At 35.4% G+C, this 288,358-nt stretch overlaps 2 protein-coding genes across 2 annotated transcripts; one reads left to right on the forward strand and one right to left on the reverse strand.

Moving 5' to 3' along the window:
* Nucleotides 1–190,953: 190,953 nt before the first annotated feature.
* LOC131179459 (uncharacterized) lies at nucleotides 190,954–191,421 on the reverse strand. The gene is made up of 2 exons (XM_058146309.1): nucleotides 191,299–191,421; nucleotides 190,954–191,256 (listed from the first exon to the last, which is right to left on the reverse strand). The coding sequence occupies exons 1-2, from the start codon at nucleotides 191,419–191,421 to the stop codon at nucleotides 190,954–190,956; spliced, it is 426 nt and encodes a 141-aa protein (XP_058002292.1).
* Nucleotides 191,422–283,507: 92,086 nt separating this feature from the next.
* LOC131179460 (uncharacterized) lies at nucleotides 283,508–284,797 on the forward strand. The gene is made up of 3 exons (XM_058146310.1): nucleotides 283,508–283,552; nucleotides 284,099–284,320; nucleotides 284,501–284,797. The coding sequence occupies exons 1-3, from the start codon at nucleotides 283,508–283,510 to the stop codon at nucleotides 284,795–284,797; spliced, it is 564 nt and encodes a 187-aa protein (XP_058002293.1).
* The last annotated feature ends 3,561 nt before the right edge of the window (nucleotides 284,798–288,358 follow it).

The raw sequence follows: 288,358 nt of genomic DNA on the forward strand, positions 1-288,358 counted from the left end.
GTCCTAGAAAGAGTGGATCCACTAGCATACAGATTTGCTTACCTCTAAAATTGAAATGAATTTGAATCTAACTTATGACAGAAGCTCATAAGAAACATGGCACACGAGGTAAGCAATCGGTGAGTAAATAGTATTGGTTAAAGTGCTAAGGAACCATCATTCAGGCCAGGAAGCTACTTAGGAGCGTGAATAGGACATGAAGAGACAGCACCCACAATTGTTTAGAGACTGATACCAGGTAAAATTTTGAGGACGAAATCATTTTAAGGGGGGGAGAATTATAACACCCCTATTTGCATAGCCTGGTATATTTCACTATTCCGATGACCCGTGTCGGTCTGGACAACTGAGGGGATTAGAACCATACTTAAGACAACTAGATAAGCCCTGAACACAAATAATTAGTAATTACCAATTAGTTAAGTATAAATAAGAAAAATAGAACATAAGAAGTTAAATGAGCCGAGAGTCACAGCGATGGGTGACCTTCTCGAGAAGGACTGCAAAGTCGATTTAAACTCAAATTTCGAACCGTAAAATGTGACGCCTCGGTCCTTAGGACTATTACGAACACAGTGGAAAAGAGAAAATCATGAAAAAGAATTGTTAAGTTGGTCAAATAATTAGGTCAGGGATCCGAAAGAAATATTGAATTATTTGCAAACTGGGTTGAACCGGCGAGGGGAAATTTGGTCAATTAACCCCGAGAGCTGACTCCTAACCTAATTGTCAAATAAAATTAGAGAAAAGAAAATTTTGAAATCGGAAATTAAATTAAAGAACTAATGGAAAAATAAATAGAAAAAAAAAAAGAAAACGAAAAAGGTGAAAAGAGATGACATCATGTATGACATCATGCATGATGGCATAAATATTATAATTAATAAATTTAATTAATTTGATTTTTTGGTCTTCCATAAGACTAAAGACATAAAGAAAAGAAAAGAAAAAAAAAGCCATCTTTATCTTGCCGCCCCACTTTCTCCCATTCTCACCATTGAAATAACTCCCATGGAAGCTTGATCCCACTCACTTAACCTTATTTTGACCCCAAATTAAACCATAAAAACTTGTTAACTTCACTTGGGGAAACATTTGAAGAAGAAAAGAAAAGGAAAAAGGGAGTGAAATTGAAGAATTGGAATTCAAGTGAAGGTTAGTAATAAACTCTAATTTATTTCTTTAAATTTCATGCAAATATGCTTTAATAAACTTAGAAATTGAAACAAATCAAAGGAAAAACATGGTTGAGGGACCAAATATGAATTTTGGCCAGCCTTAGTTAAGGTTTGAAATGGGTGAATTTGATGCATTTGAATGGTTGCTTAAGTGGAATTAAGTATGTAAACTATGGATAGATGTTTAGAATGCATTAGGTTTGAATTTTATGAGTTAGGGTTTTTGGCACCTAGGGTTTGGGAGGCAAAAATGTGAGAATTGGACAAATGGTGTGTTTGAACTTGTTTGAGATGAAAAATGGTCATTTGTGATGAATTGAGATGTGTTGGAAGTGTTAGAAGTGAGTTTAAATTCGGATTGAAAATGGCCATGCTGCAAGCAGCAGGACCAAGGTCCCTTTGAGGGACCAAAACTGAAAATTTACAAGTCCAATTGGTATGAGACCAGTTGGGAATGAAAATAGACACAAAATGGAACATTTTTATTTAGGAATTATGCCCAAAAAGTGACTAAAACCTAGTGAACAAATTGACCAAATCCGGAATTAGGCAATCTGACCTGTACAAAAATGACCAAATAAACAGTGTTTGTTCATTTGGCCATAACATAAGCTAGGTAGGTCTAAATGACCTGAAAGTTTACCAGTGGACAGCTGAGATATAGATCTAAAACTTTCATGAAGAACACAAACCCAAATTATGCCCTTAACCAAGTCATTTGGCCACCCAAATTTGGTGACCTAAAACTGCCAAAACTAGTTTGGTGCCTAGAAATCTGGGTTAAGTCCAATCCGGCAGTCATGATTCAAATGGCTATAACTTGAGCTACAAAAATCCAAATGGAGTGATTCAAAAAGGAGAATAAAGTTAAGGAAATAGGAAACATTTTCTATGCAGAAGGTTTTGCCAAATTCTAACAGAAAAATGACCAATGGAACAGTGCAACATAGGACACCAAAACTGAAAATTTGCAATTTTGCCTAAAAGACTTAAAATTTGAGAAAAAAACCAAAACCAACAAATTAGGTAACCAAAATGTGGTATGTGGGTGAAATTAGAATTCCCATACCTATTATGTATTAGAAAGTCAACAAATTAACTTGAATAGTAACCCCGAAATACAAATTTTAAAGAACGTCAAGTTTAGCATATTAAAACTAGGTATAAGTAGATTTGAATTTATTTTTGGAGTATGATAAATGGTGATACTGAAACACTGTGAAACTGTGTGTTTCAGTGGAAAAGAATACTGGGAAAGAACCCGAGACATCGAGTCAAGGCCAAGAGGCGACTCGTATAAGGTTTGCACACAACTAATTATTTTGTTACTTTTCACTTCTAAATTGATTTGAACAAGTTTATTTTATGATTTATAATTTTGTTGTGTTGAGAATTTTAATTTGTTGAATGAAATTGTATAAACTAAATGTAAATTTTCTTATGCATTTAAGGATTTATTGCATGGTTTTGAGGATTGTAAATTTTAAGTTTGATGTGTTGCCAACCTTGAGCATGAATTTATGATGATTAAATATGTTAATGATTTGTAAACACGTTGTAAATAGAAATTGTTTTGAATATGATTTGAAACCATAGTTGACATGGCAAAATATATTGTGAATTCTCATTAGTTTGTCTAGTGAGATATCTCCTCCACTAGATGGGGCGAGTTCCTTCCTCTCTGGCTTGCCAGTTGGGGAAGAGTTTGAATGAGTACTCATATATACTAGCTAGTCTTTGTTCCTCCCTTTTAGTCTCAGTTATTGAGAGAGTGTCAAATGTCGTGGTGTACAACACGGCATCTATTTGAATTTTGGGTCATGGGTTCAACTGTGTGAATTGTTGGCAACGCCCTTTAAATTATGCATAGTTTGATAAATTGTGATTGAAATAAATAATTTATCAGTGATTCAAAATATTTTTGTATTATTTCGGGATTTAAAAGAAATGTAGATAAATAGTTACTATTTGATCAAAATGTTATTCAAATGAATAATTTGCATGAATGAAAATATTGATTTCTGAATGTTATGAATTTTGAAGAATTTAGAAATTTTAAATTTTTATTTGTTATGAATTGTCAAGTATAACTTGTATTAAGTTTTAAATTACTAGTTTGTACACCACTGAGTTCACCACTCAGCGATAGCTTTGTATGCTATCGCAGGTGAAAGAAAATATAAAGCAGCTGAGCAAGATTACTAAAAGGCATAGTGAGACTATCTTCGAGTATATCATAGGTATACCCTTGTACTTTAGATTTTGATGTAATTTTGTAATTGTATGTATGAAATTTACTTTGAGCAGTTATACCAACTCTTTTGTAATATATTTTTGGATTGTAATGAAATACAAATTATTATAAGGTTATCTTGAGATTTTATGTATTTATAAAGTTTTGCACTACTAAATTTTTAATGATTCCATGAATGTAAATATTTATATTGTTATCTTAATGAGATATTTCAATGTTTGATTTAATTTAAACTGCATATTGAGTTACTTGTGTTGAATTGTGAAATGAGATTGAATAATGGAGTTATGATTGAGAAAAATATTGGGAGTGTCTTTATTTTCAGGTTTTGAAGAACTGTTATCTTAAAATACAGACGGCACTCTGCCGAAATTTTTGTAAAAACTTACGGAGATTTTAAATATCTAAAAATTTGATTTATGTTTGGACTTTAAATAAAGGTTTTTAATATCTCTTGGAGTATATTTAATGGGTTACTGGTTGGCGAAGTATGGTAATTCATTAAGTGTACTACAGGAGCATGTTACATCTTAAGAGGAGTAGGGTGTGACATTCACACAGTTAAGGCTATGACACAAAATTTTATGATTAATGCCGCGTTGTACACCACGACAAAGCAATCTACAACCTCACTAACCGTAATTAACAAGGGAGGTGGCTAGCAAGCAATATGAGTACTCATTCGAACTCAACCTCAACTGGCAAGCCAGAGAGGGAGGAACGCAATAACAATTTCACCTCATATAATGGGGGACACAAATCAAATTGCCATGCCATGTAACACCCTCACTGTAGCAATTTCGTACATTCTATTGTTTAGGTGACCGGTGTCGGTCCAGACAGCTAGAACATCTAGAAAAATATTTAGACTAAAGAGAGAAGCCATAATTAACTCAAATATTAACAAGAAAAATGTAGAAAAAATTTTAGAAATAAAATACATCCAAGTTAAATGAGTCGGTGCCCTAATGATGGATAACCTAGAGGGAAGTTGCGGTCTTCGTAGCTAAAGCTCTAAACCCGAGAGAAAATTCATGAAATAATTTTTGAAACTTCAGGGAAGAGTCATTGAGGTTTCAATGGCATTAGAATGCCAAGAAAATACTTAGAAAATTTTTGAAATAGGTACAGACGATTTTGGCTTGATAAGCCAAATGGAGGAGGGTATTTTGGTCATTTCATCTTCAGGAATGATTTTTGACCGACTTGTCCAATTAAGTAAATAATTATTATGATATAAAATGTGAACAAACATTGTTAAAAATTGAATTGAAATTAAGTGGGAAAGAAAAGAAAGAAAAAGAGTTTTAAACCTAATTATGATGTCATAAAGAATTGTTAACCAATCAAAACTCAACAAATACATTTAAATTCATTAAAAAGAGATAAAGAAGTCAAATTAACTAGAAAGAAATCTGCTTCCTTACCCATTTTCTTCCTTGGCCAAACCTCACACCAAAGAGACTCCACAATTGTTATCCTAACCAAACTTCCTTTCCCACTTAATTACACCATAAAATCCCTTGCTCCTTTCATTAAAAACACTCCTTGCATCTTGGGCAAACTTGGGGCAGCAAAAAGAAGAGGAAGGAAAGAGGTTTAACAAGCTTGGAAATTGACTCGAGCAAGGTTAGTGCCAAATTCTTCCATTCTTCTTCTAAATTCTTGTTTAGGTACTTGATTTAAGCTAGAAATTACAAGAAAATGAACTAAAATCTTCATGTATGTGTAATCCTAAATTTGGCCAGCCTTGGTCTATGGTTAGGCTAATGTGTTTGATAGGCTTAAACATGTTTTAGATGATGGAGATTGCACATGAATGAGTTAGAATGGAAGAATTAAATCAATAGCATGTGACATGTGTAATTGATAATTTGTGGTTAGGGTTTTGAACTCAAAAATTGAGGTTTTATGTAATTAATGAGGGATTGATGTTTTGATGGTCAATTAGTGACCATTTGGCTATGTATGATGAGGAATTAAAGTGAATTGTAGCTTTGGATTTGAGGTTGGGTGCACTGCCTTGAGTGACCTGTAGGTCTAGATGTGAGTCTAGCAAGTTTGGGCAGCTATAACTTGAGTTGTGTAGGTTCAATTGGTACAAGGCCAATTGGACATATAATTAGACACATGATAGCACAACTTTGATGAAGGAAACCTGTCCAGAAAACAAACTTAGGATGCCCTAAAAAATTGACCAAATATGGGTAGCACCAATACTACCTGGGCAAAATGACCAAATAAACAGTGTTCATTCATTTGGTCATAACTCAGTGTAGAAAGGTCCAATTGACCTGAAATTTATATCAATGGAAAGCTGAGGCAATTTAGAATAACTTTCATGTAGAACACAAACTCAAATTCTGGACTTAACTAAATGAAATTGCTAGCCAAAATTGAACTACCAAATATGGCAAAACCAAAATTGCCCAGAAATTCTGGGTAAAGGTAATTCAACCAGTTATGGTAAAATAGCCATAACTTGAGTTAGAAAACTCCAAATAGGGTGATTCAAAAAGTGAAATGTAGCTAGACATAATAAGAAATAACTTTGATGAAGAACATTTGGCCAAACTCTCATTGTAGAATGGCCTAATAGAATAGTGAACTCTAGTACGCAAAACTGAAAATTTTGATTTATTCTCCATTGGTTTGAAGCAATGCTTGGCAACTAATGCCAACACTTTTGGGAACCAAAATGTGGTAAATCTATGTGATTAGAACTTATGTAACTATTATACATTAGATAGTCAATAATTTGACCTAAATAGTAAAATAAATAGTAATCTTACCTGTAAAACATAAAAAAATTCAATCAATAACTTTGTAATGTGCCCTAGTATAACTAGTAAGATTGGTTTGGATAGGTTGGCATGCCAATAGGGTTTAGTTAGCAGTACTGTACATGGCATTATGCCATTCTGTGATTTTATGGCTTTAACCCATTCTACTATCAGTGTGATACTTGGCCTTGTGCCCAATGTTTATTACAGGTTATTAGCAGTTCTGTTGCACACCGAGAGACACATTGTGACCGATGGTGTGACGGCCTGAAGTACTTGGTACCCAGTGCCAATTTACCCGTTTATCCAGTTCAGTCATCCAGTATAGGTTACTTGGGCAACCAAAATGGAAATTGATAAATTTAAGTAAATAACTAATATAAACAACACCATATGAATAATATTACAAATAAATTGTCTATACGAGAAATCAGCATATACACTACATATTTATTTTCTTTTTAGTTCTTTTTATTTTATTATTGGCACCATTAAGCTTTATTACTTAGCGCGTTGCTTTTTGCCACTCATAGGTTCTAGAGAGACTGATAGAGAGCCCAGCAGACCACAGACTGGGTGAGACTTATATACAGATCTACATAGTATTCGTGTCACCTCACAGACTACAGTGCATTGGTAGGACACTAGGTCCCATTTTGGTATTTTGTACTGTTTGTATTTTGTAATTAAACTTTTATTTTCTCATGTATAGTTGAAACTCATGTAATATATTTTGGTATTAATGCAAATATTTGTAATTTGTGTTTATAAATGAAAATTTAGTATTTATTTATGATATGTACATGATTGTCATGTGAAATGAATGAATCATAAAAAGAAGAATTTTTTAGAAATATTGAGATTTTGTTGATATAATGGAGTTTGAGAATGATTGAAAATGTATTGGAAGTGTTTTTCACAAGTTCCAAAGAACTGTTTTATTCATTTTTAGCCGGTACTCTGCCAGATTTTCTATAAAATTTTCGGAACCTCAAATGAATTTATAATTTCAATAAATGACTTAAATGAGTTAAATTTCACAAATTGCACTTCATAACCATGAAGAAATAAATTAAGGAAGGATAAAAATAATTGAGATAAAATATGGTGTTCCGGTACACTGTGTGGCATATCTTGCTCGGCTATACTGTAGACGAGTAAAGGGTGTCACATTTAGTGGTATCAGAGCACAGTTTAAGCGTTTCTGGGTCTAAATCGAGTCCATACCATGCATTGCATTTGTAAGAGTCAAGGTGACACTAATGTAGATCTGTTTGATTTTCTTATTTTGATTAGGATATGGACCCCACGTCTCAGAGTGCAATTGAGGAGGAAGTGGAGAGTCATGCTCCACCTGCAGCAGCTGAGACTGGGGGCAGGGGAGAACTTGCTCCACCAACACCAGCAGAGCCCGCACAGCCTCCACAGGCCATGCTTCAGCAAATGGCTGAATTTTTCAGACAAATATGGCAGAGGTAATGCCACCATCACCACCTCCACAGCAAAAATCTCATTTGGAGAAATTCAGGAAATTTGGAGCAGTGGATTTTCTTGGCAAGAGAGAAGATGATTCTACTATAGCTGAGAACTGGTTGGACAGAATAAGAAGAGTTTTAAAGCAACTCCACTACACTCCAGAGCAAAACCTATAAGCTGTTGTATCTCTACTGCAAGACGATGCATATCAATGGTGGGATACAGTGTCCAGTGAGGTACAACCAGAACAAATAACCTGGGAGTTCTTCCTCACTGAATTCAGAAAGAAGTATGTGGGAAGTGTGTACCTGGAAGACAGGAGGAGAGAATTTATTAACCTGAGGCAGAGACAGCTGATAGTAGCTGAGTATGAAAGAGAATTTATCAGATTGAGCCGCTATGGAAGGGAGATAGTCCCTAATGAGGCTGAAAAGTGTAGAAGATTTGAAGAGGGGCTGAAAGACAACATCAAGATAATGATCACTACCTTGGGAATCATGGACTTCACCAAGTTAGTGAAAGCTGCAGTAAAAGTTGAGAAAGTCAGAATAAGTGAGCAGATCAGGAGAGAGAGACAGCAGAAGGGGGGCCCAGGTCAGTTTAGCTCATCTCTTGCACCTGGAAAGAAGTTCAGAGGTCCACCTACTCAGAGTTCAGGTCAGCCTCAAGGTCGGGGTCAATCCCAGGGGCCCAGGCCACAGTTCACACCTAGGAGAGGTCAGTCCACACCATCAATGGGCAGCTCTCTAGGGACGGTGTTCAGGGGACCAACCCCAGCATCTTCTGCTTGTCCACACTGCCTGAAGTGGCATAAGGGGGAGTGTTGGAGAGTGACGGGTGCCTGCTTAAGGTGTGGGTCTACAGAGCATCAGTTAAGGAACTATCCATGTAGAAATGCTACAGCTGCTCCAGCACAAGCAGATAGGCCTGCCCCTGCACCTCAAAGGGGTAAAAGGCCAAGTAAATCTGAGGCAGCTGGTCCATCACAAAGACCTGCATCTGAGCCAGCCAAGAGGCCAGAGGCTAGAGCACCTGCCAGAGCTTATGCCATGAGAGCTCAGGAGGAGTAAGGTGCCTCAGATGTTATCAGGGTTACGTTCTCCCTCTACAACACATCTGTGCATGCATTGGTGGATCTAGGATCCACTCATTCATACATCTACATTAACTTACCTGTAGAAAGGGGGATACTAGTAGGGGAGAGTGACCAAGACATTCTAGTCACTAATCCATTGGGCCACAGGGTGGTGAACAAGGTGTACAAAGGTTGCCCGTTAAGGATTCAGGGGTATGAATTCTTGGCAGACCTAATTGAATTGCCTTTGCATGAGTTTGACGTGATTTTGGGAATGGACTGGTTGTCACGTCATCAGGCAATGGTTGATTGTAAATTGAAGAGGATTTCCTTGAAAACTCCTAAGGGTAATGAGATTACAGTCGTGGGGAAAATGACAGATTTCTTGTCCAATGTCATCTCAGCCACAGTTGCAAGAAAACTGATGAGAAAAGGCTATGAAGCCTACCTAGCACATGCGGTGGATACTAGGCAGGCTAAGCCAGATCTGTGTAACATACCCACAATAAGAGACTTCCCAAATGTGTTCCCTGAAGATTTGCCTAGTTTACCACCAGAAAGGAAAGTCGAATTTACTATTGAAGTACTGCCAAGTACAGCACCAATCTCTATTGCTCCTTATAGGATGGCACCTACTGAGTTAAAGGAGCTAAAAATCTAGTTGCAGGAGTTACTGGATAAGCGGTTCATACACCCCAGTGTGTCACCATGGGAAGCTCTAGTACTGTTTGTAAAGAAGAAGGATGGGACTTTGAGGTTATGCATCGATTATCGGCAGTTGAATAAAGTGACTGTGAAGAACAAGTATCCGTTGCCTAGAATTGATGATCTGTTTGATCAGTTGAAGGCAATAGGAGTATTTTCTAAAATTAATCTCAGATTAGGGTATCATCAGTTGAGGGTGAAGGATGCAAATGTGCCAAAGACTACATTCAGGACCCGGTATGGGCATTATGAGTTCATGGTGATGCCTTTTGGCCTAACAAATGCACCAGCAGTATTCATGAACCGTATGAACCATATCTTCCATGTATACCTAGATCGGTTTGTAGTGGTCTTTATTGATGATATTTTGGTGTATTCCAAGACCAGGAAAGAACATGATGAGCATTTGAGGATTGTTCTACAAAACCTGAGAGAAAAGAAACTGTATGCCAAGTTGTCCAAGTGTGACTTCTGGTTGAATGAGATTGCATTCCTTGGACACATAGTGTCAGCTGATGGGATTAGAGTGGATTCCAAGAAAATAGAAACAGTGATGGAATGGAAGCCTCCTAGAAATACAATTGAGATCAGAAGTTTCTTGGGGGTAGCTGGGTATTACAGAAGACTTGTGAAGGGATTTTCTTTAATAGCTACCCCAATGACCAAGTTGTTGCACAAAAATGTCAGATTTGACAAGAATGACAAGTGTCAGGCCAGTTTTGAAAAGTTGAAGGCTATGTTGACAGAGGCACCAGTGTTAACACAGCCAGTGTTGGGAAAGGATTTTGTAGAATACAGTGATGCCTCACATAATGGGTTAGTTTGTGTATTGATGCAAGAGGGGAAGGTGGTCACCTATGCTTCTAGGTAGCTAAGGCCACATGAACAGAACTACCCTACCCATGATTCAGAACTTGCAGCAATTATCTTCGCATTGAAGATATGGAGGCACTATTTGTATGGTGAAAAGTGCTACATTTATACAGACCACAAAAGTCTAAAATATTTGCCAACCCAAAAGGAGCTCAACCTTAGACAGAGGCAATGGATTGAGTTCCTGAAGAACTATGATTGTGTGATTAACTACCATCCTGGGAAGGCAAATATGTTACAGATACTTTGAGCAGAAAATACATTTCAGCTTTGAGATCATTGAATGCCCATCTATCCTTGGCTCGAGATGGAGCTATTTTGGCTGAGTTGCAAGTGAGGCCAAACCTGCTACAACAGATTTTAGATGGGAGGAAGGTAGATGAGAAGTTAATGGCTACTATGAGCAAAATCTCAGAAGGGAAGGCAACTGACTATGAGGTGAAAGCAGATGGATGTCTGTACTACAAAGGAAAAGTGTGTGTACCAGATAATGGGGAATTGAAAGCCAGTATTCTAAAAGAGACACACACCAGTGTTTATGCTATGCACCCAGGAAGTACAAAAATGTATCATGACCTGAAGCTTCAATGTTGGTGGCTTGGTATGAAGAAGGACATAACTGACTATGTGACTAAATGCCTGGCATGTCAGCAAGACAAGGCAGAACATCAAGTTCCATTGAGTTTGCTACAGCCTATAAGCATACCTGAATGGAAATGGAATTGGATCACCATGGATTTTGTCAGTGTTCTACCTCCCACCCAGAAGAAACATGATGCAGTAAGGGTGATAGTGGATAGGTTGACCAAATCAGCACATTTTTTGCTAGTTGGGACTGACTACTCACTGGAAAAGCTAGTAGAATTGTATATCAGTGAGATAGTTAAACTACATGGAATCCACTTTCCATCATATCTGATTGAGACCCAAGGTTTACATCGAGATTTCAGAAGAAGTTGCATGAATCCTTGGGTACACAACACCACTTTAGCACAGCTTTCCATCCTCTGACGGATGGGCAATCAGAAAGAGTAATCTAGGTCCTTGAGGATATGCTGAGGAGTTGTGTCATTGAGTTTGAGAGAAGTTGGGATAGATACCTCCCACTGGCAGAATTTGCATACAGTAATAGCTACCAAGCTAGCATCAAAATGGCCCCGTATGAAGCATTGTATGGGAGGAAATGTAGAACCCCAGTGTGTTTGATTGAATTGGGCAAAAACAAACTGGTAGGGCCAGACCTAGTAAAACAGACTGAGGAGAAAGTAAAGTTAATCAAAGCTAATCTGAAGGTTGCCTCAGACAGACAGAAATCATATGCCAACTTGAAGAGAAAAGAGATAGAATATAAAGTTGGAGATAAGGTGTTTCTCAAAGTCTCACCATGGAAAAAGGTATTGAGGTTTGGAAGAAAGGGTAAGTTGAGCCCTAGGTTCATTGGCCCATATGAAATTATGGAACGCGTGGGACCAGTGGCCTATAGGCTAGCTTTACCACCAGAGCTGGACAAGATCCACAATGTGTTTCATGTATCCATGCTGAGAAGATACCGCTCAGATCCTTCACATGTCATTTCCATGGAAGAAATTTAAGTACAATCGAACTTGGCATATGAAGAAGAATCCATACAGATCCTGGCTCGGGAAGTAAAGGAGTTGAGGAACAAGCAGATTCCACTGGTGAAAGTGCTTTAGAGGCACCACAACACCGAGGAGGCAACTTGGGAAAGTGAAGAGATGATGAGGCAACAGTTCCCTCAACTTTTTGCATCAGGTAAATTTCGAGGACGAAATTTAAAGTAGAGGTGAAGAGTTGTAACACCCTCACTATAACAATTTCGTACATTCTACTATTTAGGTGACCGGTGTCGGTCTAGATAGCTAGAACGTTTGGAAAAATATTTAGACTAAAGTGAGGAGCCATAATTAACTGAAATATTAACAAGAAAAATGTAGGAAAAATTTTAAAAATAAAATGCAACTAAGTTAAATGAGCCGGTGCCCTAGTGTAACACCCTCCCTGTAGCAACTCCGTACATTCTACTGTTCCGGTGACTAGTGTCTGTCCGGACAGCTAGAACATTCGGAAAAATATTTAAACTAAAGTGAGGGACCATAATTAACTCAAATATTAATAAGAAAAATTTAGTAAAAATTTTAGAAATAAAATACAACTAAGTCAAATGAGTCGGTGCCCAAGCGATGGGTAACCCAGAGGGAAGTTGCGGTCCTCGCAACTAGGAGCCCTAGACCCGAGAGAAAATTCATAAAATAATTTTTGGGACTCCAGAGAAGGGTCATTGAGGTTCCTATGGCATTAGAATGCCAAGAAAATATTTAGAAAAATTTTTCAATCGGTACAGACAATTTTGACCCGTTAAGCCAAACGGAGGGCATTTTGGTCAATTCGCCTTCAAAGGCGATTTTTGGCCGACTTTTCCAGTTAAGTAAATAATTATTATGATCTAAAATATGAATAAATATTGGTAAAAACTGAATTGAAAATGAGTAGAGAAGAGAAGAAGAAAAAAAGGAAGAAAATACCAATTATGACATCATATGATGTCATTAAACACTTACCCACCAATCACATTTAATCAACACTTAAATTAACTAATAAAATATGGATAAGAATACAGCAAAACCTCATAAAAATTCAGCAGCCATCACCTTCACAAAACTCACCCGTAGCTCTCAAATTCCATAGCCAAACCTCCATTAATTCTCAACCAAAGCTCCATTTCCCTCTTCATTTCACCATAAACCCTCCTACTCCTTTCACTAAAACTCATCCTTACACCTTGAATAACCCTTAGGCAGCAAAAAGAAAGAGAAAAGGTGAAGAATTAGAGCTCTTGAAAAGCTCTCAAGTGAGGTTAGTGCCATACTTTTCTCTCTTACTCTTTTAATTCTTGTTAGAACATCCATTTAAGTTAAGGAATTGTAAAATTTGAAGCAAATTATACATGTTAGAATTTCTTCAAATTTTCGATAGCCATGAACTTTCTTGAGTTTGATGGCTTTGAATGGAATTAAAATCTAGGGATGTCCCTTGATGTGTATAAGTGAATTAAAAACCTTAGTTGTATGTATAATGTAAGATTGGAGTAATTAGGAATTAGGGTTTTGAGAGAAATTTGGACTTTACTTATGTAATGGTGAATGAACATTCTAATAGTCAATTAGTGACCATTTTAGGTAAGTTGGCCATAATTTGGAGTGAACTATAGCATTACAAACTAATTTGATGTGGCTGCCTAGTGAGAGCAGTAGGTGTGGCTGTTAGTCCAGCCTGTTTGGACAGCCATAACTTTGGCTGTGTAGGTTCAATTGGTGTTTGGCCAATTGGACATGAAACTAGACACATAATGGCACAATTTTGGTGAAGAAACCATGCCCAAAAGACAAAAGCAAGTGGACCAAAAACTGGCCCCAATCCGGATGTCCTGCAACCAGATTCTGCAGAATGACCAAATGAATGGCCATAACTCATTGTAGAATGGCCCAATTGACCTGAAATTTTTACAGCAATAAGTTAAGATATATAAAAACAACTTTCATGAAGAAACCTACCCCAAATTATGACCAGAACCTATCCAACAAGGCAGTTGCGATCCTTTGTTCAACTGCTTTGTAGATATGGTCAGTTCTGCAATTTTTCAATCCGGCCAGCTGTGGTTTTTGGACCATAACTGGAGCTACAAAACTCCAAATGAAGTGATTCAAAAAATGAAATTCAACTAGACAAAATAAGGAACAACATTCATGTTTATCACTTTCTCAAATTCTCATTGCAACAGTAACTAATGGAACAGTAAATTTAGGGTACAAAAACTGAAAATTCTGCTCCCTTGGTTTTAAGCTTAGGAATGGTATTGGTGATTAATTCCAACAAGTTTTGAATGCAAAATGTGGTACATTGGGAGTGTTAAAAGCAATGTACCTATTTTTTATGCAAAAGTCAACATTTTTGTTGACTAGTGAAGTGAATAGTGACTCCAAAACTTGAAATTCAAAAATTGAAGAATTCAAAAGTATCAATTGCCCTAGTATACCTAACAAGATTGGTTTGGATAGTTTGGCATGCTAATAGGGTTCAGTTAGCAGTACTGCATATGGCATTATGCCATTCTGTGATTTCATGGCTTTTAGCCATTCTGACATTGTGTTGATATTTGGCCTTGTGCCTATTGTTATCTGACTTATTAAGCGTTACATTTGCACACCGGGAGATGCATATATGACCGATGGTGTGACGGCCTGAGGTATTAGATACCCAGTGCCAGTTTACCCGTTTATCTAGTCCAGTCGTCCAGTATAGGTTACTTGGGCAACCAAAAAAATGAAAGTGGATAAATTTAACAAAATAATGAATATAACAAGTACAAAACAAGTAAGACATCGATACATTCAATGCATATTTATTTTCTGTTATTTCTTTTTATTATATTATTGGCACCACTAAGAATTATTGCTTAGCGCGTTGCTTTTGCCACGCGTAGGTTCTGGAGATCCTGACCGAGAGCCCGGTAGACCACAGACTGGGTGAGACCTCCTGCAGCTCTGCATAGTGTCCGTGTCACCTCACCATCTTCAGTGCATTGGTAGGACACTAGGTTTCATTTTGGTATTTTGTAACTAACTTTTATTTTCTTTTGTGTAAATGAAACTAATATGATGTATTTTGATGTTCATGTAAATAATGAAAATAGTGATTACGAATGGAAAATTTTGAGTATTTACTTATTGCTTATATATGAGTATCATGAGAAATGAATGATTGAGAAATGTTGTTGAAAAATATTGAGATTTTGATGATATTGGAGTTTTAGAATGATTGAATATGATTATTGGAAGTGTTTTTCACAGGTTCCGAAGAACTGTTTTCTCCATTTTTAGCCGGTACTCTACCGGATTTTCTATAAAATTTTCAGAACCTCAAATAAATTATAATTTCAATAAATGACTTAAATGAATTATATTTCACAAGTTATATTCAAAACTATGATAAAAATTAATTAAGATAAAATAGAGTATTCCGGTACACCGTGTGACATAACTTACTCGGATATACTGTAGACGGGTAAGGGGTGTCACATTTAGTGGTATCAGAGCACGGTTTAGGCGTTTCTGGGCCTAGATTGAGTCCATACCATGCATTGCATTTGTAAGAGTCGAGGTGACACTAATGCAGATCTGTTTGTCTTTCTTATTTTGAATAGGATATGGACCCTACATCACAGAGAGCAGTTGAGGAGGAAGTGGAGAGTCATTCTCCACCTGCAGCAGCTGAGATTAGAGGTATGGGAGAACCTGCCCCGCCAACTCAAGCAGAGCCTGCTCAGCCTCCACAGGCCATGTTCTAGCAAATGGCCGAATTCTTCAGACAAATGGCCGGGGTAATGACAGCACCACCACCACCTCCACAACCAAAATCACATCTAGAAAAATTGAGAAAGTTTGGAGCAGTGGACTTTTTTGGCAAGAGAGAAGATGATTCTGTTGCAGCCGAGAATTGGTTGAACAGAACAGGCAGAGTTTTAAAATAACTCCACTGCACCCCAGAGCAAAATTTAGAGGCTGCTGTATCTCTGTTGCAAGATGATGCATATGAATGGTGGGACACGGTATCCAGTGAAGTGCAGCCAAAAGTTATAACTTGGGACTTCTTCCTCTCCGAATTCAAGAAGAAATATGTGGATAGTGTATACCTGGAAGAGAGAAGAAGAGAGTTCATTAATCTGAGGCAGAGACAGCTGTCAGTGGCCGAGTATGAGAAGGAATTCGTCAGATTGAGCCGCTACGGAAGGGAGATAGTCCCTAATGAGGCTGAAAGGTGTAAGAGATTTGAAGAGGGATTAAATGACAACATAAAGATCATGATCACTGCCTTGGGAATCACAGACTTCACCAAGTTAGTGGAAGCTGCAATAAAAGTTGAAAAAGTAAGAATAAGTGAGAAGACCAGAAGAGAGAGACAACTGAAGAGGGGCCCAGGTCAGACTAGTTCATCTCCTACATTTGGGAAGAAGTTCAAAGGTCCACCTGCATAGAGTTCAGGTCAGCCACAAGGTCAGGGTCAGTCTCAGGGGCCCAGGCCACTGTTTACCGCTAGGAGAGGTCAGTCCACACCATCAGTGGGCAGCTCTCCAGGGATGGGGTTCAGGGGACCAGCCCCAGCATCTTCTGCATGTCCACATTGTTTGAAATGGCATAAGGGAGAGTGTTGGAGAGTGACTGGTGCCTGCTTAAGGTGTGGGTCAACAGAGCATCAGTTGAAGAACTGTCCACGCAGAACTACTATAGCTGCTCCAACACAAGCAGACAAACCTGCTCCTGCACCACAAAGGGGTAGGAAATCTGGCAAATCTGACGCAGTGGGACCATCACAGAGGCCTGCATCTGAGCCAGCAGAGAGGCCTGATAACAGACCACCTACAAGAGCTTATGCCATTAGAGCTCAGGAGGAGCAAGATGCCCCGGACGTCATCAGGGGTACGTTCTCCCTCTACACTACATCTGTGCATGCATTGGTGGATCCAGGATCCACTCATTCATATATCTGCATCAACCTACCTGTAGAAAGGGGGATACTAGTAGGGGAGAGTGACCAAGACATTCTGGTCACTAATCCATTGGGCCACAGTGTAGTGGTGAACAAAGTATACAAGGGTTGCCCGTTAAGGATTCAGGGGTATGAATTTTTGGCAGACCTGATTGAGTTGCCCTTCCATGAGTTTGACGTGATTTTGGGAATGGACTGGTTGTCACGTCATCAGGCAATAGTTGATTACAAATTGAAGAGAATTTCTCTGAAAACTTCTGAGGGTAATGAGATCACTGTTGTGGGTGAAAGGACAGATTTCCTGTCCAATGTTATCTCAGCCACAGTTGTAAGAAGAATGATGAAAAAAGGCTGTGAAGCCTACCTAGCACATGTGGTGGATTCTAGGCAGGCTAAGCCAAACTTGAGTGATATACCCACAGTAAGAGACTTCCCAGAGGTATTTCCTGAAGAATTGCCCGGTTTGCCACCAGAAAGGGAAGTTGAATTTGCTATTGAGACATCGCCAGTACTGACCCATTTCCATTGCTCCTTATAGGATGGCACCCGAATTAAGGGAGTTGAAAACTTCGGTTGCAAGAGTTACTCAATAAGGGGTTTATACACGATGTGTCACCATGGGGAGCTCCAGTGCTGTTTGTAAAGAAAAAGGATGGGACTTTGAGGCTATGCATCGATTACTGGCAGTTGAATAAAGTGACTGTGAAGAACAAATATCCGTTGCCTAGAATTGATGATCTGTTTGATCAGTTGAAGGGAGCAGGAGTATTTTCTAAGATTGATCTCAGATCAGGGTATCATCAGTTGAGGGTGAAGGATGTAGATGTGCCAAAGACTGCATTCAGGACCCGGTATGGGCATTATGAGTTTCTGGTGATGCCCTTTGGCCTAACAAATGCACCAGCGGCATTTATGGACCTTATGAACCGTATCTTCCATCCATACCTAGATCGGTTCGTAGTGGTCTTTATTGATGATATTTTGGTGTATTCCAAGACCAGGGAAGAACATGATGAGCATTTGAGGATTGTTCTGCAAACCCTGAGAGAAAAGAAGCTGTATGCTAAGTTGTCCAAGTGTGCCTTCTGGTTGAATGAGATTGCATTCCTTGGACACATAGTGTCAGCTGATGGGATTAGGGTGGATCCCAAGAAAATAGAAGCAGTGATGGAATGGAAGCCTCCCAGAAATACAACTGAGGTCAGAAGCTTCTTGGGGCTAGCTGGGTATTACAGGAGATTTGTGAAGGGATTTTCCTTAATAGCTGCTCCAATGACCAAGTTGTTACACAAGAATGTCATATTTGACTGGAATGACAAGTGTCAGATCAGTTTTGAGAAGTTGAAGGCTATATTGACAGAGGCACCAGTGTTAACACAGCCAGTGTCAAGAAAGAACTTTGTGGTCTACAGTGATGTCTCATAATGGGTTAGGGTGTGTATTAATGCAAGAGGGGAAAGTGGTCGCTTATGCTTCCAGGCAACTAAGGCCACATGAACAAAATTGCCCTACCCATGATCTAGAGCTTGCAGCAATTATCTTCGCATCGAAGATATGGAGGCATTACTTGTATGGTGAAAAGTGCTACATTTACACAGACCACAAGAGTCTAAAATATTTGCTAACTCAGAAGGAGCTCAACCTTAGACAGAGGCGATGGATTGAGTTCCTGAAGGACTATGATTGTGTAATTGACTACCATCCTGGGAAGGCAAATGTAGTTGCTGATGCTTTGAGCAGAAAATCCATGATAGCTTTGAGATCATTAAATGCCCGTCTATCTTTGGTTCGAGATGGAGCTATTTTGGCTGAGTTGCAAGTGAGGCCAAACCTATTACAGCAGATTTTAGATGGGCAGAGGGTAGATGAGAAGCTAATGGCTATTATGAGCAAAATCCCAGGGGGAAAAGCAACTGACTATGAGGTGAAAGCAGATGGGTGTCTGTATTACAAAGGAAGACTGTGTACGGATGATGGGGAATTGAAGGCCAGTATTCTAAAAGAGGCACACACCAGTGTATATGCTATGCACCCAGGAAGTACAAAGATGTATCATGATCTGAAGCTTCAGTATTGGTGGCCTGGTTTGAAGAAGGACATAGCTGACTATGTGACTAAATGCTTGACATGTCAACAAGTCAAGGCAGAACATCAAGTTCCATCGGGTTTGCTACAGCCTATACGCATACCTGAATGGAAATGGGATCGGGTCACCATGGATTTTGTAAGTGGTCTACCTCTCACCCAGAAGAAACATGATGCAGTATGGGTGATAGTGGATAGATTGACGAAGTCAGCACACTTTCTGCCAGTTAGGACTGACTACTCACTAGAGAAGTTAGCAGAATTGTATATCAGTGAGATAGTTAGACTGCATGAAATTCCACTTTCCATCATATCTGATCGAGACCCAAGGTTTACATCGAGATTTTGGAAGAAGTTGTACGAGTCCTTGGGTACACAACTCCACTTCAGCACAGCTTTCCATCCTCAGACGGATGGGCAATCAGAAAGAGTAATCCAGGTAAATAATTGAAACCAATTGAATTAATACAAATATTGAACTAAAATGATAATAATAACATGAAATATATGTCAGGTCCTTGAGGATATGCTGAGGAGTTGTGTCATTGAATTTGAGGGAAGTTGGGATAAATACCTCCCACTGGCAGAATTTGCATACAACAATAGCTACCAAGCTAGCATCCAAATGGCCCCATATGAAGCACTATATGGGAGAAAATGTAGAACTCCAGTGTGCTGGACTGAATTGGACGAAGACAAACTGGTAGGCCCAGACTTGGTGAAACAGACTAAAGGGAAAGTGAAACTAATCAAAGCTAATCTGAAGGTTGCCTCAGATAGACAGAAATCTTATGCCGACCTAAAGAGAAAAGAAATAGAATATGCGATTGGCGACAAAGTGTTCCTCAAGGTGTCACCATGGAAAAAAGTACTGAGGTTTGGAAGAAAAGGTAAATTAAGCCCTAGGTTCATTGGCCCATATGAAGTCATTGAACGTGTGGGTCCAGTGGCCTATAGGCTAGCTTTACCACCAAAGCTGGACAAGATCCACAATGTGTTCCACATGTCTATGCTAAGAAGATACCGCTCAGATCCTTCACATGTCATCTCCATGGAAGAAATTGAAGTACAACCGGATTTGACATATGAGGAAGAACCCATACGGATTCTGGCTCGGGAAGTGAAAGAATTGAGGAATAAGCAGATTCCACTGGTGAAAGTGCTTTGGAGGTACCACAACATCGAGGAGGCAACTTGGGAAAGTGAAGAGACAATGAGGCAATAGTTCCCTCAACTGTTTGCATCAGGTGAAATTTCGAGGACGAAATTTAAATTAGAGGGGAAGAGTTGTAACACCCTCCCTGTAGCAACTCCGTACATTCTACTGTTCCGGTGACCAGTGTCGGTCCGAACAGCTAGAACGTTCGGAAAAATATTTAAACTAAAGTGAGGGACCATAATTAACTCAAATATTAATAAGAAAAATTTAGTAAAAATTTTAGCAATAAAATACAACTAAGTCAAATGAGCCGGTGCCCAAGCGATGGGTAACCTAGAGGGAAGTTGCGGTCCTCGCAACTAGGAGCCCTATACACGAGAGAAAATTCATAAAATAAATTTTGAGACTCCAGAGAAGGGTCATTGAGGTTCCTATGGCATTAGAACGCCAAGAAAATATTTAGAAAATTTTTTCAATCGGTACAGACAATTTTGACCCGTTAAGCCAAACGGAGGGCATTTTGGTCATTTCGCCTTTAGAGGTGATTTTTGGCCGACTTGTCTAGTTAAGTAAATAATTATTATGATCTAAAATATGAATAAATATTGGTAAAAATTGAATTGAAAATGAGTAGAGAAGAGAAGAAAAAAAAAAGGAAGAAAATACCAATTATGACATCATATGATGTCATTAAACACTTACCCACCAATCACATTTAATCAACACTTAAATTAACTAATAAAATATGGATAAGAATACAGCAAAACCTCATAAAAATCCAGCAGCCATCACCTTCACAAAACTCACCCGTAGCTCTCAAATTCCATAGCCAAACCTCTATTGACTCTCAACCAAAGCTCCATTTCCCTCTTCATTTCACCATAAACCCTCCTACTCCTTTCTCTAAAACTCATCCTTACACCTTGAATAACCCTTAGGCAGCAAAAAGAAAGAGAAAAGGTGAAGAATTAGAGCTCTTAAAAAGCTCTCAAGTGAGGTTAGTGCCATATTTTTCTCTCTTACTCTTTTAATTCTTGTTAGAACATCAATTTAAGTTAAGGAATTGTAAAATTTGAAGCAAATTATACATGTTAGAAATTCTTCAAATTTTTGACAGCCATGAACTTTCTTGAGTTTGATGGCTTTGAATGGAATTAAAATCTAGGGATGTCCCTTGATGTGTATAAGTGAATTAAAAACCTTAGTTGTATGTATAATGTAAGATTGGAGTAATTAGGAATTAGGGTTTTGAGAGAAATTTGGACTTTGCTTATGTAATGGTGAATGAACATTCTAATAGTCAATTAGTGACCATTTTAGGTAAGTTGGCCATAATTTGGAGTGAACTATAGCATTACAAACTGATTTGATGTGGCTGCCTAGTGAGAGCAGTAGGTGTGGCTGTGAGTCCAGCATGTTTAGATAGCCATAACTTTGGCTGTGTAGGTTCAATTGGTGTTTGGCAAATTGGACATGAAACTAGACACATAATGGCACAATTTTGGTGAAGAAACCATGCCCAAAAGACCAAAGCAAGTGGACCAAAAACTGGCCCCAATCCGGATGTCCTGCAACCAGATTCTGCAGAATGACCAAGTAAATAGTAATTGTTCATTTGGCCATAACTCATTGTAGAATGGCCCAATTGACCTGAAATGTTTATAGCAACAAGTTAATATATAGACAAACAACTTTCATGAAGAAACCTACCCCAAATTATGACCAGAACCTATCCAACAAGGCAGTTGCAATCACTGTTCACTGCACTGTAGATATGGTCAGTTCTGCAATTTTTCAATCCTGCCAGCTCTGGTTTTTGGACCATAACTGGAGCTATAAAACTACAAATGAAGTGATTCAAAAAAAGAAATTCAACTAGACAAAATAAGGAACAACTTTCATGTTTATCACTTTCTCAAATTCTCATTGCAACAGTAACTAATGGAACAGTAAATTTAGGGTACAAAAACTGAAAATTCTGCTCCCTTGGTTTTAAGCTTAGGAATGGTATTGGTGATTAATTCCAACAAGTTTTGAATGCAAAATGTGGTACATTGGGAGTGTTAAAACCAATGTACCTATTTTCTATGCAAAAGTCAACATTTTTGTTGACTAGTGAAGTGAATAGTGACACCAAAACTTGAAATTAAAAAATTAAAGAATTCAAAAGTATCAAATGCCCTAGTATACCTAACAAGATTGGTTTGGATAGTTTGGCATGCCAATAGGGTTCAGTTAGCAGTACTGCATATGGCATTATGCCATTCTGTGATTTTATGGCTTTTAGCCATTCTGACATTGTGTTGATATTTGGCCTTGTGCCTATTGTTATTATAGCTTATTAGCTGTTACATTTGCTGCAGGAGATGCATATGTGACCGATGGTGTGACGGCCCGAGGTACTAGATACCCAGTGCCAGTTTACCCGTTTATCTAGTCCAGTCGTCCAGTATAGGTTACTTGGGCAACCAAAAGAATGAAAGTGGATAAATTTAACAAAATAATGAATATAACAAGTACAAAACAAGTAAGACATCGATACATTCAATGCATATTTATTTTCTGTTATTTCTTTTTATTATATTATTGGCACCACTAAGCATTATTGCTTAGCGCGTTGCTTTTGCCACGCGTAGGTTCTGGAGATCCTGACCGAGAGCCCGGTATACCACAGACTGGGTGAGACCTCCTGCAGGTCTGCATAGTGTTCGTGTCACCTCACCATCTTCAGTGCATTGGTAGGACACTAGGTTTCATTTTGGTATTTTGTAACTAACTTTTATTTTCTTTTGTGTAAATGAAACTAATATAATGTATTTTGATGTTCATGTAAATAATGAAAATCGTGATTACGAATGGAAAAATTTGAGTATTTACTTATTGCTTATATATGAGTACCATGAGAAATGAATGATTGAGAAATGTTGTTGAAAAGTATTGAGATTTTGATGATATTGGAGTTTGAGAATGATTGAATATGATTATTGGAAGTGTTTTTCACAGCTCAAGAAGCTCATTTCTGCATTTTTAGCCAGACTCACGGATTTTCTATAAAATTTTCGGAACCTCAAATAAATTATAATTTTAATAAATGACTTAAATGAATTATTTTTCACAAGTTATATTCAAAACTATGATAAAAATTAATTAAGATAAAATAGAGTGTTCCGGTACACCGTGTGACATAACTTACTCGGATATACTGTAGACGGGTAAGGGGTGTCACACCTAATGATGGGTAACCTAGAGGGAAGTTGCGATCTTCGCAACTAAAAGCCCTAAACCCAAGAGAAAATTCATGAAATAATTTTTAGGACTCCAGGGAAGAGTCATTGAGGTTTCAATGGCATTAGAATGCCAAGAAAATACTTAGAAAATTTTTGAAATCAGTACAGACGATTTTGGCTCAATAAGCTAAACGGAGGGCATTTTGGTCATTTCGTCTTCATGGATGATTTTTGACTGACTTGTCCAATTAAGTAAATAATTATTATGACATAAAATGTGAATAAATATTATTAAAAATTGAATTGAAATTAAGTAGGAAAGAAAAGAAAGAAAAAGAGTTTTAAACCTAATTATGATGTCATAAAGAATTATTAACCAATCGAAACTCAACAAATACATTTAAATTCATTAAAAACAGATAAAGAAGTCAAATGAACTAAAAAGAAATCTGCTTCCTTACCCATCTTCTTCCTTGGCCGAACCACACACCAAAAAGACTCCACCATTATTATCCCAACCAAGCTTCCTTTCCCACTTAATTACACCATAAAATCCCTTGCTCCTTTTATTAAAAATACTCCTTGCATCTTGGGCAAACTTGGGGCAGCAAAAAGAAGAGGAAGGAAAGAGGTTTAACAAGCTTGGGAATTGACTCAAGCAAGGTTAGTGCCAAATTCTTTCATTCTTCTTCTAAATTCTTGTTTAGGTACTTGATTTAAGCTAAAATTACAAGAAAATGAACTAAAATCTTCATGTATGTGTAATCCTAAATTCGGCCAGCCTTAATATGTGGTTGGGATGATGTGTTTGATAGGCTTAAACATATTATAGATGATGGAGATTGCACATAAATGAGTTAGAATGGAAGAATTAAATCAATAGCATGTAACATGTACAATTGAGAATTTGTGGTTAGGGTTTTGAACTTAAAAATTGAGGGTTTATGTAATTAATGAGGGATTGATGTTTTAATGGTCAATTAGTGACCAGTTGGCTGTGTATGATGAGGAATTAAAGTGAATTGTAGCTTTGGATTTCAGGTTGGGTGTGCTGCCTTGAGTGACCTGTAGGTCTGAATGTGAATCCAGCAAGTTTGGGCTGCCGTAACTTGAGTTGTGTAGGTTCAATTGGTGCAAGGCCAATTGGAAATGAAATTAAACACATAATGGCACAACTTTGATGAAAGAAACCTATCCAAAAAACAAACTTAGGATGCCCTAAAAAATTGACCAAATCTGGGTAGCACCAATAGCGCTTGGGCAAAATGACCAAATGAACAGTGTTCATTCATTTGGTCATAACTCAGTGTAGAAAGGTCCAATTGGCCTAAAATTTATATTAATGGAAAGCTGAGGCAATTAAGAGTAACTTTCTTGTAGAACACAAACTCAAATTCTAGACTTAACTAAATGAAATTGCTAGCCAAAGTCGAACTACCAAATCTGGCAAAACCAAAATTGCCCAAAAATTCTGGGTAAAGGTAATTCGACCAGTTATGGTAAAATAGCCATAACTTGAGCTAGAAAACTCTAAATGGGGTGATTCAAAAAGTGAAATGTAATTAGACACAATAAGGAACAACTTTGATGCAGAACATTTGGCCAAATTCTCACTGTAGAATGGCCTAATGGAATAGTGAACTCTAGCACGCAAAACTGAAAATTTTGATTTATTCTCCATTGGTTAGAAGCAATGCTTGGCAACTAATGCCAACACTTTTGGGAACCAAAATGTGGTAAATCTATATGATTAGAACTCATGTAACTATTATGCATTGGATAGTCAATAATTTGACCTAAATGTTAAAATGAATAGTAACCTTACCTGTAAAACATAAAAAAATCCAATCAATAACTTTGTAATGTGCCCTAGTACACTTAGTAAGATTGGTTTGGATAGGTTGGCATGCCAATAGAGTTCAGTTAGTAGTACTGCACGTGGCATTATGCCATTCTGTGATTTTATGGCTTTAACCCATTTTGATATTAGTGTGATACTTGGCCTTATGCCCAATGTTTATTATAGCTTATTAGCTATTATGTTGCACATCGGGAGACACATTATGACCGATAGTGTGACAGCCCAAGGCATTTAATACCCAGTCCAGTTCACTCGTTTATCCAGTCCAGTCATCCAGTATAGGTTACTTGGGCGAACAAAATGGAAATGGATAAATTTAAGTAAATAACTAATATAAACAACGCCATATGAATAATATTACAAATAAATTGTCTATATGAGAAATCAGCATATACACTGCATATTTATTTTCTTTTTAGTTCTTTTTATTTTATTATTGGCACCACTAAGCTTTATTGCTTAGCGCGCTGCTTTTTGCCATGCGTAGTTTCTGGAGAGACTGACAGAGAGCCCAGCAGACCACAGACTGGGTGAGACTTGTATATAGATCTACATAGTGTCCGTGTCACCTCATAGACTACAGTGCATTGGTAGGACACTGGATCCCATATTGGTATTTTGTACTATTTGTGTTTTGTAATTAAACTTTTATTTTTTCATGTATAGTTGAAACTCATGTAATATATTTTGATAATAATGCAAATATTTATAATTTGTGTTTATAAATGAAAATTTAGTATTTATTTATGATTTGTACATGATTATCATGTGAAATGAATGAATGATAAAAAGAAGAATTTTTGAGAAATATTGAGATTATGTTGATATAATAGAGTTTAAGAATGATTGAAAATGTATTGGAAATATTTTTCACAGGTTCCAAAGAACTGTTTTATTCATTTTTAGCCGGTACTCTGCCAGATTTTCTATAAAATTTTCGAAATCTCAAATGAATTTATAATTTTAATAAATGACTTAAATGAGTTAAATTTCACAAATTGCACTTCATAAGCATGAAGAAATAAATTAAGGAAGGATAAAAATAATTGAGATAAAATATGGTGTTCCGGTACACTGTGTGGCATATCTTGCTCGGCTATACTATAGACGGGTAAGAGGTGTCACATGCCAACTATGATTTCAAAACAAATTCAAATATTTCCATTCAAAGAATTACATTGCAAATCAAATAAATCACAATTCATTCATAAAATTCTTCTTATAGGGTTGGTAACACACAAATTTCTCAAACACTTCAAATATACATTCAAAACTGACTCACCCACTTGTTACAATGAAATTCATAGCCAACATCCACCTTTCCATCATCATAAATTCATTTCACAAAATTAAAGTTCTCAAATGCAAGAAAAATCACAACTCATTCATGATAATTTCATTCAAATCAATTACAAAGTTAAAAACAAAGAAAAAGCCTAGTTGTGCACAAACCTCAATGGATTTCCTTTTTCTTGATTTACTTCTCCTTGCCTTTCAAGGCCTCCTTTTCTACTAAAAACACACAATTAAAATATCTCAATACTCATCCAAATTATCTCCAATAGCTAACAAAATAAATGCCTAATGCATCCTTAAGTAAATTTTAAAACTTCAATGTATTCTGAGTTCAGGACAGTTCTGGATCGTGATTTTGCAACCCCATTTCAACCTAGTTTCAATCATAATTTGAGATGGCAATCTTATTGAAAGTTATTCCTCTATGTCTTTTTTATTTTTCTTTTTGAATCACTCAATTTAGAGTTATGGATCTCAAGTTATGGCCAAATTACTAAATACTATTCTGGGTGCCATATCCTGAAATTCTAGGTTTTTCATATTTGTATCTTCACTTTGCATTCTATATCCAGCCATTTTAAGTTCATAATTTGGCCCTGGTCCCTAAAATAATGTTTTATGCCTTTATCTTAGGTTTCTAAATCATTTTGAATCACTTTAATTGGAGTTTTTTAGAGGAAGTTATAGCCTAATAACCATTCGAAGGTCACAGGGCAATTTGGCTAAGGTGCAGGAATTTCAGATTTTGGATTCCTGAATTATCTCAATAATTCCCCTACTTTGCTCTAAGAACTGGGTTCTGGTCAAAACATGAAGTTTTTAGTTCCATGTCCTTTTTAGAATTTTGGTTTTAGAATTACTACATTTGCAATTTTGTAGCCCAAGTTATGGTAATTTCACCAAAACTGGTTGGATGCCTAGTCCTTCGCATTTTCCAAGTTTAGTCTAGCACTAAGGCAGATTTGCTGGACTAAATTTGTCTAGCAATTTGATTAGGTTAGGGTCATAATTTGGCTCTATGGTCTTCATAAGAATTGTTCTCCTATGTCTCAGGTTTCCATTGGTTCAAGAATCACCTGAATGGGAGTTTTCTAGAGTGAGCTTTGCCTAATTTACTAAGTATTATTCATATGGTCATTTTCTCCAAGTCCAAAATTGGTAACCCGGATTCAAGTCTTAACTTTCATCTTCAATTAGTTTCACACCTATTGGAGTTAAGTAGCTCAACTTATGAGCATTTAAATGCAATGGACACAAGCTGTCCATATTCCAGCACATTAGCACCCTTTCATCCATTCAACACCAAATCACATTAATTGCACCTCAAATGACCTAAATTTGGTATCAAGAACCCTAATTGCACTTCATACAACAAAAACCCTAATTTCTCCAAAACCTTAATCTTCCATATCCCAATTCATGCAATTTCAACACACCAATCATGTATATTACATCATTTAAGCTAGAATTCATAATTAATTTAATCAAAACACATCAAAACCCTAAAGTCTCCAAGCTGGCTGAATTCCATCCTTCCCCATACATGCATGCTTTTTCATGCTTTCTCATGTAATTCTCCCCATATTCAAACTTAATTTATTGTATATGTAATTAATCAAACATGAAAAGAAAGCTTACCTCAATTGATGATTTTCCCAACTTCAAATTTCTTCCAATTTTCTTGTTCTTCTTACTTCTAATCATTCAATCAAAGGTTAATTTGATGTTTTCTACTAATTTTGTGTGGAATTTAGGGAGGAAAATCAAGGTTTTAAAAGCTTGGATTAGTGAAAATGGTGGAAGGGAGAGAGCAAAGGGAGCCAGCCATACTAAAAGGGAAGATGAAGTGATTTTTACTTTATTTTTAATTTCTTTTGTCTCTTATATAATTATCCCAAATTAATTTATTTAAATTATAATTATAATTATGTCATGATGATGTGGTTATGATGTCATAATTGAAAAGTTCTAATTTCCTATTTTCCTTTCCATACACTTCCTCAATTTTTTTTTTAATTTCCTTTCAATATTTTAATCTCACTCATTTTAATTGACATTTAGGTCAATCGTCAACTCTGTTAGTAGTATCCCTAGACCATATCATTTAGTATGTATCTTATACATATTTTATTAATAAAAGGCATTTTCACTTTTCCATTTACATAGTATATTTATGTGTAATAGAAAAGCTCCATTGATATTTTGTTAGAAATATTATTCTTAAGTTATTAAGAATATGAGTGACAGTATTTCTAGCACAAGGTATCATAAATTGGTTCACAATCGAGGATACTTCGCAATAAGGACATGACTTATCCAGAAATATTGTAATCATGTTTGTTCCCAAGTTATTTATATGAGATGTAAATAAGATGGAATGGTGAGTCTCATGCCATTTAACAAACATGATAGGCACTTATACATGATAAGTAGGTCAAACCAGTGACATTTATGACAAGCACATGGAGTTTACTCTTGTCAATGTATTGTCATAAATCATATCAATGCATATAATCTTTACACCTGGATAGCATAGTTATCTTGTATATAGGTGGTTTGAGTTTGATACTGCTTTCATACTTGGACTGTGTATGGGTATATGGGCATGTGTTGGCTCCTACTAGTTATATATGGAGGTAGGTGTTGATCAAGATGGAATCTGTTCCTCTAAGTAAATAGGGATAAAATCCTATGTTCATTTAATTATTCTTGATGTTTCAAGTTCCTGACCAGGACAGATAGATTTAATCAGAAAAGAGTTTCTTATGAGAAAAACTTTTAATCAAAAACTAGAATTAAAAGAGAACATAATATTCATAGCAAATGGGGTTTGACATAAACCATGACTCCAGCTTGATTTGGGATTTTGTAACAGAGAGATTCTAGTACATGGTAACATATGATTATAAGTTCATTTAAGGTAAACCTTATTACTGATTGGGTGGCCATGGCATGCTATGTTAGGTATTAACTATGGTCTATGAGGTGCATAAAATGATTTAGAGAAATCATTTATGGTAAGAAAGAGTTCTGATGATATTAAAAGTTGATATCATGTCTCATTGCCAATTAGTGATGAGCCTAGTAAGTCACACAAATACACAAGTAATCACCAAATTAAATATGATTTAATTAATTAATTAAAGAGTTTAATTGATTAATTAAATAGGTTTGGTTTGTTTAGATTGCAAAGTCCCTAGCATGGCTTGAAACCAAATTTAGGTTATTGGATGTATAGTATAAGTTAAATTTATATTTAAAGTGAATGAAAAATTAATTAATAGAGATTAATTAATTAATTTATATTTGATATAAATTGATTAAAAGAAGAGAAATAATTATTTTGGGTTGAGAACTCAAAATTAAGACACAGGGGTATTTTGGTCATTTCATAGGATGACATGTGGCACCATGAGATAGTGACACATGACACTACACATACGTTTGCCAAATGTCTTTTAATCATGCAAGATGATTAAAATTAAGATTAAATATAGGTTTGACACTTGGCATAATATGATTGGGTCAATTAAACCTATAACCAATCAGAAGGTGACATGCGGCAAGGGTTTTAAGTGGTGACCTAGCTATATAAGTGTAAGGATGTAAGAAAAAATTACACAATCTACTCATTCTCAAAAATGTGCCACCACCCTTGGCTCCTCTCCCTTCTCTTCTTCTTCATCTCTCATCATTTCAAAGAGATTAGCAAGCAATCTCTTGAATTAAAAATACTAGAAATTGTTTCTTATGTCCTGTTTAAATCTGTAATCTTTCAAAAGGCAAAACTTGATTTTCTAATTCATAGAAAAAGCTTTAGAAGCTGTTCAAGGGCTGCCATAGGTGATCTTGGTATGGACAAGCTAGAAGGACAACATCTGCTGTCCTAAAGACGCATCCCAAAGGTGACAAACACACTGCGGTGCATCAAGTGGTTAGTGCACTTATTCTTGATCTAATCTAGGGTTCTTAAAATTAATGTAATTAATTCTAAAATCTTAAATGGCAAATGTAGATCCAAAAACATATTAATTTTTGAATTCAATGATATAAACTTGTGTTTTTCATGCTTCCACTCCTTCAATTGGTATCAGAGCCACTATATTTGCTATTTAGATTGTTGATTATATGATTTAATTGTGTGGTATGATCATGAGATGATAGATCCATTGCTGGTTGCAAAGAAAGATGGCAGCTTGGTGATGAACACCATTGTGTGTGCAAGGTTTGTTCATCCCTCATGATGCGCATGGTTTCAGGCAATATTTGTGCAATTGTTGTATGATCTAATGCTCATAATTATGTCAATTTTATGTCTAATTAAATTATTTAATTAGAGTTTTAATCACATAATTAAATTTTGATTCAAATCTGAATTTTAAAATTTGTTTAAATGTGATTCAAATATGAATTTTTAAAGTTGTTTGAATGTGATTCAAATCTGAATTTTAAAAGTTGTTTGAATGCGATTGAAATCTGAATTTTTAAAATTGTTTGAATGTGATTCAAATCTGAATTTTTGAATTTGTTTGAATGTGATTCAAATCTGAATTTTTAAATTTGTTTGAATCATGTTCAAATCTGGATTTTTAAGTTGAATATGAGATATTCAATTTAATTTAAGTGTGTATATTTTATTTAGTTGTTAAATAGTGATATGCATGATGGATGATCATGGACTATAAAAGACCAATGTGATTAGATTTATTTCTTTTATGTTTCTTTGGGTTGTAATTTAAATTAATTTATTTTAATTTATTTTTGGGCATGTATTATTAAGGTTGTAATAAATTTTGGATTGTAATTTCATTTATTTAGTTCTTGTAAATTCGCCTTGGTATGCCAAGGATTACTATGTAATTGGATTGCAAGAAAATCAAGGAGGTCAAGAGTATTGGTGGGACCAGTGGGAGAAATTCAAGATCAAGTGTTGATTATGTACTCCTTCAGCAACTCTTGTAATATGAATGAATGAAATGCACCTAAGAATGCTCTGATTCAATTCTTGGTGGCTCAAAATTGAATCCCTTAGAAAGTCCAAGATCATACCATATTTACTGTTTATCCATGAATTCATGAGATGTATGGCAATGTATGCAAGTATATGATATATGCATGCTAAATGGATAATGTGCAAATTGAGACCTTGCTAGTAATTAGGATGACCATAAAATCTTCCAAACAAATAATTAAGTTAGAAATGTTATAATTAAAGTAATTATAATATGAGACCTCTATTGGGGCAATTATTTTAAGAAATTTTAAATAGTTGCATATGATGCAATTAATTTAAGATATATTCTTAAGAATAATTATTAAGCATGAGATGTTGTGAATATGTAAATGTTTTGATGGCCAATATTGGATGTACCTGAGGACATTAAAATTATTTGCATAATTACTGGCTCAATGGGATTAACTTAACTAATGCAAGATAAGTCAATAATAGATGTACTTGAGATTTTGAGCATTAGGGGCTAGGTAAAGGATTGAACTTCATATGAGATGTGATGGACAAGGAGTTGCTCACTTATAGTTTATTGTAATTCCAATAATGGATGTACATGAGGATGATCAATAGAATTATAAGAATTCAATCATCCACTAGAAATCCATCCAACTAGGGTTTTCGTTTTCTACTTTGGAAGTGTAGGATTCACTAAGTTAGTGGGAGGACCAATTTGATTAAAAGACCATAATCATTTTGGTTAATTACATGATACATTTACTAATTAATCTGGTTATTTTCTACAGTTAATTTTCTGATAATAATGAGCACAGAACAACCACCACCATCCAATATCCTTGCAAAATACTTTATCACAATAGGTTGACAGGACCTAATCTATCTGATTGGCTAAGAAATTTAAAACTTGTCCTAAACCTTGAACATATTGGATATGTTCTAGACTCACAGGTTCCTGGTCCCTTACCTCCAGAGGCCACACAAGAGAAACATGAAACTTTGGACAAGTGGAAGGAGCATGATATGAGAGCCAAGAGTTACATGCTTGCTTCTATGAGTAATGAGTTACAGAAGCAGCATCAGAACATGCAGAGTGCGAGTGAGATCCTCCTTCACCTACAAGAGTTGTATGGTGAGCACAGCAGGAATGCTAGGTATGAGATATCTAGGCAGCTATTCCGCATGAGGATATCTGAGGAACAAAATGTTAGGGATCATGTCCATAAGATGATTCGGCTAATTGAGCAGCTGGAACATCTTGACTTTAACATGGATTTTCTAACTGTAAACGGATTTGATACTTCAATCCCTTCCTGAGTCATTTGGGAATTTTGTGACAAATTTCTATATGACTAAACAGGAATGCACCTCAGCTTTTACTCAACATGCTGGTTATTTCCCAAAAGAATATGCCGAGCAATAAAGGAAAAGAAGTAGCTTTTACTGCATCTTTTTCTGCTAGAAAATCCAATAAGAAGAAGGGCAATAAGAAAAAGAAACCTCAGATTCCTAGTCCTTCCAAGTAGATAGCTAAATAGATAGGGAAGACCAAAGCTGTTAAAAGGCAAAAGGAAAGTGTTTCCACTGCCATAACGATGGGCACAGGAATAGGAATTGCCTAGAGTATAGCCAATAATAGAAGCTTGCAGTAATGAAATGTTAGATTCCGGATTGGTAATGGCTCAACTGTTGAAGCCTTAGCCATAGGATCTAAATCTTTATACATGTGTGGACATGTTTTGTATTTAAATAACTTTATGCATGTACCTAATGCCTTCTAAGAACGTCATTTCTATATCTAGTTTGACTAGAGATGGCTATGAACTTTAGTTCATAAATGATGTTTGCAATATTTATTTTGAAAATAAATATGTTGGTTTGGGTTATATGCATGATGGACTTTATTATCTAGATAATAATATTAAATACAAATCTAATGCAAGCAATCTAAAAGAATGCAATGCCATGATGAAAATCAACTCAAGTTCAAAATATATTTAGCACTTAAGGTTAGGTCATGTTGCAGAAGATAGGATTGCAAAGCTGGGGAAAATGAGGATTTTATCCTCATTGGGTTTTGGACCTACTCCAACTTGTAAATCCTACCTTCAGGTCAAAATGACTAAATCGCCCTTTGTTGGACAAGGACTAAGAACTGAAAATATTTTGGAGCTAATACATAGTGATTTATGTGGTCCATTTAAAGAAATGGCTAAAGGCGATTTTCATTATTTTATTACCTTTAATGATGATAAATCAAAGTTTGGGTATTTGTATTTGATGAAATACAAACATTAATCCTTTGAAAAGTTCAAAGAATTTAAATCTGAAGTAGAAAATCAAATAGGAAAAAGTATTAAAGCTCTTCGATCAGATCGTGGAGGTGAATACTTGAGTACTGAATTTGATGAATACTTGAGAGAGTATGGCATTGTTTCCCAGCTAACTCCTTTAGGAACACCACAGCTGAATGGTATATCTGAAAAAAGAAATCGTACCTTATTGGATATGGTACGTAGTATGATGAGCTATACTGATATGCCAATCTCTTTTTGGGGATTTGCATTAGAATCAACTTTGTATATTCTGAATAGGATTCCATTAAAATCAGTATCTTCCACACCTTATGAGATATGGCATGGAAGAAAACCAAGTCTTAAGCATGTTAAGATTTGGGGCTGTCCAGCTTATATCAAAAAGCTGAACACTGATAAATTGGAAGCAAAATCAGAAAAAGGTCGATTTGTTAGATATCCGAAAGATGGTTTTGGATATTATTTTTTTTGCCTATATCACAAAAGGTTGTGATAAATAGAGATGCCACATTTCTTGAACAACAGTTTGTTCAAGAAAGAGGCAAAGGAAGGCAAATAGAGTTGGAATTAGAGAATTCTGACCAATCAATAGATCAGATGGATATAGATCTATCTAGTCAACCTACACCTATTGATGAAACATCTATAACTGTTCCTCGTAGAATAACCAGGGTATCACCCACCAGTGAGATATGATTTCCTTCATGAAGAAGAACAAAAGTTGTCTACTCATGAAGAAGTTGATCATGGAGATGATCCACTTACCTATGAAGAAGCTATATCAAATATAGACTCTTCAAAATGGATTGATGCTTGAAATCCGAAATTAATTCCATGTATAAGAATTAAGTTTGGGATCTTATTGACCCACCTGAAGGTATTGTACCTATAGGGAACAAATGGGTTTTTCAAGAAGAAAATTGGTTCTGATAGAAAGGTAGAGACCTATAAGGCAAGGTTAGTAGTGAAAGGGTTTTGCTAAAGGCAAGGAATCGACTATGAGGAGAATTTCTCACCTGTTGCCATGCTTAAATCAATTACGATTCTATTAGCGATAGCTGCATACTATGAATCCCAAGAAGGTTCCAAAGTGCGCAAGCTAAAGTAATCTATTTATGGGTTAAAACAATCTTCGAGGAGTTGGAACATTCGTTTTGATGAAGCCATTAAGTCATTTGGTTTTATCAAAAATAAGGATGAGCCATGTGTATATAAGAAGGTTAGTGGCAGTGCTATCACTTTCCTTGTCTTATATGTGGATGATATTTTGTTAATGGGTAATGATGCAGGTATGTTGACAACTGTAAAGGTATGGTTGTCAAATACATTCTCCATGAAAGACTTAGGGAAGACAACCTATATTATTGGGATTCGCATCTATAGAGATAGAGCAAAAAGAATAAATATTTTATCTCAGAGTCTATACTTGGAAAAGGTGTTAAAGAGGTTTAACATGTTTGATTCCATGAGAGGATTGTTACCAGTGAGACATGGTATCCACCTTTCTAAAGAGGTATCTCCAAAGATACTTGAAGAAAGAGATAAAATGGCCAGGATTCCATATGCTTTGGCTATTGGAAGTTTGATGTATGCAATTTTGTGTACTAGGCCGGATATCGCATATGCTGTTAGTTTGACTAGCAGGTATTAATCCAATCCAGGTTTGAAACAATGGATAGCTATCAAGAATATCCTTAAATACTTGAGAAGAACTAAGGATTTATTCTTGATATATGAAGGTGGAGACTTGCGATTGGATGGTTATACTGATTTAGATTTCCAATCAGATATCGATGATAGAAAGTCTATCTCTAGGTTTGTGTTCATTTGTAATGGAGGTACAGTGAGTTGGAAGAGTTCCAAACAGAGCACCATTGTAAATTCCACTACAGAGGCCGAGTATATTGCAACATTAGATGCTGCAAAAGAAGCTGTTTGGGTATAAGGAACCCCGGTCTCACTGTCACACCCTACCCCTCTGTAAGGCATAACATGATCCCGTAGTATACCTAATGAATTACCAACTCCGTCTACTGATAACCCATTAAATACACTACAAGGGATTTTAAAAACTTTTCTTACTTCTTTTACAGTGGTGAGCACTATTTACAGGTGTTAAAAACTTTTGTGAACTGAAGTGAAACAGCTAACTCATTTGGATTATTTGGAGTTTCTGTAAAAATTTTGGCAGAGTGCCATCTGTATTTTAGATAAAATAGTTCTTCAGAAAACCTGTAAAAAAGCACTTCAATAGATTTCCAAATCTCAACTCCAACATTTTTCTCAACACAACACATTTCTCAACTCAAATCCACAGTGATTTTTCAAAGACTGAGATAAAAGAAATATAATACAATTTTTACAAGCCAAAATAACTCATAATTATTTACAACTTCAATGTACAATTTTTATTTACAACTGCTCAAAACCAAAAACAATATGTACATACAGTGAACATACATTACATTACAAAATACAAAATATTGGTATACTCATTATACCCGGTAGTCTCTCGCTGGAGGTACTAACAGCCTAGTCTGCTATCTGCATGCAATACGTCTACTGCATGACAATAAAAAGCTATCGCTGAGAAAATGTCTCAGTGGTGCACAACATTAACCAAATACAATTTAAATCACAATTCATAAATCATATAAATAGTGGATACTTAAAACCATAGTTAATTTCAAGACAATAATTGTCAAACCAGAATTTAAACTCCATTTCTCAATGTCACAATAAATTTCAATAAGTCAGATCATGATTGAATTCAAAAGACAGTATATGTCAATAAGAGTTTAAATTCATTTCACAATCTCACAATACATATCAATAAATCACACACAGCTTTAATCATGTTCCCAAGTTCAATTCATCCCAAAAGCCGATGGCTAATGAGGTATTCAATTCATCCCAAAAGTCAATGACTAATGAGGAATAACATAGCTAGCTAGCAAAAATATGAGTACTCATTCTATTTGTCCTCAACAGGCACACACCTCAACACTTCAGCCAGAGAGGGAATTCAATTCATCCCACTAGACAAGCTAGCGAGGAATACAATCAATGTACATGATAGCTGTGGTTTCAAACCAATTACAGTTCTTTTCAATCAATAAGTATCCATCAAATATCTTTCAAACCATTTTTCACAATTTCACAACTTAAAACAATAATATGCAAATAGTTATAATTTATTTCAATTGAAAATAATTCAAAAGAAATAGTTATTGTGGACAAACACAATTTAAAATAATAACATACAATTAATCATAGGAAATATTATTCAGAGCAAAATCAGTTGAAAATTAGTTGTGCACAAACCTCTGATAACTGTCTCTCGGTCAGGACTCAGTGTTTCCTTCCCTTTTCCTGAGTCTTTGGTAACTGAGAAACACAATTTGAAGTGTTTCAGTACTAAATTAAACTGTCTCTAACAATAATGTTCGATAAGTAATTCACTGAAGACTATTATTTGCTCAATCACCTAATATATCGACCCTCGATGCGTTTTAGGTAAATTAGGTTTTAGTGTCATTAATATGTCACATTCGATAGGGTTTTAGGGTTGGTACGTTTTACCAAACTCATTTCCTTGTTTAGTGCATTTTAATGCAACTTGCTGGATTCCGGGATACTAGTTTGACCTAGCCGGACGACCTATTTCCCTCGGTTTTCTGGTTTCGGTCAAAACTACAAACTTGTAGATCTATGTCTTATGGAACGCGGGGCAAAATTTTAGGTCAATCCGAGTTATGTAGACCAAGTTATGGTCATTATACTATGGCTGGTCAAATGGCATCAAATTAGGTCAATTTTAGGTCAATTTGGTCAACTTTGGTTCGGCCAGTTTTTGGACCCGAAATTGTGCAAGCTTTTTGACTTGCTTCTGGTCATTTCTGGGCTTTGGTATCCTCATAAGACTTGTAGGTATGGGTCTTAACTATTCATGGTTAAAATTTCAGGTCAATTGGACCTGTTTTGAGTGAGTTATGGCCTAAACACTAACTGCTGCCCAATTGGTCAATTTTCAGGTCTCAATTGCACCTAATCCGAATTGGTCATTTTCTTATGTCACCTTGCAAGCAGAATTTTTGTATGCTTTCTCAATGAAAGTTGGCACATTTTGTGCCTTTTTTCACCTCCAATTGGTCTCATACCAATTGAGGTTACACAATTAAAGTTATTGACTAAAATGCATACTGCCCTTAACTACCTTACTTAAACATACATCAATTACACACTTACATTACTATATGTCTACTTCCCTTACCAATTCTGTTTTGGTTCATTATCAAAACCATATTCCACTTTACATTAACATCACTTTGGGCAGATTACAAACATCCTTACCACACCAATTAAAACTCACATTTACAAAGTCTAAGTACAATCACATATACACCTAAACCTTACTAGTTCTTACATACACTTTACACAATCAATCTATATACATATCCATCAACCTTAATGTCAATATTTCTGCCAACACCTTCATGAACACATACATTTATCCAAGAATCCCAAGGCTGCCGAAAATGTTCTTCAACACCAAAGTGTCCTACAATTCATCAATTTCCATTCAAGTGCAAAAATCACCATATACATATGGAATAATTTACTAGGATATTAAATCACCATAACCAACATCATTTCTCATCAAATATATGTACAAATATTTCATCAAATACATAACTCCATGGCTGTCCAAAATGAACATCTCAATAACTCTTCAAACTTAAAAATTTTCTTCACAAATCCAACACCCATAACATGTACACAAAGTTTAACAAAGCTATCTTCAAAAATACAAACTTACCTTATGGTTGGAACTTGCTAAACCTTGATTAAACTTCTTGATTTTGGTATCAAGCTCTTCCTTATGATGTGTAGACGAACTTTAATAAAGAAATCTAAGTGATTGGAGTTGAAATGGAGGAGTGGAGGAAGCTTTACACAAAACGGCAATGGAGGATTTTCCCATCCTTCATTTCGGCATGGTGAAGAAAATTTGGAGAAGATGATGTGCAGATGGTGTAGTGGACTTACACCTGCCCCATTTAGTGTTTGATTAATCCCAAGTGGTCCACTCACCAAATTTAAATCATATTATATGTTAATTGTTCATTTATCCCACATTAACCCATAATTTTAGCTATTTACTTAAGGTACCACCAAATTAATTTTTCATTATATTTTCTAAGAGTAATATTATTTATTTTCAATGGACATTTAGGTCAAAAGACAATTTGGGGTGTCAAATGACCATAATGCCCCTGTTCGGGTTGCATTCTCGATTTTTTGGTAACACCGGGTTTTGTCTGTTTTTCGATTTCTCACTTTTCTTTGTACTAATTATTTAATTTTTCTTTGATCTTCCTAATGATATTTATTCTTCAATAAGGGTCTATTTAAGTCCTAAAAATGTTTTCCAGGGTTTCCATGATCGAGAGCTAGTCAACGGTCCACGCCGTGACTTCCCGGTGCGGTCACCCATCGCTAGGGTTCCCGGCTCGCTTAACTTGGTTACATTTCTTTGCTATTATTTTTCCTTTGTTTTTCTTGTATTTTCTTTTCTTGTATTTCATCATTTTATGTCTCCTCACTCATATTGAAGTGTAGTTCTAGGCATCCTAGCTGTCCGGACAACACTGGTCACCGGAGCAGCAGAACGCACTACCGAACTTAGGGGTGTTACAATTCTCCCCCCCTTAAATAAATTTCGTCTCGAAATTTTACCTGGCATTAGTCTCTGAACAGCTGTGGGTGCTGTCTCCTCATATCCTGTTCACGTTCCCAAGTATCTTCCTGGCCTGAATGATGGTTCCACAACACTTTAACCAGGTGTATCTGTTTATTCCTCAGCTGCTTCACCTCATAAGCCAGAATTTTTATGGGTTCTTCCTCATATGAGAGGTCTGGATTTACCTCAATCTCTTCAACTGATAGTATATGAGATGGGTCAGATCTGTACCTCCTTAACATGGACACATGGAAGACACTGTGTATCCTTGCTAGCTCTGGAGGTAATGCCAACCGATATGCCAGAGGACCCACTCTTTCCAGAACTTCATATGGTCCGATGAAACGAGGACTTAGTTTCCCCTTTCTGCCAAATCTCATAATCCTCTTCCAAGGAGAAACTTTGAGGAATACCTTATCACCCACTGCATACTCAATATCTCTTCTTTTCAGATCAACATAGGACTTCGACTGATGCGATGCGACTTTGAGTCTATCTCTAATCAATCTAATCTTTTCCTCTGTCTGCTGAACAATTTCTGGCCCAATCATCTTCCTTTCACCTACCTCATCCCAACATAGGGGAGTTCTGCACTTCCTGCCATACAATGCTTCATATGGAGGCATCCCAATGCTTGATTGGTAGCTGTTGTTATAAGCAAACTCAATCAAAGGCAAGTGTGTATCCCAACTACCTTCAAATTCAATCACACAAGCCCATAGCATATCCTCCAATATCTGAATAACCCTCTCGGTGGCCATGCATGCGTGGGTGGAATCTTTGTCTTTGAAGTTCAATCTAGTTCCTAGGGCTCTTTGAAGACTACCCAGAATCTAGAAGTGAACCTAGGATCTCTGTCGACACAATTGATCTTGGCACTCCATGCAATTTTACAATCCATATATGTACAATCGGCCAATCTTTCCGTGCTATAGTCCATCCGAGCGGCAAAAAGTGAGCGGACTTGGTCAATCATCAACTATAACCCATCTTGCATCATGACTACTCGTGTCCTTGGAAGTCCTGTAACAAAATCCATAGTTATTCGTTCCCATTTCCACTCTGATCGACAAAGGATGTAACAAACCAGTGGAACTTGATGTTCGCCTTTACTTGCGACAAGTTAGGCATTTGGAAGCAAATTCAGCTATATCTCTTTTCATGCCCATCCACGGTAATGCTCTTTGACCCTCTGTACATTTTAGTTCCACCAGGTGCATAGCAAATGGAGACTCATGTGCTTCCTTCATAATGATTTGTCTCAATTCCACATCACTAGGAGCGAACATTACGCTTACGATGTAGCAATAAACCATCATCTCTCACAAAGAATTCAGGTTTCTTACCCTGTTGAACTTCTTTCAGTAACTTCTGATACTTTTCATCACTCTAAGCAGCCATTCTGATCTGATCAATCAACACTGGCTGTATATGCCATGCAACTACTGTCTGTCCCTCATCATCAATCTCTAAACTGGCATGCTGTGCTTTCAATTCATATACCATGGACATGGGAGAAACTCTGAGACTTGCCATAGTCTTGCGACTTAAGGCGTCAGCCACTACATTTGCTTTCCCTGGCTGATAGTCTATTAAGCAATCATAATCTTTGATGAGTTCTAACCATCTCCTCTGCCTCAAATTTAATTCCTTATGGGTGCCTAAGTACTTCAAGCTCTTGTGATCTGTGTAAATGTAGCATTTCTCTCCATACAAATAGTGTCTCGGATCTTGAGCAAAAAAATAGCTGCTAACTCCGGATCATGTGTTGGGTAATTCCTCTCATGCGGTTTACTAGCGTGATGCATAAGCAATGACATTCGATCTTGCATCGATTACAGCCTAACCCATTGTGAGAAGCATCACTATAAGCGTGTATTCTTTACGGAGTAGGTAAAGTGAGGAGGAGCTTAGTCAAACACCTCTTCAACTCATCAAAACTCTGTGACATTTATCATCACTGAAATTTTACATCTTTCCAAGCGGTTTGGTCGGTGGAGAAGATAACATAGAAAACCCCTTCACAAACCGACGGTAATATCCGGCTAAACCTAAAGCTGCGAATTTACGTGATGTTCTGGCGGCTTCCAATTAAGGATAGCTTCTACCTTGCTGGAATCTACCTTGATCCCTTCAGCTGACACAACATGTCCCAAAAAGGAGATTTCTTTCAGCCAAAATTCACACTTCGACAATTTGGCGTATAGTTGTTTCTCCCTTAAGGTTTGCAGTACAATCCGCAGATGTCTGTCATGCTCCTCTTCATTCCTTGAATATATCAAAATGTCATCAATAAACACCACCACAAATTGATCAAGATGTGGTCTGAAGATAGTGTTCATCAGATCCATAAAAGCAGCTGGAGCATTTGTTAACCCGAATGGCATTACTAGAAACTCATAGTGGCCATACCGAGTTCTGAAAGCAATTTTTGGAATACTCTGCTCTTGCACCTTCAACTAATAATAACCAGATCGCAAATCAATTTTGGAGAATACAGCTGCACCCTTCAACTGATCAAACAGATCATCAATGCGAGGCAATGGATATCTGTTCTTTATTGTCACCTTATTCAACTGTCGGTAGTCAATGCATAAGCGGAGAGTACCATCCTTCTTCTTAACAAACAACACTGGTGCTCCCCAAGGTGACACACTAGGGTGGATGAAGCCCTTTTCAAGTAATTCTTACAATTGTATCTTCAACTCCTTCAACTCTGCTGGTGCCATTCGGTATGGCGTTATGGAGATTGGATCCACATCAGGCATAACATTAATTTCAAACTGCACTTCTCTTTCCGGAGGTAACCCTGGCAATTCATCAGGAAACACATCTGGAAAGTCATATACTGTAGGGATGTCCTTCAATGCTGGACTCCCCACTTGGGTGTCTACCACATGTGCCAAGTAGGCTTCACACCCCTTTCTGATCATTTTTCTGGCTAGTGCAGCCGAAATGATGTTTGATGGCAATAACTGCCTCTCCCCATGTATTACCACATCATTATACTGAGGAAGGCCAAAAGTGACTGTCTTCAGCCAACAGTCAATCATGGCATGATGCCTAGCTAACCAATCCATGCCCAAGATGATATCATAATCTCTGAAGGGCATTTCAATGAAATCAGACAGAAAAGTGTGTCCTTGGATCACCAAAGGACAATCTCTATACATTCTATTAACCCTGACTTCCTGTCCTAGTGGACTTGTTACTAGCACCTCAAAGTCCATTTTTGTACATGGAACAGCAATGCAATCAATGATGCTAGCACTCACATAAGAATGGGTAGAGCCCGGATCAAATAACACAAACACATTTTGGTTAAAAGTTGAGAAGGTACCAGCCACAACATCAGATGTCTCGGCCTCTTCCCTCTGTCTCATTGCATACATTCTGACCGGAGCACTGTCTTGCTCTGAATGTTTCACTGTGCCTTGGCTGCCTGCTGGGTTACCTCTACCCCTGCCTTTACCTCTGCTGGGTGGTTGTGAACTTCTAGTGATAGGGCTTTGAACTGACCCTTCTGCAGTAGTAGGAGGTGGTCCAACTCTGCGACTACTGGTGCAGTCCTTGGCAAAGTGTCCTGTGCCTCCACAGTTATAACAGGCTCCAATAGCCTTATAGCATATCCCACCATGATTTTTTCCACAAGTTTCACATTGGCGGGGAGGGTAGGAACTTACGGTACTCTGTGACCGGATAGGGAGGTCTCTCACGAATATCTTCCCTACCCGATTTCTTGCCACCTCTGCCATGTCCCCCATAGTTCTTCCTCTTCCCAGTATGACCACTGGAACTCTGTTCTACTGACTTTCCCTCTTTATCTGTCTTCTCTGATTTCTTTTTCTCAGGAGCAGTCTCAATCTCAATTCTTTCCAACTCTAGGGCTTGAGAAATAAGTTCAGAGAAGTTAGTGTGTTTGAAGCCGACTACTTGTACTCACGTCTTTGGGCTTCAAACCTCTTGCATCTCTCCTGCTGGTAGAGAGTAGACTCACCGCATAATGGCTAAGGCGGAAAATTCCCTTTCATACTCACCACTAATGCCCTGTTTGGACTTAGGAACTCTTGCGACACGGTCTACATAAGCATCGAGGACATATTTACATGCAATTCCCTGAGAAAGTCATTCCATGTTAACACTGCAGGTTCTACCAGACTGTGGGGAATGGTTTTTCACCAATCATAAGCATCCCCCTGTAACAAAGACACTGAGTATTCAAATCTAAGCTCCTATGTGCAATGCAGTTTCTTGAATACCCTATCCATCCTCTCTAACCACTGTTCAGCTTCTAGAGGATCTCTTGTCCCTTTGAACTCAGAGCCCCATATTTCATCAATTTATCATCTTGCTGGTAGGAGGCGTGGTTGTACCATCGTGTATCAGTATTGGGACTTGAGTAGGTACATTACCGACCATTTGTTGGAACATTGCGACCATCTGCGAGCAACCGAGCGAAAGCTGCGATGCTGCGGTAGTCTTCTTTGAACCACTAACATTTTGTAGGGCTGAGGCATCCCCTTGCACCTCAGCCTCAATAGATTGATCGACTGAACGATCACCCTCTTCCATAGTCAATGTGAGGATTTTAGATCTCCTGAACCAATAACACAAGGAGATTTCCTCCCGTTAGTGCATATTTATAATGTAATGTACTGTATGTATCAAACAATGATATTGAGCAGTTGTACTATGAAGAAAGAATAATCAAATAACAGGTGAAAACAGAATTTAAAAACTAGCTCTGATACCACTAAAACATGTCACACCCTACCCCTCTGTAAGGCATAACATGATCCCGTAGTATACCTAATGAATTACCAACTCTGTCTACTGATAACCCATTAAATACACTACAAGGGATTTTAAAAACTTTTCTTACTTCTTTTACAGTGGTGAGCACTATTTACAGGTGTTAAAAACTTTTGTGAACTGAAGTGAAATAGCTAACTCATTTGGATTATTTGGAGTTTCTGTAAAAATTTTGGCAGAGTGTCATCTGTATTTTGTATAAAACAGTTCTTCAGAAAACCTGTAAAAAAGCACTTCAATAGATTTCCAAATCTCAACTCCAACATTTTTCTCAACACAACACATTTCTCAACTCAAATCCATAGTGATTTTTCAAAGACTAAGATAAAAGAAATATAATACAATTTTTACAAGCCAAAATAACTCATAATTATTTACAACTTCAATGTACAATTTTTATTTACAACTGCTCAAAACCAAAAACAATATGTACATACAGTGAACATACATTACATTACAAAATACAAAATATTGGTATACTCATTATACCCGGTAGTCTCTCGCTGGAGGTACTAGCAGCCTAGTCTGCTGCCCTGTCTGTCTGTCTGTCTACCTGCGACAGCAATAAAAAGCTATCGCTGAGACAATGTCTCAGTGGTGCACAACATTAACCAAATACAATTTAAATCACAATTCATAAATCATATAAATAGTGGATACTTAAAACCATAGTTAATTTCAAGACAATAATTGTCAAACCAGAATTTAAACTCTATTTCTCAATGTCACAATAAATTTCAATAAGTCAGATCATGATTGAATTCAAAAGACAGTATATGTCAATAGGAGTTTAAATTCATTTCACAATCTCAAAATACATATCAATAAATCACACACAGCTTTAATCATGTTCCCAAGTTCAATTCATCCCAAAAGCCGATGGCTAATGAGGTATTCAATTCATCCCAAAAGTCAATGACTAATGAGGAATAACATAGCTAGCTAGCAAAAATATGAGTACTCATTCTATTCATCCTCAACAGGCACACACCTCAACACTTTAGCCAGAGAGGGAATTCAATTCATCCCACTAGACAAGCTAGCGAGGAATACAATCAATGTACATGATAGCTGTGGTTTCAAACCAATTACAGTGCTTTTCAATCAATAAGTATCCATCAAATATATTTCAAACCATTTTTCACAATTTCACAACTTAAAATAATAATATGCAAATAGTTATAATTTATTTCAATTGAAAATAATTCAAAAGAAATAGTTATTGTGCACAAACACAATTTAAAACAATAACATACAATTAATCATAGGAAATATTATTCAGAGCAAAATCAGTTGAAAACTAGTTGTGCACAAACCTCTGATAACTGTTTCTCGGTCTGGACGCAGTGTTTCCTTCCCTTTTCCTGAGTCTTTGGTAATTGAGAAACACAATTTAAAGTGTTTCAGTACTAAATTAAACTGTCTCTAACAATAATGTTCGATAAGTAATTCACTGAAGACTATTATTTGCTCAATCACCTAATATACCGACCCTCGATGCGTTTTAGGTAAATTAGGTTTTAGTGTCATTAATGTGTCACATTCGATAGGGTTTTAGGGTTGGTACGTTTTACCAAACTCATTTCCTTGTTTAGTGCATTTTAATGCAACTTGTTGGATTCCGGGATACTAGTTTGACCTAGCCGGACGACCTATTTCCCTCGATTTTCTGGTTTCGGTCAAAACTACAAACTTGTAGATCTATGTCTTATGGACCGCGGGGCAAAATTTTAGGTCAATCCGAGTTATGTAGACCAAGTTATGGTCATTATACTATTGCTGGTCAAATGGCATCAAATTAGGTCAATTTTAGGTCAATTTGGTCAACTTTGGTTCGGCCAGTTTTTGGACCCGAACTTGTGCAAGCTTTTTGACTTACTTCTAGTCATTTCTGGGCTTTGGTGTCTTCATAATACTTGTAGGTATGGGTCTTAACTATTCATGGTTAAAATTTCAGGTCAATTGGACCTGTTTTGAGTGAGTTATGGCCTAAACACTAACTGCTGCCCAATTGGTCAATTTTCAGGTCTCAATTGCACCTAATCCGAATTGGTCATTTTCTTATGTCACCTTGCAAGCAGAATTTTGGTATGCTTTCTCAATGAAAGTTGGCACATTTTGTGCCTAGTTTCACCTCCAATTAGTCTCATACCAATTGAGGTTACACATTTAAAGTTATTGACTAAAATGCATACTGCCCTTAACTATCTTACTTAAACATACATCAATTACACACTTACATTACTATATGTCCACTTCCCTTACCAATTCTGTTTTGGTTCATTACCAAAACCATATTCCACTTTACATTAACATCACTTTGGGCAGATTACAAACATCCTTACCACACCAATTAAAACTCACATTTACAAAGTCTAAGTACAATCACATATACACCTAAACCTTACTAGTTCTTACATACACTTTACACAATCAATCTATATACATATCCATCAACCTTAATGTCAATATTTCTGCCAACACCTTCATGAACACATACATTTATCCAAGAATCCCAAGGCTGCCGAAAATGTTCTTCAACACCAAAGTGTCCTACAATTCATCAATTTCCATTCAAGTGCAAAAATCACCATATACATATGGAATAATTTACTAGGATATTAAATCACCATAACCAACATCATTTCTCATCAAATATATGTACAAATATTTCATCAAATACATAACTCCATGGCTGTCCAAAATGAACATCTCAATAACTCTTCAAACTTAAAAATTTTCTTCACAAATCCAACACCCATAACATGTACACAAAGTTTAACAAAGCTATCTTCAAAAATACAAACTTACCTTATGGTTGGAACTTGCTAAACCTTGATTAAACTTCTTGATTTTGGTATCAAGCTCTTCCTTATGATGTGTAGACGAACTTTAATAAAGAAATCTAAGTGATTGGAGTTGAAATGGAGGAGTGGAGGAAGCTTTACACAAAACGGCAATGGAGGATTTTCCCATCCTTCATTTCGGCATGGTGAAGAAAATTTGGAGAAGATGATGTGCAGATGGTGTAGTGGACTTACACCTGCCCCATTTAGTGTTTGATTAATCCCAAGTGGTCCACTCACCAAATTTAAATCATATTATATGTTAATTGTTCATTTATCCCACATTAACCCATAATTTTAGCTATTTACTTTAGGTACCACCAAATTAATTTTTCATTATATTTTCTAAGTGTAATATTACTTATTTTCAATGGACATTTAGGTCAAAAGACAATTCAGGGTGTCAAATGACCATAATGCCCCTGTTCGGGTTCCATTCCCGATTTTTCGGTAACACTGGGTTTTGTCTGTTTTTCGATTTCTCACTTTTCTTTGTACTAATTATTTAATTTTTCTTTGATCTTCCTAATGATATTTATTCTTCAATAAGGGTCTATTTAAGTCCTAAAAATGTTTTCCAGGGTTTCCCATGATCCGAGCTAGTCAACGGTCCACGCCGTGACTTCCAGTCTGATCACCCATCGCTAGGGTTCCCGGCTCGCTTAACTTGGTTACATTTCTTTGCTATTATTTTTCCTTTGTTTTTCTTGTATTTTCTTTTCTTGTATTTCATCATTTTATGTCTCCTCACTCATATTGAAGTGTAGTTCTAGGCATCCTAGCTGTTCGGACAACACTGGTCACTGGAGCAGCAGAACGCACTACCGAACTTAGGGGTGTTACACTCACCAGAAATCCAAACACATAGAAAGGCGCTACCACATTATCAGAGATATAGTTGGGCAAGGCGATGTAGCCATGCAGAAAATAGCATCAGCTGAAAATCCAGCTGATCTATTCACTAAGCCTTTGTCACAAGCATAGTTAGACTGACATCTTGAGAAGATGGGTCTAAGATATTGTAATGAATGGCTCTAGTGCTAGTGGGAGATTGTTAGTAGTATGCCTTAGAGCATATCATTTAGTATGTATCTTGTACATATTTTATTAATAAAAGGCATTTTCACTTTTTCATTTACATAATATATTTATGTGTAATAGAAAAGGTCAATTGATATTTTGTTAGAGATATTATTCTTAAGTTGTTAAGAATATAAGTGACAGTATTTCTAGCACAAGGTATCATAAATTGGTTCACAATCGAGGATACTTCACAATAAGGACATGACTTATCCAGAAAGATTGTAATCATGTTTGTTCTCAAGTTATTTATATGAGATGTAAATAAGATGGAATGGTGAGTCTCATGCCATATAACAAACATGATAGGCACTTATACATGATAAGTAGGTCGAACTAGTGACATTTATGACAAGCACATGGAGTTTACTCTTGTTAATGTATTGTCATAAATCATATCAGTGCATATAATCTTTAGACCTGAGACAACATAGTTATCTTGTATATAGGTGGTTTGAGTTTGATACTGCTTTCATACTTGTACTGTGTATGGGTATATGGGCATGTGTTGGCTCCTACTAGTTATATATGGAGGTAGATGTTGAGCAAGATGGAATCCGTTCCTCCAAGCAAATAGGGATAAAATCCTATATTCATTTAATTGTTCTTGATGTTTCAAGTTCCTGGATAAGACAGATAGATTTGATAAAAAAAGAGTTTCTGATGAGAAAATCTTTTAATCAAGAACTGGAATTAAAAGAGAACATAATATTCATAGCAAATGGGGTTTGACATAAACCATGACCCCAGCTTGAGTTGGGACTTTGTAACAGAGAGATTCTAGTGTATGGTAACATATGATTATAGGTTCATTTAAGGTATACCTTATTACTGATTGGGTGGCCATGGCATGCTATGCTAGGTGTTAACCATGGTCTATGAGGTGCATAAAATGATTTAGAGAAATTATTTATGGTAAGAAAGAGTTCTGATGATATTAAGAGTTGATATTATGTCTTATTGTCAATTAGTGATGAGCCTAGTAAGTCACATACATACACAAGTAATCACCAAATTAAATATGATTTAATTAATTAGTTAAAGAGTTTAATTAATTGATTAAATAGGTTTGGTTTGCAATTAGATTGCAAAGTCCCTAGCATAGCTTCAAACCAAATCTAAGTTATTGGATGTATAGTATAAGTTAAATTTATATTTGAAGTATTTAAAGATGAATTTAATTAATGAGAAATTAATTAATAGAGGTTAATTAATTAATTAATTTATATTTGATATAAATTGATTAGAAGAAGAGAAATAATTATTTTCGGTTGAGAACTCAAAATTAAGACATAGGGGTATTTTGGTCATTTCACAGGGTGACATGTGACACCATGAGATGGTGACACATGGCACTACACATAAGTTTGCCAAATGTCTTTTAATCATGTAAGATGATTAAAATTAAGATTAAATATAGGTTTGACACTTGACACAATGTGATTGGGTTAATTAAACCTATAACCAATCAGAAGGTGACATGTGGCAAGGGTTTTAAGTGGTAACCTAGCTATAATTGTAAGGATGTAAGAACAAATTACACAATCTGCTCATTCTCAGAAAGGTGCTACCACCCTTGGCTCCTCTCCCTTCTCTTCTTCCTCATCTCTCATCATTTCAAAGAGATTAGCAAACAATCTCTTGAATTAAAAATATTAAAAATTGTTTCTAGTATCCTGTTTACATCTGTAATCTCTCAAAAGGCAAAACTTGATTTTCTAATTCATAGAAAATGCTTTAGAAGCTGCTCAAGGGCTACCACAGGTGATCTTGGTGTGGACAAGCTAGAGGGACAATATTTGGTGTCCTAAAGACGCATCCCAAAGGTGACAAACACACTGCAGTGCATCAAGAGGTTAGTGCACTTGTTCTTGATCTAATCTAGGGTTCTAAAAATTAATCTGATTAGTTCTAAAATCTTAAATGGAAAATGTAGATCCAAAAACATATTAAAAGAGTTTTAATATGCTGTTTATCATTGAAATCAAATAGATAAAAATAAAACATGCATGATGCATGTAACCCTAGGTGAAAAATTTTTGAATTCAATGATAAAACTTGTGTTTTTCATGTTTCCGCTCCTTCAAACTCTTGGAGTGAATTGAACAAAATGCCCCTCATCAGGTTATAGTCCATCTTTTTCCATAATACCCGATGAGTCCTTGGGTTTTGATTCACTTATTGGTACTTATTCTCTTTTCATTTCTATGATTTTTACATTCTCAATAATTTCTAAATAATTCCTTCATTAAGGTCTCCATAAAGTCCCACACGAATTTAAGATAGCAATTGAACTTATAGTCACTTTCTGTGTAGGTTACTTATCGTTAGGACCTCGGCTCATTTAATCTATTTGTGCTTCATTTCTTTTATTTTCCTCCAACCTCACCTAATCTTTATTAGTTTCATTTATGGTTTCTCTCTATGATTTAAGTTTGGTTCTAGACATCCTAGCTATCTGAACAGGCATTAGCCATCAGAACAATAGGATGAACTGAACCACTTAGTATGAGGTCGTTGCAGTTTTACAATTGTTTTGAAACCATAGTTGGTATGGCAACTTTGATTGTTCCCTCATTAATAATGGTTAATGGGGTTAAGATTGATTATGTGAGCTTCCCTCTCTGGCTTGCCAATTGAGTTTAAGACCGGATGAGTACTCATATTGCTAGCTAGGCTTTGTCTCCCAGTAATAACGACTATTGGGGTGAGATAGCTTTGTCATGGTATACAACGCGGCATTGATCATAAAATTTTGTGTCATGGCTTAAACTGTGTGATTGTTGGCAACACTAATGATTTGTAAATGTTTTGATAAATATGTTGTTGAAAACAAATGATAGGTTGATGATTTGAAAATGTATATTGGTTTCATGATTCATGGAAATTTGAATATCTCAAATACTTTGGTATGATTTGATAAATTATCTTTTATATTGAGTTTTAAAATTTATAGTTGTGGACCACTGAGTATTGTTACTCAGCAATAGCTATTTCTTTGTTGTCGTAGGTAAAGGTAAAGAGAAAACAGTTGAGTGAGAGTACTAGAAGTTGGATTTAGTTGAGACACAGGTATATTCTAGGTATACCTTTGTAAATTATATTTTGATGTAAATTATGGCTATATATATGTAAGAATATTTGAGCTGTTATACAAAAGCATTGTAATATTATTCTTGTGACTTTAAACGAATATAAATTTGTAAAATTTTATTCTTTTGGTTGTGAATGAAAATTTGCATTTTATGAAATGTTGGTTTGATGATTTATTTATGTGATGAAAGTTTATGATCAATATATTTATTACTACAGGTTTTTCACAGGATTAAATTTTGAATTATTGAACTTTCAACCATTGCCACGCCAGTTTTTCGCAAAAATTTTCTTTAAATTTTAAAATGCTTATTTTATCTCTTAACTATTTTCGCAGTATTTTTCTCAACTTTTCATCAATAAGTTTACTTGAAAATAAATTTGAATCGTTTAAAATCCCTTGAAGTATGTTTAATGGATTATCGGTAGATGGAGTTCGGTATCATGTCATATCTTAAGGAAGGGTAAGGTGTGATAAAAGATGTTTCCTATAGGCATGTAAAATCTTTGGGTTTGTGTAAATGTTAATGTACTATACAAATTATTTCCTACTAATGTTCATGTAAATGATGTTATTTATGGTAATGTTATTTTTTAATTTGTTGAAAAACATACATACACTTTTTTGGTAAGTACCTAAGTTAATCATTAAGGGAAGTATGTTAGACAAATAAATAGATTGACTTTCTCAAAAAGGTAATCATTTTTATTATCTACACAATAATGAAAATTAAAATGTTTTAATTGTTATTATCTAGGAGAAAATACTGAGAGCTAGAACTTATAATACTAATATTCTTATCAAGTGAAATATGATTGAAAAGCCATTGTAATAATTTCATTGACACTATGTAAATAAGTCATATTATTTATCTTGAATGCTGGATGTGAGTTTCATATGATATTAAGTAGATAAGGAAACTTAAATTCAATCATTAGATATGTTAGTATTGTCATCTATATGATATTTAAAATATAAACATATGCTCCATGGGAAAGGATTTGATACCATAACATGTGATTCAGACCACATATGGTTGTGTTCAAAAGGAAATATAAGTTTGAGATCTCTACTTGTTATTGTGTAAGATCCTAAATATTATAAATAATCTTTACTCATACCCTCATGACTCTAATATGTTACTTAATTTAATGTTTGCTATCTTGGCTGTCGCTAAAAGGCTATGTGAGATATAGTTTGATGGGGCATTCCTAGAAAAGTGAATTAAATTAAGGTTAAGAGCATTGGGAGAAGAGAAAGATCATTGAGTATTATCATATTAAGTTTGTATTCATAGATAGTCAATTATGTTTATAAATAGATATAACATAATTATTAACTCAAAATACATCTAATAAGAACTAGAAAGATGTGAATACAATAAGATGATCTAGGGTACTACGTACTATATCTACTCTAATTTCACTAGCCAAGTAATTATATTATCATAACAGATATATAACATTTAAGCCCTTGAAGTATGCATAGGTCACAGTTTATTTGTTAAAGTGGGAAAATTGTAGTTTTTTTTTTTTTTGTAAGCAAGTTAATCCCATCATATGTGAGTGGAAGATGTAGTGAACTAAGCCCACACATGAATGGGCTAAATAAGGCAAGCTAATTGAGCTTTAATATTCTATAGCACATGAGCAGATTTCGGAAATTCTTTTCACTATAGAAACATGCATGTACTGGATAGTTGTTTCCACTTTTACACATTGATTATGAGACAGTTGTTGAAGATATAAGCAAAGTTTTTGAAATAAATTTGTTGTGGGACAAAGTGATAACGGGAAGAAGATAAATTTTGCAGGCTTATGTGATCCAATGTTGATATTTTTCTCAAGAGAAAAAAAATAGTTGCTTTGTTTTGGTGCATTAAGTTGCTCTTGATTCACTCTTAATTTTTTTTAAGTCGTTAAGTAAAGATACACTGCAATTCTAAGTTGCATTTAATCCGTGAATAAATGACATTGGTTCATATTTATGTGATCATTGTTGAGACCATATGATATAAGGCTGAACTATGGAGAAAATATACTTTTTTTTTTAATCCTTGGCAAGTTACATTTTTCGTCCAGCCAAATTGTTAGTACAATTGTAGTTGTTTTAGTTAAAGCATTACCTCTAATTTTGTTACGTTGTTTCTCTTGCAGTAACTTTTATCTTTTAAGTGATTTTAATTATTATTTTCATAAATATTAAATAATTTTATGAAATATTTTACTTAAATTTGTATGTAAAATTTAATTATATATATAGTATAATTATTGTTGTTATACTAGGTCTGAATTTGTGCATTGAAAAGTTAAGAAAGAATATTTTTTAGGCTATGTGCAACTTCGATAAATTTATATAGGGCAACCATGGATTTTGATATGATAGTAAGAAAATTAACAACATGCTACCTGTGAATTTTTAAAATCAATTAACAAAAATTAATTATATATTTCAAACAGGTACTACAAAATCAATGACGGAAAGTGAAGACCAGCAATTGCACCTATTAGTGACAAATTAGCAACAAATTTGTCTGTCGCTAATCTGTGATAGCTTTAGTTTTCCATCGCTGCAAATTTAGCGATGCGGTTATTCTGAGGGAAAGTGAAAACTTTCTATTGATACAATGGAGGAATTAGCCATAAAATTTTCTGTGCTAATTAGTAACAGCATTTTTTTTTTCCATCACTAAAATGTGGAAAAGAGGATTTCTCATGAATTTGAATTAATCACTAATCTGTCACTAGAACTTTTAGTGATGAATTTTTTACCTTTTAGCAATGAACACTGACAACAAAAACAATTAACGAAGTTTTTTTTCTTAATAATATATAGCCTTATTATTTATTTATTTATTTTAATTAATTATGATCACAAAACCTGTTTTTAAGAGATAATGAGAGTCCACACTCTGGACATAGAAAATGACACCTGTAGGACAGACAAAAGGCATCTGCAAACCCTAAAAGGGAACAAGCGAATAACCAACACAAAGGGGACCCAATAAAATAATAGTGGGAAAGATAAAAGAACAAAAAAAAAAAAAAAAAGCCCCAATCTGCACTTCACAAACACCACCATTCCTACCTTAATCAACTGAAGATTCAACTCTTTGAGCTAAATTACAAAGAAAATCCATGTGACCCTATCCATTTAATAAAAAACTAACAAAGAAAAGGATGGTGGTCCTTCCTTCCATTAGGGTTTGTCTATATGTCATTATTTGTCAACCATGCACGCCAAAGACAGAAGAACCACCCAATGCTAAAGACAAAAGGAAGCCTTCAATTGATTCCACCAACCTGGCCAATACATATCCTTCATATAAATAATTACACAGTTCTGATTGAAAGGGTATTGTTGTAGGTCCAAGAGGCTACTAATCACATGGCAAACCAATCTCCCTTACTATTATGAGTCAATTTTGATCAGATACCATAATAAATTAATTAATTAATCTCATCAATATGACATAAATAATTTACATCAAAATTAGGAATTTCAAAAAAAAAAAAATCTTTTTATGGTCTAACCTCAAAATTTATATCTATATAGAAAATTAAAGATAAGAAAAAAAAAACAACCTAACAAAATAAATAAGCACTTGTGATTTTAATTCTATTTAGTTCATTTTAATCGGGTGAATTAACATTTTCAAATAATATATATTTTGTAGTGTTTTCAATTTACAGTTTTGAGATGCTAGATACTATGGCAAAGCAATAATGATTCACTGTTTAATTCCCATCTAACAACTAATATTTATTGCAAACCCAATTCATTAATTTCCTTTGTCATTTTTTGTTCTCTAATAATTCTTACTTCATCTGCAATTATATATCCACTGGATATCAGCTTATATCTTATATGTCTCTTATCATTTACTCATCCTAAACCAATTCTCAATTAATCATTCCGCTAGTTGTGTTTGTAATCGCCAAATGTATTAATTGAGCAGCCTGCGCTTTGAGAAAAATTCTCATATTTTGACAAGTGAAACTCTCAATTTTTGACAAGTAGATAAAGTAAATTAATCTTGTTTGTTACGACTTCTTAATAGCTCTTTTCAATTAAATAATCTTAATTTAAATCCGTAATTAATTATTGAAATAATTATGTCATTTAAGATTTTTTTTTGTCATAGAAAATTTTTAAGAAAAAAGAGAGACACGGAAATAGAAATAGAAGGTATTCATCATAAGATTTTTGTGCTTTTTCTATCTCGTAATAGATGAAAATAGACATTTTTTAGTCTATGTTTTCTTAATTATTAAAGGTAAGTGTAGACCCTTATTTTGTGATCAGTATGTGCATTCAGACTGTGGGAAACTCGATGATGAAAAATTATATGACTGTAAGATGTAATTGGAGGCATGAAACTGAATTATTAATTCCGTAGCATGATCTTGAAAAAAAAATATGTTTTTTTTGGAAGCGAATTTAATTAAATTTAAATAAAATTGTGTTTTGTTTAAATTTAATATGGATAATTTTTAAATGTACTTAATTAAGTTTAATTGGATCCCATGGGCCTAAGAAAGCCTATTTAGAAATTTTAAATAAGACCTATTTAATTTATTTTTTTAAAATTAAAATAAGAAAATATCTTTTTTCTATCTCTTTTTTTTCTATTGGTTGGAACACCTCACCCATATCCATGTCTCACCCAAATTCCTCGATCCCAGTTGTTTAAATTATCTGAACCATATCACACTAGGACTTTAAACCCTACCACACCTCTTCCTCACTCCCTATTGGTGCCTTATGTGACACCCCTTACCGTCTACAGTATAGCCGAGTAAGTATGTCACACAGTGTACCGGAACACCCTATTTTATTTCAATCATTTTTTTATCCTTCCTAATTTATTTTTTTCAAAATTATGAAGTACATTTTGTGAAATATAATTCATTTAAGTCATTTATTGAAATTATAATTTATTTGAGGTTCCGTAAATTTTATAGAAAATCCAGCAGAGTGCCGGCTAAAAATGGATAAAACTGTTCTTCGGAACCTATGAAAAACACTTCCAAAATTTTCTATCATTCCCAAACTTCATTTCATCAACAATGTCTCAATATTTTTCAACAATATTTCCATTTCTCATTCATCCATTTCACATAATATTCATATACAAGTCATAAATAAATACTCAATGTTCCATTCATAAACACAATTTCCACTATTTATATTAATATCAAAATACATTAAATAAATCTTAATTATACATGAGAAAATAAAAGTTAATTATAAAATACCAAAATAAAACCTAGTGTCCTACCAATGCACTGATGACGGTGAGGTGACACGGACACTATGCAGAGCTGCAGAAAATCTCACCCAGTCTGTGGTCTACTGGGCTCTCAGTCGGTCTCTCCAGAACCTACACATGGCAAAAAGCAATGCGTTAAGCAATAATGCTTAGTGGTGCCAATAATAAAATAAAAGGAAATAATAGAAAATAAATATGCAGTGCATGTTCTGATATCTTATGTAGACAATTTTTCGATCATTATTGGTAATCTTATTTATTTTGTATTTATTATATTCATACTTTTATTAAATTTATCCACTTTCATTTTTAGTTGCCCAAGTAACCTATACTGGAAGACTGGACTGGATAAATGGGTAAACTGGCACTAGGTATCAAGTACCTCGGGCCGTCACACCATTGGTCACATATGTATCTCCCGGTGTGCAACAGAACAGCTAATAAACTGTAATAACATTAGGCACAAGTCCAAGTATCAATATAATGTCAGAATGACTAAAAGCCATGAAATCACAGAATGGCATAATACTATGTGCAGTACTGCTAACTGAGCCCTATTGGCATGCCAACCTATCCAAACCAATCTTGCTAGGTGTACTAGGGCATGTTACACTTTTAAATTGTACAATTCTTGAAATTTAAGTTCAGATGTTACTATTCATTTCAATAGTCAACTAAAATGTTGACTTTTGTATAGACAATAGGTACATTGTTTCTAATACTCCCAACATCCCACATTTTGCATTCTAAAATTGTTGGTATTAGTTGCCAATACCATTTCTAAGCTTAGTGCTAGTTGTTCAAAATTTTCAGATTTCAAGCCTTGTGTTTACTGTTCCATTGGTTATTTTTACAGTAGGAATTTGGTAAAATTGTCTTCATGAAAGTTGTTCCTTATTTTATCTAGTTACGTTTCCATTTTTGAATCACTCCATTTGGAGTTTTGTAGCTCAAGTTATGGCCTAAACACCATAACTAGCCGGATTGGATAGAATCCAAAATTCTGGGCAAAACTGGTTCTGCCAGATTTGGTAACCTAAGTTTAGTTGGCAATTTGACTAAATTATGGTTAGAATTTGGATTTGTGTTCTTCATGAAAGTTTTAGGTCTATGTCTCAGCTTTCTTCTGGTAAAAGTTTAGGTCAATTGGACCTTTCTACACTGAGTTATGACCAAATGAATAAACACTATTCATTTGGTCATTTTGCCCAGGCAGAATGCAAGTCACCCAGATTAGGGCAATTTTTAGGTTAATTTAGTTTGGTTTTCTAGGCAGGATTTCTTCACCAAAGTTGTGCCATTATGTGTCTAGTTTTATGTCCAATTGGTCTTGCACCAATTGAACCTCTATAACTCCATTTATAGCTGCCCAAACCTGCTGGACTCATACTCAGTCCTGCAGGTCAGCCAAGGCAGCTCACCCATACACAAATGCCAAGCCTCAACTTACTTCAATTCCTCATCATACACAGCCAAATGGTCACTAATTGACCATTTAAACTTTCATTCACTAACACATGAACAACATCCAAGTTTTGTGCCTCAAACCCTAACTCCAACAACTAAAATTTTTATACTCATACAATCCATGAATTTCAATACCAAAATCATGTTCAATGGCAGCCATACAAAAAAATTTTAGAAGAAATTAGCATTAACCTTGACTTAGGCACTTTCTAAGGCTTCAAAACTTCACTTTCTTCCCTTCTTTTTACTGTCCAAAGCTTGCTCTAGGTGTGAGGATGAGTTCTTGTGAAGGGAAGCTAGGGTTTTGAGGTAGTTTGATGGGTGAACCAAAGCTTGGAAAAGCTTTAATGGAGTTTTCCTTCCTCTTTCTCTCTCTCCACGTTTTTTTGGCTGCCCAAAGGTTGAAGAAGCAACTGATTTTTCTTTCTTTTTTTCTTCCCATTAAGTCATTTTAAATAAGTTAATGCCATATGTCAAAGTTTGATTGGGTGGGAGGATTTTTAATAACATCATAATGATGTCATAATTCTAATTCCTTTAATTTTCTTTCCTTTTCTTGTTTACTAAATTTTAATTTAATTTTTAGCAATATTTATTCACATATTATGTCATAATAATTATTTACTTAACTGGACAAGTCGACCAAAAATCATCTCTGAAGATGAAATGACCAAAATGCCCTCCGTTTGGCTTATTGAGCCAAAATTGTCTATACCGATTGAAAATTTTTCTAAGCATTTTCTTCGCATTTTAATGCCATAGGAACCTCAATGACCCTTCTCTGGAGTCCCAAAAATTATTTTATGAATTTTCCCCTGGGTTTAAGGCTCCTAGTTGCGAGAACCGCAATTTCCTACTAGGTTACCCATCGCTAGGGCACCGACTCATTTAACTTGGTTGTATTTTATTTCTAAAATTTTTCCTAAATTTTTCTTATTAATATTTAAGTTAATTATGGTTCCTAACTTTAGTGTAAATATTTTTTCGGACGTTCTAACTGTCTGGACCGACACTGGTCACTGGAACAGTAGAATGTACGAAGTTGCTGTAGGGAGAGTGTTACACCTTCCCCTTTCCTTCTCTTCCCATTGGTTGAAACACTTCATCCATATTTCAATCTCACCCAAATTCTACAATCCTAGTTGTTTAAGTTATCTGAACTTTATCAAGCTAGGACTCCAAACCCTATCACACCTCTCTCCCAAAACCCTATAAATACCCCACTGATAAAAAAAAAAAAGGGAGAAAAAAAAGGTGGAGGAGAAGACAAAAAAGGAAAAAAAAATTAAAGAGAGGAATAGCCAAAATTCTTTCAGTTCTTTTTTTTTTCTAGCGATATTTCTTAAATGTTAGTTCTTTTATTTTCTTTTGAAAATCTATGCCATATAATGTTTAATTCTATGTTTCTTGTCTTTAATTTATTTTATACGTTCATATAGATCATTTAATCATGTTTAATTTAAGGGGATATACAACTCTGCACATGTTCAGTTTTCTGTCTTTTATATTTTTATTATTGTTCATTATTTTCTGAATCTGTAAAAAATTTGTAAAAATTATATTAATATTCCACACGAAATTCTATTAATTTTAGGCTCAAGAAGCAGTAACAAAGCTTTAATATTTTATAAGTTATGACTGTTTGAAGTTAGGGTTCCTATAAAATTCAATTTGCAGGATACTCGATTTGTGAAGGTCGTATCTCACTTGTTTCTTAATATTTTTGTGTAAATCTAGTGTCTAAAATTAATTTTAAAATCTTATGAATCTTTTCTAATTGGTTTTGCATTCATTTCTATTGTGGTTAATGAGTTGTGAATTTTACAAAAAAGTAGTATTATTCATTCACTTAGAAAAGTTACGATTTATGTAGACCATTCCGCTAGGGTTTTGTTTTGATTTATAAATTTTATGATCTTGTATGATATGTAGGCTGTCTTTTGTAATTATTTTATGATTTTTAGGCATGTCTAACTATTTTTTAAAAAATCAAATTTCTTGCTACCGTTAATCTACTAGAATTTGGAAATTATATATTTATGCATGTTCTTGTATTTTCTTGGGTTTTAATTGATATTTGATCTATTTTTCTTTGTTCTTTTAATTCAAGAAGTGTTATGAAGTGTTTGGATCATGTTAGAAGACTTAGACCATTAGGTAGTTAGAACTAATTAGGAATCTTAACCCTTTAGGAGACTAGAGTTTGAATCCAATATAAATTATTATTAATATTCTCTTTATTTCTTTTATTTTCTTTAGTTTCTTTATTTTTTATTACAAACAAAATTGATAAGTAGCCCTAAGGTAAGTACCAAAGAGGGTATTTGCGTGGAGCTTATGTGGAGCTAAACGGGAGTAAGCCATGGATATCATTGCCATACTAGAAGAGAAGACCATTTTTTAAGGGTAGCTTGCCTCAATGACAACTGCATTTACCAATAGGTAAGTAGCTCTAAACTCCTCGAATAACCATTGGCATGAAATTGTAGTAATAATAGAATTTTTATTTGGAAAATTAAAATTAACTTTGTTTTTTAATTTTATTGATTTTTGCATGTAATTAATTTAAATAAATACTTTGTAAATTAAAATTAATCTTGTTTGTAAATTAAACTAACATTGGCATGTAAAATAAATTTAATTTAACACTTGGTAATTGTAAAATAAATTTGCATGATAGAAATCTTTATTAGGTTGTGATTGTTTGGGCCTTATGTGATATTAGAATAAATTACACATGTACATAATTAACTTAGTTCAATTATCCTTAGGGTAACTTGGTAAAAATTAATTAATTAGGTTAAATAGAAACGTAGGGTTATTTGAAATTGAATTTGTTTGTAAATTAAATTCTCAATAATAAATTAATTTTAGTCATTTGGTAAATATCATTTAAATAATTAGCAACCCTATAGATAGGAATTACTTGTGCATGAAAATTGTGTGTAAACAACAACCCTTTTGTGAATTACTTGCATGTGTAGGATTAGAATTGCATTTTTTAGGATAAAGTTTAATAAAGGAATAATAGAAACATTAGTAGAGGACTAACACTCGAATCAACAAGGTTAGACCAGGCGTAAGGGGTGCCTAACACCTTCCCCTTATGTACCCATTATCCAAAACCTAGACATTGGGCTATGGTAATGACGGTTATGAAAACTCTGCAAGGAGTAAGTTGCCATCCATGACCCTCGGAATAAACACTGAATATGTTCCGGTTATTACCCAGATGGTGACTCCTGTCTATTTATGCCTTCGTGGCATAAATCCTTAGTACCGTGTGTCACACCCTACCCCTCCGTAAGGCATAACATGATCCCGTAGTATACCTAATAAATTACCAACTTCGTCTACTAATAACTTATTAAATACACTACAAGGGATTTTAAAACTTTTCTTACTTCTTTTTACAGTGGTGACCACTATTAACAGGTGTTAAAAATTCTTTTGACTGAAGTGAAACTAAATAACCCATTTGAAGTACTAACAATTTCTGTAAAAATTTTGGTAGAGTGCCATCTGTATTTTGAATAAAACAGTTCTTCAAAGACCTGTAAAAAGCACTTCAAATATATAATTCCTCAATCCCAAACTCCAATAATTTGATGGTAATAGCTACCTCTCCCCATGTATTACCACATCACTGTATTGAGGGAGACCAAAAGTGACTGTCTTCAGTCTACAGTCAATCATGGCATGATGCCTGGCTAACCAATCCATGCCCAAGATGATATCATAATCTCTGAAGGGCATTTCAATGAGATTAGATAGAAAAGTGGGTCCTTGCATCACCAAAGGTCTGTAACACCCTCACTGTAGCAACTCAGTACATTCTACTGTTCCGGTGACCGGTGTCGGTCCGGACAGCTAGAACGTCCGGAAAAATATTTAAACTAAAGTGAGGAACCATAAATAACTCAAATATTGATAAGAAAAATTTAGTAAAAATTTTAGAAATAAAATACAACCAAGTTAAACGAGCCGGTGCCCAAGCGATGGGTAACTAGAGTGAAGTTGCGGTTCTCGCAACGAGGAGCCCTAGACCCGAGGAAAAATTCATAAAATAATTTTTAGGACTCCAGAGAAGGGTCGTTGAGGTTCCTATGGCATTAGAATGCCAAGAAAATATTTAGAAAAATTTTTCAATCGGTACAGACAATTTTGACCCGTTAAGCAAAACGGAGGGCATTTTGGTCATTTCGCCTTCAGAGGTGATTTTTGGCCGACTTGTCCAGTTAAGTAAATAATTATTATGATCTAAAATGTGAATAAATATTACTAAAAATTGAATTGAAAATGAGTAGAAAAGAAAAGAAAAAAAAATGAATTAAATGGGAATTTATGACATCACATGATGTCATTAGTGTACCTTCACCCAATTATATGGTGACACATGGCTATAACCCATTTAAAATCAATAAAATGGGCAGAAAATGAGAGAAAAATGCAGCTTTCTTCTTCTTCCCAATTTCCATACGTGAACCTTTCTTCCTCCATTAAAATTCATTTCATTTTCTCTCTTCCAAACCTTGAATTCTCACCACTAAACCTTAAGTCTCTTCATTAAAAATTATCCTTACCTCTTGGGAAGGTGTTTGGCAGCCAAGAAAACAAAAGAAAGTGAGGAATTTACAAGGAAAAATTTTGCCCTCCTAAGGTTAGTGCTAAATTCTTACTTCTTCCTCTTATAATGATGAAAATAAAGTGAATTACACTAGAATTACATGATAAATGATGAAAATAAAGTGAGTTATACTAGAATTACATGATAAATGATGAAATTGATGGATATATGTTAGACTAAGAATCCAGCCAGCTTGTGTAGGAGTAGGATTTGAAGTGTTTTATTGTAAATAAAATGGATAACTTGCTTGATTATGATGAGAAGTGTGATTAGTATGTTTAATTGGTGTGTGTTGTGTGAACCATGAATTTGAGCTAGGGTTTTGGGAGTAAAATGTGGACTTGGCTTATGAAATGATTAATGGACATTCTAATGGTCAATTAGTGACCATTTAAGGCAAGTTAATCATAATTTGAAGTGAGCTAATGCATGGCAAAGTGAAATGGGAAGGCTGCCCAAAGACAGCAGAAATGAGGCTGTGAGTCCAGCCTGTTTGGACTGCCATATCATTGGCTGTGTTGGTCCAATTGGTGTTTGGCCAATTGGACATGAAACTAGACTTATAATGGCACATTTTTGCTGAAGAAACCATGCCCAAAAGACCAAAGCAAGTGGACCAAAAGTTGGCTCCAATCCGGATACCCTGCAACAGCACCTACAGAAATGACCAAATGAACAGTAACTGTTCATTTGGCCATAACTCACTGTAGAAATGGTCAATTGACCTGAAATGTTTACAGCAACAAGTTAAGACATAGACAAACAACTTTCATGAAGAAACCTACCCCAAATTATGACCAGAACCTAATCAAATCATTGAGCAAAGTGAAGTTTACTGTACTGAGATTTCCAGAATTTTCATTTGAGCAGCAATGTTTGGAGGACTATAACTCTCTCTAGAAAACTCGGATTTAGGCGATTCTTAAACTGATGGAAACCTAAGGCATAGTACAACATTTCATGTGAAGAAAGTTGGACCAAATTAGGAACTTAACTTGATCAAATTACTGACCAAAGTTGGATCAAAATCTGCCAGAACCCATGATAGCAGCATGAACAGTGCATGTGAACAGTAAACTTATTTTGGCCATAACTTGAGCTACAAAACTCCAAATGGAGTGATTCAAAAAAAGAAATTCAACTAGACAAAATAAGGAACATTTTCTATGAAGAAAGTTTTGTCAAATTCCAACAGTAAATCGATCAATGAAACAGTGCAACTTCAGAGCACCAAAACCGTAAATTGGCAATTTTGCCAAAATGAACTAAGCTTTGAGAAAGTGACCAAAACCAACAAGTTTTAAATGAAAAATGTAGTATGTTTGAAGTGCCAAAGTTAATGTACATATTTTCTATGCAAAAGTCAAGATTTTAGTTGACTAATAAAGTGAATAGTGACATGAAAACTTGAAATAAGCTTGGAAATGGATTTGGTAATTGATTCCAACAAGTTTTAAATGCAAAATGTGGTACATCGGGAGTGTTAAAACCAATGTACCTATTGTCTATGCAAAAGTCAACATTTTTATTGACCAATGAGGTGAATAGTGACACCAAAACTTGAAATTCAAAATTTGAAATTAGAAATGCATCTAGGGGACTTTAAATTGCAATTGGCAATTAATACTAGTAAATGTAAAACTCAAAATGTGGGATCTTGGTGTAATTAGAATTAATATATCCATTAAGTATAAAAAGGTCAACATTTTGCTTGACTAGTATGGTGAATAGTAATCAAAATGATTAGTGAATTAAGATGAAGACCTAGAAACAATTCTAACCTTAAATGCTTAGAATTGTATGACAAATATGGACTATGCATCCTAGTCAAAATTGTTAAAAAAGAAATTTAGGCCATAAATTTGAAATCCATGAAATATTCATGGATTATTTGAAACATGAAAAATAAGTCACCTAATTGATGTGAATAGATAGTTAGGGCATATATGCCCATCACAAATGGAATTCATAAAATATTAATAACTCAACTGGAAATATAAAATTTGAAATTACATAAGTAGATTCTTGAATGTATAAATGAGAAAAGCAAAAATGTTTTGAATACAATGGCACATGTAAACCATTGTTTAGAATTGTGATTAATATGAATAACATAATGAATGAATAAAGGAACTATATTAATGTATGAATGAGACATTAGTTCCCATTATTGTAAAGAGGAAAAGTATTTTGAGTACAATGGTATAAAAGGATAATTGATGTGAATTGTGATCATATAAATGATCAAATGAATGTATGAATTATGATTGAAATTTATCATGAAATAATGAAGTCATAAAGCACAATATATTAAAGAATTTTAAATTATCAAATGCCTTAGTATACCTAACAAGATTGGTTTGGATAGTTTGGCATGCCAATAGGGTATTGTTTTAGCAGTACTGCGAAAGGCTTTATGCCTGTATTCATGACTTTATGCCCGTATTCATGGCTTTTATGCCGATTATGTGATATCATGGCCTTTTAGCCATACTGACTGCATACGTGGTAGACGTTCTGCGTCCCATGGTATGACGGCCCGAGGCACCGCGGTGTCCAGTGCCAACGACGTTATCGATCCGACTGCCTAGTATAGGTTACTTGGGCAGTCAATTAAAGTATTATTCAATTCAGGCAGCTAAGTTAAGTTAAGTATAATGAAAATCCAGTACAATTAAATTAAGTATTGAATGAATAAGCAAAAGAGATTAGCAAAAGAAACATAACAAAAATATAAGTTGCAGAACCGTACAGACTTGAAATACAATACAGATAGAATAAATTATATACCTGCTAGTATTACTGAAAAGTTATAAACTAAGCACTTCCAAAGAGGAACAAACTATTATATAAGATACCATACCAAATTAAATTGATTCTTGAGTATCTGAATTATTATTTATTTCTTTCTTTACTTATATATATTATTTCTGGTTATATTATTGCATCACTAAGCAGAAATGCTTAGCGCGATGGAATTGCTTCCTCGCGCAGGTACTGAAGGTAAAACCAGTAGACTGTCGACTGAGATTTTTGGAGTCCAGATCTGCAGAAGTGTCAGAAGAGTTCAAGATTGTCACCTCCTCAGCAATGCATGTAGATAGGGCTCATTTTATACATGTTATGTATATTGTTCATTCCTAGCACATTATAAATTATTTGTATAACTTGTACAAAATAAACTCATGTAATTAACCTATGAATTATGGAAGCTATTCAAAGTAAGTATTTTAGTATGTGAATTGAATTTGAGTTATAATGAGATTATACTTGTGAATATTGAGATATTGAAAATCTAATGAGATTTCTGAGAAATCTGGATACTGCATTGAGATACATTATGTTTGAAAATTTTTGAGACTATTAAGTTTGAGAAATTGAGTATATATTGAAATTGTCTTTGGCAGGTTCAGAAGAACTGTTAGTCTAAATTACAGCCGACACTTTGTCGGATTATCGTTAAAATTTTTGAAATTTCCAACTTAGTTAGATTTTAATAAAAGTAAAAATAGCCTAAATCTTCAATATAGTTTTTGAATAAATAAATCTAGGACTGTAATGAAATCAGATAAAATAGAGTGCTCCGGCACACTGAGTGGCATAACTTGCTCGGCTACACTGTAGTCGGGTAAGGGGTGTCACAAGGACAATCTCTATACATTCTATTGACCTTGACCTCTTGTCCTAGCGGACTTGTTACTAGCACCTCAAAGTCCATTTTCACATACGGAACAACAATGCAATCAATGATGCTAGTACTCACATAGGAATGGGTAAAACTCGGATCAAATAATACAAACACATCTTGATTAAAAGTTGAGAAGGTACCAGCCACAATATCAGATGTCTCTGCCTCTTCTCTCTGTCTCATTGCTTAGACTCTGACTGGAGCACTGCCTTGCTCTGATTGATTCACTGTGCCTTGGCTGCCTGCTGGACTACCTCTACCCCTGCCTCTACCTCTGCTAGGTGGTTGTGAGCCTCTGGTGACAGGATTCTGAACTGACCCTTCAGCAGCAGTAGGAGGTGGCCTAACTCTACGGGAACTGGTGCAGTCCTTGGCAAAGTGTCCTGTGCCTCCACAGTTATAACAGGCTCCTACAGCCTTATAGCATACCCCACCATGGCTTCTACCATAAGTTTCACATTGGCGGGGAGGGTAGGAACTTCTGGTACTCTGTTGACTAGATGGAGGAGGTTGTTTTCCTGAAAATCTTCCTCTACAAGACTTTTTACCACCTCTGTTATGTCCCCCAAAGTTCTTCCTCTTCCTAGTAGGACCATTGGAACTCTGATCTACTGACTTCCCCTCTTTCTCTTTCTCTGTCTTCTTTGATTTCTTTTTCTCTGGGGCTGCTTCTGACTCAATTCTTTCTAATTCCAGTGCTTGAGAAATGAGCTTAGAGAAGTTAGCATGTTTGAATCTGACCACTTGTAATCTGATACTAGTCTTCAAGCCAGTTTCAAACCTTTTACTCCTTTCCCTGCTAGTAGCAAGGAGACTCCCTGCATAGTGGCTCAGGCGGGAAATCTCCCTTTCATACTCTGCCACTGACCTACTTCCCTATTTCAGACTTCAGAACTCCTGTAGTTTCTGGTCCACATAGGCATCTGGGACATATTTTTGTCTGAACTCCCGCAGAAAGTCATCCCAGGTTACCACTGGAGGTTCCACCAAACTATGAGGAATGGTTTTCCACCAGTCATATGCATCTCCCTGTAGTAGTGACACTGAATACTCAAATCCCAACTCTTCTGTACAATGTAGTTTCTTGAACACCCTATCCATTCTCTCTAACCATTGTTTTGCCTCTAAAGGATCTATTGTCCCCTTGAACTCAGTAGCCCCATATTTAATCAGCTTGTCATACTGCCTAGCTGAAGACTGTGGTTGTACCAATGATGTCTATAGTGGGACTTGAGTAGGCATGTTACTAGCCATCTGTTGGAACATTGCAGCTATCTGCTGAGCGAACTGAGCAGGGAACTGTGGTACTGAGGGGGCTAGTGCAGCTGATCCACTGACATTATATAGGGCTGGGGCATCCCCTTGTACCTCAGCCTCTATAGATTGATTAACTGAACGATCCCCTTCTTCCATAGTCAATTTGAGGATCTTAGACCTCCTGAACAAATAACACAAGGAGATTTCCTCCTGTTAGTGCATATTTATAATGTAATGTACTGTATGTATTAAACAATGACATTGAGCAGTTGTACTATGAAGAAAGAATATTCAAATTACAGGTGAAAATAGAATTTAAAAACTAGCTTTGATACCACTAAAACATGTCACACCCTACCCTTCCGTAAAGCATAACATGATCCCGTAGTATACCTAATGAATTATCAACTTCGTCTACTGATAACTCATTAAATACACTAAAAGAGATTTTAAAACTTTTCTTACTTTTTTTTAAAGTCGTGAGCACTATTTACAGGTGTTAAAAATTCTTTTAACTGAAGTGAAACCAAAACCCATTTGAAGTATTAACAATTTCTGTAAAAATTTTGGCAGAGTGCCATCTGTATTTTGAATAAAACAGTTCTTCAAAAACCTGTAAAAAGCACTTCAAATATATAATTCCTCAATCCCAAACTCCAATAACTTGATCAACATATAAATTTTCTCAACATTATCAACTCAGTTCAACAATCAATTTTCCAGTGTTCCCAAAAGATAAGATAAAAGAAATATGTCACAATATTTTTACAATCCAAAATAATTTACAATTTTATTTTACAACTGCTCAAGACCAAGTACAATATATATATACAATACACATACATTACAACAAAAACTACAATATATGGTACACTCAATGTAATGGCCCGGCCCACTAGTGATATTGTCCGCTCTGGGCTGAAGCCCTCACGGTTTTAAACGCGTCATTAGGGGTTACGAACCATCAACTTATGAACCCAGCATCTCTCCCGTGTTTTGTCGATGTGGGATTTGCCTAGGGTGTTACAATCCACCCCCCTTATGGGACTCAGCGTCCTCGCTGAGGTTTGCCCCACCATCGTCCAAGGTTGCACGCGGAGCGGCTCTGATACCACAAATGTAATGGCCCGGCCCACTAGACATAGGGCTACACTTTTCATGAAGACCACTTAACCCAGTTTTGCCTTAAACCAATTCAAATTGTTAGCACAAATTGGGTCACCAAATCGCTAACCAGAAATGACCAAATGAACAGTACGTGTTCATTTGGTCATAACTCTCTCTATACTGGTCCAAATGACCTAAAATTTTAACCATGGAAAGTTTAGACATAGGGCTACACTTTTCATGAAGACCACTTAACCCAGTTTTGCCTTAAACCAATTCAAATTGTTAGCACAAATTGGGTCACTGAAACTGCCAACCCAGAAAATGACCAAATGAACAGTACGTGTTCATTTGGTCATAACTCTCTCTATACTGGTCCAAATGACCTAAAATTTTAACCATGGAAAGTTTAGACATAGGGCTACATTTTTCATGAAGACCACTTAACCCAGTTTTGCTTTTAACCAAATCAAACTGTTAGCACAAGTTGAGTCACTAAAACTGCCAACCCAGAAATTGTCCAAAATACTGTTCCTTTGGTATGCTTGACCAATTTTGGCAAAAATGCCATAACTTGGTCTCCAAAGCTGTAAATTGAGTGAAACTAGTGCCAAAAGTTTTATAAGACATAGCACAACAATTTTTATGTTTTGACCAAGCTCTAGAAACCATTGCATCCTAGGGAAAATATTAGCCAAAATTAGGAATTGAAATCTGGAAAATGTTAAGTTGAACCCAGAATGCCATTTGATACCCGTGTGTTCATTTGGCCATAACTCCCACTAGGAAATTCCATTTGAGATGTGCCAATATGATCTGGAAACATGATACTTAGGGCTACAATATTGATTTAGACACCTTTGCCAAATTCCAAGTGTAAAGACCCTAAAAAGAGGGTCAAACATACTGCCCTGAAGTTAGTTTTTGCCCTTATAGGACTGAGAGTCTAGGTTAATACATTGACCATAACTCACTATACCAAGCTTGAAAAATTATGAAATTGTACCTGGGAGTCCCTAAGACATAGAGGAACATATCTTGTGAAGGAACCTAAGTCTAAAAATGACCATAAAATGATCAAATGACTGGTCAAAGTTTATTGACCAGGAATTGTAAATTCTGGACAGCTTAGAGGCAAAGGGACCAGTTATGGTATTTTGACCATAACTTGAGTTCTATAACTCCAAATTCAGTGATTCAAAAACTAAAATTCAAGTTTAAACATAGAGGAGCAATTGTTATGAAGAAAGTGTGACTAAATAGACATCCTAACCTAGTCAAATTCTTAGATACAGATAACACATGAACATGAACCTAAAGAAAGGTTCATGGGAAAAATGCTATATATGATAATTAAAATACTCATAAGGATAATTAAATATTAAAAATGATATGAATATGTAAATTGGGACTAATGTCCTATTAATATGAAATTTATGGTACTAATTAACAGTACCAAAAAAAAAATAGTAACAGTGAATAGTGCTAAAATAATTAAAAATGTTTAATTGCCCATAGTATACCTAGACTTATTTATTTAGTTTGGATAAATTGGTATACCAATTAGGGACCACAGATAGCACTACTGCTTACAGAGCAAATCATGAACTGGCAATATATGTCTGGTGTGATTGTTCTACAGGCTATATGCCTACTTACTGGCCATTGTGCCTACTTTATTTCTGGCTTTACAAGCTGGCGATGGTCTCGTGCGACGGTGGCCTCATGCACGACAAATGTATCTGAGGTAGACATATGGCTGTCTAACCCGTATACTCCCGTGTATCCAGCTTTTATAATTTGTTATAGGTTTCATGGGCATTGATAATAATTAATTAATACTGAATATACAATAAGTAAATAGGAAAGATCCCAATAATGTTAATTGTTTCCAAAGAGCAATAAAAATGTAAAAGACCCAGAAATTATGATTTGTAAATATTAATTCAATTGTTTAATTATTGTTATTATAAATTATGAAACACAAAGAATTATTCTTAGCGCGTTGTTTTTCCATCGAGTGAGTCTTGAATCGTGATCGCCATACGGTAGTATTTGGATGAGTTCAGGCGGATCGCCACCGATCGAGTCACCTCACCTGGTCATTGTATTTTGGTAGGGCCCATGTGTAGACTAGTATTTTAGTTCATTATGTTTAGTCATGATGTATTTCATTTTGGACTTGTAATTAAACTTTGAGATTGAAATGAAAACTTGTAATTTATTATCTATGAATTTCTATATGAATGCAATAGATGATACTTCATTTTTAGATCTCATAAATAATTGTAAATGATATGATACAAGAGAATATGATATGGAAATGTGTGAAATGAATATGGACATGTTAACAAGTGATTAGTGGAACCCGCCAGATGCTAATAAAACAGGAGGCTGCATGCAGGTCTCCACAGAAATAAGATATAAAAAAAAAAAAAAATTCTACACATAAATTACCTGACTTAAATGACATTAAAATTTACAATAGACATGACAAGACAAGATAGGGTGCTCCGGCACCGAATGTGGCACTTCTTGCTCGGCTACACAATAGACGGGTGAGGGGCGTCACATTTAGTGGTATCAGAGCCGCTCCGCGTGCAACCTTGAACGATGGTGGGGCAAACCTCAGCGAGGACGCTGAGTCCCATAAGGGGGGTGGATTGTAACACCCTAGGCAAATCCCACATCGACAAAACACGGGAGAGATGCTGGGTTCATAAGTTGATAGTTCGTAACTCATAGTGACGCGTTTTAAAACCGTGAGGGCTTTGGCCCAGAGCGGACAATATCACTAGTGGGTCGGGCCATTACATTTGTGGTATCAGAGCCAGGTTTCGATCCTGGGACCTGTGGGTTATGGGCCCAGAGGGAGTCCAGCTCTGATACCAAATTGTAACAGCCTGATCCTTCTCCAGTTAGTATTGTCCGCTTTGGCCCATGGGCCTCACGGATTTGTCCCTTGGGAGGTTTCATTCCCAAAAGCGCGCTGACCAGGTGAGGAAGGTTCCCACATATATGGCCCAAATCTTTTCTTCCCATTTCTGATGTGGGACACGAAGTTTCCACCCCAGTGCGTAGCTGGTTGAACAAGCACGTCCCAACCCCATCCCTGGGTCGTGACACTCAATATATCCGGTGAAATCTCAAATGTAGCACAAGCAGCCTACTCTACTGCTCTGTCCGTCTGTCTACCTGTGACAGCAATGAAAAAGCTATCGCTGAGCCAATATCTCAGTCATGCACAACATTAAGAAACACAATTTAAAACCATAAGCCATAAATCATATGAACTATGGATACTTAAAATCATAGTTAAATTCAAAAGACAGAGAATGTCATAAAGAATTTAAACTCCATTTCACAATATCACAATAAATATCAATAAATCACACACACAGCTTAATCATGTTCCAATGTTCAATTTGTTCCACTAGACAACCTAGCGAGGAATTCAATCAAATATACATGTTAGCTATGGTTTCAAACTATTTGCAATATTTTTCAAACAATAAGTATCCATCAAATTTCCATTCAAACAATTTTTCACAATTTAAAATAATAACATACAAATAGTTATAATTTATTTCAATTGAAAAATTCAAAAGAAATAACTGTTGTGCACAAACCTCTGATAAATGCCTCTTGGTCCTTACTCAATGTTTCCTTCCCCTTCCCTGAGTCTTTGCTAACTGAAACACACAATTTGAAGTGTTTTAGTACTCATTTAACTGTCTCTAACAATAAGGCTTAATAATTAATTTATTGAATTCTATTGTTTTCCTAAGTCAACCTAAAATATTGACCCTCGATGCACTCTAGGTGAATTAGGTTTCATGTTACCAATATGTCACATTTTATAGCCCTTTAGCGTTGGTATATGTTACCAATTTTATTTCCAAGTGTATTGCATTTTATTGCAATTTACTAGATTTCGATGTACTATTTTGACCTAGCCGGACGACCTAGTTCCCTGGTTTTCGTGTTTTGGTCCAAACTACAAACTTGTGGGTCTATGTCTTATTGCACGTGGGGCAAAATTTCAAGTCATTCTGAGTTGTATAGACCAAGATATGGTCAATTTACCAATGCTGGACAGAATGCACTAAAATGGTAAGCTTAGGTTATTTTTATGTCACTTTTGGTTTGGCCAGTTTTGGTTCCTGAAATTGTGCAAGCTATTTGACTTGGTTCTGTCCATTTGTGGGCTTTGGTGTCTTCATAAGAATATTAGATCTATGTCTAAACTATTCATAGTAAAAATTTCAGATCATTTGGATCTATTTTGAGTAAGTTATGGTCAAAACACTAACTGTTGCCCAAATAGTCAATTTTCAGGCTTTCAAGTCACTAATCCGGATTTGGTCATTTTTCAAGTCACCTTCTAGGCAGAATTTAGGTAAGCTTCCTTCATGAAAGTTGGCACATTTTGTGCCTAGTTTCACCTCCAATTGGTCTCATACTAATTGGAGTCACACACTTAAGCTTCTAAGCTAAAACATACATTGCCCTGCTACACATTATTCAACACTTATCAATTACACATTCAATACTTACCAAGTTTACCTTTCATACCAATTCTGATTTGGTACCATAACATTAATACACTTTACATCACATTTTGGTCATTTTGGGTAGCTTGTAACCACTCTCAACATACACATTATAACTCAGAATTTTCAAGGTCCAATTACAATAATTTAACCACATGAACATACCTCATTTATATGTCCAAATTCAAACAATTATTCACATACACATGCTGCCACCATAAGCAACATAATTCAATAATATTTCATGAACTTAAACACTTCAATCTTCTTCATGAGGCTGCCACAAGTTTACACATACCCATCAACTTCCATTTTTACTTTTCAAGCTTACAAATCAAACTTTACACATGGAATTCAACTTCAATATAATTAAACATTTAAATCAACATCCAAACAACCATTTACATGCAAGGACAAGCTGTTCATGGTGAGGTTTCATGGCTGCCGAAATGGCTCAACTCCAATAATTCATCAAACATCAAAAATTCTTCCATAAATCAACTACCCACAACCATGGTTACACTTTTAATGAAATAAGAATTGAAAATACTCACTTACCTCTTTTGGACTTCTTCAAAACCTCACCAAAACTTATTTTTCTTGCTCCAAGTATGTTGCCCAAGGTATGGTGGTCGAGTTTAATGAAGGGAGCTAGTGAAAAAGATGGCTTGAACATTGGTGGAGTGCACCTTGTATGTGGGCGGCCATGGATGGACCTTGGGAGGATTTTGGCTGGTTTTGCAAGGTAAGGTTGAAGATGAGTTCTTGACCTCCCAAGTGTCCCTTTAGGTGTCCCAAGGTTAAGGTTAGTGCAGCACTAAAGTAATATAATGATTTAATAATCCAAAGTTCCCAATTTCCCTCATTTTCCTCATATCTTTTACTATTTAGATTATGTACCACCATTTTAGTTTTCATGATATTTTTAAGGTTTAATATCATTTATTTTTAATGGAAATTTAGGTCAAAAAGGCAACTCGGGATGTGAAATGACCACAATGCCCCTATTCGGTTTGCATTCCTGATTTTTCGGTAACACCAAGTTTTATCATTTTCTCGATTTCTCATTTTTCTTTGTACTAATTACTTAATTTTTCTTTGACATTTATAATTTCATTTATACTTCAAAAGATGTTTATTCAAGTCTTAAAAATATTTTCCAAGGTTTCCCACGGTCCAAGGTTAGTCAACGGTCCACGCTGTAACTTTCCGGTGCGTGTCACACCTTACCCCTCTGTAAGGCATAACATGATCCCGTAGAATACCTAATGAACTATCGAACTTCACCTACCGATAACTCATTAAGTATCCTACAAGGGATTTGAAAACAATTTTCTTATTTTTGACAAGTGGTGAGCATTTTCTAGTAAGTACTTAAAACATTTAGTTGAAATGAGAACTAGTTAATATTTTGGTCCATTTTAGTTTTCCGCAAATTCTATAAAAATTTTGACAGAGTTTCCTCTGTATTTTGAGAAAACCGTTCTTCAAATACCTGTAAAAAGCACTTCTAAAAATTTTCTCAACCACTACTTCAAATTTCACAATCAAACTCAATAAATTTCTCAACATACTAGCAATACATTTCATTAGTGACAACACAATTTATATACATTCTTACAAAATTTACATCAAAAGAAATACAACTAAACTTTATTACAAACTTCATACAAATTTTTGTACAAGCTGCTCAAGACCCATTTTTACATGTCCATACATTTATGTGCAATATATACATCAAAAGAAATATTTACAATTGGGGTATAAATTATACCCGAAAACTTTAAGCTGATGCTCCTCACACCTCAGCAGCTCAGTCTGCTGCTCTTCTAGTCTCTGTATGTATGGCAGCAATAGAAGCTATCGCTGAGTACTAGGACTCAGTGGTGCACAACATACTAAAATAATCTTTATGCAAAATATAAATCACATTTATTCAAAAATTTGACTAAACATACGCATTAAACAGAAAAATATGAATTATGAAATTTTAATGCAAACCAAGTTCATTTCAAAGTATCAAAACACATTTCATAAAACCCACAGATAGATCATGCCATTTGAAACAAATAGAATCTCGATAGCCAGAGGCTAAAGAGAAATCACATCACAAGGCTAGCTAGCACAAATATATGGATATCCATTCACATCCTCTTCTACTGGCACACCTCAACACTTCTCCAGAGAAGGAATCAAAATTCGAAACTAATTACCCCCACTAGTCGTGCTAGTGAGGTGTTCAAATATATGGTCATGACACTGTGGTTTCAAAACTTATCTTAACACTTTGCTAAACATTGTCATTTCAAATATACACAACTAACTTTCAACAATTTCGATCAAAGCATCATAAATAATGTCTCAATTCACTTTTTCAAATCGTTCAAAACAATATGCAGCAAATAATTTACAAAAATTACAAGTTGTGCACAAACCTCAAATGAGTCGCCTTTAGCCTCGCCTCGGTTCCTCGGGTTCCTTCTCGATATTCTTTTCAACTGAAACACACAATTTTACAATGTTTCATTACTAGAACTTAACATAAATCCAAAATAAATTTAGCTTCACAATTACCTAGCTCTAACGTGCTAAATTCGACGTTTTTTAAATTTTGTGTTTCGGGTTACTATTCACTGCACTATTCAAGTCAAATAGTTGACTTTCTAAGGTTTAATAGGTATGGGAACTCCAACTTCACTCACATACCACATTTTAATCATTAAACTTGTTGGTTTTGGTCATTTTCTCAAAGCTTAGGTCATTTTGGCAAAATTGCCAATTTTCGATTTTGGTGCTCCGAAGTTGCACTGTTCTATTGGTCGATCTACTGTTGGAATTTGATAAAAGTTCCTTCACAGAAAATGTTCCTTATTGTCTTAAGTGTATTCTCATTTTTGGATCACCTCAATCGGAGTTTTGTAGCTCAAGTTATAGCCAAAATAAGTTTACTATTCACGTGCACTGTTCATACTGGTATTTTGGGTCTGGCAGATTTTTGGTCCAAATTTGTTCAGTAATTTGATCAAGTTAAGTTCATAATTTGGTCTAACTATCTTCATACAAAATGTTCTACTATGTCTTAGGTTTCCATCGATTCAAGAATCACCTAAATCCGAGTTTCCTAGAGAGAGTTATAGCCCTTCAAACATTACTGCTCAAATAGAATTCTGCAGAATCGCAGGTTTGGAAACTCAAATTTGCTCAATAATTTGAATGGGTTAATGGCCTAATTTGGGTTGGTTTTCTTCATGAAAGTTTTAGGTCTATATCATATCTAATTGCTGGTAAAAGTTCAGGTCATTTTGACCTTCCTAACTCGAGTTATGACCAAATGAACAGTTTTGGTGCAGTGGCAGCCTGCTCTCATTTCACTTTGGTCAATTGTTTCACTAAGTTTTGGTCAGTTTTTGGCCATGGTTCCTTAATGAAAATTGTGCCCTTATATGTCTATTTTCATCCCCAATTGGTGGCATATCAATTGGACTTGTAAAATTTGAGTTTTGGTCCTTCAAAGTGGGTTTGGCAGCATGACCATTTGACCTACGAATTTGATTTTCATTCCAACAATTCCCACACACCTCTTTTGGTCATTATTGACCATTTTTCATCTCACAATAGACCAAAGTCATCATTTATGCATTTCTCCAAAAATTTGGTTCCAAACCCTAGCATTCAAAACCCTAATTCACTTAAATTGTGCAATTAACTAAATTCAAAACTTTAAACTATAATCAATCAACTAATTAAGACTTTTAAACTCATTCTATCTCATTTAATTTATGCAATTCATACTCCCTTCAACTAGGTCAAAATTTCAGTTTAGTCCTTCTCCCATGTTTGTTTCATTTCAAGTTTATTTACAAGCTCTTGATGCCACACTAACACTAATTAAACAAAAAAAAATTGAAGTTTATAGTACTATACCTTGAGCAGAATTTTCTTCCTCCTTTTCTTCAAAATTTTCTTCTTTCTTTTCCTTGAATCTTCTTTCTTAGTTGCCCAAATAAGGTCTAGTTATGGTAGGACAATTTTGTATGGTTGGATTTTAGTTTTTCAAGCTCAAAAATGAGCTTTCATGGTGGTTTTGTGAGGGAGAGAAGAGAGTGACATTTTTGAGAAGATGAAGATGACTTTTTGTTGTTAATTTTTTTCTTTTCTTAATTTATTTTAGTTGATGGAAGACCACAAAATCCCATTTAATAAATAACTTAATTAATTTCTTATTGACATCATTCATGATGTCATCACCTTTGACTTTTCTATCTTCTTTCTCTTTTTTTTTTCTGTTTATTTTTCTATTAGTTCTTTAATTTAATTTTCGATTCCGAAATATTTTTTTCTCCGATTTTATTTGTGATTAGGTCAGAGTCGACTCTGGTCAATTGACCAAATTACCCCTCGCCGGTTCATCCCGGTTTGCAAATAATTCCATATTTCTTCCGGCTCCCTGACCTAATTATTTGACTGGCTTAACAGTTCTTTTTCGTGATTTTCTCTTTTCCACTGTGTTTATAAGGGTCCTAAGGACCGCAGCGTCACTTTTTACGGTTCGAAATTTGAGTTTAAAATGACTTCGCAGTCGTTCCCGAGAAGGTCACTCATCGCTGTGACTCTCGGCTCGTTTAACTTCTTATGTTCTGTTTTTCTTATTTATAGTTAACTAATTTAACATTACTAATTATTTATGTTTATGGCTTCTCAAGTTGTCTTAAATGTGAATCTAATCTCCTTAATTGTCCGGACCGACACCGGTCACCGGAACAGTGAAATCTACCAGGCTATGCAAACGGGGTGTTACAATTCTCCCCCCCTTAAAATAAATTTCGTCTTGAAATTTTACCTGGTATCAATCTCTGAACAACTGTGGGTGCTGTCTCCTCATGTCCTCCTCTCGTTCCCAAGTAGCTTCTTGGCCTGAATGATGGTTCCATAGCACTTTTACCAATGGTATATGCTTGTTCCGTAGCTGCTTCACCTCATAAGCCAGAATCTCTATGGGTTCTTCTTCACATGTGAGGTCTGGATTTACTTCAATTTCCTCTACTGGTAGTACATGAGATGGGTCTGATCGATACCTCCTCAACATCGACACATGGAAGACATTATGTATCTTCTCCAACTCTGGAGGTAGTGCCAAACGATAAGCCAAAGGACCCACTCTTTCCAAAACCTCATATGGCCCGATAAAATGAGGACTTAGTTTCCCCTTTCTGCCGAATCTCATAATTCTCTTCCAAGGAGAAACCTTGAGGAAAACTCTGTCACCCACTGCATACTGAATATCCCTTCTCTTCAATGTAGCACTTCTGACGGTCTGATGCAGCTTTAAGTCGATCTCTGATCACCCTGATTTTCTCTTCAGTCTGTTGAACAATTTCGGGTCCGATCATCTTTCTTTCACCCACGTCATCCCAACACAACGGGGTTCTACATTTCTGCCATACAAAGCTTCATATGGAGGCATCCCAATGCTTGATTGGTAGCTGTTGTTGTAAGCAAACTCAATCAAAGGCAAGTGTATATCCCAACTACCTTCAAACTCAATCACACAAGCCCGTAGCATGTCCTCCAAGATCTGAATTACCCTCTTAAACTGGCCATCTGTCTGTGGGTGGAATGCAGTACTGAAGTTCAATCTAGTTCCTAGGGCTCTCTAAAGACTACCCCAGAATCTAGAAGTGAACCTAGAATCTCTGTCTGACACGATGGATACTGGCACTCCATGTAGTCTCACAATCTCATCAATGTATAACTTGGCCAATCTTTCTAAACTGTAGTCCATCCGAACTGGCAGAAAATGAGCAGATTTAGTCACCACAATAATGACCCAAATCGCATCATGACTCTTCTGGTCCTCAAGTCCCATCACAAAATCCATCGTTATTCTCTCCCATTTCCACTGCATGCGGTAGTGGATGTAACAACCAATGGTACTTGATGCTCTGCCTTCACTTGTCGACAAGTTAGTCATTAAGATACAAACTAAGCCACAACCCTTTACATACCCATCCACCAAGAATGTTCCTTTAGCCTCTATACATTTTTGTACCACTGTGGTGCATGGCAAAAGGAGACTCATGTGCTTCCTTCAAAATGATCTTCCTCAATTCCACATCATTAGGAACACATATTACGCCTCTAGTGTAGCAATGAGACCATCATCTCCGATTGAGAATTCGGTTTCTTGCCTGCTCGACTTCTTCCAACAGCCGATACTTCCGATCATTACGAACAGCCATTCTAACTGATCAATCAACATTGGTTGTACATGCCATGCAAGCTCATGCGCCCATCATCATTAATCTCTAAGCTGGCATGCAGTGATCTCAACTCATGTACCAAAGACAAAGGAGTAACCCGTAGACTTGCCATAGTCTTGCGACTTAAGGCATCAGCCACAACATTAGCTTTCCCTGGCTGATAGTCTATCAGACAATCATAGTCTTTTATCAACTCTAACCATCTCCTCTGTCTCAAATTCAACTCTTTCTGGGTGCCCAAATACTTCAAACTCTTATGATCTGTATAGATGTAACACTTTTCTCCATACAAATAGTGTCTCCAGATCTTGAGAGCAAACACAATAGCTGCAAGCTCTAAATCATGTGTCGGATAATTCCTCTCATGCGGTTTTAGCTGGCGTGATGCATAGGCAATGACATTTCGATCTTGCATCAACACACAACCTAACCCATTGTGAGAAGCATCACTATAAACTGTATATTCTTTACCCGGTGTAGGTAAAGTCAGGACTGGAGCCTCTATCAAACATCTCTTCAATTCATCAAAACTCTGTTGGCATTTATCCGTCCACTGAAATTTTACATCTTTTCTAAGCAGCTTGGTCAATGGAGATGCCAACATGGAGAATCCCTTCACAAATCTATGGTAGTATCCAGCTAAACCCAGAAAACTACGAATTTCTGTGACATTTCTGGGTGGCCTCCAATTAAGGACAGCTTCAATCTTACTTGGATCTACCTTAATACCCTCTGCTGATACTATGTGCCCCAAAAAGGATATTTCTTTCAGCCAAAATTCACATTTCGACAATTTGGCATATAGCTGTTTCTCTCTCAAAGTCTACAGTACAATCCGCAGATGTCTATCATGCTCTTCTACATTCCTCGAATAGACCAATATATCATCTATGAATACCACAACAAACTGGTCGAGGTATGGTCTAAAGATAGTGTTCATCAAATCCATAAAAGCAGCTGGAGCATTAGTTAACCCGAATGGCATGACTAGGAATTCATAATGGCCATAGCGGGTTCTGAAGGCAGTTTTAGGAATACTCTGCTCTTGTACTTTCAACTGATAATAACCTGATCTCAGGTCAATTTTGGAGAACACAGCTGCACCCCTCAACTGATCAAACAAGTCATCAATGCGGGGCAATGGATATCTATTCTTTATTATCACCTTATTCAACTGCCGATAATCAATACACAAACGGAGAGTGCCATCTTTCTTCTTTACAAACAACACTGGCGCTCCCCAAGGTGACACACTAGGGCAGATAAAGCCCTTGTCAAGCAACTCTTGCAATTGTACTTTCAACTCTTTTAATTCTGCAGGTGCCATTCTATATGGCGTTATGGAGATTGGGTCCACACCACGCATAACATCAATTTCAAACTGCACCTCTCTTTCTGGAGGTAATCCTGGTAATTCATCAGGAAACACATCCGGAAAATCACATACAGTAGGGATGTCCCTCAGTGCTGGACTCCCCACATGGGTGTCTATCACATGTGCCAAGTATGCTTCACACCCCTTTCTGATCATTTTTCTAGCTAGTGCAGCCGAAATGATGTTTGATGGCAGTAATTGCCTCTCTCCATGTATTACCACATCACCGTATAGAGAGAGACCAAAAGTGACTGTCCTCAGTCTACAGTCAATCATGGCGTGATGCCTAGCTAACCAATCCATGCCCAAGATAATATCATGCTCTCTGAAGGGCATTTCAATCAAGTCTGACGGGAAAACATGTCCTTGGATTACCAAAGGACAATCTCTATAAATTCTGTTGACTCGGACCTCTTGTCGTAATGGACTAGTTACTAGCACTTCAAAATCCGTTTGCACACATGGAACAGCAAGTGAACTAACTATGCTAGCATTAACATATGAATGGGTTGAACCCGGATCAAACAACACAAATACTTCTTGATCAGAGATAGAGAATGTACCAGCCACCACATCAGAAGTCTTAGCCTCTTCTCGCTGTCTCATTGTGTAGATTCTGGTCAAAGCACTTCCTTTTCCTGACTGACCAACTGTGCCTTGACTGCCTGAAGCAGTGCCTCTACCTCTGCATCTTCCTCTGCCAACAGACTATAAACCTCTGGGAGCAGGACTCTGAATAGATCCCTCGGCAGTAGTAGGAACTGGACTATATCTTGGAGCACTAGTACAGTCTTTATCTATATGGCCCTTGCCTCCGCAGTTAAAGCAGGCTCCAGTGGCCCAGTAGCACTCCCCCCCATGAATCTTGCCACAAGTCTCACAGGGGCGGGCAGAATGTGAACCCTCGCCGATCGGCCGACTGACCTAGGGGGTCTCTATCCGAAAAATCTGCCCCTACCAATTCTTCCACCTCGACCCCTGCTGGGTCCGCTAAATTTCTTCTTTTTCCCAGAAGTCCCACCAGAACTCGGCTCTACAGACTTTTCCCCCTTGTCTTTCTTTGATTTCTCAGCTTTTTCTGATTTTTCTTTCACTGAGGTTGCTTCCGATTCAATCCTCTCTAATTCAAGTGCTTGAGACATAAGTTCTGAGAAGTTGCTGTGTCGGAATCCCACAACTTGCATCCTTATACTGGGCTTCAAACCCGTCTCAAATCTCTTGCATCTTGCCTTACTGGTAGTAAGGAGACTCCCCACATAGTGACTCAGGCGGGAGAACTCCCTCTCATACTCTGCCACCGATCGGTTTCCTTGTTTCAAACTCAAAAATTCTTACAACTTCTGATCAACATATGTGTCTGGGATGTATTTCTGCCTGAACTCTCTGATGAAGTCATCCCAGGTCAGCACTGGTGGTTCAACCAAGCTGTGGGGGATGGTCTTCCACCAGTCATACGCATCCCCTTGCAGTAGCGACACAGAGTACTCAAACTTCAGCTCATCTTGGCAATGCAACTTCTTAAATACTCTGTCCATTCTTTCAAGCCATTGCTCTGCCTCTAAAGGGTCCACTGTACCCTTCAATTCTGTAGCTCCATACTTTAATAACTTGTCATACTATCTGGCTGGAGGCAATAGTTGTGCCACAGGTGGTTGTGGTGGAGTTTGAACAGGCATACCCCCAGCCATTTGCTGAAACATCGCAGCCATCTGCTGTGCGAATTGTACAGGGAACTGCGGTATTTGTAGGGCTGGTGTTGCTGACCCACTAACATTCGGTAAAGCTGGGGCTTCCCCTTGTGCCTCAACTTCAACAGACTACTCAACTGAGCGATCCCCTTCTTCCATAACAATCTGGAGTAGGGTATCTCCTGAACAAGTAACACATGGAGATTTCCCTCCGTTAGTTCATATTCATGATGTAATGCACTGTATGTAACAATTATGGACATTAAGCAGTTGTACTTAACAAGAAAGACACAAATTTATAGGTTAAAACATACTTCAAAAATTTGCTCTGATACCACTAAAACATGTCACACCTTACCCCTCTGTAAGGCATAACATGATCCCGTAGAATACCTAATGAACTACCGAACTTCACCTACCGATAACTCATTAAGTATCCTACAAGGGATTTTAAAACAATTTTCTTATTTTTGACAAGTGGTGAGCATTTTCTAGTAAGTACTTAAAACATTTAGTTGAAATTAAAACTAGTTAATATTTTGGTCCATTTTAGTTTTCCGCAAATTCTATAAAAATTTTGACAGAGTTTCCTCTGTATTTTGAGAAAACCGTTCTTCAAATACCTATAAAAAGCACTTCTAAAAATTTTCTCAACCACTACTTCAAATTTCATAATCAAACTCAATAAATTTCTCAACATACTAGCAATACATTTCATTAGTGACAACACAATTTATATACATTCTTACAAAATTTACATCAAAAGAAATACAACTAAACTTTATTACAAACTTCATACAAATTTTTGTACAAGCTGCTCAAGACCCATTTTTACATGTCCATACATTTATGTGCAATATATACATCAAAAGAAATATTTACAATTGGGGTATAAATTATACCCGAAAACTTTAAGCTGATGCTCCTTACACCTCAAAATTTCTCACGCTTCTTCTAGTCTCTCAGATCTGCGATGAATAGAAGCTATCGCTGAGTACTAGGACTCAGTGGTGCACAACATACTAAAATAATCTTTATGCAAAATATAAATCACATTTATTCAAAAAATTGACTAAACATACGCATTAAACACAAAAATATGAATTATGAAATTTTAATGCAAACCAAGTTCATTTCAAAGTATCAAAACACATTTCATAAAACCCACAGATAGATCATGCCATTCGAAACAAATAGAATCTCGATAGCCAGAGGCTAAAGAGAAATCACATCACAAGGCTAGCTAGCTCAAATATATGGATATCCATTCACATCCTCTTCTACTGGCACACCTCAACACTTCTCCAGAGAAGGAATCAAAATTCGAAACTAATTACCCCCACTAGTCGTGCTAGTGAGGTGTTCAAATATATGGTCATGATACTGTGGTTTCAAAACTTATCTTAACACTTTGCTAAACATTGTCATTTCAAATTTACACAACTAACTTTCAACAATTTCGATCAAAGCATCATAAATAATGTCTTAATTCACTTTTTCAAATCGTTCAAAACAATATGAAGCAAATAATTTACAAAAATTACACGTTGTGCACAAACCTCAAATGAGTCGCCTTTAGCCTCGACTCGGTTCCTAGGGTTCCTTCCTAATCTTCTTTTCAATTGAAACACATAATTTTACAATGTTTCAGTACTAGAACTTAACATAAATCCAAAATAAATTTAGCTTCACAATTACCTAGCTCTAACGTGCTAAATTCGACGTTTTTTAAATTTTGTGTTTCGGGTTACTATTCACTGCACTATTCAAGTCAAATAGTTGACTTTCTAAGGCTTAATAGGTATGGGAACTCCAACTTCACCCACATACCACATTTTGGTCATTAAACTTGTTGGTTTTGGTCATTTTGCTCAAAGCTTAGGTCATTTTGGCAAAATTGCCAATTTTCGATTTTGGTGCTCCGAAGTTGCACTATTCCATTGGTCGATCTACTGTTGGAATTTGACAAAACTTCCTTCATAGAAAATGTTCCTTATTGTCTTAAGTGTATTCTCATTTTTGGATCACCTCAATCGGAGTTTTGTAGCTCAAGTTATAGCCAAAATAACTTACTATTCACGTGCACTGTTCATACTGGTATTTTGGGTCTGGCAGATTTTTGGTCCAAATTTGTTCAGTAATTTGATCAAGCTAAGTTCATAATTTGGTCTAACTTTCTTCATACAAAATGTTATAATATGTCTTAGGTTTCCATCGATTCAAGAATCACCTAAATCCGAGTTTCCTAGAGAGAGTTATAGCCCTTCAAACATTACTGCTCAAATAGAATTCTGCAGAATCGTAAGTTTGGAAACTCAAATTTGCTCAATAATTTGAATGGGTTAATGGCTTAATTTGGGTTGGTGTTCTTCATGAAAGTTTTAGGTCTATATCATATCTAATTGCTGGTAACATTTCAGGTTATTTTGACCTTCCTAACTCGAGTTATGACCAAATGAACGATTCGTTCATTTGGTCGATTTGATGTGAGCCTGCTCTCATTTCACTTTGGTCAATTGTTTCACTAAGTTTTGGTCAGTTTTTGGCCATGGTTCCTTAATAAAAATTGTGCCCTTATATGTCTATTTTCATCCCCAATTGGTGGCATATCAATTGGACTTGTAAAATTTGAGTTTTGGGTCCTTCAAAGTGGGTTTGGTCATGTCACAAGAAAGATGACCATTTGACCTACGAATTTGATTTTCATTCCAACAATTCCCACACACCTCTTTTCGTCATTATTGACCATTTTTCATCTCACAATAGACCAAAGTGATCATTTATGCATTTCTCAAAAAATTTGGTTCCAAACCCTAGCATTCAAAATCCTAATTCACTTAAATTGTGCAATTAACTAAATTCAAAACTTTAAACTATAATCAATCAACTAATTAAGACTTTTAAACTCATTCTATCTCATTTAATTTATGCAATTCATACTCCCTTCAACTAGGTCAAAATTTCAGTTTAGTCCTTCTCCCATGTTTGTTTCATTTCAAGTTTATTTACAAGCTCTTGATGCCACACTAACACTAATTAAACAAAAAAAAATTGAAGTTTATAGTACTATACCTTGAGCAGAATTTTCTTCCTCCTTTTCTTCAAAATTTTCTTCTTTCTTTTCCTTGAATCTTCTTTCTTAGTTGCCCAAACAAGGTCTAGTTATGGTAGGACAATTTTGTATGGTTGGATTTTAGTTTTTCAAGCTCAAAAATGAGCTTTCATGGTGGTTTTGTGAGGGAGAGAAGAGAGTGACGTTTTTGAGAAGATGAAGATGACCTTTTGTTATTAATTTTTTTCTTTTCTTAATTTATTTTAGTTGATGGAAGACCACAAAATCCCATTTAATAAATAACTTAATTAATTTCTTATCGACATCATTCATGATGTCATCACCTTTGACTTTTCTATCTTCTTTCTCTTTTTTTTTTCTATTTATTTTTCTATTAGTTCTTTAATTTAATTTTCGATTCCGAAATATTTTTTTCTCCGATTTTATTTGACAGTTAGGTCAGGAGTCAGCTCTCGGGGTCAATTGACCAAATTGCCCCTCGCCGGTTCATCCTGGTTTGCAAATAATTCCATATTTCTTTCGGCTCCCTGACCTAATTATTTGACTGGCTTAACAGTTCTTTTTCGTGATTTTCTCTTTTCCACTGTGTTTATAAGGGTCCTAAGGACCGCAGCGTCACTTTTTACGGTTCAAAATTTGAGTTTAAAACGACTTCGCAGTCGTTCCCGAGAAGGTCACTCATCGCTGTGACTCTCGGCTCATTTAACTTCTTATGTTCTGTTTTTCTTATTTATAGTTAACTAATTAAACATTACTAATTATTTGTATTTATGGCTTCTCAAGTTGTCTTAAATGTGAATCTAATCTCCTTAATTGTTCGGACCGACACCGGTTACCGGAACAGTGAAATCTACCAGGCTATGCAAATGGGGTGTTACAGTGCGGTCGCCCATCACTATGGTTTTTGGCTCGTTTAACTTGGTTACTGTGACACCCCTTACTCGTGTACAGTATACCCGAGTAAGCAATGTCACACGGTGTACCGGCACACTCTAATATACCTTAATTAATTTTTATCATGCTTTTGAATATAACTTGTGAAATATTATTTATTTAAATCATTTATTGAAATTATAATTTATTTGAGGTTCTGAAAATTTTATAGAAAATCCGGTAGAGTACCGGCTAAAAATGGAGAAAACAGTTCTTTGGAACTCGTGAAAAACACTTCCAATAATCGTATCTCCTCATTCTTAACCTCCAATATCAAAATCTCAACAATTTTCAATTTCAATTCTCAACAACCTTTTCATTTCTCAAACATCCATTTCTCATAATACTCATATACAAACAATGAATAAATACTCAAATTTTTCCATACATAACCACAAATCTTTATTATTTACATGAACATCAAAATACATTACATAAGTTCAATTACATATGATAAAATAAAAATTAGTTACAAAATACCAAAATGAAGCCTAGTGTCCTACCAATGCACTGTGGAAAATGAGGTGACACGGACACTGTGCAGAGCTGCAGGATGGACTCACCTAGTCTGCGGTCTACTGGGCTCACGATCAGTATCTCCAGAACCTACGCGTGGCAAAAGCAACGCGCTAAGCAATAATGCTTAGTGGTGCAATAATAAAATAAAAGGAATAGCAGAAAATAAATATGTATTGAATGTATCGATGTTTTACTGGTTTTGTACTTGTTATAATAATTTATTTTGTTAACTTTATCCACTTTCATTCTTTTGGTTGCCCAAGTAACCTATACTGAACGACTGGACTGGATAAATGGGTAAACTGGCACTGGGTATCTAGTACCTTGGGCCGTCACACCATCGGTCACATATGCATCTCCCGGTGCAATGTAATGCTAACAAGTCAGAATAATATTAGGCACGAAGCCAAGTCTCAACACAATATCAAAATGGCTAAAAGCCATAAAATCACAGAATGGCATAATGCCATGTGCAGTACTGCTAACTGAACCCTATTGGCATGCCAAACTATCCAAACCAATCTTGTTAGGTATACTAGGGCATTTGATACTTTTAAATTGTTCAATTTTTGAATTTCAAGTTTTGGTGTCACTATTCACCTCATTGGTCAACAAAAATGTTGACTTTTGGATAGAAAATAGGTACATTGGTTTTGACACTCCTAACATACCACATTTTGCATTGAAAACTTGTTGGCATTAAGCATTAATACCATTTCTAAGCTTAAACCAAGGGAAGCAAAATTTTCAGTTTTTGTAACCCAACTTTACTGTTCCATTAGGCATTGTCGCAGTGGGAATTTGAGGAAATGGTAAACATGAAAGTTGTTCCTTATTTTTTCTAGTTGAATTTCTTTTTTTGAATCACTCCATTTGGAGTTTTGTAGCTCCAAATATGGTCCAAAAACCACAGCTGGCCGGATTTCCAATCTGCAGAATTTACCAAATCTATAGTACCATGAACAGTGACTTCCACTGCCTTGTTGAATAGGTTCTGGTCATAATTTGGGGTAGGTTTCTTCATGAAAGTTGTTTGTCTATATCGCATCTTGTTGCTGTAAAAATTTCAGGTCAAATGGACTATTCTACAGTGAGTTATGGCTAAATGAACAGTTACTGTTCATTTGGCCATTCTGCAGAATTTGCTTGCAGGGTATCCGGATTGGGGCCAATTTTGGTCCACTTGCTTTGGTCTTTTAGGCATGGTTTCTTCAGAAAAATTGTGCCATTATAAGTCTAGTTTCATGTCCAATTGGCCAAACACCACTTGAACCTACACAGCCAAAGTTATGGCTGTCCAAGTGGGCTGGACTCACAGCCTCCCTGCTGCTGTCACTAGGCAGCCTATCAATTGGGTTTGTAACACTCTAGTTCACTTCAAATTATGATTAACTTACCTCAAATGGTCATTAATTGACCATTAGAATGTTCACTAATCATTTCATAAGCTAAGTCAAATTTTCACTCCCTAAACTCTAATTTCCTTTAAGAATTTACACAAGGTACCTTAGTTTGACTCACTAACTCATTATCCACATGTATATATTCTTTAATCATGATCTTTAGTTCACTTTAAATCTATCAAAACAATCACTCTTATCCCTTCCTTAGGGCTGCCGAAATTCATGGTAAATATAAACATAAATTTCATTCATTTAAGTTACAAATTCTTACCTATTTCAAGTCTCTAACATGGAATTAATGAGTTTTAGATACATATGTGCACTAACCTCTTGTAGGGCAGAATTTTCCAAGCTTAAACTTCACTTTTTCTCTTTCTTTTTGCTCCCAAAAACTTCACCAAACTGAAATATCAAGGTTTTATGTTGACACTTAGGGTTTTTGTTGAAGGAAAGCTAGGGAAAATGAAGATGTAGAAAGTTTGTTAATGGAGGAGTGAGGGAGGAGGTGTAAGACGTTTTGAAGAAGAAGAAAAGGGCTGCTGTTTTTTCTAGAATTCTGCCTCCTTTTCTTTAGTTTAATGTATTTTAATTGTCTTGCTTTAATTTGATTGGCCATAGCATTTTTAATTACCTAAGCATGACATCATAATTCCCAATTTAGCTCCTTTTTCTTTCTTTTCTTTTCTACCAAATTTCAATTTAATTTTTAACAATATTTATTCATATTTTAGATCATAATAATTATTTACTTAACTGGACAAGTCGGCCAAAAATCATCTCTGAAGGCAAAATGACCAAAATGCCCTTCGTTTGGCTTAACGGGTCAAAATTGTCTATACCGATTGAAAAATTTTTCTAAATATTTTCTTGGCATTCTAATGCCATGGGAACCTCAGTAACCCTTCTCTGGAGCCCCAAAAATTATGTTATAATTTTTCCCCAGGGTCTAGGGCTTCTAGTTGCGAGAACTGCAACTTCACTCTGGGTTACCCATCGCTAAGGCACCGGCTCGTTTAATTTGATTGTATTTTAATTCTAAAAATTTTTACTAAATTTTTCTTATTAATATTTGAGTTAACTATAGTTCCTGACTTTAGTTTAAATATTTTTTCGGACATTCTAGCTGTCCGGACTGACACCGGTCACCGGAACAGTAGAATGTACGGAGTTGTTACCGGGAGGGTGTTACAGTTACATTTCATTGCTATTATTTTTTCTTTGTTTTTCTCGCATTTTCCTTTCTTATATTTCATTATTTTATGTCTTCACACTAACATTTAAATGTAGTTTTAGGCATTCTAGCTGACGGTATTTTCCAATGGTTTGATTCTATTAGGATTGTATGAAGTGCATGTCCAGGAAATGCTGTCTAAGAAAGTGGTACTTAAGTGAGACCATTGTGGCTTCACCATCTTTCCTGGGTATTACCTAGTGCATTTTATATAATTCTAATGGATGATATTTCGCCTCACACCCCCCTCCCTACAGTTTGGCGACTCCACTGGGGACTAAATAGATAGTTACTCCAACATGTTTCTATTAGTCTAATATTATTCCTCTGTTAAACTTTTCGCATCGCACTACACTACACTATCACACGGATCACCCTTTTCCTCTTTAGCCCTGTTAGTACTAGCTAAGGAGACCATAGTTCTACTTGAGCTATGATGAATTAGTGAATGCTAGCACCCTATGCCCGTGCCTTCAAGTATATAAAAGAGCCACAGCTCTAGCCGTTGTGCTTAATGGACAAGCTCTTGCATGGGTGACCCTTTTCCTACCCGATAAAGCCCATGCGCCATAGATTTCAGCCCTAAGTACCCTGTAGTTTTTTGTTGTGCTGGATTTATAACCTTACTGTTCAAACCATAAGTTCTAGTGGTAGTTGAGATGAACCTAGACCTATGCATAAGCCTAATGTGTGTATAGGCCCAAGTCCATTTCAAAACCCATGTTAAGCAAGAGGATGCTTACTTATGGTTAAACTTTAAGGATACAAATCCTTTGTTTGTGAGAGAAGGATCATCCTGGACCACCCCCTGTTGGTGTGTCCAGTGCACCATAGCCTAGGAAAGAATTTTTTCTTACCCTACACGTGAGAGTTAAAGGTATAAGGGGGCGAAGATTTAATTCTGGAGATTTTTTTTTTTTTTGGTTTTGATTCAGTCTTTGATCTGATTTTAGCTCAGTTTATATAGTCTGGTTTTGGTTCAATTTTGGTTCTATTAGTATGGTTTAGTTTTGGTTTTGTAAAAGTAAAGGCAAAAAAAGAAAAAAAAGAAAAAAATGGTCCATTCATGCATTGCATTCATGTACATAGCATACTTAGGTTAACCCTTAAATCCTATTTTTTTGATCAAATATAGCCTCAAAACACACTAAAGAGACTTCCAATTAGGTCACTTGGGTTAGGGAAGGGAAGAGACTAGTAAGGATTTCACCTGCACTGCTTAAGATGGAAGAAACTATGGTCGTACTTGATGAAATATTGAATGCCAAGATATTTGAGCTAGAAGAGAAAATTGTGGTCAACTTTAGAATGAGGCCCCGAGGTAGGCCAATTAAGTGGCATTAAAGTTGTTGAGGTTAAAATTGTGTTTCTCACCCCAAGGAGATTTTTCTAATTCAGCCAACCCTTATCCGAAGTTTTGGAACGTCTCAAAGCTTAAGACCTCCTACAACTCTTAGCACCAAGACCACTACCAAATCCACTCCCACTTAGCTATGATATCAACCAATGTTGCCAGTTTTACCAAGCCCACAGTCATGACAACGACTGATGCTTTCAACTTAAGCATGATATCTATGACCTAATTGATGCTAAAAGGATAATTGACCCAGAAAATCAATCTAAAAAACACACACTAGCCCCATGCCTAACCAAAATTTCCACCTATACCAGGTCTCTACATGATCTCCATCACCCTAAATAACCCTAATAAAATTATTGACTTTATCCAACCCATCCAAAAGCCCAATGAACCTATCCAACCCATCCAAAAGCCCAATGAACCTCAGTCTATAATGGTTGTTAACATTTGTGGTAATTCTAGCTATGATGAGGGTCCTTTGGATGTCCGGACTGAAGGATCGAAAGCATGAAAAACATAGGTTTAGATTATTAAATTCAAAAATTTTTCATCTAGGGTCACATGCATCATGCAAGATTCATTTTTATCTATTTGATTTCAATGATAAACAACATATTAAAACTCTTTTAATATATTTTTGGATCTACATTTGCATTTAAGATTTTAGAGTTAACAGATTAATTCATTAGAACCTTATATTAGATAAAGAACAAGTGCACTAACCTTTTTGATGCACTATAGTGTGTTTGGCACCTTTGTGATGCGCCTAGGACACCAGATGTTGTCTCTCTAGCTTGTCCACACCAAGATTACCAATTTCAGCCCCTTGAAGAGCTTCTAAAGCTTTTCCAATCAATTAGAAAATCAAGTTTTTCCTTTTGAGAGATTACAGATGTAAACAGGACACCAGAAATAATTTCTAGTATTTTTAATTCAAGAGATTGTTGAGAAATCTCCTTGAATTGATGAGAGATGAAGAAGATGAGAAGAAGAACACTCCAAGGGTGGCAACACTAAGAGAATACAGCAACTTGTATTTTTGTTCTTTTATCCTTACACTTATATAGCTAGGTCACCACTTAAATCCCTTGCCACATGTCACCTTCTGATTGGCTCTAGATTTAATTGACCCAATCACATTGTGCCAAGTGTCAAACCTATATTTAATCTTGACTTTAATCATCTTACATGATTAAAAGACATATGGCAAGCTTATGTGTAGTGCCACGTATCACTATCTCATGGTGTCACATATCACCCTGTGAAATGACCAAAATATCCCTGTGTCTTAATTTTGAGTTCTTAACCCAAAATAATTATTTCTCTTCTTCTAATCAATTTATATCAAATATAAATTAATTAATTAATCTCTATTAATTAATTTCTCATTAATTAAATTTATATTTAAACACTTTAAATATAAATTTAACTTATACTATACATCCAATAACCTAGATTTAGTTTCAAGCTATGCTAGGGACTTTGCAATCTAATTGCAAACCAAACCTATTTAATTAATCAATTAAACTCTTTAATTAATTAATTAAATCATATTTAATTTGGTGATTACTTGTGTATGTGTATGACTTACTAGGGTTATCACTAATTGGCAATGAGACATGATATAAACTCTTAATATCATTAGAACTCTTTCTTACCATAAATGATTTCTCTAAATCATTTTATGCACCTCATAGACCATGGTTAACACCTAGTATAGCATGCCATGGCCACCCAATCAGTAATAAGGTTTACCTTAAATGAACCTATAATTATATGTTACCATGCACTAGAATCTCTCTGTTACAAAATCCCAATTAAGGATGGAGTCATGGTTTATGTCAAACCCCATTTGCTATGAATATTATGTTCTCTTTTAATTCCACTTCTTGATTTAAAAGATTTTTTCATCAGAAACTCTTTTCTGAATAAATCTATCTATGTTGGCCAGGAACTTGAAACATCAAGAACAATTAAATGAACATAGGAATTTATTCCTATTTACTTAGGGTAACAGATTCCATCTTGATCAATACCTACCACCATATGTAACTAGTAGGAGCCAACACATGCCCATATACCCATACACAGTACAAGTATGAAAGCAGTATCAAACTCAAACCACCTATATACAAGATAACTGTGCTATCTCAGGTCTAAAGAATATATGCACAGATATGATTTATGACAATGCATTGACAAGAGTAAACTCCATGTGCTTATCATAAATGTCACTGGTTCGACCTATTTATGGCATAAGACTATGATTTATGATAATATTTCTGGATAAGTCATGTCCTTATTGTAAAGTATCCTCGATTGTGAATTTATTTATGATACTTTGTGCTAAAAATACTGTCATTCATGTTCTTAACAACTTAAGAATAGAATTTATAACAAAATATCAATGGACCTTTTCTATTACACATAAATATATTATGTAAATGAAAAGGTGAAAATGCCTTTTATTAATAAAAGATGTACAAGATACATACTAAATGATATGCTCTAGGGCATACTACTAACAATCTCCCACTAGCACTAGAGCCATTCATTACAATATCTAAAACCCATCTTCTCAAGATGTCAGTTTAACTGAGATTGTGACAAAGGCTTAGTGAATGAATCAGCTTGATTTTTCAACTGATGCTATTTTCTGCATGGCTATATCGCCTTGCCCAACTATCTCTCGATAATGTGGTAGCGCCCTTCTATGTGTTTGGATTTCTGATGAGACTGGGGTTCCTTATATCCAAACAGCTTCTTTTACAGCATCTGATGCAGCAATACACTCGGCCTCTGTAGTGGAATCAACAGTCGTACTCTATTTGGAACTCTTCCAACTGACTACACCTCCATTACGAATGAACACATACCCAGAGGTAGACTTTCTATCATCGATATCTGATTGGAAATCAGAATCAGTATAACCATCCAATTGTAAGTCTCCACCTCCATATATCAAGAATAAATCCTTAGTCCTTCTGAAGTACTTAAGGATATTCTTGATAGTTATCCAGTGTTCTAAACCTGGATTGGATTGATACCTGCTAGTCAAACTAACAACATATGTGATATCCGGCCTCGTACACTGTTAGTAGTATGTCCTAGAGCATATCATTTAGTATGTATCTTGTACATGTTTTATTAATCAAAGGCATTTTCACTTTTCCGTTTACATAATATATTTATGTATAATAGAAAAGGTCCATTGATATTTTGTTAGAAATTCTATTCTTAAAGTTGTTAAGAATATGAGTGACAGTATTTCTAGCACAAAGTATCATAAATAGGTTCACAATCGAGGATACTTCATAATAAGGACATGACTTATCCAGAAAGATTGTATTCATGTTTGTTCCCAAGTTATTTATATGAGATATAAATAAGATGGAATGGTGAGTCTCATGCCATATAATAAACATGATAGGCACTTATACATGATAAGTAGGCCGAACTAGTGACACTTATGACAAGCACATAGAGTTTACTCTTGTCAATGCATTGTTATAAATCATATTAGTGCATATAATCTTTAGACCTGAGATAACACAGTTATCTTGTATATAGGTGGTTTGAGTTTGATACTGCTTTCATACTTGTACTGTGTATGGGTATATGGACATGTGTTGGCTCCTACTAGTTATATATAGAGGTAGGTGTTGATCAAGATGGAATCTGTTCCTCTAAGTAAATAGAGATAAAATCCTATGTTCATTTAATTGTTCTTGATGTTTCAAGTTTCTGGCCAGGACAGATAGATTTAATCAGAAAAAAGTTTCTGATGAGAAAATCTTTTAATAAAAAACTGGAATTAAAAAAGAACATAATATTCATAGCAAATGGGGTTTGACATAAACCATGACTCCAGCTTGAGTTGGGATTTTGTAACAGAGAGATTCTAGTGCATGGTAACATATGATTATAGGTTCATTTAAGATAAACCTTATCACTGATTGGGTGACTATGGCATGCTATGCTAGGTGTTAACCATGGTTTATGAGGTGCATAAAATGATTTAGAGAAATCATATATGGTAAGAAAGAGTTCTGATGATATTAAGAGTTGATATCATGTCTCATTGCCAATTAGTGATGAGCCTAGTAAGTCACACACATACACAAGTAATCACCTAATTAAATATGATTTAATTAATTAATTAAGAGTTTAATTGATTAATTAAATAGGTTTGGTTTGCAATTAGATTGCAAAGTCCCTAGCATGACTTGAAACCAAATCTAGGTTATTGGATGTACAGTATAAGTTGAATTTATATTTAAAGTGTTTAAATATGAATTTAATTAATGAGAAATTAATTAATAGAGATTAATTCATTAATTTATATTTGATATAAATTGATTAGAAGAAGAAAAATAATTATTTTGGGTTGAGAACTCAAAATTAAGACACAGGGGCATTTTAGTCATTTCACAAGGTGACATGTGGCACCATGAGATGGCGACACATGGCATTACACCTAAGCTTGCCAAATGTTTTTTAATCATGTAAGATGATTAAAATTAAGATTAAATATAGGTTTGACACTTGGCACAATGTGATTGGGTCAATTAAACCTATAACCAATCAGAGGGTGGCATGTGGCAAGGGTTTAATTTGTTAACCTAACTATATAAGTATTGTTATGAAGAGAAAAAATACAACCAGCAGCTGCTCCTCCTTTATGCCACCACTTTGAAGCTCTCCCTCTCTTCTTCTTCATCTCTCATCTACTCTAAGAGATTAGCAAACAATCTCTTGAATTAAAAATATTAGAAATAGTTTCTAATGTCCTGTTTACATCTTTAATCTCTTAAAAGGTAGAACTTGATTTTCTAATTAATAGAAAAAGCTTTAGAAGCTGTTCAAGGGCTGCCATAGGTGTTCTTGGCATGGACAAGCTAGAGGGACAACATCTGGTCTCCTGAAGACGCATCTGAAAGGCACAAATATACTGCAGTACATCAAGAGGTTAGTGTATTTGTTCTTGATGTAATCTAGGGCTCTAAAATTAATCTGATTAATTTTAAAATCTTAAATGGCAAATAAAGATGCAAAAACATATTAAAAGATTTTTAATATGTTGTTTATCATTGAAATCAAATAGATAAAAATAAATCTTGCATAGTGCATGTGACCCTAGGTGAAAATTTTTGAATTCAATGGTATAAACTTGTGTTTTTCATGCTTCTGCTCCTTCAATTGGTATCAGAGCTACTATATTTGCCATTTAGATTATTGATTATATGATTTAATTGTGTGTTTTGATCATGAGATGATTTATCCATTGCTAGTTGCAATGGATGTGTGGCGGCATGCTTGAAGAACACCATCTTTGGTGCACCAATTTTGGCTTCCATGGGTGGCTCAAGGTTTGGCTTTTTAATTTGCAATTGTTGTATGATCTAAAAGCTCATCCTATGTCTAATTAAATTGTTTAGTTAGAATTTTAATCACACAATTAAATTTTGATTCAAATATGAATTTTAAAAATTGTTTGAATGTGATTCAAATCTGAATTTTTAAAGTTGTTTGAATCATATTTAAATCTGATTTTTTAAAGTTATTTAAATAATATTCAGATCTGAATTTTAAAAAATTGTTTGAATGTGATTCAAATCTGATTTTTTACAAATTGTTTGAATGTGATTCAAATCTAAATTTTTAAGGTTGTTTGAATGTGATTCAAATCTGAATTTTTAAATTTGTTTAAATGTGATTCAAATCTGAATTTTTAAATTTGTTTGAATAAGATTCAAATCTGGATTTTTAAGTTGAATATGAGATATTCAATTTAATTTAAGTATGTATGTTTTATTTTATAGTTAAATAGTGATATGCATGATGGATGATCATGGACTATAAAAGACCAATGTGATTGGATTTATTTCTTTTATGTTTCTTTGGGATTGTAAATTAATTAATTTATTTTAACTTATTTTGGGCATGTATTATTAAGTTTGTAATAATTTTTGGGTTGTAATTTCATTTATTTAAGTTCTTGTAAATTCGCCTTGGTATGCTAAGGATTACTATGTAATTGGATTGCAAGAAGTTCAAGGAGGTCAAGAGCATTGGTGGGACCAGTGGAAGGAATTCAAGATCAAGTGTTGATTATGTACTCCTTCAGCAACTCTTGTAAAATGAATGAATGAAATGCACCTAGGAATGCCCTGATTCAATTCTTGGTGGCTCATAATTGAATCCCTCAGAAAGTCCATGATCATACCATATTTATTTATTATCCATGAATGCATGAGATGTATGTGAATGTATGCAGTATATGATATATGCATGCTAAATGGATAATGTGCAAAGTGAGACCTTAATAGTAACTAGAATAACCATAAAATCTTCCAAACAAATGATTAAGTTGGAAATGCTATAATTAAGATAATTATAACATGGGCTCTCCATTGAGGCAATTATTTTAAGAAATTTTAAATACTTACATAAGATGCAATTAATTTAAGAGATTTTCTTAAGAATAATTGTTAAGCATGAGATGTTGTAAATATATAAATGGTTTGGTGGCCAATATTGGATGTACCTGAAGACATTAAAATTATTTGCATAATTACTTGCTCAATGGGATCAACTTAACTAATGTAAGATAAGTCAATAATGGATGTACCTGAGATTTAGAGCATTAGGGGCTAGGTAAAGGATTGAACCTCGCACGAGATGTGATGGGCAAGAAGTTGCTCACTTATAATTCATTGTAATTCCAATAATGGATGTACCTGAGTATGATCAATAGAATTATAAGAATTCAATCACCCACTAGAAATCCATCCAACTAGGATTTCCATTTTCTTCTTTGGAAGTGTAGGATTCGCTAAGTTAGTGGGAGGACCAATTTGATTAAAAGGCCATAATCATTTTGGTTAATTTTTTGATACATTTACTAATAAATCTGGTTATTTTCTGCAGTTAATTTTCTGATAATAATGAGCACAGAACAACCACCACCATCCAATATCCTTGCAAGCATACTTGATCGTAATAGGTTGATAGGACCTAATCTCTCTGATTGGCTAAGAAATTTGAAACTTGTCCTGAACCTTGAACATATAGGATATGTTCCAGACTCAAATGTTCCTGGTCCCTTACCTCCAGAGGCCACTCAAGAGGAACATGAAGCTTTGGATAAGTGGAAGGAGCATGATATGAGAGCTAATTGTTACATGCTTGCTTCCATGAGTAATGAGTTATAAAAGCAGCATGAAAACATACAGAGTGCGAGTGAGATCCTTTTTCACCTATAAGAGTTGTATGGTGAGCACAGCAGAAATGCTAGGTATGAGATATCTAGGCAGCTGTTCCGCATGAGAATGTCTGAGGGACAGAATATTGGGGATCATGTCCACAAGATGATTCGACTGATTGAGCAGCTGGAACATCTTGACTCCAACATGGATTTTGAACTGCAGATGGATTTGATCCTTCAGTCCCTTCCTGAGTCTTTTGGGAATTTTGTGACAAATTTCCATATGACTAAATGGGAATGCACCTTAGCTAGTTTACTCAACATGCTAGTTATTGCCCAAAAGAATATGCTGGGCAATAAGGGAAAAGAGGCAGCTTTGATTGCATCTTCTTCTACTGGAAAGTCCAGTAAGAAGAAGGGCAATAAGAAAAAGAAATCTCATATTCCTAGTCCTTCCAAGAAAATAGCTAAACAGAAAGGGAAGACTAAAGCTAATGGAGGCAAAGGAAAGTGTTTCCACTGCCAGAAGGATGGGCACTGAAAAAGAAACTGCCCAGAGTATCTTGCTTCTCTAAAGGACAAGAAGGATAAACCTTTAGAAGGTATGTCCATATCTTGTTATTTAGATTCTGATGATACTCATAGTTCATCTACAGCTTGGGTTTTAGATACTGGTGCCAGTTCTCACATTTCTAATGATATGCAAGAACCAGCAAAAAATAGTAGCTTGCATTCTCGAGATGTTAGACTCCAGATTGGCAATGGCTCAACTGTTGAAGCTTTAGCCATAGGATCTAAATCTTTTTACATGTCTGGACATATTTTGTGTTTGGATAATATTTTATATGTACATGATGCTTTTAAGAACATCATTTCTATATCTAGTTTGACTAGAAATGGCTATGAATTCCAGTTCACAGATGATGTTTGTAATATTTATTTTGAAAATAAATATGTTGGTTCGGGTTATATGAATGATGGTCCTTATTATTTGGATAATAATGACAAACACAAAATGAATGCAAGTGATCTAAATGAACGCAATGCCATGGTGAAAAACAACTCAAGTTCAAAATATATTTGGCACTTAAGGTTATGTCATGTTGCAGAAGATAGGATTGCAAAATTGGAGAAAATGGGGATTCTATCCTCATTGGGCTCTGAGCCTACTCCAACTTGTGAATCTTGCCTTCAAGGCAAAATGACTAGATCACCCTTTGTTGGACAAGGGCTAAGGGCTGAAAATATTTTGGAGCTAATACATAGTGATGTATGTGGTCCATTTAGGGAAATGGCTAGAGGCGGCTTTCATTACTTTATTACCTTCACTGATGATAAATCAAGGTTTGGGTATTTGTATTTGATGAAATACAAACATGAATCCTTTGAAAAGTTCAAAGAATTTAAATCTGAAGTAGAAAATAAAAAAGGAAAGAGTATTAAAGCTCTTCGATCAGATCGTGGAGGTGAATATTTGAGTACTGAATTTGATGAATACTTGAGAAAGCATGGCATTGTTTCCCAGCTGACTCCTCCAGGAACGCTATAGCTGAATGGTGTATCTGAAAGGAGAAATCGTACCCTATTGGATATGGTACGTAGTATGATGAGCTATACTAATATGCCAATCTTTTTTTGGGGATTTGCATTATAATCAGCTTTGTATATTCTGAATAGGATTCCATCAAAATTAGTTTCTTCCACACCTTATGAGATATGGCATGGAAGAAAACCAAGTCTTAAGCATGTTAAGATTTGGGGTTGTCCAGCTTATATCAAAAAGCTAAACACTGATAAATTAGAAATCAGATAAGAAAAAAGTCGATTTGTTGGATATCCAAAAGATAGTTTTGGATATTATTTTTATTTGCCTACTTCATAAAAGGTTGTGATAAGTAGAGATGCCACATTTCTTGAACAACAGTTTGTTCAAGAAGGAGGCAAAGGAAGGCAAATAGAGTTAGAATTGGATAATTCTGACTAACCAACAAATCAGATGGATATAGATCCATCTAGTCAACCTACACCTATTGATGAAACATCTACAGCTGTTCGTCATAGAATAACTAGGGTATCTCACCCACTAATGAGATATGGTTTCCTTCATGAAGAAGAACAAGAGTTGTCTACTCATGAAGAAGTAGATCATGGAGATGATCCACTTACCTATGAAGAAGCTATATCAAATATAGACTCTTCAAAATGGATTGATGCTATGAAATTGGAGATTGATTCCATGTATAAGAATCAAGTTTGGGATCTTGTTGACCCACCTGAAGGTATTGTACTTATAGGGAACAAATGGGTTTTCAAGAAGAAAATTGGTTCTGATGGAAAGGTAGAGACCTGTAAGGCAAAGCTAGTAGCGAAAGGGTTTCGCCAAAGGCAAGGAATCGACTATGAGGAGACTTTCTCGCCTGTTGGCATGCTTAAATCAATTAGGATTCTATTAGCAATAACTGTATACTATGATTATGAGATTTGGCAGATGGATGTCAAAACAGCTTTTCTCAATGGATACATTGAAGAAAACATTTTCATGGAACAACCTAGGGGTTTTGAATCCCAAGATGGTTCCAAGGTATGCAAGCTAAAGCAATCCATTTATGGGTTGAAGCAAGCTTCGAGGAGTTGGAACATCCGTTTTGATGAAGCCATTAAATCATTTGGTTTTATCAAAAATGAGGATGAGCCATGTGTATATAAGAAGGTTAATGACATTGCTATCACTTTCCTTATCTTTTATGTGGATGACATACTGTTGATGGGTAATGACACAGGTATGTTGACAACTGTAAAGATATGGTTGTCAAATACATTCTCCATGAAAGACTTAGGAGAGGCAACCTATATTCTTGGGATTCGCATCTATAGAGATAGAGTGAAAAGAATAATTGGTTTATCCCAAAGTTTATACTTGGAAAAGGTGTTAAAGAGGTTTAACATGCTTGATTCTAAGAGAGGATTGTTACCAGTGAGACATGTTATCCATCTTTCTAAAGAGATGTCTCCAAAGACACCTGAAGAAAGAGATAAAATGGCCAGGATTCCTTATGCTTTGGCTATTGGAAGTTTAATGTATGCAATATAGTGTACTAGGCCGGATATCGCATATGCTGTTAATTTGACTAGCAGGTATCAATCTAATATAGGTTTGGAACACTGGATAGCTGTCAAGAATATCCTTAAGTACTTGAGAAGAACTAAGGATTTATTCTTGATCTATGAAGGTGGAGACTTGCAATTGGATGGTTATAATGATTCTGATTTCCAATCAGATATCGATGATAGAAATTCTACCTTTGGATATGTGTTCATTTGTAATGGAGGTGCAGTCAGTTGGAAGAGTTCCAAACAGAGTACGACTGTAGATTCCACTACAGAGGCTGAGTATATTACTGCATCAGATGCTGCAAAGGAAGTTGTTTGGATAAAGAAGTTCGTGATAGAACTTATAGTAGTTCCTTCCATTGAGTCAGCAGTTCCACTACACTGTGACAACAATGGAGCAGTCATACAGGCTAAGGAACCAAGGTCTCACAAAAAATCCAAACACATAGAAAGGCGCTACCACATTATCAAAGAAATAGTTGGACGAGGCGATGCAGCCATGCAGAAAATAGCATCAGCTGAAAATTCAGCTGATCCATTCACTAAGCATATGTCACAGACTCAGCTAGACCGATATCTTGAGAAGATGGGTCTAAGATATTGTAATGAATGGCTTTAGTGCTAGTGGGAGATTGTTAATAGGATACCCGAGAGCATATCATTTAGTATGTATCTTGTACATGTTTTATTAATAAAAGGCATTTCCACTTTTCCGTTTACATAATATATTTATGTGTAATAGAAAAGGTCTATTGATATTTTGTTAGAAATTCTATTCTAAATGTGACGCCCCTTACCCGTTTACAGTTTAGCCAAGCAAGATATGCCACGCAGTGTATCGGAACACCCTATTTTAATTCAATCATTTTTTTCCTAATTTATTATTATTATTATTATTATTATTATTTTCATAGTTATGAAGTAAAATTTATGAAATATAATTCATTTAAGTCATTTATTGAAATTATAATTTATTTGAGGTTTCGAAAATTTTATAGAAAATCCGGCAGAGTACCGGCTAAAAATGGAGAAAACAGTTCTTCGGAACCTGTGAAAAACACCTCCAAAATTTTCAACCAAACCCAAACTCCATTTCATCATCAAAATCTCAATATTTTTCAACAACATTTCAATTTCTCAATCATTCATTTCTCATGGTATTCATATACAAGCAATAAATAAATACTCAATTTTCCATTCATAAACACAATTTCTACTATTTACATTAACATCAAAATACATTACATAAGTCTCAATTACACAAGAGAAAATAAAAGTTAGTTACAAAATACCAAAATGAAACCTAGTGTCCTACCAATGCACTGAAGATGGTGAGGTGACATGGACACTATGCAGAGCTGCAGGAGGTCTCACCCAGTCTGTGGTCTACTGGGCTCTCGGTCAGTATCTCCAGAACCTATGCGTGGCAAAAGCAACGTGCTAAGCAATAATGCTTAGTGGTGCCAATAATAAAATAAAAAGAAATAACAGAAAACAAATATGCAGTGAATGTATTGATGTCTCATTGCAAATAAATTTTCGATGAGTATTTGTAGTCGTACTTATTTCGTATTGGTTATATTCATTATTTCATTAAATTTATCCACTTTCATTTTTGGTTGCCCAAGTAACCTATACTGGACGAATGGACCGGATAAACGGGTAAACTGGCACTGGGTATCAAGTACCTCGGGCAGTCACACCATCGGTCACATATGTGTCTCCCGGTGTGTAACATAATAGCTAATAAGCTGTAATAACATTAGGCACAAGGCCAAGTATCAACATAATGTCAGAATGGCTAAAAGCCATGAAATCACAGAATGACATAATGCCATGTGCAATACTACTAACTGAACCTATTGCCATGTCAAGCTATCCAAACCAATCTTGTTAGGTATACTAGGGCATTTTACACTTTTGAGTTTTACAATTTTTGAATTTCAAGTTTTGGTGTTACTATTCACTTCATTAGTCAACCAAAATGTTGACTTTTGCATAAACAATAGGTACATTCGTTTTAATACTCCCAACATACCACATTTTGCATTCAAAATTTGTTGGTATTGGTTGCCAATACCATTTCTAAGCTTAAAGTAAATTGAGCAGAATTTTCAGTTTTCATACCTTATTTTTACTGTTCCATTAGTCATTTTTGTAGTAGGAATTTGGCAAAATGATCAACATGAAAGTTGTTCCTTATTTTGTCTAGTTGAATTTCCTTTTTCGAATCACTCCATTTGGAGTTTTGTGGCTTAAGTTATAGTCCAAAAACTACAACTGGCCGGATTGGAATTTTTCTGGACTGACCATATCTACAGTGCAGTGAATAGTGACTGCAACTCACTTGTTGGATAGGTTCTGGTCATAATTTTGGTTAGGTTTCTTCATGAAAGTTGTTGGTCTATATCTCAACTTGTTACTGGTAAAATTTCAAATCAATTGGACCATTCTACACTGAGTGATGGCCAAATGAACAATCACTATTTATTTGGTCATTCTACAGAAACAGACTGCAGGTCACCTGGATTGGGGCAAGCTTTTGGTCCACTTGGTTTTGTTTTATGGGCATGATTTCTTCACCAAAGTTGTGCCATTATGTGTCTAGTTTCATGTCCAATTGGCCTTGCACTAATTAAACCTCTACAGTTCAAGTTATGGCTGCCCAAACCTGCTGGACTCATGTCCAATTCTGCAGGTCACCTAGGGCAGCCACACTAAACCTAAATCCCATCACTAAACACACTTCATTTCTTGTTTACCAATAACCAAATGGTCACTAATTGACCATTAAAATGTTCCTACACCATTATAGGAGCTAAACTCCAATTTGCTCAAAATCCTAAATTCTCAATTTCTCTACTCTTCCATTAACCTACAATTCAATGTGCTAAATGTTAAGTTCATATCAAGGGAAGCTTATATACTCATTTAATCCAAAGAAATCATCAAAACTCTAATAAATCCATGGCTGCCAAAAATATAAAGTGAGTACATCAAAGGTTTTCATTTGAATTTCTTATAAATTTCAAGTTAAATCAACTTTCTAGTCATGAATTTAAAGAGAGAGGAAGATATTGGACACTAACCTTATTAAAGCTCCCACTTGAGATTGTCAATCTTCAAGATTTCTCCCTCTAATGGATGCCTAAATATGATTTAGGGTGTGAGGATAAATTTTAATGAAGTGAGGATGAGGTTTTATGGTGTAAAGTGTGAGGTTTTAGCAAGAAAAAGAGAAAGCTTTAATGGAGATAGTGAGGGAAAGAGGGGGGCTGCCGGAAATTGAAGGAGATGAGCAGAAAATTTTTTTTCAATTTTTAACTCCTTTTTGTCCTTTTTAATTGATTTAAAGGTGCTTGTTAAAAAATGATTGGTGGAGCTCTTTTTAAAGACATCATATGATGTCATAATTAAGTATTTTCTTTCATTTTCTTTTCTTCTTTTCTCAACTCATTTTCAATTCAATTTTTAGCAATATTTATTCATATTTTATATTATAATAATTATTTAATTAACTGGACAAGTCGGCCAAAAATTATCTCTGAAGATGAAATGACCAAAATGCCCTCGTTTGGCTTAACGGGCCAAAATTGTCTGTACTGATTGAAAATTTTTTCTAAGTATTTTCTTGGCATTCTAATACCTTAGAAACCTTAATGACCCTTCTCTCGAGTCCCAAAAATTATTTTATGAATTTTCCCCCAGGTCTAGGGCTTCTAGTCGTGAGAACCGCAACTTCCTACTAGGTTACCCATCGCTTAGGCACCGGCTTATTTAACTTGGTTGTATTTTATTTCTAAAATTTTTCTAAATTTTTCTTATTAATATTTGAGTTAATTATGGTTCCTCACTTTAGTTTAAATATTTTTCCAGACGTTCTAGCTGTCTAGACCGACACCAATCACCGGAATAGTAGAATGTACGGAATTGCTATAGGGAGGGTGTTACAACTCTTTCCCTCTAATTTAAATTTCGTCCTCGAAATTTACCTGATGCAAATAGTTGAGGGAACTGTTGCCTCATCGTCTCTTCACTTTCCCAAGTTGCCTCCTCGGTGTTGTGGTGCCTCTAAAGCACTTTCACCAGTGGAATCTGCTTATTTCTCAACTCTTTCACTTCCCGAGCCTGGATCCGTATGGGTTCTTCTTCATATGTCAAATCCGGTTGTACTTTAATTTCTTCCATGGAGTTGACAAGTGAAGGATCTGAGCGGTATCTTCTTAGCATAGACACGTGGAACACATTGTGGATCTTGTCTAGCTCTGGTGGTAAAGCTAGCCTGTAAGCTACTGGTCCCACACGTTCAATGACTTCATATGGGCCAATGAACCTAGGGCTCAACTTACCTTTTCTTCCAAACCTCAGTACCTTCTTCCACGGTGACACCTTGAGAAACACTTTGTCGCCAACCGCATATTCTATTTCTTTTCTCTTCAGGTCGGCATAAGATTTCTGTCTATCTGAGGCAACCTTCAGATTGGCTTTGATTAGTTTTACTTTCTCCTCAGTCTGTTTCACCAGGTCTAGCCCTACTAGTTTGTCTTCGCCCAATTCAGTCCAGCACACTGGAGTTCTACATTTCCTCCCATTCAGTGCTTCATACGAGGCCATTTGGATGCTAGCTTGGTAGCTATTATTGTATGCAAATTCTGCCAGTGGAAGATATCTATCCCAACTTCCCTCAAACTCAATGACACAACTCCTCAGCATATCCTCAAGGACCTGACATATATTTCACATTATTATTACCATTTCAGTTCAATATGTGTATTAGTTTAATTGGTTTCAATTGTTTACCTGGATTACTCTTTCTGATTGCCCATCCGTCTGAGGATGGAAAGCTGTGCTGAAGTGGAGTTGTGTACCCAAGGACTCATGCAACTTCTTCCAGAATCTCGATGTAAACCTTGGGTCTCGATCAGATATGATGGAAAGTGGAATTCCATGCAGTCTAACTATCTCACTGATATACAATTCTGCTAACTTCTCCAGTGAGTAGTCAGTCCTAACTGGCAAAAAGTGTACTGACTTCGTCAGTCTATCTACTATCACCCATACTGCATCATGCTTCTTTTGGGTGAGAGGTAGACCACTTACAAAATCCATGGTGACCTGATCCCATTTCCATTCAGGTATGCATATAGGCTGTAGCAAACCCGATGAAACTTGATGTTCTGCCTTAACTTGCTGACATGTTAAGCATTTAGTCACATAGTCAGCTATGTCCTTCTCCATACCAGGCCACCAATACTGAAGCTTCAGATCATGATACATTTTTGTACTTCCTAGGTGCATAGCATATACACTGGTGTGTGCCTCTTTTAGAATACTGGCCTTCAATTCCCCATCATTTGGTACACACAGTCTTCCTTTGTAGTATAGACACCCATCTGTTTTCACTTCATAGTCAGTTTCTTTCCCTTCTAGGATTTTTCTCATAATAGCCTTTAGCTTCTCATCTGTCTTCTGCCCATCTAAAATCTGCTGTAACAGGTTTGACCTCACTTGCAACTCAGCCAAAATAGCTCCATCTCAAACCAAAGATAGCCGGGCATTCAATGATCTCAAAGCTGTGATGGATTTTCTGCTCAAAGCATCAGCAACTACATTTGCCTTCCCAGGATGGTAGTCAATCACACAATCATAGTCCTTCAGGAACTCAATCCATTGCCTTTGTCTAAGGTTGAGCTCCTTCTGGGTTGGCAAGTATTTCAGTCTTTTGTGGTCTATGTAAATGTAGCACTTTTCACCATACAAGTAATGCCTCCATATCTTCAGTGCAAAGATAATTGCTGCAAGTTCTAAATCATGGGTAGGGTAATTCTGTTCATGTGGCCTTAGCTGCCTGGAAGCATAAGCGACCACCTTCCCCTCTTGCATCAATACACACCCTAACCCATTATGAGAGGCATCACTGTAGACCACAAAGTCCTTTCCTAACATTGGCTGTGTTAACACTGGTGCCTTTGTCAACATAGCCTTTAACTTCTCAAAACTAGTCTGACACTTGTCATTCCAGTCAAATCTGACATTCTTATGTAACAACTTGGTCATTGGAGCAGCTATTAAGGAAAATCCCTTCACAAATCTCCTGTAATACCCAGTTAGCCCCAAGAAGCTTCTGACCTCAGTTGTATTTCTAGGAGGCTTCCATTCCATCACTGCTTCTATTTTCTTGGGATCCACCCTAATCCCATCAGCTGACACTATGTTTCCAAGGAATGCAATCTCATTCAACCAGAAGTCACACTTGGACAACTTAGCATACAGCTTCTTTTCTCTCAAGGTTTGCAAAACAATCCTCAAATGCTCATCATATTCTTCACTGGTCTTGGAATATACCAAAATATCATCAATAAAGACCACTACGAACTGATCTAGGTATGGATGGAAGATACGGTTCATAAGATCCATAAATGCTACTAGTGCATTTGTTAGGCCAAAGGGCATCACCAGAAACTCATAATGCCCATACCGGGTCCTGAATACAGTTTTTGGCACATCTGCATCTTTCACCCTCAACTGATGATACCCTGATCTGAGATCAATTTTGGAAAATACTCCTACTCCCTTCAACTGATCAAACAGATCATTAATTCTAGGCAACGGATATTTGTTCTTCACTATCACTTTATTCAACTGCCAGTAATCAATGCACAACCTCAAAGTCCCATCCTTCTTTTTCACAAACAGCACTGGAGCTCCCCATGGTGACACACTAGGGTGTATGAACCCCTTATCCAGTAACTCTTGTAACTGGATTTTCAGTTCTTTCATTTCTGTGGGTGCCATCCTATCAGGAGCAATAGAGATTGGTGCTGTACCCGACAGTATATCAATAGCAAATTCAACTTCCCTTTCTGGTGGCAAACCAGGCAATTCTTTAGAGAACACATTTGGGAAGTCTTTTACTGTGAGTATGTTACACAGATCTGGCTTAGCCTACCTAGTATCCACCACATGTGCTAGGTAGGCTTCACAGCCTTTTCTCATCAATTTTCTTATAACTATGGCTGAGATGACATTGGACAAGAAATCTGTCCTTTCCCCCATGATTGTAATCTCATTACCCTCAGGAGTTTTCAAAGAAATCCTCTTCAGTTTACAATTAACCATTGCCAGATGACGTGACAACCAGTCCATTCCCAAAATCACGTCAAACTCATGGAAAGGCAACTCAATCAGGTCTGCCATGAATTCATACCCCTGAATCCTTAATGGGCAACCCTTGTATACTTTGTTCACCACTACACTATGGCCCAATGGATTAGTGATCAGAATGTCTTGGTCACACTCCCTTACTATTATCCCCCTTTCTATAGGTAGGTTGATGCAGATGTATGAATGAGTGGATCCTGGATCCACCAATCCATGCACAGATGCATTGTAGAGGGAAAACGTACCCCTGATGACGTCCGGGGCATCTTGCTCCTGCTGAGCTCTCATGGCATAGGCTCTGGTAGGTGGTCTGCCGTCAGGCCTCTCTACTGGCTCAAATGCAAGCCTCTGTGATGGTCCCATTGCCTCAGATTTGCCAGATTTTCTACCCCTTTATGGTGCAGGAGCAGGTCTGTCTGCTTGTGTTGGAGCAGCTGTAGTAGTTCTGCGTGGACAGTTCCTCAGCTGATGCTCTGTCGACCCACACCTTAAGCAGGCACCAGTCACTCTCCAACACTCCCCCTTATGCCATTTCAAACAATGTGGACATGCAAAAGATGCTGGAGCTGGTCCCCTAAACCCTGTCCCTGGAGAGCTGCCCACTGATGCTGTGGACTGACCTCTCCTAGGGGTGAACTGTGGGCCCGGCCTCGACATCGACTCGACCTTGTGGTTGACCTGAACTCTGTGCAGGTGGACCTTTGAACTTCTTCCCAGGTGTAGGAGATGAACTAGACTGACCCGAGCCCCTCTTCTGCTGTCTCTCTCTTCTGGTCTGCTCACTTATTCTAACCTTTTTAACTTTTATTGCAGCTTCCACTAACTTGGTGAAGTCGGTGATTCCCAAGGCAGTAATCATGATCTTTATGTTGTTATTTAATCCCTCTTCAAATCTTTTACACCTTCCGGCCTCATTAGGGACTATCTCCCTTCCGTAGCGACTCAATCTGACAAATTCCTTTTCATACTCGGCCACTGTCAGCTGTCTCTGCCTCAGGTTAATGAACTCTCTTCTTCTCTCTTCCAGGTATACACTACCCACATATTTCTTCTTAAATTCTGAGAGGAAGAAGTCCTAAGTTATTACTTTTGGTTGCACTTCACTAGACACCGTATCCCATCATTCATATACATCATCTTGCAACAGAGATATGGCAGCTTCTAGGTTTTGCTCTGGAATGTAGTGGAGTTGTTTTAAAACCCTTCGTGTTCTGTTCAACCAATTTTCAGCTGCAACAGAATCATCTTCTCTCTTGCCAAAGAAATCCACTGCTCCAAATTTTCTTAGTCTTTCCAGGTGTGATTTCTGCTGTGGAGGTGGTGGTAGTGGTGGCATTACCCCAACCATTTGTTTGAAGAATTTGGCCATTTGCTGGAACACGACCTGTGGAGGCTGAGTAGGCTCTGCTGGAGCTGGTGTAGCAGGTTCTCCCCTACCCCCAGTCTCAGCTATTGCAGGTGGAGCATGACTCTCCACTTCCTCCTTAACTGCCCTCTGAGATGTGGGGTCCATATCCTAATCAAAATAACAAAGACAAACAGATCTGCATTAGTGTCACCTCGACTCTTACAAATGCAATGCATGGTATGGACTCAATCTAGGCCCAGAAATGCCTAAACCATGCTCTGATACTACTAAATGTGACACCCCTTACCCGTCTACGGTGTAGCCAAGCAAGATATGCCACGCAGTGTATTACAACACCCTATTTTAATTCAATCTTTTTTTTTCCTAATTTATTATTATTATTATTTTTTTCATAGTTATGAAGTAAAATTTATGAAATATAATTCATTTAAGTCATTTATTGAAATTATAATTTATTTGAGGTTCCGAAAATTTTATAGAAAATCCGGCAGAGTACCGGCTAAAAATGGAGAAAACAGTTCTTCGGAACCTGTGAAAAACACTTCCAAAATTTTCAATCAATCCCAAACTCCATTTCATCATCAAAATCTCAATATTTTTCAACAACATTTCCATTTCTCAATCATTCATTTCTCATGGTATTCATATACAAGCAATAAATAAATACTCAATTTTCCATTCTTAAACACAATTTTCATTATTTACATTAACATCAAAATACATTACACAATATTGCATACATCAAACTTCCAATAGCCAAAGCATATGGAATCCTGGCCATTTTGTCTCTTTCTTCAGGTGTCTTTGGAGACATCTCTTTAGAAAGGTGGATACCGTGTCTCATTGGTAACAATCCTCTCTTGGAATCAAGCATTTTAAACCTCTTTAACACCTTTTCCAAGTATAGACTTTGGGATAAACCAATTATTCTTTTTGCTCTATCTCTATAGATTCGAATCCTAAGAATATAGGTTGCCTCCCCTAAGTCTTTCATGGAGAATATATTTGACAACCATACCTTTATAGTTGTCAACATACCTGCGTCATTACCCATCAATAAAATATCATCTACATATAAGACAAGGAAAGTGATAGCACTATCACTCACCTTCTTATATACACATGGCTCGTCCTCATTTTTAATAAAACTAAATGACTGAATGGCTTCATCAAAATGGATGTTCCAACTCCTCGAAGATTGTTTCAACCCATAAATGGATCTCTTTAGCTTGCATACTTTAGAACCATCTTGGGATTCAAAACCCCTAGGTTATTCCATGAAAATGTTTTCTTCAATGTAACCATTGAAAAAAACTGTTTTGAAATTCATCTGTCAAATCTTATAATCATAGTATGCAGCTATCGCTAATAGAATCCTAATTGATTTGAGCATGGAAATAGGCGAGAAATTCTCCTCATAATCGATTCCTTGCCTTTGGCGAAACCCTTTTGCTATTAGCCTTGCCATATAGGTCTCTACCTTTCCATCAGAACTAATTTTCCTCTTGAAAACCCATTTGTTCCCTATAGGTACAATACCTTCAGGTGGGTCAACAAGATTCCAAACTTGATTCTTATACATGGAATCAATCTCCGATTTCATAGCATCAATCCATTTTGAAGAGTCTATATCTGATATAGCTTCTTCATAAGTAAGTGGATCATCTCCATGATCTACTTCTTCATGAGTAGACAACTCTTGTTCTTCTTCATGAAGGAAACCATATCTCACTGGTGGGTGAGATACCCTAGTTGTTCTGCGAGGAACAGCTGTAGATGTATCATCAATAGGTATAGGTTGACTAGATGGATCTATATCCATCTGATCTATTGGTTGGTCAGAATTCTCTAATTCCAACTCTATTTGCCTTCCTTTGTAACACCCCTATGTTCGATAGTGCGTTCTACTATTTCGGTGACCAGTGCTGTCCAGATAGCTAGGATGCTTAGAACTACACTTAGATATGAGTGAGGAGACATAAAATAATGAAATAAAAGAAAAGAAAATACAAGAAAAACAAAGGAAAAATAATAGCAATGAAATGTAACCAAGTTAAATGAGTCGAGAACCCTAGCGATGGGTGACCGCACCAGGAAGTTACGGCGTGGACCGTTGACTAGCCCTGGACCGCGGAGAACCCTGAAAAATATTTTTTAAGACTTAAATAAACACCAATTAAAGTTAAATATCATTAGAAATATCAAAGAAAAATTAATTAATTAGTACAAAGAAAAACGAGAAATCAAGAAAATGACAAAACTCGGTGTTACTGAAAAATCAAGAATGCAATCCTAACAGGGGCATTGTGGTCATTTGACACCCCTAGTTGTCTTTTGACCTAAATGTCCATTAAAAATAAATGGTATTACACTTGAAAAATGTCATGAAAAATTAAATTGGTGGTACCAAATTTAAATAGCAAAAGATAGGAGTTAAATGTTATAATTTGGAAACTTTAGAATAAATAAACCTTAAAATGGGTGATGGTGCTCCACTAACTCCACTTAAGTGGACCACTAAACCTATTGTGGCAGAAATAATTCATCTTCTTCAACCTCCCAAAACCAGCCGAAATTCCCTTGAAGAAAACCTCCATGGCCGAAGCTTTCAAGCTCCATGCAAGCTTCACTCCTTCATCTTCAAGCCATGATCTTCACATTTTCCTTCACTAAAGTTGTTCTACACAACTTGGGCAGTAGATAGGCTGCAATAAAATTAAGTTTTGGTGAGGTTTTGAAGAATTTCAAAAGTGGTAAGTATGTATTTTTTTATTCTTGTTTCATTAAACCTTGAATGGATGTTATGGGTAGTTGATTTGTGGAAGGATTTTTGAAGTTTGATGAGTTAATGGAGAGGTACATTTTGGCAGCCATGAAACTTCAATAAGAACAGTTTATACTTGCATGTAAATAGTGGTTTGAATGATGATTTATAGGTTTGATTGTATGGTACTTGAATTCCATGTGTAAGGTATGATTTTGGAAGCTTGGAAACTAATTGAAAGAGATGTACAAATCGGCAACTTTGAAGTGTAGATCAAAATGTATTGTTTCATGGTTTGGTTTATGGAATTATATTGTTGAATTATGGTGCTTGCTATGGCAGCATGTATATGTGTATAAAGGATTGAATTTGGACATGTAAATGAGCTATGTCATGTGGTTAAGTTGTTTGTAATTGATCTTGGAAAATTCTGTACTATAATGTGCATATTGAGAATGGTTATAAGCTGCCAAAATGACCAAAAATGAGTTGCTAACTGTGTTTATGTTATGGTACAAACTAGAAATGACATGAAGGAAATAACTTGGTAAGCATATTATGTGTAATTTGTAAAGGGTGAACAATATACAATAGGGCAGTGTATGTTTTGGCTTAGAACCTTAAGTGTGTGGCTCCAATTGGTATGAGACCAATTGGAGGTGAAACTAGGCACAAAAAGTGCCAACTTTCATGAAGGAAGCTTACCAAAATTCTGCTTGGAAGGTGACTTGAAAAATGATCAAATCCGGATTAGTGCTTTGAAAGCCTGAAAATTGACCGTTTGGGCAGCAGTTAGTGTTTTGGCCATAACTCACTCAAAACAGGTCCAATTAACCTAAAATTTTTACCATGAATAGTTTAGATATATATCTACAATTCTTATGAAGAAACCAAAGCCCAGAAATGGCCAGAACTAAGCCAAATAGCTTGCACAAGTTCAGGTCCAAAAACTAGCCGAACCAAAAGTGACCTAAAAATGACCTAAACCTACCATTTTGGTACATTTTGTCCAGCATTGGTAAATTGACTATAACTTGGTGTACACAACTCAGAATGACCTGAAATTTTACTCCGCACGTAATAAGACATAGACCTACAAGTTTGTAGTTTTAACCAAAACCCGAAAACCGAGGGAACTAGGTCGTCCAGTTAGGTCAAATTAGTATACCGGAATCCGACAAATTGCAATAAAATGCAATATGCATGAAAATGAATTGGGTAACATGTACCAATACTAAAAGGCTATTAAATATGACATATTGGTAACATTAAAGCCTAATTCACCTAGACTGCATTAAGGTTGAACATCTTAGGTTGACTAAGGAAATAATAGAACTCATTAAATTAAGTATTAAGCCTTATTGTTAGAGACGGTTTAAATAAGTACTGAAATACTTTAAATTGTGTATTTCAGTTAGCAAAGACTCAGGGAAGGGGAAGGAAACACTGAGTCTGAGCCAAGAGACAGTTATCAGAGGTTTGTGCACAACAGTTATTTCTTTTGAATTTTTCAATTGAAATAAATTATGACTATTTGTATATTATTATTTTAAATTGTGAAAAATTGTTTGATTGATATTTGATGGATACTTATTGATTGAAAAGCATTGTAAATGGTTTGAAACCACAGCTATCATGTATATTGATTGAATTCCTCGCTAGCTTGTCTAGTGGGATGAATTGAATTCCCTCTCTGGCTGAAGTGTTGAGGTGTGTGCCTGTTGAGGATGAATAAAAATGAGTTCTCATATTATTGCTAGCTAGCTATGTTAGTCCTCATTAGCCATCGGCTTTTGGGATGAATTGAACTTTGGCAACATGATTAAGCTGTGTGTCTATGATTTATTGATATTTATTGTGATATTGTGAAATGGAGTTTAAATTCTTTATGTCATTCATTGTCTTTGAATTTAACTATGGTTTTAAGTATCCACTATTTATATGACTTATGATTTGTGATTTAAAGTTACATTGTGTTAATATTGTGCACCACTAAGACATTGGCTCAGCGATAGCTTTTCATTGCCGTCGCAGTAGACAGACTGACAGAGCAGCAGACTAGGCTGCTAGTACTACACTGAGAGATTATCGGGTATATTGAGTATACCATATTTTGCATTTTGTATTGTAATGTATGTTCACTGTATGTATATAGTATTTTTGGTTTTGAGTAGTTGTAAATTAAAATTGTACATTGAAGTTATAAAATAAATTGTAAATTAATTTGGTTTGTAAATATTGTGATATATTTCTTTTATCTCAGCCTTTGAAAACACTGAAAAATTATTATGGATTTGAGTTGACAAATGTTGAGAAACATATTGTGTTGATTAAATGTTGGAGTTTGAGATTGAGAAATATATTTGAAGTGCTTTTTACAGGTTTTTGAAGAACTGTTTTATTCAAAATATAGATGGCACTCTGCCAAAATTTTTACAGAAATTACTAATAATTCAAATGTGTTAGCTGTTTCACTTCAGTTCAAAAATTTTTTTAACACATGTAAATAGTGCTCATCACTGTAAAAAAAAGAAAGAAAAGTTTTAAAATCCTTTGTAGTGTATTTAATGGGTTATCAGTAGACGAAGTTGATAATTCATTAGGTATACTACAGGATCATGTTATGCCTTACAGAGGGGTAGGGTGTGACATCCTTTGCCTCCTTTTTGAACAAACTGTTGTTCAAGAAATGTGGCAGCTTTACTCACCACAACCATTTATGATGTAGGCAAATAGAAATAATATCCAAAACTATCTCTTGGATATTCAACAAATCGACCCTTTTCTGATCTGGTTTCCAAGTTATTAGTGTTCAGCTTTTTGATATAAGCTGGACAACCCCAAATCTTAACATGCTTAAGACTTGGTTTTCTTCCATGCCATATATCATAAGGTGTGGAAGATACTGATTTTGATGGAATCCTATTCAGAATATGCAAAGCTGATTCTAATGCAAATCCCCAAAAGGAGATTGGCATATCAGTATAGCTCATCATACTACGTACCATATCCAATAGGGTACGATTTCTGCTTTTAGATACACCATTCAACTGTGGTGTTCCTGGAGGAGTCAGCTGGGAAACAATGCCATGCTCTATCAAGTATTCATCAAATTCAGTACTCAAGTATTCACCTCCACGATCTGATCGAAGAGTTTTAATACTCTTTCCTGTTTGATTTTCTACTTCAGATTTAAATTCTTTGAACTTTTTAAAGGATTCATGTTTGTATTTCATCAAATACAATTACCCAAACCTTGATTTATCATCAGTAAAGGTAATAAAATAATGAAAACCACCTCTATCCATTTCTTTAAATGGACCACATATATCACTATGTATTAGCTCCAAAATATTTTTAGCTCTTAGCCCTTGTCCTATAAAGGGTGATCTAGTCATTTTGCCTTGAAGGCAAGATTCACAAGTTGGAGTAGGCTCAGAGCCCAATGAGGATAAAAAACCCATTTTCTCCAGTTTTGCAATCCTATCTTCTGCAACATGACATAACCTTAAGTGTCAAATATATTTTGAACTTGAGTTGGTTTTCATCATGGCATTGCATTCATTTAGATGACTTGCATTCATTTTGTGTTTTTCATTATTATCCAAATAATAAAGACCATCATTCATATAACCCGAACCAACATATTTGTTTTCAAAATAAATATTGCAAGCATCATCTGTGAACTGAAATTCATAGCCATTTCTAGTCAAACTAGATATAGAAATGATGTTCTTAAAAGCATCAGGTACATATAAAATATTATCCAAACACATAATATGTCCAAACATGTAAAAAGATTTAGATCCTATGGCTAAAGCTTCAACAGTTGAGCCATTGTCAATTCGGACTCTAACATCTCGAGAACGCAAGCTGCTATTATTTACTAGTTTCTGCATATCATAAGAAATGTGAAAACTGGCACCAGTATCTAAAACCCAGGCTGTAGATGAACTATGAGTATCATCAGAATCTAAATAACAAGATATGGACATACCTTCCAAAGGCGTATCCTTCATGCTCTTCAGAGAAGCAAGATACTCTGGGTAGTTCCTTTTCTAGTGCCCATCCTGCGGGCAGTGGAAACACTTTCCTTTGCCTCCATCAGCTTTAGTCTTCCCTTTCTATTTAGCTATTTTCTTAGAAGGACCAGGAATCTGAGGTTTCTTTTTCTTATTGCCCTTCTTCTTGTTGGACTTTCTAGCAGAAGAAGGTGTAATCAAAGCTACCTATTTTCCTTTATTGCTCGGCATATTCTTTTGGGCAATAATCAGCATGTTGAGTAAACCAGTGCATTCCTATTTAGTCATATGGAAATTTGTCATAAAATTCCCAAAAGACTCCGGAAGGGACTGAAGGATCAAATCCATTTGCAGTTGAAAATCCATGTTAAAGTTAAGGTGTTCTAGCTGCTCAATCAGCCGAATCATCTTGTGGACATGATCCCCAATATTCTGTCCCTCTGACATCCTCATACGGAACAACTATCTAGATATCTCATACCTAGCATTCCTGCTGTGCTCACCATGTAACTCTTGTAGGTGAAGGAGGATCTCACTCGCACTATGCATGTTTTCATGCTGCTTTTGTAACTCATTACTCATAGAAGCAAGCATGTAACACTTAGCTCTCATATTATGCTCTTTCCACTTGTCCAAAGTTTCATCTATAGTGGCCTCTGGAGGTAAGGGACCAGGAACATTTGAATCTAGAACATATCCTATATGTTCAAGGTTCAGGACAAGTTTCAAATTTCTTAGCCAATCAGACAGATTAGGCCCTATCAACCTATTTCGATCAAGTATGCTTGCAAGGATATTGGATGGTGGTGGTTGTTTTGTGCTCATTGTTATCAGCAAATTAACTGCAGAAAATAACCAGATTAATTAGTAAATGTATCATGTAATTAACCAAAATGATTACGGTCTTTTAATCAAATTGGTCCTCCCACTAACTTAGCGAATCCTACACTTCCAAAGTAGAAAACAGAAATCCTAGTTGGATGGATTTCTAGTGGGTGATTAAATTCTTATAATCCTATTGATCATCCTTAGTCACATCCATTATTAGAATTACAATAAACTATAAGTGACCAACTCCTTACCCATCACATCTCATGTGAGGTTCAATCCTTTACCTAGCCCTTAATGCTCAAAATCTCAGGCACATCCATTATTGACTTATCTTGCATTAGTTAAGTTGATCCCATTGAGCCAGTAAACATGCAAATAATTTTAATGTCCTCAGGCACATCCATTATTAGCCACCAACCATTTACATATTTATAACATCTCATGCTTAACAATTATTCTTAAGAAAATCTCTTAAATTAATTGCATCATATGCAACTATTTAAAATTTCTTAAAATAATTGCCCCAATGGAGGGCTCATGTTATAATTACTTTAATTATAGCATATTCATCTTAATTATTTGTTTGGAAGATTTTGTGGTCGTCCTAATTACTATTATGGTCTCACTTTGCACATTATCCATTTAGCATGCATATATTATATATTTGCATACATTCCCACACATCTCATGCATTCATGGATAAACTATAAATATGGTATGATCATGGACTTTCTAAGGGATTCAATTCTGAGTCACCAAGAATTGAATCAGGGCATTCCTAGGTGCATTTCATTCATTCATTTTACAAAAGTTGCTGAAGGAGTACATAATCAACACTTGATCTTGAATTCCTCCCACTGGTCCCACCAATGCTCTTGACCTCTTTGATCTTCTTGCAATCCAATTACATAGTAATCCTTGGCATACCAAGGCGAATTTACAAGAACTAAATAAATGAAATTACAACCCAAAATTATTACAACCTTAATAATACATGCCCAAAAATAAATTAAAATAAATTAATTAATTTACAACCCAAAGAAACATAAAAGAAATAAATCCAATCACATTGGTCTTTTATAGTCTATGATCATCTATCATGCATATCACTATTTAACAATTAAATAAAACATACATACTTAAACTAAATTGAATATCTCATATTCAACTTAAAAATTCATATTTGAATATGATTCAAACAAATTTAAAAATTCAGATTTTAATCACATTCAAATAACTTTTAAAATTCAGATTTGAATCACATTCAAACAACTTTAAAAATTTAGATTTGAATCACATTCAAACAATTTTTAAAATTTAGATTTGAATCAAAATTTAATTGTGTGATTAAAACTCTAATTAAACAATTTAATTAGACATAGGATGGCCTTTTAGATCACACAATAATTGTAAATTAAAAATCCAAACCTTGCGCACACCATTGGAGACCAACATGTGTGCGCACCAATGGTGTTCATCACCATACCGCCACCATTCCTTTGCAACTAGTAATGGATCTATCATCTCATGATCATACCACACAATTAAATCATATAATCAACAATCTAAATGGCAAATATAGTGGCTCTGATACAATTGAAGGAGCGGAAGCATGAAAAACACAAGTTTATATCATTGAAATTCAAAATTTTTCATCTAGGGTCACATGCATCATGCAAGATTTATTTTTATCTATTTGATTTCAATGATAAACAGCATATTAAAACTATTTTAATATATATTTGGATCTACATTTGCCATTTAAGATTTTAGAATTAACAGATTAATTCATTAGAACCCTAGATTAGATCAAGAACAAGTACACTATTCTGATGAGGAGATAGTTGCATTACAACTAAATGGTTCAGTTCCACTAGTGTCTGATTTTCAAGTTGTTGGGATCTTTAAAAGCTAGATGGATCTAAAAGTGGCTACTATGAAGAAAGGAATGAAGTTTTTTCTTAGCATAGGCCTAAGAGAAAGCTCCACTAGTGTCTGGTGACTTTTCTTGAGATGAAGGAGTGGATCACGAGTCATGGTTTGGGCTATGAGCCAACAGAAGAGGAAGAAGAGCCAAAGCCTCCTAAGTTCTTGGAAGAGGAGGTAATTACCTTGACATATGATTAGGGGTTACCACATGTGAAAGAATTAGAGCAGAAAATCAGCACCATTGATCTAAAGACTGCATGGAAGCTAAGAACCTAAAGTTACCCTCCTAAGTTTGAGTTTGTCTTTTGTAATGCTCATAGTAGTGATACTGATGTTTCCATTTCTGATGTACTTCATGAAGATTTTGAGGAAAAAATTACTAATATGACTAGTCCTTTTGCTTACTTATTTGATGTTTATTCTAATAGGCATATGCATGGCATTCATAATCATTTAGAATCAGTTTCTATTAATGCATTAAAATTGATCTCTATTAATTTGGGTACACCAAATAATCCTAAAGACATTAAGTTAGCTGAAGATTTAACCCAAGAAGAAAGAGATAAATTTATAGCCTTGTTAACAAAGTACCAAGAAGCACATGCCTTAAGCTTAAAATCAGATGGTCGATTCCCAAGCCACGCTGGTGTCCCCATAGGAAAAGAGTAATCAAAAGTTGACTTAGCTAGTTATCTTAATGAGGAGTAAAATTTCATGCTATGAAAGATTAATAGTAGCACATGTGGACCTAGAGGGAGAAGGAAAATGATATGAAGACATAAGGAGGTCTCTAGAAGTGCGAGAATACTCGCAATAAGCCTATAAAAGATATAGAGCAATAATTCATAGATTAGCCACTCAACTTACTTTAGCTAGGGGGCAACTCTAGAAACTCTTATGTGTGATAGAAAAATAAGCTAAGTAAATAATGAAAGAAGTACATGCAAGAATGTGTGGTCCCCATATGAATGGAAAGGTTCTAGTTGGAAAAAAAATGTTCGAAACGTATAAGAATTAGCTAGAAAAACTCCTTTATGTTCTTCAAGGTTATCGTAGTACTACAAAGACATCCACAAGGGCAACCCCATTCTCTTTAGTGTATGGGACTGAAGCAGTGCTACCCATTGAGCTAGAGGTCAACTCCTTGAGAGCGATACTAGAAGCTAAGATCCCAGAAAATGAGTGGGCCCAGAAAAGATATGAAGAATTAGCTTTGATTGATAAGAAGAGGATGCGAGCCTTGTATCATATGCAGGCTTATCAGAGGAAGATAGCAAGGGCCTTTAATAAGAAGGTGAAGCCAAGAAAGATCAAAAAGGGAGGCATGATTTTGAAACAAGCTTGACCCATCCCTTTTGATCCAAGAGGAAAGTTTAAGCTAAACTGGGATGGTCCATACATAATCAAAAAGATCTTGCCAGGAGGTGCTGTAAGAATATCAGACCTGGATGGGAATGAATTTCAAGAACCAGTTAACTTAGACAGACTCAAACGGTATTTTGTGTGAGATAGGCCTGCTAGGCTGAAAACTTACAAAAGGTGGTCTAGGCAAAAGTAAGGGTTAAAAAAAAAATGCTAGATTGAAAACCTACAAAAGTAAGTCTAGGCAAAAGGAGAGATGAGAGAAGATATGGATAGAAAACCTGAAAAGGCCATTTAGCAGGTTATACAGCTTATTTCTAATTTTGGATGGTTAGAAATTTGGCAAAACTAAATGTAAGAGGGAGTAGTGGTGTACCTGAATAAATAAAGAAGTTTTTATTGTATTAACTAGGAATGGATTTTATTTAATTATGATCGCGAATGTTTATGTCTTGAGGGATACATCAAATGATTAAGTAATTGAACTGCATTGTTTTGATTTAATCTATGTCTTCTGAGTATGACAAGATATGTGCTTGATATTAATGCCCTGACAATTGTCTAATTTGAAAAAAACAAAAAAAAAGAGCTCGCTAAGTGGAAAGCCCGTAAGGGCCCCTTAGGCAAAAGTTAGAGCAAGCCCGCTGAAATGAAAACCCAAGAAGACATTTCAGGCAAAAGTTAAGGCATAAAGAATAGAATTCATGAAGAGAAATGAGTCGAGGCAGAACAAGATTTTGAAGTAGCTTTACAATAATGAAGCTTAGGGGAAGAGAGGAAAAAGAAAAATCAGAGAGAAATTGTATTGTGACCTTAAGAAAGTCTTTTTTGGTGAACAATTCTTTTCAAAAATTTTGAGGTTATAAGAAAGTTTTACAAAAAGAGGTCCCCCATAGGACTAAGTTTTTTTTAGAATCTCTAGTAAAATCCACATGCCTATGATAGGAAGTAGCGTACAAGAAGCACAAAAATCACAAAAAGAGTTTTGAGACCTGGTCATCTCAATTTTTTTAAATCATGAAATAGATATTTTTTTAATAAGTCCTTAGGCGTTGTTTAGGGCGAACGACATAGTTGTGTAAGGCATAAAAGAACATGCATCAACATGTCACCTGTAGGTGTGTAAGGCATGGAAGAACATGCATCACTACAGTTTCAAGTGTCAAACTACGAGGGGGTGAGATTCTTCCTCAGGATAGCGAGGGGGATACGTAGGTAGTTTAGGACTGCGGTCCTAAATATGAACCCATAACATTTTATGACAGATATTTTTTGGTAAGTCCTTCGACATTGTTTAGGGCATATGGCATAGTTGTGTAAGGCATAGAAGAACACGCATCAACATGTCACCTGTAGGTGTGTAAGGCGTAGAAGAACATGCATCACCACAGTTTCAAGTGTCGAACTACGAGTGGGTCTGATTCTTCCTCAGGATAGCGAGGGGAATATGTAGGTAGTTTAGGACTACGGTCCTAAATACGAATCCACAACATTTTAAATCATATAGTTGCCATTGTCATGAGATCGTAGCTAGTCTCATGACATAGAGTGCATCGACAGAGCAAGATGCAGTCAATTTTCACATGACACAATTATCACTGTTATGAGATGGTAGCTAGTCTCATGACGCAGAGTGTATCGACAGAGCAAGATACACTCATTTTTCACATGACACAGTTATTACTATTATGGGATTGTAGCTAGTCTCATAACATAGAGTATGTCGACCGAGCAAGATATACTTGATCCTCATAGCCAATGTTTCATAGTTATTAGAAATTTGAGTTTCCCTTTGACGAAACTTGAGCAATGCTATCACATTGATTCAAACTTTCGCCAAAGTGGGAGCAAACTGTAGACCCTTATTTTGTGATGAGTATTTGCATTGAGGCTGTGGGAAACCCGATGATGAAAAATTATATGACTATAAGATGTAATTAGAGGCATGGAGCTGAATTATTAATTCCGTGGCAAGATCTTGAAAAAAAAATAATATGTTTTTTTGGGAAGCGAATTTAATTAAATTTAAATAAAATTTTATTTTGTTTAAATTTAATATGGGTAATTTTTAAATGTATCTAATTAAGTTTAATTGGACTCCATGGGCCTAAGAAAGCCTAGTTATGAATTTTAAATAAGACCTATTTAATTTATTTTTTGAAAATTAAAATAAAAAAATATCTTTTTCTCTATCTCTCTCTTCCTATTGGTTAGAACACCTCACTCATATCCCAACTTCCTTAATCCCAGTTATTAAAGTTACCTGAACCTTATCACACTAGGACTTCAAACCCTACCACACCTCTTTCTCACTCCCTATTGATGCCTTCCGCTTTCCTTCTCTTCCCATTGATTGAAACACCTCATCCATATTTCAGTCTTACTCAAAATTTGAAATCCTAGTTGTTTAAGTTATCTGAACTTTATCATGCTAGGACTCCAAACCCTATCACAACTCTCTCCCGAAATCCTATAAATACCCCACTGATAAAAAATAAGGCGGGGGGGGGGGGGGGGGGGGGGGGGGGGGGGGTAAGGGGGCGGCGAAGACAAAAAAAGAAAAAAAAATTAAAGAGAGGAATAGCCAAAATTCTTTCAGTTCTTTTTTTTTTTCTTGCGATATTTCTTAAAGGTTACTTCTTTTATTTTCTTTTCCACATCTATGCCATATAATGTTTAATTCTATGTTCCTTGTTTTTAATTTATTTTATATGTTCATATAGATCATGTAATCATGTTTAATTTGAGGGGATACACAACTCTGCTCATGTTCAGTTTTCTGTCTCTCATATTATTATTATTGTTTGTTATTTTATGAATATGTAAAAATTTTGTAAAAATTATATTCATATTCTACACAAAATTCTATTAATTTTAGGCTCAAGAATCACTAAAAAAGCTTTAATTGTTTATAAGTTATGGCTATTTGAATTTAGGATTCCTATAAAATCCGATTTGCAGGATACCCGATTTGTGGAGGCCATATCTCCCTTGTTTCTTAATATTTTTGTGTAAATCTAGTGTCTAAAATTAATTTCAGAATCTTATAAATCTTTTCCAATTGGTTTTGCATTCATATCTATTGTGGTTAATGAATTGTAAATTTTATAAAAAAGTAGTACAATTCTGTCACTTAGAAACGTTACGATTTATGTAGACCATTCGGCTAGGGTTTTGTTTAATTTGTAAATTTTTCAATCTTATATGATATGTAGGCTGTCTTTTATAATTTGTTTATGATTTTTAGGCATGCCTAACTATTTTTAAAAAATCGGATTTCTTGATAACATTAATCTTCTAGAATTTGGAAATTGTATATTTATGCATGTTCTTTATTTTCTTGGGTTTTAATTGATATTTGATCTATTTTTCTGTGTTCTTTTAATTCAAGAAGTGTTATGAAGTGTTTGGATCATGTTAGAAGACTTAGACCATTAAGTAGTTGTAACGAATTAGGAATCTTAACCCTTTAGGAGACTAGAGTTAGAATCCAATGTAAATTGTTATTAATATTTTCTTTAGTTTCTTTATTTTTTATTACAAACAAAATTGGTAAGTAGCCCTAAGGTAAGTACCAAAGAGGGTATTTGCATAGAGCTTATGTGAAGCTAAACGGGAGTAAGCCATAGATATCATTACCATACTAGAAGAGAAGACCCTTTTTTAAGGATAGCTTGCCCCAATGGCAACTGCATTTACCAACAGATAAGTAGCTATAAACACCTCGAATAACCATTGGCATGAAATTGTAGTAATAATAGAAATTTTATTTGGTAAATTAAAATTAACTTCATTTTTTAATTTTACTGACTTTTGCATGTAATTAATTTAAATAAATACTTTGTAAATTAAAATTAATCTTGTTTGTAAATTAAATTAACATTGGCATGAAAAATAAATTTAATTTAACACTTGGTAATTGTAAAATAAATTTGCATGATAGAAATCTTTATTAGGTTGTGATTGTTTGGGCCTTATGTGATATTAGAATAAATTACACATGTACATAATTAACTTAGTTCAATTATCCTTAGGGTAACTTGGTGAAAATTAATTAATTAGGTTAAATAGAAATGTAGGGTTATTTAAAATTAAATTTGTTTGTAAATTAAATTCTCAATAATAAATTAATTTTATTCATCTAGTAAATATCATTTAAATAATTAGCAACCCCATAGATGGAATTACTTGTGCATGAAAATTGTGTGTAAACAACAACCCTTTTGTGAATTACTTGCGTGTGTAGGATTAGAATTGCATTTTTAGGATAAAGTTTAATAAAGGAATAATAAACAAGACTTCTAGAAATATTAGTAGAGGACTGGCACTCGAATCAACGAGGTTAGACCAAGCGTAAGGGGTGCCTAACACCTTCCCCTTACGTACCCATTATTCCAAACCTAGACATTGGGCTATGGTAATGACGGTTGTGGAAACTCTACAAGGAGTAAGTTGCTATCCATGACCCTCAGAAGAAACATTGAATATGTCTCGGTTATTACCAGGGTAGCGACTCCTGTCTATTTATGCCTTCGTGGCATAAATCCTCAGTACCGTGGTAGTGTTATGGGAAGACGGTACTTACCAGTGGTTTGATTCTATTAGGATTGTATGAAGTGCATGTCTAGGAAATGCTGTCTAAGGAGGTAGTACTTAAGTGAGACCATTGTGACTTCACCATCTTTCTTGGGCATTACCTGGTGCATTTTATATAATTCTAATAGATGATATTTTGCCTCACGCCCCCCTCCCTATAATTTGGCGACTCCACTGGGGACTTAATGGATAGTTACTCTAATATGTTTCTATTAGTCTAATATTATTCCTCTGTTAAACTTTTTGCATTGCACTACACTATTACATGGATTTCCCTTATCCTCTTCAGCTCCGTTAGTACTAGCCAAGGAGACCATAGTTCTACTCGAGCTATAATGAATTGGTGAATGCTTGTAACACCCTCCCGGTAACTACTCCGTACATCCTACTGTTTCGGTGACCGGTGTCGGTCCGGACAGCTAAAATGTCCGGAAAAATATTTAAACTAAAGTGAGGAACCATAATTAAATCAAATATTGATAAGAAAAATTTAGTAAAAATTTTAGAAATAAAATACAAACAAGTTAAACGAGCCGGTGCCCTAGCGATGGGTAACCAGAGGGAAGTTGCGGTTCTCGCAATGAGGAGCCCTAGACCCCGGGAAAAATTCATAAAATAATTTTTGGGACTCCAGAGAAGGGTTATTGAGGTTCCCATGGCATTAGAATGCCAAGAAAATACATAGAAAAATTTTTCAATCGGTACAGATAATTTTGACCCGTTAAGCCAAACGGAGGGCATTTTGGTCATTTCGCCTTCAGAGGTGATTTTTGGCCGACTTGTCCAGTTAAGTAAATAATTAATATGACATAAAATATGAAGAAACATTACTAAAAATTTAATTGAAATTGAGTAGTGATGAAAAGAAAAAGAAAAATCAAAATAAAGCAATTTGTGACATCATAATGATGTCATTTATAAATTACCAACCAATCATAAGCTAATAAGCTTTCTTAAATACTTAAAAGAGACAAAACAAAGACTAAAATAATTAAAAATCCAGCAGCCATCATCCTCCCCAATTGCAGCCGAAATCAAGCCTTGCCCTAAACCTCCATTTTCTTCATTTTCAAGCTTGAAAAACCTCTCAAACCTCACCCCAAAACCCTAAGTCATCTTTACTAAAATTTATCTACACACCCTAAGGAAGCTTTAGCCAGCCAAAAGAGGAAGAAAGAAAGGAGTTTGGGTGGCTGAAAATTCTGCCACTTAAAGGTTAGTGCTATACTTTCACTCTCACTCCTTTAATCCTTGCTAGAGCATCATTTTAAGTTAAGAAATTGTAAGAATTTGAAGTAAATCATATATGTTAGAGTATCTTCAATTTTCGGCAGCCCTAAGGAAGGATGAGTTTGATTGTTGTAATGAATTTAGAGTGGCTAGAAATGATGTTTAAGGTATGAATATGCATGGATGTTGAACTAGTGTGCTAATTGAGCTTTATGGGTAAATTGAATTGGACATTAGGGTTTTGAGAAGTAAAAATTGACTTGGCTTATGAAACTGTTAAAGAACACTCTAATGGTCAATTAGTGACCATTTGAGGTATGTTGACCATAAATTGGACTGAAAAATGGCATGGCAAAGTGGAATGGTAGGCTGCCTAAAGACAGCAGAATGGTGACTGAGATTCCAGTCCAATTACACAGCCATAACTTTGGCTGTGTTGGTCCAATTGGTGTTTGGCCAATTGGACATGAAACTAGGCTTATAATGGCACATTTTGGCTGAAGAAACCATGCCCAAAAGACCAAAGCAAGAGGACCAAAACTTGGCCCCAATCCGGATACCCTGCAACTAATTCTGCAGAATGACCAAATGAACAGTAATTGTTCATTTGGCCATAACTCACTGTAGATTTGGTCAATTGACCTGAACTTTTTACAGCAACAAGTTAAGACATAGACAAACAACTTTCATGAAGAAACCTACCCCAAATTATGGCCAGACCCAATTCAAAAATGCAATCACAGTCACTGTTCATGTTACTGTAGATATGGTCAATTCTGCAGATTGGCAATCCGTCCAGCTGTGGTTTTTGAGCCATATCTGGAGCTAAAAAACTGAGTGATTCAAAAAAGGAAATTCAATTAGACAAAATAAGGAACAACTTTCATGTTTGTCATTTCTTCAAATTCTCACTGCAACAGTGTTTAATGGAACAGTAAACATATGCTTCAAAAATTGAAATTTTCTGCCCTCTTGGTTTTAAATTAGAAATGGTAATGGTGACCAATTCCAACAAGGTTTAAAGGAAAACTGTGGTATGTTGGGAGTGCCAAAACCAATGTACCTAATTTCTACCTAAAAGTCAACATATTAGTTGACCAAAGAGGTGAATAGTGACACCAAAATTTGAAATTCAAAGATTGAAGAATTTAAAAGTTTCAAATGCCCTAGTATACCTAACAAGATTGGTTTGGATAGTTTGGCATGCCAATAGGGTTCAGTTAGCAGTACTGCACATGGCAACATGCCATTCCGTGATTCTATGGCTTTTAGCCATTCTGACCTTGTATTGAGATTTGGCATTGTGCCTGATGTATTTACAGATTGTTAGCTGTTTTGTCGCACACCGAGAGATGCATATGTGACCGATGGTGTGACGGCCCTAGGTACTAGGTATCCAGTGCCAGTTTACCCGTTTATCCAGTCCAGTCATCTAGTGTAGGTTACTTGGGCAACCAAATGAATGAAAGTGAACAAAGTTAATGAAATGATGGATATACCAATACCGAACAAACAAATCATACAAATTCTATACATATTTATTTTTTGCTATTTTCTTTTATTATATTATTGCACCACTAAGCATTATTGCTTAGCGCGTTGCTTTTGCCACGCGTAGGTACTGGAGATACAGATCGTGAGCCCAGTAGACCGCAGACTGGGTGAATCCATCCTGTAGTTCTGCACTGTGTCCGTGTCACCTCAACTTCTGCAGTGCATTAGTAGGACACTAGGTGTCATTTTAGCATTCTGTAATAAATTTTGATTTTCTCATATGTAATTAAACTTGTGTAATATATATTAATGTTCATGTAAATTATGAAAATTTTATTTGTGAATGGAAAAGTAAATGTTTATTTGTGATTTATACTTGATTATCACATGTGATGGATGTTTGAGAAATGAAAAGGTTGTTGAGAACTGAAATTGAGAAATATTGTTGAGATTTTGGATATTGGAGTTTGAAATGATGGAATACAAATATTGGAAGTGTTTTTAACAGGTTCCGAAGAACTGTTTTCTCCATTTTTAGCCGGTACTCCGCCGGATTTTCTTTAAAATCTTCGGAACCTCAAATAAATAATACTTTTGATAAATGGCTAAAATAAATTATATTTCATAAATTATATTCACAAGCATGGTATAAATTAATTAAGGTATATTAGAATGTGCCAGTACACCGTGTGGCATTACTTACTCGGGTATACTGTACACGGGTAAGGGGTGTCACATTTAGTGGTATCAGAGCACGGTTTAGGCGTTTCTGGGCCTAGATTGAGTCCATACCATGCATTGCATTTGTAAGAGTCGAGGTGACACTAATGCAGATCTGTTTGTCTTTCTTATTTTGAATAGGATATGGATCCTTCATCTCAGAGAGCAGTCGAGGAGGAAGTGGAGAGTCATGCTCCACTGCGGCGGTGAGGCGGGGTAGGGGAGAACCTACTCCACCAGCTCAAGCAGAGCCTGCTCAGCCTCCACAGGCCATGTTCCAACAAATGGCCGACTTCTTTAGACAAATGGCTGTAGTAATGCCAGCACCACCACCACCACCACCAGCTCCACAGCAGAAATCACACCTGGAAAGGCTAAGAAAGTTTGGAGCAGTGGACTTTTTCGGTAAGAGAGAAGATGACTCTGTTGCAGCCGAGAATTGGTTGAACAGAACGGGAAGAGTCTTAAAACAACTTCACTGTACCTCAGAGCAAAATCTAGAAGCTGCAGTATCCTTGTTGCAAGATGATGCCTACGAATGGTGGGACACTGTGTCCAGTGAAGTGCAGCCAGAAGCTGTAACTTGGGACTTCTTTCTCTCCGAGTTTAAGAAGAAATATGTGGGTACTGTATACCTGGAAGAGAGAAGAAGAGAGTTCATTAACCTGAGGCAGAGATAGTTATCAGTGGCCAAGTATGAGAAGGAATTTGTCCGATTAAGCAGCTACGGAAGGGAGATAGTCCCTAATAAAGTTGAAAGGTGCAAGAGATTTGAAGAGGGACTAAATGATAACATCAAGATCCAGCTCACTGCCTTGGGAATCACAGAATTTAGCAAGTTAGTGGAAGCTGCAATAAGGGTTGAAAAAGTAAGAATAAGTGAGCGGACTGAGAAGGGAGACAGCGAGAAGAGGGGCCCGGTCGGTCTAGCTCATCTCCCACACAGGAAGAAGTTCGAGGTCCACCGCACGAGTTCAGTCAGCCACGAGTCGAAGTCAGTCTCAGGGGCCCAGGCCACAGTTCACCCCTAGGAGAGGTCAGTCCATACCATCAGTGGGCAGCTCTCCAGGGATGGGGTTCAGGGGACCAGCCCCAGCATCTTCTGTGTGTCCACACTGTCTGAAATGGCATAAGGGGGAGTGTTGGAGAGTAACTGGTGCCTGCTTGAGGTGTGGGTCAATAGAGCATCAGTTGAGGAACTGTCCACGTAGAACTACTACAGCTACTCCAACACAAGCGCATGCACTGCTCCCGCACCACGCAGAGGTAGAAAATCTGTAAATCGAGGTCATTTGGACCATCACAGAGGCACTGCATCGAGCGGCAGAGAGGCCCGACGGACCACCGGCAAGAGCTTATGCTATTAGAGCTCGGGAGGAGCAAGATGCCGGGCGTCATCGAGTGCGTTCTTCCTCTACACTACACCTGTGTATGCATTGGTAGATCCAGGATCTACTCATTCCTACATTTGCATCAACCTACCCGTAGAAAGGGGGTTACTGGTAGGGGAGAGTGACCAAGACATTCTGGTCACTAATCCATTGGGTCACAGTGTGGTAGTGAACAAAGTGTACAAGGGTTGCCCGTTAAGGATTCAGGGGTGTGAATTCTTGGCAGACCTGATTGAGTTGCCTTTCCATGAGTTTGACGTGATTTTGGGAATGGATTGGTTGTCACGTCATCAGGCAATGGTTGATTGTAAACTGAAGAGGATTTCTTTGAAAACTTCTGAGGGTAATGAGATCACAGTTGTGGGGGAAAGGACAGATTTCTTGTCCAATGTCATCTCAGCCACAGTTGCAAGAAGAATGATGAAAAAAGGTTGTGAAGCCTACCTAGCACATGTGGTGGATACTAGGCAGGCTAAGCCAAACCTGAGTGACATACCCATAGTAAGAGACTTTCCAGAGGTATTTCCTGAAGAACTGCCTGGTTTGCCACCAAAAAGGGAAGTTGAATTTGCTATTGAGACACTGCCGGGTACAGCACCTATTTCCATTGCTCCTTATAGGATGACACACACTGAATTGAGGGAGTTGAAAACTCAGTTGCAAGAGTTGCTTGATAAGGGGTTCATACGCCCCAGTGTGTCACCGTGGGGAGCTCGATCTTGTTGTGAAAAAGAAGGATGGGACTTTGAGGCTATGCATCGATTCCGTGATTGAATAAAGTGACTGTGAAGAATAAATATCCGTTGCCTAGAATTGATGATCTGTTTGATCAGTTGAAGGGAGCAGGAGTATTTTCTAAGATTGATCTCAGATCAGGGTATCATCAGTTGAGGGTGAAGGATGTAGATGTGCCCAAGACTGCATTCAGGACCCGATACGGGCATTATGAGTTTCTGGTGATGCCCTTTGGCCTAACAAATGCACCAGCGGCATTTATGGACCTTATGAACTGTATCTTCCATCCATGCCTAGATCGGTTCGTAGTGGTCTTTATTGATGATATTTTGGTGTATTCTAAGACCAGGGAAGAACATGATGAGCATTTGAGGATTGTTCTGCAAACCCTGAGAGAAAAGGAACTGTATGCTAAGTTGTCCAAGTGTGACTTTTGGCTGAATGAGATTGCATTCCTTGGACACATAGTGTTAGCTGATGGGATTAGGGTGGATCCCAAGAAAATAGAAGCAGTGATGGAATGGAAGCCTCCCAGAAATACAACTGAGGTTAGAAGCTTCTTGGGGCTAGCTGGGTATTACAGAAGATTTGTGAAGGGATTTTCCTTAATAGCTGCTCCAATGACCAAGCTATTACACAAGAATGTCAGATTTGACTGGAATGACAAGTGTCAGACCAGTTTTGAGAAGTTGAAGGCTATGTTGACAGAGGCACGGTGTTAACACACCGATGCTCGAAAGGACTTTGTGGTCTATAGTGATGCTTCTCATAATGGGTTAGGGTGTGTACTGATGCAAGAGGGGAAGGTGGTCGCTTATACTTCCAGACAGCTAAGGCCACATGAACAGAACTACCCTACCCATGATCTAGAGCTTGCAGCAATTATCTTCGCACTGAAGATATGGAGGCATTACTTGTATGGTGAAAAGTGCTACATTTACACAGACCACAAGAGCCTGAAATACCTGCCAACCCAGAAGGAGCTTAACCTTAGACAGAGGCGATGGATTGAATTCCTGAAGGACTATGATTGTGTAATTAACTACCATCCTGGGAAGGCAAATGTAGTTGCTGATGCTTTGAGCGAAAGTCCATCACGACTTTGTGATCATTGAATGCCCGTCTCACTTTGATTCGATATGTAGCTATTTTGTCTGATTTGCAAGTGAGGCCAAACACATGACAGATTTTAGATGGGCGAGAAGGTAGATGAGAAGCTAATGGCTATTATGAGCAAAATCCCGGAGGAAGCGGTGACTATGAGGTGAAAGCAGATGGGTGTCTGCACTACAAAGGAAGACTGTGTGTACCAGATAATGGGGAATTGAAAGCCAGTATTCTAAAAGAGGCACACACCAGTGTATATGCTATGCACCCAGGAAGTACAAAGATGTATCATGATTTGAAGCTCCAATATTGGTTGCCTGGTATGAAGAAGGACATAGCTGACTATGTGACTAAATGCTTGACATGTCAGCAAGTCAAGGTAGAACATCAAGTTCCATCAGGTTTGCTACAACCTATATGCATACCTGAATGGAAATGGGATCGGGTCACCATGGATTTTGTAAGTGGTCTACCTCTCACCTGGAAGAAACATGATGCAGCATGGGTGATAGTGGACCGATTGACGAAGTCAGCACACTTTCTGCCAGTTAGGACTGACTACTCACTGGAGAAGTTAGCAGAATTGTATATCAGTGAGATAGTTAGACTGCATGGAATTCCACTTTCCATCATATCTGATCGAGACCCAAGGTTTACATCGAGATTTTGGAAGAAGTTGCATGAAGCCTTGGGTACACAACTCCATTTCAGCACAGCTTTCCATCCTCAGACGAATGGGCAATCAGAAAGAGTAATCCAGGTAAACAATTGAACCAATTGAATTAATACAAATATTGAACTGAAATGATAACAATAACATGAAATATATGTCAGGTCCTTGAGGATATGCTGAGGAGTTGTGTCATTGAATTTGAGGGAAGTTGGGATAGATACCTCCCACTGGCAGAATTTGCATACAACAATAGCTACCAAGCTAGCATCCAAATGGCCCCATATGAAGCCTTTGTATGGGAGAAAATGTAGAACTCGGTGTCTTTGGACTGAATTGGCGAACAAGCGGTAGGGCGGACACGGTGAAACAGGCTGAGGAGAAGGTAAAATCAATCAAAGCCAACTTAAAGGTTGCCTCAGACAGACAGAAATCTTATGCCGACCTGAAGAGAAAAGAAATAGAATATGTGGTTGGCGACAAAGTGTTCCTCAAGGTGTCACCACGGAAGAAGGTATTGAGGTTTGGAAGGAAAGGTAAGTTGAGCCCTAGGTTCATTGGCCCATATGAAATCATCGAACGTGTGGGTCCAGTGGCCTATAGGCTAGCTTTATCACCAGAGCTGGACAAGATTCACAATGTGTTTCACGTATCCATGCTCAAAAGATACCGCTCAGATCCTTCACATGTCATCTCCAGAGAAGAAATTGAAATACAACCGGATTTGACATATGAAGAAGAACCTCTACGGATCTTGGCTCGGGAAGTGAAAGAGTTGAGGAACAAACAGATTCCACTGGTGAAAGTGCTTTGGAGGCACCACAACACCGAGGAGGCAACTTGGGAAAGTGAAGAGACAATGAGGCAACAGTTCCCTCAACTGTTTGCATCAGGTAAATTTCGATGACGAAATTTAAATTAGAGGTGAAGAGTTGTAACACCCTCCCGGTAACTACTCCGTACATCCTCTTTATTCGGTGCGGTGTCGGTCCGGACAGCTAGAATGTCCGGAAAAATATTTAAACTAAAGTGAGGAACCATAATTAACTCAAATATTGATAAGAAAAATTTAGTAAAAATTTTAGAAATAAAATACAAACAAGTTAAACGAGCCGGTGCCCTAGGGATGGGTAACCAAAGGGAAGTTGCGGTTCTCGCAACGAGGAGCCCTAGACCCGGGGAAAAATTCATAAAATAATTTTTGGGACTCCAAAGAAGGGTTATTGAGGTTCCCATGGCATTAGAATGCCAAGAAAATACCTAGAAAAATTTTTCAATCGGTACAGACAATTTTGACCCGTTAAGCCAAACGGAGGGCATTTTGGTCATTTCGCCTTCAGAGGTAATTTTTGGCCGACTTGTCCAGTTAAGTAAATAATTAATATGACATAAAATATGAAGAAACATTACTAAAAATTTAATTGAAATTGAGTAGTGATGAAAAGAAAAAGAAAAATCAAAATAAAGCAATTCGTGACATCATAATGATGTCATTTATAAATTACCAACCAATCACAAGCTAATAAGCTTTCTTAAATACTTAAAAGAGACAAAAAAAAGACTAAAATAATTAAAAATCCAGCAGCCATCATCCTCCCCAATTGCAGCCGAAATCAAGCCTTGCCCTTAACCTCTATTTTCTTCATTTTCAAGCTTGAAAAACCTCTCAAACCTCACCCCAAAACCCTAAGTCATCTTCACTAAAATTTATCTACACACCCTAAGGAAGCTTTAGGCAGCCAAAAGAGGAAGAAAGAAAGGAGTTTGGGTGGCTGAAAATTCTGCCACTTAAAGGTTAGTGCTATACTTTCACTCTCACTCCTTTAATCCTTGCTAGAGCATCATTTTAAGTTAAGAAATTGTAAGAATTTGAAGTAAATCATATATGTTAGAGTATCTTCAATTTTCGGCAGCCCTAAGGAAGGATGAGTTTGATTGTTGTAATGAATTTAGAGTGGCTAGAAATGATGTTTAAGTTATGAATATACATGGATTTTGAACTAGTGTGCTAATTAAGGTTTATGGGTAAATTGAATTGGACATTAGGGTTTTGAGAAGTAAAAATTGACTTGGCTTATGAAACTGTTAAAGAACACTCTAATGGTCAATTAGTGACCATTTGAGGTATGTTGACCATAAATTGGACTGAAAAATGGCATGGCAAAGTGGAATGGTAGGCTGCCTAAAGACAGCAGAATGGTGATTGAGATTCCAGTCCAATTACACAGCCATAACTTTGGCTGTGTTTGTCCAATTGGTGTTTGGCCAATTGGACATGAAACTAGGCTTATAATGGCACATTTTTGCTGAAGCAACCATGCCCAAAAGACCAAAGCAAGAGGACCAAAACTTGGCCCCAATCCGGATACCCTGCAACTGATTCTGCAGAATGACCAAATGAACAGTAACTGTTCATTTGCCCATAACTCACTGTAGATTTGGTCAATTGACCTGAAATTTTTACAGCAACAAGTTAATACATAGACAAACAACTTTCATGAAGAAAGCTATCCCAAATTATGGCCAGAACCAATTCAAAAATGCAATCACAGTCACTGTTCATGTTACTGTAGATATGGTCAATTCTGCAGATTGGCAATCCGGCCAGCTGTGGTTTTTGAGCCATATCTGGAGCTACAAAACTCCAAATGGAGTGATTCAAAAAAGGAAATTCAACTAGACAAAATAAGGAACAACTTTCATGTTTGTCATTTCTTCAAATTCCCACTGCAACAGTGTTTAATGGAACAGTAAACATATGCTTCAAAAACTGAAATTTTCTGCCCTCTTGGTTTTAAATTAGAAATGGTAATGGTGACCAATTCCAACAAGTTTTAAAGGAAAAATGTGGTATGTTGGGAGTGCCAAAACCAATTTACCTAATTTCTACCTAAAAGTCAACATATTAGTTGACCAAAGAGGTGAATAGTGACACCGAAATTTGAAATTCAAAGATTGAAGAATTTAAAAGTTTCAAATGCCTTCGTATACCTAACAAGATTGGTTTGGATAGTTTGGCATGCCAATAGGGTTCAGTTAGCAGTACTGCACATGGCAACATGCCATTCCGTGATTCTATGGCTTTTAGCCATTCTGACCTTGTATTGAGATTTGGCATTGTGCCTGATGTATTTACAGCTTGTTAGCTGTTCTGTCGCACACCAGGAGATGCATATGTGACCGATGGTGTGACGGCCTGAGGTACTAGGTACCCAGTGCCAGTTTACCCGTTTATCGATCCGATTGTCTAGTGTAGGTTACTTGGGCAGCAAATGAATGAAAGTGAACAAAGTTAATGAAATGATGGATATACCAATACCGAACAAACAAATCATACACATTCTATACATATTTATTTTCTGCTATTTTCTTTTATTATATTATTGCACCACTAAGCATTATTGCTTAGTGCGTTGCTTTTGCCACGCGTAGGTACTGGAGATACAGATCGTGAGCGCAGTAGACCGCAGATCGGTGAATCCATCCTGCGATTACGCACGATGTCCGTGTCACCTCAACCTGCGATTGCATTGGTAGGACACTAGGTGTCATTTTGGCATTCTGTAATAAATTTTGATTTTCTCATATGTAATTAAACTTGTGTAATGTATATTAATGTTCATGTAAATTATGAAAATTTTATTTGTGAATGGAAAAGTAAATGTTTATTTGTGATTTATACTTGATTATCACATGTGATGGATGTTTGAGAAATGAAAAGGTTGTTGAGAACTGAAATTGAGAAATATTGTTGAGATTTTGGATATTGGAGTTTGAAATGATGGAATACAAATATTGGAAGTGTTTTTAACAGGTTCCGAAGAACTGTTTTCTCCATTTTTAGCCGGTACTCCGCCGGATTTTCTTTAAAATCTTCGGAACCTCAAATAAATAATACTTTTGATAAATGGCTAAAATAAATTATATTTCATAAATTATATTCACAAGCATGGTATAAATTAATTAAGGTATATTAGAATGTGCTGGTACACCGTGTGGCATTACTTACTCGGGTATACTGTACACGGGTAAGGGGTGTCACATTGGTCCCTTAGGCAAATCCCACATCGGCAAAGCATGGAGATGGTCTTGGGCTCAAAAGTAATGATATATAAGATGGGGCAACTAATCTCTAGAGGCGCCTTTTGGTGGAATGGCCTGGAGAGTCGGAAGAACTCCAGGGTTAAACGTGCTCGTTTGAGAGAAATCCTAGGATGGGTGACCTCCTGGGAAGTTCTCCATTCCACCTATGGGACAAAACCGTGAGGCTTATGGCCAAAGCGGACAATTCCTCTAGTGGCTGGTTCCCGATCGTTACAATTGGTATCAGAGCCGCTCGCGTGTCCTCTTGGGCAATGGTGGGGCAAACCTCAGCGAGGCCGAAAGGGGAGAAAGGTCCCTTAGGCAAATCCCACATCGGCAAAGCACGGAGATGGTCTTGGGCTCAAAAGTAATGATATATAAGATGGGGGAACTAATCACTAGAGGCGCCTTTTGGTGGAATGGCCTGGAGATTCGGAAGAACTCCAGGGTTAAACGTGCTCGTTTGAGAGAAATCCTAGGATGGGTGACCTCCTGGGAAGCTCTCCATTCCACCTATGGGACAAAACTGTGAGGCTTATGGCCAAAGCGGACAATTCCTCTAGTGGCTGGTTCCCGATCGTTACAATGCTAGCACCCCATGCCCGTACCTTTGAGTATATAAAAGAGCCACAGCTCTGGCCGTTTTGCTTAATGGACAAGCTCTCATATGGGTGACCCTTTTCCTACCCAATGAAGCCTATGAGCCATAAATTTTAGCCCTAAGTACCCCATAGATTTTTTTTGTGCTAGATTTATAACCTTACTATTCAAACCATAAGTTTTAATGCTAGTTGAGATGAACCTAGGCCTATGCGTAAACCCAATGTGTGTATAGGCCCAAGTCCATTTCAAAACTCGTGTTAAGTAAAAGGATGCTTACTTATGGTTAAACTTTAAGGATACAAATCCTTTGTTTGTGAGAGAAGTATCATCCTGAACCACCCCCTGTTGGTATGTCCAATGTACCATAGCCTAGGATAGAATTTTTTTCTTACCCTGCACGTGAGAGTTAAAGGTATAAGGGGGCGAAGATTCAGTTCTGGAGATTTTTTTTTTTTTGGTTTTGATTTAGTCTTTAGTCTGATTTTAGTTCAGTTTATATGGTCTGGTTTCGATTCAGTTTTGGTTCTATTAGTGTAGTTCGGTTTTGGTTTTGTAAAAATAAAGGCAAAAAAAGATAAAAAAGAAACAAATGGTCCATTCATGCATTGCATTCATGTACATAGCATACTTAGGTTAACCCTTAAATCTTATTTTTTTTTTTTTTTATCAAATATAGCCTCAAAACACACTAAAGAGACTTCCAATCAGGTCACTTGGGTTAGGGAAGGGAAGAGACTAGTAAGGATTTCACTTGCACTGCTTAAGATGGAAGAAACTATGGTCGTACTTGATGAAATATTGAATGTCAAGATGTTTGAGCTAGAAGAGAAAATTGTGGTCAACTTTAGCAAGAGGCCCCGAGGTAGGCTAATTAAGTGGCATTAAAGTTATTGAGGTTCAAATTGTGTCTCTCACCCCAAGGAGATTTTTCCAATTTAGCCAACCCTTATCCAAAGTTTTGGAGCGTCTCAAAGTTTAAAACCTCCTACAGCTCTTAGCACCCAGACCACTACCAAATCCACTCCCACTTAGCTATGATATCAACCAATGTTGCCAGTTTTACCAAGCCCACAGTCATGACACTGACTGATGCTTTCAACTTAAGCATGATATCTAAGACCTAATTGATGCCAAATGGATAATTGACCCAGAAAATCAATAAAAAAAACCCACATTAGCCCCATGCCTAACCAAAATTTCCATCTACATCAGGTCTCTACATGATCTCCATCACCCCAAATAACCCTAATAGTATTATTGACTTTATCCAACCCATCCAAAAGCCCAATGAACCTATCCAACCCATCTAAAAGCCTAATGAACCTCAGTCTATAATGGTTGTTGACATTTGTGGTAATTCTAGCTATGATAAGGGTCCTTTGGATGTCTAGACTAATTCTGATGAGGAGATAGTTGCATTACAACTAGATGGTTTAGTTCCACTAGTGTCTGATTTTTAAGTTATTAGGATCTATAAAAACTAGATGGATCTAAAAGTGGCTACTATGAAGAAAGGGATGAAGTTTTTTCTTAGCATAGGCCTAGGAGAAAGTATAGATGGTCTGGTGACTTTTCTTGAGATGAAGGAGTAAATCACGAGTCATGGTTTGGGCTATGAGCCAATAGGAGAGGAAGAAGAGCCAAAGCCTCCGAAGTTCTTAGAAGAGGAGGTAATTACCTTGACATATGATTAGGGGTTACCGCATGTGAAAGAATTAGAGCAAAAAATCAGCACTATTAATCTAAAGACTGCATGGAAGCTAAGAACCTAAAGTTACCCTCCTAAGTTTGAGTTTGTTTTTTGTAATGCTCACAGTAGTGATACTGATGTTTCCATTTCTGATGTATTTCATGAAGATTTCGAGAAAAAAATTACTAATATGACTAGTCATTTTGCTTACTTATTTGATGTTTATTCTAATAGGCATATGCATGGCATTCATAATCATTTAGAATCAGTTTCTATTAATGCATTAAAATCGATCTCTATTAATTTGGGTACACCAAATAATCCTAAAGACATTAAGTTAGCTGAAGATTTAACCTAAGAAGAAAGAGATAAATTTATAGCCTTGTTAATAAAGTACCAAGAAGCACATGCCTCGAGCTTAAAATCAGATGGTCAATTCCCAAGCACGCTGGTGTCCCCATAGAAAAAAAGTGATCAAAAGTTGACTTAGCTAGTTATCCTAATGAGGAGTAAGATTTCATGCTATAAAGGATTAATAGTAACACATGTGGACCTAGAGGGAGAAGGAAAATGATATGAAGACATAAGGAGGTCTCTAGAATTGAGAGAATACTCGCAATAAGCCTATAAAAGATATAGAGCAATAATTCATAGATTAGCCGCTCAACTTACTTTAGCTGGGGAGCAACTCTACAAACTCTTATGTGTGATAGAAAAATAAGCTGAGCAAATAATGAAAGAAGTACATGCAAGAATGTGTGGCCCCCATATGAATGGAAATTTTCTAGTAGGAAAAAAAAAAGGTTCAAAACATATAAGAATTGGCCTAAAAAAACTCCTTTATGTTCTTTAAGGTTATCGTAGTACTACAAGGACATCCACGAGGGCAACCCCATTCTCTTTAGTGTATGGGACTGAAGCAGTGCTACCCATTGAGCTAGAGGTCAAATCCTTGAGAGTGATACTAGAAGCTAAGATCTCGAAAAATAAGTGGGCCCAAAAAAGATATTTCTCTTTAGTGTATGGGACTGAAGCAGTGCTACCCATTGAGCTAGAGGTCAAATCCTTAAGAGTGATACTAGAAGCTAAGATCCCGAAAAATGAGTAGGCCCATAAAAGATATGAAGAACTAGCTTTAATTGATGAGAAGAGGATGCGAGCCTTGTATCATATGCAGGCTTATTAAAGGAACATAGAAAGGGCCTTTAATAAGAAGGTGAAGCCAAGAAAGATCAAAGAGGGAGACATGGTTTTGAAACAAGCTCGACCCATCCCTTTTGATCCAAGAGGAAAGTTAAAGCCAAACTAGGATGGTCCATACATAGTAAAAAAGATCTTGCCAGGATGTGCTATAAGAATATCAGACCTGGATGGGAATGAATTTTAAGAACTAGTCAACTTAGACAAGCTCAAACGGTACTTTGTGTAAGATAGGCCCACTAGGCTGAAAACTTACAAAAGGTGGTCTAGGCAAAAAGGGTAAAAAAAAAAATGCTAGATTGAAAACTTGCGAAAGGTGGTCTAGGCAAAAAGAGAGATGAGAGAAGATCTGGATAAAAACCTGAAAAGGCCATTCAGCAGGTTATAAAGCTTATTTCTAATTTTGGATGGTTAGAAATTTAGCAAAACTAAATGTAAGAGGGAGTAGTGGTGTACCTAAATAAATAAAGAAGTTTTTATTACATTAACTAGGAATGGATTTTATTTAATTATGATAGCGAATGTTTATGTCTTGAGGGATACATCAAATGATTAAGTAATTGAACTGCATTGTTTTGATTTAATCTATGTCTTTTGAGTATGACAAGATATGTGATTGATATGAATGTTCTGACAATTGTCTAATTTCAAAAAAAAAAAAAAAAGAGCTCACTAAGTGGAAAACCCGTAAGGGCCCCTTAGGCAAAAGTTAGAGCAAGCCCGCTGAGATGAAAACCCAAGAAAACATTTCAAGCAAAAGTTAAGGCACAAAGAATAGTGTTCATGGAAGAGAAATGAGTCGAGGCAAAACAAGATTTTGAAGCAGCTTTAGAATAATGAAGCTCGGGGGATGAGAGTAGAAAGAAAAATCAGAGAGAAATTGATTGTGACCTTAAGGAAGTCTTTTTCTGGTGAACAATTCTTCTCAAAAATTTTGAGTTTATAAGAAAGTTTTTACAAAAAGAGGTCCCCCGTAGGACTAAGTTTTTTTTAGAATCTCTAGTAAAATCCGCATGCTCATGATAAGAAGTAGCGTACAAGAAGCACAAAAAGAGTTTTTAGACCTAGTCATCTCAATTTTTTTTAAATCATGATAGATATTTTTTTGATAAGTCCTTAGGCGTTGTTTAGGGCGCACGACATAGTTGTGTAAGGCATAGAAGAACATGCATCAACATGTCATCTATAGGTGTGTAAGGCATAGAAGAACATGCATCACCATAGTTTCAAGTGTCGAACTATGAGGGAGTCTGATTCTTCCTCAAGATAGGGAGGGGGATACGTAGGTAGTTTAGGACTGCGGTCCTAAATACGAACTCACAACATTTCATGACAGATGTTTTTTGGTAAGTCTTTAGACATTGTTTAGGGCATATGGCATAGTTGTGTAAGGCATAGAAGAACACACATCAACATGTCACCTATAGGTGTGTAAGGCATAGAACAACATGCATCACCACAGTTTTAAGTGTTGAACTACGAGTGGGTCTGATTCTTCCTCAGGATAGCGAGGGGGATATGTAGGTAGTTTAGGACTGCGGTCCTAAATACGAATCCATAACATTTCAAATCACACAGTTGCCATTGTCATGAGACCGTAGCTAGTCTCATGACATAGAGTGTATCGACAGAGCAAGATGCACTCAATTTTCACATGAAACAATTATCATTGTTATGAAACCGTGGCTAGTCTCATGATGCAGAGTGTATCGACAGAGCAAGAAACACTCATTTTTCACATGACACAGTTATTACTGTTATGAGACCGTAGCTAGTCTCATAACATAGAGTATGTCAACCGTGTAAGATATACTTGATTCTCATAGCCAATGTTTCATAGTTATTAGAAATTTGAGTTTCACTTTGACGAAACTTGAGCAATGTTATCGCATTGATTTCAACCTTCGCCAAAGTGGTGGGCAAACTGTAGACCCTTATTTTGTGATGAGTATGTGTATTGAGGCTATGGGAAACCCGATGATAAAAAATTATATGACTGTAAGATGTAATTGGAGGCATGGAGCTGAATTATTAATTCCATGATATGATCTTAAAAAAAATAATATATTTTTTTTGGGAAGCGAATTTAATTAAATTTAAATAAAATTTTGTTTTGTTTAAATTTAATATGGCTAATTTTTAAATATACCTAATTAAGTTTAATTGGGCCCTATAGGCTTAAGAAAGCCTAGTTAAAAATTTTAAATAAAGCCTATTTAATTTATTTTTTGATAGTTAAAATAAGAAAATATCTTTTTCTCCATCTCTCTCTTCCTATTGGTTGGAACACCTCACCCATATCCCAGTCTCACCTAAATTCCTCGATCCCAATTGTTTAAGTTATCTGAACCTTATCACACTAGGACTTCAAACCCTACCACACCTCTTCCTCACTCCCTATTGGTGCCTTCCCCTTTCCTTCTCTTCCCATTGGCTGAAACACCTCATCTATATTTCAGTCTCACTCAAATTCTGCAATCTTAGTTGTTTAAGTTATTTGAACTTTATCACACTAGGACTCCAAACCCTATCACACTTCTCTCCCAAAACCCTATAAATACCCCCACCGATAAAAAAAAGGGGGAGAAAAAAAAAAGGTGGAGGAGAAGACAAAAAAAGAAAAAAAAAATTAAAGAGAGGAATAGCCAAAATTCTTTCAGTTCTTTTTTGTTTCTTGCGATATTTCTTAAAGGTTAGTTCTTTTATTTTCTTTTCAAGATCTATGACATATAATATTTAATTCTATGTTCCTTGTCTTTAATTTATTTTATATGTTTATATAGATCATGTAATCATATTTAATTTGAGGGGATACACAGCTCTGCACATATTCAGTTTTCTGTCTCTCATATTTTTATTATTGTTCGTTATTTTCTGAATCTGCAAAAAAATTGTAAAAATTATATTCATATTCTACACGAAATTATATTAATTTTAGGCTCAAGAATCACTAACAAAGCTTTAATATTTTATAAGTTATGGCTGTTTGAATTTAGGGTTTCTGTAAAATCCGATTTGCAGGATACCTGATTTGTGGAGCCTATATCTCCCTTATTTCTTAATATTTTTGTGTAAATCTAGTGTCTAAAATTAATTTCATAATCTTATGAATATTTTTCAATTGGTTTTACATTCATATCTATTGTGGTTAATGAGTTGTGAATTTTACAAAAAAGTAGTACGATTCTGTTACTTAGAAAAATTACGATTTATGTAGACCATTCGGCAAGGGTTTTGTTTTGATTTATAAATTTTATGATCTTGTATGATATGTAGGTTGTCTTCTGTAATTTCTTTTATAATTTTTAGGCATGTCTAACTATTTTTAAAAAATCAGATTTCTTGCTATCGTTAATCTTCTAGAATTTAGAAATTGTATATTTATGCATGTTATTGTATTTTCTTGGTTTTAATTGATATTTAATCTATTTTTCTGTGTTCTTTTAATTCAAGAAGTGTTATGAAGTGTTTGGATCATGTTAGAAGACTTAGACTATTAGGTAGTTGTAACTAATTAGAAATCTTAACCCTTTAGGAGACTAGAGTTAGAATCCAATGTAAATTATTATTAATATTTTCTTTATTTCTTTTATTTTCTTTAGTTTCTTTATTTTTTATTACAAACAAAATTAGTAAGTAGCCCTAAGGTAAGTACCAAAGAGGGCATTTGCGTGGAGCTTATTTGGAGCTAAACGGGAGTAAGCCAGGGATATCATTGTTATACTAGAAGAGAAGACCCTTTTTTAAGAGTAGCTTGCCCCAATGGCAACTGCATTTACTAACAGGTAAGTAGCTCTAAACTCCTCGAATAACCATTGGTATGAAATTGTAGTAACAACATAATTTTTATTTGGTAAATTAAAATTAACTTTGTTTTTTAATTTTACTGACTTTTGCATGTAATTAATTTAAATAAATATTTTGTAAATTAAAATTAATTTTGTTTGTAAATTAACCTAACATTGGCATGTAAAATAAATTTAATTTAACACTTGGTAATTGTAAAATAAATTTGCATGATAGAAATCTTTATTAGGTTGTGATTGTTTGGGCCTTATATGATATTAGAATAAATTACACATGTACATAATTAATTTAGTTCAATTATCCTTAGGATAACTTGGTGAAAATTTATTAATTAGGTTAAATAGAAACGTAGGGTTATCTGAAATTGAATTTGTTTGTAAATTAAATTCTCAATAATAAATTAATTTTAGTCATCTGGTAAATATCATTTAAATAATTAGCAACCCCATAGATAGGAATTACTTGTGCATGAAGATTGTGTGTAAACAACAATCCTTTTATGAATTACTTACGTGCGTAGGATTAGAATTACATTTTTTAGAATAAAGTTTAATAAATGAATAATAAACATGACTTCTAGAAACATTAGTAGAGAACTGGCACTCGAATCAACAAGGTTAGACCAGGCGTAAGGGGTGCCTAATACCTTCCCCTTATGTAACCATTATCCCGAACCTAGACATTGGGCTATGGTAATGACGGTTGTGGAAACTTTGCAAGGAGTAAATTACCATCCATGACCCTCGGAAGAAATACTGAATATGTCCCGGTTATTATCCGGGTGGCCACTCCTGTCTATCTATGCCTTCGTGGCATAAATTTTTAGTACCGTGGTAGTGTTATAGGAAGACGGTACTTACCAGTAATTTGATTCTATTAGAATTGTATGAAGTGCATGTCTAGGAAATGCTGTATAAGGAGGTGGTACTTAAGTGAGACCATTGTGACTCCACCATCTTTTCTGAGCATTACTTGGTGCATTTTATATAATTTTAATGAATTATATTTCGTCTCACGCCCCCCTCCCTACAGTAAGGAGCATATTACTTTTTCTAACTTTATACACACACTATTCAAGTTATTAAAATAATGCTCTTTTAGCATTTTTTTCAAATTTGATATTTTCTTACCTACATAATCAGAATGATATCAATCTTGAGCATTTTTTTCAAATTTGTATATTTTCTTACTTACATAATATGAATGATATCAATCTTGATTTAATAATATATTGAATTTACTAAATAATTTTATAAAATTCCTGACTTTATTTTTGAGAAAAGAAAATTTAATACATTAATTACATTTTCTGCTAATTATGCATGATAATGATATTATTGCATAATTAGTGTTTATTATAATATCACAATTAGTGATCAGAATATAATAACAACCTGGCATGGAAACCAGTGTTAGTTAATTATTAAATTCATATTTTACTTAAATTCAGCATATTAATATAATAAGATTCACATATAAAATAATGAGATTTATATGTCTTAATTTTATAATAAATTAATTTAAAGTTCATTAAAGATGAACTCAATAATTTCAGATACAATTATTGATGCACTTAATTTTGAGTTTGAATGTCACTGATTGTTATTAGACTTTCGCATGCGTGTTACGTAAGTTGTAAATTCTCAATTCACAAGCTATTTTTGACTCAGATATCCTTTTTATGCTTAAAAAGTTAAATAAAATTTTTTTAATAAATCAATCAAAAAGTAGTGATTCGGGTCATCTTCAGAATTGAATGAATTATTATTAAAAATAAAAAAATCGAGAAGCACATGTTTCACTTTGGTAAAAGTAACCATGAATATTAGCTTCTGTTGGTTTCCATCCAACCACTTCTAGGTTTGACCTTAAAACGCAATTTCTTTGGCATAAAACAGTAACATTAACCCAAAATATAATAAATGGATCTGCTGAATTAAGACTTGAGAGCTGGGTTTCTTTGTTTGTTGGGAGGTCCCAATGGTCCCCTCTTCATTTCATTTATTTTTTTTTTCTCTTATTTTAATTAAATATATGCACTAATGTAATAGCCTTGTTGAGGGAGAAAGTGAGAGGGCAAATGGTCAGTGCCAATAGCTGTAAGGAAGGACCAAATTGAATACTCCTTTTGTGGCACAGTACAAGGAAGGAGGAGAGAAGAGGGTGCATTTTTTATAAATGGAGAGAAGTGAGAGCAAGTCACGAGGATTCTCTCCTACCCAAAAACATGCATGGTTCAAGCTTTTCCTTTGTCGAAGCTTAGGTGTAAAGATCTTCACCTTCATCTTCTTCTCAAAGTTCTTCAATTCCCACAAACACAAAACCTCACTGCCCATTTTGGTATTGTTTCTTGTTTGATATTAGTGTTGGTTTGAGAGGTTGAAGCTGCCAGCATGATCTGGTAATGAACTAAACAAACCTTTCCATATACATATATTTTATAGATTATTCTATTACTAGTTTTGGGTACAAACTTTTCTGATTTATTCATGTGAATTTAAGACAAAGGGAAAGGCTTTAGGAGTACTAAAAAGTACCCATACATCCTCGTAGCTTAAAAAAAGAATATTTCCTGATTGTTCATGGGTTTTGGGACAGAAAAATAGAAAACCTAGTTGGATATTTATGTGTGTGTACATATATGGGGTTCCATCATCAGGTCATCTTGCAGCTTCAATCACTCAATAACCAACAGCGAAAGAAAATCTGAAACAATGTTTTTCTTTTTCTTGGCGGTATTTGGCTCTCCCAACTGCAACTAATTAAAGAACCCAGCGAAGGTAATTGCTTCTTTTTTCCTTTCGTTCTTGATATATATCTAGATTTGATACTTGAATTAATTGCTAATAGTATTCTCTGGTTTATTATGCTCTGATTACTAAAATCTTTATTTCTTCACTGCCTATCTCTCTCTCTCTCTCTCTCTCTCTCTCTCCCCCCACTATATATATATATATATACATATATATATAAACACACATATAAAGATTAAGGTAGACACTGCCATACATACATCTGCCTGTCCAAGTCAAATAAGCGTGCTCTCTTGAGCTTCTACTCGTGAATCTGTAGCTATACACGCCTCAGCGGCTACTAAAAAATGTCAAGAAAGGCAATGTTATCTATGCTTCTCTCTCCTTGTTCATACATGTGTGTTTACATATTTGTCTTCATTTGGCAGCTGGTAGTATCTGGTAAAACAAATTCACAAAACTAAAGAAAAAGCATATGCTACTTTGACAAAGTATTTTTGTGTTATAATATTTTGATGGTGCTGCATCCAATTCACATGATTATTATTATTATTATTATTATTATTATTATTATTATTATTATTATTATTATTATTATTATTAACTAGCCTTGTCAAACTGCTTTTGTAAAACCAAGAAAAGGCCACAAAGAGACTGTAACTTTTGCATTAATTGTATAAGGTTTAGTGTCCTGTAAATTTTGCATTAATTGTATAAGGTTAAGTGTCCATGTTTGTTATTCTCTCGTGACCCACCATTAAATCTGATTAGACCAATGATACAGTATAATGCATATATAACTATGTTTGGATTATTAGCATTGTGATGTGTAGGAATTAAATTCATAATTCAATAATAATTAATAGATTGATTGCTCATATCAAATTCGTGATATATGTTTCCTAATGTTTATGTATTTGATAGATGATCACTTTTATATGTTTATTTAATTTCACCTTTCTTCGTTCCATAATTTACTATCTATTGTGATGTATAGTTTTAATTAAAAAAAAAAAAACGAGTAAAAAGTTTTATAATTTATTTTTACATACAGTTTATCTCAAATACATCAATCCGTTTTACTACTTAGTTGAATTGAGTTCATTTTGTAGCTTCGCAATGACGGAATTTGCAGCCTCAATTCATTCCATCCATTGCTACAACAACAGAAGAAAAATAAAGGTAGGATTTAAATTCATGCCATAAAGATAGTACTGTGGTGTTGCAAGTAAATAAATTTTGTGGAATGTTTCTTTCATCTTCTAGGATTCATTAATTTCATTTTCTAGAGTACTAATCTTCAGTGAATGAATGAGAAGGGGTTTCTGGCACTTTCCATGGCTTGTTTAGGAAATTAAGTTCAAGTTTACTCAGGCATGAATATAGGTAGCTTTTTTAAAAAGCTCATTGGATAGTTGAACTGTAGTACACTAATTTTTTTTTTTTATTTAACAAAAATAACTCCAGTATTTCAATGAGCGTTGACACCATAAATTCTCAGGCACTTTTGGATTTAGAGTTTTGAGCGGGTGATTATCTGTTCTGACAAATGATGCAACGATTTTGTTATCTGATGTCATGGTTTGTTTTTGTTCTGGTCCACTTATGTAAATTGATGGCTGTTGGTTGGTCACTTTGTTCTTCATCATAGAATTTTGAGCTTTTGTAGTGAGATTTTGACGATTAATTTTAATATAATACTTTTAGGTTTAATATTAAAATGTAAATAAATAATAGTATGTATTTAAACTGAAATAAAAAAAATAGTATGTATTTACTCTTGAAAATAAATAATTATTAATTTGCTAAAAACATTTTATTGATATTCGAGAGTGCAAAATAATTAGCAATTACGTAAATTTGTTGAATTAATTAATTAGTCATTAATCTATTATATATTTCGAAATAGAGTTGAGTGGCGTATAATTCCCTTAAATAGTGATATAGCAGTAGTGTTTTTAAGTTATTACCAATGAGATTCATTAAATTTGCATGGGAAGAAACATATATTATGGTATATGTGATTATTAAACAAAGTTGAAAGCAATGGTACATTATTAACACATTGTAATTCGCGTATACTTTAATATATTTCAATAATAAAATAAATAATATGAATTCATAAGTTAATAATTATGTTTATTTTAATAATAAAATAAATTATCACATATATATATTTATTATTCATTTTGTATATCAACACTAATAATAAACATAATTCTGCCAAACACTTAATATAAATTAGCAATTATTAGTTATCAATTAACAATAATAACTATTAATATCGGCTATCAATTAAATTTAATGGTTAAACCAACATACCTTAAATAAGGGAGACCACTTGTGTGACATCCTTTACCCGTCTACAGTATAGTCAAGCAAGGTGTGCCACATTCGGTGCCGGAACACCCTATCTTATCTTGTCTTATACCATATTAATTTAAATTCCATGTATTTATATTATCCTATATGTTAAAATATTTTTTTTTTATCACATCTTATTTTTGTGAAGACCTAGACAGAATCTCCTCTGTTATATTAGCGTATGATGGGTGCTATTATTTACTTGTTAAAAATCTCATATCATATGTCATACTATCCATCTCATTCTTTTCCATATCATATCAAATCATCATGGCTCATATAAATTTCAAGTAAATATTTTTCATTCCATTCATATAAAATTCATATACAATAATAAAATTCATATACAACAATTTACAATTTATTTACAATCCCAAAATAAATTACATCCCATTTATGTAGAATGATCAAAATACAAAAGCTAAATACACATGGGCCCTACCAAAAAAATGGACTGCTGAGGTGACATGTCCCATTACTGCACACCTGCTCTACTCATTGTTTGGATTGGTCCTGCTCACCAGTACCTACGCGATGGAAAAACCAACGCGCTAATCATAGCGCTTAGTGGTGTATAAAATAAAGGGAAATAAATTAAGTAATTAAAGATAATTATTCTATATATAATTTCATAAGGAAATGTAAATTCTATAAATTTTTAGTCATTTACATATTTATTGAATTTGGGAGCAAATAAATTTATCAGGATCTTTTCTGGTCATTTATCTCATATTCAATTTTATTAAATTTATATCAGTAATCTCTTTATGTAATTATTTAATTTTAAAGTTTATTATTCATATCTGTGCCAAAGTAATCTATAACAGACTATAAAGATTGGACACACTAGAGTATACTAGGTAGACATCCGTATGTCTATCATATATACATTGATCATGTCAGGCACAAGGCCAGCGGGTAAGAATAAAGCCAAAAATCATAATAGGCATAATGGCCAACGGGCAGGCATAAAGCCTGTAGAACAATCATATCAGATATATATTGTCTATCAATAATTATTTCTGTGGGCAGTACTATAATCTGTAGTCCCTAATTGATATACCAATCAATCCATGCTGTATACATAAGTCTAGGTATACTTTGAGCAAAGTAGTATTATTAAGTACTTATATACTTATTATTTCATGTTATGTATTATTTGTGTTGCATAGAATTTTCATGTTACTTGTGATCGGAAACATAAGTTCCACATACATATTCATATCACTTTTATATTTAGCAAATCATTTTGGTTAATTCCATATCATATGACAAGTCATTTTATGAACCTTTCTCAAGGTCCAGATTTGGTGTCTTAACTTTACCTAGTAAATTGGTCAAGATGTAGCCATTATTTGGCCACATGTCCTTCATGGAAGTTGTTCTTCTATGTCTTATCTTTATTTTTCTTTTTGAATAATGTCATTTAAAGTTTTAGAACACAAGTTATGGTCAAATTACTAAAACTGGTTTCCAGGCAGATTCTGGAGTCAAATTTTGTCCAACCATTTGAATGTGTTACAATCATTTTTAGGCCTAATGTCCTTCATAAGAGTTACTACCCTATGTCTTAGGGTCACTCAGGTTCAAGACTCATAATTTTTCAGGTTATGTAGAGTGAGTTATAGCTAATTAATTGACCTGGACTCATGAACCCTATACCTTCAAGATTTTAGGTTCAGATCAATGTGTTTAATTCTCATTTTAGACTTCTTACATTCACAATTTGAAAAAGGTTTCTAAATCAAAGTTGGAGTCCTATTTCTTAGGTTTCTATAATAATTTGACTCATCCCAATTTGAGTTTCTTAGTGGGAGATATCATCTAAATACTATTATGGAGTCAAGTGGCTATTTAGCTCAATTTCAGGATTTGGATGGTTGATTTGTCCTAGTAATTTGTCCAAGTTCCATTAGGTTCTAGATTTTGGTCAAAACACCAAATTGTAGTCCTAGGTCTTATGGAAATTTCGCCTTTGCTTTCACTACATTTGCAGTTTTGTGGACCAAGTTATGGCATATTTTGCCAAAACTGGTCGGATAGGTCTAAGTCTAGAATTTCATGTCAATCTTGGTTCTGGTCAAAATTATTAACCTAAATTTTTCTAGCAAATTGGTTGGGTTAGAGATAGAATTAGTCTCTATGTTCTGCATAAAAAATGTGCTCCTATGTCTAACCTTTCCAATGGTTCAAGAATCAGGTCATTCTGACCTTCCTAGAGTGAGTTATGGCCATTTGAACATTTACTATTCATATGGTCATTTTTCCTGGTCCTGCGTATGGTTACTAGGATTCAAGCCAATTTTAGGCCACGTTAGGTTTAGTTTCTGGGCAGGGTCTCTGCATGAAAAATATGGCAAATTATACTAGGTTTCATCTTCAATTGGCCTCACACCAATTGGAGCAACCTAACTCTACTTATGGCCATGATAGTACACTAGACTCAAGGTCCAAGATTTCTGCATGAAAATAACACTCCCAATTTCTCAATTCCACCCAACTCCGAAACTTCAATCACATTCATGGCACTTCAAATAGTCATTAATCAACTTCAACAACATCAATTTCAAATCACAACACAAAATCCCCAATTTGGGTCAAAACCTTAACTTCAATTTTCACAACTCATGCATAACACTTGTAATTCATGATCTAACTTAATTGTATTCATCACATGCCATCATCAGCAAGTTTAGAATAATTAAAACCATCAAATTTCTCACCATTCCCATGGCTGTCAAAATCAGGGTTTTACATAATCATGGTATTCTTTTTAATTTCATGAAATTTTTAACTTAGTTCAACACATAACCATACTTAAAGTAGGAAGAAAAAATATATAGTGCACTAACCTCTTGTGACCCAAGTTTAATCTTGTAAAACTTCCAATTTCTACACTTTCTTGGCTGCCAAAGGCTTCTTCAAGGTGTAGGATAAATTTTTAGTGAAGGGACCTAAGGATTTTGGGGTGAAAAGCATGAGAATTTCAAGCTTGTTGTGAAGAAAATGGTGGAAGCTCTCTTTCCATGGGGTTCGGCCAAATGAAGTCTAAGGGAAGAAGATGATCAATTTTAATGTCTTTTAATTCCTCTTGTCTTCTTTATATATACTTGTCTAATATTCATTAGCTAAAAATTTTAATTACATCATTCATGTGTCATGCTTACATCATAAATGCATTTAAATTTTCTTTTCTTTCTTTTTCTTTTCTTTTCCCTTTTCCCATTACATAATTCATGATTTTAATTTATTTTTAATATTTTATTCTCTCTCATTTTGATTGACATTTAGGTCAAAATTTAATACTGAGAGTGAAAGGACTAAAATGCTATTCGTTGGGTTCATCGAGTTATAATTGTCTGTACTGATAGACTAAATTTTCTTATATTTTTCTTGGCATTTTTATTGTCATTTAGACTTCATAGATTCCCTAGTTAAGTCCCAAATAATTATTTTACAGGTTTTCCTCATGATTCTAGGATTGGCAACTGTCTTCACAGTCGCTTCCCGTTAGGGTTACCCATCGCTGAAATCCAGGCTCATTTAACTGAGCTGCACTTCGCTTCTTTTATTTTTCCTTAGTTTTAGTTGGTCTTTATTCAATCAATTTATACCTCCTCACTCTAGTTTAGTTTTACTTGGTCTTTATTCAATCAATTTATGCCTCCTCACTCTAGTTTAAGTGTAGTTCTAAGCATCTTGGTTGTCCGAATATACGTTAATCATTGGAACAGTAGAATGTACGGACTACCTAAAGTGAGGGCATTACAACTTGCTCAAATCTTCTTACTCTAGTTCATTATTGCTTCTAATTAAGGCACAATTTCCAGTGGTTAAATTATTTATTTTACCCCAATTGCACCTACTAATAAGTTTACATATTTATCAATAATAGTTTTCAAGCTTATAAGTTAAAAAATAAAAGTTGATCGAATCAACTTTTCATTTTACTACATATTATATTATGAAAAGTATTTTAATTTGAGCAACCATAGGTTAATTTGAGCAAGTATTTTAATATGTTACCCTCATTTATAATTTTTAAAATTTCACCATCTAATTTAGTATCCTTTTTAGTTATTTTAATAATAAATGTGGTTATAAGTTATTGTAGAAATAAAAATTTTAAATTCCTATTACAAATTACCATATGGCTTTTGAGCCCACAAATTTTATTTAGGGATTTTTAAATTGAATTAATTTCACTCAATAATCTCATTTAGATATTATCATATATGTGATAAATGGCTAATTAAAATATGTCATATCACTTATCAAAAGGAGAACAAGTTGACTAATAAAATGGTGATACTTGTCAAATGGCAATTGGGGCATCTCCTCCCAAATTCACTATAAATAGAGATGCCTAGTTGCTTTTCAAAAGGATCATAAAAGAATATTAGAAGAACAGGTTTCAAGCTACCAAAGCTCTATCCAAGTTATAAGTTCAACAGATCTTCCATTCGAGCAACAAGGCTATCCAAATTCTACAAGTCTATCTTCTCCAAATCAAAAGAGGCCTTCCCCATTGATTCAAGAACAAGTTTTCAAGCCTTGAATCATAGTCTCCAAAGAAAATAATCAAAGGATTGAATTTCTTTGTCTAAGAAATTCCACAATAGAGGTTGTATCCCCCCCTCATCCCACTCCCACCCCACCCCCCCCCCTCCCGGTCCCCTTTTCCCCTTTTTTATTAAATTCATACAAGTTGATATTTGTTTACCATTTTCTTATGTTTAGATTGCAAACACAAAATTTGTGTGAATAAATTTCTAGTATGTCCAATGGGACCTCTCTACCTTTCATCTCTTTCCTTTGATAAGAATCAAGAACCAATTTCCATCGCTTCAAAGATGAATGCACCTACCAAATTCACTATTCAGATGACTACTAATGCTAGCCTTGATGTCTAAATGAAAGAAAGATCAATTGAAGATGTCTATGCATGGAGTGTTCCTATGCTCCAAACACCAATGACTCTGCAAAGAGCAAAAGGAAAGTCATCCTTAGCTAATGAGGCTGCCCACTAATCTTAGAGAAAACTGCACTCCCTAGTAAGTAAGGAATCTATTCCAATTGGCGACACTCCATTGGAGGCTCCTTGCAAGCATCTTGACACCATGACTATCATGATGACTAACACTATTTCTTTAACAAGATAAATCACTAAAATGGGTAAACTTTTAGAGATTTTTGTGGACTTTGTTAAAGAGAAAGACAATTAGATTGCGTGTTTAATGAATAAGGTGGAGGGGCTAAGTGAGAAGGGAGTAATGGTAACCAAAGAGCCTTAGCCACAAGGTCATCAAAGGGTTATAGAGAGTTCTACTGCTTTTGTTATAAAGAACTCACAGTTGATAGTTTTATTCCTTTAAACTAGCTAAAAGATCTTATCAAGGAGGCCATCAAAGACAAATTTGATGGTATCACTCAGCCATCTTACTAATATGTTAAGCCTTACAATCTAAGGATTGAACTCATGAAGGTGCCTGCTAATTATCAACCTCCGAATGTTCAATAGTTTAATGGTAAAGGTAACCCGAGCCAACATGCGGCCCACTTTATGGAAACTTCCAGCAACACTGGTACTGAGGGGGATCTCATGGTTAAGCAATTTGTCCAATCGCTCGAAGGAAATGCCTTTGATTGGTATATTGACTTGGAACCAAGCACCATTGACAATAGGGAGCAGCTCAAACGTAAGTTCCTCAATTATTTTTGTAATACTCATTAAATTGTTAGCATAATTGAACTCATAAACACTGCTGATACACATTGGCGAGTGTTTATGAGAAACGCTAGCTGTTCTTACAAAATTCTTCAAGCCTGGCCCGGCAGAGACTTACACCGGTCTCCATAGCTTATACAGGTCTGATTACATGACCCATGTACTTTTATTTCTTTCTTGGCTCTCTAACTTTCTTCTGGCAGTAGGTTACATGGGTCTGTGGCTTTGCTTACATGACCCGTGTAATATGTATCAACAGCGGTTCTTAATCCTTTGGCCTTTCCAAGTTTCCTTCTGCACTCCTATGACCTGGGACTTCACCTAAACACCTGAAATGATGCAGAAAACATAGAATTTAGAGCCTGATAATGGAATTTATAGAAGTTAATGAGATTAATTGTTAGGCATGAGATTACTATTCTAAATGCTATTAAATATTATACAAATATACTTAGAAACATCTATATAATATAAGTGTATTAAATACCCCCAAACTCAAACTTTTGCTTACCCTTAAGCAAATCAAAACTCTTTTTAGAACACTTTTTAGGGGAAAAATTAGAAACATAAACATAGACTCAATATGCACATAATTGAACTCCTTCAACCTTCATACCAATTCCATTCCTTCAAGGCATAAGGGCTTCAATGGCTACCTGCTTAAACCTTCACACCTTTCATAGAGTTTCAACTAGTTATTCCTTTATGCAAGGTTATTAATGAGTCACAAATAACCTGTTTTGTCGGGATCGACTCAAGAAATACTTATTCCCCTCTAAATTGCCTCTATTATGGATAATTGTGATGAAGTATTCAAATTCCAACTTCATATGCATATCTTAATTTCCTATCTCCACTAATGTAGCATAAATTTTTCAAAAGATTAAAAGGTCTTTAAAAGTGTTGTAATGGGATTAAAGGGATAATGACTTGATTACCAATAAAGGGTTTTAAGGAATGCAAATATGAGAATAGCCTTCATACACAAAGTTCTAAGTATGCCAAGTTTATTCTGCTGTTTTTGTGTGGGGAAGAACGGTGCTAAGCATATTTATCTTGGGACTCCCCTTTTTTTTTTTTTTTTTTATTTGTCCTCTCCCCCAAACTCATTGTTTTTGTTGGGTTGGAAGGCAAGTATTTCCTTAATTTTACTCGCACACTTGCATTTTTTTCAATTTTCGCATCTTCTCCCCATGCTTTCCCTTCCTTCTGATATACTTATTCTTTATATACTAGGCTTTTCTCAAAATGGTGAGATGAGTGTTTAGGCTAGGGGCTAGGTAAATATTTGTGGGTAGATAAAGAAACTTATATGAGTAAAACACATGCTCAAGTTGGCTGCAAGGAGTACATACTTTAATTAGGAATGGTTAGGGCTTAGTGAGGGCATATCAAAGAATGTCTTAATTATCTCTTTTTCAAATATATGCTAAGATTTGACCTCGATAGGTCTAAGAGACATGTTCTATAGTTGGTGAGGCAATTTTCAGTTTGTTTGTATTTCAAAAATTTTCTCCTAACTTTGCAAGTTCAATGTGACAAATTAATAACTATGAAGGGGTTTAACTAGTCTAGCTATACTAAGGTGATTAAGTTATTTTACAGACAACAGATTAAAGCCTTTTTGCCTATCTAGATACATTCATTCCTCATCCCGTGGAGTCCAATTATTAGCTCATTGATTTTTGAGGTTATAGTTCTAAGTTAAAAACCTGTTCAAAAATTCAAAATTTGCAAAATTTTCTAGATTTTTGATACACAAGTATGATATAGATATAATTAAGCAATGAGATGCAATGCATGAAATGCATCAGTACCCCCAAACATAAATCTGGCATTGTCCTCAATGTCAACACAATATTCAAAATTAAAGGATAGCACACAGAATTATCAAAAAGCATATTATGTATTAAGAAATTTAAAGTTTAGACAAAAAGCAAGTAATAAAGACCTATGAGCACTGAGTAGGATTAGGGCATATACATTTTTACATGAAAAATCTTATCTTAAAGTCCTAGCTCTAAAAAGTCTCTAATCGGAATGATGGTCCCTCTCCATCTAGTCTCTCCATGATCATGTTAAGCTTATTATGGGCCTCCTGCAGACTATCCTCGAACACTTGCATCCTATTGTTTATTGTGGTCTTCCCAATCTATGGACCATATGTGGCCTTGAAACTCCCTAAGAAATCCAGGGTGGTGTCATGGTAGGCTGGGTGTAACACCCCTATGTTCGGTAGTGCATTCTACTGTTCTGGTGACCAGTGTTGTCTGGACAGCTAGGATGCCTAGAACTACACTTCGATATGAGTGAGGAGACATAAAATAATGAAATACAAGAAAAATAAAGGAAAAATAATAGCAAAGAAATGTAACCAAGTTAAGCGAGCCAAGAACCCTAGCGATGGGTGACCGCACCGGGAAGTCACAGCATTGACCGTTGACTAGCCCTGGACTGCGGGGAACCCTGAAAAATATTTTTAGGACTTAAATAGACCCCTATTGAAGTATAAATACCATAAGAAATATTAAATAAAAATTAAATAGTTAGTACAAAGAAAAGTGAGAAATCAAAAAACGGACAAAACCCGGTGTTACCGAAAAATCGGGAATGCAATCTGAACAGGGGCATTGTGGTCATTTGACATCCCGAGTTGACTTTTGACCTAAATGTCCATTGAAAATACATGATATTACACTTGGAAAATATAATGAAACATTAAATTAGGGGTACCTAATATAAATAGCAAAAATGGGATTCAAATTGAGTAATTAACACATTTAACTTATAATGTAATTAAATATTGGTGAGTGGAGCACTTTGGGGATTAAATAAACATCATATGGGCAGGTGTACTTCCACTAAACACTTCACCATCTTCATCCATTCTTCCATGCCGAAAAGAAGAGTTCCAAATCCTCCATTGCCGCATTTATTCAAGCTTCCAAATCTCCTCCATTTTCACCTCCAAACACCAAAGTCACTTCACCAATCTTGATCCCCACCTCACAAGGAAGAAGTAGATACTAAATTTAAGGAGTTTGGTGAAGATTTAACAAGCCTCATCAATAGGTAAGTTTATGTTTTTGATTATTGTTTTGTTAAAGTTTGTAAGGATGTTATGGGTATTTGATTTATGGAGAGATTTTTGAGGTTTGATGTTGAATGGGGATGTGAACTTTTAGCAGCCATGGAAACTCCTTGAAGACAGTTTACTTTTACTTGTAAATGGTGGATTAAAGGATTGATTAAATGTTTATGTGTGTAGGAAATTATTTGGGTGATGTATACTTAGTATATGTGAATGTGTATTGAAATTTGAGTGCTTGGAAATTTAGGGAATGTAATGCATGAATCGGCAGCCTAGTTTGGTGAATCATAAGGATGTTATTTCACATTTGGATTATGGAATATTAATGTTGAATTGTGTTAATTGTTATGGCAGTTTGGGTATATGTGTGATTGTGTGAAGTTGGACATGTAAATGAGCATGAATAGGTGATTAAATTATTGTAAATGAGTTTGACAAATTCTGCACTTTATGGTGTATGTTGAATGTGATTGTAAGCTGCCAAAATGATCAACAATATGTGGTAAAATATGTTTAGGTTAGGGTACAAACCAGAATTGGCATGAAGGTGAAGTTTGGTAAATGTTAAAGGTGATCTTGATGAGTATAAACAAAATGTAATAGGGTAGTTTGTGTTTTGGGCTTAAAACCGTAAGAGTGTGGTTCCAGTTGGTATGAGACCAATTGGAGGTGAAACTAAGCACAAAATGTGCCAACTTTCTTGAAGGAAGCTTTCCAAAATTCTGCTTGCAAGGTAGCTTGAAAAATGACCAAATCCGGATTAAGTGCAAATAAGGCCTGAAAATTGACCATTTGAGCAGCAGTTAGTATTTTGGCCATAACTCACTCAAAACAAGTCCAATTGACCTGAAATTTAGACCATGAATAGTTAAGACCTATATCTACAAGTCTTGTGAAGAAACAAAAGCTCAGAAATGACCATAAGCAAGTCAAACAGCTTGCACAAATTCGGGTCCAAAAACTGGCCGAACCAAAATTGACCTAAAGTGACCTAAAGTGACCAATTTTGATTCATTTCGACCAAAAATAGTAAAATGACCATATCTTAGTCTACATAACTCAGAATGACCTGAAATTTTGCCCCGCGTGCAATAAGACATGGATCTACAAGTTTATAGTTTTGACCGAAACCCGAAAACTGAGGGAACTAGGTCGTCCGACTAGATCAAACTAGTATCCCGAAATCCAGCAAGTTGTAATAAAACGCAGTATACATGGAAATGAAATTGGTAACATGTACCAACCCTAAAAGACTATCAAATGTGACATATTAGTAACATTAAAACCTAATTTACCTAGAACGCATTGAGGGTCGACATATTAGGTGATTAAGTAAATAATAGAATTCAGCGAATTAATTCTCAAGCATTATCGTCAGAGACAGTTTAAATGAGTACTGAAATACCTCAAATTGTGTTTCTCAGTTAGCAAAGACTTAAGGAAAGGGAAGTAAACACTAAGTCAAGGCCAGGAGACAGTTATCAGAGGTTTGTGCACAATAATTATTTTTTTTTGAATTTTTCAATTGAAATAAATTATGATTATTGAAAAATAAATTATGATTATTGAAAAATAAATTATGATTATTTGTATGTTATTGTTTTAAATTGTGTTTGTGCACAATAATTATTTCTTTTGAATTTTTCAATTGAAATAAATTATGATTATTTGTATGTCATTGTTTTAAATTATGTTTGTGCACAATAGTTATTTCTTTTGAATTTTTCAATTGAAATAAATTATGATTATTTGTATGTCATTGTTTTAAATTATGTTTGTGCACAATAATTTTGACTTCTCATTTTCTACTTAAAAATTTAATTGAACATTATAGTTTTAAAATGTGTCCGTGCACAATACTTTTATATTCACTGCTTTTACTAGCAAATTTATTTGGAGAAATGAGTTATGAATAATTTTTGATCGCTTTGGTTTTGAGAATATTATTTGGAAATTATTGTGTTGCCAACTTTGCAAATGGAAATTTTGAGAAAAAATGTGATTTATGGTTTGTATGAAATATTATGATTTGAAATTGTTTTGATTCACACTTGGCACGACACTGTTACTATGTTCCTCCTCCATTTATAGGGTGAGTGTGATATATTCCTCCCTCTTTGACCTATCAGTCTGGGGTAAGTGTGATTATGTTCCTCCCTCTTTGTCTTGCCAGTCTGAGGTGAGTGTGGATGAGTATTCATTATTCAGCTAGCTTCTTCCCTCATTGATTTCGATTATTGGGGTGAGTGTGTCTTGTCGTGGTGTACAACACGGCATGTGTGGAAAAATTGTGTCATGACTTAAATTGTGATATTGATCAGCAATACTATATTATTTAGTTATTTGATCAAATTGTGTTATTGATGGGCAAAACTATATTATTCAGTTATTTGATGAAATTGTGTTATTGATTGGCAAAACTGTATTACTCAGTTATTTGATCAAATTTGTATTATATGAACTTTGTTAATTTTGTGAACTATTTGATGTTAGTAGTATGCCCTAGAGCATATCATTTAGTATGTATCTTGTACATATTTTAATAATAAAAGGCATTTCCACTTTTCCGTTTACATAATATATTTATGTGTAATAGAAAAGGTCCATTGATATTTTGTTAGAAATATTATTCTTAAGTTGTTAAGAATATGAGTGACAATATTTCTAGCACAAAGTATCATAAATAGGTTCACAATCGAGGATACTTCATAATAAGGACATGACTTATCCAGAAAGATTGTATTCTTGTTTGTTCCCAAGTTATTTATATGAGATATAAATAAGATGGAATGGTGAGTCTCATGCCATATAACAAACATGATAGGCACTTATAAATGATAAGTAGGCCGAACCAGTGACACTTATGACAAGCACATGGAGTTTACTCTTGTCAATGTTTTGTCATAAATCATATCAGTGCATATAATCTTTAGACTGAGATAGCACGATTATCTTGTATATAGGTAGTTTGAGTTTGATACTGCTTTCATACTTGTACTATGTATGGGTATATGGGCATGTGTTGGCTCCTGCTAGTTATATATGGAGGTAGGTGTTGATCAAGATGGAATCTGTTCCTCTAAGTAAATAGAGTTAAAATCCTATGTTCATTTAATTGTTCTTGATGTTTCAAGTTCCTGGCCAGGACAGATAGATTTATTCAGAAAAGAGTTTCTGATGAGAAAAATCTTTTAATCAAGAACTGGAATTAAAAGAGAACATAATATTCATAGCAAATGGAGTTTGACATAAACCATGACTCCAGCTTGAGTTGGGATTTTGTAACAGAGAGATTCTAGTGCATGGTAACATATGATTATAGGTTCATTTAAGGTAAATCTTATTACTAATTGGGTGGTCATGGCATGCTATGCTAGGTGTTAACCATGGTCTATGAGGTTCATAAAATGATTTAGAGAAATCATTTATGGTAAGAAAGAGTTCTGATGATATTAAGAGTTGATATCATTTCTCATTGCCAATTAGTGATGAGCCTAGTAAGTCACACACATACACAAGTTATCACCTAATTAAATATGATTTAATTAATTAATTAAAGAGTTTAATTGATTAATTAAATATGTTTGGTTTGCAATTAGATTGCAAAGTCCCTAGCATGACTTGAAACCAAATCTAGATTATTGGATGTGTAGTATAAATTAAATTTATATTTAAAGTGTTTAAATATGAATTTAATTAATGAGAAATTAATTAATAGAGATTAATTAATTAATTTATATTTGATATAAATTAATTAGAAGAAGAAAAATAATTATTTTGGGTTGAGAACTCAAAATTAAGACACGAGGCATTTTGGTCATTTTGCAGTGTGACACGTGGCACCATGAGATGGTGACACATGGGATTACACATAAGCTTGCCAAATGTTTTTTTTTAGTCATGTAAGATGATTAAAATCAAGATTAAATATAGGTTTGACACTTGGCACAATTTGATTGGGTCACTTAAACCTAGAGCTAATCAAAGGGTGACATGTGGCAAGGGTTTAATGTGTTAACCTAGCTATTTAAGTGTGGTTATGAAAAGAAAACATAACCAGCAGCCTCTCCTCTCAATTGTCACGCCACTTTGAGCCTCTCCAGCTATTTCTCTTCATCTCTCATCAATTCAAAGAGATTAGCCATCAATCTCTTGAATTAAGAACGCTAGAAATTATTTCTAGTGTCCTGTTTACATCTCTAATCTATTAAAAGGCAGAACTTGAATTTCTAATTAATAGAAAAGGCTTTAGAAGCTGTTCAAGGGCTGCCATAGGTGTTCTTGGTGTGGACAAGCTAGAGGGACAACATCTGGTGTCCTGAAGACGAATCTCAAAGGCGCAGACACGCTGCAGCACATCAAGAGGTTAGTGTAATCGTTCTTGATTTAATCTAGGGTTCTAAAATTAATCTGATTAATTTTAAAATCTTAAATGGCAAATACAGATCCAAAAACATATTAAAAGAGTTTTAATATGTTGTTTATCATTGAAATCAAATAGATAAAAATAAATCTTGCATGGTGCATGTGACCCTAGGTGAAAATTTTTGAATTCAATGGTATAATCTTGTGTTTTTCACGCTTCTGTTCCTTCAATTGGTATCAGAGCCACTATATTTGCCATTTAGATTGTTGATTATATAATTTAATTGTGTGTTTGATCATGAGATCAAGAGATTCATTGCTGGTTGGATCATGAGATGTGGCGTCACACATGGAGAAGCCACCATTGGTGGCGGCAACAATGGTTCCATGGGTGATTCAAGGTTTGGCTTTTAATTCTGCAATTGTTGTATGATCTAAGGCCTATTCTTTGACTAATTAAAGTGTTTAATTAGTTGTTTTAATCACACAATTAAATTATGATTCAAATCAGAATTTTAAAAATGTTTGAATGTGATTCAAATCTGAATTTTAAAAGTTGTTTGAATGAGATTCAAATCTGAATTTTTAAAGTTGTTTGAATCATATTTAAATCTGATTTTTTAAAATTGATTCAATAAAATTCAGATCTGATTTTTTAAAATATATTTGAATGTGATTCAAATCTGATTTTTTAAAAATTGTTTGAATGTGATTCAAATCTGAATTTTTGAAGTTGTTTGAATGTGATTTAAATCTGAATTTTTAAATTTGTTTGAATGAGATTCAAATCTGAATTTTTAAATTTATTTGAATCATATTCAAATCTGGAATTTTAAGTTGAATATGAGATATTCAATTTAATTTAAGAATGTATGTTTTATTTAATTGTTAAATAGTGATATGCATGATGGATGATCATGGACTATAAAATACCAATGTGATTGGATTTATTTCTTTTATGTTTCTTTGGGATTGTAAATTAATTAATTTATTTTAATTTATTTTGGGCATGTATTATTAAGTTTGTAATATTTTTGGGTTGTAATTTCATTTATTTAAGTTCTTGTAAATTCGCCTTGGTATGCCAAGGATTACTATGTAATATTGGATTGCAAGAAGTTCAAGGAGGTCAAGAGCATTGGTGGGACCAGTGGGAGGAATTCAATATCAAGTGTTGATTATGTACTCCTTCAGCAACTCTTGTAAAATGAATGAATGAAATGCACCTAGGAATGCCACGATTCAATTCTTAGTGGCTCAATTGAATCCCTTAGAAAGTCCATGATCATACCATATTTATGCTTATCCATGAATGCATGAGATGTATGGGAATGTATGCAATTATATGATATATGCATGCTAAATGGATAATGTGCAAAGTGAGACCTTAATAGTAATTAGGATGGCTATAAAATCTTCCAAACAAATGATTAAGTTGGAAATGCTATAATTAAAGTAATTATAACATAAGCCCTCCATTGGGGCAATTATTTTAAGAAATTTTAAATAGTTGCATGAGATGCAATTAATTTAAGAGATTTTCTTAAGAATAATTGTTAAGCATGAGATGTTGTAAATATGTAAATGGTTTGGTGGCCAATATTGGATGTACCGAGGACATTAAAATTATTTTCATAATTCTTGGCTCAATGGGATCAACTTAACTAATGCAAGATAAGTCAATATTGGATGTACCTGAGATTTTGAGCATTAGGGGCTAGTAAAAGGATTGAACCTCACATGAGATGTGATGGGCAAGGAGTTGCTCACTTATAGTTTATTGTAATTCCAATAATGGATGTACCTGAGGATGATCAATAGAATTATAAGAATTCAATCACCCACTAGAAATCCATCCAACTAGGATTTCCGTTTTCTACTTTGGAAGTGTAGGATTCGCTAAGTTAGTGGGAGGACCAATTTGATTAAAAGACCATAATCATTTTGGTTAATTACATGATACATTTACTAATTAATCTGGTTATTTTCTGCGATTAATTTTACGATAAAAATGAGCACAAAACAACCACCACCATCCAATATCCTTGCAAGCATACTTGATCACAACAGTTGACAGGACCTAATCATGCGATTGGCTAAGAAATTTGAAACTTGTCTTGAACCTTGAACATATAGGATATGTTCTAGATTCAAATGTTCCTGGTCCCTTACCTCCAGAGGCCACACAAGAGGAACATGAAACTTTAGGCAAGTGGAAGGAGCATGATATGAGAGCTAAGTGTTACATGCTTGCTTCTATGAGTAATGAGTTACAGAAGCAACATGAGAACATGCAGAGTGCGAGTGAGATTCTCCTTCACCTATAAGAGTTGTATGGTGAGCACAGCAGGAATACTAGGTATGAGATATCTAGACAGTTATTCCATATGAGGATGTCTGAGGGACAGAATGTTGGGGATCATGTCCACAAGATGATTCGGCTGATTGAGCAGTTGGAACCTCTTGACTTCAACATGGATTTCCAACTACAAACGGATTTGATCCTTCAGTCCCTTCCTGAGTCTTTTGGGAATTTTATGACAAATTTCCATATGACTAAACAAGAATGCACCTTAGCTGAATTACTCAACATGCTGGTTATTGCCCAAAAGAATATACCAGGCAATAAAGGAAAAGAGGTAGCTTTGGTTGCATCTTCTTCTGCTGGAAAGTCCAACAAGAAGAAGGACAATAAGAAAAAGAAACCTCAGATTCCTGGTCCTTCCAAGAAAATAGCTAAACAGAAAAGGAAGATTAAAGCTGATGGAGGCGAAGGAAAGTGTTTCCACTGCCAACAGGAAAGTGTTTCCATTGCTAACAGGAAAGTGTTTCCATTGCTAGTAAGAAAGTGTTTCCACTGGCCAGAGTATAGCAATCTAAATGAATGCAATGCCATGGTGAAAACCAACTCAAGTTCAAAATATATTTGGCACTTAAGGTTATGTCATGTTGCAGAAGATAGGATTGCAAAATTGGAGAAAATGGGGATTTTATCCTCATTGGGCTCTGAGCCTACTCCAACTTGTGAATCTTGCCTTCAGGGCAAAATGACTAGATCACCCTTTGTTGGACAAGGGCTAAGAGCTGAAAATATTTTGGAGCTAATACATAGTGATGTATGTGGTCCATTTAAAGAAATGGCTAGAGGGGGCTTTCATTATTTTATTACCTTTACTGATGATAAATCAAGATTTGGGTATTTGTATTTGATGAAATACAAACATGAATCCTTTGAAAAGTTCAAAGAATTTAAATCTGAAGTAGAAAATCAAACAGGAAAAAAATATTAAAGCTCTTCGATCAGATCGTGGAGGTGAATATTTGAGTACTGAATTTGATGAATACTTGAGAGAGCATGGCATTGTTTCTCGGTGACTCCTCCAGAACGCCACAAGAATGGTGTATCCGAAAGGAGAAATCGTACCCTATTGGATATGGTACGTAGTATGATGAGCTATCTTGATATGCCAATCTCCTTTTGGGGATTTGCATTAGAATCGACTTTATATATTCGAATAGGATTCCATCAAAATCGCTTTCTTCCACACCTTATGAGATATGGCATGGAAGAAAACCAAGTCTTAAGCATGTTAAGATTTGGGGTTGTCCACTTATATCAAAAAGTGAACACCGATAAATTGGAGACCGGATCGTAAAGAGGTCAATTTGTTGGATATCCAAAAGATAGTTTTGGATATTATTTTTATTTGCCTACTTCACAAAAGGTTGTGATAAGTAGAGATGCCACATTTCTTGAACAACGGTTTGTTCAAGAAGGAGGCAAAGGAAGGCAAATAGAGTTAGAATTGGAGAATTCGACCAACCAATGGTCAGATGGATATAGATCCATCTAGTCAACCTATACCCATTGATGAAACTTCTACACTGTTCCTCGTAGAACAACTGGGTATCTCACCCACCAGTGAGATATGGTTTTCTTCATGAAGAAGAACAAGAGTTGTCTACTCATGAAGAAGTAGATCATGGAGATGATCCACTTACCTATGAAGAAGCTATATCAGATATAGACTCTTCAAAATGGATTGATGCTATGAAATCCGAGATTGATTCCATGTATAAGAATCAAGTTTGGGATCTTGTTGACCCACCTAAAGGAATTGAACCTCTACGCAACAAATGCGTATTCAAGAAGAAAATTCGATCTGATGGAAAGGTAGAGACCTATAAGGCAAGGCTAGTAGCGAAAGGGTTTCGCCAAAGGAAAGGAATAGACTATGAGGAGACTTTCTCGCCTGTTGCCATGCTTAAATCAATTAGGATTTTATTAGCAATAGCTGCATACTATGATTATGAGATTTGGCAGATGGATGTCAAAATAGCTTTTCTTAATGGATACATTGAAGAAAACATTTTCATGGAACAACCTAAGGGATTTGAATCCCAAGATGGTTCCAAGGTATGCAAGCTAAAGCGATCCATTTATGGGTTGAAACAAGCTTCGAGGAGTTGGAACATCCGTTTTGATGAAGCCATTAAATCTTTTGGTTTTATCAAAAATGAGGATGAGCCATGTGTATATAAGAAGGTTAGTGACAGTGCTATCACTTTCCTTGTCTTATATGTTGATGACATACTGTTGATGGGTAATGATACAGGTATGTTGACAACTATAAAGGTATGGTTGTCAAATACATTCTCCATGAAAGACTTAGGGGAGGCAACCTATATTCTTGGGATTCGCATCTATAGAGATAGAGCGAAAAGAATACTTGGTTTATCCCAAAGTCTATACTTGGAAAAGGTGTTAAAGAGGTTTAACATGCTTGATTCCAAGAGAGGATTGTTACCAGTGAGACATGGTATCCATCTTTCTAAAGAGATGTCTCCAAAGACACCTGAAGAAAGAGATAAGATGGCGAGATTCCATATGCTTGGCTATTGGAAGTTTAATGTATGCAATGTTGTGTACTAGGCCTGATATCGCATATCTCGTTAGTTTGACTAGCGGTATCAATCCAATCCAGTTTGGAACATGGATAGTATCAAGAATATCCTTAAGTACTTGAGAAGAACTAAGGATTTATTCTTGATTTATGGAGGTGGAGACTTGCAATTGGATGGTTATACTGATTCTGATTTCCAATCAGATATCGATGATAGAAAGTCTACCTCTAGATATGTGTTCATTTGTAATGGAGGTGCAGTCAGTTGGAAGAGTTCCAAACAGAGCACGACTGCAGATTCCACTACTGAGGCTGAGTATATTCTCGCATCGATCTCGCAAAGAAAGTCGCTTGGATAAAGAAGTTCGTGACAGAACTTACAGTAGTTCCTTCCATTGAGTCAGCAGTTCCACTACACTGTGACAATAATGGAGCAGTCATACAGGCTAAGGAACTAAGGTCTCACCAAAATCCAAACACATAGAAAGGCACTACCACATTATCAGACATATAGTTGGGCAAAGGCGATATAGCCATGCAGAAAATAGCATCAGCTAAAAATCCAGCTGATCCATTCACTAAGCCTATGTCACAGACTCAGTTAGACCGATATCTTGAGAAGATAGGTCTAAGATATTATAATGAATGGCTCTAGTGCTAGTGGGAGATTGTTAGTAGTATGCCCTAGAGCATATCATTTAGTATGTATCTTGTACATATTTTAATAATAAAAGGCATTTCCACTTTTCCGTTTACATAATATATTTATGTGTAATAGAAAAGGTCCATTGATATTTTGTTAGAAATATTATTCTTAAGTTGTTAAGAATATGAGTGACAATATTTCTAGCACAAAGTATCATAAATAGGTTCACAATCGAGGATACTTCATAATAAGGACATGACTTATCCAGAAAGATTGTATTCTTGTTTGTTCCCAAGTTATTTATATGAGATATAAATAAGATGGAATGGTGAGTCTCATGCCATATAACAAACATGATAGGCACTTATAAATGATAAGTAGGCCGAACCAGTGACACTTATGACAAGCACATGGAGTTTACTCTTGTCAATGTTTTGTCATAAATCATATCGATGCATATAATCTTTAGACTGAGATAGCATGATTATCTTGTATATAGGTAGTTTGAGTTTGATCTCGCTTTCATACTTGTACTATGTATGGGTATATGGGCATGTGTTGGCTCTGCTAGTTATATATGGAGGTAGGTGTTGATCAAGATGGAATCTGTTCCTCTAAGTAAATAGAGTTAAAATCCTATGTTCATTTAATTGTTCTTGATGTTTCAAGTTCTGGCAGACAGATATATTTATTCAGAAAAGAGTATCTGATGATAAAAATAATTTATTCAAGAAATCGAATTAAAAGACAAAAAAAAATTCATAGCAAATATAGTTAGAAATAAACCATGACTCGGCTTGATTTGGGATTTTGTAACAGAGAGATTCTAGTGCATGGTAACATATGATTATAGGTTCATTTAAGGTAAATCTTATTACTAATTGGGTGGTCATGGCATGCTATGCTAGGTGTTAACCATGGTCTATGAGGTTCATAAAATGATTTAGAGAAATCATTTATGGTAAGAAAGAGTTCTGATGATATTAAGAGTTGATATCATTTCTCATTGCCAATTAGTGATGAGCCTAGTAAGTCACACACATACACAAGTTATCACCTAATTAAATATGATTTAATTAATTAATTAAAGAGTTTAATTGATTAATTAAATATGTTTGGTTTGCAATTAGATTGCAAAGTCCCTAGCATGACTTGAAACCAAATCTAGATTATTGGATGTGTAGTATAAATTAAATTTATATTTAAAGTGTTTAAATATGAATTTAATTAATGAGAAATTAATTAATAGAGATTAATTAATTAATTTATATTTGATATAAATTAATTAGAAGAAGAAAAATAATTATTTTGGGTTGAGAACTCAAAATTAAGACACAGGGGCATTTTGGTCATTTTGCAGTGTGACACGTGGCACCATGAGATGGTGACACATGGGATTACACATAAGCTTGCCAAATGTTTTTTTTTAGTCATGTAAGATGATTAAAATCAAGATTAAATATAGGTTTGACACTTGGCACAATTTGATTGGGTCACTTAAACCTAGAGCTAATCAAAGGGTGACATGTGGCAAGGGTTTAATGTGTTAACCTAGCTATTTAAGTGTGGTTATGAAAAGAAAACATAACCAGCAGCCTCTCCTCTCAATTGTCACGCCACTTTGAGCCTCTCCAGCTATTTCTCTTCATCTCTCATCAATTCAAAGAGATTAGCCATCAATCTCTTGAATTAAGAACGCTAGAAATTATTTCTAGTGTCCTGTTTACATCTCTAATCTCTTAAAAGGCAGAACTTGAATTTCTAATTAATAGAAAAGGCTTTAGAAGCTGTTCAAGGGCTGCCATAGGTGTTCTTGGTGTGGACAAGCTAGAGGACAACATCCGGTGTCACGAAGACGAATCTCAAAGGCGCGAACATTGCGACACATCAAGAGGTTAGTGTAATCGTTCTTGATTTAATCTAGGGTTCTAAAATTAATCTGATTAATTTTAAAATCTTAAATGGCAAATACAGATCCAAAAACATATTAAAAGAGTTTTAATATGTTGTTTATCATTGAAATCAAATAGATAAAAATAAATCTTGCATGGTGCATGTGACCCTAGGTGAAAATTTTTGAATTCAATGGTATAATCTTGTGTTTTTCACGCTTCCGTTCCTTCATTTGATTTGTGAATCAATAAAAGATTTATATATATCGCATTTCAAATTGTTGTTGTGCACCACTGAGTAAATTTTACTCAGCGATAGCTTTTCATTACTGTCGCAGTAGAAGATCGACAGGCGGCAGACTAGATTGCTAGTACATTGAGAGATTATCGGTATATTGAGTATACCACATTTTGCATTTGTATCAGTAATGTATGTTCCTTTGTATGTATATAATGTTCTTGGTTTTGAGCAGTTGTAAATTAAAATTGTACATTGAAGTTGTAAAGTAAATTATGAGTTATTTTGGCTTGTAAAATTTGTACTGTATTTCTTTTATCTCAGTCTTTGAAAAATTATGTGTGGATTTGAGTTGAAAAACATATTGTGTTGAATTATATTGGAGTTTGAGATTGAGAAAAATATTGAAGTGCTTTTTACAGGTTTTTGAAGAACTGTTTTGTCCAAAATACAGATGGCACTCTGCCAAAATTTTTACAGAAATTATTAATAGTCCAAGTGTGTTAGCTGTTTTTGTGACACCCCTTACCCGACTACAGTGTAGCCGAGCAAGTTATGCCACTTAGTGTGCCGGAGCACTCTATTTTATCTGATTTCATTACAGTCCTTGATTTATTTATTCAAAAACTTTATTGAAGATTTAGGCTATTTTTACTTTTATCAAAATCTAACTAAGTTGGAAATTTCAAAAATTTTAACGATAATCTGACAAAGTGTCGGCTGTAATTTGGACTAACAGTTCTTCTGAACCTGCCAAAGACAATTTCAATATATACTCAATTTCTCAAACTTAATAGTCTTAAAAATTTTCAAACATAATGTATCTCAATGCAGTATCCAGATTTCTCAGAAATCTCATTAGATTTTCAATATCTCAATATTCACAAGTATAATCTCATTATAACTCAAATTCAATTCACATACTAAAATACTTACTTTGAATAGCTTCCATAATTCATATTTGTCATACAATTCTAAGCATTTAAGCTTAGAATTGGTTCTAGGTCTTCATCTTAATTCACTAATCATTTTGATTACTATTCACCATACTAGTCAACCAAAATATTGACCTTTTTATACTTAATGGATATATTAATTCTAATTACACCAAGATCCCACATTTTGAGTTTTACATTTACTAGTATTAATTGCCAATTGCAATTTAAAGTCCCCTAGATGCATTTCTAATTTCAAATTTTGAATTTCAAGTTTTGGTGTCACTATTCACCTCATTGGTTAACAAAAATATTGACTTTTGCATAGACAATAGGTACATTGGTTTTAACACTCCCGATGTACCACATTTTGCATTTAAAACTTGTTGGAACCAAATCCATTTCTAAGCTTATTTCAAGTTTTCATGTCACTATTCACTTCATTAGTCAACTAAAATATTGACTTTTGCATAAAAAATGTGTACATTGACTTTGGCACTTCAAACATACTATATTTTTCATTTAAAACTTGTTGGTTTTGGTCACTTTCTCAAAGCTTAGGTCATTTTGGCAAAATTGCCAATTTTCGGTTTTGGTGCTCCGAAGTTGCACTGTTTCATTGGTCGATTTACTGTTGGAATTTGACAAAACTTCCTTCATAGAAAACGTTCCTTATTTTGTCTAGTTGAATTTCTTTTTTTGAATCACTCCATTTGGAGTTTTGTAGCTCAAGTTATGGCCAAAATAAGTTTATCGCTCACGCAATCGCTCATGCTGCTATCATGGGTTCTGGCAGATTTTGATCCAACTTTGGTCAGTAATTTGATCAAGTTAAGTTCCTAATTTGGTCTAACTTTCTTCATATGAAATGTTCTACTATGCCTTAGGTTTCCATCGGTTCAAGAATCGCCTAAATCCGAGTTTTCTAGAGAGAGTTATAGTCCTCCAAACATTGCTGCTCAAATGAAAATTCTGGAAATCTCAAGACAGAAACTTCTCTTTGCTCAATGATTTGATTAGGTTCTGGTCATAATTTGGGGTAGGCTTCTTCATGAAAGTTGTTTGTCTATGTCTTAACTTGTTGCTGTAAAAATTTCAGGTCAATTGACCATATCTACAGTGAGTTATGGCCAAATGAACAGTTACTATTCATTTGGCCATAACTCACTGTAGATAATTATGGTCAAATGAACAGTTACTATTCATTTGGTCATTTCTGCAGGGGCTGTTTGCAGGGTATCCGGATTGGGGCCAACTTTTGGTCCTCTTGCTTTGGTCTTTTGGGCATGGTTTCTTCAGCAAAAATGTGCCATTATAAGCCTAGTTTCATGTCCAATTGGCCAAACATCAATTGGACCTACACAGCCAAAGTTATGGCAGTGCAAGTGGACTGAATTTTCTCCCCTCTCACTGCCCTAGGGCAGCCTACAACTTCACTTTGCAATCCTATTTTTCAGTCCATAATATGGTCAACTTACCTAAAATGGTCACTAATTGACCATTAAAATGTGCTCTAACAATTTCATAAGCTAAATCAAATTTTCACTTCTCAAAGCCCTAATGTCCAATTCAATTTGCCCATAAACCTCAATTAGCACACTAGTTCAACATCCATGCATATTCATACCTTAAACATCATTTCTATCCACTCTAAATTCATTAAAACAATCAAACTCATCCTTCCTTAGGGATGCCAAAAATTCAAGGGATGCATACACTTAACTTTTATTCATTTAATTTACAATTTCTCACTTATTTCAAGCTTCTAACATGGAATCAAAGAAGTATATATATAAGTAGGCACTAACCTCACTTTAACCTCTTGTAGGGCAGATTTCTCCAAGTAAATCTTCATTTTCTTGTACTCTCTTGGCTGCCAAACACTTCCTCTAGGTCCAAGGATTCATTTTAGTGTTGGGGTCTTGAGGAAATATGGTGAAGAAGCATGAGAAATGAAGCTTTTGTTTGAAAATCAATGGAGGGAGAAGAGGGAGAGATTCACGTTTTGGCTGAAGAAGAAGAAGGAAACAGCAGAATTTTGAGTCCATTTGTCTCTTTTAATTGTTCAAAAAAAGACTTATTGAATAGTGATTTGTGGAGGGTATGTAAATGACATCATGTGATGTCATTATCCCTAATTTCCTTCATTTTTATTTTCTTTTCTTTTCTACCACATTTCAATTTAATTTTTAGCAATATTTCTTCATATTTTATGTCATATTAATTATTTACTTAACTGGACAAGTCGGCCAAAAATCACCTCTGAAGGCGAAATGACCAAAATGCCCTCCGTTTGGCTTAACGGGTCAAAATTGTCTATACTGATTGAAAAATTTTTCTAAATATTTTCTTGGCATTCTAATGCCATAGGAACCTCAATGACCCTTCTCTGGAGTTCCAAAAATTATTTTATAATTTTTCCCCCGGGTCTAGGGCTCCTCGTTGCGAGAACCGCAACTTCCCTCTGGTTACCCATCGCTTGGGCACCGGCTCATTTGACTTGGTTGTATTTTATTTCTAAAATTTTTCCTAAATTTTTCTTATTAATATTTGAGTTAATTATGGTTCTTTACCTTAGTTTAAATATTTTTCCGGACGTTCTAGCTGTCCGGATCGACATCGTCAGGAATAAGAGATCAAAGTAAATTGCTACAGTGAGGGTGTTACAATTCTTCCCCTCTCATTTAAATTTCGTCCTTGAAATTTACCTGACTTAAGAAAACGACGAACTACTACCTCTTTACTTCTACACCTTTCCATGTTATCATACTTTACTTTCTCCTTAGTCTCAATCCTATCATTAAACAGTTCTGTACTCATCCTTTTTCATCTTAAATACAGTCTTCTTCTCATATTCATTCGCTATCTCATTGTCTCTTCACTTTCTTATTCCATACCTTAACCTAAAATAAATGGGAAATACATATCTGCAATAGTGTCACCTCGACTCTTATGAATGCCATGCATGATATGCAGTCTATCTAGGTCCAGAAACGCCTAAACCGCGCTCTGATACCACTAAATGTGACACCCCTTACCCGACTACAGTGTAGCCGAGCAAGTTATGCCACTCAGTGTGCCGGAGCACTCTATTTTATCTGATTTCATTACAGTCCTTGATTTATTTATTCAAAAACTTTATTGAAGATTTAGGCTATTTTTACTTTTATTAAAATCTAACTAAGTTGGAAATTTCAAAAATTTTAACAATAATCCGACAAAGTGTCGGCTGTAATTTGGACTAACAGTACTTCTGAACCTGCCAAAGACAATTTCAATATATACTCAATTTCTCAAACTTAATAGTCTCAAAAATTTTCAAACATAATGTATCTCAATGCAGTATCCATATTTCTCAGAAATCTCATTAGATTTTCAATATCTCAATATTCACAAGTATAATCTCATTATAACTCAAATTCAATTCACATACTAAAATACTTACTTTGAATAGCTTCCATAATTCATAGGTTAATTACATGAGTTTATTTTGTACAAGATATACAAATAATTTACAATGTGCTAGGAATGAACAATATACATAACATGTATAAAATGAGCCCTATCTAGGGGTGGCCACGGTCCGATTTCGAACCGGAACCGAACCGGAACCGGTTTGGTCAAAACCGGATCAAAACCGGTCAAAACCGGAACCGGCTTCAAACCGGACCGAAACCGTCCTTCTACGGTTTGGTTCAGGTTCATAATTTTTAGAAGCCGTGAACCGGCGGTTCCGAACCGGACATCATTAATTCTCTACACAATTATTCTCTACATTCTCTTTAATTCTTAATACTTTTTCAATTTCTCAAATTTTCTAAATAATTATTTTCTACACTCCTTTTAATTCTCAGTACTTTCACAATTCTCCTACTTTATTATTTTTATGCTCACTGAAATTTTTAATACTATCTCAATTACTCTATTATTATTTTATATCTTCAATAAAATTTTCAATACCTTCTATTTTAATTTTTTTTTCTTTTATGTTTTTTTAATTATCAATTATCATATAATTTTTTTAAAAATGGCAAGTAATACTCAATTTAACTCAATTCAACTAAGTTTTTATCCCAAAAATTTATTGGGATAGGCTATATGGATTCTCTTTCTCCACTCTAAACGATTTTGGGTTAAATCCTCGGAAATGTGTAATGTTTCTAGGTCATATTGTACTATTCTCCTCCAAGTCAGTTTAGGTCTACCTATTATTTTCTTTCTATCCTCAACTCAATATGCTCTACTTGTCTAATTGGAGCTTTCCTATGTCTATACTTCACATGACCAAACCACCTCAATCTCCCTTTTCTCAACTTATAACTGAAAATTTTGATTCCTCTAAATCCTAAAGGGATACATAGGCAAAATTAAGTTCATGCACATTTTTTCAATTTTTTTAAATTAATTTTATCTCTAATTTTTTAATAAGTTCAAGTACTTGCTTATTAAATTTTTCTTAAAAATAATTTATTTTATTTTGATTAAAAGATTTTTAAGAAAAATTAAAATATTTTTATGAATATAACTTAAATTCTAAATCAATAAAATTTTCCTCTAATTTTTTTCCTTTAAGTTGCTCTTAAACCGCTTTCAAATCGTCTTGAACTGTCATTTTTCGAACCGTCCTTCAAACCGTTTTAAACCGGGGCTCGAACCGGAATCGGCGGTTCAAGAACCGTATTCCAAACCGTCCCATGACGGTTTGGTTCAGGTTCATGACTTCATTGAACATGAACCGGCGGTTCAGGAACCGTAACCGACGGTTCCTGAACCGTGGCCACCCCTAGCCCTATCTACATGCATTGCTGAAGAGGTGACAATCTTGAACTCTTCTGATACTTCTGCAGATCTGGACTCCAAAAATCTCGATGGCGCCATCTTGGTTTTACCTTGATTACTGCGAGGTAGCAATTCCATCGCGCTAAGCATTTCTGCTTAGTGTTGCGATAATATAACCAGAAATAATATATACAAGTAAAGAAAGAAATAAATGATAATTCAGATACTCAAGAATCAATTTAATTTGGTATGGTATTTCTAGTATCAACGATCTTATATACTAGTTTGTTCCTCTTTGGAAGTGCTTAGTTTATAACTTTTGATAATACTAGCGGTATATAATTTATTCTATCTGTATTGTATTTCAAGTCTGTCTGATTCGCAATTTATATTTTTGTTATGTTTCTTTTGCTAATCTCTTTTGCTTATTCATTCAATACTTAATTTAATTGTACTGGATTTTCATTATACTTAACTTAGCTGCCTGAATTGAATAATACTTTAATTGACTGCCCAAGTAACCTATACTAGACGACTGGACTGGATAACGGGTCGTTGGCACTGGACACCGCGGTGCCTCGGGCCGTCATACCATGGGACACAGAACGTCTACCATGTATGCAGTTAGTATGGCTAAAAAGCCATGATATCACATAATCGGGCATAAAAGCCATGAATACGGGCATAAAAGCCATGAATACAGGCATAAAGCCATGTATACAGGCATAAAGCCTTTCGCAGTACTGCTAAAACAATACCCTATTGGCATGCCAAACTATCCAAATCAATCTTGTTAGGTATACTAGGGCATTTGATACTTTAAAATATTAATATATTGTGCTTTATGACTTCATTATTTCATGATAAATTTCAATCATAATTCATACATTCATTTGATTATTTATATGATCACAATTCACATCAATTATCCTTTTATACCATTGTACTCAAAATACTTCTCCTCTTTACAATAATGAGAACTAATGTCTCATTCATACATTAATATGGTTTATTTATCCATTCATTATGTTATTCATATTGATCCCAATTCTAAACAATGGTTCACATGTACCATTGTATTCAAAACATTTTTCCTTTCTCATTTATACATTCAAGAGTCTACTTATGTAATTACAAATTTTATATTTGAAGTTGAGTTACTAATATTTTATGAATTCCATTTGTGATGGGCATATATGCCCTAACTATCTATTCACATCAATTAGGTGACTTATTTTTCATGTTTCAAGTAATCCATGAATATTTCATGGATTTCAAATTTATGGCCTAAATTTCTTTTTAACAATTTTGACTAGGATGCATAGTCCATATTTGTCATACAATTCTAAGCATTTAAGCTTAGAATTGGTTCTAGGTCTTCATCTTAATTCACTAATCATTTTGATTACTATTCACCATACTAGTCAACCAAAATGTTGACCTTTTTATACTTAATGGATATATTAATTCTAATTACACCAAGATCCCACATTTTGAGTTTTACATTTACTAGTATTAATTGCCAATTGCAATTTAAAGTCCCCTAGATGCATTTCTAATTTCAAATTTTGAATTTCAAGTTTTGGTGTCACTATTCACCTCATTGGTCAACAAAAATATTAACTTTTGCATAGACAATAGGTACATTGGTTTTAACACTCCCGATGTACCACATTTTGCATTTAAAACTTGTTGGAATCAATTACCAAATCCATTTCCAAGCTTATTTCAAGTTTTCATATCACTATTCACTTCATTAGTCAACTAAAATGTTGACTTTTGCATAGAAAATGTGTACATTAACTTTGGCACTTCAAACATACTACATTTTTCATTTAAAACTTGTTGGTTTTGGTCACTTTCTCAAAGCTTAGGTCATTTTGGCAAAATTGCCAATTTTCGGTTTTGGTGCTCCGAAGTTGCACTATTTCATTGGTCGATTTACTGTTGGAATTTGACAAAACTTCCTTCATAGAAAATGTTCCTTATTTTGTCTAGTTGAATTTCTTTTTTTGAATCACTCCATTTGGAGTTTTGTAGCTCAAGTTATGGCCAAAATAAGTTTACTGTTCATGTGCACTGTTCATGCTGCTATCATGGGTTCTGGCAGATTTTGATCCAACTTTGGTCAGTAATTTGATCAAGTTAAGTTCCTAATTTGGTCTAACTTTCTTCATATGAAATTTTCTACTATGCCTTAGGTTTCCATCGGTTCAAGAATCGCCTAAATCCGAGTTTTCTAAAGAGAGTTATAGTCCTCCAAACATTGCTGCTCAAATGAAAATTCTGGAAATCTCAGTACAGTAGGCTTTTTCATGAAAGTTGTTTGTCTATGTCTTAACTTGTTGCTGTAAAAATTTCAGGTCAATTGACCATATCTACAGTGAGTTATGGCCAAATGAACAGTTACTGTTCATTTGGTCATTTCTGCAGGGGCTGTTTGCAGGGTATCCGGATTGGGGCCAACTTTTGGTCTTCTTGCTTTGGTCTTTTGGGCATGGTTTCTTCAGCAAAAATGTGCCATTATAAGCCTAGTTTCATGTCCAATTGGCCAAACATCAATTGGACCTACACAGCCAAAGTTATGGCAGTGCAAGTGGACTGAATTTTCAGTCCCTCTGCTGCTGTCCTAAGGCAGCCTACAACTTCACTTTGCAATCCTATTTTTCAGTCCATAATATGGTCAACTTACCTAAAATGGTCACTAATTGACTATTAAAATGTGCTCTAACAATTTCATAAGCCAAATCAAATTTTCACTTCTCAAAGCCCTAATGTCCAATTCAATTTGCCCATAAACCTCAATTAGCACACTAGTTCAACATCCATGCATATTCATACCTTAAACATCATTTCTATCCACTCTAAATTCATTAAAACAATCAAACTCATCCTTCCTTAGGGCTGCCAAAAATTCAAGGGATGCATACACTTAACTTTTATTCATTTAATTTACAATTTCTCACTTATTTCAAGCTTCTAACATGGAATCAAAGAAGTATATATATAAGTAGGCACTAACCTCACTTTAACCTCTTGTAGGGCAGATTTCTCCAAGTTAAATCTTCATTTTCTTATACTCTCTTGGCTGCCAAACACTTCCTCTAGGTCCATGGATTCATTTTAGTGTTGGGGTCTTGAGGAAATATGGTGAGGAAGCATGAGAAATGAAGCTTTTGTTTGAAAATCAATGGAGGGAGAAGAGGGAGAGATTCACATTTTGGCTGAAGAAGAAGAAGGAAACAACAGAATTTTGAGTCCATTTGTCTCTTTTAATTGTTTAAAAAAAGACTTATTGAATGGTGATTGGTGGAGGGTATGTAAATGACATCATGTGATGTCATTATCCCTAATTTCCTTCATTTTTCTTTTCTTTTCTTTTCTACCACATTTCAATTTAATTTTTAGCAATATTTCTTCATATTTTATGTCATATTAATTATTTACTTAACTGGACAAGTCGGCCAAAAATCACCTCTGAAGGCGAAATGACCAAAATGCCCTCCGTTTGGCTTAACGGGTCAAAATTGTCTGTACCGATTGAAAAATTTTTCTAAATATTTTCTTGGCATTCTCATAGGAACCTCAATGACCCTTCTCTGGAGTCCCAAAAATTATTTTATAATTTTTCCCCCGGGTCTAGGGCTCCTCGTTGCGAGAACCGCAACTTCCCTCTGGTTACCCATCGCTTGGGCACCGGCTCATTTGACTTGGTTGTATTTTATTTCTAAAATTTTTCCTAAATTTTTCTTATTAATATTTGAGTTAATTATGGTTCTTTACCTTAGTTTAAATATTTTTCCAGACGTTCTAGCTGTCCGACCGAATCAGTCACCGAATAAAGAGATCGTATGAATTGCTACAGTGAGGGTGTTACAGTTTTACTTTAGTTCAAAAAGGTTTTTAACACCTGTAAATAGTGCTCACCACTATAAAAAGAAGTAAGAAAAGTTTTAAAATCCCTTGTAGTGTATTTAATGGGTTATCAGTAGACGAAGTTGGTGATTCATTAGGTATACTACGGGATCATGTTATGCCTTACAGAGGGGTAGGGTGTGACATGTTTTAGTGGTATCAGAGCTAGTTTTTAAATTTTGTTTTCACATATTATTTGAATATTCTTTCTTCATAGTACAACTGCTCAATGTCATTGTTTGATACATACAGTACGTTACATTATAAATATGCACTAACGGGAGGAAATCTCCTTATGTTATTTGTTCAGGAGATCTAAGATCCTCGCATTGACCATGGAAGAGGGTGATCGTTCAGTCGATCAATCTATAGAGGCTGAGGTGCAAGGGGATGCCCCAGCCCTACACAATGTCAGTGGTTCAAGAAAGACCAGTTCTGCAGCATCGCAGCTTTCTGCTCGATTCTTTCAATGATGGTCGCAATGTTCCAACAAATGGTCGATAATGTGCCTACTCAAGTCCCAATACTGATACACTGGTACAACCACAGTCTTCTGCTAGACAGTATGACAAATTGATGAAATATGGGGCTACAGAGTTCAAGGGGACAGTAGATCCTCTAGAGGCAGAACAATGGTTAGAGAGGATGGATAGGGTATTCATGAAACTGCATTGCACGGAGGAGCTCATATTTGAATACTCAGTATCTTTGCTACAGGGGGATGTTTATGACTGGTAGAAAACCATTCCCCACATTCTGGTAGAACCTGCAGTGCTAACATGGAATGACTTTCTCAGGGAATTCAGACAAAAATATGTCCCCGATGCTTATGTGGACCATAAGCTGCAAGAGTTCCTAAGTCTGAAACAGGGGAGTAGATCGGTGGCTGAATATGAAAGGGAATTTTCCCGCCTAAGCCATTATGCAGTAAGTCTATTTTCTACCAGTAGGGAGAGATGTAAGAGTTTTGAAACCGGCTTAAAGCCTAGTATCAGATTACAAGTGGTTGGATTCAAGCATAACAACTTCTTTGAACTTATTTCTCAAGCACTAAAATTAGAAAGAATTGAATCTGAAGCGGCTCCTGAGAAAAAGAAATCAGAGAAGACAGAAAAAGAGGGAAAGTCAGTAGAACATAGTTCTAGTGGTCCTACTGGAAAGAGGAAAAACTTTGGGGGATACAACCGAGGTAGTAAGAAGTCCGGTAGAGATAGATCTTCTGGACAGAAACCACTTCGATCCGATCAACAAACTCAATAGAAACCTAGAAATGCACTGCCAGATCGACTTTGTGAAACTTGTGGTAAACCACATAGTGGGGTATGTTATAGAGCCGTAGGAGCATGTTTTAATTGTGGAGAGACTGGTCATTTTGCTAGGGATTGTGTAAATCCATGTCGTTCTGGATCATTTGCTACACCAAAGGGATCAACCCAAGTTTCTACCCTAAAGAGTTCACCATCAGTTAGTAGAGGCAGAGGTAGAGGTAGAGGTAGTACACCTAGAAGTCAGAGTACTGTGAATCAGCCAGAACAAGGTGATACTTCAGCTGGAGTATACGTTATACGGTAGAGAGAAGAGGCTGAGACTTTTGACATTGTTGCTGGTACTTTCTCAATTAGTAACTAAGATATATATATATATATGTATTGTTTGACCTGGAGTTTGCATACTTTTATGTTAGTATTAGAACTATATGTTCTGTTGTTATTCCTTTACAGGGGAATAAATTTTGATGCATTAGTGATTAGTCCTTTAAGATAAGGATTGTGATAATAAGTGAAATTAGTTTTGAAAGAGTTTATCGGCGAAAAGTATTTTCTAACACACCATAAATTATAAAGCTAATTGGCGAGCCTACTTAATGTAAGGCAAGAGGACGTAAAAGTAAGATGCAATAATGGAATTGCTCTAGAGAAGGGTAAGGATGTTACTGTTAGTAATTGCTAATGGATATTGTAATCAGAATAAGATTCAAATATCAGTAAATTCGAAAAGGATAAAATATCAGAAAATTTGATCTATTGGGATGTATCGTAATAACTATGCAATGTTCTTGATGTTTATACTATAAGCTGCAGATTACAGTATTGACTTGAGATTATTGTATAGAGCTACGTACTACTCGATAATACACCAAGATGAGAATAGTTGCCAACGGCATCTATTTTGGTATAGTTATGCCAGGACAAAATTTTATTGTTGGAAATAAGTTTGAAAATCCTACTTAGGGATTTAAAACTCAAAAGTTAGAATATCGAAAGGTTATAGTTTAGTACAAAAGGGAAGTAAGTTATAGAATATTGATAGATAAAAGGAGTTATTGAAGTAAAAATTCAAACAGTTGGTTCAGATATAACAAAAAAAAAATGTTACGAATGTAAGGAAGACTATTGACTAGAATGGTCAGAGGACCAACGACTAGATAAATCATTCTAACATGACATCAAGGGTCATTCAAGAAGGAGCATTAACCGAAATATTAGACAGGACAATAGTAAGAGAAGATTGGTGTTATACAAACAAATTAAACGTTGTATTAAATTGTTAAAAGTCTTATACAAATTTGAGGAAAATAAGATTATACGATCATATAGAAAGGAAAAAATAAACGTATGACTATTGTAAGATGGCTATTGGGTAAAATTTCGTGGATGAAATTTATTTAAGGGGGGGAGAATTGTAACACCCCTATGTTTGGTAGTGCATTCTACTGTTTCAGTGACCAGTGTTGTTCGGACAGCTAGGATGCCTAGAATTACACTTTGACATGAGTGAGGAGACATAAAATAATGAAATACAAGAAAAGAAAATATAAGAAAAACAAAGGAAAAAATAATAACAAAGAAATGTAACCAAGTTAAGAGAGCCGAGAACCCTAGCGATGGGTGACCGCACCGGGAAGTCACAGCGTGGACCGTTGACTAGCCCTGGACTGTGGGGAATCCTGGAAAATATTTTTAGGACTTGAATAGACCCCTATTGAAGTAAAAATACCATAAGAAATATTAAATAAAAATTAAATAGTTAGTACAAAGAAAAGTGAGAAATCGAAAAACGGACAAAACCCGGTGTTACCGAAAAATCGGGAATGCAACCTGAACAGGGGCATTGTGGTCATTTGACATCCCGTGTTGTCTTTTGACCTAAATTTCCATTGAAAATACATGATATTACACTTGGAAAACATAATGAAGCATTAAATTAGGGGTACCTAATATAAATAGCAAAAATGGGATTCAAATTAAGTAATTAACACATTTAACTTATAATGTAATTAAATATTGGTGAGTGGAGCACTTTGGGGATTAAATAAACATCATATAGGCAGGTGTACTTCCACTAAATACTTCACCATCTTCATCCATTCTTCCATGCCAAAAAGAAGAGTTCCAAATCCTCCATTGCCGCATTTATTCAAGCTTCCAAATCTCCTCCATTTTCACCTCCAAACACCAAAGTCACTTCACCAATCTTGATCCCCACCTCACAAGGAAGAAGTAGATACTAAATTTAAGGAGTTTGGTGAAGATTTAACAAGCCTCATCAATAGGTAAGTTTGTGTTTTTTATTATTGTTTTGTTAAAGTTTGTAAGGATGTTTTGGGTATTTGATTTATGGAGAGATTTTTGAGGTTTGATGTTGAATGGGGATGTGTACTTGTGGCAGCCATGGAAACTCCTTGAAGACAGTTTACTTTTGCTCGTAAATGGTGGATTAAAGGATTGATTAAATGTTTATGTGTGTAGGAAATTATTTGGGTGATGTATACTTAGTATATGTGAATGTGTATTGAAATTTGAGTGCTTGAAAATTTAGGGAATGTAATGCACGAATCGGCAGCCTGGTTTGGTGAACCATAAGGATGCTATTTCACATTTGGATTATGGAATATTAATGTTGAATTGTGTTAATTGTTATGGCAGTTTGGGTATATGTGTGATGGTGTGAAGTTGGACATGTAAATGAGCATGAATAGGTGATTAAATTGTTGTAAATGAGTTTGACAAATTCTGCACTTTATGGTGTATGTTGAATGTGATTATAAGCTGCCAAAATGATCAATAATATGTGGTAAAATATGTTTAGGTTAGGGTACAAACCAGAATTGGCATGAAGGTGAAGTTTGGTAAGTGTTAAAGGTGATCTTGATGAGTATAAATAAAATGTAATAGGGCAATTTGGGTTTTGGGCTTAAAACCTTAAGAGTGTGGCTCCAATTTGTATGAGACCAATTGAGGTGAAACTAGGCACAAAATGTGCCAACTTTCATGAAGGACGCTTGCCAAAATTCTGCTTGCAAGGTAGCTTGAAAAATGACCAAATCCGGATTAAGTGCAAATAAGGCCTGAAAATTGACCATTTGGGCAGTAGTTAGTGTTTTGGCCATAACTCATTCAAAACAGGTCCAATTGACCTGAAATTTTGACCATGGATAGTTAAGACCTATATCTACAAGCCTTATGAAGACACCAAAGCCCAGAAATGAACATAAGCAAGTCAAACAGCTTGCACAAGTTCGGGTCCAAAAACTAGCCGAACCAAAATTGACCTAAAGTGACCTAAAGTGATCAATTTTGATGCATTTCGACCAGTAATAGTAAAATGACCATAACTTAGTCTACATAACTCAGAATGACCTAAAATTTTGCCCCGCGTGCAATAAGACATAGATCTACAAGTTTTTAGTTTTGACCAAAACCCGAAAACTGAAGGAACTAGGTCGTCCGGCTAGGTCAAACTAGTATCCCGGAATCCAGCAAGTTGCAATAAAACGCAGTATACATGGAAATAAAATTGGTAACATGTACCAATCCTAAAAGACTATCGAATGTGACATATTAGTAACATTAAAACCTAATTTACCTAGAACGTATTGAGGGTCGACATATTAGGTGATTAAGCAAATAATAGAATTCAGCGAATTAATTATCAAGCATTATCATCAGAGACAATTTAAATGAGTACTGAAACACCTCAAATTGTGTTTCTCAGTTAGCAAAGACTCAGGGAAAGGGAAGGAAATACTGAGTCAAGGCCAGGAGACAGTTATCAAAGGTTTGTGCACAATAATTATTTTTTTTGAATTTTTCAATTGAAATAAATTATGATTATTGAAAAATAAATTATGATTATTTGTATGTTATTGTTTTAAATTGTGTTTGTGCACAATAGTTATTTCTTTTAAAATTTTCAATTGAAATAAATTATGATTATTTGTATGTCATTGTTTTAAATTATATTTGTGCATAACAGTTATTTGTTTTGAATTTTTCAATTGAAATAAATTATAATTATTCGTATGTCATTATTTTAAATTATGTTTGTGCACAATAATTTTGACTTCTCATTCTCTACTTAAAAATTTAATTGAACATTATAGTTTTAAATAGTGTCCGTGCACAATACTTTTATATTCACTGCTTTTACTAGCAAATTTATTTGGAGAAATGAGTTATGAATAATTTTTTATCGCTTTGGTTTTGGGAATATTATTTGGAAATCACTGTGTTGCCAACTTTGCAAATGAAAAATTTGAGATAAAATGTGATTTATGGTTTGTATGAAATATTATGATTTGAAATTGTTTTGATTCACACTTGGCATGACACTGTTACTATGTTCCTCCTCCATTTATGGGGTGAGTGTGATATATTCCTCCCTCGTTGACCTATCAGTCTGGGGTGAGTGTGATTATGTTCCTCCCTCTTTGACTTGCCAGTCTGAGGTGACTGTGGATGAGTACTCATTATTCAGTTAGCTTCCTCCCTCATTGATTTCGATTATTGGGGTGAGTGTGTCTTGTCGTGGTGTACAACACGGCATGTGTGGAAAAATTGTGTCATGGTTTAAATTGTGATATTGATCGGCAACAATATATTATTCAGTTATTTGATCAAATTGTGTTTTTGATGGGCAAAATTGTATTATTCAGTTATTTGATCAAATTGTGTTATTGATTGGCAAAACTGTGTTACTCAGTTATTTGATCAAAATTGTATTATTTGAACTTTGTAAATTTTTGTGAACTATTTGATTTGTGAATTGTCAATAAAAGATTTATATATATCACATTTCAAATTGTTATTGTACACTACTGAGTAAATTTTACTCAGCGATAGCTTTTCATTGCCGTCGCAGGTAGACAGACTGACAGGACAGCAGACTAGGCTGCTAGTACTACATTGCGAGATTATCGGGTATATTGAGTATACCACATTTTGCATTTTGTACTGTAATATATGTTCACTGTATGTATATATTGTTCTTGGTTTTGAGCAGTTGTAAATTAAAATTGTACATTGAAGTTGTAAAGTAAATTATGAGTTATTTTAGCTTGTAAAATTTGTACTGTATTTCTTTTATCTCAGTCTTTGAAAAATTATTGTGGATTTGAGTTGAAAAACATATTGTGTTGAATTATGCTGGAGTTTGAGATTGAGAAAAATATTAAAGTGCTTTTTACAGGTTTTTGAAGAACTGTTTTGTCCAAAATACAGATGGCACTCTGCCAAAATTTTTACAGAAATCATTAATAGTCCAAGTGTGTTAGCTGTTTTACTTCAGTTCAAAAAGGTTTTTTAACACCTGTAAATAGTGCTCACCTCTATAAAAAGAAGTAAGAAAAGTTTTAAAATCCCTTGTAGTGTATTTAATGGGTTATCAGCAGACGAAGTTGGTAATTCATTAGGTGTACTACGGGATCATGTTATGCCTTACAGAGGGGTAGGGTGTGATACTGGGAATTGTAGTTGGGCGAATCTAGTCCAACCAATGCTATCTAGCAGCCTGTCAATCTCCTCTCGTAGGCCGATTTGCTCTAACAGCCCTAAGTCCATGTACTTAGTGGAGAAAATCCTCTTGTTGTTTAGCAAGGCACATAAGTGTCGGTGGGCGTTGTCTCAAAATGGCCAGGTGATGGAAAATTTGGGTTGTGGTTGTGGTTCAGATTGTGGCTGGGGTTGTGGTTGTGGTTGTTGTGGTTGGGGTGGTTGTGGTGCGGCTTGTGGTTGGGGTGGTTGTGGTGCAGCTTGTGGTTAGGTTTGCCTGGTTCTTAGGCATTGGGGCAATGGCTGAGGAGGAGAGGGTGTGGAGTCGCCTCCTTGCCTTGAGGAAGAGCCCATTCGTTGGGCTGGTATCTTTGTAGGTACCATTGATGGTTTTGGAAAAGGAGAGGCTAGGGTTTGTGAGAGAAGAAGGAGATTTGAGGGGTTTTTAAAGGGATGGAGGCCTGGAGGGGAAGAGTTTTTGATTGTGAGGGAGTTTAATGGAGTGGGGTTAATTTAAAAGGTCATTGTGACCCTTCGTTTCACGCTTTTTTTGCTCTAGGAGTCACGTCTGCGATATGATACACGGGTCGTGTATCACTACACGGGTCTCGACCTGGAGACCTGTGTAATCTTCTATCCGAGATTTTCTTTTTTTTTTGTCTAGTTACACGGCCCATGTAAATTTATTCAGGGACCCGTTTAACTTCTTGTCTGAGAATGGCAATGCTAGATGAATTACACAGCTCGTGTAAATTTGATTTGGGACCTGTGTAACCCTTTATCTCCTTCAAATTTAAAGTTTCTCTCTCCATTATCAAAGCAAGCACCATGTAATGATACATGTGGTCACCCGTGTAAGTTTCTGGGGCTTGTGCAGGGGTTTTTCCCAAATCCCAAAAGGTTATATGGGGCATGTAAAACCAATATACGACCCGTGTAATTTTCTGACTCTCTAATTCTCCCTATATGAAAAATTTATGCTTACCACTATCCCTAGAATGAATGTAAAAGTTAGCAACAGAGCTATTTCCTTGGTTTTATACGGTCTTCTCTTGTGTGGTTTAGACTTGACATTTCCTCTCTTTTATTGCCCTCAATTCTTGCTTTTTGCAGAATTAAGACTTGGGATGCCTACAAAATAAAGCATGAATAGACATAAAAAAAAAGAGTTAAAATAAAGGAAATTATATAAAATAAAGTAAAAATAGAAATAAAAATAGAAATTTTGGGTTGCCTGCCAAAGAGCATTTGTTTATAGTCATTAGCTCGACTCTGCCTTCATTCTATCACAGTCTATCTGGAGGGTTATTGAAGGTACAGTTGGTTCCCTCCTCTATGGGTTCTCCCTGAAAATATGGTTTTAGCCATTGCCCATTCACGTTGAATGCTCCTGAGGTTTCACTCCAGATTTCCATAGTTCCATGCGGGAAGATTTGTATAACCTTAAATGGACCTGACCATCTTGATCTTAGTTTCTTTAGAAAAAGTTTTAATATAGAGTTAAAGAGCAAGACAAGGTTTCCTTCTCTTATTTCTTTTCTTGCTGTGCATCTGTCATGCCATCTTTTGGTTTTATCTTTGAAGATTTTGACAATCTCATACGCATCCTATCGGATTTCTTCCAACTTATTGAGTTGTAGCAGTCTTTTTTCACCAGTAGCCTTGAGGTCAAAATTCAGGGTTTGAATCACCCAGTAGGCTTTATGTTCAAGTTCGACAGGGAGATGGCATGATTTCCCATAAATTAGACAAAAGGGTATTGCTCCAATTGGAGTTTTATATGCAGTGCGGTATGCACATAATGCATCATCTAACTTCACAGACCAATCCTTCCTTAAGCGGTTTACTATTTTCTCTAGGATTCATTTCAGCTCCCTATTTGAAATTTCTACTTGATCACTGGTTTGGGGATAATAAGGTGTGGCCACCTTGTGAGTCACTCCATACATTTCAATAGTGTTTTGAATCGTTGGTTGTAGAAGTGACTTCCTCCATCATTGATTGTTGCTCATGATGTACCAAATCTTATGAAGATGTTCTTCTAAAGGAACTTTGTGACCACTCTGGCATCGTTGGTTGGCGTGGCTATTGCTTCTACCCATTTTGACACATAATCAACACCAACCAAAATATACTTGTTTCCAAAAAAAGAGGGGAATGGGCCTATGAAGTCTATCCCTCACACATCAAATAGTTCTACCTCAAGTATACCGTGCAGTGGCATTTCATTCCTTCTAAAAATGTTACCTGTTCTTTGGCATTGATCATAAGCTAGCACAAAGGATCTCACATCCTTAAACAGGTTAGGCCAGTAAAATCCTGCTTGCAAAATTTTAGCTACTGTTCTTGTGATGCCAAAGTGTCCCCCATATGGTGATGAATGGCAGTGCTAGAGAATACTCTCTATATCCTCTTCTGGTATGCATTGTCTTATTAGCCCGTCATTGCATCTCTTGTACAGCAAAGGTTCCTCCCATGTGTAGAATCGCACATCATGCAGAAATTTTTTCTTTTGCTGATAAGTCATGTTTGGAGGCAATACCCTGCATATAAGAAAATTAGCAAAGTCAGCATACCATGGAGCTTGGGGGAATGCTAGTAATTGCTTATCAAGAAATTAATCATCAATTGGCAAATCCTCTATGTCCCTTATGTATTCCAGTTTCAGCCTGGAGAGATGGTCAACCACTACATTTTCGGATCCCTTTTTGTCCTTGATTTCAAGGTCAAATTCTTACAGGAGTAAAATTCATCGAATCAGCCTTGGTTTTGCCTCTTTCTTAATCAATAGGTACCGAATGGCAGCATGATCTGTGAATACAATGACTTTTGACCCAATTAAGTAGGATCTAAATATGTTAATTGCAAACACTACTGCTACGAATTCCTTTTCTGTGGTCATAATTGATTTGCGCGTCATCGAGTATCTTGCTAGCGTAATAAATGGCGTGGAGCTTTTTATCTTTTCTTTGCCCAAACACTGCTCCCACAGCATAATCACTTGCATCGCACATGATTTTGAATGGTAGCTGCCAATCAGGTGATTGCATAATGGGTGCTGAGATCAAGGCTTCTTTTATCCTGTTGAAAGAAATAAGGCAATTTTCATCAAAATCAAAGGAAACATCTTGACTTAATAAAATTTTCAATTGTTTAGCTATTTTGAAAAAATCTTTAATGAATCTTCTGTAGAAGCCTGCATGTCCCAAAAAGCTTCATACTCCTTTGACTGATGTTAGTGGTGGCATCTTTTCAATGACTTCAATTTTTGCCTTGTCAACTTCAATCCCTCTTTTCTGATATCAGATGACCAAGAACTATGCTTTCTTTTACCATGAAGTGGCATTTTTCCCAATTCAGGACTAGGTTTGATTCTTCACATCTTTACAACACTTTGGATAAGTTAGCTAAGCAATCATCAAAAGTGGTGCCATAAACAGAAAAATCATCCATAAAACTTCCATGATATTTTCCATATAATCATAAAAAATAGCCATCATGCATTTTTGAAAGGTAGCGGGGGCATTACAAAGACCAAAGGGCATTCTTTTATATGCAAAGGTTCCATAAGGGCATGTGAATGTGGTCTTTTCTTGGTCTTCTAGGTGAATAGGAATTTAGAAAAATCCTGAATACCCATCTAGATAGCAAAAGTAGGAATGTTTTACTAATCTTTCCAACATTTGGTCTATATGAAAGGAAGAGGAAAATGGTCTTTTCTAGTGGCACTATTCAATTTCCTATAGTCTATGCACATGCACCAACCAGTAACTATCCTAGTAGGGATTAGTTCATCATTTGCATTTTGAATGATAGTTGTCCCACCTTTCTTAGGCACTACATGCACTAGACTAACCCATTTACTATCAGAAATTGGGTATATAATACCTGTATCTAATAGTTTCATTTTTCACTACTTCTTTCATGTTTGGGTTAAGTCTTTTTTTATGTTTAATAGTGGGTTTATTGTTTTCTTCCATAAGTATCCTATGCATGCAAATGGAAGGATGAATCCCTTTTAGGTCTTCTATTTTATACCCTATGCTCTTGCTATGGGTCCTAAGCATGCTTAGCAATTTTTCCTCTTCTATTTCAGATAGATTGGCATTGATAATAATAGGATATTCAGAATTTGAGTCCAAGAATGCGTACCTTAGCGTAGAGGGAAGAGGTTTGAGTTTTACCTGTTCAGTGTTTTTCTCTGACTTGCTTTTGGTTTGTTCCTCCTTCAGCTCCTCTACTTTGAAAGCTTGATCCAAAAGTAGGAGTGGATGAGCTACTAAATGTTATGCATAGGCTACCATTTCTGTGTTCTCATTATTTGCTGTGTGGCTGTGCACAATGCATGCTTCAAGAGGATCTTCAGGATGGGCTTTATGAAATTCCTCCTCAACTTGCTTGTCAACTATGTCAACCCTAAGGCATTCATCAGGTTCGAATTTGTGTTTCATCGTGTCGAACAAGTTGAATTCCACTTCTTTATCTCCTACCTTGAGAGTCAGCTGCCCATTTTTGACATCTATGATTGCTCTGACGGTTGCTAAGAAGGGTCTTCCCAGGATGATAGGGATTTGAACATCCTCTTCTATCTAAAGGACAACAAAATCAATTGGGATAAAGAATTTTCCCACCTTGATAGGGATCTTTTCTAGAATGCCCACAGGGTATTTCACAGACCAGTCAGCCAATTGCAATGAAATTGTTATGGGTTTTAGTTCTCCGACTTCCAGCTTTTGGCATATTGATAGAGGCATTAAACTCACAGTTGCCCCAAGATAGCAGAGGGCCTTGTCTATTTTCTTGTCGCCAATGAGACAAGGTATGGAGAAGCTTCCTGGATCTTTCAACTTTGCAGGCAATTTGTTTTACAATATGGCACTGCATTCCTCTTGTGACACCCCTTACCCATCTACAGTGTAGCCAAGTAAGATAAGCCACGCAATGTACTGGAACACCCTATTTTAATTCAATCATTCTTTTATTCTTCCTAATTTATTTTTTTTTCATAGTTATGAAGTACAGTTTATGAAATATAATTCATTTAAGTCATTTTTTGAAATTATAATTTATTTGAAATTTCAAAAATTTTATAGAAAATCCGGCAGAGTACCGGCTAAAAATGGAGAAAATAATTCTTCGGAACCTGTGAAAAACACCTCCAATAATCATATCCAATCATTCTCAAACTCCAATAACCATCAATATGGTCTCAACATTAGCAATCATTTCAAGTTCTTAACATTAATCCACAATTTCATTCAAATTCAAAATCAACTAAAATTTAATGAAGATATTCTCAAATTATATTAATTAACAAAATTCTTCAAAATATGTACATCAACATATGATTACATAAATTTACTATTTACATGAGTTAATAATTTACAAATCACAAACTACTACCTATTACAAAATGAAAAAACATAATTTCAAAAGGGACCTAAAGGTCCTACCACTGATGCACTGTATATGAGAGGTAACTCTGACGCTAGGCAGATCTGTGACCTCACCCAGTATGTGGTCTGCTGGGCTCTCTGTCTGTCTCTCCAGAACTTATGCGTGGCAAAAAGCGACGGCCTAAGCAATAATGCTTAGTGGTGCCAATAATAAAATAAAAAGAACTAAAAGGAAATAAATATGCAGTGAGTGTATTGATGTCTCATGCAAACAAATTTTTGATAAATATTGGTAGTCTTATTTATTTGGTACTTGTTATATTCATTATTTCATTAAATTTATCAACTTTCATTTTTGGTTGCCCAAGTAACCTATACTGGATGACTGGACTGGATAAATGGGTAAACTGGCACTGGGTATCAAGTGCCTCGGGCCGTCACACCATCGGTCACATATGTGTCTCCCGGTGTGCAATAGAAAAGCTAATAAGCTGTAATAACATTAGGCATAAGGCTAAGTCTCAACACAATGTCAGAATGGTTAAAAGCCATGAAATCACAGAATGGCATAATGCCATGTGCAGTACTGTTAACTGAACCCTATTGGCATGCCAACCTATCCAAACCAATCTTGCTAGGTGTACTAGGGCATGTTACACTTTTAAACTTTACAATTCTTGAAATTTAAGTTTAGGTGTTACTATTCATTTCATTAGTCAACTAAAATGTTGACTTTTGCATAGACAATAGGTATATTGGTTCTAATACTCCCAACATACCACATTTTGCATTCTAAAGTTGTTGATATTGGTTGCCAATACCATTTCTAAGCTTAATGTTAATTGTTCAAAATTTTCAGATTTTAAGCTTTGTGTTTACTATTGCATTAGTCATTTTTGCAGTGAGAATTTGGCAAAGTGATCAACACGAAAGTTGTTCCTTTTTTTGTCTAGTTACATTTATTTTTTTGAATCACTCCATTTGGAGTTTTGTATCTCAAGTTATGACCCAAAAACCACAATTGGCCGGATTACAAATTTTCCAGATTTTCTGGACTGACCAAATCTATAGTATTTTGAGCAGTGATTTAGGTCACTTTTTGAATATGTTATGGTCATAATTTTGGTTAGATTTCTTCTTGAAAGTTGTAGGTATATATCTCAGCTTGTTTCTGGTAAAATTTCAGGTCGATTGGACCTTTCTACACTGAGTTACGGCCAAATGACTAAACACTGTTCATTTGGTTATTTTTCCTAGCTAGAATGCAGGTCACCCGGATTAGGACAATCTTTAGGTCAACTTAGTTTAGTTTTATGGGCATTATTTCTTCACCAAAGTTGTGCCATTATGTGTCTAGTTTCATGTCCAATTGGCCTTGCACCAATTGAACCTTTACAACTCTAGTTATTGCTGTCCAAAGCTGCTGGACTCATGCTTAGTCCTGCAGGTCACCAAGGGCAGCCATACTAACCTCAATTCTCACTGCACAAACCACTTCATTTCTAGTTTACACATAACCAAATGGTCACTAATTGACCATTAAAACTTACTTTCACCAAAACATGAACAAGATCCAAGTTTTTGTGTCCAAACCCTAGCTCAAATTCAAGGTTCACACAACACATGTCAATTAGGCATACTGATCCATTTCAAATTTATGTCTACACATCAACACCATTTCTAAGACATTTTAAATCCATCAAAACCATCAACTACCAGTCCCATAAAGTTGGCCAAAATTCCATTCTCAATTTCACACATAATTTATCTCAATTTCTTAATTATTTATTCATATTCAAACTAACCTCTTTGGTCTCTTTATTGGCTTGTATAAACCTTGGAATTTCTTCACTTTATGATAATCAAAACCTTGCTCTTGATATGGGGATTAATTTTTGTGAAGAGTGTTTAGGGTTTTGGGGTGAGATTTGATGAGTTATGAAGCTTTGGTGGAGCTTTCATGGAGGTTTGGGTGGAAGGGATAAGGAAGGCTACGGATGGAAGAAGAAAGGAAAAAAGAAATCTGATTTTTTTTCTTTCATTTTTTCCCATTTAACTTATTTTAAGTGAGTGATAGCCATGTGTCACCATGTGATTGGGTGGAGGCGCACTAATGACATCATGTGATGTCATAATTTCTTATTTAATTCATTTTCTTTTTTTTTCTACTTAATTTCAATTTAATTTGTAGCAATATTTATTCATATTTTATGTCATAATAATTATTTACTTAACTGGACAAGTCAGCCAAAAATCATCTCTGAAGACGAAATGACCAAAATGCCCTCCATTTGTCTTATTGAGCCAAAATCGTTTGTACCGATTGAAAAATTTTTCTAAGCATTTTCTTGGCATTCAAATGCCATAGGAACCTTAATGAACCTTCTCTGGAGTCCCAAAAATTATTTTATGAATTTTTTCCCTGGTCTAGGGCTCCTAGTTGAGAGAACTGCAACTTCCTACTAGGTTACCCATCGCTAGGGCACCGACTCATTTAACTTGGTTATATTTTATTTCTAAAATTTTTCCTAAATTTTTCTTATTAATATTTGAGTTAATTATGGTTCCTCACTTTAGTTTAAATATTTTTTTAGACGTTCTAGCTGTCCGGACCGACACTGGTCACCGGAACAGTAGAATGTATGGAATTGCTACAGGGAGGGTGTTATAACTCTTTCCCTCTAATTTAAATTTCATCCTCGAAATTTACTTGATGCAAACAGTTGAGGGAACTATTGCCTCATCGTCTCTTCACTTTCCCAAGTTGCCTCCTCGGTGTTGTGGTGCCTCCAAAGCACTTTCACCAGTGGAATCTGCTTATTCCTCAACTCTTTCACTTCCCGAGCCAGGATCCGTATGGGTTCTTCTTCATATGTCAAATCCGGTTGTACTTCAATTTCTTACATGGAGATGACATGTGAAGGATTTGAGCGGTATCTTCTTAGCATAGATACATGGAACACATTGTAGATTTTGTCCAGCTTTGGTGGTAAAGCTAGCTTGTAGGCCACTGGACCCACACGTTCAATCACTTCATATGGGCAATGAACCTAGGGCTTAACTTACCTTTTCTTCCAAACCTCAGTACCTTCTTCCACAGTGACACCTTGAGGAACACTTTGTCGCCAACCGCATATTCTATTTCTTTTCTCTTTAGGTCGGCATAGGATTTTTGTCTGTCCGAGGAAACTTTTAGATTGGCTTTGATTAGCTTTACCTTTTCCTCAGTCTGTTTCACCAGGTCTGGCCCTACCAGTTTATCTTCACCCAATTCAGTCCAGCACACTGGAGTTCTACATTTCCTCTCATATAGTGCTTCATACGGGGCCATTTGGATGCTAGCTTGGTAGCTATTATTGTATGTAAATTCTGCCAGTGGGAGGTATCTATCCCAACTTCTCTCAAACTCAATGACACAACTCCTCAGCATATCCTCAAGGACTTGACATAAATTTCATGTTATTATTATCATTTCAGTTCAATATTTGTATTAATTCAATTGGTTTCAATTATTTACCTGGATTACTCTTTCTGATTGCCCATCCGTCTGAGGATGGAAAGCTGTGCTGAAGTGGAGTTGTGTACCCAAGGATTCATGCAAATTTTTCCAAAATCTCAATGTAAACATTAGGTCTCGATCAGATATGATGGAAAGTGGAATTCCATGCAGTCTAACTATCTCACTGATATACAATTCTGCTAACTTCTCCAGTGAGTAGTCAGTCCTAACTGGCAGAAAGTGTGCTGACTTCGTCAATCTATCTACTATTACCCATATTGTATCATGCTTCTTCTGGGTGAGAGGTAGACCACTTACAAAATCCATGGTGACCCGATCCCATTTCCATTCAGGTATGCGTATAGGCTGTAGCAAACCAGATGGAACTTGATGTTTTGCCTTGACTTGCTGACATGTCAAGCATTTAGTCACATAGTCAGCTATGTCCTTCTTCATACCAAGCCACTAATACTGAAGCTTTAGATCATGATATATTTTTGTACTTCCTGGGTGCATAGCATAAACACTGGTATGTGCCTCTTTTAAAATACTGGCCTTCAAAACCTCATCATCTGGTACACACAGTCTTCCTTTGTAGCACAGACACCCATCTGCTTTCACTTCATAGTCAGTTTCTTTCCCTTCTAGGATTTTGCTCATAATAGCCTTTAGCTTCACATCTACCTTCTGCCCATCTAAAATTTGCTGTAACAGGTTTGGCCTCACTTGTAACTCAGCCAAAATAGCCCCATCTTGAGCCAAAGATAGACGGGCATTCAATGATCTCAAAGCTGTGATGGATTTTTTGCTCAAAGCATCAGCAACTACATTTCCCTTTCCAGGATGGTAATCAATTACACAATCATAGTCCTTCAGGAACTCAATCCATCGCCTCTGTCTAAGGGGCAAGTATTTCATACACTGGGGTGTATGAACCCCTTATCTAGCAACTCCTGTAACTGGAATTTTAGTTCCTTCAATTCTATGGGTGCCATCCTATAAGGAGCAATAGAGATTGGTGCTGTACCCGGCAGTATCTCAATAGCAAATTGGCAAGCCAGGCAATTCTTCAGGGAATACATCTGGGAAGTCTCTTACTGTGGGTATGTCACATAGATCTGGCTTAGCCTGCCTAGTATCCACCACATGTGCTAGGTAGGCTTCACAGCCTTTTCTCATTAGTTTTCTTGCAACTGTGGATGAGATGACATTGGATAAGAAATCTGTCATTTCCCCCACAATTGTGATCTCATTACCCTCAGGAGTTTTCAAAGAAATCCTCTTCAGTTTACAGTCAACCATTGCCTGATGACGTGACAACCAGTCCATTCCCAAAATCACATCAAACTCATGGAAAGGCAACTCAATCAAGTCTGCCAAGAATTCATACCCCTGAATCCTTAACGGGCAACCCTTGTACACTTTGTTCACCACTACTCTGTGGCCCAATGGATTAATGACCAGAATGTCTTGGTCACTCTCCCCTACCAGTATCCCCCTTTCTACGGGTAGGTTGATGCAGATGTATGAATGAGTGGATCCTAGATCCACCAATGCATGCACAGATGTATTGTAGAGGGAGAACGTACCCTTAATGATGTCAGGGGCATCTTGCTCCTCCTGAGCTCTCATGGCATAGGCTCTGGCAGGTGGTTTGCCCTCAGGCCTCTCTGTTGGCTCAGATGCAGGCCTCTCTGATGGTCTCACTGCCTCAGATTTGCCAGATTTCCTACCCCTTTGTGGTGCAGGAGTAGGTCTGTCTGCTTGTGTTAGAGCAGCTGTAGTAGTTCTGCATGGACAGTTCCTCAGCTGATGCTCTGTCGACCCACACCTTAAGCAAGCACCAGTTACTCTCCAACACTCCCCCTTATGCCGCTTCAGGCAATGTGGACATGCAGAAGATCTTTGGGGCTAGTCCCTAAACCCGTCCACGAGAGCCGCCTTGATAGTGTGGGTGACCTCTCCTAGGGGTGAACTGTGGCCTGGGCCCCTGAGACTGACCCTAACCTTGTGGTTGACCTGAACTCTGTGCAGGTGGACCTTTGAACTTTTTCCTAGGTGTAGGAGATGAACTAGACTGACTCGGGCCCCTCTTCTGCTGTCTCTCTCTTCTGGTCTGCTCACTTATTCTAACCTTTTTAGCTTTTATAGCAGCTTCCACTAACTTGGTGAAGTCTGTGACTCCCAAAGCAGTAATCATGATCTTTATGTTGTCATTTAATCCCTCTTAAAATCTTTTACACCTCTCAGCTTCATTAGTGACTATCTCCCCTCCATAGCGGCTTAGTTTGGTAAATTCTTTTTCATACTCGGCCACTGTCAGCTGTCTCTGCCTCAGGTTAATGAACTCTCTTCTTCTCTCTTTCAGGTATACACTACCGACATATTTTTTCTTAAATTCTGAGAGGAAGAAGTCCCAAGTTATTACTTCTGGCTGCACTTCACTAAACACTGTATCCCACCATTGGTAGGCATCATCTTGCAACAGAGATGCAACAGCTTCTAGATTTTGTTCAGGAGTATAGTGCAGTTGTTTTAAAACTCTACTAGTTATGTTCAACCAATTTTCGGCTGTAACAGAATCATCTTCTCTCTTGCCAAAGAAGTCCACTGCTCTAAATTTTCTCAGTCTTTCCAAGTGTGATTTCTGCTGTGCAGGTGGTGGTGGTGGTGGCAGCATTACCCCAGGCATTTGTTTGAAGAATTCAGCCATTTGCTAGAACATGGCCTGTGGAGGCTGAGCAGGCTCTGCTTGAGCTGGCGGTGGAGCATGACTCTTCACTTCCTCCTCAACTTTCCTCTGTGATGTAGGGTCCATATCCTATTCAAAATAATAAAGACAAATAGATTTGCATTAGTGTCACCTCGACTCTTATAAATGCAATGCATAGTATGGACTCAATCTAGTCCCAGAAACACCTAAACCGTGCTCTGATACAACTAAATGTGACACCCTTTACCCGTCTATAATGTAGTCGAGCAAGATATGCCATGCAGTGTGCCGGAACACCCTATTTTAATTTAATCATTTTTTTATTCTTCCTAATTTATTTTTTTTCATAGTTATGAAGTATAATTTATGAAATATATTTCATTTAAGTCATTTATTGAAATTATAATTTATTTGAGGTTCCAAAAATTTTATAGAAAATCCGGCAGAGTACCGGCTAAAAATGGAGAAAACAGTTCTTCGGAACCTGTGAAAAGACTTTCAGTAATCATTTCCAATCATTCTCAAACTCCAATAACCATCAACATGGTTTCAACATTAGCAATCATTTCAAGTTCTCAACATTAATCCACAATTTCATTCAAATTCAAAATCAACTAAAATTTCATGAAGATATTCTCAAATTATATTAATTAACAAAATTCTTCAAAATATGTACATCAACATATGATTACATAAATTTACTATTTACATGAGTTCATAATTTACAAACCACAAACTACTACCTATTACAAAATGCAAAAACATAATTTCAAAAGGGACCTAAAGGTCTTACCACTGATGCACTGTAGATGAGAGGTGACTCTGACGCTAGGTAGATCTGTGACCTCACCCAGTCTGTGGTTTGCTGGGCTCTTTGTCTGTCTCTCCAGAACCTATGCGTGGCAAAAAGCGATGCGCTAAGCAATAATGCTTAGTGGTGCCAATAATAAAATAAAAAGAACTAAAAGGAAATAAATATGTGGTGAGTGTATTGATGTCTCATGCAAATAAATTTTTAATAAATATTGGTAGTCTTATTTATTTAGTACTTGTTATATTCATTATTTCATTAAATTTATCAACTTTCATTTTTGGTTGCCTAAGTAACCTATACTGGATGACTGGACTAGATAAACGGGTAAACTGGCACTGGGTATCAAGTACCTCGAGCAGCCACACCATCGGTCACATATGTGTCTCCCGGTGTGCAACAGAACAGCTAATAAGCTGTAATAACATTAGGCACAAGGCCAAGTCTCAACACAATGTCGGAATGGCTAAAAGCCATGAAATCACAGAATGGCATAATGCCATGTGTAGTACTGCTAATTGAACCCTTGTGACACCCCTCACCCGACTACAGTGTAGCCGAGCGAAGTGTGTCACACTCGGTGCCGAAGCACCGATTTTATCTTATTTCATTTTTATCATAGTTTTGAAAATAACTTGTGAAATATAATTCATTTCTTGAAATTGTAATTTATTTGAGGTTCCGAAAATTTTATAGAAAATCCGACAAAGCACCGGCTAAAAATGGAGAAAACAGTTCTTTGGAACCTGTGAAAAACACTTCCTATGATCATATTCAATCAATCCCAACTCCAATTATCAACAAAGTCTCAGAATAATTTCATCTTATTTCATTTATTTCTCAATCATTCATCTCATGGTACTCATATACAATTCACATTTTGTATCACATCAAGTTACAGCAATTTCTTAACGATCCCTCTATTTATCATTTCACATCATCATTAGACTCAAATCATAAATAAATTCTCACATGTGATTTATAATCACAAATTACAAGTACTTACATTAATACAAAATTATATTACATTTGTTCAAATACATATGATAAAATAAGAGTTTAATTACCAAATTTACAAAAATCTCAAAATACAAAATGGGACCTAGTGTCCTACCAATGCACTGTAGACGGTGAGGTGACACGGACACTATGCAGAATTGTGAACTGCCTTACCGAATCTGTGGTCTACTAGGCCCTCTGTCCAAATCTTCAGTACCTACGCGTTGCAAAAGCGACGCGCTAAGCATAAAGCTTAGTAGTGCCAATAATACAAGAAAATATAATATGCAAATAAAAATAATAATTTCCTTGCTATTGTGTTCATAAGAAATGAGTAATTACTAACTTATTGTTCAGTCAAGGGCTAATCATGTTTTATGATATTAACTTCTTCATGCATTTCATTAATTATTTTTTTTCTTCATGATCTTGAGCTTCCTTGTATTTTTGTAATCATTCCTGATACTTAATTTTCGTATTTTCTTTAATAATCAGTTCACAGTTAAGCTTTTCTATTCATTTGGTTGCCCAAGTAACCTATACTGGATGACTGGACTGGATAACGGGTCGTTGGCACTGGGCACCGTGGTGCCTCGGGCCGTCATACCATGGGACGCAGAACGTCAACCATGTATGCAGTCAGTATGGCTAAAAAGCCATGATATCACATAATCGGGCATAAAAGCCATGCATACGGGCATAAAAGCCATGAATACGGGCATAAAGCCATGAATACAGGCATAAAGCCTTTCGCAGTACTGCTAAAACAATACCCTATTGGCATGCCAACCTATCCAAACCAATCTTGTTAGGTATACTAGGGCATTTGATACTTTAAAATTCTTCAATCTTTGAATTTCAACTTTTGGTGTCACTATTCATTTCATTGGTCAACAAAAAAGTTGACTTTTGCATAGAAAATATGTACACTGACTTTGGCACTTCAAACATACCACATTTTTCATTTAAAACTTGTTGGCATTAAGCATTAATACCATTTCTAAGCTTTAACCAAGGGAAACAAAATTTTCAGTTTTTGAAACTTAACTTTACTATTCCATTAAGCACTGTTGCAGTGGGAATTTGAGGAAATGGTAAACATGAAAGTTGTTCCTTATTTTGTCTAGTTGAATTTCCTTTTTTGAATCACTCCATTTGGAGTTTTGTAGCTCAAGTTATGGCCAAAATAAGTTTACTGTTCACGTGCCTTTATTCATCTTTGAGATTTTGGAGTGCAGCAGATTTATGGTCCAACTTTGGTCAGTAATTTGATCAAGTTAAGTTCATAATTTGGTCTAACTTTCTTCTTATGAAATGTTCTACCATACCTTAGGTTTCCATCGGTTCAAGAATCGCCTAAATCCGAGTTTTCTAGGGAGAGTTATAGTCCTCCAAACATTACTGCTCAAATGAAAATTTGCAGAGTTGCAGGTTTGATAACTCAACTTTGCCCAATAATTTGAATGGGTTAATGGCATAATTTGGGGTGATGTTCTTCATGAAAGTTGTTTTTCTATATCATATCTTGTTACTGTAAAAGTTTCAGGTCAATTTGACTATTCTACAGTGAGTTATGGCCAAATGAACAGTTACTGTTCATTTGGTCATTTCTGCAGATGCTGGTTGCAGGGTATCTGGAATGGGGCCAACTTTTGGTCCTCTTGCTTTGGTCTTTTGGGCATGGTTTCTTCAGAAACAAATGTGCCATTACAAGCCTAGTTTCATGTCCAATTTGCCAAACACCAATTGGACCAACACAGCTCAAGATATGGCAGTCCAAGTGGACTGAAATTTCAGTCACCCTACTGCACTCATGGGGCAGCCTGCCCATTCCACTTTGCCATGCAATAATTCACTCCTAATTATGGTCAACTTACCTCAAATGGTCACTAATTGACTATTAGAATGTTCTTTAACAATTTCATAAGCAAAGTCAAATTTTCACTCCTAAACCCTAGCTCAAAGTCATGGTTTTCACAATTTCTTTAGTTAACTCTTTCATTCTTGTATATATATATGTATACACTTTAAACATAATCTCCAATTCACTCTAAGTCCATTAATACAATCAAACTCATTCCTTCCTAGGGCTGCCGAAAATTCATAGGGTCCATATACATAGATTCCATTCATTTAATTCACAAAACCTTACTCACTTTAAGTCTTTAACATGAATTAAAAGAGATTTAAGTGTAAATAGGCACTAACCTTGAATAGGGCAGAATTTCAAACTACCCAAACTCCTTCTTTCTTCTTCTTTTGGCTGCCTAGAGGTTACTCAAGTTGCTAGGTTAATTTTTTTGTGAAGCTAGCTTATGATTTTGTTGGGTAGAAATGGGTGAATCAAGCTTTGAAAAGCTTGAATATACTTAGCTATGGAAGAAGAGGTTCACGTCCAAATGAAGAAGAAGAACCAGAAAATTTGTTTCTTCATTTGTCATTTTTCTCTTTTTAATTTGGCTTGTTGGGTTGTGATTGGTGGAAGCCTTCCAAATGACATCATGTGATGTCATATTTAGGTTTTTCTTTCATTTTCTTTTCTTTTTTTCTCTACTCATTTTCACTTTAATTTTTAGTAATATTTATTCATATTTTATGTCATATTAATTATTTACTCAACTGGACAAGTCGGCCAAAAATCGTCTTTGAAGGCGAAATGACCAAAATGCCCTTCCTTTGGCTTAACGGGTCAAAATTGTCTGTACCGATTGAAAATTTTTTCTAAATATTTTCTTGGCATTCTAATGCTATAGGAACCTCAATAACCCTTCTCTGGAGTCCCAAAAATTATTTTAAAATTTTTCTCCCTGGTCTAGGGCTCCTCGTTGCGAGAACCGCAACTTCCCTCTGGTTACCCTTCGCTTGGGCACCGGCTCATTTAACTTGGTTGTATTTTATTTCTAAAATTTTTACTAAATTTTTCTTATTAATATTTGAGTTAATTATGGTTCCTCACTTTAGTTTAAATATTTTTCCGGACGTTCTAGCTGTCCGGACCGACACCGGTCACCAAAACAGTAGAATGTACGGAGTTGCTACCGGGAGGGTGTTACAACCCTATTGGCATGCCAACCTATCCAAACCAATCTTACTAGGTGTACTAGGGCATGTTACACTTTTAAACTTTACAATTCTTGAAATTTAAGTTTAGGTGTTACTATTCATTTCATTAGTCAACTAAAATGGTGACTTTTGCATAGACAATAGGTACATTGGTTCTAATACTCCCAATATACCACATTTTTCATTTTAAAGTTGTTGGTATTGGTTGCCAATACCATTTCTAAGCTTAATGTCAATTGTTCAAAATTTTCGGATTTCAAGCTTTATGTTTACTGTTCCATTAGTAATTTTTTGCAGTGGGAATTTGGCTAAGTGATCAACGTGAAAGTTGTTCCTTTTTTTGTCTAGTTACATTTCTTTTTTTTGAATCACTCTGTTTGGAGTTTTGTAGCTCAAGTTATAAACCAAAAACCACAACTGGCTGGATTACAAATTTTCCAGATTTTCTGGACTGACCAAATCTATAGTATTTTGAGCAGTGATTGCAGGTCACTTTTTGAATATGTTATGGTCATAATTTGGGTTAGGTTTCTTCTTAAAAGTTGTATGTATATATCTCAGCTTGTTTTTGGTAAAATTTCAGGTCAATTGGACCTTTCTACACTGAGTTATGGCCGAATGACTAAACACTGTTCATTTGGTCATTTTGCCCTAGTAGAATGTAGGTCACCCGGATTAGGGCAATCTTTAGGTCAACTTGGTTTGGTTTTATGGGCATGTTTTCTTCACCAAAGTTGCTATTATGTGTGTAGTTTCATGTCCAATTGGCCTTGCACCAATTGAACCTTTACAACTCCAGTTATTGCTACCCAAAACTGCTGGACTCATGCCTAGTCCTGTAGGTCACCAAGGGCAGCCATACTAACCTCAATTCCCACTGCACAAACCACTTCATTTCTCATTTACACATAACCAAATGGTCACTAATTGACCATTAAAACTTACTTTCATCAAAACATGAATAAGATCCAAGTTTTTGTGTCCAAACCCTAGCTCAAATTCAAGGTTCACACAACACATGTCAATTAGGCATACTAATCCATTTCAAATTTATGTCTACATATCAACACCATTTCTAAGCCATTTTAAATCCATCAAAACCATCAACTACCACTCCCATAAAGCTGGCCAAAATTCCATTCTCAATTTCACACATGATTTATCTCAATTTCTTAATTATTTGTTCATATTCAAACTAAATTTTAAGAAATAAACAAGATTAAGTAATTAACATGCACTAACCTCTTTGGTCTCTTTATTGGCTTGTATAAACCTTAGAATTTCTTCACTTTATGATAATCAAAACCTTTCTCTTAATGTAGGGATTAATTTTTGTGAAGAGTGTTTAGGGCTTTAGGGTGAGATTTGGTGAGTTATGAAGCTTTGGTGGAGCTTTCATGGAGGTTTGGGTGGAAGGGATAAGGAAGGCTACGGATGGAAGAAGAAAGGAAAAAGAAATCTGATTTTTTTCTTTCATTTCTGCCCATTTAACTTATTTTAAGTTTGTTATAGCCATGTGTCACCATGTGATTGAGTGGAGGCACACTAATGACATCATGTGATGTCATAATTTCTTATTTAATTCATTTTCTTTTTTTTTTCTTTTCTACTTAATTTCAATTTAATTTGTAGCAATAGTTATTGATATTTTATGTCATAATAATTATTTACTTAACTGGACAAGATGGCAAAAAATCATCTCCGAAGACGAAATGACCAAAATGCCCTCCGTTTGGCTTATTGAGCAAAAATTATCTGTACTGATTGAAAAATTTTTCTAAGCATTTTCTTGGCATTCAAATGCCATAGGAACCTCAATGACCCTTCTCTAGAGTCCCGAAAATTATTTTACGAATTTTCCCCCGGGTCTAGGGCTCCTAGTTGCGAGAACCGTAACTTCCCACTAGGTTACCCATCGCTAGGGCACCGGCTCATTTAACTTGGTTGTAATTTATTTTTAAAATTTTCCTAAATTTTTCTTGTTAATAGTTGAGTTAATTATGGTTCCTCACTTTAGTTTAAATATTTTTTCGGACGTTCTAGCTGTCCGGACTGACACTGGCCACCGGAACAGTAGAATGTATGAAATTACTACAGGGAGGGTGTTACACCTCTGTTAGAGTAGCAGTCTCATAGTCTTCCAGCTTTCTTTTCTTTTACAAAATTTCCTTAAGGAATTTGGTGTAGGATGACATCTGAGAGAGTGCTTCAGTGAAGGGAATGTTGATATAGAGTTTCTATAAAACTTTTAAAAACTTCCCAAACTACTTGTCTAATTTGGCTTTTTGGAATCTTTAAGGAAAAGGTAGGGGAGGCTGATATGGCTCTGGTAGCTTCTTTTTCTTCCTTGTTTTCTCCTTCTGATCCTTCTTGGCTTCTTCCTCTTTCTTCTCTGCTTGGCTTTCAGATTTATCAGAGGTTCTCTTTGTTGGCTCTTCCTCTAGTTGTTCTAGAGTTCTTCCACTTCTCAATGTAACTACCTTACAATGCTCCTTTGAGTTCATCTCTAGTTGACTAGGCAGTTACCAGTAGCTTTGCTTGAAGAGGTTGCTTGCTAAGCAATTTGATTTTCAAGCATTTTGTTGTGGGTGGTAAGTTGGTCCATTCTGGAAGCTAGCTATTTGATCATTTCATTTTATTATTGTTGGGCTGCTAGGAAGTTTTCCATAAAGGATTCCATAGTTGACCTTGATTCGAGCTGTTGGCTCTGAGGGAGTGGCGGTAGCTGTGTAGGGTTTTGTTCCTTATTCTAAAATCCTGGGGGTGCTGTTGGTCTGTACCCTTGCTGTTTGTTCATTGACTAATTCTGAGAATTTGACCATGAGAAATTTGGGTGGTTCCTCCATCCAGGGTTGTATGTATTTGAATATGGATTGTGGGGCTATCTCTTATTGAAGTTTCCCCCATTATTCACATAGTTCAATTGTTCTATGGAGGGTTTATTAAAGTTATTATATTCTGAACCCATGTATCCTCCTCCATAGCTGTCATCATGTTGACTGTTCATCCCTACAGTACTGGCCTGCATTTTATCAAACCTCTTTGTTAGCTAGTCAAATTGAGCATTTATCATGCTTAGGGCATCCACTTTTAGTATTCCTGCTATTCTCCCTGCATTTCCCCTTTCATTTGACCACTCATAGTTGTGATATGTGACCCTTTCCAGAAGTTCAAGTGCTTGATCCACTGTTTTCTCCATTAGGTCACCTTCTATCGCTAAATCTACTGTGCTCCTTGCAAAGGGCAGTAGCCCATTATAGAAGTTCTGAACTAGGAGCCAATCTTCTATGCCATGGTGCGGGCATTCTCTCTGTAGGTCTTGTATCTCTCCCATGCATCATAGAGTGATTTACCTTCCCTTTGCCTAAAGGTGTTAAGTTCAACTCTCAACTTTGCAGTCTTTGCAGGTGGGAAGTATCTTGCTAGAAAAGCTTGTGAGAGGTCTTTCCAAGTGGTGAATGTTCTAGTTAGTTGAGAAAGTAACCACTTCCTTGCTCTATCTTGAAGGAAAAATGGAAATGCTCAGAGTCTTTTGGCTTGATCAGAGACCCCATTCATCTTGAATGTGTCACAAAAGGTAAGAAAGTACTGGAGGTAGTAGTGCAGATCTTCTGTTGGTGAACCCCCAAATTGGGTATGTTGGATCATCTGGAGCCATACCGGTTTCAGTTCAAAATTATTGGCATCCACTGTGGGTCTTGTAATGCTAGGTTGGAATCCTTGTATAGAGGGAGCTCCGTAGTCCTTCAAGAGTCTCGGCCTATTATTGTTATTTTTGGCCATATTTAGAATTTATGGATTTCTTTGATCTTGCCCTTCACATTTCCTCTCCCTCTTAATAGTTCTTAGGGTTCTGTCTATCTCTGGATCCAAATCAAAGACTTCTTCCTCTGGTCTTGTTCTGGTTATGTACCAAACCAATCACCTGAGAAAGAATAAGAGAATAAAACAATTTAAACAAAATGAAACAATAAATGAAAATGCCTAAATAAGATAAATTACTTATCACCTAATATTACTAAAATTAAAATTCCTCGGTAGCGGCGCCAAAAACTTGTTTGCTGGTTTTACAACCACTGCAAGTGCACGTATCACTGATAAGTAATAAAATGATGAGTAGAGTATCGTTTCCACAAGGAATTTAGTTAGTGAGTATCAAGCTACACAGTAATTTTGACTGTTTAGGCTACCTAATATAGATGGAGAATGAGTTAAACCTATTTTGGATGCTGAAAGTATATTTTGAGTTAAAATATTTATAAAAGCAATTTCAGAATTAAGATTTCACACTGCAACCTTACTATGGATTTTAACCTTGTCTATTCATCGGATTGAGGATAGGTGTTTTGATGGAAATTAATCCTAAGATATCCAGAGTCCTCTCTTAAGGCACTCAAGGTGTATTTTAATTAACCTAAACCTTACTTTCATGGTGATTAAATTAATTAAAATCCTTTAAAATCTATAGTTAATTTTGCAACTCCACAAAGGTTATCAGCCTATCTCTAAGTCAGATTTCCTATGTTCAAGATCTCGATTTTCTAATATTAATCTTCACCTTTCAGTCCTTCAATTAATATCTGCAATCAATACTAAGTGGGTACCAACACATAGCATACATTAAGATCACAAGAAATTAAATCAAAGAACTAAACTCAAATCCAATAAATAAAACTCAATATTTATCCATAATAACAATTGCAAGTGCTACTCTCCTAACTCTAGAATAAAGGAATTACTCACTCATGGTGAGTTTAACAAACATAGAGAAAATAAAATAAAAGAACATAAAGAGTTCACTTAGAGAAGTAAAACAAAAGAACCAAAGAGGAATGACAGCAATCTTGATCTTTATGGAATTTCGGCTAAGGATTTCCCTTCTGTGCTGATGTTTTACTCTTTAAGACGGCTGTAGAGAATGTAAGTATGAGAAAGTTAAAACCCTTCTGAAACTCTCCAAAAAGCTCTGCAAAAAGGGTTGAACTAAAAAGAGCACTCCTCTGTTGTCATTTTCTGCTTCTATTTATAATAGTTAGTCTAGGGTTAGGCCTTTAGAATCCCAAAAGCATTATGAGTCTATTTGGAATGTGTAAACAAGAGCTTGAATTCGGATTAGGAAACTGGCTACCGCATGATACACGGCCCATGTGTTACTACATGGCCCAGGGCCGTGTAACCTATTGGAGCTGAATGGTTGCGTCTTGCATTGGCATAGGAGTTTACACGGGTCTGCGCTAGTTACACGGGGCTTGTTACATGACCCGTGTTCTTCTCTTCTTAGAAAATTCTTCAAGCCTGGCCTGGCAGAGACTTACACGGGTCTCCATAGCTTACATGGGTCTAATTACATGACCCATGTACTTTTGTTTCTTCCTTGGCTCTCTGGCTTTCTTTTGGCAGTAGGTTACACATGTAACACCCCTATGTTCGGTAGTGCGTTCTACTGTTCCGGTGACTAGTGTTGTCCGGACAGCTAGGATGCCTAGAACTACACTTTGATATGTATTTTTTATGCTTGCTTCATTAAAGTTTGTGTGGATGTTATGGGTACTTGAATTGTGGAAAGAATTTTGAGGTTTGATGTTTAAAGGGAGAGCTGTATTTTTGGCAGCCATGAAAACTCTTTAAAGACAGTTTATTTTTGCTTGTAAATGGTGGATCAAAGTATTGATTAAATGTTTATGTGTGTAGGAAATCATTTGGGTGATGTATACTTAGTATATGTGAATGTGTATTGAAATTTGAATGCTTGGAAATTAAGGGAATGTAATGCATGAAATGGCAGCCTGGCTTGGTGAACCATAAGGATGTTATTTCATGTTTTGTTTATGGAATATTAATGTTGAATTGCAGTAGTTGTTAAGGCAGCTTGGGTATATGTATGATGGTGTAAGGTTGGACATGTAAATGAGTATGAATAGGTGATTAAATTGTTGTAATTGAGTTGACAAATTCTGCACTTTATGGTGTATGTTGAATGTAATTGTAAGCTGCTAAGATGACCTATAATGTGTTGTGAATTATGTTTAGGTCATGGTACAACCAGAATTGGCTTGAATGTTAAGTTTGGTAAGTGTTGAAAGTGATGCTTGATGTGTATGAAAGAAATGCAATAAGGCAGTTTGTGTTTTAGGCCTAGAACTTTAAGTGTGTGGCTCCAATTGGTATGAGACCAATTGGAGGTGAAACTAGGCACGAAATTTGCCAACTTTCATGAAGGAAGCTTGCCAAAATTCTGCTTGCAAGGTAGCTTGAAAAATGACCAAATCCGGATTAAGTGCAATTGAGGCCTGAAAATTGACCATTTGGGCAGCAGTTAGTGTTTAGGCCATAACTCACTCAAAACAGGTCCAATTGACCTGAAATTTTGACCATGAATAGTAAGACCTATATATACAAGTCCTATGAAGACACCAAAGCCTAGAAATGACCATAAGCAAGTCAAACAGCTTGCACAAGTTCGGGTCCAAAAACTGGCCGAACCTAAAATGACCTAAAGTGACATAAAGTGACCAATTTTGATGCAATTTGACCAGCAATAGTAAAATGACCATAACTTGGGCTACATAACTCAGAATGACCTGAAATTTTGCCCTGCATTCTATAAGACTTAGATCTACAAGTTTGTAGTTTTAACCGAAACCCGAAAACCGAGGGAACTAGGTCGTCCGGCTAGGTCAAACTAGTATCCCGGAATCCAGCAAATTGCAACAAAATGCAGTATACACAGAAATGAACTTGGTAACATGTACCAACCCTAAAAGACTATCGAATGTGACATTTAAGTAACATTAAAACCTAAATTACCTAGAATGCACCGAGGGTCAACATATTAGGTTGATTAAGCAAATACTAGCATTCAGTGAATTACTTATCAAACATTATCATTAGAGACAGTCTAATTAAGTACTGAAACACTTCAAATTATGTCTCTCAGTTAGCAAAGACTCAAGGAAAGGGAAGGAAACACTGAGTCAAGGCCAGGAGACTGTTATCAGAGGTTTGTGCACAACAATTATTTCTTTTGAATTTTTCAATTGAAATAAATTATGACTATTTGTATATTATTGTTTTCAATTATGGAAATGTGTTTGAATGGATACTTATTGCTTGAAAAGCATTGTAAATAGTTTGAAACTGTGGAAAAATTGATTTAGTGTGATTTGTGAAAATTTGAAGTTAATTATGAATTGTGTTGCCATTTTGTGAATGAATTTATGACTTTAGAAATTTATTGGATTCTCACGAATCATTTGAATAAAATGTTTGGAATTGATTTTGTGTTCACACTTAGCATGACAGTATCATATCATTCCTTCTCCATTTATGGGGTTGTGATCGTTTATTTTCCTTCTCCATTTATGGAGTCGTGATCGTTTATTTTTCTCCCTCTCTGGTTTACCAGTTGAGGTGATCGGATGAGTACTCATTATATAGCTAGCTCCCTTCCTCATTGATTTCGATTAGTGGGGTTGTGATTGCTTTGTCGTGGTGTACAACGCGGCATTGATCGGAAATTTTGTGTCATGGCTTAAGTTGTGTATGAATTGGCAACACTGTGTTCGTAAATTATTTGACTAAATTGTGTTATTATGAGCTTTGATAATTTGTGAAATGGAGTTTAAATTCTTATTGGCATCCACTGTCTTTTGAATTTAACTACGTTTTGATTACTGAGATTTATTGTGATATTGTGTTAAATTCTTTATGACATTCATTGTCTTGAATTTAACTATGGTTTTACGTATCTATCATTTATATGATTTATGAACTGTGATTTAAAGTTGTATTTGGTTAATGTTGTGCACCACTGAGACATTGTCTCAGCGATAGCTTTTCATTGTTGTCACAGGTAGACAGACGGACAGGGCAGTAGACTAGGCTTCTAGTGCATCCAGCGAGAGATTATCGGGTATAATGAGTATACCACATTTTGCATTTTGTACTATAATGTATATACACTGTATGTATATATTGTTTTTGGTTTTGAGCAGTTGTAAATTAAAATTGTACATTGACGTTGTAAAGTAAATTATGAGTTATTTTGACTTGTAAAAATTGTATTATATTTCTTGTATCTCAGTCTTTGAAAAATCACTGTGGATTTGAGTTGAGAAATATGTTGTGTTGAGAAATATGTTGGAGTTGAGATTTGGAAATATATTGAAGTGCTTTTTACAGGTTTTCTGAAGAACTGTTTTATCCAAAATACATATGGCACTCTGCCAAAATTTTTACAGAAATTCCAAATAATTCAAATGTGTTAGTTCTATCACTTCAGTTCAAAAGGGTTTTTAACACCTGTAAATAGTGCTCACCACTCTAAAAGAAGTAAGAAAAGTTTTAAAATCCCTTGTAGTGTATTTAATGGGTTATCAGTAGACGAAGTTGGTAATTCATTAGGTATACTATGGGATCATGTTATGCCTTACAGAGGGTAGGGTGTGACGTGTTTAAGTGGTATCAGAGCAAAGTTTTTAAAATTCTGTTTTCACCTATAATTTGAATATTCTTTCTTCATAGTACAACTGCTCAATATCATTGTTTGATACATACAGTACATTAAATTATAAATATGCACTAACGGGAGAAAATCTACTTGTGTTAATTGTTCGGGAGGTCTAAGATCCTCGAACTGACTATAGAAGAGGGTGATCATTCAGTCGATCAATCAATAGAGGCTGAGGTACAAGTTGAGGCCCCAGCTCCACAAAGTGTCGAAGGCCTGACTGTACCAGTTTTACCGGTACAAATTACTGCACAAATGGCCTAGCAAATGGACACTTTCTTTCAACAAATGGCTGATACTCTGTCAGCTCAAGCTCAAGTACAGGCCCAACCCCCACAAGGGCAACATGAAATAGAGAAGAGGGAGAAACCTATGGGTCAGAGCTCAAGCAGTAATTTGAGAAAGAGAAAAGAATTTGAGGAGCCCCGAGCTCAGGGATATAATAGAGGTGGATTATCAAGGCAGAGACCACCAAGGTCCAGTCGTTGAACAACTAGAGGTTCCTACCCTTCCTGCCAATGTGAAACTTGTGGAAGATATCATGGTGGGATATGCCATAAGGCTATTGGAGCCTGTTATAACTGTGGAGGCACAGGACACTTTGCTAAGGACTACACTAGTAATTACAGAATTGGACCACCTCCTACTACTGCAGAAGGGTCAGTTCAGAGCCCTATCACCAGAGGTTCACAACCACCCAGCAGAGGTAGAGACAGGGGTAGAGGTAACCCAGCAGGCAGCCAAGGCACTGTAAAATAATTAGAGTAAGACAGTGCTCCGGTTAGAGTCTACACAATGAGACAGAGGGAAGAAGTCGAGACATCTGATGTTGTGGCTGGTACCTTCTCAACTTTTAATCAAGATGTGTTTGTGTTATTTGATCTGGGTTCTACCTATTCTTATGTGAGTGCTAGCATTATTGATTGCATTGTTGTTCCATATATACAAAAATGGACTTTGAGGTGTTAGTAACAAGTCCACTAGAACAGGAGGTCAGGGTTAATAAAATGTATAGGGATTATCCTTTGGTGATCCAAGGACACACTTTTATGTCTGATTTCATTGAAATGCCCTTCAGAGATTATGATATCATCTTGGGCATGGATTGGTTAGCCAAGCATTACGCCATGATTGACTGTAGATTGAAGACAGTCACTTTTGGTCTCCCTCAGTACAGTGATGTGGTAATACATGGGGAGAGGCACCTATTGCCATCAAACGTCATTTTGGCTGCACTAGCTAGAAAAATGATCAGAAAGGGGTGTGAAGCATACTTGGCACATGTGGTAGACACCCAAGTGGGGAGTCCAGCATTGAAAGACATCCCTACAGTACATGACTTTCCAGATGTGTTTCCTGATGAATTGCCAGGATTACCTCCGGGAAGAGAAGTGCAGTTTCAAATTAATGTTATGCTTGGTGTGGATCCAATCTCCATAACACCTATAGAATGGCACCAGTAGAGTTGAAGGAGTTGAAAGTACAATTGCAAGAACTACTCGAAAAGGGCTTCATCCGCCCTAGTGTGTCACCATGGGGAGCGCCAGTATTGTTTGTTAAGAAGAAGAATGGCACTCTTCGTTTATGTATTGTTTGACCTGGAGTCTGAATACTTTTATGTTAGTGTTAGAATTATATGTTCTGTTGTTATTCCTTTATAGGGGAATAAATTTCAATGCATTAGTGATTAGTCCTTTAAGATAAGGATTGTGATAATAAGTGAAATTAGTTTTGGAAGAGTTTATCGGTGAAAAGTATTTTCTGACACACCATAAATTATAAAGCTAATTGGCGAGCCTACTTAATGTAAGGCAAGAGGACGTAAAAGTAAGATGCAGTAATGGAATTTCTCTAGATGAGGGCAAGGATGTTACTGTTAGTAATTACTAATGGATATTGTAATCAGAAAAAGTTTCGGATATCAGTTAATTCAAAAAGGATAAAAGATAGGAAAGTTTGATCTATTGGGATGTATCGTAGTAACTATGCAATGTTCTTGATGTTTATACTGTAAGTTACAGATTACAGTACTAACTTCAGATTATTGTGTAGAGCTACGTACTACCCGATAGTACACCTAGATGAGAATAGTTGCCAACGGCATCTGTTTTGGTATAGTTATGCCAGGACAAAATTTAATTGTTAGGAATAAGTTTGGAAATCCTACTTAGGGATCTAAAACTCAAAAGTTAGAATATCGAAAGGTTATAGTTCAGTACAAAAGGAAGTAAGTTATAGAATATTGACAGATAAAAAGAGTTATGGAAGTAAAAATTCGAACAGTTGGTTTAGATATAACAAAGAAGTGTTACGAACGTGAGGAAGACTATGGACTAGAATGGTCAGAGGACCAATGACTAGATAAATGATTCTAACATGACCTCAAGGGTCATTCAAGAAGGAACATGAACCGAAATATTAGACAGCACAATAGTAAGAGGAGATTGGTGTTATCCAAACAAATTAAACGTTGTATTATATTATTAAAAGTCTTATACAAATTTGAGGAAAAGAAGATTATACGATCGTATAGAAATGAGAAAATAAACGTATGACTATTGTAAGATGGCTATTGGGTAAAATTTCATGGACGAAATTTATTTAAGGGGGTGAGAATTGTAACACCCCTATGTTCGGTAGTGCGTTCTACTGTTCCGGTGACTAGTGTTGTCCGGATAGCTAGGATGCCTAGAACTACACTTCGATATGAGTGAGGAGATATAAAATAATGAAATACAAGAAAAGTAAATACAAGAAAAATAAATGAAAAATAATAGCAAAGAAATGTAACCAAGTTAAGCGAGCTGAGAAACCTAGCGATGGGTGATCGCAACGGGAAGTCACGGCGTGGACCGTTGACTAGCCTTGGACCGCGGGGAACCCTGGAAAATATTTTTAAGACTTAAAGAGACATCAATTTAAGTATAAATACCATTAGAAATATTAAAAAGAAAAATTAATTAATTAGTACAAAAAAAAGTGAGAAATCGAAAAACTGACAAAACCCGGTGTTACCGGAAAATAGGGAATGCAACCCGAACAGGGGCATTGTGGTCATTTGACACTCCGAGTTGTCTTTTGACCTAAATGTCCATTAAAAATAAATGATATTACACGTTAGAAATGTCATGAAAAAATAAATGGTGGTACATTATGTAAATAGTGAAGGAAATGAGATAAATGTGCAAATTAGGAAAATTAGAATATTTAATCATTAAGTTAAAGTGAGTGCTCCACTAACTCAAGTTTTGGGACACTTAATTAAGTCATTTTGGACAGAAATTCAGTCCATCTTCTTCCTCCCAAATGACCAGCCGTGAGCCTCCATTGAAGAACCTCCATGGCCATCCATGGCCAAGCTCCATGCATGCTTGAAGTAAGCCAATTTCTTCCTAAGTTCCTTCATCAAAGTTAGTCTACACCACTTGGGCAGTAGATAGGCAGCAAGAAATTTAAGTTTTGGTGAGGTTTTGAAGAATTTCAAAAGTGGTAAGTATGTATTTTTTATGCTTGCTTCATTAAAGTTTGTGTGGATGTTATGGGTACTTGAATTGTGGAAAGAATTTTGAGGTTTGATGTTTAAAGGGAGAGCTGTATTTTTGGCAGCCATGAAAACTCTTTAAAGACAGTTTATTTTTGCTTGTAAATGGTGGATCAAAGTATTGATTAAATGTTTATGTGTGTAGGAAATCATTTGGGTGATGTATACTTAGTATATGTGAATGTGTATTGAAATTTGAATGCTTGGAAATTAAGGGAATGTAATGCATGAAATGGCAGCCTGGCTTGGTGAACCATAAGGATGTTATTTCATGTTTTGTTTATGGAATATTAATGTTGAATTGCAGTAGTTGTTAAGGCAGCTTGGGTATATGTATGATGGTGTAAGGTTGGACATGTAAATGAGTATGAATAGGTGATTAAATTGTTGTAATTGAGTTGACAAATTCTGCACTTTATGGTGTATGTTGAATGTAATTGTAAGCTGCTAAAATGACCTATAATGTGTTGTGAATTATGTTTAGGTCATGGTACAACCAGAATTGGCTTGAATGTTAAGTTTGGTAAGTGTTGAAAGTGATGCTTGATGTGTATGAAAGAAATGCAATAAGGCAGTTTGTGTTTTAGGCCTAGAACTTTAAGTGTGTGGCTCCAATTGGTATGAGACCAATTGGAGGTGAAACTAGGCACGAAATTTGCCAACTTTCATGAAGGAAGCTTGCCAAAATTCTGCTTGCAAGGTAGCTTGAAAAATGACCAAATCCGGATTAAGTGCAATTGAGGCCTGAAAATTGACCATTTGGGCAGCAGTTAGTGTTTAGGCCATAACTCACTCAAAACAGGTCCAATTGACCTAAAATTTTGACCATGAATAGTAAGACCTATATATACAAGTCTTATGAAGACACCAAAGCCTAGAAATGACCATAAGCAAGTCAAACAGCTTGCACAAGTTCGGGTCCAAAAACTGGCCGAACCTAAAATGACCTAAAGTGACCTAAAGTGACCAATTTTGATGCAATTTGACCAGCAAGAGTAAAATGACCATAACTTGGGCTACATAACTCAGAATGACCTGAAATTTTGCCCTGCATTCTATAAGACATAGATCTACAAGTTTGTAGTTTTAACCGAAACCCGAAAACCGAGGGAACTAGGTCGTCCGGCTAGGTCAAACTAGTATCCCGGAATCCAGCAAATTGCAACAAAATGCAGTATACACGGAAATGAACTTGGTAACATGTACCAACCCTAAAAGACTATCGAATGTGACATTTAAGTAACATTAAAACCTAAATTACCTAGAATGCACCGAGGGTCAACATATTAGGTTGATTAAGCAAATACTAGCATTCAGTGAATTACTTATCAAACATTATCATTAGAGACAGTCTAATTAAGTACTGAAACACTTCAAATTATGTCTCTCAGTTAGCAAAGACTCAAGGAAAGGGAAGGAAACACTGAGTCAAGGCCAGGAGACTGTTATCAGAGGTTTGTGCACAACAATTATTTCTTTTGAATTTTTCAATTGAAATAAATTATGACTATTTGTATATTATTGTTTTCAATTATGGAAATGTGTTTGAATGGATACTTATTGCTTGAAAAGCATTGTAAATAGTTTGAAACTATGGAAAAATTGATTTAGTGTGATTTGTGAAAATTTGAAGTTAATTATGAATTGTGTTGCCATTTTGTGAATGAATTTATGACTTTAGAAATTTATTGGATTCTCACGAATCATTTGAATAAAATGTTTGGAATTGATTTTGTGTTCACACTTAGCATGTGATATCATATCATTCCTTCTCCATTTATGGGGTTGTGATCGTTTATTTTCCTTCTCCATTTATGGAGTCGTGATCGTTTATTTTCTCCCTCTGGTTTTACAGGTTGAGGTGATCGGATGAGTACTCATTATATAGCTAGCTCCCTTCCTCATTGATTTCGATTAGTGGGGTTGTGATTGCTTTGTCGTGGTGTACAACGCGGCATTGATCGGAAATTTTGTGTCATGGCTTAAGTTGTGTATGAATTGGCAACACTGTGTTCGTAAATTATTTGACTAAATTGTGTTATTATGAGCTTTGATAATTTGTGAAATGGAGTTTAAATTCTTATTGGCATCCACTGTCTTTTGAATTTAACTACGTTTTGATTACTGAGATTTATTGTGATATTGTGTTAAATTCTTTATGACATTCATTGTCTTGAATTTAACTATGGTTTTACGTATTTGTCATTTATATGATTTATGAACTATGATTTAAAGTTGTATTTGGTTAATGTTGTGCACCACTGAGACATTGTCTCAGCGATAGCTTTTCATTCTTTATCGAGTAGGCAGACAGACGAGGCGATGAGACTAGGCTGCTAGTACATCCAGCGAGAGATTATCGGGTATATTGAGTATACCACATTTTGCATTTTGTACTATAATGTATATACACTGTATGTATATATTGTTTTTGGTTTTGAGCAGTTGTAAATTAAAATTGTACATTGACGTTGTAAAGTAAATTATGAGTTATTTTGACTTGTAAAAATTGTATTATATTTCTTGTATTTCAGTCTTTGAAAAATCACTGTGGATTTGAGTTGAGAAATATGTTGTGTTGAGAAATATGTTGGAGTTGAGATTTGGAAATATATTGAATTGTTTTTTACAGGTTTTCTGAAGAACTATTTTATCCAAAATACAGATGGCACTCTGCCAAAATTTTTACATAAATTCCAAATAATTTAAATGTGTTAGTTCTATCACTTCAGTTCAAAAGGGTTTTTAACACCTGTAAATAGTGCTCACCACTGTAAAAGAAGTAAGAAAAGTTTTAAAATCCCTTGTAGTGTATTTAATAGGTTATCAGTAGACGAAGTTAGTAATTCATTAGGAATACTATGGGATCATGTTATACCTTACAGAGGGCTAGGGTGTGACAACACATGTCTGTGGCTTTGCTTACATGACCCGTGTAATGTGTATCATCAGTGGTTCTCAATCCTTTGGCCTTTTTGAAGTTTCCTTTCACACTCCTATGCCCTCGGACTTCACCCAAACACCTGAAATGATGCAGAAAACATGAAATTTAGAGCCTGGGAATGGAATTTACAGAAGTTAATGAGATTAATGGTTATGCATGAGATTACTATTCTAAATGCTATAAAATATTATACAAATGTACTTAGAAACATCTATGTAATACAAGTGTATTAGTAACCAGACCCGTGTAACTAGCGCGGACTCGTGTAAACTTCTGTGCCAATGCAAGACGCAACCTTTCAGCTCCAGTAACTTACATGGCCCTGGGCCATGTAGTGACACACGGGCTGTGTATCATGTCATAGCCAATTTCCTGATCCGAATTTCAGCTTTTGTTTACACACCCCAAACGGACTCCTAATGCTTTTGGGATTCTAAAAACCTAACCCTATACCAGTTATTAAAAATAGAAGCAAAAAATGACAATAGAGGAGTTTTTTTTTTTTTTAGTTCAACCTTTTTGTAGAGCTTTTTGGAGAGTTTCAGAAGGGTTTTCACTTTTTCATGCTTGCATTCTCTACAGTCATCTTGAAGAGTAGAACATCAGCACAAAAGGGAAATCCTCAGCCGAAGTTCCACAAAGATCAAGATTGCAATTATTCCTCTTCGGTTCTTTTATTCCATTTCTCTAAGCGGACACTTTATGTTCTTTTATTTTATTTTCTCTATGTTTGTTAAACTCACCATGAGTGAGTAATTCCTTTATTGTGGAGTTAGGAGACTAGCACTCGCAATTGTTATTATGGATAAATATTGAGTTTTATTTATTGGATTTGAGTTTTGTTCTTTGATTCAATTTCTTGTGATCTTAATACATGCCATGTGTTGGAACCCACTTAGTATTGATTGCAGATATTAATTGAAGGACTGAAAGGTGAAGATTAATATTAAAAAATCGAGACCTTGTGTAACACCCCTATATTAAAGTAGTCTATGCATTTTACTGTTCCGGTGACCGGTATCGATCCGGACAATTAAGGGGATTAGAACTACATCTAAGACACTTAGATAAGCCTTGAATGTAAATAATTAGTAATTGCCAAATAGTTAAGTATAAATAAGTAAAACGGAACACAAAAAGTTAAATGAGCCGAGAGTCACAGCGATGGGTGACCTCCTCAGAAATGACTGCGAGGTCAATCTAAACTCAAATTTTGAACCGTAAAATGTGATGCTGCAGTTCTTAGGACTATTGCGAACACAGTGAAAAAGAGAAAATCACGAAAAAGAATTGTTAAGCAGGTCAAATAATTAGGTTAGGGATCCGAAAGAAATATCAAATAACTTGCAAACCAGATTGAACCAGTGAGGGGCTATTTGCTCAATTCACTCCTAGAGCTGACACCTGACCTAACTGTCCAATAAAATTTGAGAAAAAAAAATTTCGGGATTAAGAATAAAATTAAAGAACTAATGAAAAAATAAATGAAAATGAAAAATTCAAAAAGTAAAGGCATTATGACATCACTTAAGTGATGTATGCATGACACCAAAATTAATTTAATTTATAATTTAATTATTTTGAGGATAATTACACTAATAAAAAGACAAAGTAAAAAGGAAATTTTATTTTTCTCTTCTTCCTTAGCATGACTTCTCATCCTCTTCACCCTCTCTTCCAATTTCCTCCATTAAAGCTTATTATCAAGCTTTTTTAAAACCCAAATTACACCATAAATCTTTTGTGAAAAATAGTAGAAACCTCAAATTGAATCTCAAGAGGAAGATTAGAAGGAGAAGAATTGAAGAAAATTGAGAGAAATTGAAGATAAAATTCTGTTCAACAAGTAAGTGCTTCTTTCTACATTACTATGAATAAATTGCATAGGAATGAACTTGAATAAGTAGGAATTGCATAGAGTTTAACTTAAAATCAAAAGAAAATATTTGTTGGAGGACCAAACATGAAATTCATCAAGCAAGGGTTAGGGTTTGATATGAATGAGTTTGATGGTTTTGAATGGTTATTTGAGGTGAATTAGGTGTGTAGATCATGCATGTACACTTTGAAATGCATTAGATGAAACTTTAGGTGTAGCTAGGGTTTTGGGCATGTGAAAATTTGAAGAAAAATTTGAGAATTAGCCAAATGATATTATTGACCTTATTTGAGTTGAGAAATGGTCAATTGTGACTGTTAGTAGTATGCCCTAGAGCATATCATTTAGTATGTATCTTGTACATATTTTTATTAATAAAAGGCATTTCCACTTTTCCGTTTACATAATATATTTATGTGTAATAGAAAAGGTCCATTGATATTTTGTTAGAAATATTATTCTTAAGTTGTTAAGAATATGAGTGACAATATTTCTAGCACAAAGTATCATAAATAGGTTCACAATCGAGGATACTTCATAATAAGGACATGACTTATCCAGAAAGATTATATTCATGTTTGTTCCCAAGTTATTTATATGAGATATAAATAAGATGGATTGGTGAGTCTCATGCCATATAACAAACATGATAGGCACTTATAAATGATAAGTAGGCCGAACCAGTGACACTTATGACAAGCACATGGAGTTTACTCTTGTCAATGTTTTGTCATAAATCATATCAGTGCATATAATCTTTAGACCTGAGATAGCACAGTTATCTTGCATATAGGTAGTTTGAGTTTGATATTGCTTTCATACTTGTACTATGTATGGGTATATGGGCATGTGTTGGCCCCTACTAGTTATATATAGAGGTAGGTGTTGATCAAGATGGAATCTGTTCCTCTAAGTAAATAGAGATAAAATCCTATGTTCATTTAATTGTTCTTGATGTTTCATGTTCCTGGCCAGGACAGATAGATTTATTCAGAAAAGAGTTTTTGATGAGAAAATCTTTTTAATCAAGAACTGGAATTAAAAGAGAACATAATATTCATAGCAAATGGAGTTTGACATAAACCATGACTCCAGCTTGAGTTGGGATTTTGTAACAGAGAGATTCTAGTGCATGGTAACATATGATTATAGGTTCATTTAAGGTAAACCTTATTACTAATTGGGTGGCTATGGCATGCTATGCTAGGTGTTAACCATGGTCTATGAGGTTCATAAAATGATTTAGAGAAATCATTTATGGTAAGAAAGAGTTTTGATGATATTAAGAGTTGATATCATGCCTCATTGCCAATTAGTGATGAGCCTAGTAAGTCACACACATACACAAGTTATCACCTATTTAAATATGATTTAATTAATTAATTAAAGAGTTTAATTGATTAATTAAATAGGTCTGGTTTGCAATTAAATTGCAAAGTCCCTAGCATGACTTGAAACCAAATCTAGATTATTGGATGTGTAGTATAAATTAAATTTATATTTAAAGTATTTAAATATGAATTTAATTAATAAGAAATTAATTAATAGATATTAATTAATTAATTTATATTTGATATAAATTAGAAGAAGAAAAAAAATAATTATTTTGGGTTAAGCACTCAAAATTAAGACACAGGGGCATTTTGGTCATTTCACAGTGTGACACGTGGCACCATGAGATGGTGACACATGGGATTACACATAAACTTGCCAAATGTTTTTTAATCATGTAAGATGATTAAAATCAAGATTGAATATAGGTTTGACACTTGGCACAATGTGATTGGGTCACTTAAACCTAGAGCTAATCAAAGGGTGACATGTGGCAAGGGTTTAATGTGTTAACCTAGCTATTTAAGTGTGGTTATGAAAAGAAAAAATAACCAGCAGCCACTCCTCTCCTTTGTCATGCCACTTTGAGGCTTTTCATCTATTCTTCTTCATCTCTCATCAATTCAAAGAGATTAGCCATCAATCTCTTGAATTAAGAACACTAGAAATTGTTTCTAGTGTCATGTTTACATCTCTAATCTCTTAAAAGGCAGAACTTGAATTTCTAATTAATAGAAAAGCTTAAGAAGCTGTTTAAGGGCTGCCATAGGTGTTCTTGGTGTGGACAAGCTAGAGGGACAACATCTGGTGTCCTGAAGACGAATCTCAAAGGCGCAGACACGCTGCAGTGCATCAAGAGATTAGTGTAATCGTTCTTGATTTAATCTAGGGTTCTAAAATTAATCTGATTAATTTTAAAATCTTAAATGGCATATACAGATCCAAAAACATATTAAAAGAGTTTTAATATGTTGTTTATCATTGAAATCAAATAGATAAAAATAAATCTTGCATGATGCATGTGACCCTAGGTGAAAAGTTTTGAATTCAATGGTATAAACTCGTGTTTTTCACGCTTCCGTTCCTTTCAATTGGTATCAGAGCCACTATATTTGCCATTTAGATTATTGATTATATGATTTAATTGTGTGTTTGATCATGAGATCAAAAGATCATTGCTGGTTGCAAAGCAAGGTGGCGGCATATTTAAAAAAAAACACCATCAATGGTGCACATGGTTTGGCTACCATGGGTGGTTCAAGGTTTGGCTTTTAATTCTGCAATTGTTGTATGATCTAAGGCCTATTCTTTGACTAATTAAAGTGTTTAATTAGTAATTTTAATCACACAATTAAATTATGATTCAAATCAGAATTTTAAAAATTGTTTGAATGTGATTCAAATCTAAATTTTAAAAGTTGTTTGAATGTGATTCAAATCTGAATTTTTAAAGTTGTTTGAATCATATTTAAATCTGATTTTTTAAAATTAATTGAATAAAATTCAGATCTGATTTTTTAAAAAATGTTTGAATGTGATTCAAATCTGATTTTTTTAAAAATGTTTGAATGTGATTCAAATCTGAATTTTTAAAGTTGTTTGAATGTGATTCAAATCTGAATTTTTAAATTTGTTTGAATGAGATTCAAATCTGAATTTTGAAATTTATTTGAATCATATTCAAATCTGGATTTTTAAGTTGAATATAAGATATTCAATTTAATTTAAGTATGTATGTTTTATTTAATTGTTAAATAGTGATATGCATGATGGATGATCATGGACTATAAAAGACCAATGTGATTTAATTTATTTCTTTTATGTTTCTTTGGGATTGTAAATTAATTAATTTATTTTAATTTATTTTGGGCATGTATTATTAAGTTTGTAATAATTTTTGGGTTGTAATTTCATTTATTTAAGTTCTTGTAAATTCACCTTGGTATGCCAAGGATTACTATATAATATTGGATTGCAAGAAGTTCAAGGAGGTTAAGAGCATTGGTGGGACCAGTGGGAGGAATTTAAGATCAAGTGTTGATTATGTACTCCTTCAACAACTCTTGTAAAATGAATGAATGAAATGCACCTAGGAATGCCCTGATTTAATTCTTGGTGTGTCACACCCTACCCCTCTGTAAGGCATAACATGATCCCGTAGTATACCTAATGAATTACAAACTCCGTCTACTGATAACCCATTAAATACACTACAAGGGATTTTAAAAACTTTTCTTGCTTCTTTTACAATGGTGAGCACTATTTACAGGTGTTAAAAACCTTTTTGAACTGAAGTGATAGAACTAACACATTTGAATTATTTGGAATTTCTGTAAAAATTTTGGCAGAGTGCCATCTGTATTTTGGATAAAACAGTTCTTCAGAAAACCTGTAAAAAGCACTTCAATATATTTCCAAATCTCAACTCCAACATATTTCTCAACACAACATATTTCTCAACTCAAATCCCCAGTGATTTTTCAAAGACTGAGATACAAGAAATATAATACAATTTTTACAAGCCAAAATAACTCATAATTATTTTACAACTTCAATGTACAATTTGAATTTACAACTGCTCAAAACCAAGAACACTATGTACATACAGTGGTCATACATTACAGTACAAAATGCAAAATGTGGTATACTCATTATACCCGATAATCTCTCGCTGGATGTACTAGCAGCCTAGTCTGCTCGTCTGTCTACCCGTGATAAAGAATGAAAAGCTATCGCTGATACGATGTCTCAATGGTGCACAACATTAACCAAATACAACTTTAAATCACAGTTCGTAAATCATATAAATGATGGATACGTAAAACCATAGTTAAACTCAAGACAATGAACGTCATAAGGAATTTAACACAATATCACAATAAATCTCAGTAATCAAAACATAGTTAAATTCAAAAGACAGTGAATGTCAATAAGAATTTAAACTCCATTTCACAAATTATCGAAACTCATAATAACACAATTTAGTCAAATAATTTACGAACACAGTGTTGCTAATTCATACACAACTTAAGCCATGACACAAAATTTCCGATCAATGCCGCATTGTACACCACGACAAAGCAATCACAACCCCACTAATCGAAATCAATGAGGAAGGGAGCTAGCTATATAATGAGTACTCATCCGATCACCTCAACTGGTAAACCAGAGAGAGAGAAAAATAAACGATCACGACTCCATAAATGGAGAAGGAAAATAAACGATCACAACCCCATAAATGGAGAAGGAATGATATGATACTGTCATGCTAAGTGTGAACACAAAATCAATTCCAAACATTTTATTCAAATGATTCGTGAGAATCCAATAACTTTCCAAAGTCATAATTTCATTCACAAAATGGCAACACAATTCATAAGTAACTTCGATTTTCACAAATCACACTAAATAATTTTTTTTCCACATTTTCAAACCATTCATAATTCTTTTCAAGCAATAAGTATCCATTCATACACATTTCCATAATTAAAAACAATAATATACAAATAGTCATAATTTATTTCAATTGAAAAATTCAAAAGAAATAACTGTTGCGCACAAACCTCTGATAACTATCTCCTGGCCTTGACTCAGTGTTTCCTTCCCTTTCCCTGAGTCTTTGCTAACTGAGAAACACAATTTGAAGTGTTTCAGTACTCATTTAAACTGTCTCTAACGATAATGCTTGATAATTAATTCACTGAATTCTAATATTTGCTTAGTCAACCTAATATGTCGACTATCGATGCATTCTAGGTAAATTAGGTTTTAATGTCATTAATATGTCACATTCGATAGTATTTTAGAGTTGGTACATGTTACCAAGTTCATTTCCGTGTATAGTGCATTTTCTTGCAATTTGCTGGATTCCGGGATACTAGTTTGACCTAGCCGGACGACCTAGTTCCCTCGGTTTTCGGGTTTTGGTCAAAACTACAAACTTGTATATCTATGTCTTATGGAACGCGGGGCAAAATTTTAGGTCATTCTGAGTTATGTAGACCAAGTTATGGTCATTTTACTATTGCTGGTCAAATTGCACCAAAATTAGTCACTTTAGGTCATTTTAGGTCATTTTAGGTTCGGCCAGTTTTTGGACCCGAACTTGTGCAAGCTGTTTGACTTGCTTATGGTCATTTCTGGGCTTTGGTGTCTTCATAAGACTTGTAGATATGGGTCTTAACTATTCATGGTTAAAATTTCAGGTTAATTATACCTGTTTTGAGTGAGTTATGGCCTAAACACTAACTGCTGCCCAAATGGTCAATTTTCAGGCCTTATTTGCACTTAATCCGGATTTGGTCATTTTTCAAGCTACCTTGCAAGCAGAATTTTGGCAAGCTTTCTTCATGAAAGTTGGCACATTTTGTGCCTAGTTTCACCTCCAATTGGTCTCATACCAATTGGAGCCACACACTCAAAGTTCTAGGCCTAAAACTCAAACTGCCTTATTGCATTTCTTTCATAAACATCAAGGATCACTCCTAACAGTTACCAAACTCAACATTCAAGTCAATTCTGGTTGTACCATAACCTAAACATAATTTACAACATATTATATGTCATTTTGGCAGCTTACAATTACATTCAACAGACACCATAAAGTGCAGAATTTTTCAACTCAATTACAACAATTCAAGTACTTAACCATAACACTTTTACATGTTCAACTTCACACCAGCATACCTACACTCAAACTGCCATAACCACTATTACAATTCAACATTATTATTCCATAATCCAAGCATGAATTCTAGCATTCTTCAAGAATTAACAAACTGCCACAATGGTACCTTTACATTCCATTAATTTCCAAGCTTCAAATTTCAATCTACATTTACATATACTAAGTATACATCACCCAAATAATTTCCTAAACAATATATATTTAATCAATCATTTAATTCACCATTTACAAGCAAAAATAAACTGTCTTTAAAGTGTTTCCATGGCTGCCAAAAGTAGACTTCCCCATTCAACATCAAACATCAAAAATCTCTCCATAAATCAAACACCCATAACATTCTTACTAACTTTAATGAAGCAATAACCCAAAAACACAAACTTACCACTTTGGAAATTCTTCAAAACCTCTCCAAAACTTGGTTTTCTTGTTGCCTATCTACTGCCCATGGTGTGAGGATTAACTTTAATGAAGGAAAATGCATGGAAAGTGGCTTAGATCAAGCTTGCATGAAGCTTCCACTCATGCGTCCATGGAGGAATTCCATTCTTGGTTTCGGCTGCCTTTGGAAAGGCTGGAGATGAAGTTTAAATCTGTCCAAATGCATTATAAAGGTGTCCCACAATGTGAGTTAGTGGACCACTAACTTTAGGAAATGACTTATTTAATTAAAGTTACCAAATTTACAATTTTGCCTCATTATTTCCACTTTTATATTATGTACCATATTTTTATTTTTCATTGCATTTTCAAAGTTTAATATCATTTATTTTTAATGGACATTTAGGTCAAAAGACAACTCGGGATGTCAAATGACCACAATGCCCTGTCGGGTTGCATTCCGATTTTTCTAAATAATCGGTTTTGTCCGTTTTTCAATTTCTCACTTTTCTTTGTACTAATTATTTAATTTTTCTTTGATATTTCTAATGATATTTATACTTCAATAAATATTTATTTGAGTCCTAAAAATATTTTTCAGGGTTCCTCGCGGTCCAGGGCTAGTTAATGGTCCACGCCATGACTTCCTGGTACGGTCACCCATCGCTAGGGTTCTCGGCTCGCTTAACTTGGTTACATTTCTTTACTATTATTTTCCTTTGTTTTTCTTGTATTTTCTTTTCTTGTATTTCATTATTTTATATCTCCTCAATCATAACGAAGTGTAGTTCTAGGCATCCTAGCTGTCCGGACAACACTGGTCACTAGAACAGTAGAACGCACTACAGAACATAGGGGTGTTACAATTCTCCCCCCCTTAAATAAATTTCGTCCACGAATTTTACCCAATAGCCATCTTACAATAGTCATACATTTATTTTCTCCTTTCTATACGATCGTACAATCTTCTTTCCTTCGAATTTGTATAAGACTTTTAACAATCTAGTACAATATTTTTTTATTTTTATAACACCAATCTTCTCTTACTATTGTGCTGGCTAATATTTCGGTTCATGTTCCTTCTTGATTGACCCTTGAGGTCATTGTTAGAATCATTTATCTAGTCATTGGTCCTCTGACCATTTTAATCCATAGTCTTCCTAACATTCGTAACATTTCTTTGTTATATCTGAACCAACTGTTCGAATTTTTACTTCCATAACTCTTTTTATCTGTCAATATTCTATAACTTACTTCCTTTTGTACTGAACTATAACCTTTCGATATTCTAACTTTTGAGTTTTAGATCCCTAAGTAGGATTTTTAAACTTATTTCTAACAATTAAATTCTGTCCTGGCATAACTATACCAAAACAGATGCCGTTGGCAACTATTCTCATCTAGGTGTACTATCGGGTAGTACGTAGCTCTACACAATACTCTCAAGTTAGTACTGTAATCTGCAGCTTACAGTATAAACATCAAGAAAATTGCATAGTTACTACGATACATCCCAATAGATCAAACTTTCCTATCTTTTATCCTTTTCGAATTCACTGATATCCAAAACTTATTCTGATTACAATATCCATTAGTAATTACTAACAGTAACATCCTTGCCCTCATCTAGAGCAATTCCATTACTGCATCTTACTTTTACGTCCTCTTGCCTTACATTAAGTAGGCTCGCCAATTAGCTTTATAATTTATGGTATGTCAAAAAATACTTTTCACCGATAAACTCTTCCAAAACTAATTTCACTTATTATCACAATCCTTATCCTAAAAGAGTAATCACTAATGCATCAAAATTTATTCCCCTGTAAAGGAATAACAACAGAACATATAATTCTAACACTAACATAAAAGCATTCAGACTCCAGGTCAAACAATACATAAATGAAGAGTGCCATCTTTCTTCTTAACAAATAATACTGGCGCTCCCCAATGTGACACACTAGGGCGGATGAAGCCCTTTTTATGTAATTCTTGCAATTGTATCTTCAATTCCTTCAACTCTGCTGGTGCCATTCTGTATGGCGTTATGGAGATTGGATCCACACCAGGCATAACATTAATTTCAAACTGCACTTCTCTTTCCGGAGGTAGTCCTAGCAATTCATCAGGAAACACATATGGAAAGTCATATACTGTAGGGATGTCCTTCAATGCTGGACTCCCCACTTGGGTGTCTACCACATGTGCCAAGTATGCTTCACACCCTTTCTGATCATTTTTCTAGCTAGTGCAGCCGAAATGACGTTTGATGGCAATAGCTGCCTCTCCCCATGTATTACCACATCACTGTACTGAGGGAGACCAAAAATGACTGTCTTTAGCCTACAGTCAATCATGGCATGATGCCTAGCTAACCAATCCATGCCCAAGATGATATCATAATCTCTGAAGGGCATTTCAATGAAATCAAATAGAAAAGTGTGTCCTTGGATCACCAAAGGACAATCTCTATACATTTTATTAACCCTGACCTCCTATCCTAGCGGACTTGTTACTAGCACCTCAAGGTCCATTTTTGTACATGGAACAGCAATGCAATCAATGATGCTAGCACTCACATAAGAATGGGTAGAACCCGGATCAAATAACACAAACACAGCCTGATTAAAAGTTGAGAAGGTACCAGCTACAACATCAGATGTCTCGGCCTCTTCCCTCTGTCTCATTGCATAAATTCTGACTGGAGCACTGTCTTGCTCTGAATGTTTCACTGTGCCTTGGCTGCCTGTTGGGCTACCTCTACCCCTGCCTCTACCTCTGCTGGGTGGTTGTGAACTTCTGGTGACAGGGCTCTGAACTGACCCTTCTGCAGTAGTAGGAGGTGGTCTAACTCTGCGAGCACTGGTGTAGTCCTTGGCAAAGTGTCCTATGCCTCCACAGTTATAACAGGCTCCAATAGCCTTATAGCATATCCCACCATGATATCTTCCACAAGTTTCACATTGGCGAGAATGGTAGGATCTCTGGTACTCTGCTGACCAGATAGAGGAGGTTTCTGTCCTGAATGTCTTCCCTTACCAGACTTCTTGCCACCTCCGCTGTGTCCCCCATAGTTCTTCCTCTTTCCAGTAGGACCACTAGAACTCTGTTCTACTGATTTTCCCTCTTTCTTTGTCTTCTCTGATTTCTTTTTCTCAGGAGCTGCTTCAGACTCAATTCTTTCCAACTCTAGGGCTTGAGAAACAAGTTTAGAGAAGTTAGTGTGTTTAAATCTGACTACTTGTAACCTGATACTAGGCTTCAAGCCATTTTCAAACCTCTTACATCTCTCCCTGCTGGTAGAAAGTAAACTTACTGCATAATGGCTTAGGCGGGAAAATTCTCTTTCATACTCAGCCACTGATCTGCTTTCCTGTTTCAGACTTAGGAACTCTTGTAGCTTCTGGTCTACATAAGCATCAGGGACATATTTTTGTCTGAATTCCCTGAGAAAGTCATTCCATGTTAGCACTGCAGGTTCTACTAGACTATGGGGAATGGTTTTCCACTAGTCATAAGCATCCCCCTGTAGCAAAGATACTGAGTATTCAAATCTGAGCTCCTCTGTGCAGTGCAGTTTCTTGAATACCCTATCCATCCTCTCCAACCACTATTCTGCCTCTAGAGGATCTACTGTCCCCTTGAACTCTGTAGCCCCATATTTCATCAATTTGTCATACTGCCTAGCAGAAGACTATGGTTGTACCACTGGTCTTTGTATTGGGACTTGAGTAGGCACATTACCAGCCATTTGTTGGAATATTGCAGCCATCTGCTGAGCGAACTGAGCAGGAAACTGCGGTACTGCGGGGGCTGGTGTTGTTGAACCACTGACATTGTGTAGGCCTGGGGCATCCCCTTGCACCTCAGCCTCAATAGATTGATCGACTGAACGATCACCTTCTTCCATAGTCAATGCGAGGATTTTAGACCTCCTGAACAAATAACACAAGGAGATTTCCTCCCGTTAGTGCATATTTATAATGTAATGTACTGTATATATCGAACAATGATATTGAGCAGTTGTACTATGAAGAAAGAATATTCAAATAACAGGTGAAAACAGAATTTAAAAACTAGCTCTGGTACCACTAAAACATGTCACACCCTACCCCTCTGTAAGGCATAACATGATCCCGTAGTATACCTAATGAATTACCAACTCTGTCTACTGATAACCCATTAAATACACTACGAGGGATTTTAAAAACTTTTATTGCTTCTTTTACAATGGTGAGCACTATTTACAGGTGTTAAAAACCTTTTTGAACTGAAGTGATAGAACTAACACGTTTGAATTATTTGGAATTTCTGTAAAAATTTTGGCAGAGTGCCATATGTATTTTGGATAAAACAGTTCTTCAGAAAACCTGTAAAAAGCACTTCAATATATTTCCGAATCTCAACTCCAACATATTTCTCAACACAACATATTTCTCAACTGAAATCCACAGTGATTTTTCAAAGACTGAGATACAAGAAATATAATATAATTTTTACAAGCCAAAATAACTCATAATTATTTTACAACTTCAATGTACAATTTGAATTTACAACTGCTCAAAACCAAGAACACTATGTACATTCAGTGGTCATACATTACAGTATAAAATGCAAAATGTGGTATATTCAATATACCCGATAATCTCTCGCTGGATGTACTAGCAGCCTAGTCTCACGCTCGTCTGTCATCTGTCTACTGCGACAAAGAATTAAAGCTATCGCTGAGATGATATCTCAGTGGTGCACAACATTAACTAAATACAACTTTAAATCACAGTTCATAAATCATATAAATGATGGATACGTAAAACCATAGTTCAATTCAAGACAATGAACGTCATAAGGAATTTAACACAATATCACAATAAATCTCAGTAATCAAAACGTAGTTAAATTCAAAAGACAGTGAATGTCAATAAGAATTTAAACTCCATTTCACAAATTATCGAAGCTCATAACAACACAATTTAGTCAAATAATTTACGAACACAGTGTTGCCAATTCATACACAACTTAAGCCATGACACAAAATTTCTGATCAATGCCGCGTTGTACACCACGACAAAGCAATCACAACCCCACTAATCGAAATCAATGAGGAAGGGAGCTAGCTATATAATGAGTACTCATCCGATCACCTCAACTGGTAAACCAGAGAGGGAGAAAAATAAACGATCACGGCTCCATAAATAGAGAAGGAAAATAAACGATCACAACCCCATAAATGGAGAAGGAATGATATGATACTATCATGCTAAGTGTGAACACAAAATCAATTCCAAACATGTTATTCAAATGATTCGTGAGAATCCAATAACTTTCCAAAGTCATAATTTCATTCACAAAATGGCAACACAATTCATAAGTAACTTCGATTTTCACAAATCACACTAAATAATTTTTTTCCATATTTTCAAACCATTTACAATGCTTTTCAAGCAATAAGTATCCATTCATACACATTTCCATAATTAAAAACAATAATATACAAATAGTCATAATTTATTTCAATTGAAAAATTCAAAAGAAATAACTGTTGTGCACAAACCTCTAATAATTGTCTCCTGGCCTTAACTCAGTGTTTCCTTCCCTTTCCCTGAGTCTTTGCTAACTGAGAAACACAATTTGAAGTGTTTCAGTACTCATTTAAACTGTCTCTAACGATAATGCTTGATAATTAATTCACTGAATTCTAATATTTGCTTAGTCAACCTAATATGTCGACCCTCGATGCATTCTAGGTAAATTAGGTTTTAATGTTATTAATATGTCACATTCGATAGTATTTTAGAGTTGGTACATGTTACCAAGTTCATTTCCGTGTACACCGCATTTTCTTGCAATTTGCTGGATTCTGGGATACTAGTTTGACCTAGCCGGACGACCTAGTTCCCTCGATTTTCGAGTTTTGGTCAAAACTACAAACTTGTAGATCTATGTCTTATGGAACGCGGGGCAAAATTTTAGGTCATTCTGAGTTATGTAGAGCAAGTTATGGTCATTTTACTATTGCTGGTCAAATTGCACCAAAATTGGTCACTTTAGGTCATTTTAGGTCATTTTAGGTTCGGCCAGTTTTTGGACCCGAACTTGTGCAAGCTGTTTGACTTGCTTATGGTCATTTCTGAGCTTTGGTGTCTTCATAATACTTGTAGATATGGGTCCTAACTATTCATGGTTAAAATTTCAGGTTAATTGGACCTGTTTTGAGTGAGTTATGGCCTAAACACTAACTGCTGCCCAAATGGTCAATTTTCAGGCCTTATTTGCACTTAATCCGGATTTGGTCATTTTTCAAGCTACCTTGCAAGCAGAATTTTGGCAAGCTTTCTTCAAGAAAGTTGGCACATTTTGTGCCTAGTTTCACCTTCAATTGGTCTCATACCAATTGGAGCCACACACTCAAAGTTCTAGGCCTAAAACTCAAACTGCCTTATTGCATTTCTTTCATACACATCAAGGATCACTCCTAACAGTTACCAAACTCAACATTCAAGTCAATTTTGGTTGTACCATAACCTAAACATAATTTACAACATATTATAGGTCATTTTGGCAGCTTACAATTACATTCAACATACACCATAAAGTGCAGAATTTTTCAACTCAATTACAACAATTCAAGTACTTAACCATAACACTTTTACATGTTCAACTTAACACCATCATACCTACACTCAAACTGCCATAAACACTATTACAATTCCACATTATTATTCCATAAACCAAGCATGAATTCCAGCATTCTTCAAGAATTAACAAACTGCTGCAATGGTACCTTTACATTCCATTAATTTCCAAGCTTCAAATTTCAATTTACATTTACATATACTAAGTATACATCACTCAAATAATTTCCTAAACAATATATATTTAATAAATCATTTAATTCACCATTTACAAGCAAAAATAAACTGTCTTTAAAGTGTTTCCATGGCTGCCAAAAGTACACTTCCCCATTCAACATCAAACTTCAAAAATCTCTCCATAAATCAAACACCCATAACATTCTTACTAACTTTAATGAAGCAATAACCCAAAAACACAAACTTACCACTTTGGAAATTCTTCAAAACCTCTCCAAAACTTGGTTTTCTTGTTGCCTATCTACTGCCCATGGTGTGAGGATTAACTTTAATGAAGGAAAATGCATGGAAAGTGGCTTAGATCAAGCTTGCATGAAGCTTCCACTCATGCGTCCGTGGAGGAATTCCATTCTTGGTTTTGACTGCCCTTTGGAAAGGTTAAAGATGAAGTTTAAATCTGTCCAAATGCATTATAAAGGTGTCCCACAATGTGAGTTAGTGGACCACTAACTTTAGGAAATGACTTATTTAATTAAAGTTACCAAATTTACAATTTTGCCTCATTATTTCCAGTTTTATATTATATACCATATTTTTATTTTTCATTGCATTTTCAAAGTTTAATATCATTTATTTTTAATGGACATTTAGGTCAAAAGACAACTCAGGCTGTCAAATGACCACAATGCCCCTGTTCGGGTTGCATTCCCGATTTTTCGGTAACACCGGGTTTTGTCCGTTTTTCGATTTCTCACTCTTTTTTGTACTAATTATTTAATTTTTCTTTGATATTTCTAATGATATTTGTACTTCAATAAATATTTATTTGAGTCCTAAAAATATTTTTCAGGGTTTCCCGTGGTCCAGGGCTAATCAACGGTACACGCCGTGACTTCCCGGTGCGGTCACCCATCGCTAGGGTTCTCGGCTCGCTTAACTTGGTTATATTTCTTTACTATTATTTTTCCTTTGTTTTTCTTATATTTTCTTTTCTTGTATTTCATTATTTTATGTCTCCTCAATCATAACGAAGTGTAGTTCTAGGCATCCTAGCTATCCGGACAACACTGGTCACTGGAACAGTAGAACGCACTACAGAACATAGGGGTGTTACATGGTGGCTGAGAATTGAATCCCTTAGAAAGTCGATGATCATACCATATTTATTGCTTATCCATGAACGCATGAGATGTATGGGAATGTGACACCCCTTACCCGACTACAGTGTAGCCGAGCAAGTTATGCCACTCAGTGTGCCGAGCACTCTATTTTATCTTAATTCATTTTTATTCTTCCTTTTGAATATAACTTGTGAAATATAATTTATTCAAGCCATTTATCGAAATTATTATTTACTTGAGGTTCCGAAAATTTTTAAAGAAAATCTGGCAGAGTACCGGCTAAAAATGGAGAAAACCGTTCTTCGGAAGCTGTGAAAAACACTTCTAATAATCATATTCCATCATCTCAACTCCATTTATCAAGATCTCAATATTTTTCAGTTCACATTCATTTCTCAATCATTCATCTCGTTTGTTAATCATGTACAAGTCATAAATAGACATTCACTATTCCATTCACAAATACTATTTTCATTATTTACATGAACATCAAAATATGTTACATACGTTCAATTACATATGAGAAAATAAACATTAGTTACAAAATACCAAAATGAAACCTAGTGTCCTACCAATGCATCAGCTTTGTGAGGTGACACGGACCTTTGTGCGTGAACTGCCTTACCGAATCTGTGGTCTACTGGGCCCTCTGTCCAAATCTTCAGTACCTACGCGTTGCAAAAGCGACGCGCTAAGCATAAAGCTTAGTGGTGCCAATAATACAAGAAAATATAATATGCAAATAAAAATAATAATTTCCTTGCTATTGTGTTCATAAGAAATGAATAATTACTAACTTATTGTGTAGTCGAGGGCTAATCATGTTTCGTGATATTAACTTCTTCATGCATTTCGTTAATTATTTTCTTCATGATATTGAGCTTCTTTGTATTTTTGTAATCTATCCTGATACTTAATTTTTGTATTTTCTTTAATAATCAGTTCAATCACAGTTATACTTTTCCATGCCCAAGTAACCTATACTGGATGACTGGACTGGATAACGGGTCGTTGGCACTGGACACCGCGGTGCCTCGGGCCGTCATACCATGGGACGCAGAACGTCAACCATGTATGCAGTCAGTATGGCTAAAAAGCCATGATATCACATAATCGGGCATAAAAGCCATGAATACTGGCATAAAAGCCATGAATACAGGCATAAAGCCTTTCGCAGTACTGCTAAAACAATACCCTATTGGCATGCCAATCTATCCAAACCAATCACATTAGGCCTACTAGGGCATTTTGCACTTTTAAGTTTCACAATTTTTGAATTTCAAGTTTTCATATCACTATTCATTTCATTAGTCAACTAAAATATTGACTTTTGCATAAACAATAGGTACATTGGTTTTGACACCACCAACATACCACATTTTGCATTCAAAACTTGTTGGTTTTAGTCACTTTCTCAAAGCTTAGGTCATTTTGGCAAAATTGCCAATTTTCGGTTTTGGTGTCACTATTCACCTCATTGGTCAACAAAATGTTGACTTTTGGATAGAAAATAGGTGTATTGGTTTTAACACCCCAAACATACCACATTTTGTATTTAAAACTTGTTGGTATTGGTTGCCAATACCATTTCTAAGCTTAATGCTAATTGAATAAAATTTTCAGATTTGGTGCTTCATCTTTACTATTCCATTTGTTATTTTTACAGTGAGAATTTGAGGAAATGGTAAACATGAAAGTTGTTCCTTATTCTGTCTAGTTGAATTTCCTTTTTTGAATCATTCCATTTGGAGTTTTGTAGCTCAAGTTATGGCCAAAATAAGTTTACTGTTCACGTGCACTGTTCATGCTGCACTTTTGGGTTTTGGCAGATTTTGGTCCAACTTTGGTCAGTAATTTGATCAAGTTCATAATTTGGCCTAACTTTCTTCATATGAAATGTTTTACTATGCCTTAGGTTTTCATCGGTTCAAGAATCGCCTAAATCCGAGTTTTCTAGAGGGAGTTATAGCCATCCAAACATTACTGCTCAAATGAAAATTCTGGAAATCTCAGTACAGTAAACTTCACTTTGCTCAATGATTTGATTAGGTTAATGGCATAATTTAGATTGGTGTCCTTCATGAAAGTTGTTTGTCTATATCCTATCTTGTTGCTGTAAAAATTTCAGGTCAATTGACCATATGTACAGTGAGTTATGGCCAAATGAACAGTTACTGTTCATTTGGTCATTTCTGCAGGGGCTGTTTGCAGGGTATCCGGATTGGGGCCAAGTTTTAGTCCTCTTGCTTTGGTCTTTTTGACATGGTTTCTTCAGCAAAAATGTGCCATTATAAGCCTAGTTTCATGTCCAATTGGCCAAACACCAATTGGACTAACACAGCCAAAGTTATGGCTGTGTAATTGGACTGAAATTTCAGTCCATTTGCTGCTGTCCTAGGGCAGCTTACACCTTGACTTTGCCATACCATTTTTCAGTCCAAATTGTGGTCAACATACCTCAAATGGTCACTAATTGACCCTTATAATGTTCACTTACCACTTCATAAGCCAAAACCAAATTTCACTCTCCAAAACCCTAGTTCCCATTATGAGTTTTCACCACAAACCTTAATTAACTACTAGTTCATTATCCTTATATTCACATACTTTAAACCTAATCTTTAGTTCACTTCAAGTTCATCAAAAACACTCAATCCTACTCCTTCCTTAAGGCAGCCGAAATCCATGGGCTACATACACTTAGCTTTTATTCATTTGGTTCACAAATTCATACTTATTTTAAGTCATTAACATAGAATAATAGAGATATAAGTGGAATTAGGCACTAACCTTTTTGAAACCAACCTTGAGCTTGTTATTCTTCAAGATTTCCCCTAGAATCATAATAATCATAATCAATTATAACTTCACTTTCCTAAATTAAATATCCAATAAAAATTCAACAGCATTTCCCCTTAAATTGGACTAAACTCCTATCATAAATCTTAAATCCACAACCACCCATTAATACCCAATATGGCAGCTTGTGCATTCAAATTTATATATAATGATCTAACCGTTAGATAAATCCCAAATTTTAACCATATATTCTAGACATCCCTATACAATATCAGTAAAAATTTTAGCATCAAATAATCTCTATATCATGAGATATCAAAACATTCATTCAACCCTTCAAAATCTGAATTGTTGCAGAAATCAGTCTTACTCAGACAGCTCATGCAAAACAATTTATATCTCATAAACCACAAGTCTAAAATTCACCAAATTTTAACCCAGCAGCCTCAACATCCAAAATATCATTTGTACCAAATTTCATAATTTTATAAGCATCCTAACTATTTATGTTTCTCAAATTTCAGTAGCCAAAATTCAGAATTCAACCTACAGACAGCTTGTGTTCAACAATATATTTCTCCAAATCCAACCGTTGAACAATCACCAAATTTTAACCATAACTTCCACACATACATACCTCAAACATATCCAAAAATCAGCCATAGATGTTGAGCCAAACTCACCTGGACGGAAGAGAAACATGCTGCCCTGCTGAACCCCTTTCTCTGCTACTGTTCATCTCCTCTCCTTCTTCCTTTCTTTCTTTCTTTTCCTTTTCTCTCTCTTTCTCTCTTATTCCAGCCCGTATGAAGAAGGAAACTGCTGGTTTCCTTTGTTTTTTATCTCATTTTAAGTCATTTTTATCTCTTTTTATTGGTTTGTTGGGTTGTGATTGGTGGAAGCCTTCCAAATGACATCATGTGATGTCATATTTAGGTTTTTCTTTCATTTTCTTTTCTTCTTTTCTCTACTCATTTTCACTTTAATTTTTAGTAATATTTATTCATATTTTATGTCATATTAATTATTTACTTAACTGGACAAGTCGGCCAAAAATCACCTCTGAAGGCGAAATGACCAAAATGCCCTTCGTTTGGCTCAACGGGCCAAAATTGTCTGTACCGATTGAAAAATTTTTCTAAATATTTTCTTGGCATTCCAATGCCATAGGAACCTCAATGACCCTTCTCTGGAGTCCCAAAAATTATTTTATGAATTTTTTTCTGGGTCTAGGGCTCCTCGTTGCGAGAACCGCAACTTACCTCTGGTTACCCATCGCTTGGGCACCGGCTCGTTTAACTTGGTTGTATTTTATTTCTAAAATTTTTACTAAATTTCTCTTATTAATATTTGAGTTAATTATGGTTCCTAAATTTAGTTTAAATATTTTTCCAGAAGGTCTAACTGTCCGGACCGACACTAGTCACCAGAACAGTAGACTGTGCGGAATTGCTACCGGGAGGATGTTACAGGGAATGTATGCTATTATATGATATATGCATGCTAATTGGATAATGTGCAAAGTGAGACCTTAATAGTATTTAGAACGACCATAAAATCTTCCAAACAAATGATTAAGTTGGAAATGTTATAATTAAAGTAATTATAACATAGGCCCTCCATTGGGGCAATTATTTTAAGAAATTTTAAATAGTTGCATAAGATGCAATTAATTTAAGAGATTTTCTTAAGAATAATTGTTAAGCATGAGATGTTGTAAATATGTAAATGGTTTAGTGGCCAATATTGGATGTACCTGAGGACATTAAAATTATTTGCATAATTACTGGCTCAATGGGATCAACTTAACTAATGCAAGGTAAGTCAATAATGGATGTATCTGAGATTTTGAGCATTAGGGACTAGGTAAAGGATTGAACCTCACACGAGATGTGATGGGCAAGGAGTTGCTCACTTATAGTTTATTGTAATTCAAATAATGGATGTACCTAAGGATGATCAATAGAATTATAAGAATTCAATCACCCACTAGAAATCTATCCAACTAGGATTTCCGTTTTCTACTTTGGAAGTGTAGGATTTGTTAAGTTAGTGGGAGGACCAATTTGATTAAAAGACCATAATCATTTTGGTTAATTGCATGATACATTTACTAATTAATCTGGTTATTTTTTGTAGTTAATTTTCTGATAAAAATGAGCACAAAACAACCACCACCATCCAATATCCTTGCAAGCATACTTGATCACAATAGGTTGACAGGACCTAATCTGTCTGATTGGCTAAGAAATTTGAAACTTGTCCTGAACCTTAAACATATAGGATATGTTCTAGATTCAAATATTCCTGGTCCCTTACCTCCAGAGGCCACACAAGAGGAACATGAAACTTTGGACAAGTGGAAGGAGCATGATATGAGAGCCAAGTGTTACATGCTTGCTTCCATGAGTAATGAGTTACAGAAGCAACATGAGAGCATGAAGAGTGCGAGTGAGATCCTCCTTCACCGACAATAGTTGTATGGTGAGCACAGCAGGAATGCTAGGTATGAGATATCTAGACAGCGATTCTGCATGAGGATGTCTGAGGGACAGAATGTTGGGGATCATGTCCACAAGATGATTCGGCTGATTGAGCAGTTGGAACATCTTGACTTCAACATGGATTTCCAACTACAGACGGATTTGATCGTTCAGTCCCTTCCTGAGTCTTTTGGGAATTTTATAAAAAATTTTCATATGACTAAACAGGAATGCACCTTAGCTGGTTTACTCAACATGCTGGTTATTGCCCAAAAGAATATTCCAGGCAATAAAGGAAAAGAGGTAGCTTTGGTTGTATCTTCTTCTGCTGGAAAGTCCAACAAGAAGAAGGGCAATAAGAACAAGAAACCTCAGATTCCTAGTCCTTCCAAGAAAATAGCTAAACAGAAAAGGAAGACTAAAGCTGATGGAGGCAAAGGAAAGTGTTTCCACTGCCAAAAGGATGGGCACTGGAAAAGGAACTGCCCAGAGTATCTTGCTTCTCTGAAGGACAAGAAGGATACACCTTCGGAAGGTATGTCCATATCTTGTTATTTAGATTCTGATGATACTCATAGTTCATCTACAGCTTGGGTTTTAGATACTAGTGCCAGTTCTCACATTTCTAATGATATACAAGAACTAGCAAATAGTAGCAGCTTGCGTTCTCAAGATATTAGAGTCCGGATTGGCAATGGCTCAACTGTTGAAGCTTTAGTCATAGGATCTAAATCTTTTTACATGTTTGGACATGTTTTGTGTTTAGATAATATTTTATATGTACCTGATGCTTTTAAGAACATCATTTCTATATCTAGTTTGACTAGAAATGGCTATGAATTTCAGTTCACAGATGATGTTTGCAATATTTATTTTGGAAATAAATATGTTGGTTCGGGTTATATGAATGATGGTCTTTATTATTTGGATAATAATGACAAACACAAATTGAATGCAAGTGATCTAAAAGAATGCAATGCCATGGTGAAAACCAACTCAAATTCAAAATATATTTGGCACTTAAGGTTATGTCATGTTGCAGAAGATATGATTGCAAAACTGGAGAAAATGGGGATTCTATCCTCATTGGGCTCTGAGCCTACTCCAACTTGTGAATCTTGCCTTTAGGGTAAAATGACTAGATCACCCTTTGTTGGACAAGGGCTAAGAGCTGAAAATATTTTGGAGCTAATACATAGTGATGTATGTGGTCCATTTAAAGAAATGGCTAGAGGGGGTTTTCATTATTTTATTACCTTTACTGATGATAAATCAAGGTTTGGGTATTTGTATTTGATGAAATACAAACATGAATCTTTTGAAAAGTTTAAAGAATTTAAATTTGAAGTAGAAAATCAAACAGGAAAGAGTATTAAAGCTCTTCGATCAGATCGTGGAGGTGAATATTTGAGTACTGAATTTGATGAATACTTGAGAGAGCATGGCATTGTTTCTCAGTTGACTCCTCCTGGAACGCCACAGCTGAATGGTGTATCTGAAAGGAGAAATCGTACCCTATTGGATATGGTACGTAGTATGATGAGCTATACTGATATGCCAATCTTCTTTTGGGGATTTGCATTAGAAGAAGCTTTGTATATTCTGAATAGGATTCCATCAAAATCAGTTTCTTCCACACCTTATGAGATATGGCATGGAAGAAAACCAAGTCTTAAGCATGTTAAGATTTGGGGTTGTCCAGCTTATATCAAAAAGCTGAACACTGATAAATTGGAGACTAGATCAAAAAAAGGTCGATTTGTTGGATATCCAAAAGATAGTTTTGGATATTATTTTTATTTGCCTACTTCACAAAAAGGTTGTGATAAGTAGAGATGCCACATTTCTTGAACAACAGTTTATTCAAGAAGGAGGCAAAGGAAGGCAAATAGAGTTAGAATTGGAGAATTCTGACTAACCAACAGATCAGATGGATATAGATCCATCTAGTCAACCTATACCCGTTGATGAAACATCTACAGCTGTTCCTCGTAGAACAACCAGGGTATCTCACCCACCAGTGAGATATAGTTTTCTTCATGAAGAAGAACAAGAGTTGTCTACTCATGAAGAAGTAGATCATGGAGATGATCCGCTTACCTATGAAGAAGCTATATCAGATATAGATTCTTCAAAATGGATTGATGCTATGAAATCCAAAATTGATTCATGTATAAGAATCAAGTTTGGGATCTTGTTGACCCACCTGAAGGTATTGTACCTATAGGGAACAAATGGGTTTTCAAGAAGAAAATTGGTTCTAATGGAAAGGTAGAGATCTATAAGGCAAGGCTAGTAGCGAAAGGGTTTCGCCAAAGGCAAGGAATCGACTATGAGGAGACTTTCTTGCCTTTTGCCATGCTTAAATCAATTAAGATTTTATTAGCAATAGCTGCATACTATGATTATGAGATTTGGCAGATGGATGTCAAAACAGCTTTTCTCAATGGATACATTGAAGAAAACATTTTCATGGAACAACCTAGGGGTTTTGAATCCCAAGATGGTTCCAAGGTATGTAAGCTAAAGCGATCCATTTATGGGTTGAAACAAGCTTCGAGGAGTTGGAACATCTGTTTTGATGAAGCCATTAAATCCTTTGGTTTTATCAAAAATGAAGATGAGCCATGTGTATATAAGAAGGTTAGTGACAGTGCTATCACTTTCCTTGTCTTATATGTGGATGACATATTGTTGATGTGTAATGACACAGGTATGTTGATAACTATAAAGGTATGGTTGTCAAATACATTTTTCATGAAAGACTTAGGGGAGGCAACCTATATTCTTGGGATTCGCATCTATAGAGATAGAGCGAAAAGAATAATTGGTTTATCCCAAAGTCTATACTTGGAAAAGGTGTTACAGAGGTTTAACATGCTTGATTCCAAGAGAGGATTGTTACCAGTGAGACATGGTATCCATCTTTCTAAAGAGATGTCTCCAAAGACACCTGAAGAAAGAGATAAGATGGCCAGGATTCCATATGCTTCGGCTATTGGAAGTTTAATTATGCAATGTTGTGTACTAGGCCAGATATCGCATATGCTGTTATTTTAACTAGCAGGTATCAATCCAATCCTGGTTTGGAACACTAGATAGCTGTCAAGAATATCCTTAAGTACTTGAGAAGAACTAAGGATTTATTCTTGATTTATGGAGGTGGAGACTTGCAATTGGATGGTTATACTGATTCTGATTTCCAATCAGATATCGATGATAGAAAGTCTACCTCTGGATATGTGTTCATTTGTAATGGAGGTGCGATCGGTTGGAAGAGTTACAAACAGATCACGACTGCAGAATCCACTACATAGGTCGAGTATATTCTCGCATCGATGTCGCAAAGGAAGTCGCTTTGGATAAAGAAGTTCGTGATAGAACTTACAGTAGTTCCTTCCATTGAGTCAGCAGTTCCACTACACTGTGACAATAATGGAGCAGTCATACAGGCTAAGGAACCAAGGTCTCACTAGAAATCCAAACACATAGAAAGGCGCTACCACATTATCAGAGAAATAGTTGGGCGAGGCGATGTAGCCATGCAGAAAATAGCATCAGCTGAAAATCCAGCTGATCCATTCACTAAGCCTATGTCACAGACTCAGTTAGATAGACATCTTGAGAAGATAGGTCTAAGATATTGTAATGAATGGCTCTAGTGCTAGTGGGAGATTGTTAGTAGTATTCCTAGAGCATATCATTTAGTATGTATCTTGTACATATTTTTATTAATAAAAGGCATTTCCACTTTTCCGTTTACATAATAGATTTATGTGTAATAGAAAAGGTCCATTGATATTTTGTTAGAAATATTATTCTTAAGTTATTAAGAATATTAGTGACAATATTTCTAGCACAAAGTATCATAAATAGGTTCACAATCGAGGATACTTCATAATAAGGACATGACTTATCCAGAAAGATTGTATTCATGTTTGTTCCCAAGTTATTTATATGAGATATAAATAAGATGGATTGGTAAGTCTCATGCCATATAACAAACATGATAGGCACTTATAAATGATAAGTAGGCCGAACCAGTGACACTTATGACAAGCACATGGAGTTTACTCTTGTCAATGTTTTGTCATAAATCATATCAGTGCATATAATCTTTAGACCTGAGATAGCACAGTTATCTTGTATATAGGCAGTTTGAGTTTGATACTGCTTTCATACTTGTACTATGTATGGGTATATGGGCATGTGTTGGCCCCTACTAGTTATATATGGAGGTAGGTGTTGATCAAGATGGAATCTGTTCCTCTAAGTAAATAGAGATAAAATCCTATGTTCATTTAATTGTTCTTGATGTTTCAAGTTCCTGGCCAGGATAGATAGATTTATTCAGAAAAGAGTTTTTGATGAGAAAATCTTTTTAATCAAGAACTGGAATTAAAAGAGAACATAATATTCATAGCAAATGGAGTTTGACATAAACCATGACTCCAGCTTGAGTTGGGATTTTGTAACAGAGAGATTCTAGTGCATGGTAACATATGATTATAGGTTCATTTAAGGTAAACCTTATTACAAATTGGGTGGCCATGGCATGCTATGCTAGGTGTTAACCATGGTCTATGAGGTTCATAAAATGATTTAGAGAAATCATTTATGGTAAGAAAGAGTTCTGATGATATTAAGAGTTGATATCATGTCTCATTGCCAATTAGTGATGAGCCTAGTAAGTCACACACATACACAAGTTATCACCTATTTAAATATGATTTAATTAATTAATTAAAGAGTTTAATTGATTAATTAAATAGGTTTGGTTTGCAATTAAATTGCAAAGTCCCTAGCATGACTTGAAACCAAATCTAGATTATTGGATGTGAAGTATAAATTAAATTTATATTTAAAGTATTTAAATATGAATTTAATTAATGAGAAATTAATTAATAGAGATTAATTAATTAATTTATATTTGATATAAATTAGAAGAAGAAAAAAAAATAATTATTTTGGGTTAAGAACTCAAAATTAAGACACAGCGGCATTTTGGTCATTTCACAGTGTGACACGTGGCACCATGAGATAGTGACACATGGTATTACACATAAACTTGCCAAATGTTTTTTAATCATGTAAGATGATTAAAATCAAGATTGAATATAGGTTTGACACTTGGCACAATGTGATTGGGTCACTTAAACCTAGAGCTAATCAAAGGGTGACATGTGGCAAGGGTTTAATGTGTTAACCTAGCTATTTAAGTGTGGTTATGAAAAGAAAAAATAACCAGCAGCCACTCCTCTCCTTTGTCATGCCACTTTGAGGCTTTTCATCTATTCTTCTTCATCTCTCATCAATTCAAAGAGATTAGCCATCAATCTCTTGAATTAAGAACACTAGAAATTGTTTCTAGTGTCCTGTTTACATCTCTAATCTCTTAAAAGTCAGAACTTGAATTTCTAATTAATAGAAAAGCTTAAGAAGCTATTCAAGGGCTGCCATAGGTGTTCTTGGTGTGGACAAGCTAGAGGGACAACATCTGGTGTCCTGAAGACGAATCTCAAAGGCACAGACATGCTGCAGTGCATTAAGAGGTTAGTGTAATCATTCTTGATTTAATCTAGGGTTCTAAAATTAATCTGATTAATTTTAAAATCTTAAATGGCAAATACAGATCCAAAAACATATTAAAAGAGTTTTAATATGTTTTTTTATCATTGAAATCAAATAGATAAAAATAAATCTTGCATGATGCAGTGACCCTAGGTGAAAAGTTTTGAATTCAATGGTATAAACTTGTGTTTTTCATGCTTTCGTTGCTTCAGTGACTATTTGTGGTGTGTATGAATTATTGGAAACAAGTTTAAATTCGGATTGGTGAGAGTCAATCTCCAGACAGCTTAACCTAGGTCCCTTTCAGGGACCAAAACTGAAAATTTACCTACCCAATTGGTGTGAGGCCAATTGGGAATGAAACTAGACACAAAATGGCACATTTTTCATCTAGGAATTATGCCCAGAAAGTGACCATAACTTAGTAAATAATTAGGCCAAATCTAGAATTGGCAAACTGACCTATACAAAAATGACCAAATGAACAGTAGTTACATAAATGACCATAACTTAGTCTAGGAAAGTCCAAATGACCTGAAATTTTACCGATAGAAATCTGAGACATAGCCCTACAACTTTCAGGAAGAAAATAAACCCAAATTTTTACCATAAGCTTTCCAAAAACTCGCCTATAATCAACCCACAAAAACTGCCATTATCTAGATTTTGCCCAGAATTCTGGGTAAAACCATATCTGGCCAGCCATGTTCAAATGGCTATAACTTAGGCTACAAAACTTAAAATGGAGTGATTCAAAAAGGGAATTAAAGATAAGACAATAAGGAACAACTTTGATGAAGGACACTTAGCCAAATTTCTACTGTAGACAGACTAATGGAACAGTACAAATAAGTAACCCAAAACTAAAATTTTGATATTTAAACCTAATTGGCTTTGAATTGAATTTGGCAATCGATGCCAACAAAAATATGACTCAAAATGTGGTATGTGGGTGTAATTAGAATTATCATATCTAATTAGTATGAAAAAGTTAATATTTTGACCAAATGGTCAAATGAATAGTAGCCACAATTATACTAAGTACAAAAGACTCAATTTTATGGGGTAAATTAAATGTATAAAATTTAATTATTGAATTTATTAATTGGAAATAAATTGAACAGATATTGAAATACTTTAGTTATGTGTTTTAGTGGGAAAGGAGCCCTCCAAGGAAGGAGGAGGAATTGAACCAAGACCAGCCTAGATAAGAGGTTTGTGCACAACTAACTCTTTTGTTTTTTTTTTCACTTCCAAATTGATTTGAACAAGTTTATTTTATGATTTATAATTTTGTTGTGTGGAGAATTTTAACTTATTGAATGAAATTGTATAATTTAAATATAAATTTTCTTATGCATTTAAGGATTTATTGCATGATTTGGAGAATTGTAAATTTTAAGTTTGATGTGTTGCCAACCTTGAGCATGAATTTATAATGATTAAATATGTAAATGGTTTGTAAACACTTTTGTAAATAGAAATTGTTTTTAATATGATTTGAAACCACAGTTGACATGGCAATATGTTTTGAATTCTCATTAGCTTGTCTAGTGAGATATCTCCTCCACTAGATGGGGTGAGTTCCTTCCTCTCTGGCTTGCCAGTTGGGGAAGAGTTTGGATGAGTACTCATATATACTAGCTAGTCTTTGTTCCTCCCTTTTAACCTCGGTTATTGAGAGAGTTTGAAATGTTGTGGTGTACAACACGACATCTATTATGAAATTTGTATCACGGCTCCAATTGTGTGAATTATTGGCAATGCCCTTTAAATTATGCATAGTTTGATAAATTGTAGTTGAAATAAATAATTTGTCAGTGATTCAAAATTTTTGTATTGTTTTATGATTTAAAAGAAATGTAGATAAATAGTTATTATTTGATCAAAATGTTATTCAAATGAATAATTTGCATGAATGAAAATAATGATTTATGGATGTCATGAATTTTGAAGAATTTAGAAATTTTAAATTTTTATTTGTTATGAGTTGTCAAAGAATAAATTGTATTAAGTTTTAAATTATTAGTTATGCACCACTGAGTTCACCACTCAGTGATAGCTTTGTATACTGCCGCAGGTGAAAGAAAAAATAAAGCAGCTGAGTGAGATTACTGAAAGACATTGTGAAACTATCTTCGGATATATCATAAGTATACCCTTGTACATTAGATTTTGATGTAATTCTGTAATTATATGTATGTAATTTCATTTGAGCAGTTGTATCAACTCTTTTATAAAATATTTTTGGACTGTAATCAAATACAAATTATTGTAATATTATCTTGAGATTTTATGTACTCATAAAGTTTTGTACTACTAAATTTTTAATGCTCCCATGAATGTAAATATTAATTTTGTTACCTTAATGAAATATTTCAATGTTTAATTTAATTTAAACTGTGTATTGAGTTGCTTGTGCTGATTTGTGAAATGAAATTGAATAATGGAGTTGTGGTTGAGAAATATATTGGAGTGTCTTTCTTTTCAGGTTTTGAAGAACTGTTTTCTTAAAATACAGACAGCACTCTGCCGAAATTTTTATAAAAATTGCGAATATTTTAAATATCCAAAAATTTGATTTATGTTTGGACTTTAAATAAAGGTTTTCAATATCTGAAAAAAAAAAAATTTACCCACCAATTTAAAAATGAACAAAAATTGTTTTAAAATCCCTTGTAGTATATTTAATGGGTTATCGGTAGGCGAAGTATGGTAATTCATTAGGTGTACTACGGGAGCATGTTACATCTTACGAGGAGTAGGGTGTGACATGTTTAGTGGTATCATAGCTAGTTTTTAAAGTAAATTTTGAACTGTGAATTTGAAATAATTTTTTTGATAAGTACAACTGCTTGAATGTTTGATACATATAGTATATTTACATCATAAATATGAACTAATGGGGAGAAATCTCCTTGTGTTAGTTGTATAGGAAGTGGAAAAAAAAATCCTGTGAATAGATATGGACAAGGGGGATAAAACGGTAGAGCAGTCTGATACAGCTGATGTACAAGGAGAGGCCCCAGTTTCGCAGAGCATTGGAGGTCCAACTGCACCAGTCCCTCCTATACAAATTAATGCACAAATGGCCCAGTAGATGGCCATGTTCTTTCAGCAAATGGCTGATAATCTGTCAGCCCAGGCCTAAGTACAAACCCAACCCCCTCAAGAGCAGCATGAAAAAGAGAAAAGTGAGAAACTTATCAGTCAAAGTTCGAGTAGTAATTTGGGAAAGAGAAAAGATTTTGAGGGACCCCAAGCTCTTAAGTATGACAGAAGCGGATCTTCAGGGCAAAAACAATCAAGAAACATTCATCAAAGAACCAAAAGTTCCTGCCCTATCCGTCTCTATAATGTTTGTGGAAAATTACATAGGGGTATTTGCTGTAGGGTCACTAGAGCCTGCTACAACTGTGGTGGAATCGGACATTACGTCCGAGATTGTACTAGCACTCATCAATTTATGTCACATACTACACCAGAGAAATCAGTCCAAGGTTCTGATTTTAGAGGTGCAGAGGCAGAAGTAGAGACAAAACTTCGGGTAATCCTAGCACAATGGACCAACCCGAGCAGAGGAATACACTAGAAAGAGGGAACGCCATGCATCGAGGGAAAGAAGCAGAGACTCTAGATGTAGTTGTTGGTACATTATTAACTTTTGAAAGGAATAATTATGTACTATTTAATTCTGGCTCTACTTATTTGTATGCTAATGCTAGAATTATATGTTCTACTGTTATTCCCTTGCATGGAAATAAATTTGGATGTGTTAGTGATTATAATGTCTTTTAGGATAAGAATTGTGATAATAAGCGTGATTGAAATTAATTTTGGAAAAGTTTCTAGTAAGAGACATATCCTAGACTATGATAAACTATAAAATTAATTAGTAAGCCTAATTAGGTAAGGCAAAAGGGCCTAAAAGTAAGTTATAGTAATATAGCTGTCTTAGGTGCAGGTAAAGGTATTACTGCTAATAGATGTCAATGGGTACCATAATCAAAATAAGTTTAAGATATTAGTGGATTTGAGAGAAATAAGATATAGGGAAGGTTGATCTATTGGGTGTATCGTAGTAACTATGCAATGTTCTTAATGTTTGTGCTGTAAGCTGCAATTAGAGTAATGACTTGGGATTTATTGTGTAGAACTACGTACTACCCAATAGTACACAAGAATAAGAATATTTACAAATGGCTTTTGCTCTGATACAAATATACTAGAATAGAGTTTTATTATTAGAACTGAGTTTGAAAATCCTAATTCGGGATTTAAAACTCTACAATTAGAATATCAAAAGATCAAGCTTGCAAGGTAGTGAGAGTTAACGACTCCATTACCCTAGCACAAATTACAGTACATCAGGAATTGTTATGGGACTAGAGATTTTAGAATGGTCAAAATTTAAAAATAACACCTATAGGGCTAAGTCATCCAGTCTCCGATATGGGGTTTATAGTTGTTCTGGTATTGCAATGGTCTTTTGCTCAAAGTTTAGTAAGGAATAATATTCTATTTGTGTAGTAGCAAGATACAAAATATAATTTTGTTCCCCTGTAAGAGACAGGATGCTATGGTTGATAATTATAACTTATAAAACAGTTAAGAAATGATGTTCTACTGATAATAGTAATTCGATAGGAACTAGTTGGCCAAGTATTCGTTAGGAAGAGCTCAATTTTATTGTACAGATCATAAGGATTAGATTAGGATTAATACAAAACTTTTGAATAGCATGGGAAAAAGGAGAGTCTGGTAGGCTCCCTTCTTAAGGTTAAAGAATTGTTTATGGTTAAAAAAAAAGGGTAATGATTGCAAAACAACAGAAAATAAGCTATAGGATAACGGTGAATAAAAGAAAATATAGAAGTAAAAATTTGAATAATTGGTTAAACATGATAGGGAAATGTTACGAATATTTAAAGTATTAGCCAAAATGGTCAGAGGACCAATTCAGAGTAACATTGAAGTGTAGAGAATTTATTAGAAATAATAAGGAGTACTAGTTCTTGACTCGACAGTCGAATCAAAAAAGAGAATGACATTGAATTGTGAGAGGAGATGAGGAAGTTAATTAAAGAACAAATTGAAAAGTCCATATTCAGATAAGATTGGGAAGACAAAGTAAATAAAAATTTTAAGATGTGTAATGATATTCTGAATTGTCCTACTAGGCAAGGGAGTGAATTAGTAAATAGTAAGTTAAATAAAAATGAATAAGATGGTACAAAATGACACATAAGCCTAGGTCATAAATAAAGATGAAAAATAATGGTTATAGACCTATGGCCAATTATGAGATAAGTATTTCTCATATGATCGATGAAATTTCTTTATAAGGAAACATGAATTGAAATATTAAATAGAACAACACTAAGAGAAGATTATAATTATATAAGCAAATTAAACATTGCATTCGATTGTTAGAAGTCTTACATAGACTTAAAGAAAAAAAGATTATAAGATCATATAGGAAGAAGAAAGACTAAGTTCTCACTTCATAGGACCATACGGAGTCCTGGAAGGAGTGGAACCATTAGCACACATATTTGTTTATCTCTAGAATTGAAATAAATTCAAATTTAACTTATGACGAGAAGCTCAGAAGGAACTTGGTACACGAGGTGAAGCAGTCGAAAGATAAATAAATATCATTGGTTAAAATGTTATGGACCATCATTCAGACTATGAAGTCACATAGAAATGTGAGGGAGACATGAGAAAAAAAAAACGCATGATTATTTAAGAATTAACAGTGAGTAAAATTTCGAGACGAAATTTCTTTTAGGGGGGGGGGGGGGAATTGTAACACCCCTATATTAAAGCAGTCTATGCATTCTACTGTTCCTGTGACCAGTGTCGGTCCGGACAATTAAAGAGATTAGAACTACGTCTAAGACACTTAGATAAGCCATGAATGCAAATAATTAGTAATTGCCAAATAGTTAAGTATAAATAAGAAAAATGGAACACAAAAAGTTAAATGAGCCAAGAGTCACAGCAATGGGTGACCTCCTCAGGAATAACTACGAGGTCAGTCTAAACTCAAATTTTGAACTGTAAAATGTAACACTACGGTCCTTAGGTCTATTGTGAACACAGCGAAAAAGAGAAAATTATGAAAAAGAATTGTTAAGCAGGTCAAATAATTAGGTCAGGGATTCAAAAGAAATATCAAATAACTTGCAAACCGGATTGAACCAGCGAGGGGCAATTTGTTCAATTCACCCCTAGAGCTGACACCTGACCTAACTGTCCAATAAAATTGCAGAAAAGAAAATTTCGGGATCAAGAATTAAATTAAAGAACTAATGGAAAAATAAATGAAAAAGAAAATGAAAAATTCAAAAAGTAAAGGCATTATGACATCACTTAAGTGATGTATGCATGACACCAAAATTAATTTAATTATTTTGAGGATAATTATACTAATAAAAAGACAAAGTAAAAAGGAAATTTAATTTTTCTCTTCTTCCTTGCCGTGACTTTTCTTCCTCCTCACCCTCTCTTCAAATTTCCTCCATTAAAGCTTATTATGAAGCTTTTTTAAACCCCAAATTACACCATAAATCTTTTGTGAAAAATAGTAGAAACCTTAAATTCAACCTCAAGAGGAAGATTAGAAGGAGAAGAATTGAAGAAAATTGAGAGAAATTGAAGATAAAATTCTGTTCAACAAGTAAGTGCTTCTTTTTAAATTACTTTGAATAAATTGCATAGGAATGAACTTGAATAAGTAGGAATTGCATAGAGTTTAATTTAAAATCAAAAGAAAATATTTGTTGGAGGACCAAACATGAAATTCATCTAGCTAGGGTTAGGGTTTGATATGAATTAGTTTGATGGTTTTGAATGGTTATTTGAGGTGAATTAAGTGTGTAGATCATGCATGTACACTTTGAAATGCAGTAGATGGAACTTTAGGTGTAGCTAGGGTTTTGAGCATGTGAAAAATTGAAGAAAAATTTGGGAATTGGCCAAATGATGTTATTGACCTTATTTGAGTTGAGAAATGGTCAATTGTGACCATTTGTGGTGTGTATGAATTGTTGGAAACAAGTTTAAATTCGGATTGGTGAGGGTCAATCTATAGGCAGCTTGACCTAGGTCCCTTTCAGGGATCAAAACTGAAAATTTACCAACCCAATTGGTGTGAGAACAATTGAGAATGAACCTAGACATAAAATGACACATTTTTCATTTAGGAATCATGCCCAGAAAGTGACCATAACTTAGTGAACAATTAGGCTAAATCCAGAATTGGCAAACTGACCTGTACAAAAATGACTAATGAAAAGTAGTTACATAAATGACCATAACTTAGTCTAGCAAGATTCAAATGACCTGAAATTTTACCGGTAGAAAGCTGAGACATAGCCCTACAACTTTAATGAAGAAAACAAACCCAAAATTTGACTATAAGCTATCCAAAAACTCACCTACAGTCAACCCACAAAAACTACCATTATCTAGATTTTACCCAGAATTCTGGGTAAAACCATATCCGGCCAGCCATGTTCAAATGGCTATAACTTAGGCTAAAAAACTCAAAATGGAGTGATTTAAAAAGGGAATTAAAGATAAGACAATAAGGAACAACTTTGATGAAGGATACTTAGCCAAATTTCTACTGTAGATAGACCAATGGAACAGTACAAATAAGTAACCCAAAACTAAAATTTTAATATTTAACCCTAATTGGCTTTGAATTGAATTTGGCAATCAATGCCAACAAAAATATGACTCAAAATGTGCTATGTGGGTATAATTAGAATTATCATATCTAATTAGTATGAAAAAGTCAATATTTTGACTAAATGGTCAAATGAATAGTAGCCACAATTATACTAAGTACAAAGGACTCAATTTTATGGGGCAAATTAAATGTATAAAATTTAATTATTGAATTTATTAATTGGAAATAAATTGAACAGACATTGAAATACTTTAGTTATGTGTTTTAGTAGGAAAGGAGCCCTCCAAGGAAAGAGGAGGAATTGAACTAAGACAAGCCTAGATAAGAGGTTTGTGCACAACTAACTCTTTTGTTATTTTTTCACTTCCAAATTGATTTGAATAAGTTTATTTTATGATTTATAATTTTGCTGTGTTGAGAATTTAACTTATTGAATGAAATTGTATAATTTAAATATAAATTTTCTTATACATTTAAGGATTTATTGCATAGTTTGGAGAATTGTAAATTTTAAGTTTGATGTGTTGCCAACCTTAAGCATGAATTTATAATGATTAAATATGCAAATGGTTTGTAAACACTTTTGTAAATAGAAATTATTTTGAATATGATTTGAAACCACATTTAACATGGCAATATGTTTTGAATTCTCATTAGCTTGTCTAGTGAGATATCTCCTCCACTAGATGGGGTGAGTTCCTTCCTCTCTGGCTTGCCAGTTGGGGAAGAGTTTGGATGAGTACTCATATATACTAGCTAGTCTTTGTTCCTCCCTTTTAGCCTCGGTTATTGAGAGAGTTTAAAATGTTGTGGTGTATAACACGGCATCTATTATGAATTTTGTGTCATGGGTCTAATTGTGTGAATTATTGGCAACGCCCTTTAAATTATGCATAGTTTGATAAATTGTAGTTGAAATAAATAATTTGTTAGTGATTCAAAATTTTTGTATTGTTTTATTATTTAAAAGAAATGTAAATAAATAGTTATTATTTGATCAAAATGTTATTCAAATGAATAATTTGCATGAATGAAAATAATGATTTCTGGATGTCATGAATTTTGAAGAATTTAGAAATTTTAAATTTTTATTTGTTATGAGTTGCCAAAGCATAAATTGTATTAAGTTTTAAATTATTAGTTGTGCACCACTGAGTTCACCACTCAGCGATAGCTTTGTATGCTGCCGCAAATGAAAGAAAAAATAATGCAGCTGAGCGAGATTACTGAAAGACATTGTGAAACTATTTTCGAGTATATCATAGGTATACCCTTGTACATTAGATTTTGATGTAATTCTATAATTATATTATGTAATTTTATTTGAACAGTTGTATCAACTCTTTTGTAAAATATTTTTGGACTGTAATCAAATACAAATTATTGTAATATTATCTTGAGATTTTATGTACATATAAAGTTTTGTACTACTATATTTTTAATGCTCCCATGAATGTAAATATTAATTTTGTTACTTTAATGAGATGTTTCAATGTTTGATTTAATTTAAACTGTGTATTGAGTTGCTTGTGCTAATTTGTGAAATGAAATTGAATAATGGAGTTGTGGTTGAGAATTATATTGGGAGTGTCATTCTCTTCAGGTTTTGAAGAACTGTTTTCTCAAAATACAAATGACACTCTGCTGAAATTTTTATAAAAATTACGAAGATTTTAAATATCCAAAAATTTGATTTATGTTTGGACTTTAAATAAAGGTTTTCAATATCTGAAAAAAAAAAAATTTATCCACCAATTTAAAAATGAATGAAAATTATTTTAAAATCCCTTGTAGCATATTTAATGGGTTACCGGTAAGCGAAGTACGGTAATTCATTAGGTGTACTACGGGAGCATGTTACATCTTACGAGGAGTAGGGTGTGTCACCTTGAACCTAGGAAATCTGACCTAGAGATAGGCTGATGACCTTTGTGGAGTTCCAAAATTAATCATAGATCTTAAGGGGTTTAAATTAATTTAATCACCACAAAAGTAGGGTTTAAGTTAATTAAAATACACCTTGAGTGTCTTGAGAGAGGACTCAGGATATCTTAGGATTAATTTCCATCAAAGCAACTATTCTCAATCCAATGAATAGACAAGATTAAAATCTATAGTAAGGTTATAGTGTGAAATCTTAATTCTGGAATTGCTTTTATAAATAGTTTAACTCAAAATTACTTTCAACGTCCAAACTAGGTTTAACTCATTCTTCATCTATACTCAGTAGTCTAAACAGTCAAAATTGTTGTGTAGCCTAGTACTTGCTAACTAAATTCCTCATGGAAATGATACTTCACTCACTATTTTATTACTTGTTAGTGATCCATGCACTTGCGGGATTGTAAAACCAGCAAATAAGTTTTTGGCATCATTGCTGGACAATTTTAATTTTAGTAATATTAGGCGATAAGTAATTTAGCTAATTTAGACATTTTCATTTATTGTTTAATTTTATTTAAATTATTTTATTCTCTTATTCTTTCTCAGGTTATTGGCTTGGTACATGACCAGAACAAGACCAAAGGAAGAAGTCTTTAATTTGGATCCAGAGAAAGACAGAACCCTAAAAACTATTAGGAGAGAGAGGAAATGTGAAGGACAAGATCAAAGAAATCTAGAAATTCCAAATATGGCCAATAATAACAACAACAGGCTGAGACTCTTGAAGGACTACGGAGCTCCCTCTATACAAGGATTCCAACCTAGTGTTACAAGACCCACAGTGGATGCTAACAATTTTGAATTAAAATCGGCATGGCTCCAGATGATCCAACAAATTCAGTTTGGGGTTCACCAACAGAAGATCCACACTACCACCTCCAGTGCTTTCTTGCCCTTTGTGACACATTCAAGATGAATGGGGTCTCTGATCAAGCCATAAGACTCAAAGCATTTCCATTTTCCCTTCGCGATAAAGTAAGGAAGTGGTTACTTTCTCAACCAGCTAGAACATTCACCACTTGGAAGGACCTTTTACAAGCTTTTCTAGCAAGATACTTCCCACCTGCAAAGACTGCAAAATTGAGAGTTGAACTCAAAACCTTTAGGCAAAAGGAAGGTGAATCACTCTATGGTGCATGGGAGAGATATAAGGACCTACAGAGAGAATGCCGACACCATGTGTCACACCTTACCCCTCTGTAAGGCATAACATGATCTCGTAGAATACCTAATGAACTACCAAACTTCACCTACCGATAACTCATTAAGTACCCTACAAGGGATTTTAAAATGATTTTCTTACTTTTGATAAGTGGTGAGCATTTTCTAATTGGTATCAAAACATTTAATTAAAGTTGAAAGCTAGTTAAAATTTTTGGCTCATTTTATTTTTCCACAAATTTTATAAAAATTTCGGCAGAGTGCCGTCTGTTTTTTGAGAAAACAGTTCTTCAAATTCCTGTAAAAAGCACTTCCAATAATCTGTCTCAACAACTTCTTCAAATTCACAATCAATTTCAACATCATTATCAATCTCCAAAATTCAAATCCACAATTTTCAATATCCAACAATCATCAAAATACCATTAATGAATTTCATTCAATTTAAAATAAAATACTACCATTCATATTTCATTAAAGACAAAACAATTTATATACATCATTACAAAATTTACATTAAGAAAAATTCAAACTAAAATTTATTACAAACTTTATACAACTGCTCAGGACTAGTTTTACATGTCCACACCTTTACATACATTACATACATCAAAATAATTTTTTATAGTCAGGGTATAAAATATACCCGATAACTTCAAGCAAGTATGTCCTCAATCCTAAGTAACTCAGTTTGCTGCTCCTCTAGTCTCTAAATCTGTGACAGCAATAACAGCCATCGCTGAGTACTAGGACTCAGTGGTGCACAACATACTAAAATAATCTTTATGCAGAATTTAAATCATATTTATTCAAAAATTGGACTGAACATGAGAATTAAATGCAAAACATGAATTATGAGAGTTTAATCCAAACAATTTCATTTCGAAGTATCAAAACACATTTCATAAAACCCACAATTATATCATGCCATTCGAAAAAAATATAATCTCAATAGCCAGAGGCTAAGGAGAAGTCACATCACAAGGCTAGCTAGCTCAAATATATGGATATCCATTCAATTTCTTCTTCTACTGGCACATACCTCAGCACTTCAGCTAGAGAAGGAATCAAAATTCGAAACTGATTACCCCAACTAGTCATGCTAGTGAGGTGTTCAGATATATGGTCATCACATTGTGGTTTCAAAACTTATCTTAACAATTTACTAAACATTTATGCCATCTCAAATATACACAAATAACTTTCAAAATTTTAAATCAAAAGCATAATAAATATTTCATCATAATAATATCACAATTCAATATTTCAAATTATTCAAAACAATATGCAGAAGAAAATTTACAGAAATTCTACATTATGCACAAACCTTAAATGAGTCGCCTTTTGGCCTTGACTCGACACCTCGAGTTCCTTTCCAGTATTCTTTTCCACTGAAACACATAGTTACATAGTGTTTCAGTATCATAACTTAGCATAAATCCAAAAATAAATTTAAATTCACTTTTACCTAGCTCTAATGTGCTAAACTTGACGTTCTTTAAAATTTGTGTTTCGGGGTTACTATTCACTACACTATTCAAGTCAATTTGTTGACTTTCTAAGGCTTAATAGGTATGGGAATTCCAACTTCACCCACATACCACATTTTGATAACTAAATTTGTTGGTTTTGGTTGTTTACTCAAATTCTAAGTCTTTTAGGCAAATTTGCAAATTTTTAGTTTTAGTATCTTAAGTTGCACTGTTCCATTGGTCATTTTTCTGTTAGAGTTTGGCAAAACTTTCTTCATAGAAAATGTTCCCTATTGTCTTAACTTTATTCTCCTTTTTGAATCACTCCATTTGGAGTTTTGTAGCTCAAGTTATAGCCATTTGAATCATGGTTGCCGGATTGGACTTAACCCAGATTTCTAGGCGCCAAACTGGTTTTGGTAGTTTTAGGTCACCAAATTTGGGTGGCCAAATGACTTGGTTAAGGGCATAATTTGGGTTGGTGTTCTGTATGAAAGTTTTAGGTCTATATCTCAACTATCCACTGGTAAAATTTTAGGTCGTTTAGACCTGCCTAGCCCATGTTATGGTTAAATGAACAAATATTGTTTATTTGGTCATTTTTGTATAGGTCAGACTGTAAAAATCCGGATTTGGTCGATTTGTTCACTAGGTTTTGGTCACTTTTTTGGCATGATTCCTAAATGAACAATGTGTCATTTTGTGTCTGTTTTCATTCCTAGTTGGTCTCATACCAATTGGACTTGTAAATTTTCAGTTTTGGTCCCTTAAAGGACCTTGGTCCTGCTGCCTGCAACTTGACCATTTTCAATCTGAATTTAAACTCATCTCTAACACTTTCAACACATCTCAATTGGTCACAAATGACCATTTCTCACCTTAAACTAGGTCAAACACATCATTTCACAATTTCTCACATATTTGACTCCTAAACCCTAAGTATCCAAAACCCTAATTTACATAATTCATTCCACTAATGACATTAAAGTGTAAAATCAACATCTACACACTTAATCCAAGTTCTCTAACACTTTAATTCCAAAATTTTCCATCAAATCCAATATCTCCCTAGGCTGGCCAAATTCCTTATGATCTCTTATCTTATCATTTTGTTTCAATTTTCATCAAATTCCAACTTAATACATGTATTTAATCATTAAAATAGAGAAAAATTGAAGGGATAAACACTAACCTTGCTTGAAGGGTTTCTAAGCTTTCTTTTCTTCAAGTTTTTCTTCTCCTTTTTGCTCCCTAGTGCTTCCTCAACATGTAAGGAGAATTTTTAATATTGGGACTTTGAGAATTTATGGAAGAAAGTAGGGATATTCAAGCTTCCTAACTCTTAAAAATGGTGGAACAAATTGAGTGAGAAGGAAGAGAGAGATGGGGCAGCAAGGATGAGGAAGATACCTTTTGCTGTTTTTTTTTTCTTTTTATGAATTTAGTCTTATGGAAGACCATAAAATCAAATTAATTAAATTTATTAATTATAATATTTATGACATCATTCATGATGTCATGCATGATGTCATCTCTTTTCACCTTTTTTATTTTCTTTTTATTTATTTATTTATTTTTTTAATTAGTTCTTTAATTTAATTTTCGATTCTAAATTTTCTTTTATTAGCTTTTATTTGACAGTTAGGTCAGAAGTCAGATGTCGGGGTCAATTGCCCAAATTGCCCCTCGCCGGTTTGACCCGGTTTGCAAATAATTTAATATTTCTTCCGGATCCCTGACCTAGTTATTTGACTAGCTTAACAATTCTTTTTTGTGATTTTCTCTTTTCCACTATGTTCGTAATAGTCCTAAGGACCGCGGCATCACATTTTACGGTTCAAAATTCGAGTTTAAATCGACTTCGCAATCCTTCCCGAGAAGGTCACCCATCGCTGTGACTTTCGGCTCATTTAACTTCTTATGTTCTGTTTTTCTTTCTTATACTTACCTAATTGACAATTACTAATTATTTGTGTTTATGGCTTATCTAGTTGTCTTAAGTGTCGTTCTAATCCCCTTAATTGTCCGGACCGATACCGGTCACCGGAATAGTGAAATATACCAGGCTATACAAATAGGAGTGTTACAATTCTCCCCCCCTTAAATAAATTTCGTCTCGAAATTTTACCTGGTGTCAATTTCTGAACAGCTGTGGGTACTGTCTCCTTATGTCCTCCTCTCATTCCCAAGTAGTTTCTTGGCCTGAATGATGGTTCCACAACACTTTTACTAACAGAATCTGCTTATTCCGTAGCTGCTTCACCTCATAAGCCAGAATCTCTATGGGTTCTTCCTCATATGTGAGGTCTGGATTTAGTTCAATTTCCTCTACTGGTAGTACATGAGATGGGTCTGATCGATACCTCCTCAACATAGACACATGATAGACATTATGTATCTTCTCCAACTCTGGAGGTAGTGCCAATCGATATGCTAAAGGACCCACTCTTTCCAGAACCTCATATGGCCCAATGAAACGAGGACTTAGTTTCCCCTTTCTGCAGAATCTCATAATTCTCTTCCAAGGAGAAACCTTGAGGAATACTTTCTCACCCACTGCATACTCAATATCCCTTCTCTTTAAATCAATGTAGGACTTCTGACGGTCTGATGCAGTCTTAAGTCTATATCTGATCACCATGATCTTCTCCTCAGTTTGCTGAACAATTTCGGGCCCAATCATCTTCCTTTCACTCATGTCATCCCAACACAATAGGTTTTATATTTTCTGCCATACAAAGCTTCATATGGAGGCATCCCAATGCTTGATTGGTAGCTGTTGTTGTAAGCAAACTCAATCAAAGGCAAGTGTGTATCCCAACTGCCCTCAAACTCAATCACACAAGCCCGTAGCATGTCCTCCAAGATCTGAATTACCCTCTCAGATTGGCCATCTGTCTGTAGGTGGAATGCAGTACTGAAATTCAATTTAGTTCCTAGGGCTCTCTGAAGACTACCCTAGAATCTAAAAGTGAACCTAGGATCTCTATCTGACATGATGGATACTGGCACTCCATGCAGTCTTACTGTCTCATCAATGTACAACTTGGCCAATCTTTCTAAACTGTAGTCTATCTGAACTGGCAGAAAATGAGCAGACTTGGTCAGTCTGTCTACAATGACCCATACTGCATCATGACTCTTCTGTGTCCACGGAAGTCCCATCACAAAATCCATCGTTATTCTCTCCCATTTTCATTCTGGTACTGGTAGTGGATGTAATAACCCAGCAGGTACTTGATGTTCTGCCTTCTCTTACTAACAATTAGGCATTTGGAAACAAATTCTGCCACATCTCTTTTCATGCCCATCCACCAGTAATGCTCCTTTAGCCCTCTATACATTTTTGTACCACCAGGGTGCATGGCAAAAGGATACTCATGTGCTTCCTTCAAAATGATCTGCCTCTAATCAACATCATCAGGAACACAAATTCTGCCCTGGTGTAGTAGTAGACTATCATATCTTATTGAGAATTCTGGTTTCTTGCCCTGCTTGACTTCTTCCAACAAACGAAACTTCGATCATTACGGCGACCATTACGATCTGATCAATCAACATTGGCTGTACATGCCATGCAACTGCTGTCTGTCCCTCATTATTAATCTCTAAGCTGGCATGTAATGATCTCAACTCATGTACCATATACTAAGGAGTAACCTATAGACCTGCCATAGTCTTGCGACTTAAGGTGTTAGCCACAACATTAGCTCCCCTAGTTAATAGTCTATCAGACAATCATAGTCTTTTATCAACTCTAACTATCTCCTCTGTCTCAAATTCAACTCCTTCTGATTGGCCAAATACTTCAAACTCTTATAATCTATGTAGATGTAACACTTTTCCCCATACAAATAGTGTCTCCAGATCTTAAGAGCAAACACAATAGCTGCAAGCTCCAAGTCATATGTCGGATAATTCCTCTCATGCGGTTTTAGCTGGCGTGATGCATAGGCAATGACGTTTCGATCTTGCATCAATACACAGCCTAACCCATTGTGAGAAGCATCACTATAAACTGTATATTCTTTACCCGGATAGGTAAAGTCAGGACTGGAGCCTCAGTCAAACACCTTTTAACTCATCAAAACTCTGTTGGCATTTATCCATCCACTGAAATTTCACATCTTTTCTAAGCAACTTGGTCAATGAAGATGCCAACATGGAGAATCCCTTCACAAACCGACGGTAGTATCCAGCTAAACCCAGAAAACTACGAATCTCTGTAATATTCTTGGGTTGTTCTCCAATTAAGGACAGCTTCTATCTTACTTGGATCTACCTTGATGCCCTCTACTGATACTACATACCCCAAGAAAGATATTTTTTTCAACCAAAATTCACATTTCGACAATTTGGCGTATAGTTGTTTCTCCCTCAAAGTCTGTAGTACAATCTGCAGATGTCTATCATGCTCATCTGCACTCCTCGAATAAACCAATATATCATCTATGAATACCACAACAAACTAGTCGAGGTATGGTCTGAAAATAGTGTTCATCAGATCCATAAAAGTAGCCAGAGCATTAGTCAACCCGAATGGCATGACCAAGAACTCATAATGGCCATAGCTGGTTCTGAAGGAAGTTTTAGGGATACTCTGCTCTTGTACTTTCAACTGATAATAACCTAATCTCAGGTCAATTTTGGAGAACATAGCTGCACCCCTCAACTGATCAAATAAGTCATCAATGCAGGGCAATGGATATCTATTCTTTATTGTCACCTTATTCAACTGCCGATAATCAATACATAAGTGGAGAGTGCCATCTTTCTTCTTTACAAACAACACTGGCGCTGCCCAAGGTGACACATTAGGATGGATAAAGCCCTTGTCATGCAGCTCTTGCAACTGCACTTTCAACTCTTTTAGTTCTGCAGGTGCCATTCTATGTGGTGTTATGGAGATTGGGTCCACACCAGGCATAACATCAATCTCAAACTACACTTCTCTTTCTAGAGGTAATCCTGGCAGTTCATCAGGAAACACATCCTGAAAGTCACATACCGTAGGGATGTCCCTCAGTGTTGGACTCCCCACTTGGGTGTCTATCACATGTGCCAAGTATGCTTCACACCCCTTTCTGATCATTCTTCTGGCAAGTCAGCCGAAATGATGTTTGATGGCAATAAATGCCTCTCCCCATGTATTACCACATCACCATACAGAGGGAGACCAAAAGTGACTGTCTTTAGTCTACAGTCAATCATGGCGTAATGCCTGGCTAACAAATCCATGCCCGAGATGATATCATAATCTCTGAAGGGCATTTCAATCAAATCTGACAGAAAAACATGTCCTTGGATCACCAAAGGACAGTCTCTATAAATTCTATTGACCCGAACCTCTTGCCCTAACGGACTAGTTACTAGCACTTCAAAACCCATTTGGACACATGGAACAGCAAGTGAACTGATTATGCTAGCACTAACATATGAGTGGGCTGAACCCGGATCAAATAGTACAAATACATCTTGATCAGAGATAGAGAATCTACCAGCTACAACATCAGAAGACTCAGCCTCTTCTCGCTGTCTCATCGTGTAGACTCTGGCTGAAGCACTTCCTTGTGCTGACTGACTAACAATGCCCTAACTGCCAGAAGTAGTGCCTCTATCTCTGCCTCTTCCTCTGCCAACTGATTGTGAACCTCTGGGAGGAGGACTCTGAATAGATACTTCTGCAGTAGTAGGAGCTGGACCATATTTAGGAGCGCTAGTGCAGTCTTTAGCTAAATGGCCCTTGCCTCCACAGTTAAAGCAGGCTCCCGTAGCCCAATAGCATTCTTCCCCATGAATCTTTGCCACAAGTCTCACTGCTGACCAGACCTAGGGGGTCTCTGTCCAAAAAATCTACCCCTTCCAAATCTTCCACCTCAACCTCTGCTTGGTCCACCAAATTTCTTCCTCTTGCCAGAAGTACCACCAGAACTTGGCTCTACTGACTTTTCACCTTTATCTTTCTCTGTTTTCTCAGTCTTCTCTGATTTTTCTTTTCTGAGTGTTATACGATTCAATCCTTTCTAGCTCAAGTGCTTGAGAGATGAGCTCAGAGAAGTTGCTGTTTCTGAATCCCACTACTTGCATTCTCAAACTGGGCTTCAAACTAGTCTCAAATCTCTTGCACCTTTCCTTGCTGGTGGAAAGGAGACTCCCAGCATAGTGGCTTAAATGGGAGAACTCCCTCTCATACTCTGCCACTGATCTGTTTCCTTATTTCAGGCTCAGAAATTCTTGTAACTTTTGATCCACATATGCGTCTAGGACATATTTTTGTCTAAATTCTCTGATGAAGTGATCCCAGGTCAGCACTGGTGGTTCAGCCAAGCTGCGGGGGATGGTATTTCACCAATCATACGCATCTCCTTGCAGTAGCGACACGGAGTATTCAAATTTTAGCTCATTTTGGCAATGCAGTTTCTTGAACACTCTGTCCATTCTTTTAAGCCATTGTTCTGCCTCAAGCGGGTCTACTGTACCCTTAAATTCTGTAGCCCCATACTTCAACAGTTTGTCATACTGTCTGACTGGAGGTTGTGGTTGTACCACAGGTGTCTGGGGTGAAGCTTGAGCAGGCATACCCCCAGCCATTTGTTGAAACATTGCAGCCATCTGCTGTGCAAACTGTGTAGGAAACTGCAACATTTGTGGGGCTGGTGCTATTGATCCACTGACATTCTGTAGAACTGGGGCTTCCCCTTGTACCTCAGCTTCAACAGATTGCTCGACTGAGCGATCTCCTTCTTCCATTTCAGTCTGAAGTTAGGGTATCTCCTGAACAAATAACACAAGGAGATTTCCCTCCGTTAGTTCATATTTATGATGTAATGTACTGTATGTAACAAATAAGGACATTGAGCAGTTGTACTTAACAAGTAAAGACACAAATTCACAAGTTAAAACATACTTCAAAAATTTTGCTCTGATACCACTAAAACATGTCACACCATACCTTTCTGTAAGGAATAACATGATCCCGTAGAATACCTAATGAACTATCGAACTTCACCTACTGATAACTCTTTAAGTACCCTACAAGGGATTTTAAAATGATTTTCTTACTTTTGATAAGTGGTGAGCATTTTCTAATTGGTATCAAAACATTTAATTAAAGTTGAAAGCTAGTTAAAATTTTTGGCTCATTTTATTTTTCACAAATTTTATAAAAATTTTGGCAGAGTGCCGTCTGTATTTTGAGAAAACAGTTCTTCAAATTCCTGTAAAAAGCACTTCCAATAATTTGTCTCAACAACTTCTTCAAATTCACAATCAATTTCAACATCATTATCAATCTCCAAAATTCAAATCCATAATTTTCAATATCCAACAATTATCAAAATACCATTAATGAATTTCATTCAATTTAAAATAAAATACTACCATTCATATTTCATTAAAGACAAAACAATTTATATACTTCATTACAAAATTTACATTAAGAGAAATTCAAACTAAAATTTATTACAAACTTTATATAACTGCTCAATACCAGTTTTACATGTCTATACCTTTACATACATCAAAATAAATTTTTACAGTCAGGGTATAAAATATACCTGATAACTTCAAGCAAGTAGGTCCTCAATCCTCAGCAGCTCAGTCTGCTACTCCTCTAGTCTCCAAATCTGTGACAGCAATAACAGCCATCGGTGAGTACTAGGACTCAGTGGTGCACAACATACTAAAATAATCTTTATGCATAATTTAAATAATATTTATTCAAAAATTGGACTGAAAATGAGAATTAAATGTAAAACATGAATTATGAGATTTTAATCCAAATAATTTCATTTCGAAGTATCAAAACACATTTCATAAAACTCACAGTTATATCATGCCATTCGAAACAAATATAATCTCAATAGCCAGAGGCTAAGGAGAAGTCACATCACAAGGCTAGCTAGCTCAAATATATGGATATCCATTCAATTTCTTCTTCTACTGGCACACACCTCAACACTTCAGCTAGAGAAGGAATCAAAATTCAAAACTGATTACCCCCACTAGTCATGCTAGTGAGGTGTTCAGATATATGGTCATCACACTGTGGTTTCAAAACTTATCTTAACAATTTACTAAACATTTATGCCATCTCAAATATACACAAATAACTTTCAACAATTTAAATCAAAAGCATAATAAATATTTCATCATAATAATGTCACAATTCAATATTTCAAATTACTCAAAACAATATGCAGAAGAAAATTTACAGAAATTCTACGTTGTGCACAAACCTTATATGAGTCGCTTTTTGGCCTTGACTTGACACCTCGGGTTCCTTCTTGGTATTCTTTTCCACTGAAACACATAGTTTCACAGTGTTTCAGTATCATAACTTAGCATAAATCCAAAAATAAATTTAAATTCACTTTTACCTAGCTCTAATGTGCTAAACTTGACGTTCTTTAAAATTTGTGTTTCGAGGTTACTATTCACTATACTATTCAAGTCAATTTGTTGACTTTCTAAGGCTTAATGGGTATGGGAATTCCAACTTCACCCACATACCACATTTTGACAACTAAATTTGTTGGTTTTGGTTGTTTACTCAAATTCTAAGTCTTTTAGGCAAATTTACAAATTTTCAGTTTTGGTGTCTTAAGTTGCACTGTTCCATTGGTCATTTTTCTGTTAGAGTTTGGCAAAACTTTATTCACAGAAAGTGTTCCCTATTGTCTTAAATTTATTCTCCTTTTTGAATCACTCCATTTGGAGTTTTTTAGCTCATGTTATAGCCATTTGAATCATGGCTGCCGGACTGGACTTAACCAGGATTTCTGGGCACCAAACTGGTTCTGGTAGTTTTAGGTCACCAAATTTGGGTGGCCAAATGACTTGGTTAAGTGCATAATTTGGGTTGGTGTTCTTCATGAAAGTTTTAGTTCTATATCTCAACTGTCCATTGGTAAAATTTCAGGTCATTTAGACCTGCCTAGCCCAAGTTATGGCCAAATGAATAAACACTGTTCATTTGGTTATTTTTGTACAGGTCAGACTGCTAAAATCCGGATTTGGTCAATTTGTTCACTAGGTTTTGGTCACTTTTTGGGCATGATTCCTAAATGAAAAATGTGTCATTTTGTGTCTATTTTCATTCCCAATTGGTCTCATACCAATTAGACTTGCAAATTTTCAGTTTTGGTCCCTCAAAGAGACCTTGGTCCTACTGCCTGCAACATGACCATTTTCAATCCGAATTCAAACTCACCTCTAACACTTTCAACACTTCTAAATTGGTCACAAATGACCATTTCTCACCTCAAACTAGGTCAAACACATCATTTCACAATTTCTCACATTTTTTACTCCTAAACCCTAAGTGTCCAAAACCCTAATTTATATAATTCATTCCTTTAATGACATTAAAGTGTAAAATCAACATCTACACACTTAATCCAACTTCTCTAACACTTTAATTCCAAAATTTTCTATCAAATCCAATATCTCCCTAGGCTATCCAAATTCCTTATGATCCCTTATCTTATCATTTTGTTTAAATTTTCATCAAATTCCAACTTAATACATGTATTTAATCATTAAAATAGAGAAAAATTGAAGGGATAAACACTAACCTTGTTTGAAGGGTTTCTAAGCTTTCTTTTCTTTAAGTCTTTCTTCTCCTTTTTGCTCCCTAGTGCTTCCTCAACATGTAAGGAGAATTTTTAATGTTGGGACTTTGTGAATTTATGGAAGAAAGTAGAGATATTCAAGCTTCCTAACTCTTAGAAATGGTGGAACAAAATGAATGAGAAGGAAGAGAGAGATGGGGCGGCAAGGATGAGGAATATAACTTTTGTTTTTTTTTTCTTTTTCTTTTTATGAATTTAGTCTTATGGAAGACCATAAAATCAAATTAATTAAATTTATTAATTATAATATTTATGACATCATGCATGATGTCATCTCTTTTCACCTTTTTCATTATCTTTTTTTTTTAATTTATTTTTTTATTAGTTCTTTAATTTAATTTCCGATTCCAAAATTTTCTTTTCTCAGCTTTTATTTTATAGTTAGGTCAGGAGTCAGCTCTCGAGGTCAATTGACCAAATTGCCCCTCGCCGGTTCGACCTGGTTTGCATATAATTCAATATTTCTTCCAAATCCCTAACCTAATTATTTGACTAGCTTAACAATTCTTTTTCGTGATTTTCTCTTTTTCACTGTGTTCGTAATAGTCCTAAGGACCGTGGCGTCACATTTTACGGTTCGAAATTCGAGTTTAAATTCACTTCACAATCCTTCCCGAGAAGGTCACCCATCGCTGTGACTCTCAGCTCATTTAACTTCTTATGTTCTGTTTTTCTTTCTTATACTTAACTAATTGACAATTACTAATTATTTGTGTTTATGGCTTATCTAGTTGTCTTAAGTGTGGTTCTAATCCCCTTAATTGTCCAGACCGATACCGGTCACCGGAATAGTGAAATATACCAGGCTATACAAATAGGGGTGTTACACCATGGCATAGAAGAATGGCTCCTCGTTTAGAACTTCTATAATGGGCTACTGCCATCTACAAGGAGCACAGTAGATTCAGCAACAGAAGGTGACCTAATGGAGAAAACAATAGATCAAGCACTTGAACTTCTGGAGAAGTTCACATATCACAATTACGAGTGATCAAATGAAAAGGGAAATACAAGGAGAACAATAGGGATCTTAGAAGTAGATGTCCTAAGCAGGATAAATGCTCAATTTGAATAGCTCATAAACAGGCTTGATAAAATGCAAGCCAATGCTAATGGGATGAACAGTCAACAAGATGACAGCTATGGAGGAGGATATATGGGTTCAGAGTATAACAGCTTCAATGAACTCCCCACAGAACAGATGAACTATGCGAATAATAGAGGGAACTTTAACCAGAGATAGCCCCACAATCCATATTCAAACACATACAACCCTGGATGGAGGAACCACCCAAATTTCTCATGGTCAAATTCATAGAATCAGCCAATGAACAAACAACAAGGATACAGACCACCAACACCCCCGAGATTTTAGAATAGGGGACAAAACCCTACACGACCACTGCCACCCTCTTAGAGCCAACAACCTGAATCAAGGTCAACTATGGAATCCATGATGGAAAGCTTCCTAGTAGCCCAGCAATAGCACAATGAAATGATCAAATATCTAGCTTCCAAAATGGACCAACTTGCCACCACAACAAGATGCTTGAAAATCAAATTGCTCAGCAAGAAACCTATGACACCCCTTACGCTGCTACAGTGTAGCCGAGCAAGATATGCCACACAGTGTGCTGGAATAACATATTTTATCTCATTTATATATTTTTCATTTCTTAATTTATTTATTTAGGATCACTATGTGAAATTTATGAAATTGATATCATTTATATCATTTATTAAAATTTTAAATTTATTGGAGGTTCCAAAAATTTTACAGAAAATCCGGCAGAGTGCAGGCTAAAAATGGAAAAAATAATTCTTCAAAACCTGTAGAAAACACTCCCAATAATTTTCTTAACCCACAGCTCCAAATAATCATCATTTCTCAATAAATTTCTCATCAAATTCTCAATAATTCCTCAATTTGTTATTCATTCATTTCATATCAAAATCATACTCAAATTATGAATAAATACTCAAATTTTATCTATAAACACAAATTTACAAATAATCACATTAATACAATTACATTACATAAGTTTTAAATATACATAATAAAATAAAAGTTTAATTACAAAGTTTAAAAAAATTACAAAATACAAAATGGGACCTAGTGTCCTACTAATGCACTATAGCCTGAGAGGTGGCTCTGACTCTATGCAGATCTGTGGCCTCACCCAGTCTGTGGTTTGTTGGGCTCTCTATCAGTCTCTCCAGAATCTACTCGTGGCAAAAGCAACGCGCTAAGCAATACTGCTTAGTGGTGCAAATAATAAAATAAAAAGAACTAAAATGAAACAAGCATGCAGAGTGTGCAGGTTTTCCATATGGACAATTTCTGGTACTTATTTATAGTATTATTAATTTGTTATTGTTTTTATTAATTATTTAATTAAATTTATCAACTTCCATTTTTGGTTGCCCAAGTAACCTATACTGGATAACTGGACTAGATAAATGGGTAAACTGGCACTGGGTACCAAGTACCTCGGGCCGTCACACCATCGGTCACAAGGTGTCTCCCGGTGTGCAACAGAACAGCTAATGAGCTGTAATAAATATTAGGCACAAGGCCAAGTATCACAATAATATCAGAATGGCTAAAACCCGTAAAATCACTGAATGGCCACTTAAGCCATAAATCACAGAATGGCATGATGCCATATGCAGTACTATTATCCGAACCCTATTTGCATGCCAACCTATCCAACCCAATCTTACTGGGTCTACTAGGGCATATTACAAAATTCTTGATTAAATTTTTGTGTTTAACATGCAAGATTACTATTTATTTTACCATTTAAGTCAAAATATTGACTTTCACATACATAATAGTTATATGAGTTCTAATAACATGAAATTACCACATTTAGGTTCTCAAAAGTGTTGGCATTAGTTGCCAATCAATACTTCAAACCAATAGGAAGTAAATCAAAAATTTCAGTTTTGGGTACTAGAGTTCATTGTTCCATTAGGCCATTTTACAGTGAGAAATTGGCCAAATGTTCTTAATCAAAGTTGTTCTTTATTGTGTATTCTTTAATTCCTTTTTTGAATCACTCCATTTGGAGTTTTCTAGCTCATGTTATGGCAATTTTACCATAACTGGTCGGATGGACTTTTACCCAAAATTTCTGGGCAATTTTGGTTTTGCCAGATTTGGTAGCTCAACTTTTGTTAGCAATTTCATTTGGTTAAGTTCAGAATTGGAGTTTGTGTTCTTGATGAAAGTTGTTCTAAATTGTCTAAGCTTTTCATTGATATAAACTTTAGGTCAATTGGGCCTTTCTACATTGAGTTATAACCAAATGAATGAACACTGTTCATTTGGTCATTTTGCCCAGGCAGAATGTGTATTACCCAGATTTGGTAAATTTTTAGGTCAGTCTATTGTGGTTTTCTGGGTAGGGTTCCTTCATCAAAGTTGTGCCATTATGTATATAATTTCATGTCCGATTGGCCTTGTACCAATTGAACCTACATAACTCCAGTTATAGCTACCCAAATCTACTGGACTCACACCCAGTCCTGCAGGTCACACTAGGCAGCATACCTAACTTCAATTCCCATGGCACAAATCACTGTACTTCCTAATCACACATAGCCAAATGGTCACTAATTGACCATTAGAACTTCCTTTCACCAATACATGAGCAAATCTCAAATTTGTGGCCTAAACCCTAACTCCAACCATTTCAATTCTTCAAACACATACAATCAATGGATCAATTCATACTCCCAATAATGCATACACAAAGTTTAAAGGATTAATTGACACTAACCTTGTTGTGTGCCAACCTAAGCTTGACAAACTCCTTTATTTTCACTTCTTTTTTCTGCCCAAGTATTGCTCTAATGGTAATTGTCACACCCTACTCCTCCTTAAGATGTAACATGATCCCGTAGTACACCTAATGAATTACTGTACTTCGCCTACCGGTAACCCATTAAATATACTACAAGGGATTTTAAATGAATTTTTTTGAAATTTAAATCATTGATTAAAATCTAGTGTTATAAAAATTTTTTCAAGATTTCGACAGAGTGCCGGCTGTATTTTGAGAAAACAGTTCTTCAAACCTAAAAAGGAAAACACTCCCAATATGTTTTCTCAAATACAACTCCAATAAACTTCATTTCATCTCACAATTCAATCTCAATAATCAAATCATTTCATTTTCAAATCAACCTCATCATAAAAGAAACATTTCATTAATTACAAGACTCAAAAATTAATATTACAAAACTATACAGGTAAATGAAATCTCAAATTTACATTTACAATAATTTACATTTAATTACATACCAAAATATTTTACAAGAGTTTTTAACAACTGCTCAAATAATTTACATACATATATTTACATGCATACATCAAAAATTATATACATGGGTATACCTATGATATACCTAGAGTTGATCTGAATGTGTCTTCAAAGAAGCCTACTCAACTGCTCTGTGCTCTTTTCACCTGCGACAACATATAAAGCTATCGCTGAGTGGTGAACTCAGTAGTGCACAACTATAATTTAAAACATGGTACAATATACATTGATAAAATTATAAAAATCAATTTAAAAGTCTCGAAATTCAACAAAATTCCAAAAATCAAAATCTTCATTGCCAATAATATAAATCATTAGTTAAAATGACTTTGAGCAAGAAATTCAATTTATCAAATCACAATTGGACATTTAAAGTAATTCCAGCAATCATAGAAATAAAGATTAATTCCAACAAAATCAATTATGCATAAATCCCATTTGAAATCGAAATTCTTTACTATTCAAAAACCATTCTTTATCTCACTAACTGTGCAAGACTAATCCAAAAGGGCTATCTTCGGGGTGATTCTAACTCCCTATAGTCGGGGAGGTCGAATCATCGTGCACAGTACACACTACAATAATGAAACTTCTGAAAGGGCCATAACAAATAAAAACTTAGATCTAACCTCTAATAAAAGGAGAATCTAAGCCTGTGCACATACCATGGCAATCAAAACAAAGCTAACTCCATTGTCTCTTTAACAATTGAGAGAGACGGGTAATAACCTAGTCAATCATATATAGTGAGATATAAAACAATATCATAGTCTCTTTGTCCTTTTTGTGAGCATAAATCACAATACAATTCAATTCAATGTCAATTCCAATATCCAATAATCTTATGCTCATCACAATTCAAAATATAAATTTGTATTTTTCCATGCAAATTTCCCATCACAATTCAAAACATATTCTATCACAATTTTTCAAAACATAATTTATTCAATCCACAACAATTCTTAATATTTGTTGAAATACCATTTCACAAAGCTAAATTTATACATACTATAACAATTTCAATAATCATTAAATTAAATCAAATACTTGATAAACATAATACAGAAGGAAAATACGTCATTTAATCATATGAAATTTTCAGAACAAAATCAATTAAAAACTAGTTGTGCACAAACCTCTGATAAGTTGCCTCTTGGCCTTGACTCAATGGGTCTTTTCCCTTCCCAGTGTCTTTTCTAACTGAAACACACAATTTAAAGTGTTTCAGTACTCATTTAAATTGTTTGTAATAATAAGGTTCAATAATTAAATTTTATTAATACTATTCCTTTCATTAGTTAACCTATAATGTTAACTTTTAATGCATACTACGTGAATTAGTTTCAATGTCACTAATATATTCCATTTTTCATTCCTCACATGTTGACATATGTTGCCAATTTCATTTCAAAGTTTATTGCATTTTATTGTAATTATTCAGATTTCATGGCCTACGTTTACTGTCTATTGGACCAAGCTACAGTGTAAATTTAACCGATTTCTCTTCATTAAATTGTTTCTCATTGTGTCTTCTTTAATTTCCTTTTTGAATAATGTCATTTGGATTTGTATAACTCAAGTTATGGTCAATTGACCATAAGTAGGTCAATTTTAAATTTTGGTTCCCTTACTAAGCAGTTTTAGTATTACACTTTGCCAATTTTATTTGAGTAGGTTGCTGCCATATTTAGGTCTATTACTCTTCATAGGATATGTTACTCTATGTCTTATGGTCACTAAGAATTTTTTTTTTTTTTGTAATTTTTCAAGTCTTGTAGAGTTACTTATAGTTAAGTTATTGGACTGGACTCAATGGTCTTGTAGTGACAGGATGTTCAACTAGGGCAGTAGGTTTGACCCAACATTTGAGCTTCTTACATTCATAAGTGAGGGAGAGGTCTAAAACAAAGTTGAAGGTGTATTTCTTAGCTTTCCAGAATGGTATGGCTCATTTTGTTTGAAGACTTCTAGTGGGAGTTATACTTAAAACACTTTGCTCGAGTTAATGGTCATTTGAACCATTTCCATATTTGGTATGCTAACTTTATCAAGTTAATTGACCTAGTTCCCTAAGTTTTTGGGTTTTGGTCAAAATACCATTATTGTAGGCCTATGTCTTAATGAAAATTTGACACTGGTTTCAGGGCATTTGGAGTTATATGGAACAAGTTATGGTCATTTTACTATTGCTGGTCAAGTTGCACTTATATTGCAAAGTTTAGGTCATTTTTAGGTAAAAATCAATTTGGCCAGTTTTTGTAATCCAAATTTTGCAAGCATTTTGACTTGATTCTAGTCATTTTTGAGCTTTGGTGTCTTCATAAAAGTTGTAGCTCTATGTCTAAGCTTTCTATGGTATAAATTTCAGATCATTTGGACCTGTTTTGAGGGAGTTAGAGCCAAAATACTGACTACTATTCATATGATCAAAATTCTGAGTTTTCATGTCATGCAATTCCGGATTTGGTCATTCTTTTAGGTCACTTTTAGGCAGAATTTGGACAAGCTCTCTGCATGAAAGTTGGCCTATTTTACGTCTAGTTTCATCTCCAATTAGCCTCATACCAATTGGAGACACAAATTTACACTTATATCCTAATTTATACACTGCCAACAATCACAACCTTCATAAGAGAATTTACACTCCCAATTTGGCAATCCTCCTCCTCCCAATACTTCAGTATTCATTCTTGGCACTTCTATATTTATTCAACACAATTCCAGCAAAGTAAATTGGGCAGAATACTCAAATAATATAGGCTCCCATGGCCGCCTAAAATTGAGCAGTCTAATAACTCAATAATTCCATCAATTTTCATCACCAATCAACTCATCTCAAGCTAAACATAAGCTTTACTTAAGAAAGAAAGTGAATTCGCCCCTTAACTCTTTTTGGAGCTTGGTCAAACCTTAACAAAACTCCTTCTTTTTGCTTCCAATATGCTGCCCAAGGTATGAGGATAAAGTTTAATGAAAGAACCTTGAAGATTTCATGGCTTGATCTTGGTGGATGAGAGCTTGAAGCTTTGGCCATCCATGGAGTTTTTGGGATGATTGGATTCTGCTTGAAGATGAAATGAAGAAAAAGAAGTGGCTGAAGTGGGATATACTGTCCACTTAATCAATATACAAATCCATAGTGCTCCACTAAGGTGGATTAAATGTTTAATAATCCAAATTTTCCCTTAATTATAATTATGCCCCAAACTTCCATCATTTATTTTATGTACTATGTTTTTAATTTTCATGGCATTTTCAAAGTATGCTATCACTCATTTTTAATGGACATTGAGGTCAAAAGGCAACTCTAGATGTCAATTGACCAAAATGCCCCTATTCGGTTTGTATTCCTAATTTTTTGGTAACACTAATTTTTGTTTGTTTCTTGATTTTTCGTTTTTCTTTGTACTAATTTATTAATTTTTCTTTAACATTTCTAATGTCATTTATACCTCAATAGATGTTTAATTAGGTCCCAAAAATATTTTCTAGGGTTCCCCGCGATCCAGGGCTAGTCAACGGTCCTCACCGCAACTTCTCAGTGCGGTCACCCAACGCTACGGTTTTTGGCTCGTTTAATTTAATCACATTTCATTGCTCTTATTTTTCCTTTATTTTTCTTGTATTCTTCTCTATTGTATTTCATTATTTTATTTATCCTCACTAACATTAAATTATAATTCTAAGCATCCTAGCTTTCCGGACAAATACTGGTCACCAGAACAGTAGAACGCACTATCGAATATAAAGGTGTTACAGTGATGACCAATTTTTGTCAAGGGATGATAGGGTTTTATGGTGGGATAAAGGGGGAAATCAAGCTCACAAGGGAGCTTTAATGGAGGTTAAGAGAGAAGAGAGAAAGGCTGCCGAATTATGGAAGAAGAAGAACAGAAATTTTGTTTCATTTTTACCTCTTTTCTTTCCTTTTTAATTAGTTTAAGAGTGCTTGTTGAAATGCCATTGGTGGAAGCCTTTTTAATGACATCATAATGATGTCACAATTCAAGTTTTCATGCATTTTCTTTTCTTTTCTTTTCTACCCATTTTCAATTTAATTTTTAGTAATATTTATTCACATTTTATTTCATATAAATTATTTATTTAACTGGACAAGTTAGCCAAAAATCATCTCTGAAAACGAAATGACCAAAATGCCCTCCGTTTGGCTTATTAAGCTAAAATCATCTGTACCAATCTAAAAATTTTTTTAAGCATTTTCTTGGCATTCTAATGCCATCAAAACCTTAATGACTCTTCTTTGGAGTCCTAAAAATTATTTCACGAATTTTTCCCCTGTGTTTAGGGCTTCTAGCGGTGAAAATAGCAACTTCCCATTAGGTTACCTATTGCTAGGGCACCTACTCATTTAACTTGGTTGTATTTTATTTCTAAAATTTTTCCTTAATTAGTCTTACTATTATTTGAGTTATTTATGACTCCTCACTCTAGTCTAGATATAGTTCCAGACATTCAGGCCGTCTGGACCGACACTAGTCACCGAAACAGTAGAATGTATGGAATGGCTACAGTGAGGGTGTTGCAACTCTTTCTCTCCAATTTAAATTTCGTCCTCGAAATTTACCTGATGCAAACAGTTAAGGGAACTGTTGTCTCATCGTCTCTTCGCTTTCCTAAGTTGCCTCCTCAGTGTTGTGGTGCCTCCAAAGTATTTTCACCAGTGGAATTCGCTTGTTCCTCAGTTCTTTCACTTCTCAAGCCTGGATCCGTGTAGGTTCTTCTTCATATGTCAAGTCCGGTTGAATTTCAATCTCTTCCATGGAGATGACATGTGAAGGGTCTGATCTATATCTTCTTAGCATAGATACATAAAATACATTGCGGATCTTGTCCAACTTTGGTGGTAAAGCTAGCCTGTTGGCTACTGGACTGACACACTCAGTGACTTCATATAAACCAATGAACCTAGGGCTCAACTTACCCTTTCTACCAAACCTCAGTATCTTCTTCCATAGTGACATCTTGAGAAACACTTTATCGCCAACTGCTTATTCTATCTCTTTTCTCTTCAAGTCGGCATAGGATTTTTGTTTGTCTTAGGCAATCTTCAAATTAGCTTTTATTAGTTTAACCTTCTCCTCAATCTAATTCACCAGGTCTGGTCTTACCAGTTTGTCTTCGCCCAACTCAGTCCAACACACTGGGATTCTACATTTCCTACCCTATAGTGCCTCATACGGAGCCATTTGAATGCTAGCTTGATAGCTATTATTGTATGCAAATTCTGCCAATGGAAGGTATCTATCCCAACTTCCCTCAAACTCGATGAAACAACTCCTCAGCATATCCTCAATGACCTAACATATATGTCATATTGTTATTATAATTTCAGTTTAATATTTGTACTAATTCAATTGGTTTCAATGTTTACCTGGATTACTCTTTCTGATTGCTCATCCATCTGAGGATAAAAAGCTATGTTAAAGTGGAGTTGTATGCCCAAGGATTCTTGCAATTTCTTCTAAAATCTCAATGTAAACCTTGGGTCTCAATCAGATATGATGGAAAGTGGAATTCCATGCAATCTTACTTTCTCACTGATATATAATTCTGCTAGCTTCTCTAGTGAGTAGTCATTCCTAACTGGCAGAAAGTGTACTGACTTCGTCAATCTATCCACTATCACCCATACTGTATCATGTTTCTTCTGGGTGAGAGGTAGACCACTTACAAAATCTATAGTGACCCAATCCCATTTCCATTCAGGTATGCTTATAGGCTGTAGGAACCCTGATGGAACTTGATGTTTTGCCTTGACTTGCTGGCATGTCAGGCATTTAGTCACATAATTAGCTATATTCTTCTTCACACCAGGCCACCAATAGTGAGGCTTCAGGTCATGATACATTTTTATGCTTCTTGGGTGCATAGCATAAACACTGGTGTGTGCCTCTTTCAGAATACTAATCTTCAATTCCCCATCATCTGGTACACACACTCTTCCTTTGTAGTATAGATGCCCATCTGCTTTCACCTCATAGTTGGTTTCCTTTCCTTCTGAGATTTTAGCCACAATAGCCATCAATTTATCATCTGCCTTCTGCCCATCTTGTATTTGCTATAACAGGTTTGGCTTCACTTGTAACTCAGCCAAAATAGCTCCATCTCGAGTTAAGGACAGGTGAGCAATCAGTGATCTCAAAGCTGTGATGGACTTTTTGCTCAAGGTATCAGCAACTACATTTGCCTTCCCAATATGATAATCAATTACACAGTCATAATCCTTCAGGAACTCAATCCATCGCCTCTGTCTAAGGTTGAACTCCTTATAGGTTGGTAAGTATTTCAGACTTTTATGGTATGTGTAAATGTAGCACTTTTCACCATACAAGTAGTGCCTCCATATCTTTAGTGTGAAGATAATTGCTACAAGTTCTAGATTATGGGTAGGGTAGTTTTGTTCATGTGGCCTCAGCTGCCTGGAAGCATAGGCGACCACCTTCCCCTCTTACATTAATACACACCCTACCCCATTATGCGAGGCATCACTGTAGACCACAGAGTCCTTTCCCGACACTGGCTATGTTAACACTAGTGCCTTTGTCAACATAGCCTTCAGCCTTTCAAAACTGGCTTAACACTTGTCATTCCAGTCAAATCTAACATTCTTATGTAACAACTTGGTCATTGGAGCAGCTATTAAAGAGAACCCCTTCACAAATCTTTTGTATTACCCAGCTAGCCCTAAGAAACTTCTGACCTCAGTTGTATTTCTAGGAGGCTTCCATTCCATTACTGCTTCTATCTTCTTGGGATCTACTCTAATCCCAACAGCTGACACTATGTGTCTAAGGAATGCAATCTCACTCAACCAAAAGTCACAATTAGACAGCTTAGCATATAGCTTCTTTTCTTTCAAGGTTTCCAGAACAATCCTCAAATGTTCATCATGTTCTTCCCTGGTTTTGGAATACACCAGAATATCATTAATAAAGACCATTATGAACTGATCTAGGTATGGATGGAAGATACGGTTCATAAGGTCCATGAATACTGTCGGTGCATTTATTAGGCCAAAAGGCATCACTAGAAACTCATAATTCCCATACCGGGTCCTAAATGCAGTCTTTGGCACATCTGCATCCTTTACCCACAACTGCTCCCTTCTTATTTACAAACAGCATTGGAGCTCCCCATGGTGATACACTAGGGCGTATAAACCCCTTGTCCAGTAACTTCTGCAACTGGATTTTCAGCTCCTTTAACTCAGTAGGTGCCATCCTATATAGAGCAATAAAGATTGGTGCTGTACCCGACAGTACTTTAATGGAAAATTCGACTCCCCTTTCTGGTGGCAAACCAGGCAATTCTTGAGGGAACACATCTGGGAAGTCTCTTACTGTGGGTATATCACACAGATTTGGCTTAGCCTGCCTAGTATCAACCACGTGTGCTAGGTAGGCTTCATAGCCCTTTTTAATTAGTTTTCTTGCAACTGTGACTGAGATGACATTAGATAGGAAAATTTTCCTTTCACCCACAACTGTGATCTCATTACCCTCAGGAGTTTTCAAGACAATTCTCTTCAGTTTACAGTCAACCATTGCCTGATGACGTGATAAATAATCCATTCTCAAAATCACGTCAAACTCGTGGAAAGGCAATTCAATCAGGTCTGTTGAGAATTCATACCCCTGAATCCTTAACGGACAACTTTTGTACACCTTATTCACCACTACACTATGGCCTAATGAATTAGTGACTAGGTTGTCTTGGTCACTATCCTCTACTAGTATCCCCTTTTCTACAGGTAGCTTGATGCAGATATATGAATGGGTAGATCCTAGATCCTCCAATGCATGTACAGAGATGTTGTAAAGGGAAAACGTAGCCCTGATGACATCTGGGGCATCTTCCTCCTCCTGAGCTCTCATGGCATAAGCCCTAGTAGGTACTCTGACCTCTAGCCTCTTGGCTATCTCAGATGTAGATCTCTGTGATGGACTAGCTGCCTCAGATTTACCGGGCCTTCTACCCCTTTGAGGTGCAGGGGCAGGCCTGTCTGCTTATGCTTGAGCAGCTGTAGCAGTTATGCATGGACAATTCTTAGTTGATGCTCTGTAGACCCACACCTTAGGCAAGCACCCGTCACTCTCCAACACTCCCCCTTATGCCACTTTAGACAGTGTGGACAGGCAGAAGATGTTGGGGCTGGTCCCTTGAACACCGTCCCTAGAGAGCTACCTACTGATAGGGTGGACTGGCCTCTCCTAGGTGTGAATTGTGGTCTGGGCCCCTGGGACTGATCCTGACCTTGAGGCTGACCCGAACTCTGAGCAGGTGGACCTCTAAATTTCTTCCCAGGTGCAAAGGATGAACTGGACTGACTTGGACCCCTCTTCTATTGTCTCTCCCTTCTATTCTGCTCATTTATTTTGAGTTTCTCAACCTTTAAAGCAGTTTCCACTAATTTGTTGAAGTCTGTAATCCCCAAGGGAGTGATCATTATTTTGATGTTGTCATTTAGCCCCTCTTTAAACTTTCTACACCTTTCTGCTTCTGTGGGGACTATCTCTCTCCCATACCTACTCAATCTCACAAATTCCCGTTCATATTCTGCTATAATAAGCTGTCTCTACCTCAAGCTGATAAACTCTCTTCTTCTATCTTTTAGGTACACACTTCCCACATACTTCTTCCTGAACTCAGCGAGGAAGAAATCCCAAGTTACCAGTTCTGGCAGGACTTCACTAGATACAGTGTCCCACCACTGATAGGCATCATCTTGCAATAGGGACACAACACCCTCTAAGTTTTGTTCTAGGTACAATGCAGTTGCTTCAATACCCAGATGGTTCTGTCTAACCAATTTTCAACTGCCATTGAGTCTTCTTCTCTCTTACCCAAGAAGTCCATAACTCCAAATTTCTTCAGTTTTTCCAAGTGAGATTTCTACTGTGGAGGTGGAGGTGGTGGTGGTGGCATAACCCCAGCCATTTGTCTGAAGAAATCTGCCATGTGTTGAAACATAGCTGGCAGAGGCTGTGCAGGCACTTCTAGTGCTGGTGGAGCAGGTTCTCCCCTGCCTTCAGTCTCAGCTGCAGGTGGAGCATAACTCTCCACTTCCTCATCTACTACTCTCTGTAACGTGGGGTCCATATCCTAATCAAAATAAGAAAAATTGACAGATCTGCATTAGTGTCACCTCAACTCTTATGAGTGCAATGCATGGTATGCACTCTATCTAGACCCAAAAACGCACTAAACCGTGCTCTGATACCACTAAATGTGACACCTCTTACCTGTCTACAGCGTAGCCGAGCAAGATATGCCACTCAGTGTACCGAAACACCATATTTTATCTCATTTATATATTTATCATTTCTTAATTTATTTATTTAGGATCACTATGTGAAATTTATGAAATTGATATTATTTATATCATTAATTAAAATTTTAAATTTATTGGAAGTTCTGAAAATTTTACAGAAAATTCGGCAGACTGCAAGCTAGAAATGGAGAAAACAGTTCTTCAGAACCTGTAGAAAACACTCCCAATAATTTTCTTAACCCACAACTCCAAATAATCATCATTTCTCAATAAATTTCTCATCAAATTCTCAATAATTCCTCAATTTGTCATTCATTCATTACATATCAAAATCATACTCAAATTATGAATAAATACTCAAATTTTATCTATAAACACAAATTTACAGATAATTACATTAATACAATTACATTAGAGAAGTTTTAAATATACATAATAAAATAAAAGTTTAATTACAAAGTTTACAAAAATTATAAAATACAAAATGAGACCTAGTGTCCTACCAATGCACTGTAGCCTGAGAGGTGACTCTAACTCTATGCAGATCTGTGGCCTCACCTAGTCTGCAGTTTGCTGGGCCTTCTATCAGTCTCTCCAAAATCTACGCGTGGTAAAAGCAACGTGCTAAGCAATACTACTTAGTGGTGCTAATAATAAAATAAAAAGAACTAAAATGAAACAAGCATGCAAAGTGTATGTAGGTTTTCCATACGGACAATTTTTGGTACTTATTTATAGTATTATTAATTTGTTGCTGTTTATATCAATTATTTAATTAAATTTATCAACTTTCATTTTTGGTTGCCCAAGTAACCTATACTGGATGACTGGACTGGATAACCGGGTAAACTGGCACTGGGTACCAAGTACCTCGGGCCGTCACACCATCGGTCACAAGGTGTCTCCGGTGTGCAATAGAACAGCTAATGAGTTGTAATAAATATTAGGCACAAAGCCAAGTATCACAATAATATCATAATAGCTAAAAGCCATAAAATCACTGAGTGGCCACTTAAGCCGTAAATCACAGAATGGCGAGATGCCATATGCAGTACTACTATCCGAACCCTATTAGCATGTTAACCTATCCAACTCAATCTTACTAGGTCTACTAGGGCATATTACAAAATTTTTTATTAAATTTTTGTGTTTAACATGTAAGATTACTATTCATTTTACCATTTAAGTCAAAATATTAGCTTTCACATACATAACAGTTATATAAGTTCTAATCACATGAAATTACCGCATTTTGGTTCTCCAAAGTGTTGGCATTATCTGCCAATCAATACTTCAAACCAATAGGAAATAAATCAAAAATTTCAGTTTTGAGTGCTAGAGTTCATTGTTCCATTAGGCCATTCTACAGTGAGAATTTGGCCAAATGTTCTCAATCAAAGTTGTTCTTTATTGTGTATTCTTTAATTCCTTTTTTGAATCACTCCATTTGGAGTTTTCTAGCTCATGTTATGGCAATTTTACCATAACTAGTCGGATGGACTTTTACCCATAATTTCTGGACAATTCTGGTTCTGCCAGATTTGGTAGCTCAATTTTGGTTAGCAATTTCATTTGGTTAAGTTTAGAATTGGAGTTTGTTTTCTACAAGAAAGTTGTTCTAAATTGTCTAAGCTTTTCATTGATATAAATTTCAGGTCAATTGGACCTTTTTACACTGAGTTATGACCAAATGAATGAACACTATTTATTTGGTCATTCTGCCCAGGCAGAATGTGTATTAGCCGGATTTGGTAAATTTTTAGGTCAGTCTATTGTGGTTTTCTAAGCAGGGTTCCTTCATCAAAGTTGTGCCATTATGTATATAATTTCATGTCCGATTGGCCTTGCACTAATTGAACCTACACAACTCCAATTATAACTGCCCAAATCTGCTGGACTCACACCCAGTCTTGCAGGTCACACTAGGCAGCATACCTAACTTCAATTCCCATGGCACAAATCACTGTACTTCCTAATCACACATAGCCAAATGGTCACTAATTGACCATTAGAACTTCCTTTCACCAATATATGAGTAAATCTCAAATTTGTGCCCCAAACCCTAACTCCAACCATTTCAATTCTTCAAACACATAGAATCAATGGATCAATTCATACTCCCAATGTTGCATACACAAAGTTTAAAGGATTAATTGACACTAACCTTGTTGTGTGCCAACCTAAGCTTGACAAACTCCTTTATTTTCACTTTTTTTTGGTGCCCAAGTATTGCTCTAATGGTGATGACTAATTTTTGTGAAGGGATGATAGGGTTTTATGGTGGGACGAAGGGGGAAATCAAGCTCACAAGGGAGCTTTAATGGAGGTTAAGAAAGAAGAGAGAGAGGCTGCCGAATTATGGAAGAAGAAGAATAGAAATTTTGTTTCATTTTTATTTCTTTTCTTTCCTTTTTAATTATTTTAAGAGTGCTTGTTGAAATGCCATTGGTGGAAGCCTTTTTAATAACATCATAATGATGTCATAATTCAAGTTTTCATGCATTTTCTTTTCTTTTCTTTTCTAACCATTTTCAATTCAATTTTTAGCAATATTTATTCACATTTTACGTAATATAAATTTTTTATTTAACTGGATAAGTTGGCCAAAAATCATCTCTGAAGACGAAATGACCAAAATGCCCTCCGTTTGGCTTATTGAGCCAAAATCGTCTGTACTAATCTAAAAATTTTTCTAAGCATTTTCTTGGTATTCTAATGCCATCAAAACCTTAATGACTTTTCTTTGAAGTCCCAAAAATTATTTCACGAATTTTTCCCATGGGTTTAGGGCTTTTAGCTGTGAAAACAGTAACTTCCCGTCAGGTTACCCATCGCTAGGGCACCAGCTCATTTAACTTGGTTATATTTTATTTCTAAAATTTTTCCTTAATTTTTCTTACTATTATTTGAGTTATTTATGACTCCTCACTCTAGTCTAGATATAGTTCCAGACATTCTGGCCATCTGGACCGACACCGATCACCGGAACATTAGAATGTATGGAATGGCTATAGTGAGGGTGTTACACAACCTCTTTGAGAAAAACTGCTGGTAAGCTACCTAGTCAACTGGAGATGAACCCAAGAGAGCACTGTAAGGCAATTACATTGAGGAGTGGAAGGATTTTAGAACAGTCAGAGGAAGAACCAACTAAGAGAACCTCTAATAAATGTAAAAATCAAACAGAGGAGAAAAAGGAATAAGCTAAAGAGAAGCAAGAAGAGGAAGCAAGGAAGGAAAAGAAGCTACCAGAACCATATCAGCCTCCTCTACCCTTTCCTCAAAGATTCCAGAAAGCCAAATTTGATAAGCAGTTTGGAAAGTTCCTAGAAGTTTTGTAGAAACTTTATATAAACATTCCTTTTACAGAAGCACTCTCTCAAATGCCATCTTATACCAAGTTCCTCAAAGACAATTTTATCAAATAAGAGAAGGCTGGAGGACTATGAGACTGTTGCTCTTACAGAGGAATGCAGTGCCATATTGCAGAACAAGCTGCCACCAAAACTCAAAGATCCAGGAAGCTTCTCCATACCTTATCTTATCGGTAACATGAATATAGACAAAGCCCTCTGTGATCTAGGTCCAAGTGTGAGTTTGATGCCTTTGTCAATATGTAAGAAGCTTGATGTGGGGACACTTAAGCCTATAACAATTTCATTATAACTGGCTGATCGATCTATGAAATACCCTGTGGGAATTCTAGAAAACATCCCTATCAAGGTGGGAAAATTCTTTATCCCAGTTGATTTTATTGTGTTGTAAACGGAGGAGGACGTCCAAATCCCTATAATCTTGGGAAGACCTTTTATAGCAACTGTTGCAGCTGTCATAGACGTTAAGAATGGACTGCTAACTCTCAAGGTAGGAGATGAAGAAGTAGAGTTCAACCTGTTCAACACAATGAAACACAAACTTGAACCTGATGAATGTTTCAAGGTTGATATAATTGATAAGCAAGTTGTAGAGGAATTCATTAAAGCACACCCTAAAGATCCTCTGGGAGCATCCATTGTGCATAGCCACACGGCAGAGAAGGAGAACACGGAGATTGTAGCTTGTGCATAATCCTTGATTGTAACACCCCTCACCCCTATACGGTGTAGCCGAGCAAGGTGTGCCACATTCGGTGCCGGAGCACCCTACCTTATCCTGTTGTGTCCATTGTTAATTTTTAAACTTTATAAAAAACATGTGGAAATATTTTTTTATCACAATTTATCTATGTGGAAACCCAGGCAGAGCCTCTTCTGTTTTATTGGCATCTGGCGGGTTCCAATAGTTAGCTGTCAAAAACAACTTCATAACATATCTGTTCTATTCAATTTCAAGAAAATAATATTTTTCATTCATTCATTCATATGGAAATTATACATAAAAAGTCATAAGCTTATTTTACAGTCTCAAAAATATCAATACAATTTATTACATCATCAACTATAATTACATGAACCAAAATACTAATCTATACATGGGCCCTACCAAAATATTATAACTGATGAGGTGACTCTAGACTCTAGACTGTAGCAGATCTGGACAACTGTAATCAGAGTACTACTGTGGCGGCTACTGTTATGGCGGTTGTTGTGTCTGGCCTCCAATTCCTATGCGATGGAAATTTAACGTACTAAGTAAATTGCTTAGTAGTGCATAATTTTAAAGAATAATAACTCAATAATTAAAAGTAATAGCTCTATGTAGAATTTTGCACTTCTAGGTCAATTATATATTTTATTACACTTTGGAAATGATTTACTTATCAGGATCTTATCTGTACATATATTTCATTTTCAGTCTCCTTAAACTCATATCAGTGAAATTGTCATTAATTCTAAGACATTTATAAATTTTCTACACTTTGGGAACTGCTAGATTTAATAGTATCTTTTCTATTCATTTCTTATATAGTCTAAGTCATTTATCACTTTTCTGTACTTTGGAACTAAATTAATTATTAGTATCTTATCTATTCATTGGTTTCATTCTCAGTCTTTTAAAATTATATCAATGCCCAAGTAACCTATAACAGACTATAATGCTAGATACACGGGAATATACTAGTGAGACAGCCATATGTCTGTCCAGTATACATCTGTCATGTCAGGCACAAGGCAAATGGGTAGGCTTTTAAAGTTAGAAATATAATTATGCACAATGGCATCTATCAAGTCAAGCACAAGGCCAGTGGGCAGGCATAAAACCTATAGATCAATCATATCGGACATATGTTGTCGATCAATGATTATCAATGTAGGCCTATCTATGTAAGCTTGTTCATGTAGGCCTATCTATGTAGGCATATTCATGTAGGCCTATCTATGTAGGCCTATCTACGTAGGTGTATTCATGTAGGCCTATCTATGTAGGCGTATTCAAGTAGGCCTATCTATGTAAGCGTATTCATGTAGGCCTATCTATGTAGGCGTATTCATGTAGTGTAACATCCTCATTTTAGCTAGTCCGTACAGTCTACTGTTCCGGTGACCAGTGTCGGTCCGGACAACTAGAACGTTCGGAAAAAAAAAATTTAAACTAAAGTGAGGAACCAAAAATTAACTCAAAAAAATTAATAAGAAAAAAATTTAGAAAAAATTATAAAATAATTCTTAGGGCTCTAGAGAAGGGTCATTTAGGTTTTTATGGCATTAGAATGCCAAGAAAATACTTAGAAAAATTTTTCGATCGGTACAGACAATTTTGGCCCGTTAAGCCAAACGGAGGGCATTTTGATTATTTTGTCTTCAGATATGATTTTTGGGCCAATTTGTCCAGTTAAATAAATAATTTATATAGCATAAAATATGAATAAATATTGTAAAAAATTTAATTGCAATTAAATAGACAAGAAATGGAGAGAAAATGAAAGAAAATGGATTTATGACATCATCATGATGTCATTAAAACTCACCCAACCAACCCAAGATTGACACATGGCATAACCTTGTTTAAAAGAGACAAATGGGCTGGAAAACAAAAGAAAAATCAGAACACCTTCTTCTCTTCTTCTCCTTGATGTAAAACACTCCCACCATGGCCACCATGAACAAGCTTTCAAAGCTTGATTTTCCCCCACTTTTACCCAACTAAACCCTAACCTAGCAACACAAAAGCTTGCTCTTACACCTTGGTGATTCTTTTGGGAGAAAAAAGAAGAGGAAAACAAGAGTATTAGTAAGTGAGAAAATCTCACTCCTTTGAGGTTAGTGACCCAACCATGAATTTTTCTTTAAATTCATGTTAAGAACTTTGAATATGTGTAAATTGCAAAGAAAAAATTGTTGAATACCATTTGGATGGAAACCCTAGATTTTTTGCAGCCATGGTTAGGGTTTGTTTGTGGTGAGTTTAATGAAGTTAAAAGACCATCATGGCAGCCCACAATATGTACCCACTAAGTGGATTGATGAAATGCAAGTTAAATGCATGATTTGAGATGTTAGGGTTAGGGTTTGGGTATAAAATGGAGACATTAATCATGTAATGATGAAAGTGAGTTTTAATGGTCAATTAGTGACCATTTGGTTACGTGTAAACAAGAAATGAGGTGGTTTGATTAGTGGGAATTACAGTTCGTGTGGCTGCCCATGGTGACCTACAGAATTGGACATGAGTCCAGTAGGTTTGGGCAGCCATAACTTGAATTGTAGAGGTTCAGTTGGTACAAGGCCAATCGGACATGAAACTAGACACAAAATGGCACAACTTTGGTAAAGAAACCATGCCTATAAAACCAAATCAAGTGGACCAAAAGCTTGCCTTAATCCGGGTGACCTGCAGTCTATTTCTGCAGAATGACCAAATGAACAGTGATTGTTCATTTAGCCATAACTCAATGTAGAAAGGTCCAATTGACCTGAAATTTTACCAGCAACAAGCTGAGATATAGACCAACAACTTTCATGAAGAAACCTAACCAAATTATGACCAGAACCTATCCAACAAGTGAGTTGCAGTCACTGTTCACTGCACTATAGATATGGTCAGTCCAGAAAAATTCCAATCCAGCCAGTTGTGGTTTTTGGACCATAACTAGAGCTATAAAACCCCAAATGGAGTGAATCAAAAAAAGAAATTCAACTAGACAAAATAAGGAACAACTTTCATGTTGATCATTTTGTCAAATTCCCACTGCAAAATTGACCAATGGAACAGTAAAGATAAGGTATGAAAATTGAAAATTCTTCTAAATTAACGTTAAGCTTAGAAATTGTTTTGGCAACCAAAACTAACAAGTTTAAAATGCAAAATGTGGTATGTTGGTGATATTAGAACCAATGTACCTATTGCCTATGCAAAAGTCAACATTTTGGTTGAATAATGAAGTGAATAGTAAAACCAAAACTTGAAATTCAAAAATTGTGAAGCTTAAAAGTGTAAAATGCCCTAGTATACCTAACAAGATTGGTTTGGATAGCTTAGCATGCCAATAGGGTTCTGTTAGCAGTACTACATATGGCTTCATGCCATTCTATGTTTCATGGCTCCCATGCCATTCTGTGGCATAATAGCCTTTGGCTAAGTTATTTGAGTTGATATACTTGGGTTTTAACCCTGATAATTATTACACTATTAGTCGCTACATTGCACACGGAGACACAGCAGACCGATGGTGTGATGGTCCGAGGTACT

This window comes from Hevea brasiliensis, chromosome 4 (genome assembly GCF_030052815.1).
Source record: "Hevea brasiliensis isolate MT/VB/25A 57/8 chromosome 4, ASM3005281v1, whole genome shotgun sequence".
Taxonomy (NCBI): Eukaryota; Viridiplantae; Streptophyta; class Magnoliopsida; order Malpighiales; family Euphorbiaceae; genus Hevea; species Hevea brasiliensis.

Bases quoted from the DNA above. Each gene is read 5' to 3' on its own strand.
- LOC131179459 (XM_058146309.1), bottom strand. From the start codon at position 191,421: ATGCCTCTATCAATATGCCAAAAGCTGGAAGTCGGAGAACTAAAACCC. The intron at 191,257-191,298 runs GTGGGAAAATTC...GTTGTCCTTTAG, and splicing joins TAGAAAAGATCCCTATCAAG to ATAGAAGAGGATGTTCAAAT.
- LOC131179460 (XM_058146310.1), top strand. From the start codon at position 283,508: ATGGGTTTAGGGCTTTTAGCTGTGAAAACAGTAACTTCCCGTCAG. The intron at 283,553-284,098 runs GTTACCCATCGC...TTCCTTTTACAG, and splicing joins AAACAGTAACTTCCCGTCAG to AAGCACTCTCTCAAATGCCA. The intron at 284,321-284,500 runs GTGAGTTTGATG...TTGTAAACGGAG, and splicing joins TCTGTGATCTAGGTCCAAGT to GAGGACGTCCAAATCCCTAT.